Raw genomic sequence first — 255,245 nt, forward strand, 5'->3', positions numbered from 1 at the left:
TCTCCGCTCGTGGATGCCAGCGCTGGGCTTTCCATAGCAACGCTATGATGAGCGAGCATTGCCCTTAGCGAGTACCTGCCCGCTCGAGACAAAAGGCTCAGGTGCCGGCGGCTGGCAGGGAGCTGCGGGGAGGAACGGAGGGGAGATCTCGCTCTCCCTCTCTTCCCCCGCTCCCCCCTGCTGACTGCCGCTACTCACCGCTCCCCCGCGCTGGCACCCGAACCTTTTGTCTTGAGCGGGCAGGTACTCGCTAAGGGCAATGCTCGCTCGAGCAATTGCCCTTAGCGAGTATACTCGCTCATCTCTAATCAAGACCTCGCATAGCACAGTTGGTGAAAAAATAAAAATGTAACGGGTCTTGGAATGCCGTGTTGATAATAGTTCAATTTTTTTTTTTCCTTTTTAACAACTATTTTTATTGTGTAGAATCGGTAAAATAATACAGTACTGTGCAAAAGTTTTAGGCAGGTGTTGAAAAAAGGCTGCGAAGAAAGAATTTTCAAAAATGGAAGTATTAATTTATTTTTTGCAATTTGCCAAATTGCAAGGTAAATGAACAAAAGAGAAATCAATATTTGATATAATTTTTTTTGCCTTCAAAACAGTGTCAATTCTTTTAGGTCCACCTTGCAGAACAGAGTGTCAGGGATTTTGTAGGATTATGGTCCACCATATGATCAACCAAACTGGTGTAATGTTCAGCATTTTCATATATAGGTTGAAACATGGTCATTAACTGCAACAGAGAAACAGCTGTGTACGAGGCTTAAAACTGGGTGAGAAACAGCCAAAGTCTCCTACAAAGGTGAGGTTGTGGAAGACAGTTTCACGTCACAGGTCATGCACCATGGCAAGACTGAACACAGAAACAAGACACAAGATGGTTCTACTACATCAGCAAGGTCTCTCCTGGGCAAAGATTTCAAAGCAGACTGGGGTTTCAAGATGTGCTGTTCAAGCCCTTGTGCTTTGAAGAGGCACAAAGAAATGGTCTATGTTGAGGAATATAGATGCAATGGTCTGCAGCAGAGGAAAGGCACATCGTGCTTACTTCCCTTTGAAATTGGAAGATGTCCAGCAGTGCCATCAGTTCAGAACAGGCAGAAAACAGTAGGACCCAGGTAATTGTTCGGACAAGTCTGGCGAGAAATTCCAACCAAAAACCATACCTTCAATGTAGAAACAAGGCCAAGCAATTTGACTATGTACAAAAACATAGGAACTGTGGTGCAGAAAAATGGCAGCAGGTGCTCTGTACTGATGAGCCAAAATATGAAATATTTGGCTGTAACAGAATGCAGTTTGTTGTCCGCAGGGCTGGAGAGCGGTACAATAAGTGTCTATAAGCAACAATGAAGCATGGTGGAGGTTTCTTACAAGTTTACCAAATGGAGTTGGGAATTTGGTCTGGATTAATGTTGAGAAATACTCAATATTGCAGGATACTTATCCATCCTGCAATACCACCAGGCTCCAAATGTATTCTGCAGCAGAACAACCCCCCCAAACATACAGCCAATATCCGTAAGAACTATATTCAGCATAAGGAAGAACGAGTCCAGGAAGTGATGATATGACCACAGAGCCCTGATCTCTATATCATTGAGTTTGTCTGGGATGACCTAAAGACAGAATGATTTGAGCTAGCCTACATCCATAGAAGATCTGTGGTTAGTTCTCTAAGATGTCGGGAACAACCTCCCTGCCGAGTTCCTTTAAAGTGTGTGCAAGTGTACCTAGAAGAACTGATGCTGTTTTGAAGGTAAAGGGTGGTTACCTCAAATATTGATTTGATTTACATTTCTCTTTTGTTATTTCACTAAGCATTTTGGTAATTGACCAATAAACTATTAACACCCATTTTGAAAGCATTCTTACTTTGCAGCAGTTTTCCCCACCTTCCCAAAGGTTTTGTACTGTATGTGTATAAATGTAGTTTTTGCTGTCCTCATATTGACCTGCAGGATAAAGTTAATGTATTTTAGACTGGTGAATACCGTAAAAAAGAAAAAAAATACTGCCAAAGTTGCTGACGCTTTCTATTCCCATACCCTTTCCCTACCCCCCCCCCCCCAAAAAAAAAACAAATTAAAAAAAAAACAATAAAAAGTGATCAAAAAGTCATCTATACCTTTTAAAATAACACAACTGGAACAGCAACTGAATGAACATGGGAGTTATGCTTCTGTGATTTTCAAACCAACCCCGTGCTTTTATTCTGTGGAAGTCTTGAAAAACCCCTTTAAAGTTTTTAAAGTAGCCCCCTGGGCAGATCTGACTTATGCATAGTGCTGGACCTTAGGGAGCAGAGCATGAGAGACGGATGCAAAGGGTGAGGTTACACATTGCAGATTTGTTACAGAATTTCAGCTGTGGAATGGACAGAGAAATTCTGTAAAAAAGTGCAATACAATGTTAATGATCGGAGTTTTAAAGAAAAATGCCTTTCAAATCCGCAGCACATTCAGTCGTAGACCTGCAGGGGCTTTTCACTGCTGATTTCACCCCTTGTAATGCAATTTGTGAAATCTGCATCTCAGTCTGTAACAAAATCATGTGTGGATTCTGATGCAAATTTACTTCGGAAAGTTTTCACGATCTATGTACATACCCAAAGAACATCAAAGGGTCAGTTCACACATCACTGAATTTCTGCAGAATGCCAACCGAAATTCTGCAGCAATGTGCGGTACAATGGAAGTGAATGGTGCTTTAACAAACACCCTTCAATCGGAGGAAAAAAATCTGTGTGAATTCCGCAGTGAAAATCCAGTGTGTGATCTTGCTGAACCATGCAGCGCCCATTTGGCCTCGTTACCCATTCCAACCAATCAGAGCCCATCGTTTCTTAAACTGCTTTGGGAAACTCCATAGTGATATTTGTTTCTACAGGTAACAAGGCAGGTCTTCTGTTAAACTATTTTACCTGTGGAATTGTAAATACTTGAGACCAGATCCTAGACTTCCTAATGTAGTAGGTGTGGGTGCAATTGCACTTAAGATTCCCATCCTCCCAAAATCCTGATGTGCTGCGTGGCGGGAAATAATTCACATAAACTAAAAAATATCTAATCTATCAGCAAGACTGCTATAGGAGTAGGTCTAGACAAATGGAAATGATCCCACAGATCTAACTCCATGCACTCGCCACAATAGGCAGCGGAGGCAATACAACGCGTTTTCATGCTTACGTGGATCCACACATCACTTATTTGCTGCAGATCTGCAGCGGATTTCACCCCATCTATTTGGGTTCAATTGCACGCGTGAAATTTTCTGCAGATCTGCACTAAAATCCGCATCAAATGAGCGACATGTGAACACACCCTTAAACTAGCCTTTTTCTCAGGTAAGTCACAGCATCAGCCCAGTCCCAGGGGTGGAGGGTTTCCTCAGTCTCCCTCTGATAACAAAGCTCCAGGAGCTGCTAGCAAGAAGCTCCAAACCACCTGATGTGTTGCCGATAGCAGGTAAGATCCGCTTATGGTCCATACTGATTTCCAGCATGCAGTTATGTTGAAAGAAAAATAAAGTTATAGCTCCTGAAACGCAGGAATGAAAAAAAAGTGGGAACTTCAAAAATGGCTGGTAGTTAAAGGGTTAAATTCAACCTGTAGAATTCTAAGGGCTCCTTTCCACTGGCGATAGCGATATTGCTGCAAAAAAATCACAATGTTAAAATTGCAATGCTGCAAAATCGCAAGCTTTTGCGTTGTGATGCGATAATCTGTTTTGCCATTGTACTGTATGGGCGACAGAAAAATGCAAAACGCTGAAACAATCCTCCTGCGATTTTTAATCCTCGCATCGCCGCTTGCCCTTAAACATCGCTAGTGGAAAGATTGTCATAGAACAATGTGTGGGACTTTCCTGCGAGAGCACGCACTATCGAATCGCACTGAAAACGTGCAATTACCTCGCCAGTGGAAAGGAGCTGTGTATTGAAGAAAATGCCATGCGCATTACAAAAAAGTGTGTATAAGAATTATAAATATGAATTAAACCATTTAAAGGTGCTGTCAGTGCTTTATCCAATAGAAAAAGAAACAACAACAGACCCGTATTATTATTCGTGGTGTTTAAACTGCATTTTTATTGTGTTTTTCAAGTCTTATAGCAAAGCCTATGAGACAAGTACATACAAAGGGTACATTTCCACTTAGTGAAAAATGTTGCGGAATGTCCAAAACGTTTTCTGCTTTGTGGGAACGTACCCTTAATATCCTTTTAAAGCAAAACATTTTAAAGTAACATCTGGTCAAGAAAGGTCTCATGCCCACGGCCCGGTCGGATTCTAACACCCCCCCCCCCCCCCAGAGACACTAGACTCACCTCTCCGGATCCGCAGCGAGTGTCTCGTCCAGTGAGCCGGTGCTGGGCTGTGACGCAGATTCCCGTGATACTTCTGCAGTGCTCACACTGAGGTAGTATCGCGGAAACGGACAACTTCCATTGACTGCAGTGGAAGCCATCCGCATGATTTTATGAACAGAATAGAACATGCTACGATTCTCCCCCGCGAGCAGAAAATCACAGTTGATTTTCGCTCATGGGCAGGGGAGAATTGTTTACCACAACACGTCTATAGACGGGCATTGCTGCAGAATTCATGGCAGGTGTCTGACCGTGAATTCTGCAGCGATAATCCATCCGTGGGCATTTGGCCAAAAGCACTACAAAACAGTGTGTAAATCCAGTCGCAGGGTATATTCACATTGTACAGTTGTGTCTCAGATTTTGCAGCATGTCCAAAGACCATAAAGCAAAAACAGCATGTGGTTTTACTGTGAATTGTCACACTTCCCCAGCTGAAACAGGTGAACCTTCATCAAAGGGGTTGTCTGGGATCTTAAAGGGGTTTTGTCATTAGAATACAAAAATTCTATACTTGCCTATTCCTCCCCCATAAGTTGTCTTACTGCATCTTCTTATGGCCGATCTTCTCCTGTCTCCTGCAGTCCCCTGGGGCACCTCACCGCAAGCCAGACAATTTTTAATTTTTTTAAAATTTTTTTTTCTGTGACGAAGAGTCCATTCTCTACAGTCTCCTTCCTGCAGGGCAATGTACGCTACATCACTAGTGACGTAGCGTTCACCGCCTAGCAGAGAGGGCTGAGCTATTGCAGAGACTGCGCATACGTGTGGTCTTTCTACAATAGTCTCGCGGCGAGACAGTGCACATGCACAGTCTCGGCAATAGATCTGAATTCCTTCCTAGGCAGTGAAATGTTACATCACTAGTGACATAACCTACACTGACCTGCAGGAAGGAGAGTGCAGAGAAGGATCTGGCCCGCTGGAGGTGAGGTGACCCTGGGGACTAGAGAAGATCAGCAGGGAGAAGATGCAGTAAGAAGACTGCCTGGAGAGGAATAGGTGAGTAATGATTTTTTTTTTTTTGGTTCTTAAATGACAATACCCCTTCACACATGGCGAAATCTGTGTGGAAATTCTGCAGCATTTACAGTACAAGCCATGCAGAAAGGATTTTAAAAATCTCCTTCACATGGTGCGGATATTTACCACGACAAATCTGTAACGTTTTTGGAATAGCATTATGGATTCTAATTCCATAGAATATCTGTTTTATACTGCAGAAGTCAACCCTTGCAATACAAGGGTTTAACTTCTGCAGCTGTTCCTAAATAAAAACACAAGCAAATCCGCATCATTTAGCTGTGGACTTTGCCACCGTGGAACAGCTGCAGATATTTAATTGCTGAATACCTGCAGCAATTACGCTGTGTGACAAGGTGGCCTTATGGTTGATGACTTCTCCTCAGGATAGGCCATCAACAGTTGATTAGCAGGGGTTCTGCTTCTCCGAAGCCCCTACGATCAGCCTATGGGCGGGCCCACTGGCTGTGGACAGTGCTGGCAGTAGATAATGCTGTCTGCAGCAGCCTTGTTTGGTACTACAGGCACAGCTTGTATTGAATAAAATGGGACCCGTACCTGTCCTACCAAACTAGGCTGCAATGTTGACAGTGCTGTCCACAATAACAACTGGCTTGGTATTTAGCTGATCGGGAGAGATCCTGAGCAGTGGACCCCCGCCAACCAACTATTGATGACCCATCCTGAGGATAGATTGCAGCATTAGTAAAAGCTGCGCCCCCCCCCCCCCCCCAAAAAAAAAAAAGCAAAAAAAACCCCAAAACTTTAAAATAGTGAGGCCACGTCAGTTTGCAGTAATAGCATGTGGGCAGGGTTCTTGACCATGTGACAAAAACTACAGCACAACTACACTGTCTGAGTATACCCTTGGGCTGCATTCACACGTAAAAGTTTTGCCAAGAACCATGCAGTTTTATTACAAGTTACACCAGTTTTTCCTATGGAAAAAGCACGCGATTTCCACACGTGTGAAAAAACAGATGCATTGCTTAACATTGCAATTTTTTTTTCTCTGCCAATTGCATAACACTCAGTGAAAATTGCATTTTTAAAACTCCCAGTCAGTCCCAGTTTCTTAGACCTTTACTGCGCTCGCCTTTCGCGTGGCCATAGGCATTTTTATGTGCGCCCGCCGGCTCTAAAAACGCATGAACAGGCGCACAAATCTAACACTTGTCTGCCCGTTCAGACGCCATGGGCCCGGTGCATATACGCCGAGGCCGCCATGCTGTCGCCCTTCCCTCCCCCTCGCTGGCTCACCTCCTCCCCTCCGGCTGTTTGCAATAGGGCGGGGTGGGGCCTTGCAATAGGAGGGGCGTTGGGGCTAAGCTTCCTCCCCCTGTCCACAGCCAGCAATGGGAGGAGACGGGGCGGCACTTGGCTTCAACCCCACCCCCTCCAATTGCAAACAGCCGGAGGAGAGAAGAGGGAGGGAGTTTAGCAGTCATGCAGCTAAACTCCCTCCCACATCCTTTCTCTGGCTGCTGTCATTAGCCAGTGCAGTGGCCAACATATTCCGGACGAAAAAATAGTTCCAGGACTATCCTTTCCGCCCGGCGCTATATTGGTCCGGCCGGGCGCTTTTATGCCACGGGAATACGGCCATGTGATCTGATGCATTGGAATCCAATGCATCAGATGGTAGCGTATATGGGCCAGCCATGAAACCGCCGCCCGATATAGGCTCGTGTGAAAGAGCCTCTAGGCTGGATTCATATGAGCGTGTATTGGCCGGGCTGCATAGATTCCTATGGGAGCCTATGACCGCTGCCGGAGAAGGGAGGTGGGAGAGAGTTTAGCAGCGTGAGTTTAGCTGTTTGCAATGGGAGGGGGTGGTGCGGGGGAGGAGATGAGCTCCACCCCGTCCTGCCCCATCCCATTGCTGGCTGCAACAAGGGGCGGAGAGGGAAGGGTGGGCAGGAGCTTGGCACACTAGCTCCTGCCCTATCCTGCCTCCTTCCCTTGCAGAAAGGTGGTGAGGGGGAGGGAAGAGGGAGAACAGTTTAGCGTCTGAAAGGGCACACCAACGTTAGCTTTGCGCGCCTGTTCACGGTCCCATATCACGCTCACCAGTGTGAAGTTAGCCTCGGGACGCCAGATCCGCCCGGCTTTTCCGTGACGGATTGGCCACCCTGTGTGGACAAGATTTTTGACAAATCTCATCCACATGGCTGGCTAATCCCAAGATTAGTGGCCACAGCGATTCTCCGCTTGGAAATTCTGCGGCAAATCCTCCCGTGTGAACCTAGCTTCGGGCTTATTTCCCACGAGCGTATATCAGCTGCCCGTGAAAACGGTCAGCTGATATACGCTCGCGGGAAAAAAACCTCAGTGCTATTACACGGCAGCATTTCTCCCTGCAGGTGGGGAAATGCTGATGGTGACCAGCAGCTAGTAGTGATTAAACCGCCAAGTTCATTTGCCAACCACCAAGTTCAGTTGCCAGCCGCAATCAGCGTACCTTCACCTGTGTGTTGCAGCGGGGAGAAATGCTCCGTGTAATTGCACCTGAATGGTACACTCAAACAGAGTGGATGTGCTGTGGATGTACTGTATGGAAATTCCACATGGAATATCCACATTATTTACATTACAAACCTTGTGGACGAGATTCACATTTTGCAGACAAATCTGCACAAAATCTGCAGCTGAATTGACACACAGTGCAGATTTTAAAGTTATGCTGTGTATTTCCAGAGCGGATTCCACCTAATCATATTAGGGGGTAAAATCTACACCAACTGGTGCAGAATTTCTACCGTTTGTAAAGACACAATGGGTTCTATATTCTACGTATTGTGCGTGTAAATTTTTGTGCGCAAATATGCCCATGTTAATCTGGCCTAAGGCCTTATTCACACGACCATCCAAAAATCGCACCATCTGAAGCATTGAATCCCAATGTATTCATTCAGCTGAGCGATTTTTAGCTGCATAAAAGAATTGCGTTTGCAAAAATAGAACTTCAGCGACAGTTTTCGGTCGCCGATTCTATACACTGCATCCAAAGATAGTTCTTGCCCTATCTTTGGCCGAGATACACTGGCAGCTCCTAAAGTCTTTTATGGGAGCTGGAAAAAAAGGGAGGGGAGGAGCGAGTTTACCTGCGTCCAGCGCTGGGGGGAAAAAGGCAGCTGGCTCTATTTAAGCCTTAGCAGTCATTCCGAGAAATTTTGGCAATTGAGGGATTTCCACGCTGCAGCGTTTTTGGTTTTTTTTGCCGATACAGTGCAGCCATATTTTCTGCGAATGGCAGAAAATACGCGGCTAAAGATCGGGACTTGATTATGGCTATTCTTCATTCATGTGATTTTTCTTTTCAGCACGATTATATCGCTGAAGAAAAAAATTGCTGGATCGTGCGAATGTCAATGATAAAATACAGCCAACAATTGAACTACGAATGAGAATTCATTCATCATTCATTTTATGCGCACATAAAAATAATTGTTTGCACATTGTTGGATGTGAACAGCGATCATTTAGTCATTTATATTCCCTAGTACAGTGAATGTAAATGACTTACGAACGCTATTGAACACTGAATGAAACTGAGTAATATTCGCTGACTGAATGAAGGAAGAGTGCGTCAGGGATCTCCATTCAGATTAAACAGGCAGTAGTCCTGAGATCAACAACTGCCTGTTTACACAAGCCGATAGTCGCTTGATTTTTAGGGGAGCTAAGAACCAAGTAGCTACAACAAGTGAGCAATTCTCATTCAGTGCCCTGCTGTGTCCCGTATGTACATGGGCGGACAGTTGCCCGTAATCACTCAGGTGTCTATTGGCCCATGTAATAGTACGCCAAGCAGCGAGGCAGGACTATTAGAACTTGGTTTTCAGCCCTTATCTCTTCTCTCCTGCATGTTCTTATCTGTTTATTTGTGACAACAGCAAAGATAAACTTTGTTGTTCATAAATTAGCTGTTAAGAAAGTTCAGGAGAAGAGAGAGCAGAGGGAAAGATCAATCAATTCAGCTTGACTGACATCTCCTATCGAGACTAAAGGGCCCTTTTAGACAGGACGTTTCTTCAAAAAATCATTCCAAAGAGCGAAAGTGAACGATAATCAGCGCTATGTTTTGTAGCCTGAAAGAACCCGTTGGAAACTATGGGTTTCACATTTGTGCGTTTTGTAGCCCGTGTGAACGAGGTCTAATATGCATGCGTTTTATAAGTATGCTCACCTGTAACAAGAAGGCTGTGCATTTTCTGTATAAGCAATGTGGATGAGATTTCGAGAGCCCTCACCCCCATGCTGTGGAAAACACTGCTGCATAAATTGATCTCTACTTTGTATTTTCAAGCCACAGCCTGGCAATGACCGTATATGCTGCAGATTGTACCCCTTCAAATGAGGGAGCAAAATCTCTTGCAAAACCACAGCAAGCTTCCCACTATTGGGTGTGGATTTTACGACCGTGAATTAGACAAGCCTGCAGCTATCGTTAGAGACTAGAGATGAGCGAGCATACTCACTAAGGACAATTACTCGATCGAGTATTGCCCCTAGCGAGTACCTGCCCGCTCGGAAGAAAAGGTTCGTCTGCCGGCGGCGGGCAGGGAGCGGCACGGGAGAGATCTCCCTCTAACCCCCCCCCCCCCTCCCCCCGCTCACTGCCGCAACCCAACTCTCACCCGCGCCGGCAGCAGAACCTTTTTTTCTGAGCATGCAGGTACTCTCTAAGGACAATGCTCGATCGAGTAATTGTCCTTTAGCGAGTATGTTCGCTCATCTCTATTAGGGACCTCTTGCTCATGCAGAATGTCTACAAGGCACACCTAAAGACACTGCTTAATCTGCTACTCCATAACCTGCATATATACATTTAGAGTTTTCTGCATCTCTAGCTAGTTTCACACGGGCAAACGTGATAGAGGCAATGCGATATTCTGGCAAAAAGACCTAGCTTCTGTGAAATTGTGATCCTCTTACGCGAGTTTCACGATAGAGGATCGGAAGTATTCCCCATTGATTTCAATGGAAAACTTGCATCGCATACACATGCAGGGCGTGCAAAAGCCATGCAGTGTATTTAAGGTCCCATTGAAAGCAATGGGCAATGTGTCCGAGGAACACGAAAAAAATAGGACATGTTGCTATTTTTTTCCCCTCAGAGCATCGCTCATGTGTAGGACTCCATTCAAAAGAATTGAGTTCATATTGTGTGAGATTCTCACCCATGTGAAACCAGTGCCTAGGACTGAACTCCTGCCCCTTGTCACTATTTGCGATACAAGGGTTGGACGGGGGCAAAGCTAAGCTCTGTGACTTAGCTCCACCCTGTCCCACCCCTCCTCTTGCAAATAGTGGCAGGGGTGGAGAGGGGCGGAGCTAAGTCTCAGTGCTTGATTTTATGCACCTGATTGCTGTGGGTGTGGCTGAAACACCTATGCTCAATAACTGGGAGTGGTGCTTTCATTCAGCTTTTTTTTTTTGCTGAAATTTTCTGAAATCACAGCAAAAGGGCTTATGTCAGACGACCGTATATCTACCGGGTTTTCATACCCGGTCGATATACGGTGTCCCTCTCTGCAGGGGGAGGAGGCTGGAAGAGCTTAGCTCCACCCCATCCCATTGCATATAGTGGCGAGGGGGCAGGAGCTCAGTGCACTGCTCCCGACTCTTCCAGCCTTCTCCCCCTGCAGAGAGGGACAACGTAAATCGGCTGGGCGTGAAAACCCGTCCGATATATTGTCATCTGAATAGGCTCAAATACTGCTGTTTTTAATGCGCTTTTTGAAAAATCCTGGTAAAAGCAGTGACATTACTGATGTGTAAATAATCCCTAGCAACTGCTATCTCCCTGCAGCTGAAGAAAGTGGAAAATGCTGAAAATTCTGCCGTCCATATTGACAGTCTCCAAAATTTAAATAAAACAAAGTAAACTTTAATAAAAATTATTTAAACACTAAAAGAATTAAATTTTAATAAACTTATTACAGCATCATCGCAAAGCTGTCTGAAGTCTAAAGCCTGATCTTACAGAGAAAAATGTCACCGGTATCCCCAAATCTGCACATTCAGTGACCCCACAAATGTCGCCAGGTTGTCCCTTCTGTAGGTCTCTATAGATGAGGGAGCCGCCACCGATAATATGAGTGCTTCAAGACTTCAGAGACCAATTCTTACTTTTAAGCTATTGCAAGCCAATCCTTAGGATCGGTCATCAATAGTAGATTGGTGAGGGTCTGCTGACTGAGACCCCTGTCAATCTATTGTTTGCCAGGCCAGCATGCTTGTGCACTGAACTGATTTCTGTATAAAGCAGACAGCTCCATTTCTACTGCTGTGGCCAAGCATGGTACTGCAGCCAAAGTTCCCATTTATCGTATTTCAATTTGAACTTGGCCTGTAATGCCAAGCCTGGCCACTACAGTAAGAATAGAGCTGTCTGCTTCTTGCGGGTTTCAGTTTAGCATAGGAGTGTACTAGATCATTAAACAGCTAATCAGTATGGGGCCCAGGCAACAAACGTTTACCAAACTACTAATGATGACTTATCATGAGGATAGGCAAGCAATAGCTTACAACTGGACAACCCCTTTAATTATTATTTATATTATTATACATATCCCATGCCCTGATTCTCACAGCGGAATTTCCTGTATTCTGGCCACTCATACATGTGCTACAATGTAACACAACCAAATATCAATAATTATACATGTCAAATGTTTCTATATTGTCAATCTCATAGATTTGGTAGTACCAATGGAAAGTAAAGCAAATTCTATGCTGCTGCAGAACTTCTTGAAAAGTCAAATTCCTAAGATATTCTATAGAAACAGATGTTGGATCATATCATAATAAGTTTGAGTTGGGTTTTGCAAATGCTTGTCAATCACAGCCCAGTACTTAGATATAAGGGGTTTAGTAGAGAAAGGAGTAGGAGAAGGAGAAAGAGGGGGGCTATCTATGAACTGGATCCTGTTACAGATTTCAGTCCCTGCAGTTGCACAGGGCTGCCACTAGCGGACAGTAGAGATCAGTTGCCTTTGTATCTTTACTGCTGCAGCAACCTCACCTCAAAAAAAGATGGCAGGACTTCAGAAACAGCTGTCAGCCGGGAAGGAGCATCTCTGCAGCTAGCCTGGACCCAAACATGAGCTTCAAGGCAGCTTGGAGTGAGAGTATCAGCACATCCAGGCCACTAAGGACAGTCCATGAGCATTCAGCCTCCTGTAGCCAGCAGCAGATGCATGATCAGCAGTCCCCAGCCATACAGGAGATCAGCCACTAATCTCACAGCAAAGCTGTCAGCTCCACATCCAGAATAAGAGCCCATCTTAAGGAACAAGAGCAGAGAGGAAGCCTGCAGAATGAGGTAGGAGCCCCCCTCCCTGCTTTCCATGGGTGCATGTACTGTATCAAGGGGGAGTGTGCATTGTAACAATATGAATACATTGTAGCAATGCCAGGACAGAGATGCAATACTGGGCTGCCTATGACTGTGGATGACACATCCATTCATTGTGCCTGTGGCCAGATCATGCAACTGAAGGGGGGTTGGCACAGAGACCCCTAACCACACTGCCCACCTCCTCATTCCCTGTCACTATGCATGCATCCAGCACATACACAATGACACTAACCCAGACTGATAGCAAGGAGGGGGTGGGCTATTGTGCTGCACAGTTTAACCCCCTATGTGCATTTCTCATGCATTTAACCCCTGCAACCAAATTAGCTGCATCTATGGTCAATATAATACAGGGGGAAGGGGTTGGCTTAGAAATGTCAAGTTTAACCCTTCACAGCTCAGTGCACCAGGCAGTGGGACTGCCTGTCTTGGCTGTGCATGGCAGAGAAAGGGTTACAACCTTCGTTCCAGCAAACCAATGTAAATGTGTCCTCTATAATGACATCATCATTGGATATAGCCTGTGTGTGATGCTGAGGACACCAGCAGATATGCATTTGCAGTAAGTAATTATTTGTGGCTACTAATTTATATATTTCTATTGCAATAGTCATGATAGTGTGGGGACACAGGTTATATTGATGATAATATATCCAGCTGTGGAAGCAATCTATATAGGATGTAAATATATGCATACACACACATATATAGCATGTATGTGGTGATCCTCTAGCTGAACGCTACTGCCTCTGGATGATAGACATAAAACCACCATGGTCTTAAAGAAACATCTGACCATTTTTTCTGCACTACCATTTTATTCGGCAGCCATACTTCTAATATGTCCAGGGGCTCTGATTTAAGGGCCCATTCATTTCCAATAATTGTCTGCACTTCAGTGTATGTTATGGAAAATATAGAATACCAAAAAAATGGAATATGTGGGGGATGGTATAAATCTATATGATGTGTGTCATTTACTGTTTATCTCAGGATCCAACACACTGGCACCTTTTGGGGGATGGGGCCATTTTTTTTTTCATTTAAATGCATATATTTTGGGCTAATATTCATTTTTGCAATGGGGTTTGATGAAAAATTTTACACGTCATTTAAACAAGAAATCGTTCAGTCGTACACATTGACTGTATAAGTGAATGAGAACGACTGAACAAGCACTGTTTAAACTGAGTGATTAATAAAGGAGTCAGCGATGATTTTTATGCCTGCATAAAATGAATAATGAAGGAAAAGTGAACAATTATCGTTCGTCATTTGCACATTGGCGTGCATTTAGACTGAATGATTATCATTCACTTTCACTCCTTGGAATGATTTTTTGAAGAATTGTTCAGTCTAAAAGGGCCTTTTAGTCTCAACAGGAGATGTCAGTCAAGCTGAATTGATCTTTCCCTCTGCTCTCTCTTGTCCTGAACTTTCTTATCAGCTAATTTATGAACATAAAGTTTATCTTTGCTGTTGTCACAAATAAACTGATAAGAACATGCAGGGGAGAAGAGATAAGGGCTGAAAACCAAGTTCTAATAGTCCTGCCTCACTGCTTGGGGTACTTTTACATGGGCCAATAGACACCTGAGCTATTACGGGCAACTGTCCGCCCATGTACATATGAGACACAACAGGGCACTGAATGAGAATTGCTCACTTGTTGTAGCTACTTGGTTTTTAGCTCCCCTAAAAATCAAGCAACTATCGGCTTGTGTAAACAGACAGTTGATCTCTGGACGACTGCCTGTTAAATCTGAGTCCCGCGGGTTTTGAAGCTGCGCTTTCCTGACGGAAAGAATATGTCCAGTGGGAACCCAGCCTTTTTCACACGACCATATGCATTTTTATGGTCAAACCTACGTACTGAAAAATCGCATAAATGAAGAATAGCCCCGATCAAGTCCTGATCTTTAGGGTGCCTACTCGCAGATCTTCTGTCCGGCCTCGGGAGTCGTCTTCTGGAGGCCGGGGATTGAATTCAATGAATGGCTGAGCGCTGTGACCAATCACAGGCAGTGCTCAGCTGTCATTCAATGGCTGAGTGCTGCCTGTGATTGGCTGAATGCTCAGCCAGTGAGACCAGAGCTTTCTGGGGGTGGGGATTTTTCAATCCCCAGCCTCCAGAAGACGACTACCAGGGGCTGGACAGAAGTGCCAAACAGCTCTTCTAGGAGAGTATAATTTTTTTTTTAACCTTTTTTTTTTTCTTACAGCTAGGGATGATTTTCAGGGAAGAGCTTATATTTCAAGCCCTTCCCCAAAAATCGTCGCTGGGGGGGTTGCCTGCAACCCACTGCTTTCAATGGGTCCGCAGCATTGTCAACTCCATTGAAAGCAATGGAATTGCATCACAGACTTCTGCCACAGCTGTGGCAGAGGATGCCTTCATTCCCGCCGTCCCCATTAAAAAAACAGAGCGATATTGCAGAGTTCTCTCTGCGCTGTGAGGCACTCGCTCTTGCATCGCAAGAAAATATATAGCTAGTGAGTAGGCACCTTTAGCTGCATATTTTCTGCCATTCACAGAAAATACGGCTGCAGCATATCAGCAAAAAAATACGCTGCAGCACGGAAATCCCTCAATCAGCAGAAATCCTCGGAATGACTGCTAATGCTTAAATAGAGCCAGCTGGGGTTTTTTTCCAGCACTGGACGCAGGTAAACTCCCTCCCCTTCCTTTTTTTTCATCTCCCATAGGTGTCTATGGGAGCTACCAGTGTATCTCGGCCAAAGATAGGGCAAGACCTATCTTTGGACGCAGTATATAGAATCGGCGACCGAAAATGGTCACTGAAGTTCTATTTTTGCAGACGCAATTTTTTTACACGCCTAAAAATTGCTCAGCTGTATGAATACATTGGGATTCAATGCTTCAGATGGTGCGATTTTTGCCTGATTTTTGGATGGTCGTGTGAATAAGGCCTTAGGCCAGATTAACATGGGCACATTTGCGCACAAAAAAATTACACGCACAATACGTAGAAAATAGAACCCATTGTGTCTTTACAAACGGTAGAAATTCTGCACCAGTTGGTGTTGATTTTACCCCCTTTTTTAATTAGGTGGAATTTGCTCTGGAAATATACAGCATAACTTTAAAATCTGCACTGTGTGCAGATCAGCTGAAGATTTTGTGCAGATTTTTTTGCAAAATGTGAATCTCGGCCACAAGGTTTGTAATGTAAATAATGTGGATATTCCATGTGGAAATTCCGTACAGAACATCTGCAGCACATCCACCCTGTGTGAGTGTACCATTCAGGTGCAATTACACGGAGCATTTCTCCCCTGCAACACACAGGTGAAGGTACGCTGATTATGGCTGGCAACTGAACTTGGCGGTTTAATCACTACTAGGTGCTGGTCACCATCAGCATTTCTCCACCTGCAGGAAGAAATGCTGCCGTGTAATAGCACTCTGAGGGTGCCTTCACACTGGCGAGGGCGATATTGGGCCACATGATTCACGGCCCAATGTCGCCTTCGCAATCCCTCTGAAAACCCCTGGATGCAAGGCATTTTCACATGTAATCAGCCTCACTTCCCTGCAGGGGTTCCCTTCATCCCTGCCGCGGCTGTGACAGAGACTGCGATGTTCTCCCATTGTTTTCAATGGGGCCAGCACTGCTGCCGTCGGCCCCATTGAGAACAAGGTGAAACCCCTGGATGTGACAGCCTCGTATCCCTGCTGGTTGAAGGAATCCCCTACTGCAGCTGACACAGCTGCAGCAGAGGAACGCAATGTTCTCACATTGTTTTCGATAAGGCCGGCGCTGCTGTCACCGATCTATTGAAAACAATGGGTGATATTGCCAAAACAAAGGACATGCTGCAATTTTTTTTTCACACAGCATCGCAGGAGTGAAAGCATCGCAAATGAAAATGAAACCATTGAAAATCACTGGTTTCATAATCCTTCGTTTTCACTCACTCTTGCATCACAAGAAAGTCGCACGATTTTTCGCCAGTGTAAAAAAAATACTCCCTAAGGCTACCTTCACACTGGTGAGCGCGATACAGGACTGTGAATCTCGCCCCCGTATCACGCTCCACACCATGTGAATTCCCCGAGGATGCAAGGCGTTTTCATGTCAAAATAGCCTTGCGGTGGAGGATGGCGGTGTTTATTGAAAACAATAGGCGCTGCGATATGAGAACACACAGAAAGATAGCGGTGCCATGCAGGAAAACGTCACTCATGGGCATGACCCCATTTAAAAGAATGTGCCTCATATTTGTGCATCTCGCAACTCACAAATCTTACACAATTTTGACGCCCGTGTGAAGGCAGCCTAAGACTACATTCATACTAGCGCAAATCTAACGCGGGTTGAATGGAGTCATACACGAGTGATGTTTTGCCTTATCGATACTGTGAGGTTACAAGTCACTGCATGTCCTTTTTTTTGCTTTTTTTTTTGCGTTTTTTAGAACGCATCGCGCATGTTTTCATTGGGACACTCAGACACATGACATGCCCTGTGATGTGCACAGTGCAGTGCAATGTTTTCCTTTGCAATCAATAGGAAACACTTGCTGATCCTCTGACGTGTGTGAAACGAGCATCGGACGATCGCAATTTCACAGAAGTGGTGCAAGGCGTTTTTGCATTAAAAACGTCTTGCATCTGCGGATAAAGCACATGTTGAGAAGCACGGTATCAGAATGGGTTTTCCAGCTTATCAGGCTAAATAGCCATTTAAATCGGGGTGTGCTCGACTGCTGTGCACAAAGTAGATTAAAATGTACCGAAATCCACACAAATCGAACTCTTTTATAGCATAGAATAAATTGTGCATATGTCTATATGGCGGAATTCCGACTAAAAAAAAAACAAAACAGTCAACTTGTGGAATTCCAACAGGGAAAATCATTTTCCCGTGTGTTTCCACATCAAGAAGTGACATGTTCGCAGCGAATTCCACCATGTGAACATACCCTAAAGGTACCTTCACAGATTGCAAGATCTCTACGAGCATCCTGCAACGGAATACCTGCTGCAATTCTGCACAAAGGCTAACTTCACACGGATGAGCACGATGTGGGGCCGTGAATCCCACCCCTATAACGCGCTTCCCACCATCTGAAATCCCTGAGAATGCGAGGCCTTTTTATGTGAAAACAGCCTCGCATCACTTCAGGGATGCAGGGAATCCCCCGTCCTGGAGTTTCTCCCATTGATGTCAATAGGAGACATCGCATTGTGTGCATTTTGCATGTGGTGCAATGCTGCCACCAACCCAATGTAAACAATGGGGCTGTGATGGAAGACCATGCAGCATGACAGAACACACTGCCATTTGTTTCCCACATAGTATCGCATTGCGGTGCCATGCAGGGAAACATCACGTATGTGTATGACCCTATTCAAAAGAATGGGGTTCATATTTGTGTGTCTCGCGCAATTTTTTCAGGCTGCGTGAAACTGGCCTAAATGTGTGGATTGGCTGCGTTTTCACTGGTGAAATGGCTGCAGAACTTCACAGGTTAAATTCCGCAGCATCATTCCACAGCATAAATAGGCATGCTGCGGATTTAAAATCCACAGCGTTTAAAAAAAAAAACGCAGATTTCTCACGGAAAATTTCCACATCATGTGAAGATGATTTCTGAAATCTACATGGTTTGAACCATAAATGCTACAGAATATCTGCAGCATTTACTGCCTGTGTGAAGGCGGCCATACAGTTAATCTGGCTATACATATTAGATAACAGTAGGCTGCTAACTCATCAACCGTTGAACGAATGGTCGTCTGGTGACCGTTCATTTCGGAGACGCAGCAATACACGTTTTAGTCCATATTGATCGTCACAGTTGTTCAGATCGGCCCTACATGTTCAGTGAGACCCGATGACTGATGAAAGATCATTCTATGAACATTCTTTCAACAAGACTTCTCTCCAGATGGTAATGGTCTGTCATCAGTTGACTAAAATGATTGTGCATTGTTAAATGTCACCCAGCAAATGATCGTTTGTGTTGAAATCGGACATTTTCTTCAACTTCAGTCTAATATATATGGGGACCATTACTGGTTGATTGGTAGAGTCATAAGGAGGGGTGATCCATTGCCAGCTTTTTGAGGGGGCTCTTTGCTGACTGTGACGGTCCCTGGTCTAGTTAATTTAAATGGGAATTTCTTATTATGAGAGCTTGTTGCTGATTGGATCTCAATGATTCATTGGCTGTGCTTTACTGGCCACTATGATAACTCTGATGTCCACATGGTCCAGCCATTTCAGAATTGATAAAGGAAGCAGAGATTCTTCTGGCCGTACACAACTGAATTTCACTATATCACCCAACACCTGCATTAACCTGAATGTTTGCCTCAGTTAAGCATTATCATCTATGGCTATGGCAGAATATGGTGCCGCTTGTCTCCAGAAGAGGAGACTTTATATTAGGTTGTTGGACTGTTCAAATAAGTAGGATCTGTCAATTTATATCCACCTTGCATGTGTTTTCAGTTATGCTGACTTCCTAACACTTGGTGCTGCATGTATATGTGTGTGTATATATGTGTATATGTATAATATATATACTGTATGTGTTAACAACAGATTAAATTCATCTACTACTATAGAGCAACTGTTGTGTAACCCAAGATCATAGGTACACATGACAGTTGCAGAACTTCCGTAGGTTCTACTTACTGCACACTTGACACAATAATGGACCACAGCGGTCCATGAGGTCCTGCAGAAGACCACTCCATCTGGAGCTGCCAGTGGGGCAGAGCAGTTAACTTGCTTCCCAACATTGTATCCCTTCTTTCAATATCTCCAAGTAACCTATCAGTCCTTATTGATGCTATAACCTGTTTTGTGCACTGATGACTCCAGAGTTGACAATGTGAAGGGTATGTATACTTTTGCAAGTGTTTTCTAATTGCTTCAATGCAAAAATTCTAATACAAAAATGAAGCAACATTGCAAATAGCTTTAAAACTCTACCATTTGTGCATACAGCTCCTAATCAGGGGCAGAATGCCTTTATGATTACAGACTACAAACAAACCCGGGTAGTGTGATCCTACAAGTCATGTATTTTTGGGTGCTTTTACACTGAGTGATTTATCGTTTGCAGGAGCAAACAATGACAGAGTTCGCTCGTGCATCCTGTTTACAGAGGCAGATAAATTGTTTGCTCGCTAAATCATTCAATGGTTCGCATTCACTGTACCAGTAAATAACAACGACAGAACAATTGGTAGTTAAACCGAACAATTAGTGAACGAGCCAATGCGGATTGTCATGCTAAGCAAAGAATGAACGAAACGTGAATGAATTATCGTATATCATCAATCGTTGGTCGTGTTTACACCGAACAATAATTGTGCGAATTCGTATGATCCAACGATCTTTCTTTCTTTTTTTTTTTTGTCTTTAACGATAATTGTTCTATGTAAAAGCACCCTTAGGTCAATTTCACGCTGGCGATTGCAATATTGCAGTGATATCGCAGCTTGTTTCCTGGTTTTCTTGTGAAAAATCATGCGCCGCTGCTGCCCGCATTTTTTCTCACGTGAGAAAATCGCGCAATTTTATCACAAGAACGTTAATTGGAGTTTCTAATGTTAAAACATGTATCGCATTGCACGGAAATCACAAGTTCGTGTTTTGCGATGTGATAAACAAGGAGGCTCCATAGGGAACCATAAGAGAGAAAACTAAATCACACATTGCAGAAAGATGTAGCATGCTGCGATTTTTTGTTTTTGCCTTGTCTCAACATAGCATCAGTGAAAACATCGCTAATATGAAGGAAACCATTGAAAAGCATTGTTTTCCCAAACAAACATGCATTTTCTCGCACTGTCGCATCAATGGAAAATTGCATGATTTGGTCGCCCATGTGAAACCGACCTTACTGTCTTCTTTCTAGTTTGTTTCCATTAAAAACAGAGTAGATAGATGGAAGCGCTGAACTGAGCCCCAACGCAGGAGTGAAAGCAGCCTTATTAGGCTGGGTTCACACAGGGCGGATTTGCTGCGGAAATTCCATTTTGAATTTTGCTGCAGCAAATCCACCTGCGGCCGCTAATCCTGGGATTAGCCAACCATGTGGACGAGATTTGTGAAAAATCTTGTCCACACGGGATGGCCAATCTGTCGCGGCAAAGCCAGCTGAAGCCGGCGCTGTGGCGTGGATTCCCCGGCCGCAGCATGTCAATTTTAATTTTTTCCGATGCGTCTGCACTCTCCTCTATGGAAGCACGGGCTGCAACGGAAAAGCGTGCTGCCAAGCCGCTCCAAAACCCGCGGCTAAGTACCGCAGGTTTTGAAGCAGCGCTTTCCCGTGTTTTTTCGCTGCAGCCAAACCGCGAGATTTCCGTCGAGATTCCGCCATGTGAGAAGCCAGCCTTAGTTTGCTCTCAAACTCTGTGTGTGAAGTAACCAGTGAATGTTATTAATATACCAGGACGTGTTTGTAAATTTGTGGATAAATAGGCTAAGGTTTATAAAACAGCAGCATCTTGTGATGGAGGCCTTGTGTAAATGTTTAGTCTGCTGCAAGTGTTTGGCTTTAATTCATGTTGGGTGACATTTCTGTAGAGATGAGAAAAAATAGCTACAAATCAGCAGCTAAGCCTGATACTACCTCATGTATCGGGATACTGTCAGATCTGTTTGGGGTCATACACATTCAAAATGTAGACAGACGTATGCACATTTATACAGAAATCTGTTTTTTGCTTATACGTTAATGTTGTAGACATGTATTTACAATATCTTTTTAAAGGCATTGTCCCCTTCACTAAAGTGTTGGACATAGGCAAGAAAATAAATAAAAACATAGGCAAATGTTAAACATTTCTGTACGCTGACCGTCAATGTAAAAGCAAATGTAGCCTTTTAGCACAAAAAAGGGCTATCCTATTCTATTAGTCAGATACAATGTGGAGGAGGCCAAGCATGTACCCTTTAAACTATGTTTCGCCAATTAAAGAAGAGCAGTGCACCGAGGAATACATGTCAACACTGTTTTTGGTATTCTAATGTATCCGCTCAGCAGACAGCAGAAACGTGATGTGAACATAGCCTTAGACAGAGGAAGAATTCTAATCACAAGTAACTGGGAAAGTGTTTTTCCTTCCTGATTCTTGGGCTTACCCCCCTGTAGGAAATCTATTTTAGTTAAAGGAAAACTGAAGTGAGCAGTGCCTTCCATATTTTTCTACTTTTAACACTTTCAGGACCAAATACTTCATTTTTCTTTTTTTTTTCACATGCAGGGCATAATAGGCATAAATACATGCCAGCCCTGGGGTCTTTCACAAGGCCCAGGCTGCCATGACAGTTGAACAACACCCAGCTAACCCGTTGCAGAGATGCTTGGGAGACAGTGAGCACCCTCTCTCTGTTGGGTCATTTAAAGGCCACTGTCAGAATTGGCTGCGGCATCTACCGCTATATGGTTAATGGCCACAATCAGAGTGATCTCCATTTGTGGTCTTGTGTCAGCCAACACCTGCAGCTCAGCTACCAAGCCCTTTCCACACTAACACCATGCATATTCAATGTTTATTTACATCGGATTGCATGAAGGATTCATCCATTCTGTTTCATATTCCACTCAAAACTGTGAGAAATAAGCAATTCTACTTGTATCGCTGAAATTCGTCCATTTCCCCTCCTTCTCTCTGGCTGTAAGGCCTCAATCACACGGGTGATGTGTTTTTAAGACGGCTACATCGCGGCCGAAATTGCATCGACGAAGAATAGCTGCAATCAAGTTCCCAGAATAATTAGCGTTTTCTCATCCATTCACATGGTCATCCATTCCTTCTAATAGCTTCAATAGAGCCAGCTGTCTTCTTTTCCCAGCGTTGGGCGCAGGTAAACTCCCTCCCCCTTTCTTTATTTTCAGCTTACATGGGAGTCTATAGGAGCTTCCAGTGTATCTTGATAGGGCAATACCTATCTTTTAACGCAGCGTGATTTCACATTTTGAGGGTGTAATTTTTTATTTTATTTTTTCCCGCACCCAAAAATCGCCCATGTGAACGAATACATTGGAATCCAATGCTTCACATGGTCGCGTTTTTTGGATGACATTTTATCACAGTGCAATGTCTTCTCCTATACCAATGAAAACATAGGACATGCCGCAATTTTATATGACTCTATTCAAAAGAATGGGGTTCGTGCGAGATTTGTGCGTCTCGCGACTTTCTCAGCCGTGTGAAAGCAACCTGACTGCCAGATCTTTCCACATATTACAGGCTGATCACTGGGGATTCCAGTAGGCAGATACTTTGTGATCAGCTTATTGTAAACGGTCACTCCTAACAAGTAGGGAGAACCCCCTTAAGGAACTATTCCCTAAAATCTATTAAACTTCATATAGCTTCTGATACTGAATTTACACACTCCATGACAGGTGCCAGGTATCAGCTTGCGGCTGCGATTCCAACCAGCCGGGGGTTGCCAGTGAAAGGGCTGATAAGGTCGTCAAGATCGTGCAGCAATTGGCAGCCGTGGCTCGGTGGAGTCTCGGACACAAAGGTGTACCTGTTACATGGGAACGCACCCTAAGGCCAGTGTCACACAGGTATAAGCGTATTTACGCACTTGCGCAATGAACGTTGTGTATTTGCGTGCCAAAGTGTATGTTGTACTATACTTTTTGCGTACACAAATGGTGTGCATTTTCGTGCGCAAAAAAACACAAAAGCATGCTCCAATTCATTGAAATGGTTAATTAGGTCATTGCGAATGCGCAGGAAAATAGAACATGCGGCATAATTTTTGGTACAAATGAAATGCGTGCACAAAATACGCTTATGTGATCAAAGCCATTGAAATCAATGGGCTCATAGTCACTGCATATTGCATGCGCAAAGTGAATTTGTGTGAGACAGGCTTAAAGGTGGATTTTAATTGCTACTATTGTCAATAAACGATTTCTGCATTAATGGCTCTGATCTATGGGGACTACTGGTAAAGCGCTACAATCTATCAGTTATATCATTGCTAGCACTTCAGCTGCCCACCTAATATAGTCCTTAGCCCCTCGGCACTGCCCTCTTCTGTCCCAGAATTCATTGCTGTCTGGAAGGTGCATGAAGATCTTTCTCTGCTGTGTTGCATACATAGTAGTTATGAGAGCAGCTGCTGCTGACTTTACAAGCACAAGATGCAAGCGACATAATGCGAGCTGATGAGCATCTCGGATATTGTGCTGACATCACTTAAACCATTAGACATTTAGTGATACTGCCTGATCTATGAGAGCACAATGGGATAGATTTACCATAGACCTAATGAAACTAGCCCTCCTATGTAGCACAATGTATACACATGATTACAAGATGCGTACGAAGCTGTGGAATATGTTGGCAATATACAAACAGCAGGGAAATAAAATATCATTATTAAGCTGTATTTGCATGTGCTGGTTGTAGTGCAATCAAAAACTGCATGTATTTTGGCCACGGTTGCGGTAAAAATGGCAACCACATCCAAAACCGCAGCCAAAACGCATGCCATTTTTACCCCAACCAACCCATAGGAATACAGTCTTATAGCTGCTGCCAGCAGAGGGAGCTCATTAGCACTAGAGTGGCAGCCTTACTGCCTCAGATGATGTAGTAACCACTATCTTCTCCAATCATGGAATGAGAAGGAATAAAACCTTTGTAAGCATTGCCTATCTTATAAACCTACTATATCTTTCTGTATCGAGTAGTGTACACGATCTGACCTCTTGTACAAATGAGACGTTTTAAGGAGTAATATACGCCATTTTAGCCACACCCTCAGAGAAGCAGCAAAACTAAATTAAAAAGCCACACAAACTTTTATAAATATAGCCTGCCTAGCAAAAATGATGATACAGTCTGCCAATGTAGCGGTATAGTGGCACAGGATTCAGGATATGATGCAGCAGATGGAATAACTAGGTTATGAAATATTTATTTGATGCACAATAATAGGATTGAACAATAATGCAGTATTGAGTTCGATGACGAACTTTCATCTTCTAAAACTTGGGCACTGTGTATTGCAAACAAAAACATAGACATAACACTTTGTGGGCAATCTGTAATAACAAGAATACCTTGTGGCTGATACAAAAGATTACACTTAACTAAGAATAATACCATCTCTGAGGCACACAGGTTCAGAATAGAAAACACAGCTTTCCCTTAAAGGTTAACACTCTGATACAGTCTCTAAGGCCACTCTCACACATCCGTTTTTCAGCGCGATTACCACTGTGTTTCGAACGTAGTGGTTATCACAGTATTTCGCTCCTATTGATTTCAATGGGGCCTCGCAGACATGCGCTTGAACGCAGCGCTTTCAAGCGCTGTCTGCTCTATTTTACCACGATTAACGCACCTCATCACCCATCACAATCATAGAATCGTAGAATGGTAGAGTTGGAAGGGACCTCCCAGGGTCATCGGGTCCAACGCCCTGCTCACTGCAGGATTCATAAAATCTTCCCAGACAGATATTTGTCCAGCCTTTGTTTGAACACTTCCATTGAAGGAGAACTTACCACCTCCCCTGGCAACCTGTTCCACTCATTGATCACCCTCACTGTCAGAAAGTTTTTTTTCTAATATCTAATCTGTCTCCTTCCTTTCAGTTTCATCCCATTGCCTCTAGTCTTTCCTTGTACAAATGAGAATAGGGCTGATCCCTCTGCACTGTGACAGCCCTTCAGATATTGTAGACAGCTATTAAGTCTCCTCTCAGCCTACTTTTTTGCAAGCTAAACATTCCCAGATCCTTTAACCGTTCCTCGTAGGACATGATTTGCAGACCACTCACCATCTTGGTAACTCTTCTCTGAACTTGCTCCAGTTTGTCTATGTTGGGATGCACTGGGATGCATTAAGAACCTCTGTCGGACACAGTAACCTGCATTCAAATCACGGCGTTTTGCCGACCTTGTGTGTGTGAGTGGCCTTAGAGAAGGCATTTCCCGCATACACGTGCAATGTTCCTTTAAATATGACAGTCTATGAACTTAAGTATCAGAAACTTAACAGCAATGTAGCCAAATCATTGATTCTCACAATGTGGCTACAAAGGACGCCCCCGCTCTTGACCCAGTGGAGAGGGAAAGTAGATCTCTTATATAGCCTAGAGGAATTAACTAGCTGGAAAAGAGGGACCCGCGAAAAATTTATTAAAAAATGGGAGCTGTGGAAGTGGGCGCTATAGATCCCCATAAGAACATCGACTGGGAGTTGTTGTACCCCCGACGACTTGTTGGGAATAAAAAGAAAACGAGGGGTGGACGGAAGCCCCCTGAATGAAATTTGGCTGGCTGCGGGACCCCGACCCTCTCTTAGTAAAATATGGGGGACTCCCCCCTGGGTGCCACCAACAAGGGACAACCAGAGGCTGGAAATTGTAGATTATAGGTTATAGATAATAGATTATAAATTACGAACTAAATCAGATAAAAAGGACCACGGAGGAGGGGTGTAAGCGGATGGCGGCGCAGATTGGCCGAGATCATGAGGAGATGTAAGACGCTGTAATCGGGGTGGAGGACGAGAGAGTAGTGGAGGGACGACCTGCCTTCCGTGACTCCTCGCCCTCCCAATGTTCGGATGCCCCCTGCCCGGTGGTGAGGGTGATCCTCCCCCCCCCCCCGACCCCCACCCCCCTGTTATGTTAAATGGCATGTGCAGAACCGGTCCCCTCCCCCGCCCCTGGCTCGGAGACGTAGAACCGGGCAAAATTGGCGGCCCCGGTGGCCCTTGGGTGGATGAGGGGATCGATAACAAAGCAATGGTTTCGATATTTTCTCCATGTGAGTGTTAAGCAGGAGAATATACCTGTTATGTTGAATACGTGGTGGAATCAGCCTGCCTGTTATATTATTGCATATGGTATGATGACATGCTGTAACAAAAGAAAAAACTTTAATAAAAACAGATTTTTTTAAAAAAGAAACTTAACAGCAGTTCCGGGTTCTTTAGTAGAAATTCCAAAACGCATAACACAATGTTATCTCCATCTGGTTAGTAGGTAGTATTTACCCCGGTTTAGCTTGAAGGTTTTCAGGTGCTCAGGCCGACCCTGAGTCAAACGGTTTGAATAGCAACAATGAATGAGAAAATCCAGCTCCTTAAACACTTCTTTTATTGCAAAAATTTCATAAAATTACAAATGATAGGTACTGCGTGACACCATGCCTACGCCCTGACGTGCTTCAAAAGACACATCTTTCTGTGATCAAGAAGGAAATATCTTTCGAAACGCATCTGTGCGTAGAGATGGTATCACACGATACCTACCATTTCTAATTTTATGAATTTTTTATAATCGAAGAACAAAAAGGTGTTTTTAAGGAGTCGGCTTTTCTCCTTTGTTGTCCTTAGTATAAACCCTAGCTTCTGCAGCAAGTCTACAGCCTAACTAGAGTTTGTACCTCTGATGTGCACACTTATAAAACTCACTTACAGTTCCATAGGACGGTAGTCCCCACTGCTGCCAACCCCAGGGTTGTCTGAGATCAGGAGGATGACATTACGGTACTGTCTCCTCCAGTAACTCCTGGCCAGTCTTTTCTCCACTCGGTCGCGTGCAGACCATTCTCCTTAGAGGCAGCAACTTCAGTCTCTCTAATTGATCCCTGTGCTCCCCAGTGCCGTTGCAGCACCTGCAGCTCCACTTGCAGCACTCTGCACTTTCCAAGTCCCTCCTGCAGATAGCAGCCTCCTGTTATTCAGTCTGGCACACTCGCAGCTCACCATGGAGCACAAATTTTTATAGCAGAGCATCCTCCTTCTAGAAAGTTACCAGTAAGCATGCTCAGTTATGTTGTAGCAAAATTTGGCACACATTTTCACACAAGCAGTGATTTTGGTGCATCTGCGCAGTCCATCTCCATAGCAGCTTAACCCTTTATGGTAAACCCCCTAAAGCACGATAATACTTACACAGATGTGCCCCATTGTTCTCTCCCAACAACAGTAATTCAGATTGATTCCCCTTTTCTGTACTGATCTGGACAGCAGCTCATTTGCTATCATGATTCTTTTTTTTTTAATTTGTCACAAATAATTGGCTCCTGGGTCCTCAATTCGTGATAAAGCGACTCAGGGGGGTGGTGGGGTGCACTTATCTGGTAAAGCACGCCACCGTTTTTATAGTGTGACAAAGGGGGCTGCTGCTCATAAGATTTATAGAATGCGTTTAATCCCCTGGGTCCCATGCAAGTGCCAAGAGTCTCTGGGCAACTTTCCAGGTGTTTTAAAATGCCTAAAACTGAAGATCTTGCATGGAGAAGATGCTCGCCTGCCATGCTGCAGTATACAGATGAGGTACAGATATGCTCTTGTAAAAGAGAGAGATACTTTACCCATCAAGGTCAATGGGGAAATTGGCATATTAAAGCTTCCGTTATTGGCTGTTAATTACAACAAACAGATCTTTAAATGAAAGATTGTATATACTTTTGCAGTTCCATGAAAAAGGAAGAAGCTTTACAAATAACCTTGTTTAAAAAATCTGTGTATACAGCTCCTCTGCAGACCCATGTGTCTCCATAGTTATAGACTCAAAAAAAAGCTAAGGTAAATCTAATCCTGCAGGCTTGTTACTCTCTTCCATCTGTTCCCTCTTCTTGTTAATAATCTATATACTGCAGAAGAGGGCGGTATGGAAATGAGTTCCACATGTCTGCAGGGTCAGACTACACACGTTTTGTTTGCAGTCTGTAACCATAGAAACGTATAAATGCACCAGTGTAATGTTGGATCCATAGAAATGTATTGAGCAACAGACTTTGAGACGGAGTTTATGAAAGTTTTGCACTGGGTATTGTTGCCCACAACATCAGACTTGCCTACCATAGAAAGGAGATTCTATGATGGGTCCAATCAAAGAATGGCCCATAAGTCATTCACAAGGTCGTTTTGGATGCAGTAAAAACTGCACTAAAAACAACATAAAAAAGGCATGTGTGGTCTACAGCCAAAAACACAAATGTGGCAGAATTGTACTCGTTTTTTTTCCAATGCGATTTTTACAGTATCCTAACTGCTCTGTGTAAATGTACTCTATGGCGGTGTTCAGATTGGGTGCTTTGGGTGCAGTAAAAATCACACTAAAAATGGCATCTGTAGAGCTGCAGGCATTTTTGCCGTGGTTTGGATGTAATTTCAATAAAGAGAATGATCTAGCTCCGCAGACTAAAAATCAATAACTTTTTATTATAAATGTATAAAATCCAGAGCTAGTGGGCCCAGGTGCAGACAAACAGGTTTCAGGTGGAGGACGCACCCTAGATATAGTATGAGCCTAGAGGTGAACAAGTGAGATGAAAAAGGACACAAAAAGTTACAATAAACACAATAAGTTAAAAAATCCAAGAATGGGAGAATACGGCTCGTTTAAGGTTTAGCAGAAAAACGGTGCCCCCCATTCATTGATAGTTCTGGGTTTTTTTTAGAGAAAAAAGGGGCACAGGTTCCAAAAACGAAACCTCCAATGCTGGTGTGAACGAGCCCTTACACAACATGTATATGTACAGTATCATTCATAGTGATACAGGACATCTCCTTTCAGATTTAACACATAGGGGATTATAGTGTTTAAATTAAAGATGCAGAAGGCCTCCCAGTTTAGGAGACAACGATTTTGGTAAAAACTGCAAACGCATCGAAAATCCCAGCAAAAACGCATGCAGGTTGTTTTGGGGGTTTTTTGCTAAAAATTCTTTATTTATATACAATTTTTCCTTTTTTCCAAAACATCAAGTCTAACATTGTTAGCTCATGCAAGAGTAATAACCAATCAAAACGAATTTGGTAATTCACGTTTCCGCATGCGGTTTTTACAACCCCTGCCTCTTTCGATGGCCATATTGCAAGTTGCGCCCCAGAATCTCTGGCCCAACTTGCACTGGACAGCACACACATCTGTCTTCTGTCCAATCTATTCGGACGGTGCACAGTAAATATGAATGAGAATAGGACAACCAGTGAATTCTTTTTTTTTAATATACACACAGGCCATCGATGATATACACAGGCTAAAATACACCCATTTGAATAAAACCTTATACTGTCTTATAGCACGGCAGGTGCATTTCTGTCACCTCCCCCTCCATGTAAAGAGACAGAAAAGTGGAGGGGTAACCATCACCGATCACTTAGTTATTGCCCAAAACCTGCAAAACGTCTCCTTAATGACCAGTTTGCCCTGTGCATAATGTATCTATAAAAATAAATCAATCTGTTTCCATGGCAACCAGCTGTGCTAATTTCTCAGTATCATGGCACTGTGATATCGTATCACTGGGCTCTTTGTGAGGAGACCAGCTCTGAAGAGCCACGGGGTCCAATGCTGCCCTACAGACGCATCTATCAGCTTCACGATGCAGGAAATCATTGTATGTCGTCTCTGGAGTGTTTTATGTGAATTTCTAAAGAAAATAGATATTAGGAAAAATACTTGTTTTTTGTGGTCTTTGTAAGAGCAACTGATACTGAGTATATCTGGATAAAGCTTTTATCTTAGCTTGTTGTACATAGGAGCAGTATTATAGTATTTATATTCTTGTACATGCGGAGCAGGGTTATAGTAGTTATATTCTTGTACATAGGAGCAGTATTATAGTAGTTATATTCTTGTACATAGGGGGCAGTATTATAGTAGTTATATCCTTGTACATGAGGGGGCAGTATTATAGTAGTTATATTCTTGTACATAGGAGGCAGTATTATAGTTGTTATATTCTTGTTCATAGGAGCAGTATTATAGTAGTTATATTCTTGTACATAGGAGCAGTATTATAGTAGTCATATCCTTGTACATGAGGGGGCAGTATTATAGTAGTTATATTCTTGTACATAGGAGGCAGTATTATAGTAGTTATATTCTTGTACATAGGGGGCAGTATTATAGTACTTATATTCTTGTACATAGGGGGCAGTATTATAGTAGTTATATTCTTGTACATAGGGGGCAGTATTATAGTAGTTATATTCTTGTACATAGGGAGCAGTATTATAGTAGTTATATTCTTGTACATAGGGAGCAGTATTATTGTAGTTATATTGTTGTACATAGGGGGCAGTATTATAGTAGTTATATTCTTGTACATAGGGGGCAGTATTATAGTAGTTATATTCTTGTACACAGGAGGCAGTATTATAGTAGTTATATTCTTGTACATAGGGGGCAGTATTATAGTAGTTATATTCTTGTACATAGGTGGCAGTATTATAGTAGTTATATTCTTGTACATAGGTGGCAGTATTATAGTAGTTATATTCTTGTACATAGGTGGCAGTATTATAGTAGTTATATTCTTGTACATAGGTGGCAATATTATAGTATTTATATTGTTGTACATAGGGGGCAGTATTATAGTAGTTATATTGTTGTACATAGGGAGCAGTATTATAGTAGTTATATTTTTGTACATAGGGGGCAGTATTATAGTAGTTATATTCTTTTACATAGAAGTATTATAGTAGTTATATTCTTGTACATAGGGGGCAGTATTATAATAGTTATATTCTTGTACATAGGAGCAGTATTATAGTAGTTATATTTTTGTACATAGGTGGCAGTATTATAGTAGTTATATTCTTGTACATAGGTGGCAGTATTATAGTAGTTATATTCTTGTACATAGGTGGCAATATTATAGTATTTATATTGTTGTACATAGGGGGCAGTATTATAGTAGTTATATTGTTGTACATAGGGAGCAGTATTATAGTAGTTATATTTTTGTACATAGGGGGCAGTATTATAGTAGTTATATTCTTTTACATAGAAGTATTATAGTAGTTATATTCTTGTACATAGGAGGCAGTATTGTAGTAGTTATATTCTTTTACATAGAAGTATTATAGTAGTTATATTCTTGTACATAGGGGGAAGTATTATAGTAGTTATATTCTTGTACATAGGAGCAGTATTATAGTAGTTATATTCTTGTACATAGAGGGCAGTATTATAGTAGTTATATTCTTGTACATAGGAGCAGTATTATAGTGGTTATATTATTGTACATAGGGAACAGTGTTATAGTAGTTATATTCTTGTACATAGAGGCAGTATTATATTAGTTATATTCTTGTAAATAGGAGGACAGTATTACAGCAGTTAAATTCTTGTACATAGAAGGCAGTATTACAGTAGTTATATTTTTGTACATAGGGGGCAGTCTTATAGTAGTTATATTCTTGGTGAACGTCTGCTTCTGACGTTCTTGGGACCTCTCTGAGATGCTGACCAAGTGATAAGAGAGGAGATCGTGTGACCACCTGGGAACATTTATTGAGGTGGACTGGACACAGAAAGCCTCTTCAATAGAAACAGCAGGTGGCGCTATTCTAACATTACTTTTGGAATATTTGGGGATAGAAACCTTTTTTTAATGTGTAATACAGAAATATTTAACTATTAAATATTTTCCATGGGAAAACCCTTTTATGTGATGAATATTTTACTACTTGTGTGCATTGAAAGGCCCAGTTCATATTGGACATCTTTTACAGAATGCGGGGTGCGCATAATCCAGTTACTTAGTATATGTAGAGGATATTGCTATTCTTTGGTGCAGTCAGTCTTTTCCACAATAGAGAAATATGGGCAAGTGGTGTCACAATAGAGGTGTAGTGGATGCAGTCATACCTAGACAGCAAAACCTATTAATGGCATGTGATATTTGAAGGACTCAGTAAATAGAAAGGGATGGGTACCTCCCATATTCTGCAACAGTTTGTATTGCTGCTGTCTTCACAAGTGGCGAGGGTGGCGTTGCACCTTTCTCACCACAAAATACTGGCCAAGGTAAAAAAAGATGAAGTTTTGTGGTTGTGGCTTCTAGGGGTTGGCCAGTTGTAAATTATTATCTATCCTTAGGGCCCTTTACACGGGCTGAGAAATTGTTCAGTTTCCTGCCATCAGTGTGAATCTGAACTATTATTGTTCAGTCTAAATGAATGCACTGAATGAAAAACGAATGATAAATTAGTTTTTTGTTCAGTTTCTGCATGCATAATAACTGAACGACTATTGCCCCGTGTAAACAGGCAGTTATTCATCTATGAACAACTGCCTGTTTTCTGTGAATGGAGGCGGATGGACTGGAATGACCCACAACCCGTTCCAGCTCCATTCTTGAGTGATGATCATTCCTGTGTAAAAGCACAGGAACGGGCATCTGCACCCGACAGGTCGTCCCATGTAAAAGAAGTCTTAGGCTGTGCTCAATGAGTCAGATTCCTCATATAAGCCCGGCCCGTGACCCTGCGTACCTGAATTTTCTTGTGGATGACCATGGAAGTTCGCCTCCGGTCACGCGCAGTACTGTTTTTTTATGTTTTTTATTTCCCATGCCAATCTTAAGCAATGATGGGGGTACCAGCAGCCCATACGCAATCTTAGTTGCGTATGCGCTGCGGGTCAGACGGCCTACTTCAATAGAGGCTGTCTATGCAGAGTTTGCAGCAAAATTGAGTATTTATTTATTTTTTTCCCTCCATTCGTATTTGCGAGTGTGAGCGAAAAAGCGATTTACATGCCTTTCGATGCGCACATTTTGCTGCGATTCCTCTGTGACGATTGTGAATTACGCTATAGAAATCTGCCCGTGTGAGACCGGCCTTAGGATAACCCATCAATAGTAAGTGTATGGGGGTCTGTTGCCAGAAACCACCACTAATGAGCTGTTTGTTAGGCTGGTCTGGCTCAAGTTCTGAGCTTATTTCTGTAGGAGGCAGACAGCTCCATTCTCACTGCTGTGGCTATGCTTGGTATTGCAGGCAAAGTTCCCATTTATTTCAACCTCTTTAACGCACTGTGTGGTCTCACTATTATCAACATACTCCTGTGTCCTTAAGGTGCTTTAACACCTAATGATTCATCGTTCGAACGCGTGAACGATATCTGAATTCACTCATGCAGTTTTTTTTACATAGGCAGATAAATCATTTGCTCGTTTACTTGCTTAATCGTTCAGGCGTTCACTGACACTTCATAAGTGACTAAGTACGGCTGAATGATTGGTATTTAAACGGAATGATTAGCGAATGAGCCAGTGATGATTTTCATCCTTGCATGAACGATAAGTGAACGGATTATATTTCATCAATCAATTGTTGGCTCATGTTTACACTGAACGATTATTGTTAATTTTCACTCTTTTAAACAAAATTTTGAACAAAAATCGTTCCGTGTAAAGGGGCCTTAAGACGCATTTACCAGATATCTCATCAGATAAGCTCTATGGTATCTGCTCTATATATACTGCATGGGCCTCCCTGTGTGAATACCAGCCAGGCTGGTCGCTGCCCTAGGTGAGGGGCCCCTTCTATAACAAATGCTCTACATTCTGTATATTTGGTTGGTTTCCTGTTGCTGGCAGATCCAGTCCACATAGTAACAGATGAGGTGGCAGGTTTCTCCCGCACACAGATGGATGTTTTCCACAGACTTTTGTTCTGTCTTCAGACATCTGTGCATCAGATGAACAAAGGGCTCAGCACCCAGCAAGTCGTTGTGGGTAGTGACATTATGCTGGACATATGTGCCAGCCGCATATGTACCTGGTATGCTGGGCATCTAAAATTAAACCTATATTGTAATATCAGCTCCTGTCATTGGCACAGAAGCTGTCTGATCTTTCTGAAAGTGGAGCACATGCTAGCTTGGCACAGACCCTGGCATGTGACAAGACTGGGATCCGTCTACTGTGGCATTCCTTGGCACTTCGTTGTGGAAAAGTCTTCATGCACTAACATACAACTAAATGTTATTACTGTTATTACTAAGGCCATTTTCAATCAAGACATTCGGTATTTATGGGTTTTAAAAAGGGCGCAGTTTGTCAACCAGCTTTCCTAGAGCCTATCACTGAAGTTTCCAAAATTGATTATTATACATTGTAGCACAGTTGAGGTGTGCTTTACATTGCCAACCATAACCGTGTCGGTCACCACTGAGCTTAGGTCTGTTTGTATCTGACCATTACCTTCCCCCCTCCCTCCTTCCCCCTTTATATAGCACTCAAATAACTGCCCAATCAAATTAGGGAATGTAGCTTCCTTTTGGGCACTAAATGTGGGATCAGGACTGCAAGCACTGAATGTCCAAGTTATCAAGGTTAGTGATTCTTCTCCCTTCAGTAGTAACAGATGATGCAAACACGCAGGTTGCACGCTCCTATCCCTGGTCATGTGCACCCTGTATGGAGTCATTAATTCTACTTCCAGTACAGTGCGCCGCTATATATTGACAGTTCGTGTGCCTCTAATACAGTGCCAGGCATAGTGTGAACATAAATATAGTCAAATACGATAGGGAATTTTTAGGTCCATTTAGCTGAAGGCAATTTTGTTGTTTATTTGTGAAAAAATTTATCAAAAAGTCATAAGATGCTGATACATTTGTTACATCTCTAAATATATCTAGATGTGGAATTACTTTGTACGACACCAAGTTACTCCAGCATATTTTGCAACTTCTTAAAAAGTCGTAATTCTTAAATCTGCCCACAAACCTCACTCTACTCAAACCCCTCCCCCTTTCGGGACATTTTTGAAAAGTAGAACGAGAGGCGTAACATCTGTTCTTTCTGGCACAAATCTATAGTAAACCTCTCTAAACTGATTTGTGCCAAAAAGTGCAACTTCTCATCCAAATTCATTGTGACACAAGTAATAAATGTGCCCCAATGTGTGTAATGCCGGCTAGGGTAACTTTTCATGATGAGGTTCCCCTTAAGAAAAAAATAAAACTGTAGACCAAACTAAATTTTGCAGTTTTTACTTTACTAGTGAGAATTGCAAGTACAATGGCACACAACATGTTTTAGTTACTGTCCCTTCAAGAGGCGGTACAAACTTAATAGCACTTCTTTGTCAACTCATAGACCATCTTGACGGCTAGGAGCCAATCAGAAGTTAGGGGCCTGAAATTTGCCTCCACCCATTCTGCTGGGCAGCCAATCCCAAGTTGTGGGCGTAGTTGGTGGTGGAGACATAATGCCCCAGTACCGATGGGTACCTCATGTGATTAGTTCATACATTGCTCTACCTTGCCCCTTTCTACCAGGGTAGTGGTGCAATGTATCTGCATAATCGCACTCCTTTCACCAGCCAATACTAGTCTCTTCCTGGGCTTAGATACCTGCTAAACTCCCCTGCGACGATCTGCCCCAGGAGACTCAGATTCCCTTGCACAGTCACAGCATCACACTCATACAAAAGTCACACAGCGCACTGCGGTCTGTCATGCAGCCAACCTATGACACAGAAGACACAACACATAGACGGGCAACACAACATACGAGGGGGTACCCAAAAGAAATGAGAATCTTCTTCTGGTAGATAAGGCATTACTAGTACAGGCTTCTGTTGCTAGGTGAATACCTACAGAACCCTTCTGAGGTGGTATACCAGCCAACGTTGTTGGGGAAGGTTGTGTTCAGCTCCATGCGATTTATTTTTTCAACAAGTTGTTCAGTTTTTTTGCCTATTTTGTGTTGGCTAATTCATACGAACAATGTGCAGCTGTGCGATTTTGTTTCCTTTTTCACTGCTCAAGACACTTGTAAAAAAAAGTAGCACGGAGTGAGATCAGGTGAATAAGGAGGGTGAGCCAAGCGTGTCATGCTGTTTTTTGTCAAAAATAGCTTAACACTCATCACTGTGTGGGCAGGTGAGTTGTCATGATGGAAGAACCAGTCATGATGAATGAACCAGTCACATGTTTGCCCACACAGTGCTGAGTGTTAAGCAATTTTTGACAAAAAACGGCATGGCACCCTTGCCTCACCCTCCATATTCACGTGATCTCGTTCCATGCAACTTTTATTTACGGGTGCTTTGAATAGTGGAAAAGGAAACAAAATTTTACAGCTGCATGAATTGTTGTTAGTCATTTAGTCGTTCACTACCCTCGGTGACCCTAAAGGCGAGCTCCCTCCATGTTTTTTGGTTTTGCACTGCTTCTTCCATTTGTGTGATATCCATGCCAGTATCAGCTCTGACAGTATCAGTCATCGTGTCCTTTGGCGGTCGGGTCCTCTTTTGCCACTGATTTGTCCAAGCATTATAGATTTTTCTAGCTACTCTTCTCACATTACTTGGTCAAAATCCGTGAGTCTGAGTCTGGCCATCTTGACCTCCTGTGATATATCGGGTCTTACACGGTTCAGGACTTCTCTGTTTGTTACTCTCGCCGTCCAGGGTATACGCAGCAGCTTTCACCAGCACCACAACTCAAACGCATCAATCCTCCTTCTATCCGCTTTTTCCGCAGTCCTGCTTTCACATCCTTACAAGGCTATGGGGAAGATGATGGTTTGTACTACCCTGCGGTTAGTTGCTATACCGATATCCCTACTTTTCCAGATTTTGTCCATGTTTAGCATCGCCCTTCGCCCAATGCTATCCTATGTTTTATCTCTAGCATAGATTCTCCAGCCTGGTAGTCATCACAAAATTGACGAAAAGCTGAACAACTTGTTAGAAAAAAAATATCAATGGACCCGAACACAACCTTCCCCAACAATGTCGGCTTGTGTACCAGGTTAGGCAACGCTCTGCCCACGAAAGGAATATTCTGGTTTCTTTGGGGTACCCCCTCGTATAAATGTGAATGTACACAATACAAATGGGTATCTAAGCAGTCCCTCAGCAAAAGATACAATGTCCATTAAAGAAATGCTTATCCTATAAACCGATACTTAGCAGTCCATTATCATCAGAAAAGTGTACTTGTTTGACTTACATGTCTCCGTACTATGACAGCCACAGTCTAGGCTTTGTCCAGGTAGTATCGCAGCTCAGCCCAATTCAAGTGAATAGGGCTAAGCTCCAATTCCAGACACAACCTATGGATAAAAGTGGTGCTTTTACTGGGAGGAATGCAGCTCATACTGAGCTGTTCTTTACCCTATAAAAGTAATTTTTATATTCTTCTTTGTATCCGCCCAGTAAGGGCCCTTTTATACGGGACAACCTGTTGGAAGCAGATGCCCAACAGCTCATCCCAGCAATAATCGTCCCTGTGCTTTTACTGTATGCAGGAATGATCATCTGTAGTGAATTGAGGCGGATCGCGCCGATGATCCTTCCAGCCAGCGCCAGCCCATCTCCATTCACAATAAACAGGCAATGGTTCACAAATGAACAACTGACTGTTTACACAGCGTGATTAGTTGTCTAGTTTTCTGTCTGAAGAAACTGAACAACAAATGGATTCTTGTTCATCGTTTAGTCAGGACATGCATTTACACTGAATGATATCGTTCAGATTCCATCTGGATGTGAAAATTTGACCAATTTATTGGCCCCAGAGGCGTAACTTGAAGCTCCCGGGCCTCGATGCAGAACTTGTAACTGGTTCCCCAACTATAATGCTTTACTTATAGTACTGGGTTCCCTATATGGAGAAGAGAAGCCTTATGAGCCCCCTAAGGCTCCTGGGCCCGGGCGCAACCGCATCCTCTGCATCCTCTATAGTTATGCCCCTGATTGGCCCTAATGCAGAACATGAAGAAAGATTTAGCATTACTGGATAAATGATCAAAACAATGGAAATTGCAGTTCAATATTTCTGAATGTAAAATAATGTACTTGAGGAGAAGGAATCCTCAGACTGAGTATTGTATCAGATGTTCTGCATTATCCAGGACTACAGAAGAGAAGGATTTAGGGGTTCTGATTTCTGACAGCTTCAAAATGAGTCCACAGTTTGGTCAGACAGCAAAGAAAGCAAGTAGGATGCTCAGCTGCATAGCTAGAGGTATTACCAGTAGAAAGAGGGGGATTGTGATCCTGCTATATAAAGCTCTGGTGAGATCTGGAATACTGCATTCAGTTCTGGAGACCTCATCTACAGAAAGACATCGATAAAATAGAATTAATCCAAAGAAGGGGTACAAAAATGGTGGAAGGTCTCAAGAACAAAACTTATCAGGAAAGACTTAAAGAACTTAATTTGTAAATCCTGGGAGAGAGAAGAGAGAAGGGGTACCTGAGCGAAACCTTTATATACAGGAGGGAAGCGTTTTATTAGGAAGTTAAACACTAGAACAAGGGGGCACAATCAGGGATTAGTTGGGGGAGATCAGAAGCAATGTTAGGAAATATAATTACCGAAAGAGTAGTAGATGCTTGGAACAAAGTTCCAGCTGACGTGGTTGGAACATCAACAATAAATGAATGTAAGCTGCCTGGGATAAGCATAGGTCTATCCTAAGAGAGAAATAACAAGGAAATGATATAAGAGCGGACTAGATGGACCCGGGGGTCTTTACCTGATGCCAGCTTTCTAGCATGTAGTAATTTGACCCCCATCGGGTCCTGTTAATGCTGGATGACATAAATTTTGTGCATGTAGTAAATTTTGCTGCATGTAGTAAAATAGTATTTGTAAATGTAAGAGGACTTTCAACAAATATGAAGGTGGTGCCTCGCAACCCTCCGGGCCCCTGAACATTCAGGATATGTGCTCTGTTTTTATGTTATAGTACAGCAGAAGCATTTTTCATTATGCCTCATTGACTACTTCAAATAGGGAAATTAGATTACAAGCTCATTTAAGAACAGTGGTTAATGTGAGTGCATTCTGTGTACAGTGTGGTGGAATACATCAGCTTTATATAAATAATGGCAAATCAAATGTGCGTATTTGACCTGGATTATTATAGTGAGGAATTGCGTTATTCCAGGCGGCCAGTTTATACATCTTTTAGACTCCAGTCTGCTGGCCGCATTATCCGGCAAGACAGCAGCTACTGCATTAATCAGACCTACAGGAATGGGCACGTGACTCTGTCTCTCTCTTTGCTGCTCTTCTGCAGCTGGGTAGAGCAGAGGCTGCTGGAGTAGTCCGTGTCCCTACGCACCCTTCCTCCCTTTTCATGTCATTCCCGAAATGCACAGCATCCTGACAATGCATCAGTCCTGAATGTGACCCTCAGATCTGCTGCAAACCTGCATCCCCCTATGTCATCGGGGGGAAGAGCTGCATAGGTCATGAATGCAGTGGACGATTTCAGGTAGGACATCATAGGAGGGGAATTTTGTATCCGCTCTTCGCTCTGCTTGGTGTATTATATTATTCTTTGTATTGTCAGATTCGAGTTTTAGGATAATTATATGTTCTATCCTCATTCATGCCTATGGCCAAATCATATAAAGATGGCTGCATATAAATACATAGCTGACAATGAATTTCTTAAAAGGAGGGAGGGGGCTGTTATCATTTTTTTTGTGCAGTGTAGTTTGCAAATACAGTAAAAATCTAGAATCTGACAGTCTAGCATTAGTTTCTCAAGATAACTGCAAGGTAATCAGGCGAGAAAGAGAAGACTAAGCAAAAATAGTGTATTAGAAGAGTGCATTCTCACGGGATGAATGGAACTGATAGTGTGCCATTATGCTAATTACCATGCTGCAAAACCATGCACGTTCTACAGTGAATTGTCACAGTTTTGCAATGTGATTTTTGCTCACACAGCTTCTGCAGGTGAAACAAATGAAAAGTACTTGTGTATGTGTGAGATCAAAAACCACATCATAAAACTGCTGTAATTGACTGGAAAACGTGTGAAAATTGGCACCTAAGAATGTACCCCAAGAATCTTCTAATTAAAGTTGTTTCTATTAGAGCATACAATATGGATGTTGCAGAAGAAGACTTTGCCAGTTAGGAAGCTCCTCTGTTGATCAGTTCGGAGACTCGCTAACATAAAGCGGCTTTCGTTTTGATGGGTTTGGTCCATCTTCATATCACTTGGTTAGCCCTAATACCACTGCCTATGGCCCTTTTCAGCTTTCGATGAATTTAGAAAGTCCAGAGGGATCAGCCCTATTCTTATTTGCACAAGGAAAGACTAGAAGCAATAGGATGAAACTGAAAGGGAGGAGACACAGATTAGATTTCAGAAAAAGCTTTCTGATAGTGAGGGTGATGAATGAGTGGAACAGGTTACCACGGGAGGTGGTGAGTTCTCCTTCAATGGAAGTGGTCAAACAAAGGCTGGACAAATATCTGTCTGGGATGATTTCGTGAATCCTGCACTGAGCAGGGGGTTGGACCCGATGACCCTGGAGGTCCCTTCCAACTCTACCATTCTATGATATGTTGTTGTTATGACACTTCCCTTTTAATAAGTACAATATAACAGTGAGAATTACTTATTATGAATATCATAGTTAATGATTTGAAGGGATCGTCCCCCCAAAACATACATGATCTGCGAAGGCACTGTTGGTGAGATCCCCTAAAAGTCACACAATCAAGGTCACTCTCTATTCCTGGAAACGCTTGCATTCTGTATCAGAAGTGGATAATAGAAGCAGTGGCTGTGTTGTTAAAAGCAACCAAGGAAAATTGAGCTAGATGTTGCTTTCTATGGGTAGCAAAACTACAGTCTCTTATGTTTCCTTTGTAGGAAATTTCAATCAGGGATACTCAAACTTCTGAAACATACTGTACTTCCCAAGATGTAAATCCCAAATTGACATACTCTTTAAGTTCTACCTCCTTGTCATCTGAGAAACCACAAAAATGGTTAAAAATGCACTTTCTTATGCAAATTTGCATCAACCTATTCACATGCCGGCTTTGCATATCCAATAAAAGAGAAGTTCTTCACCACTTTATCCATGATGTTAGGGCTGGCCAGGGCAAATGGACAGGGAATCCCTACGCCAACCCTCTCCCGTGTCCCTACCTACTTGCCCCCCTGGGCGACAACTGGGCAACGGTCCCTGCGCTGCACTAGTGACAGGGACCCCAAGGAAGGAGGGACAGGAGGACCGTCAGGTGAGCACCGTGTTACTGACAGGAAGCCAAAAGGCAGCAGACAAGAGAATAGTCGTAAACAAGCAGGGTCAAACTGAAAGTCACGTGCGGAGTACAGGAGCGCAAACCAGAAGCGGGGTCAGTCTAAAAGCCAAAGTCAAATGCAAAGCAGTCAGGTCAAATATTGCGGGTGTAGGCGAACAAGTCTTAAACCACACACTGGCAATCAGAGTCGGGGCCAGCCAGGTAAGTCACATGACGACCGAGGGGAATCATAAAGCCGCCCCCTCCCCCCCGGCGGCGCACCCCGACCTGAGACCGGTGCCCCCAGTGATAACCCCATATCTAACATATGACCTCCGATTTCTACTAAGTGTTGCGCTACTTTCCAGACCTTTTAGTCTTTTCTCCTTGTTGCATTTACACCCATCTAGGTGGATTGTTATCTGGCAGGCAGCACCTCTATCACTTCAAACATCTATTGTACCTTCACGATCTATGATCCTTTTTAGCTAATCGCCTTCCATCAGGTTTTGCTCCATCCTTACTTTTTTCCTCAATATTTATTATTATACATTATTTCAGGTCTCACAGATACTGAACCGATGGAATTCTATAGTATATAGATTTGCCCCTTACATGTAGTTCTTTTGTGTGATTTAAGGGATTTGTCCCTTTTCTTAAAAAAGGAATGGCAATTTAGTCACATCTTTAACTGAGGGTGTGAATGCATGTCTCCAGCTTTTGGTGACAGAAATGTGCTGCTTGACATATCTCTACCCGACCCTACAGAGTAACCACTTGGTCTTCTTTTCAGTGCAAACTAAATTGCCCACATTATAGTGCCAGCAATGATGTCATCAGAACGAAGCTAGCCAGAGTTCCCCTCTCATAAAAGTGACCCCATAAAGATACTAGCTACACTGGGGTTTCTTTACTCCTGCAAATTTTAAGAGTTTTATAGAGCAAATTGCACCAGAATCCTTTGAAACATGCCTTGAGCCATTTTAACTATATGTTTTAAATTCTTTTGGCCACTTCTTTTTGCATTGTATAACAAAGTGGCGTTCCTTCGTTAAAAAAAAGGGGGGGGGGGGCAAATTGCACCAAAAATTGTGCCAAATTGCACCAGAATTCTGCACAATTTTTGATGTAAACTAGTCCAATTAAAAGGTGGACTGGAGTGTTTTAAAATTCAAAATAATGTACCATTCAGCAAACATATTATGATTAATCAGATGCATTTTCAGGCAGTGCAGTCTAGGATACCTTTACACATGACGACTGTCAGACGCATAAGCACCCGACAGCCATACGATGGGCTACCACCCTATTACTCCTGTGTTTTACTCAGGAGTAGAGATGAGCGAGCACGCTCGGATAAGGCAGTTACTCGAGCGAGCATCACTCTTCTCAAGTAACTGCATTCTCGTCCAAGCAGGCTCGGGGGAGTGGCGGGGGTTAGTGGGGGGGAGAGAGCTCTCTCACTCTCCCCATCCCCCCCCCCGCCGCCACCCGAGCCTGCTTGGACAAGAATGCAGTTACTCGAGAAGACCGATGCTCGCTCGAGTAACTGCCTTATCCGAGCGTGCTTGCTCATCTCTACTCAGGAGTGATAGTCATTCAAGTGAATGGAAGCAGAGCGGCTGGGAATCGTTTTGGCTGTCCATTCACAGTAAACAGGAGTCACTCAAACATTGATTGGCTCCTATTTACACGGCCCAGTAGTTGCTTGGCTTTTGGCACAATTTTTTTGCTCAGTGCCCTATTGGCAGCCGCTTATACACACGGCGATTATCACCCGATTCAGCTATTTCCAGCAAGAATCCAGGTGATAATTGCCCCGTGTAAAGATACCTTAAGTCTTCATCCTCTAACTTTCAGACACTATTAATAAATCTGGCCCAGTGTCTCCATAACATAGCCAGTTTCCTACGGTATCCTCATAAAGAAAGCTTGCCACAGTGGAAGACCAGGGAAGTCTGAACCACATCGCAGACTTGACCCCGTAGATTACAGGCACATATTGTGAGGAACCTGATCGTCCATTGGCATTTTGCAGAGGTTACAGTTGACGTGACATTATTCTGTTCCTATAGACCCACAACTGATCCCCAATGTTCACCCTGATCATGTTACAGTCAGCGTTGGCGTTAATCACCTTTGATTTTCTCAGAAGGCACATACCCTGTAAACCTGATCTGTAACATCCAGGAGAAATGCGACCACTACTAAACATAGCACTTACTCTCTTCTTAACCTGCGCCCACTTAAAGGAGTTCTGCATGATTGGAGATCTCCTTAACAGGGGCATAACTATAGAGGATGCAGGGGATGCAGTTGCACCCGGGCCCAGGAGCCTTGGGGGGCCCATATGGCCTCTCTTCTCAATATAGGGAACCCAGTACTATGGGTAAAGCATTATAGTTGGGGGCCCTGTTAAAAGTTTTGCATCGGGACCCGGGAGCTCCAAGATACGCCTCTGCTCCTTAACCAATGTTTTAATAGGGAGCGGTCTTCATATTGGTACTATCTCACCCCCACTGTCTAAGGCCAGGCTGACACGACCGTATGGTAATGCGCTTCGTAAAAATTGCAGCATTCTACTGGCGTAGGGAATTGTGTATCCCTGTGTATTGTCGTGTTTTTCCCCGCGTATGCCTGCGCGTGTGCAGCTTATTTTACTTGCGCTGTCCTGCACTGGCTTTCTGGTTTCTTTTTTTTTTCAATTATTTTCTCATATCGTCTAGCGACATGCGTAAAAAAGCACTGCTAATACACAATGTAATTGTATATGGACGGCGTCTTGAATGCACCCACAGAGAACAATAGGACTCTTATGCACGTAATAGGCAATAAAATGGAACATGCTGCGTTTCTTTTTTACGGACGTAACATAAATATACGCAAGAGTAGAAGAATGAAAATCAATGTACTTTCATTGACGCCATTTACTGCGTATTATGCTCGCGTATTACACAATGCAAATACGTATGTGGGACCTTGGCCTTTAGGGAGAAAGCTGCTATGAAAAGTGAATGTATTTTGGGGCTGCATAAGTAAAGAAAAAACAAATATATTATGAATATAATAGCCTCTTTTTGATATGTACTGTAGGCAAACACCTACCGTGTTTCCTCCAAAATAAGACAGTGTCTTATATTAATTTTTGTTCAAAAAGGTTTAACTTTTTTCCATGTATAGCTGCCTGGACACTATTTAAATTGACTTTTTTAATTAACTGTTAGCAGGGCTTAATTTTGGAGTAGGGCTTATTTCAAGCATCCTCAAGAAGCCTGAAAAACCATTTTGCATCCTCAAAAATTCTGGAAAATCATGCTATGTCTTATTTTCAGGGAAACAGGGTATATAAAAAATATCCTGTATTCTGTCATCCGATTGCTTAGAGGTTATGGTAATTCACTCATCAGATTTGCAAGATTATCTGGACTCAAAGCCAGAAGCAAATGGTTATATGACTTTTAGGGCCCTTCTACATCGCACAATTATTGTATAAATCATTGGATCGCGTGATTTGCACAATTAGGCCCGGATTTGATTTGCGGTATCCGTGCGCGCGATCCGCAAATCAAGCCGCCTGTAGGTAAGCATTGGGCATCTGCACTTCATTTAACACCTGAGGATTTGTTCTTATTGGATTTGCACATGCCACGCGCGTATAATAAATCGCAGCATGCTCCATTTTACCGCAGAACATACGCGGAAGTGGATCCATTCATCTCTATGGGAGCTTATGATTCGCAGTGCACTGCGGATTTAAAGGTTAAAATCAATTACGGAAAAGGCTACGAGGTGGGATTGCGGATTTTTTCCGCAGTGCATCCGCGTGGAAAAAAAATGCAATCCGTGATCTCCTGCAAGCAATAGAAAATCAATTTAATGATGACTCGCAGTTCATCCGCTGCGGAAATCCGCATGAAAAATCTGTGCGTGCCGTGAACATGAGGCCTAGAAGGTGTAATGAATAGGTGTAAATTCATGCAGTGAGCAAATGATCAGCAATAACTAGTTAGTAGAGATGAGCGAGTATACTCGCTAAGGCTAACTACTTGAGCGAGTAGTGCCTTAGCCGAGTATCTGCCCGCTCATCTCTTAAGATTCGGGTGCCGGGGGGGAGCGGCGGGGGAGAGCAGGCAGGAACGGAGGGGAGATCTCTCTCTCTTCCCCCCGCCCCCCCCCCTGCTCACCGCCTCAACTCACCTGTCACCCGCGCCGGCCCCCGAATCTTTAGAGACGAGCGGGGAGATACTCGGCTAAGGCACTTCTCGCTCGAGTAGTTAGCCTTAGCGAGTATACTCGCTCATCTCTAATAGTTAGATTAGCGCTGATTGGATCTTTCCTATGGACCCAAAAAAGATTGTTTGTCTGCTGCAAATCCTTTCGTATAAACAGGCGTTGTTACGATTTACAGAATAGAAAGCAGTGGCAGAAGGGTGACGAGAGGCGGTTATGATCCAATGAATGATCAAAACTACCCAATTAGGGTTCAGTGTAAATGCATGCCAAGCAAACAATATATGATCGCAACATCACCGCTGGTTGTATGCTCCTTCCAATTTATCTTGCCGTGTAAAGGGGCCTTTAGAGGTTTCCTCCCGTTACTGGTGGTGTCTATGAATGTCCAATAATCTAGAATATTTGGTTTGTTAATGCCTGAATAAGTGAACATTACGGTATGATATATATATAAAGGCAATTTGGGGAATAGAGCAGCCTCCGTTATACTGTAAGGGGAGTTACAGGATAATGAGAGTTGGATCCGTTCTTCACCTATGCAGCACCCAGCTCGCTGCATCACTGAATGGATTGTGCTGGAAGGCAGCGAGCGGATGGGGGATAATAGCTGATAAATCAGCTTTGTTACAGGATAGAGGCTGCTGACTGATACATGGGAAATTATAATGAGGGAGAGGGGGAGATCAGGAATTGTGATATTTTAGGATGCAGCTAGGAATTCTGCAGTGGATGGAGGATGGTTAATTAACGCAGATAACAGCAGGCTTGGGGAGGAAGGATGGTCATATTATTTAGCATTATTTGCATACAGATGGAGCTTTATGGATGACCTTATCCAATCTTATTCATGGGGGCTTTATGCCAGTAAAGGTATACAGGATAAGGAAAACAAGGCTGCTTACTTCCGGAAACAGTGCAATACTTGTCCACAGGTTGTGCGTGGCATCGCAACTCGGCTTGTTCACTTCAGTGGAGCTGAGCTGCTGTATTAATTGTAATTATATATAATTATGAACGGGCTCTTCTAGAGTTAGGCCACCTGCACTCGGATGCGTCGGATTCCACATGGGGGATCCTTCAGCGGAATCTAACTGTGTGCCCATCCGGTGACCCGGCGTAACTGTCCACAGTCTTTTAATCTGTGCTCCAGATGTGCTGGCTGTCGCAGCGGCGTACAGATTATGCTGTGCCATCGCTAGTTGAAGATACGGATACCGTGACATTTCCGCAATGATGATTACAGAAGGGTCACGGCGCAGATGGCTTCCATTGGCTACAATGGAATCCGTCCATGCGGAATCCGCACAGAATCCTCCATGGAAAATCGCAATCCGTTTCTGCTCGTGTAGAGGAAATCGTGTTTTTCCATAGCAAGCTATGGGCGGTATTTGCTGTAGAATCCGGAGGTGAACGCCCACTCCAGATTCCGCAATGCAAATCAGCCCGTGTGCAGGTGGCCTGAGGTCAGTTTTACGCAGGCGTATTACGGGCACATTTATAGAAGCTTTATTCTCTACCGAGGTTCTTCTGTTTACTGCCACAGAATTGAGCTGTTCTACTACTTTCCTCGATATTTCACAATGTGGTAGTTGTAGTGCTTCCTTCTCGGCATGTTTTAGAATAGCTGCAGAAATTTTTATTTTCAAATTTCCTCTTCGGTAGAATGACTTCATCATGATGGAGTAGCAGATTCTTCTTACATCTCTGCATACTTAAAGGGGTTGTCTCATGACCACCCTTACCCAATTAGCAGTCACGAAGTGTGTGGCAGCAGAGGATGTGCATGCGCACCTCCCCTCCCATTCACTTGAATGAGAACTCTACCAATGACCAAGTCAGATAATCAAAGTTTATCTTTGTTGTGGTCATAAATTAGCTGATAAAAAAAACAGCAGTGGAGATATAAGGGCTGAAAACTAAAGGCCCTTTTACATGGCAGAATTAGCTTGCAAATAATTATTAGATCCAGTGGCTTGAACGATAATTGTTAGGTGTAAATGCGTGCAGCGAGCAAACCATCAGCAATAAATCACTAGAACATCTCTGATCGGATATTTCATGCAGACCTTAAAATCATGATTTGTATGTCGCTGCATTGTTTGATGTTGCTTGTACAGCTTGTCTTCTGCAGCTTCTACATATCAATATTTTTTAATTAAACCCTATTGCAAAAGGCCCATTTATACGCAAAGAAAGATTGAAAGTTTTTAGCGATCGTTTTGCATAAAGTACTATGGGCACTAATGCCCATTAGTACTTTATCAGCTTCGTTTGCATGTAAATGAGCCTCCTGGAGCTGCTTGCAAAACTCAGCAAGGTGGTCTGAGCTCTGCAATCATCTCCATTGTTCTGGCACAGGCTGCTAAGAGAATGCAATGTAATCTCTAGCTCCTGTGCAGAACATAGTGTGCGGTCTGTTTTCTCACATGGGCTGCTGATAGAACACAATGTAATCTTCAGCTCCTGTGGACAACACAGCGTGTTGTCTGAACGATGGTTTTTATACTCCCCTAAAAATTATAATTCAGACGAAAAGTGTACAATAGTAGCTTTTACACACAACAATTTCGCTCATATGCCATGGTTTTGAACTCATTTTGAGTGATAATCGTTGCATGTAAATGGGCCTAAAAATGATTGTCAGCCCAAAATACATGCGTTTATGGGAAAAAACTTTTCTTCCAAAAGTGTCCATAGATTTTTAAGTCATCCTTTCCAACTCTTCTGGACTGTCTTGGAGAATTACAGACAAAGTGGAGATCTTCTGGAACAGCCACCAAATCTTCTGGATTTCTCATCTTCTTTGAAATCTACCTGTCTCTCTCTGTTCCTACACTCCGCTTCACTCTCAGGCACCACAGCAGACAGGACATTATCTGCGGCGGGGCACCCAGGAGTGAAGAGGAATGAAGAAACGTGGAGAGGATGTTTTGGAATGTCTGGCCTAGAGTCTGTATTTTGGAGGTAATCGGATTTGGATTGTATTTTGGAGGTAATCGGATTTTGGGGCTAGTGTGATTTAGGGTCTGTATTAAGGAGGAGTCTGGTCAGGCATCTGAATTGGTTCCAGGGGCTCTCAGGGGTCTGGTTTGGAGTCTATACTATTTGGGATTCAAAAGCTGTAAATTGAGGGCATGTGCAATGTAAATGGGTGGGCTGTGAGGCCAAAAATTGTGCATAGACCTCTGATTTCCATGACTAGGAACATTCTTCTTTACATCCAGAGGCTAAAAAACCTGTGCAGAACCAATACTTCACTTGCCTGTGAAAGCACAGTATATGCAAGCCTTTCCCTGCTCTCTTCTAGACTGATTTGCCTTTCTGAGGTGAAGGAGCGCTGTAATGGTAGCTACAGTGGACATAAAAAGTCAACCCCTTCCCCTGTTAAAATGGCATGTTTTTGTCATGTTAAAAAAAATCCGACAAAGATGAATCATTTTAGATTTATTTCCACCTTCAATGTGACCCGTTATCTGTACAACTCCATTGAACAAACAAATCTTTTAAGGTGGAAAAGTAAAAAGAACACCCTTTACTTGGTCCGTAAAGAGCTTAACACATCAAAAAGGATCTGATTGTTGGAAGGTGTCAGGAGAAGAGGAGCAAAAAGTTTCCAAGGCATTACATATATCATGGATCACAGTTAGTATGGTCAACAAGAAGTGGATTAAATCTGGCACAACAGTGACATTACCAAGAACTGGACGTCCCTCAGAAATTGATGAAAAGAGCAGAAGAAAATTAGTCAGGGAGGCCAAGAGGCCGACAGCAACATTAAAGGAGCTGCAAGAGTTTCTGACAAGTACTAGTTGTGTAGTGCATCATCTCCCATATTCTTTATATGTCTGGGCTGTGGGGTAGGGCCCAAGACGGAAGCCTCTTCTAACAAAGAAAACATCCAAGCCCGGTTATGTTTTGCCAAAAATGACATCAAGTCTGTCAAAAGTGGGAAAACATGTTATGGTCTGATGAGACCAAAATTCAGTGTTTTGGCCATAATTCCAGAAGGTATGTTTGGCACAAAGCTAACACTGCACATCACCAGAAGACCACCATACCCGCAGTGAAGATGGTGGGGGCAGCATTATGCTTTGGGGCTGTTTTTCTGCTGTTGGAACTAGTACTTCAGTCAACGTGGAGGGAATTATGAACAGTTCCTAATATCAGTCCATTTTGGCACAAAACCTTCAGGCCTCTGCTAAAAAGCTGAAGATGAAGACCTATTTCACCTTTCAGCACGACCACAGAAAGCATACCCACAAGTCAACAAAAGAATGACTTCGCCAGAAGAAGATCAGAGTTTTGGAATGGCCCAGCCAAAGCCCAGACCTGAAGATTTATGGGTTGACATGAAAAGGGCGCTACACACAAGATACCCTCACAATGACAGATTTGGAGCGCTTTTGCAAGGAAGAGTGGGCAAAGATTGCCAAGTCAAGATGTGCCATGCTGATAGACACCTACCCAAAAACACTGAATCTGTCATAAAGTCAAGGGGTACATCAACAAAATGTTAGTTTTAGGGTGTGCATATTTATGCAGCCACATAATTTTAGTTTTTTGTTTATATCTCGCGCCCCCCCCCACATTGAACGTGGAAATAAATCGGAAATGATTCATCTTTGTCAGATTTTTTTTAACATGACAAAAACGTGGCATTTTAACAGTGTGTGTAGACATTTCATATCCACTGAAAATTGGTTGTTACCAGTTTCCCTAGACCTAAAAGCAACTTCAGACTAGAATTTATATATGCAATCTTTGGTATATTGAGTCATTACTATAATGGGAAAGAGGAACTATAGTCACGTCCTTTCAAATGCAGAAAAGGAAGTAATAAGAAATCAGTTTTCACGTGGTGTTATAAGAATGATGGCATTGTTTATTAAAGTCATTGAACAGAAGTAAAAATATGAGAAGATCAGATTTTCTGGATTATCAGATGCCAGATTACAGGGATTTTACTGTACTTTGATTTAAATATCCAGTATTCAGGCAGCAGTCTTGATGAAATATTTAACTGATCAAGGTGGTTTCTTAAGGCCCTTTTAGACACAACAAGAATTGCTCAAAAATTGCTCAAATCCATCTTTTGAGCTATTCTCGTTCTGTCTAAATGCACTGACATCGTGCAGTTTTTGTGCATGAGTCGCTGATCGCTGAATTATGGCTTGCTAGAATTCAGCAATCAGCTGTTATTAGCAGAGCAGGCTGTTATCAGCCGACTGCACTGATAAGATTCTCCGTGCCTGTGTCCTGCTGTGAATTCACAGCAGGGACACTGGCAGTCAAAGTGGAGAAGAATACCGCTGTTTGTTTATCTATTGTTGGCCACAGCTGTGTCCTGCTCTGGCTGCATATTCCATAGTAGCTAATTAGCTACTATAAAGTATGCAAAGATGATCGCTCAAAACTGTCACTCAAACTATCGTTTGAGCGACTTTTGAGCGATCATCTATCAGTGTAAATGGGGCTTTAGTGCTAGCTATATGGCCCTTAGGGCAGATTGACACAGGTGTATTTTCTGACCGTGTGCTGTCAGTCTTCAGTAGTCAGTAAAAATACTCAGTCAATATTCAGTCAGTAAAATTGTTTTTACTGACTGCAGACAAACAGCACACGGACCCATTAAAGTAAATTGGTGTATTCAGGCGTGCTGGTTTTATGCGAACTGATGTTGTGTGTTAAAAATAATTGCAGCATCTCCTATTTTGGTTCATGCTGACGGACCAAAATTGCCCATAAAAGTCTATAGGAGCGTAAAAAACAGCAGCGGAGACTGATGTTACATGCGTGTGTGCTGTGGTTTTTTTTTTTAATTCATGTTGGCAGGAGACCGTAAAAACAAAAAAGTGACATCACTTAGGTCGTCTTGGGCTTTTTTTTGCATGTGCCAAAAACAGATGGCACACTGACTTTAAAAAAATACACATATGCAATAAAAACACATGCAACACGCACATACATGCTATGAAATTGGGCCAGTTTTCACAGGTCAAAATTGCATATACACATGTGAATGAGCTCTTAGCGTACCCAATGCTGCAGCTTGAGGCTGTGTCTTCAGCTGTCAGAGGCTTCGAAAATGAAGGCTTCTCCCATTGCTTCAGTGTCATTTCATTATTTTGTGAGTTATATCTGCATCGGGGAAAGCTTAGGTAGCAGACAATATGGCTACCATGAATTGGGGTGGGGGGATAATCGCTATCTAATTAGACTTATCAACTGGTTAGAGATGTAGGAAAGCTGGCTTCAGCCAACATGGCCTCTACAAGAGTTCCATGTTGTCACTCAGCTTTCTCAGGCTACATTTGCAGAATAGTGAATGAACTATGAAATATTTTACTTGATGGATTTACCATTCAGGAAACTGGAAAAGTTGGTTACAGTCAAAATGGCCACCATGACCGTTCACTGTGCTGTCACTCAGCTTTCTTCAGCTAGTTACACAAAGTAGGGTAATGAACCACTGTACGACTAGGCTGATCACCATTCAGGGACCTAGGAAAGCTAGATGGCAACCAGTATGGCCACTATGACTGCTCTCAAGGCTGGGACTCCACTTTCCCAAGCTAGGATGAACTGCTGCCTAACTGGACTGATCTGCCATTCAGAAACCAGAGAAGGTTGGCCTACAACCAATATGGCTATAGGGACAACTCCCACAGGGTTATAGAAGGAAGATTGGATCCATGGAGTCTGGTTCCAGGTTACTAAGCATTTGTTTCTACCTCCCACAGGGTTGTCACTGAACGTATGCAAACTCTTTATCATTAGGTAATGAACCCTGTAGAACACATGCCAAACACTAGGCCCAGCCCTTCGCCTCTTTGTATGTGGCCCGCTGGCCATGCACCACCCTAACAGGCATTCCCTTCACCCAGCCTGCAGCTCTAGTCCGACGGTGGCAGTACAGAGTCTGTGACCACTGACCCCCTCCGTGTTTGTGTGCGCCGTCCTGTACACAGCGCAGATGCCGAGAGTAGAGTTCAGTGGCCACAGACTTGGAAACTACTTCTGCCAGTCTAGGGCTGCAGGCTGGGTGGGTGAGTGGAATGCCTTTGGGGATGTTGGCTGACTAGAGGCCAATACGGGAGTTGCTTTTTACTACTATGGGGGTCACTAATTACTACTGGGGCCAATATAGGGGACAGTATTACTAATGGACCCACCAAGGGGTTCACTATTACTACTGGAGGTCACTATTACTACCAGGGCCACTATAGGGGACCCTATTGCTACTGGGGCCACTATGGGAGTCCCTATGGGGGGGATACTATTAAAGCTGAGGCCACTATGGGAGCACTATTATGACTGAGACTAATAGAGAGGACACTATTACTACTAGATCTACTCCTGTGAGGGGCACTATGGGGGGCCTATAACTACTAGGGCCACTATAGTAGCATTATTATGACTGGACCTACCATGGGGGGCACTATTACTACCGGGGCCACTATGCGGGTTACTATTACTACAGGGGTCACTATTAATATAGTCTTACATTTACAATTGGCCCTTTGAAGACAACCATAAGGCTGATGTGGCCCTCCATGAAAATGAGTTTGACACCCCTGGTCTATAACATAAGTCATTTTTATTATAGGGGGAAATTGTTTGCTGTAGGCCATAAATTTCCCTGCACTTCTATACCCCCAACACCTCCCCATTCTCATCTGATAAAACACTGTCTCTCAATGATTCATTGAAGCGGCAGCAGAGAGAAAAACTGCAAAAGAAGGACTTATTTGGGTATGAAGCGTCTCCGAGATCTCAGAAATCTGTAATGCGCTGTGACAAACACATGCTGCAAATTCCTTCCTTGTGAGAATCACAGCCAGCTGTTTACATGTTCAGGAGCCGTTATTAGATCACTACACGCCAAGCTCATCCAACACAACTACACACTTTAGGGCTCCTTCACATGAACATGGGGTGACAGCGGATTCCACGCATTGGGTTTGCATGTAGAATACGCTGTATCAATCTGCCACAGATTCCCATGTTGCCAGTCACACATATTGCACAAAATACACGCGCAATAAAGATCACTGTATGTTCTAATTTGGCGCGTATTATGCGCGCATGCACGGCAAGTTAGTGCATGGAGATCAGTGGCACGGAGCATGTGTGCAGGGTCATTGCCTACTTGCTTTGTGTTTCAATTCTCCAAATAGGACACTCGTCTCTTGAAAAATTTTCCATATGCACTCTTTACCCACAGGGCTGAGGGTTTGTTACAATGTATGCAGGCTAAGTATCTGTCAGCTAAATAATCACTAGTTTGATACATTTTACCTGCACTGATACTTTGTAGCCAACTATCAGAACAGAAGAAAGTGCTGAAGTGTGCAAGACCTCACTCACATGGGCGTATGTGCCCTGCATATTATGCGCGTGTATAATACACAATACTCACCAAATATGTATGTACATGCTTGTTTGCTACATATATTAAATTCTCATAGACTATATTGGTGCGTATTACGCAACAAAATGGGATATGCTGCATTTTTTCCAAGTGCGTAAGTGTGAGTGACTCAATAGGCAACAGAAATCAATGGGCACAGCGTACTACATTGACATAAACCCGTGTGAAGGGGTTCTAAGGATATGTTTCCCCAACAATTTCCAGGCTGAACTTGCAAGAGCAGGTGCATGTGCAAAAGGCACATTAAAATACGCCGATACACATACAAAAAAGCCTCATCCATAGCACAAATACGTTGCACTGAGGCGTGCACAATTGCGCACGGTCATGTGAAGCCACCCTAATGCACACTGTGTGCTGCTCTCTGATTGACTGACCAGCGCTGATCATGTGAGCAGTGCTGGTCAATATGAAAGCAGTTATAGAGCTTCAGTAGTCTACGGGCCTACCAACAAGGTTGTATTTTCTGTCCGTGTAATGTCCATATTTTTTACTGGCAGAATGCGAACAGCACACAGACCTGTTAAAGTAAATTGGTGTTTTCCGATGAGTCTGCATTCATGGACCGAAAGTATATGGAAGCGTTAAAAAAAAAACCCAGCAAACACGGATGTTACACACATGTGCCCTGGTTTTTTTTAATCTCATGTTGCCATGAGAAATTGAAAGCAGAAAAGTGACATCATTTGGGGTTCTTGCATTTCTTTTGCGCACGTGAAAGACAAATGGCACACGGACATAGGAAATGCATAAACACAGCAAAAATGCGAGACATGGTGAAAACAACCTTTTGCATGGTATTAAATAAGTGCTAGATTGCTCTTAATGAGCCCTTAAAGGGGGGCAGAGGAAGGGGGATAGTCCGTTTTTTGCAGACCAAAATTGCATATGGGCATGAGAATGAGCCCTAACACCAATGCACTGTGGAGATTAGATAGTCTGAAGATTGCGTTAGCCATCTAGGACAGCTAAAAACAGGACCTGGAACAGAGGATCAGAGGGGCATCAGCATAGGAGAACAGCAGCAGGTAATTTACCTGCACACCCGGTCCCAGGACAAACTTTTGTCCTGAAACTGAAGGGTCACTTTAATAACAGCCACTGGGCAATAATTAAATAATTCTGTCTGCCTGAATCTACCACTAGGGGAAGCTAACTGCATACTGATTATTACTACTACTACCTTTTAAATTTGTATTCGTTGTATCAATCTATATACCATGCATTCCTCTGCTGCCAGGCTCCAACAAGTGTAAGTTTACCGCATATTACATACGCGATACTCTGTAATTCGCGGGCAACAAAATGCATTCTTACACTGTTTCGCTCACATTCGCATGTTTGCGTTGCGTAGTACGTGAGCGCAAAAAAGGATGCAGCATGTTCTGTTTTGTCGCATATTACACGCAAGAGAGTTCATTGTTCTCTACAAGTGCGTAATCAACACTGCCCATATGCAATTGCATTGTGTATGGGCAGCGTTAATACATGGTGTTGCGAAGCGACAGAGCAAGAAATTTACCCCCCCCTCCCAAAAAAAAAACAGACACACTGCCACAATGGTAAAACCCTGCATGACTTACAGAGGGTTATACGCATATGGTTGTGAGAGCCTGGCCTGAATGCTACTTTTGGGGAAAAAAAGTCAGCCTCCTCTGTATATCTTCAATTACATGTCTAATACCAGCAATTTTCACTGCAAAAACTTATGTAACGTATTAGAATCCTGCCCCCGCCCCCCATGAGCGTTTCCTCCTCACCGACACGGTTACTGTAAACAGTCAGCAGCATATACAGATAAAAGTGACACTTTTGCACTCGCCTCCCCGCTCTCTGAACCGTCTTTTACATATTTCCAGAGAAACTCATGCCTGCAAGGCTGTTAATAATTCAGAATCCGCTGATACATCTGATGCTGAAATGCCTTTGTTCTCGACAGATGTGATAACAAAAAGTTACCTGCGAACTATTGCCTGCTTATAAAGTTTGTGTGCGCTATATTATATAATAGAAATTTGTATTTACACCATATGATACTATTATACACTAATATACGTTCACTGCATGGCACTATTATATAGACACCAACAATATATGGCAGTATTATATTGGCACTATATGATATTGTTATTGAAGCACTGTATGACAGGATTATTATGGCACTAATATGTTCACTGTTTGCCAGTATTATATAGACAGCATATGCCAGTATTTTGTGGAGTCATTGTATAATACTGTTCACTACTAGTTTCTGTTATTTAACCACTGTTGTCCAGTACTATGTGCACAGGGTATGATACTATTATTTGAGGATCATGTGGCACGGATATATTTTTACTGCATGACACTATAACACAGCAGTATGAAGTGTGATAATGTTCTTTGGGTAATAAATGGTAGTGTTATGTAGGCAATGTCCTGGCGGAACTATAGGGGATGCAGCAGATGCGGTTGCACCCGGGACCAGGAGCTTTAGGCCGCCTGCAGACAGCCGGGTCGGATCCGGGTGCGAGAATTCTCGCAGCGGGACCCGACCCGAGCGTCTGCACAGAGCAGCGCGGGCGCTCACCTCTCCCGAGTCCCCGGCTCAATCATGTGCCGGCTGCCTGGCAGCCGGCACATGCGCAGAGCGGGGCCGGCGACCGGTGAGTGAGCATGCCGCGATTTGTTTTCCGCACGAGATTCCGCGCAGTCAAATCGCGGCTGTCTGCGTAGGATTGCGTTTGGTAACGCAATCCTATGGCAGCTTCCAGCAGCGGAAGTTCCGCAGGAAATCCCACCACGGAATTTCCGCTCATGTGCAGGCGCCCTTAGGCTGCCTGTCCACGGGTGTTTTTGAATTGCGTTCCCCGCGGTGATAATCCGGCTGCGGGGAACGCAATGCACGCTTTCCATAGCATTGCTATGGAAAGCGCATTCCCCAGTCCACGAGCGGAGAATCATAGCGATTCTCCACTCGCGAATTGCCGCGATTCTCCGCAGTCAGCCTGTCTGTCAGATAGGCTAACCGCGGAGATCCGCCTGCCTGCTCCTGCTCCCAGGCGGCAGCTCCCTCAGTGGAGATTCGCCGCAGGATTTCGCAACGCCCGTGGACAGGAGCCTTAGAGCGCCCATAAGGCCTCTCTTCTACATATAGGGAGCCCAGTACTATGTATAAAGCATTATAGTTGGGGGCCCTGTTACAGGTTTCGCATTGGGGCCCAGAAGCTTCAAGTTACGCCTCTGCGTTAAGGGGTTAAGAGAAGTTGGCTGGCCGCAAGATAGTCTTTAGCTACACCCCTGAGGCAATGCATAATGCTGTTATTTGAGTAATGCCACTCATATATGTTCACTGTATAAACAGTATTGTTTAAAAACTATATAGCAGTATTATGTGGTCACTGAATTATACTTTCATTTGAGCAATATATGACAATGCTATGTGTTCAATGGCTAGCACTGTTATATAACCTCCATATGGCAGAATTATGCTTGCACTGTATGATGCTATTATATGGGCAATTTATGGAAGTTATGTAGGTATTAAATATCATTATTATTGCATAATACTGATATTTGAGCACTATATAGCACTGATATATGTCCACTGCATGGCACTATTATATAGAAAGCATGGCATTATTATCTGGTCATCATGTGATACATTTATTTGAGCACTTTATGGCATTGTTATTTGTCAAGAGACACTATATGGCAGTATTAAATGTTTTTGGCACTTGATAGTATTCTTTTGGATACAGTAAAGGCATTATTATTCGAGTAGTACTATGGCAGTAAACACCATGCATGTTCGCCCAGGGGCCGTCACAGGCTTTGATCCAAGTTTGCATAATTTTGTAACTGAAGGATCTTTAATAATTCAGGGTCCTGCTACTTGTAATCATTTTCACGGCCTCACACGTACGGCCGTTCACTCCACTGTCATCAGTTTGCAGCTGCAACAGCTGTGAAGCTCTGAACTATAATAAGAAGTCCGAGCCAAAAACGTCACCAGCAGCAGAAAGTTTCTAAGAGTTTTAATAAGTGACTATGAAATATTGCAGCAGCAGGCAGAAGAATCCAGGAGGCTGACTGGAGATGAGTCTTTGAGAAGTCAACTCACAGTCCTAGAACTTAGTGGAGCGATCCTGACAGGAACAGAAGCTCAGTGTAGACTTTTGTTGGAGCAGCGCCAAGGTCGTGGACGTCTCGTCTGTTATTACACTCAGCTGCTCCTGATTAGGAGTCTACAATCCTCTCCATAATTCCTGGTTCTGAATAAATCTTGGAGGATATTAAAGGGAAAACCTCAGATCTTGTTTTAGAATGTTTAGGTCCAGTTAAGAACATTGCAATACTCTTTCCTAATGCCCTTCCTTATTTACTCATTTACATAGCGCATACACATTTACAGCGCTGTACAGAGATAATTACATTTGGTCCCCTTTGTGGAGCACAATCTAAATTCACCTATCATTATATATATAGAATGTGGGAGGAAACCGAAGTACCCGGAGGAAACCACACAAACACGGGGTGAACACATAACATGCAAAGGTCGCCCTTCATCTGCAAGATAACAGTCAAGTGCTGACCACAGAGCCACAATATTGCCTACTTACACTTACCACTAAAGTCTCTGACCATGAGCCTATAATGGCAGGAAACTTTGGGCCTCATTCACAGGGACAACAAAGTCACACGATTTTGTCGCATTGCTGCAATGCTACAAATCGCATGTATGTGAAGCCCATGCTTTCCTATGGGTTACTTCACACATGCAATATTTTATAGCATGCGACAACCCGACACAAAAACCTTGCGGTCCGGCGATATGCACGCGACTCATGAGACTTTGTAGCCCCTGTATCCCTATGGAGCCTTCCTCTCTGTTGCACCGCATTGCACGAAATGCAATTTTCATGCGGTGCAATACAATTTTGACAGTAGAAATTCCTACTGTCAAGGCCGTAACCTAAGCCCTAGCTTAGAAGCGCTGTCAACCCGGTCGCATCCTTTCCCCAGCACTGTTTCTCTTCATCTCTTCTGGGCGGGGATTGAAAAATCCCTGCCTCTTGGAAGCACTGGTTGTGATTGGCTGACGCTTAGCCAATCACAGCCAGCGCTCGATGAACCAATCACAGCCATTTATCGAGTGCTGGCTCTGATTGGCTAAGTGTCAGTCAATCACAGCCAGCGCTTCCAGGAGGTGGGCATTTTTCAATCCTCGGTCAGAAGAGAAGAAGAAGACCAGTGCTGGGGAGAAACTGCAGCAAAGCCAAGGACAGCGCTTCTAGGTGATGACTTTTTTTTTTTCTTTTTTTTTCTTAAGCGAAGTCTTGTTTTTGGGGTAGGACATATATTTCAAGGCCTCCCCTCCCCTGCCCGAAAATGCTCACGTGGTGCTACAAAGTCGCGTGACTTTGTAGCACCACATGTGACTTTGTGGCGCTACAAAGTCACGGTATCACCACGAGAAACCTCAGTGATATCGCACAGACCAGCTATGCAATGTCGCTGCGATGCCGTGTCGCCCATGTGAACCAGGCCTTAAGGACAGTTTCAGACAAGCATATTGTCACACATCCGTACTGCAGATCCACTAAACTTCAGGTCATAGGCAAAATAAATGACCTATTTGTCATACCGTCCCAGAATGAAAGTAAAATAATAAATCTTTATTACATGTATGCAAAAGCGCTAAGACAAAGACAATTAAAAATACAGGAGCAGGCTGTCCAAATACATTGCAGGTAGTACCATAGTCAGACCAAACTGGCCAAAGCTGAGCAAGCCTGTCTGGCTATCCTAGTAATAGGAGAGTTGTAGATGAGTCCGCCTCCATATAAAGCTTTCTAGCTATGGCAGTAGAGTAATATCTTATGGGCCATACAAAACTCCTGAACTAAAAACATGAACATATTGCCGCCCCACCCAACATGTTTTGCCATGACTGGCTTCATCAGGGGAATAATATAGGAAAACAGCACTGTGACGGAACCCCTCAACAGACACAAACTGAACCATTCACTGTCCTCAGTGCAATGGACAGAACTTTGATGTCACTTTGGCAGGGATTCCGTATATTTGAAGTTAAAGAATAGCATAATGAATTACACAATTTTATACTCCAGATATAATGTAAAACAAATGGAAATCTTGTCAAACGGACATCAAAGTAATGTTTCTATCACTTAGGGCTCCTACCTACTTGCATTTTTTTAACACTGCGTTAATGCTGCGCTTTTTAATGCAAATGTCAATGGGACTTTCTAATGTTAAAAACGCATAGCACAAAAATCGCAAAGCACAAACTTGCGATGCATTTTTAATATTACAAAGTCCCATTGACATTTGCATAAAAAAACGCAGCATTGCAAAACAAAAATGCAAGTGGGTAGGAGCCCTTATGAAAGTGAATGGTTCAATTTGTTTCCATTCGAGGGTTCCATCACACTGCTGGTTACCCCTAGACGGAATCCCACAGTGTAGTGAAAAGTGCTGTGGAATCTCTTCCTTATTGACAGCCAGAAATACACTGTTGTGATAGACAGTGTGAAGGCCACAGAGCGCCCAACAGTAACTGCCCGCTGAAAATCTCTTAAAATGACAGTGTAATGAATGCCAGAGTTTCCTGACAGCCAGGGATCCCCTATAGCAGTGATGGCGAACCTTTTAGAGACCGAGTGCCCAAACTGCAACCCAAAACCCACCTATTTATTGAAAATTGCCAACACGTCAGGGGGCGGGGCTTATCACGACATATGATTTTACCTCCATCGTTATAAAAAGGACAAGGCTGTTTCAAAATAGACAGGGTGCAGATTCTGACTGCTTTTTGGATGCAGAAATGCTGCAGAATTTGCCACAGAAATTTCCGCTGAGGACATTCTGCAGCATTTCTGCCACATGTAAACATACTCCAGCAGTAATATTGCCCCCCCCCCACGCCCCCCCCCACCCGTGGTGGCCTCAGCAGTAATATGCCCCCCCCTCCATAGTGGCCCCAGCTGTAATAGTGACCCCCCACAGCAGCCCTAGCTGTAATAGCGACCGACTCACAGTGGCCCTAGCGGTAACAGTGACATCCCACAGTGGCCCCAGCAGTAATAGTGACATCCCACAGTGGCCCCAGCATTAATAGTGACATCCCCCAGCGGCCCCAGCTGTAACAGTGACATCCCACAGTGGCCCCAGCGGTAATAGTGACATCCCACAGTGGCCCCAGCATTAATAGTGACATCCCCCAGCGGCCCCAGCGGTAATAGTGACATCCCCCAGCAGCCCCAGCGGTAATAGTGACATCCCACAGCGGCCCCAGCGGTAATAGTGACATCCCACAGCGGCCCAAGTGGTAATAGTGACATCCCACAGTGCCCCCAGTAGTAATAGTGACATCCCACAGCGGCCCCCAGTGGTAATAGTGACATCGCACAACAGCCCCAGTGGTAATAGTGACATCGCACAGCAGCCCACCCATAGTAATAGAGACATCCCACAGCGGCCCTAATAGAATAATGACACCCCACAGTGGCCCCAGTAGTAATGCTATTACTACTGGGGCCTATATAGGGGACACTAATACTAATAGTATCTCCTATATCAGCCCCAGTAGTAATAGTGCCCCCCATGAGACCCATATACTTACCCCCTCCTCGTTGAAGCGCCGTTGCTCCTCTGCTCGGTACTGCTAGCAGCGCTGATCCCAGGTGCACACTGTGACGTCAGTGTGTGATGCCAGACGCCTACCCTGCTCTTGCGGAACCAAAGAGAAGACGTCAGGGGAGGGGGTAGGAGGATCCTGGCTGCACACTGACGACACAGTGTGCTCTGGGATCAGTGCTGCTAGCAGAATCCGTGGCCCCTGCTGGTATTCACCAACATAGTGAGCAGCCAACGGCAGCGCGTACCAGCAGGGAGGGCTCTGTGTGCCACAGGTTTGCCACCACTGCCCTATAGTGATGCTGTGCACCGTAAATTTAGACCCTATGACAGTAGAGTGTCTCCATAGTCAGGAACAACAGCTCTACCTCACTTTGCTATTGTAGGGCTGGCTCCACACGGGCGATCGGGATTTGGCCACGAGAAAATCATGAAAAATCGCATGTTTATTCACTGCGATTTGTGAGCGTCAGCAATGCTTTTTTTGGAGAATAATCTCGCATCACATCGCTGCCCGCGATAAAATTGCATGAGATCCAGATCCGCGGTGAAAGCCTCTGCCGGCATGCATGCGCAGTGCAGCACATGACGTGCCGGTGCTGGGCATTGACACGTTTTCTTACGATCCTTCCGCTGTGCTTACAGCAGAAGTATCATAGGACAGACGGCTCCCATTGACTGCAATGGAAAGCCGCCTGTGCGTTTTTTCATACAAATTAGAACATGCTGCAATTCTCCCCCACGAGTGGAAAATCGCAGCTGATTTCCGACATGGGCAGGGGAGAATCGATTACCACAGCATGCCTATGGACTGTTATTGCTGCAGAATTCGCGGTGGTTGTCTGGCTGCGATTTCCGCAAAAAAAAACTGTCCATGGGTATTAGCCCAAAATCGCACAATTTTCTTGCCCGTGCGGAGCCAGCCTAAGAAGCCAGCAGCGGCCTTTTGCCTGTTATGTCTTCCTATCGTTAGATCTCAATTATCTGTCCATCTAGAACAGTCAGTGTCTGAACTCTTCTGCCATGTAGACTATGTCAGTCATTTACCTGCTAAGTGGGTGTTCGTGGTCTACCTTTCAGTGGAAGTGTTCACAATAAAAAAAAAAAAATTCAAAAATGATCATTTTGAATACCAAAAATTGTCAGTTGCTTTGTGGTTTACATGTTTTTCAGAAGACTGGGTTACGACCAATAACCCTCACATAACCAACAACGCTCTTCAGACGCCTGAATAGTAGTTCTGCCCAACTATACAGCTAAAGGAGTGAAAAAGGTATTACCAGTCAGGAGTCTAGGAAAGCTGAGTTACAGTCTACAAGAGCTTGCAGCCAGTGGCGTAACTATATCTGCGGTTGCACCCGGGCCCAGGAGCCTTGGGGAGCCCATAAGGCCTCTCTTCCCCATATAGGGAGCCCAGTACTATGAGTAAAGCATTGTAGTTGGGGGGCCTGTTACAGGTTTTGCATTGGGGCCCAGAAGCTTCAAGTTATGCCTCTGCTTGTAGCATATGATCTATTAATGTTTTCACATGTGGGGATTGCACTTTTCTGCCATTAAGTCATAAACAATCTTGGTTTTTACAAATAGAGGAAGCAAATACTGAGGTCAAAAGGGAAATTACACACAAGATATAATCTGATATCATAATCCACAGACTGCAAGATATGTAATATCAGTCGATATGTAATAAGTGAATGTTGCAGGAGATAAATCACATTAGCCAAGGAGAAAAGATCTACAATTAAAAAAAGTAAAATAAAAATTGGACAGAAACTGGAGCTATATTTTACTTGCCACAATTCCACCCAATGGTCATCTTTACTGAAAAATAAGTTGTTTTTTTTCAATGTTTATTAATAAATAATTTCCTTTTAAATTTAACTCTACAACCAATCACTTCCTGCAGGTTCAACAGAATGGACCCCATAGATCCTCAGGAGGAAGGACCGCAGTGCTGCAGCTCCTTCACAGTGGCATTCGCATCTGCCTGTTGTATAGCAAATGCTACACAGCCGCATTCACTTGAATGGGGTTGCATTACAGTTGATAGCACAGATAATGGTCAGGAACGCCTTCAGGAAAAAAGTCAAAGGGACCCCAGGCCTTTCGTTTTTAAGGTTCAGCGGGATTCCCAGAGGTTGGACCTTTCCAATCATAATGTTATGGCATCTAATGCAATGCTATAAAATGGGAAATACCTCTTTAAAGCCCTGATGGACATTTCAGCCAACAGTTTTGTTTTTATGGGACACAGTATAAAGGGGGGAGCATGTGTAAATGTATGTAAATAGTCATGTCTAGCAATCAATTTGAGTTGCTCATGGGTGGAACATAAATGTTATAGCACCCATGTGCTATACAAAAATATGGTAGTTTGGGGGGGGGGGGGGGGGGACACAATTGTCATTTTATAATTGGGCATAATTGGCATTAGGGATTCAGGAAAGCTTTGCGTCTATCCCTATGTGTTGTCACCCAGCTTTTACAAGATATTACTAAACAATGGCTGAATATAATGTGAGTTTCTACAGGAGTTTGCAGGTAAATGCTCACTTCACACCTTTCACGTTACATTTCCATTGCCTGCTACAATTTGGAGATTTCCTTGGGGGGCCTTAATTAAAGGAAACTAATCTCTGTCCCGCTGTGGTTCTCTCGAAAATAGAGGCGTGAATATCAAGTAGATTGCATGCTACATATCACATGTCCAACACATTTGTGGCCCTATTAATAGCTGCTGCATTACAGTAGAATGACTATGAGCAGGTTATCAAGTGAAAAGGAAATGGGCTGCGGTGCAGATGCAGGAAGGCGCACTGGGTGTTCTTACTTCTTTCTTGTATAACTGTTCTTTCAGGTCAAATTGTGTTCTCCTGCAGCCTAATTTACAGGTTTTAGTACTTTTAGGCTCATTTAAAGACCCAAACACTTCAATACACAAGTGACCATATGTGAAGCTGGCCATTTGGGTTCAAATTGACCCTGATTCAATCGTGAATTTTCAGGTACAACGATTAATTAAAACAGTCGCAATGTTGTAAATGGTAACAACACAGAAAATTCAATCTGTTATGGACCAAATCTCCATTCATCGGAACCAGTTGTTTTAGCTACATACAGATAATGATACGAATTTGCTTATTTGGTTGTCCTCTGGGAGCTAAAAATACCAAAAGCACCAGTCTCTATCTTGTCCTGATAGTTTGTTACATTTTACCTGTATTGTTACATTGTATCAGTCTGGAGTAGAGATGAGCGAACGTACTCGGATAAGCACTACTCGTCCGAGTAATGTGCCTTATCCGAGTACCGCTGTGCTCGTCTTGAAAGATTCGGGGAGCGCCGCTGCTGACAGGTGAGTTGCGGCGGGGAGCGGGGGAGAGTGGGCGGGAGAGAAGGAGAGAAAGATCTCCCCTCCGTTCCTCCCGGCTCTCCCCTGCAGCTCCCCGCTCCGCAGCGCGTCCCGAATCTTTCAAGACGAGTACAGCGGTACTCGGATAAAGCACATTACTCGGACGAGTAGTGCTTATCCGAGTACGTTCGCTCATCTCTAGTCTGGAGTCATCTGTTTGACTCCCAGAGGGTTGTTTAGAGTAGATACAATTGTAACAAACGCTCAGCTGTAGGTATTAGGCTGGGTTCACACAGGGCGGATTTGCTGCGGTTTTGTCACGGTTTTTCGTTGTGGTTTTGCTGCAGGAGAAAAGCTTCTGTGGCAAAACCGCTTCAAAGGTTAATTTTGGCTAGCGGATTTTCTTGCGGAAAAATCTGCAAGCGGTTTTTACTTTTTGGCGCGGATTTTGCTGCGTCCATAGAGGTCTATGGACAAAAAAGCGCTGCGGAAAAGACAGAAGAATGGACATGCAGCATCTTTGAAAACCGCGCCGCAGTTGCATTTCCGCACTGCGGCTGTGCGAAAAAAATCCGTCCCGTGAGAACAGCTTTTTGCCCAAACACATTTGTACTGCATTGTACTGCAAACGCAGCGGTTTTGTCGCAGTGCGGATATGCAACGGCAAACCGCGGCAAAATCGCAGCAAATCCGCCCTGTGTGAACCAAGGCTTAGGCTGCTTTCACATCTGCACTCAGGGCTTTCATTTTCCATTATGGGATCAGGAAAGGGGAATCCCCAGATCCAAGCGGATCTGTTTTATGACGGAACCGAATAGCGTCGAACAGACCACATTGACTATAATGGGGTCCATTTGGTTTTCACTAAACTGTCTGGCATTTTACCAAATGAAAAAGTGCTACATGGTATTTTGTGCCAGGTCTGTGACGGACCTTCCGTATAGAGGTTCCAGCGCAGATGTGAGAGTGACCTTGGACATGCACAGGCCTTCAACCTTTGGATATAAACAAGAATGTTCCTGTTCACTGCCAACAAGCAGAGATCTTGACAATGGTGAGGAATTGAAACACAATGTGTATTAGAAAATTGCAGAATGCTTTGTTTTACAGTAATTAACTACGTATACTTTGGCAGCATATTTGTATTGCCCAAGTGTGTTTAAAATAATAATAATAATGATAAAAAAATCATTAAAAGTCTCCTACCGTTTTGTGTCTACAGCTCTTATGCAGATTTACATTGAACTATCACTGCATTAGGAACAGCTGACGTGTGACATCTTATAATCAGTAATGCAGTACCATGTGATGGGCGCACTACGATCTGCTCTTAGATAATATGCTGACCTCTCCTCTGCATAACAGAAGGCAACATTTGGCAGTCATGGGTAAACGTGGTAACTTGAGTGACTCTGACCGCGGACAGATTGTTGATGCCAATATTTCTAAAACAGTCACACTTGTTGGCTCTTCCCGAATAATGGTATCAACAGTGTCCCTGGTTCAACTTCAGTCTTGGTAGAGACATCCAACAGAAGATGACACTGCTGCAGGCCACATGTGGTTGATTGTAAAGGGCGAGCATTGGGTGGCACATCTGATATGTTGTCAAGAACGTGCCACAGTGAACCAACTGACCCAGCAGAGAAATTAGACAGATTTCCAAAATGACATTGCATCATACCTTGCATTGACTGAGGTTTAATGGCCGAATACCAACAAGACTGCTCCTGATGACCCAGCATCATTGCCAGCAATGCCTTTCATGGGCCCAGGAAAGACATAAATGAACCTTGGACAAATGGCAGAAGGTCATCTGGAGTGACAAGTCCCATTTCCTGCTGAACCATACAGATGGCTTGGTCTACATCTGCCAAGAATAGCCATAGCCCATGGATGCACCATTGTGGTTCAACAGACTTGTGGTCGTGGCGGCTGTGCGATGGTCTTAGTGTTTTCCTGGCATGGCCTAGGACTGTTCATCATTGTACCACAATCTTTGATGTTGAACACTATAGGGTCCTGTTAGCTGACCATCTGTACCAATATCTTCAGGAAGTCTTCCCCGGCCACAGTGCCATCTTTCAATAGGACAACATGTCATTGAGCTTGAATCACCTGGAAGTGGTTGGGGAACATAACAATGAGTTCTACTTTGGCCCAAAACTCACCTGACTGTAACCCCATTTAAGATATGCTGGAAAGGGCTGTCAGATCTTCTCCCAATTATCCGCAAAATATGCACCAACTGACGGAGCTGCTGCAGCGGGCATGGGTCAAGTTGAATCTGGAGGATGTTTGCCACCTTGTGGAATCTGTTCCCTGATGTCTGATAGGCATGATCATTCAAAAAGATGGACCAACTTGATATTAAGTAGGTGTCCCTAATGCAGTGATCGTTCAATGTATGTCTCTCTATGTCTACAGACTATAAACACCCCTGTAGTCATATGTTGTTCCTTTCAATCTGCCACCTTGTCTACTTTTTGTAGGTTTTCCAGAAGAGGACACCGAGAGAGTGAAGTATAATTTGACTTTATAAAGTTTTTGTTTTTTTTCTAGTAGTTTATAACCCTGGGTACACATAGTTAACATAAGAACTGTATGTACAAAATAAGGGGAAATTTTTAAACAAGACTGTTGCTTCAAGAGGCACTGAAGCAATAAAAATATTCATTGCAAAAGTATAGACACCCTTTACATGCAACTAGAAAAACACTGGATGTTTTGCACTGGCTTCAAGAAAGTCAACCAAACCATCTGGACATCTGCTCGTGAATGACACAGTACTCACATAGAGGACAGGCCTCCCCATACGACCGCCCCAAGATTGCTGCTTTATCAGAAACACATCCATTCACTTACATGTAATTAGCTTTTAATTATAGCAGTGGGAAAGGCGAGAGGATGCCAGCTGGTCTTCTTAGACATTGCCTCTGGCAGCTCGTCAGGAGAACTTTAGGACTTCACTGTGATGGCTTCATTACACCTTTACTCACCAGATATTATTTTAGCATTAATTAAAGGGGCACTAACTTTTCAGACAACTTCTGCTCATGTAATAGCCTGTGTGTGTATTATCAATCTTGTAGTATAGTGTCATTAAAAAATGTTTTTGTTTTACCACTTTATATCAAGTTTGAAGTGGCTAAGGGAGGCTAGATGTCTCCCTTCCAGCTCCTCTGCAATCCACTACCCGTTCTTATGTGCTGCGCTTCTGTACTGGCACATTTTCTTAGCTGTCGGGAAGAGGCTATCTTCACAGGCTCATTCCCTGTCCTGACAGATCTGTTTACACAGTGCTTGCAATCTGCACAATCTGTTCCTCTCTTGGTGTATGTGTACATTATTTTGAGTTAACTAACCACTTGAATGTCTGATTTCTACAATCCTCCTGGGGAAGCACAGGGGCTGGCATTCAGATACTGCCTCCCCGTTGATTGGAACAGAGGCGCAATGTAATGCAGCATGGAAAGTGAGGAAAGGAAGTAGAGGACAGTGAACTACTGGCGGAATAGTAGGCTTGCAACACGCCCCCTCCCTGAAAAAATTCCAATGAATATAAGCCCTTAAAAATTTGAAAACTTACAGCAGGGAGATTCCAAAAAGTGTAACATTTACTTACCATATGACCCACCATTTTTATAGGGCAAGTCCCCACCCTAAGGGCTTATACACATGGGCGTATTTTACCTCAGTATTTTGTGAGCCAAAACCAGGAGTAGACTATACAAAGAGAAAGTATAATGGAAAGATTTGCATTTCTTCCGTATTTTGGACCCGTTCCTGGTTTTGGCTCACAAAATACTGAAGAAAAATACGCCCGTGTGAATAAGCCCTAAGGCTGTATTCAGATGGGCGGTTTTCCCATGCAAGTTCTATCCAATTCCGAGATGGACAAAACTCACATGGCAAAAGAACCCATTAATTTGAATGGGTTAAATCATACAAGCAATTTTTGTCTCGGACCAACAGTCTGAGTTAGAAAACCCACTACTTGTCCTATTTTTTTTGTGTGTGTGTGATTCCTCTGCAAGAATCACCTTTTTTAATGGGAGCGTTAAAAAAAAAAAGAGCACATTGCACTTGCATGCCATGCAACATGCGTGTGAGTTTGATGCATTTTTAACGCATGTTAGTAGGCAGACCACATGAAAAAAAAGAACCAGGAAGTACAGAGTTTTTTGCATAAAAATCTAATGGAGAATGGTCAGTTTTTCACTGACCAAAATCACACAGGCTTAGGCTAGTTTCACAAGAGCATTTTATCGCAATGAATTCACCGCAATGAAACGTCGGCCTAAAATCGTGACTACCTGAAGCATTGGATTCCAATGCATTTGTTCATATTGGCGATTTTCTGGTGCATTAACTCGACCAGATGGAAAAGATAGCGCATACGGTTCGCATTCCAGCTGGCCACTTTTACACTTGTCGGAAAAGATAGGTCTTGTCCTATCCTTTGCCGGAATATGCCACCCGTTCCCATAAAATTCTATGGGAGCCAATGAGAGCTGTCAAAAAAGGGGGAGGAGGAGGGAGTTTAGCAGCAGCTCGCATTGCTAAAGTTCCTTCCCCTCCCCTTGCCGGCAGCTCCCATAGGCAGGGCAGGGGGTTGAGGGAGTTTAGTACTAGCTAAACTCCCACCCCATCCTAGCACCTCACCTTGCCAGCAGCCAGCAAGGGGCGGAGGGAGTTTAGATGAGCTGAACTCTCTCCCCTCCGCCAACAATATTCTGGGTTGCAGCGTATATATGCCACACCCGGCCATCTGAATGGTCAAGAAAATGGGAGATGCAGCCACGACCAGGTCGCGGCTGCCTCTAGTTCATGTGAAAGAGTCCGAAGACATTAGAAAAATTTGTGCACATGAGCTCCTTCATCACACCTCAAAATGAATAGAAACCACAGACCAGATTCTACACATTCTCATTTCTCTTAGTTTCTGTAGCTTGCAGTTCCCACCGGTCCCAGCGTCAGAACATTGTCTGTGACGGTGCCTGGGACTGAAGACTGGACGAATGGTGAGGAATATACAGTCAGGACAGGGAGACTTGACAGATCGTCCATTACATTACATTACATGGGATCTCACAGTGTATTTCTAGAATGGCAAATCTGTCTAGTTATGCAGCATTAAGAGAGCATGGGATACAGTACTGTGCAGAAAATGCTGCAAAATAAGAATGCCTTTAAAAATAGAAGTGTTAATAGTTTATTTTTGTCAATTAACAAAATGTAAAATAAAAGAGAAATCTAAATCAAAAAGGACAAAGAAAGTGCAATTCAGTTATGTAAGTACTGTGTAAGGGCTCTTTCACACGAGCGTATATCAGCTGCTGTTTTCACGGCCGGCCGATATACACTATGATCTGATGCATTGGATTCCAATGCATCAGGTCACATGGCCGTATTCCTGCAGCGTAAAAAGCGCCCGGCCGGGCGCTTTCACGCTGGGCCGAAGAGATAGTCCTGGAACTATCTTACTGGACAGAATACGTTGGCCGCTGCATGGACTTCTATGGGAGCCAATGACAGCAGCCAGAGAGGTGGGAGGGAGTTTAGCAGCGTGACTGCTAAACTCCCTCCCTGTTCTTTCCTCCCCTCCCTGCCGGCTGTTTGCAATAGGAGGGGGCAACACAGGGATGGAGCTAAGCGCCTCCCCCTCACATTGCCGGCTGCAGACAAGGGGCAGGTGCTTAGCTCCGCCCCTGTCCCTCCCACTCCCATTGCAAACAGCCGGAGGGAAGGAGAGAGGAGGTAAGCCGGGGAGGGAAGGGGAGGCAACGGCATTGCGGCCTTGGCGTATATGCGCCGAGGCCCGTGCCGTCTGACCGGGCACACAAACGTTAATTTTGTGCGCCCGTTCACGTGTTTTTACGGCACCGGCGCTGCAAAGAAATTAACCATTTGCTGCCTGATTGTCCAGCAGATGACAGCTGATTACTAGGAGCCCAGCAGCATTCACTCTGTGATCAGCTTATTTATTAAGGCTCCTTACAATAATTTGCGTTGACCAAAAAAAACAAAGAGCTCTTTAAGCTGTTTGCACATTTTTGAAATGTGATGGTGTCCATCACAAACATGGAGTGAACATACAAACTCCATGTAGATGGGTCAACAGTGGACCCAGTTTAGCCATCAATGATTGTTCTGTTTCCCACCCCTGAAGGAGTTAACACTTGATTTATAGTTCTAAGTCCCTCATGTGAATGACACAATCAAGTTGTTTCGGTTCTCGTACCATGAGCAAGTGCACTTCCTGCTCGGGCTACTTTTGGTAGAACATCCTTTTCCTGTACGTTCTCTCATGTAGTTCTGTCTGCATACAAATAAGTGTTTCTAAAATCAAAGTGTCACAGACATGCAAACAGAGCAGCGGGCAATCCGGTCATCGTATAGATTTTGAGCACGCTTTTTGTCTTCGTGTAGTCGCCATGGCATCTAGGTAAGCCCACAGTGCTGGGAACTGCCTATGTCCATTTATAATGTATCAATTTATAATGTATCAATAATGTATCAATGTTTAGTAGTGTTTCCCAGACTGCAGCTGTCTAGCTGTTGCAAAACTACAACTCCCTACATAGCATGATGTGAGTCGTAGATTTCGAACAGTTGGACTGCCACATGTTGAGATCTTCTGGATGATGACTGGTGAACTTCAAAGGAATTGTCCACCTCTCCACTCTACACAGGATAGGTCACCAATAGTTGAACGGTGGGGTCCACCAGTCTGAACAGTGTGTATAGAGCTGGAAGCTGTTCCATACGCATTACAGCAGCATGGATTGATAAAGCAGGCACTATTCCCATGGGTTTCTTTCAGTTATTGATGACTTATCCTGAGGATAGGTCAACAATAGTGTAGAGGTGGACAATCCCTGTAAGAAAAAAGTATAATCAGACTGATCTCTTTGAATTTGGGCATCTATCTGTAAGCCAGTGGGCGCTAGAGAGCTATAATAGACATCCACTATATGTAAAATGATGCATCCTTCTTGGTTAAATAGCTAAGAGGGATCACGTGGCCAGTAACGATTGTGCCCTACTGGCCCATCAGTATACATACAGTAGCTGTTCAACAGCTGCTTGTCAGGGGGTATGGCTACTGTTGTGATCCAGGGGCAGAGGCCACACTTGGGCCATTGTAACTGATTCGGTGTTATTGCTGGTGCCTGGGATTCTTAGGAGCATGCACAGTAGCTCCCTGCCTGGCCACTTCTCTGCTTCTCTTAAGCTAAAGGTCCCACCCACACATGGAGCACAGCAGACTAGGGATGAGTTTGGGAAATGGGGAGAGGGTAGTACATCTTCAAACCTGCAGAATTATAAGTTCAGCTCTGGAGTATAATACAGGCTCTAACTCCAAATCTGTTCAAGATACGTAATGTATGTACACAGTCACTCTGCCAGCAGAATAGTGAGTGTGCTCATGGGTAGAATACAGGCTGCAATTAAGGATCAGTCCTGTGCAAAACTCTTAGGCAGGTGTGGAAAGAAAGACTGCCAAGTAAGAATTCTTTCAAAAATAGAAGTGTTAATACTGTATTTTTGACAACTAACAAAATGCTAAGTGAACGAACAAAAGAGAAGTCTAAAGCCATTCAAAATTTTGTGTAACTACCCCTTGCCTTCAAAGCAGCGTCAATTTTTCTAGGTGCACTTGCACAAAGTTTTTGAAGGAACTCAGCAGGGAGGCTTGCTCATATATATATATATATATAATATGTAAAATCATACCCTTTTTCAAATAATTCAAAGTTCATTGATACTAAAGCCAGTTGCGCCCTATTCTATCAGACTGATATCTCTGAATTGCGATCCCTGCAATCATTTATTGATGACCTGTCAGTCATCAATAGCAGAAGTTAAAAATGTCCTAGAATGTCTCTAACATTTCTATTTTTGAAAACCTTCTTACTTTGCAGACTTTTTTCCACATTGCCTAAATCCTTTGCACAGTGCTGTATATAGACAATGACCACATCTAGAATTAATTTACATATAAAGTTACGTGTAGAATAGTGGACTTGCCCTTTAATTGGTACACTAGGCATATCCCTGCTGCATATACGGTACATGGGTTCTGCATTTTCCAAATTGAAATTATATGCAAAACCTTTAGTAATAGAATTATAAAAGAAGGAGAACTAAGTGCTGGTGAGGGAAATTGTCACCATTCTAACACTCAGTAACTGTGGTTTGGGACTGGTTCAGAAATCCCCCGAGGCACTGTAGGTACAGAGGTCTTGGCTTAACTGTTGTGTCAGTAGGAAATACTGTTAATCTTGGTTCTCAAAGTCTGAGTAATAATTATATCAGTGGTTTTACCCAGTTGCTTCCAAGTGTTAGAGCAGTTATATTCTTGTACATGGGGGTCTTCATTCATAGGTCTTCAGTCTTGCATGTTGTATTTATGGAATGCATTTTCTTTTCTGCTACTATACATAGTATTTACATATAGCTTCCTGTTTATATCATATATGCCTGCCTGTAACCCTCTATAACACACGTCAAATACAAGGCCTGCCACCTCGTTGTATGTGTCGTCGTCCCCCCATCCGCCCCTGCTGATCATACAGCAAACTAACAGGCAATTCACTCACCCAGCCTGCAGCTCCAGTCCAACAGCGGCATGGCGGAGTCGGTAACCGCTGACCTCTTCCCCCTGCCCCGGCGTTTGCATGCGCCATCCTGTACGCAGTACAGACACCGACGGGGCGGTCAGTGGTCACAGACTCAGCTGCAGGCTGAGTGAGCGAAATGCCCGTAGGGGTCTTGGCCAGCCAGAGGCCAATAGGGGGAGGTTGCTATTATACCGGGGCTACTATGGGGGTCACCTAATAATAATGGGGCCAATATAGGGGGCACTATTATTATAAAGTCTTACAAATACAATTGGCCTTTTGAAGGCAGCCATAAACCTAATGTAGCCCTCGGTGAAAATGAGTTTGACACCCTTGGTCTATAATCTTTACTTGAATGGGCTGATAACAAAGAGTAGTCATTTTCATTTACATAATACTTAAGTTAAATATCATTTAAAATCCAGGACAATTAACCATTTTTACCTTTTGTTCTCCAGAGCTACTAATACAGTTTTTTTTATGGTCAGCATTTCTAAGCTGTTGATATTAAGGATTTACTTATAGTAAATGACTCAGTTCAGTGAACTCAGATGATTTAGTGATTGGCTGAGCAATGTCTTCCTTTAATGAAATGATTTAGTCGATGAATCTTTCCGCATTGATGATCCTGAGAAGCTGTCATTGTCAATAACTTTATTCTTGCCATCTAGTGGCTTTAAGTGGAAGTGTGCTTCAAGTAATAGCACACACTTCTGGTGGGTGATATATGGAGTTGTAGGATCCATCTAGGTTTCTTTTTATTTTCCTTACTTTGTATACTATTAGAATTGCACACGACAGCGTTGTATTTCTTGTATGGTACATCTCTACCCAGGAGTGTAACAAGTAAGCCCTTAAAGTAGTTAAAGGACTTTTCCAGGGAAATACTATTGAGGATCTATCCTCAGGATAACTTATCAATAGTTGATGGGTTGGGGTCTGATGTTTGGGATTAGCTGATCGAGCTGTGAGCCTCAGCAGTTATCTGCAGTACAATAAAAGGAGGTACGCAGGGTCACTGTCCTGTTTATGGGACATCACAGACTGCTGCAGCCAATAGGACCACAGAGTTCATGGATTGGCTGCAGCAGCTTGTCACATGCCATCCACAGAATGCCTCTGCAGGCCGTAAACAAACCCAGCAGGTGATCAAAAAAGTTGAGTCTCTATTTATACACATTACATTACTTATTATTTCTAATATAGGTATTAACCCTTTATAACCAGTGACTTGGATGATGTAGTTATTGTTACTGCATTGTCATACATATTCCAGACATGTTTATTCAAATCAGTGCTGATAATATCACGAGTCCGATTGTAGCATGTGTCCTGGGCAGGAAATTGTAGGCAATGGTTTCAAAAAGATGGCGATTATCGTCCTGCTGCTGTTGCTGGTGGCTATTGATTGTGTGATATCTGTTACTTATAATCAGAAAATGCTAATAAAAGAACACAAAAGTTAGTATCCTTTTAAATGTCTATATAGGGAAGACATACCTTAAGAGGCACATTCAACTATTCGTGATGATCAGGAGCCACGAAAGATGGAAAGGCATAATAAATGTGGATAAGCAAAAAATCATGATTTTAACTACTTTGATACTAGTATTATACACTCATTAGCAGAAAAAAATCCCTCCCCTAGAAGTTGTCGGAATGGAATGAAACTTTCTCTGTTTGATTGTAACCTTGATGTAAATAAGTGATTACATATCAGAGCAAAGGGAGAATTTCTTACAGAAAACTGAACACTTGAAAGGAGACTCTAGTACCCCGTTGTACCACCTCTAGCTTGGTTACAAGATGTGATACAGGCGGGCATGAAGGCTCTCGTACCCTGTTGTACTGCCTCTAGCTTGGGTGTAAGATGTGATATGGGCGGGCATGGAGGCTGTAGTACCTTGTTGGGCTGCCTCTAGCTTGAATGTAAGATGTGATACAGGAGGGCATGGAGGCTCTAGTACCCTGTTGGGCCACCTCTAACTTGGATACACAATGTGATATTGATGGGCATGGAGGCTCTAGTACCCTGTTGGGCCACCTCTAGCTTGGATGCAAGATTTGATACTAGTGGGCATGGAGGCATAAAGGTTCTGTATGGTAGCAATTCACATTTACTGTAACTGAGCCTCTAGATTGTGCAAAATTGTAGGCTGTCAAAGCTGACGTTCTAGATGGTCCAATATATATTCTATTGGTGATTAATTTGGGGTCAGTATGTTGCTCCATAGCAAAGGCAGGATTGAGGCACCCACGCCAAGATCTCCAGACACAAACATGGCTGTCTTCAGTGCCTAAACTAAACCTGGATTTGTCACTAAACACAACCCAGTTCCACTCCATGGCAGTCCAGTTTCATCGTTCATGACACCACTGCAAGTGGAGGTGATGATGGATGTCAAGGGCAGTACATGTAATGGGCGCAGTGAGACCAAATATCCCTCAGCCAATCCCCTGGAAATGGTTCCGAAAGGCTTAGGGGCCTGTAGCAATGGTGCCATCAGTCTCTGGATTGCGGACAAAAAAACAATTGGAACTGCTCATGCTTGTTGGACAATCAGACGATCCTCTATACTGATGGTCTGTTGAGGGTGTCCTGGGCTCGGTCGACTAGTGTGCGTGCCAAACATGCATCTACTAATCCCAACACCTACTAACAGTCTGGGCAGAACAGCCCAAGTGGCGGACAACTAATTGATATGACCATCCAGCTTCTCACATTCCAATAATGCGCTCCTCTCAAACTCTGTTAACTGGGCGAAATCTATATGATTACCTCGTAAAGGCGTCTAGTAATCAATAAGCTCTACACAAATGGAAGAAGAGGTCACTACACACAAGTGGCCTCTGAGAGCCTTTTATAGGCCGCGAATGGACCCGTTTTAGGCCCTCAGGTGGTAAGACCGTTCATCTAATCACACCACAACTTTAATCTTTTGTATACCTGTCTGAGATGTAACTGCATGCAGAGTTTTGCAGCAAAATGACAATTCCTTTTTTAGGATACGGGATCTCCTGTGTGATAGCTGTGTGATCATGATCAGCAACTATGATAGGAGTGCCTGTATTCCTCTCTTAGCAGTTATTGTGGTAGGGTCCATGTAATAGAATCACCCTGAAAAACTAACTAGAAACTGGATATATAAACCTAAGTAATGCCGGCTTCACATGACCGGATTCCTATGGTAGAATCCGCGATCAGCGTGCACAGCAAATCGCACTCATTGAAAGGCATGTAAAATTGTTTTTTCGCTCACAATCATGGATACGAATTGAGTAGTCCACAAGCAGAGGAAAAATCGCAGCATGCACTATTTTGCTGCGGACTCCATGCAGACGGCCTCCATTGAAGTCAATGGAGGACGTCCGACCCACTACCCATACACAGTTAAATTATATATGGACCGCAGGTACCCGTGTCATCACTAAGCAGCGGTGGGGGAAATACAATCATTAAAAAAAAAGTACTGTGCATAACTGATGGCGAGCCACCGCGTTCATCCACATTACAGAATAATCAGGTACGCAGGGTCGCCAGCCGCCTTCACAGCCAGAATCCGCTGCGAGATTCTGCATGCGGAATCTGACCCCGGTCGTGTGAAGCCAGCCTCATACTGAGCTAGTCAGAATTGAGATCACATGACCACTTGAGGAGAAAGGCCGGTAGTTTCATATAGAAACAAATAACTAACCGAGAGCGCCAGCTGATTTAGGCCGCTTTAACACGGCTACAAAATCGTGCAATTTTTTTTGCGATGTGACAGCGCTACAAGACGCATATATGTGAAGCCCGTGCTTTCCAGTGGATTCCTTCACATTAGCGATGTTTTCGCTGTTGCTGTATTGCGAGAAAAAAAATCGCGGTATGCTCTATATTTGAGCGATTTGCAATTTCTTTTGCAGCCAATGTTTTCCTAAGAGCCTCCTTGTTTATCCCATCGCATCTCACGAACTAGTGATTTTCAGTGCGATGTGATACATTTCCCTACTCCCAAAATAAGCCCTAGCTGCACTCACTGAAAAAAAAGAGTAAGGATTACTTACCTAGCAGGCTCGGTCCGGGTCCTCCTACTGTTGTCCGGAGCTCTGCCGTGCGTCCTGCAGCCCTCGTTTGCAGAAGATCACGAACTGGTTGCAGGATTCATAAATCCTGCCTCCAATAAGCAATGGCTTTGATTGGTTCATCTAGCGCTATATTGATTGGCTGAGTAATGCTGGATGAACCAATCAGAGTCATCGCTTCCTGGAGGCGGGATTTACGAATCCCGCAGCCAGGAAGTGATCTTCTATGGGCAAATGAGGACTGCAGGACGCACGGCGGAGCCCCGGACAGCCACAGAAGGACCTGGGCCGAGCCTGCTAGGCAAGTATTCCTTTTTTTTTTTTCAGGAATACAGCTAGGGCTTTCTTTAGGGGTACCCTATGTTTGGTATGCCCAATGTGTGCTACATTTTTAAGTCTATCTAATGAAAATTAGTTTTAATAAGTCTAGTCTACTTTGTGAAGGGCTACTATTAGAGATGAGTGAACCTACTCGTTTCGAGAAATTACTTGATCGAGCACCGCGATTTTCAAGTACTTCCGTACTCGGGTGAAAAGATTCGGGGGGGCGGGCGGAGGCATGGCGGAGCGGGGGGTAGCAGCGGGGAACAGGGGGGAGCCCTCTCTCTCTCCCTCTCCCCCCCACTTCCTGCTGCAACCCCTACTCACCCACGGCGCCCCCCGAATCTTTTCGCCCGAGTACGGAAGTACTCGAAAATCGCGGCGCTCGGGCGAAAAAGGGGCGTGGCCGAGTAGGTTCGCTTATCCCTAGCTACTATGCTAAAAATAAAAATAGCCTCTGCGATCCCTTATTTCACGGGTAGGGCCTAACCTTTTCGCAATAAAATTGCACAAGCTTATAGTGCAATTTTTTATCGCCAGCAGCAGCGAAACAATGCAGGATTTTTTGCAGGAAAATCGCATAACTAACGCTACAAAATCGTGGGAATACAGCTGTGAAATTGCCGCAATTTTGTAGCGGCAATATCTCTATTGCCCGTGTGAAAGAGGCCTTATGCATGTATATACTGGAGGGATCGTTACATAATGAATGAACAAAATAATTCACTGGCGTGGCCCTTTAATGAGTGGGTGCTTTTCTGCTTAGAAGCCACCATCAGTCACACATTGTTAGACTACACAGAACGTCTGCTCTTTCACAGTTGGAGCTTTCTTGTGTGAAAATTGGAGATGTGACCCCAGAGTACAGCAAGAAATCAAGTGAACAAGTTTTCCGTGGATCAGTTTCAGTGTGAACCTACATTAAAATGGGGAAACTGAGCGATCTGAGCAGCTTCCAGTGATACACGGTCATTGGTGCTAGAATACATGGGGACAGTATTCCAAAACTGTCAACCTTGTGGGAATATCTTGTTAATGAAATATACAGAGAATGATGTAATGAGGAAAAACGTCTAACAAAATAGGATCCTGTGGATGTAAACAACTGTACCAAAGGAGTCAGAGTAGGAAGTCAAGAATCATTCTCACAAACAGGCCATGCATTGCGAAGCAAGTTGTAGCTGAATGCTGGTGCTCTAATTAACGTGTCTGAGCTTACAACTCGTCGCATGGATGGGCTATGACAGCAGACAACCAGTTGCAGAGCCAGTGCTGTAGAAGAGAAACCGAATGACAAGACTCCATTGGGTGAAAGAGAATCTCTGAACAGCTGAAAAACATTGTCTGGTCAGATGAATCCAGATTTCTGTTGCACCATGCTGATGGGAGGGTCAGAATTTGGTGCAAGCAGCATGAACTGATGAACCCTACATGTCAGAATCTACAACTAAGTTGTGGAAACTGCAAAAAGCTCCCTGTCCACATGGGCCAATATTCCTGTAGTGATTTCAACACCTTGTGGAATCGATGGCACAACGGATTGCTGAGACTCTAAAGGCCAAAGAAGGTCCAATGTGCTACTACCGTAGATGGGTGTTTATAATAAAGTAGCCATTCAGTGTATATCTGCTAAAATGTTTCATTGTAAAGAATAGAGTACCATAGATCCAATGGCTCAGAAACCCCTTACTCCTTCCTGCAGGGTGATATAGGAAGCTGAGCATGATCAAGAGCATCAATCACTTTTTTTAGAGGATGGGATTAAGTAGAAGAAGGGAAGTGACAACCTCTCTGAGCACATGTCTGCCTTGGTGCAACAGTTGTCACTATTTCTGGTGACTTCATCATCATTGCATAGACATTTGAGCAGATCTTTAATCGGTGGGTATTCTTCTTAGAAGCTCCAGACTGATGGATAAAGCCACTGAAAATTCTATCAGTGTGAACAATAGGGCAGCCCAGATGACCATTGTGTGACCATAGGTGGCTTGTGGTGTTGCTTATATGACCTTCAGGGATACAGACCATAGAGTAGATGTTAGCATAAGGTGGCTTCCTTATATTTCCAAATCCTGTTACTTCTCATTAATGGGTTAACCTGATGCCTGACCTGGCATTATCCTTGAGAAGCGCAGATTTTGGTTGCTTTGTCAGTGCCGGGCTGGTGCCAGTCGTAACATCTGCTATAATGGATGAATAGCGGTTTACATTTTTTGTAATCTAATACTGGTCTTGATGACTTGTGCCAAGTTACAGCGATTCAGTAGCATCTGCCGCCTTGCCAGTGAATTTCCCTGACTACTGTTTCATGAAGTCTGTGGGCCATCCAGTGACTTCATCTAATTCATCCTCTGAGGATATTAGCAACAGGGGGCAGTAATGAGTCATACGATGAAGTTTATTCAGTGGATGTGTTTGTGGGAAAGCTGGATAGTAACGTGTCCATCTCTGAGGCATTGTTGTCCAGCTTTTCCAGGCTCCCTAAATGTCTTCATATATGTCATAATATGGGAGCTAATGGTATATTCCTGTCATTCAGGAGTCTTGGAAAGCTGGGTAACAACCTCATGGGAGCTATATTGGCTGGCATATTGTTTGCCCTTAAGGTTTCCCTTCAACTGATGTAACTGAAATAACTCATTTTTTTCTGTTTTTGGTAAATCTGGGTGAGAACCAATATGGCTGGTTGTTGACCAACTGCATTGTAAAGCTGCCTAGTTATTCACTGACCATTCAGGTTATCATTATAGGGATATTACAGGACTTTGATGATCATCTATTGATGACCGGTTGACCATTAGAGACCTGCCACCCTGGATGCCCACCAATCAGCTGATTCCTGGGACCGCTGTCACTACAGACTGCATAGGAAGCAGAAAGCACTGACCATACCGCAGTGGCCCAGGTTAGTACTGCAGGAGCTGCGACTGCAGCACCAACCCAGGCTGCTGTGCTATGGTCGGTCTGATCTGCTTTCTATGTGGTCTGTAGTGACAGCGGCCCCAGGAATCAGCTGATTGGAGAGGATCCTAAGCAGAGGGTCCCTGATGATCATCCAATGATGACCTGCCAGTAATCCATAGAAATTTTTTTAAAGTCCTAGAATAGCCTTTTAAATCTTTAATTCCCGCTATATTAGTTGCCACCCAACTTTCCCAAGACCAGATATAACATGAAATAACTGAATTTAATTTCTGTTTTGTTTCTAAGCTGGGTAACGGCTAATATGACTACCATTACAACCTGCAATACGTCATGTAAAGGGTGTAGCTTTAATGGGTGCCCAATAGCCCCTCTGTCACCTAAGAAGATATTATAAATGGCACACATAAATTGAAGTCATTCACAATTGTACCATTACTAATGGGCTGTGCCTGCCCTTATCTACTGTGTTGAATTTGGAAGGTAGCTTCAAGTTACACCTCTGGGTTGTTTCCTAGCTTTCCCAGACTCCTGCATGTTAAAACCCTAATGGGTACCATATCTGTTCTTGTCACCCAGCTTTTCCAGGAACAGATATAAAAGACTATATCAAACCAGTAAATAAACTTTGAACATGGTTGTTCATATTCATAGCAGAAAATAAGCATTTCAGAGAAATTGTGGACAAGGGCTAAGTCTAGCCGAGCCCCCTGGAAATAGACTGGAGACTGTGGTCTGGCTTGGAGCTGGTCACCGTTATTTCGCCACTGGCATTGGCCCATGGCACACATGGCGAAGTGTAGACTGAATCTGAACCCTGTGATACCTGGCTGTATAAGGGTTAACTGGAGGAGTCAAGTATATAGACGTCTGTAAGCAGAGCAGTCACTACCAAAATAGAGGCAAGCACGAGCGGAAAAGAAACTAGTAATTTTAGCAGGTTGAGTACAACGCTGAGAAGAATTTTTTTGCTTCTACTTTTTTTTCCTGCACTGAAATAAACTGAATAGGGCAGGATGTGATACAACCTAAAACCAGAAGCAGAGTAGTTTTGGAACTGGAGTTTCTATAGTAAGCAGCGATAAATAGTTCTAATAATACGATCAGGTATTGGTCAGTGCCAGGAAGCTGCTGCCTAAAGCTGTTTGATTAAAGCGAACATCCAGTCCTGAACAAACAAATGGCCGCACCGCTTCTCTGACTACCTGCACACTGTATGCATCACGCTCGTGGGTAGAAGCCCTAAGGCCGCCTTCACACTACTGGATTTCAATAGCAGAATCCACGATCATCACCCGCACGGACGAACCCGCTAGCGGAACCTGGCTTTGCCATGTGTAACCGGCCTAATTGGTTTTAGTGGGTCTGTGTGCCGTCTGTGAAATATACTGGTATGATCATCGTTGTTTGTCCAGGGTTGCTTTTAGGTCAGTGTAATCAGGGCTGTTTTTGGCCAAAAGGGCGTAAAAGGGAGTGACATCCAGCGAGTCAGTGACAACCGGTACGGCGGAGCAGATACCTGGTGTACAGTGAACGTATATACACAGGGCATGATGAGGTTGTAGCATTGACCTGATGTAAGACAAGACACCATGGAGGTCCTGCTCAAACATCATCTTCCCCACAGAGGTCAACTGCCCTCATCGATATGAGCCTTATGGATGTGCAGCCGATTATAGGGCAGGGCTGAGAGGACAACACTCATCATGGACAACCCCTTTAATGTGGGGACCTCCAGAGACCCCAACAAAGAGATGTTTTCTAGGGAATGTCGTGTCCAGGCAGGAATTGGAAAATCTAGTAGTGCATGGGGGTTTCTGCTCCAGGTCATAGAGGGGAGTCCCATGTCAGAATCCCATTCTGTGACATCCATGTACTCTAATAAGGTATCTGAACATGTGTTGTCTTGCTGGAACAACCCTTTTAATTAAGATTTCCAGTTTCAATACATAAAGCTTAGACCGTATATTGTATAATAATTGCTTTGTGGCTCTCTAATATCAATTACTCACATTTTTTTCAATATCTATGCTTTCTGTCAGTGAATTGGCATCTTCGATAATGTAAGTTTCTGATCTAGACATGTGAGGCTCATACAGAGTAAATGTACTGTAACTGTAAAGAGCTGTGCGCCTATGTGAAGGTCACATGACCTGGATCACACAGGTGCGTATGATGTTACAAGCCTGCTCTTGTATTGAGCCATCCACATGTGTTCAGGACACATTTTCTTCTTCTGGAAGTAAACAAAATAAGCTTCCGTTCAGTGACAGTAAGCAGAGATCTTGAAAACAAGAACTGCAGTATGACCAAACAAGGGGCAGATTTTTTGCAAATGTCTGACTGTATCATGATTTAAATAGTACAGACTATTTTATGAGCAGCAGATGATGCCTGTTCTAAGCATAGCTCCATGATGTCAGGGGTCACATGTAATGAGGGCATACATACCATAGAGGCAGCCGATGCAGCTGCTGGGGGTCCATGAGAGGAGAGGGCCCAGCTGAGCATATGAGCTCATGCAGTACTGGCTTTAGCCAGCCGATAGCATCATTGTATAACGGCAGAAAGAGAGTAAGCCCCCTAGGAAAACCAGGATACAAATTGGATTGGAAAGGGTTAAATGATCCTAGATGGGTATCATTTCTCCTTAAGGAGAGCACTTAGAAGGTGTGAGGAGATTTATAAGGTCACCCATGCTCCTCTGGGAAATATGCAAATTGAAGATGGACCAATGCCTCTACAGTGCCACCTATTGGAAGGCAGCATTCCTGCAAGTCTATGTCTGACCAATAACACCAGGAAGCCCCTCTGTTCCATGTACCCCAGTGTTGTATTAGAAGACGCACTGTATGAATTTTCGTTTTACATAAATTATAATTGTTGTATAGTGAGCTACAAAAGGATATAGTAAGCTGTGAGAAGCATAGGTTTTCGGCCTTAGCATGAAAACAGGAATTTTACCATTCACTGACCACAAGCGGAGATCTTAAAAATGGTTAAAGACCATCCCTGTGGCCCAGAGTAACCAACCAGAGCTCAGCTTTCATTTCTCAAACTACTCAGGAAAATTGAAAACTGAGCTCTGATTGGTTGCTATGGGTCACAAGGACAGACCCACTGATGGCCTGTTTTCAGAAATCTTCCCAAATGTATATTAGAAAGTTGCAGAGCTTTTCCTTGTACTTCTTATCTGCAGAAGACTGGAAACCCAAATTGAGCTTGCTTTAATGTTATCCTGACTTCCATAAATGACAGATGCAGCCGGCTCTTATGGATGACTCCATTGTACTTATTTATTCTTACATTTTTGTGAATTGCAGAATTGTACAAACACTAAAGACCTACAAATTACAATGCAGTGCCCGTTCTAAAACAGTGCTGCCTTGTAGAATCAGGGAACAGCATCTTAACACCGCTTGTGTATGTATGCTCTAAGGTATAGCCAGGGGTAATGGTCCAACGCAATACAGGGCTATTACTTCCCATACAGGTTCTAGCACCTCTTACGGAAAAAAATCCACGGGAAAATCCGCACCAAAATCCGCTTGTGGATTCTGATGCAGATATTGACCGTGGAATTTACTTACTGCAATGAATTCCATGGTGAAAATCCTGCACCGCGTGCTGCAGATATTTTCCACCATAAGGACATAGTGTTTATTAAAGGGGTTGTACCCGGATCACAAGTCGTGCCCTAACCACAGGATAGAGGATATCTTGTTGATCTGTGAGGTTCTCACCGCTGAGACACCCATCCATCCTGGGAACGGAGGTCTGATGTCCACTGTCCTCCTCACTGCAGGCTTACTGCATCCCCTCGGTGAGGAGGAGACTGATTAAAGAGCTAGTCACGCAAGTATACCGCCACTCCATTCACTTTCAATGGAACTGCCAGAGATAGCCAAGCAGCAAGCACTCAGGTGTTTAAGTCAGCCCTATTGAAATGTATGGAGCAGCAACACTGCATACTTGGCCAACTTTCTATTAATTCTTATGTCACTGTGGAGGGAGACGCGGAGTGACAGGCGGAGGGGTACATTGGCCCCACATTCTTAAGATTGGTGGGGTTCTCAGCAGTGATCACCAAGTTATACCTTATTCCTTGGATAGAGGATAACTGTTGATTCTGGCACAACCTGTTTAAACACACATTCATGGCTTTATCACATTGTAGCGCAGAATGGGCCTGTGAAAAAATCGCAGCTAACTGCACAAAAAAATAGCGTGAACGGGCAATTTCCAGCTATCAAGTCCCGAGCTTAATTAGCTGTGAAATCACCCATTCACATAATCAGGAGCTGCGTGTTGCCGGAAAAATGCGCTACTGTTCAGAATTACTCGGTCGGTAGAAATCCTTCTAATGTCTAAACTACAGACACCTATCTTCTTTTCCGAGCGTTGGGCGCAGCTAAACTCCCTACCGCTCCCTTGTTATCCAGCTCCCATAGGAGTCTATGGAAACTCCCACGCATCACGCACCAAAGATAGGTCAGGTCTTATCTCTTCTCGCACCACGGACCTTAGATGCGGGCATCGCAGTCACGCATGTCCTATCTTTGCAGGTGTAATTCCTTCATGTGAACGTTTCTGTAGGAAACCATTGGTTCTATTAGACGCCATCTTTTCACGTGCCTATACTGCGCTAAAACTTACATAGTACTACACATGGCTGTGGAATTCCATCAGGAAATCCGTAGCTGAAATTTCTTAACATATCCATAATATGTGAATTTATCCTAAGAGGTGGGGGGGGGGGGGTGTAGAGAGGATATAATAGGGTGGAGAAAAAATATGGAAAAAATGAACCATCAAGGCTTCCTACAAACACAACTTTTATGTGGCTTTTGTTAAAAACAAAAACCTGAATCTCAGATGGTTTTCACATTTTTTTTTCATGTTCTTTTGTTCTCACATTCTTGACATGCATTTTTCCAGGTCTTCTGTTTTCTATAGAGAAATCTAATAAAAGACATTCAAAAATACTCCATGCATTGAAAACAAAAAGAAAAGCTGAAAACTGTAAAAGCGCACAAATGCTGCATAAAAAGACACAAAAACCCGGTACCTTCTACATCATACATGTGGCCACAGCATTTTTTTGCCATAAAGGTGCAACCAAAAAAAACTGCAATAGACTCAGCAACTTTCATAATTATGTTATGTGTGAAAGCGCCCTAAAGTGGAGAACTGCGGAGAGTTCACAAAGGCTCACGTCCTGTGGGAACAAGATGTTCTGGAAGGCACAGATGCGATTGGGTATTCTGCAGTAAGTCCTCCATTCACATTTTATTGTAGGTCAGTGACCCATTCTCCGTTTTTATCTGCACTAGTTTGCACTTGATCTGAGGAAGGGGTGTTGAGTGGCTACAGAACTGTGAGGGAGAAAGAGTAGTTGAGAATGCATACTAAGGGCGCCCACCCACTGGCGTTTGCGATTTCCATGCGTTAAAAACGCTGCGTTTTTCCCGGCGTTTTTTGCCGCGTTTTCGCGGCGTTTCCATTAATTTCCATTGACTTTCATGGGTGCATTAGGAGAAAAATAAGGACACATATGCAACTGACAGTTCCTATGTTAAAAAACGCCACGCAACGCAAAACGCCAGTGGGTGGGAGTACATTCAATTCTAATGGCACTTGAGAAAAAACGCAAAACGCAGAGAAACGCAAATCGCCAGTGGGTGGGCGCCCTTAGGGTGACTACCCACTAGCTCTTGCGAATTTGCTGCGTTTTTTCCCCAGGTCTCTATGGGGCTTTCTAATGTTAAAAACGCATCTCGGCAAAATCACAATTTACTGCAAAAATCATGATTTTGCGCAATGCGATTTTTACATTAACAAGTCCCATAGAGCCCTGGAGAAAAAACGCTGCGAATTTCGCAGTGAAAAAGAACTGTAGTGGGTAGTCACCCCAATGCTGATATGCATTAGCCTTCCTTCCCACATAGTTGTATTTCTGGTGTTTTTTGTAATAAATACATTTTTTGACAATGCCTGCAATTTTTTTACAAGCATTTGTTGTTGTTTTTTTGTTTTTTGGTCGCACAGTTTTTTTCGTTCAACAAGGTTTAATTGTGACAAAGGAGGCAATGCATAGATGACCACGCATAGTTTTTTGGTGATTTTTTTTTTTCATTGAGAAGCCTATGGGAAAACGCCAGGAAAAGCGCACAAATGTTGCAATTTTTTGAAAAGACACCATGGACAAGAGGAAGAGGAACAAACGGCTGCAGGACATACGCAATCAAAGCTGCATTTTTGAAAAAAGAGAAAACTATGTAGCACCTGCTGTAAATGATTGGGATTGAACAGTTATTTGAACTTTCGTTTTCCTGATCATCATGGCCATGTAAAAGTGTGTGAATCAGTGGTCACCATAGCCGCAGTCCGCTGCCGTGTGAGAACAGCGGAGAGCACGCAGCGATAGACCTGCTTGGTCGATCAGTGCTTGTTTCATTGGGCTGCTTGTTGGCCTGTATGAAAGCACCCCAATATTGGTTGTCATCCAGCTTTTCCAGGAATAGACACTTTAATCATATTACAGTGCTATATGGACACAATTGAGACAGTAGAGGGCACTATCGCCTTGTGACCAGAATATAGTTAGTCGGACTTTATAAGGTTGTAAATAGCACTGATGTCACCTCCGCTGCGCTTTTTTATTCATGGAATACATTGCAAAGGAGGGAAACCTACCTCAGTCTGAGGCCATTAGAACTACAAGTCCCAAGATGATCTGGCAATGCCAGTAATCTGTTGTTCTGACCACACATCCATTACTAATCCTGTGTACACAAGTGAGTGGAATGCAGTTATTCCTAGTGTTCAGTACAAAAGAAGTCATATCGTGCAATGATTCTATCTATGCTATTCACAATACAGTGCATGGGAAGTTGTCCTTCATACAGAATCGGAACATATATGGGTAGCTATACAATGACATGCCAGAAGTCATGGGATAGCAAAGCGTAAAGTGATCATGAAGTGGTGTTGCCTCATGTGACGGCTTGGGAACGCCCGTGCCTGTAAACGTTGTGAGATGTTATCTTGTGAGTGAGGTGGAAAGCCGCCCACGGTGCTCATGGTGAGATAATATGAATTATTGGGCTTCAAATGAGGCATGATAGTGGGTACCAGACTAATGGGACATGCCTTAATCCATATTGGCATTACTGCCTACAGTGGACAGCGCAGTGGCAACTTACAGATGCTTAACCCCTTAATGATGGCTAATTCACCTTTTTACTGACCTCATTAACCCCTTAGTGACCAAGCCTGTTTGCACCTTAATGACCAAGCCAAATTTTGGAAATCTGACCTGTCACTTTAACATAGAATAACTCTTTAAAGGTTTTGCATATTTAAGTTTTTTCACCACATATTCTACTTCATTTAGGTAGTAAAAAAAACAATAAAATTTGTGTATATTTATTAAAAGCTCCAAAATGGGAAAAAAGTTTTCACATTTTCAACTGCAGTATCTTAAATATGTGCAATCATACTGTACAAATTTTTGATATGATATATATTTTCATCTGTTTACTTTATTCTGGAAGCACATTGGAAAAACTTTAGTTTTTTTTAACTATTTAGAAGATGTACAAATGTAACATTGATTATTAATATTTTGAGGAACATTTTGTTTTCCTACACCAAGCCAAGATTGCAAAGGCTCATAGGTGTCAGAATGATAGATACCCACACAAATGACCGCATTTAAAAAAAATACACATCTTATTGTATTCACTGAGAGGGGTCAGGAGTATTTTGGCACAAGTTTATTTTCAGGAATTATTGCAATTTAGAGGAAAAAAAATAACATTTCAGATTTTTTCAAATGTGTCATTTTAAAGACAGGATTTTTTTCTATAGTGCACATGAAAATGAGGATTTGCACCCCAAAATCGATACACCTGTTTGTCCTGTGTTCAGAAACATACCCATTGTGGCCTAAATCTTATGTCCGTATGCATAACGGGGCCCCAAATGAAAAAAGCAGCCAGTGGCTTTCAGAACAGACATTTTGCTTGAAGGTGGTTTAGGCCCCATTGCCCATTTGTAGACACCTTGAGTGTCCAAAGCCATAGAGAAACCCTACAAATGATCCCATTTTGAAAACTAGACCCCTTAACGAATTCATGTAGAGGTGTACTGCGTATTTTGAGGTAACCGTTTTTGAATGAATCTGAGCAAAGCAGAAGGAAGAAATTACGATTTTCATTTTTTTGCCAATTGTGTCATTTTTAAAAACAGGTTTTTTTTGTACAGCACACATATGAATGAAGACTTTTACCCCAAAATGGATATCCCTGTTTGTGTTCAGAAACATACCCATTGTGGCTTTAACCTTATGTACATATGCACAATGGGGCTCAAACTGAAAGGAGCATTAAACTTCAACTGTTTTTTACCTTCTACATCGCTATTATCCATTGGATAACGGCGATCATGTAATCAGGGACTGCTCACTGCGGCCCTCGGTCACTGCTCCAGGCTCTCAGCTCCCTTTAATAGCTAGGAGCAAGGAGATTTTAAATTTCCCAGGGCCTCCCCAGCTTCTGCGCTTGCATCTGTCTTTTTGCTGACAGGCGCATAATTCCAAAGCTGGGGAAAGGTCCGCGGATAAGGAACACATTGGGGGACATCACCGGAGACCTTTGATAAGTAATTTTACTTCCTGTCACGGATCGGATCCGTGACGGGAGGTGAAACGTTTTACTTTTACATAATCACCATTATCCATTGGATAACGGCAATCACGTGACCAAGGACCGCAGCCCCCCGTAAAATCTCCAGGCTCTTGGAAGATTTTAAATTAACCCTGCAGTCTGTGGCTTTTGCACGTGCGTCCTCCATTTTGGCTACAGGCACGTGTGCAGAAGCCCGGGTAAGGTCCGTGGATAAATCTGTGGGCCTTAAATACGTAATTTTATCTCCCCTCACGGATATGAAACTTAAAGGTTTTAAGCTTTATTTTTACTTTACATAATCGCCGCGTTCATCTGACTGGGAACTGCATACAACGGCTCCCGGTGACATCTCCCTGCCCTACTCATGCTAGCTGAGAGCGAGGAGTTTTTAAATCCCCTTCTGTGCATGTGCCCGACATTTTATGTCTGACGGACACGCGCAGAACAAGGTGTCAAGTCCTGGAGACAAGAACGCAGCGAGACATTGCAGAGGATGGAGGGGAGTAGTTTCTAGCTCCCCTCATGGATCTGATCTGTGAGGGGAGCTGAAACTTTAACTTTATTTAACTTTGTGTTTACTTTCATGTGTTCGCTGTTACCCATTGGGCTGGCATGCATTTGCTTTAATCCCCAGGGCTGCCATGTTTTTACAGGCCTGGGAATTAAAGCCCAGCAAGCCAGGATGTAAAAAGACTATGGGCTGGTCAGTAAGGGGTTAATGGGCTTTAAACCTGAACATACATGTTTTAGGGCGACGGATTGGCTGACTACTGACAGCCAGGCTCCTGCTCTAACCACCAGTACTGGAGAAAGCTCAGATTCTGGCAGTTTAATCCCTTACATGCCACAATCAAAAGCAACTGCAGCATGTAAGCAAATGACAGGGGATGAGGGCTCCTTCTGTCACTTATTGGCATCCCGTAGTGCAATTGTAAGGTACCAATGGTTTCCCATGGAAGTCTATCAAATGCCTTCAAGTCTGCCATGTAACTCAGCCTATTAGTCCCTGCCTCCCTCGGAATCTAATAGGCTGCTGTCATAGTAGGGTGTACTACATAAGTAATGCAGTGTGCTATCCTAACTATTGAACGATTGCATCTTCAACTTACCTTGAGTTACTTCAAAATAGCATCAAAAAAGTTCAATAAAGTTTAATTTAAAGAAAAAATATTCAATTTTAAAAAATACATATTTTTCTTCACAAAAACCCTTTTTAAATAGATAAATTGAAAAAGCAGCACATGATAGGTATTACTGCTTTTGTAAAAACCCAGGCAATAAAGATATTTTGTTATTTATTAGAGATGAGCGAACGTACTCGGATAGGCACTACTCGTCCGAGTAATGTGCCTTATCCGAGTACCGCTCTACTCGTGCTGAAAGATTCGGGGCGCTCCGCTGCTGACAGGTGAGATGCGGCGGGGAGCGGGGCAGAGCGGGCGGGAGAGAAGGAGAGAAAGATCTCCCCTCCGTTCCTCCCCGCTCTCCCCTGCAGCTCCCCGCTCCGCAGCGCGTCCCGAATCTTTCAGCACGAGCGGGGAGGTACTCGGATAAGGCACATTACTCGGACGAGTAGTGCCTATCCGAGTACGTTCGCTCATCTCTATTATTTATCTCTCGTGGTCAGCGCCGTAAAAATAATTTTGAAACTTCATGCCAGAATTGTTACTTTTCTTTTCACCTCCACAAAAACACAATAAAAAGCAATTCAAAATGTATCAAGACAGTGTCAATTAAATCTTCAACTCCCTCCGCAAAAAACAATGAATGCCATAAAAACAAAACCAGAAACGATGGCCGAATTTCTGTGGGTTTTCTATCCCCCCCCCCCCCCACACACACACACCTCCCGCTTAAAAAAAAAAAAAAAAAGTTATAAAAGTTATGCAATAGAGAGGTGCCATTAAAAAAATACAACTCGTCCCTAAAAAGAAAAGCCCTCATATGGCTATGACAATCGCTTGGCCCTTTGGGCAAAAAATAGACTCATCACTAAGCTTATCGCTACCAGCATCATCTAGCCAGAATTGTCCATTCAAACAGACAGGCAAATTTGGCAGAAATCATATCCACATTCATTGCAGAAAGTCCAACACAGATATCTCACAGCTCAGTGCCTTTGTGCCACCATGACACCGGACACACCATACCTCACCTGGGCTCATGAGGTTGCTAACTACACTCTAGAGGACTAGCAAGAAGTGACGTGGTACAATGAGTCACTGTACCAATTGTTTCAGGCTCATGGTAGGGTTTGTGTGTGGCGCAGACTCCATGTAGCCATGGACCTAAGTGGTGAACAAGGCAATGTGTAGGCTGGTGGTGGCTCTATACTGGTGGTGGGGTATGCTCTTATGACATGAGTTGGGAGCACTAGTCCAACTAAAAATATCATTGACTGGTGCCTGTTACTTTTCACTGCGTGGTGATGATTTGCAGCGCTTCATAGATCTCATATACCCTCTCAATGCTGGGATATTCCGGCAGGATAATACACTGCGCCATCTGTCTCAAATTGTCCAAAATTGATTCGAGGAGCATTCCAAAGAGCTCCTACAAATAGTGTGCCATGCATATTTGCTTGACATGAGCCCAATAAAGAATTTATGGGATGTGGTGGAGAGGTCAATTTGTACCCGAGATCCTGCACCTACAAATATCATGAAGTTGTGGGTGGCTATCCAGATGGCCTAGCTCAACATCCTTCCAGATGTCTTCTGTTCACTTGTGGAATTGATGCCTTGTCGATTTGCTGCACTTCACAAGGCTAGAAGGGGTTCTACACTATATTAGATCCTGTCCCATGACTGTTGCATGTCTCTCTATAGTTGGCATTCTGAAAATATTGAGTAATAATACTGTGCAAGAATGCAAACTGCAAATTGCCCTGCATACAGGGTAATGATAAAAGGGTCCAGAATGCAGAAAGTGGGGAGTTATACTGTGCCATTACCCCACATACCTTTCATTTCAAGGGCAAACACAGGCAGATGTCTCACTGAGATGGAGTTGAGGTGATATACCTGTCCATATTTGGACCAGAGGCGTAACTTGAAGCTCCTGGGCTCCAGTGCAAAACCTGTAACAGGGCCCCCAACTATAATGCTTTATTCATAGTACTGGGCCCCCTATATGGAGAAGAGAGGCCTTATGGGCCCCCTAAGGCTCCTGGGCCCGGGTGCAACCGCATCCTCTATAGTTACGCCCCTGATTTGGACTAACTGAGACCTATTGCTGAACATGACTGGAATGGGGCTGTGATATAACTACGTTATTTCACCACTGAGGGTTTGTTACAATTGTATGTAGTGTAGATAAGCCTCTCTGAATATTTGCTACAATGTATCAGTTTGGAGTTCATGGCATTTAGGTTTCCGAGGATTGTTTAGGTTGAGTATATTAGTACTCAGCTGTGAATATTTGGGTTTTATGTCTCTAAGCAATGTTTTAATTCACTGATTGCAAGCAGAGATTTTAAAATAATGAGGAAGTATATTCTCAGTTACCTTATATTAAGCCTAGAGATGAGCGAGCATACTCGCTAAGGCAAACTACTTGAGTGAGTAGGGCCTTATGTGAGTACCTGCCCGCTCGTCTCTAAAGATTCGGGTGCCGGCGGGGAGTGGTGGGGGAGAGCGGGGAGGAATGGGGGGGAGATCTCTCTCTCACTCTCTTCCCCCCCCCCCTCCCGCTTCCCCCTTGCTCACTCCCGCAACTCACCGCTCTCACCCACCGGCACCCGAATCCTTAGAGACGAGCGGGCAGGTACTCGCATAAGGCAATACTCGCTCGAGTAGTTTGCCTTAGCGAGTATGCTCTCTCATCTCTAATTAAGCCACAACAGTTTTGGATGCAGCAAGGCAATGACCTCTCTCAGGAATCTTTCATTGTGTGAAGGGCAGCTGCCTGTGTGTTCCTACAAGAGAGGTGTTTTGCTTTATTCCAGCCTCTATGCTCCAGATTTTGATGTTCCTTTCTGTCACAATGAAGCCATGTCTAACGTTGCTCTCTTTTTTTATGATTTCAGTGAACAGAGTATCTGCCAAGCTCGTGCTTCTGTCATGATCTACGATGACACCAGCAAGAAATGGGTGCCAATTAAACCTGGGCAGCAGGGCTTCAGCCGGATTAACATTTATCATAATACTGCCAACAATACCTTCAGAGTAGTCGGAGTGAAACTTCAGGATCAGCAAGTATGTACAGTCTGAAAACATGCCTGATGATGACTGCTTAAAATGTACAAATGTGTTTTTTTTGTTATTGCAGCAACCACTAGGAGGAGCCTATGAGTTTATTGCATACAGTTCTCATTGTACTCAATCTGTCTTCAGTAAGCTTTAAAGCTCCCTCTAGTGGATGTAGCCAGAATTGTATCATTCATCAAATTGTCAACATTTCCCTTTAAAAGATTAAGAAATATGGCTGCTGCTCCCCTGTATTGGGACTTAGGTTTCTGAGTTAGAAGGCATAATTCCCTTTTTTTCTTTTTTTTTTGAGCTTTGCATTCACAATCCCAGTCATTATATGGCATCTTCTTCCTGTGTTACCTGATTTCTAAAAAATAGGAGGAGGAGAAATGTAATATCACATGGCAGGCATGCAGATGAATGGCTATCCATATACGCATACAGTACATGGCTTACATCCACCACAGTGGGAGGCACTCTTACAGAGTGGTTCTTCGTTCAGGCTCACTGAGGGAGGTCGTGAGCAGAAATTCTCCATTCTATGAAATCCTTATAACCTAATAAGGTATATGGACTTGGAGAAAATTAACTTTATTAATGTAAAATGAAAAGCTATGCAGCTTCCTAATATAGTTTGTGTTTCTGTTTTTCTTTTCTTGGTGTCACTAAATGTAATCATTTTTGTTTGGCTGTAAAGCCATACCCAGTGCTACTCATGTAACTGGGGACTTGTCATAGTGGATCAGTGCAGGAAATCCACTCTGAGCTAAAAGCACAAATCTGGCTCTGGCTCTGGACATTAGACTGATACCTGCAATGATACATGGTAACAAACAAGAGTATATCTATTGACTGACTATAAGGAAATGATACAATATTGGAAATGATATACAAGTAACTTGCAGAGTTTTCATCATACAGTGATTAAAGGGGTTATTTTCACTATCCAGCATTTTTCCCAAACTCCCTGAACTTTTATAAACTTTTAGAATCATGCGTACTCTATGGTATTTGCTTATATAGCTCTGATATATTTTATCTCCCGTTCTAATGTGAGATACTACACTGTTTGCTCATCCAGCATAGTGATGTGCAGTACCACTGTGCCCTATGTGAATTCTCATTAGTGGATGCTATTTGTGCATGTTCAGTCTTAGATTCACTAAGCCTTGCTAGATAGCTGAAGGGACGTCTTCACCTTCCCGGGGAAGCAGCACTATAGTTTAACGAGCATGACCAACATGACCTGTTGCAAGGATCCGAAAGATGTAGGGGACTAAGAAAACCATTTATGAAGAATGATGCAGTTGATGTCAATTACATATATTAGTTATTTTTATGTTCTATGCATTATGATATGAACCTTAATGTTTGCAATACCCCTTGCCTTTAAGTTACACTCCAAATCTAATTGGTTTCGAACTGCAATACTTCATTCCATTCAATCCAGGGTTAATAAAACATGGCTCTTATCTTTCAAAAACAGTAGTCATTGGTAGTATGTGATATTGCAGCTCAGCCACATTCTGAGTTGCAGAATTAAATATACTGGGAGGCCCCTTTAATCGCATCCAAGTTGCAAACTTGTTATTCTGTAACTTTCAGTTGGGATCAGCTGCTTCCATTGTGTAATATCACATTTCTTCCTTGCAGGTAGTTATAAACTATTCACTTGTGAAAGGTCTGAAATATAACCAGGCTACACCAACCTTTCACCAATGGAGGGATGCACGGCAGGTGTATGGCTTGAACTTTGCAAGCAAAGAAGAGGCCACTGCTTTCTCCAATGCCATGCTGTTTGCGCTCAATATCATGAACTCACAAGATGGAGGTAAAATTATGAAAAGTCATTAAAAGTTGCTGTTAAGAAGATCTGCTATGTTATCACAACTTCATTTAGGGTACTTTTAGATGGGGTGACTGTCGGCTATTTCACACAGGAACAATAGTCATTTAGTGAATGGAGGCAGAGCATGCCAGAGAACGTTTCCAGCCACCTGTTTCCATTTACAGTGAACAGGCAGTCGTTCAGAGATGACCGACTTCCTGTTTAGATTGCGTGAGAAGTCACTCATTAGTCGCTTTGTTTCAATGAGATGAAATGAAGCAACTAACGACTACTGAGTAATTTCTCTGTTAGAGCCCATTTTTACATTAAAATTGCTCATTTAAGCTACTTTTTCGGCCTATAGTCAGCCCTTGTAAAAGTACATCGCATGCAATTTTCTTGCTGACAGTTTTATTCAGTCTAAACACAGTCTGAACTCCACATTGCTACATTTACCTGCAGAGATTGTCTAAACTGGATACAATTATACCAAACCCTCAGCTTAGAGAAGTTTTAGATCTGAACAGGGCCCCCCACCCTCTCAAATGTAACTTGAAATCTTTCCATTTGTTGACCACAAGGAAAGGATTATTGCTCAAAATTCGCTCGAAAGCTATTGTTTAAGCGATAATCACTGTGTGTAAATGCTCCCATCTTTCACTCTTCAGCTGAATGATGATTTTTAGGTGAGAATAAAATCCATCATTCAGCCAGGGAGCTGATAGCAGGGACCACATGCTGTGTTCTCCATGGGGGAGTGCTGATTACATTGTATTCAACTTGCAGCCCCATGGCATACAGCTCTGGAGGCTAATTTACATGCAAATGAAGGTAATAAGCTGCTATTGGGCATAAGTGCCTATTAGCTGCTTATTCAAAATGATTGCTTTAAGTGTCATTCTCCCTTTTTTTAAACAAATATTGAGCAATCATCTTTGCGTGTTAATGGGCCTTGGGACACCTTTTTAGGCTGCCTGTCCACAGGCGAGGCGGAATATTGCTAGCAATATTCCGCCGTGGGGGAGCAGGGTGAAGAAATGACATAATCAATCTTATATTGATTGGATCAGTAGTGATATAATGTCACATGTCTCATTGATGTTGATTACATATAAAGTTGTCCTGTTGCTCAGTGTTAGATTTGGTAAATGTCACATAATAAATTCAAGAAGTAATTTATACCCCTACTGGAAATCTGATATGACACATTTTTTATGGCATTATACTGTACATTGTATGGTGTATTTTTGCTTCACCTCCCACCTCTTGTTCAATCTATATCTATGTACTTACTATCTAATCCTCCAGATTTGGGGGGTTTGGGGGGTCATATTGCTATAATGACTGTGTACTGATTTATTCATGGGCTGTATAGCTATTTTTATAAATGTTTTCTATGTATACATTCAAAGAAAATTAATGAGAAAAAAATGATAAAAAATAACTTTAAAAAGTTAATAAATGAAATAAAACATTGAAAAAGCTACAACAAATAAATTGCCCCCCCCCCCCATGGAATAATATAAAAAATTATAAAATGAAAATTCTAAGTAAAAATGAAGTCAAATGTATATAATTTCTTTAGTGTCATACTTTCTCCTTAAATCTCCTCATACCCCTTTCTCTTCAGTATTTTACTCTGACAAGTGACATGTGACGCTGACTACAGGCAGGCAAAGTCTGATCCTGGACAGACAGCTCCCGTTTCAGCCTCCGGAGTCTGCCTGTTCGAATACATATATGGTCTAGCTGGACTCCTGTTAGCTTTTCCTGTTGGCACTTCTATGATTGGACGACTTTCTGTCTAAAATATCCTTAGGAGTCTTTTGGGGGCTTAATTCTTGGCTTCTTTTCAACGGACATTTTCTGCCAGTGTCTGCATTTGTGTACATGGAAATTCTTTATTTTGCCTGAATTGTGATACGAGAAGATATTTATCCTCAATGAGTCATTTGGATTTATTATGGGTCCTGTCTTGTTTCAATGACCATCCTGCATGGTCCCACTTGGCTAATAATTTAGGTAATCAGCTTGGTCACTATTAACCTGACCTGTGAGTATGCTTCAACGTAACCCTTCAATAACTTAATATTACGCAGCATATCTCATGCCTGCTAACCTTCAAATTTAAAAATATCCCAAAGTCTCATTAATTTAATTATCTGTTACTCAACCCAGACGTCGGAGAAATTGTTGCAAAGTGTATGCTAATTTTTATCTGTGCTGAAGATACAGAATAAAACGTGTTAATACTAACTACTAAAAATAAATCTACAGTCAAAATTATGTATTTTAGCTGTTTACGTTTTACTGAACTTTAATGACTTTAATGACTAAAATGACTGTGCTAGGACTCATTCCCATCTGCTTTAGGGCTTTCCGTCTCTCTGTTCCATTTTTGGAACGGAAACACAGAATTAGGCTGGATTCACACGAACGTATATCGGCTTGGTTTTCACGCTGAGCCGATATACGTCGTCCTCAATTGCAGGGGGGGGGGGAGGATGGAAGAGCCAGGAGCAGGAACTGAGCTCCCGTCCCCTCTCTGCCTCCTCTCTACCCCCTCTCCGCTCCTCTGCACTATTTGCAATGAAAGGAGGCGGTACGGGGGCGGGCTAAGTTTTGAGAATTAGCCCCACCCCATCCCGCCTCTCCCTATTGCAAATAGTGCAGAGGGGCGGAGAGGAGGCAGAGAGGGGGCAGGAGCTCAGAGCACTGCTCCTGGCTCTTCCAGCCTCCCCCCCCCCTGCAGAGAGAGACGACATATATCGGCTGGGCGTGAAAACCCAGCCGATATACGTTCGTATGAATCCAGCCTTAAAATGGAAATAAACCTTTCCTTTTTTTCCTATTGATTTAAATGGGTTTTCAGAAACCATTATTTTTCAGTTTTTTAAAGGAACAAACAGTGCTATTTGTAACTCCATGTGTTCGATTCAAAATAACATAATGGAACGGAGCAAACTGAAAGCTTTCCCTTTTTTGAAAACCCATTAAAATCAATAGGGAAAAATAGAAACATTTATTTCCATTTTAATTCATTTTTCCTGTTCCAAAAACAAAGAGACAAAAAGCCATAATGCAGAGAGGAATGGGCCTTTATGGTAAAGTTGAAAGAAATCGCTTTTGCATCTTTTCTGATTCTGTTTGGACTCATGCCTTTTGGGCAGCAAAAATACCTATTCTTGCCATTACAAAATCGCAGAGTTCAGACAGACGCCTGACTGACCCCATTATAGGCCAAAGGGATCAATCAAGATTAGTTGTGATGCGTTTGGAAACGGTTGAGTCATAGCTGCCATGATATTAACAGAAACCGTGATGTTGGTGTGAACAGAGCCTAGTAAATAGAATAATGAATAGGTTAAAAATAACCTTAGAAAACAAAAAGTAATTAGTAAGAGTAAAAATCTATAATAATGCATGCTGTGCTAACAAATAAATGTATAACATAATAAAGGATAATCTAAGAATCTAAATAGATGTTAAATGTGCGATGATTAGAGATGAGCAAGCACCAAAATGCTCGGGTCCTCGTTATTCGAGTCAAGCTTTTCGTAATATTCGAGAGCTCTAATCGAGTGATGAACCCCATTGACTACAATAAGAAACTCAAACATTTTTGTATGTGGGACGCCGGGTGCCGAGCTTTTTTTTCCCCCTGTGTTTGTGTTCTCTCTTTCTCTCTCTCCAGCCACAAACTACCGTTGACGTGCTCAGCGGGGAGGGGTCAAATCTGACACGTCAGCGGTGGGGAGGGGCCTAAACTTGGGCGGGGTCGAACACGGCGTGATGCTCGCTCGAGTAGCGAGCACCATCGAGTATGCTAATACTCGAACGAGCATCAAGCTCAGAATAGTACGTTCGCCCCAATATCTGATAGGTCGGAGTCCACTGCCTGAGACCTATGCCGAGCAACTGATTGAAGGGACAGCGGCACTTGTGCAAGTGTTGCAATATTTACATTGGTACGACGGGCTTAAGCCCCTTTTACACGCAACGATTATCAATTAAACGGCCGAACGACTGAACGAATTGGCAACATTTTTGCATAGAATAACTCGCACCTAATCAGCTTTATTTTCCCTCATAAACTTAAGTAAACTCAGTAGCAGCAGTTTGCTCAGGTGGGCGTGTGTTTATGCAAGGGATTATCTGGCCAGGAGAATTCCATTGTCTTCTCATGGCATGAGTAAACAGTGTACTCATTGTGTATGCAAGGCAAACACAATGAGTATATTCAAGTCGGCAAGTCGCACAAAAGACTGAATGTATTACATTCAAATGAAACCTCTTTAAGCAGCTGAACGATGGTTTTTATGCTGGCTAAAAACCTGTGGCTAACGACAAGTGAACGAATATTGCAGGACTGCCCACATTTAGACCTAACAATTATCGCTTACTTTCGTCCGTTTGAACAAATTTTGAGTGATAATAGTTGCATGTAAAATGGCCTTTACTCTGAACATAGTACTTTTAATAGCAGCCATTCTAAGTACTGCAGCAATGTCCCATTGAAGTAAAAGGTACCTTGCTGCAGTATTAGAACAGCCCTTATAAAATCACAGCGTTCTGAACAAAAGCTGCTTGCAGGTAGCCGACTGCCAAGGGTCAATTTTTAACAGCCAGATAACCCATGTCATAAAAACAATAAAAGTTAAACATGTAATCTACAGTATGTAACCCAATTAAGGCCTCATTACACAAGCGTTTAACGACTCCATACCACCTCCATAATACAAGACTTTATGGTCTATGAGGCCCTGCTGAATGCCTTTCATGCCATACAGAGGCTTTTTCTGACAGACTCTATATGAATCTGACAGAACAAAAAAATGTGCCATGCTCCATTTGATGCCATATTATGGAAGCATGAAGAAGCATTGCTTCTAGGGGAAAATAACTTTGTAATGCAGCACCATATGGAAGCACTACACAGCGGCACACGCATAAGAAGCTGTAGGGACTCTACCGACTCTATGCACATCACTGCCTAAATCAGAGAAAAACACTAGATAATGTATCTATTTAACCTACAAACGTGCACTGTTAACGATCCATAGAGATAAATGCTATGCAGATGACACAAGGCGGCTTCATAACCGTTACATAATAGACATGAAATGAAGTTTTTGATTAAATATGACCTGAAGTGTTGTACACACCGGAGCGTTAAGGCGTAAGCGGGTGCTAAAAATATTTCCTAATAAGCTGTGTAAAACAGAAATAGATGGTTGTATTCTCTAGAAGAGAATCCCCTTTTTATTGCAGGCGTAGCAAAAAAAAGGGAAATTCTCTTCAGTATTCTACAGGAAGAGATTCAGACGTTATTGGATAATTTACATCAACAGGACAGGTTGACGTTTTCATTGTACTCTGTGCAGTTCAGTTTTGTTGCTCCTTTATGTAGATAACCAAATACATGAATTTCATAGTTTTCACTGCAGGGGGTTCCAACTAAGTATCCAGTGTTTCTAAGATGTAAAATGAAGCTACTTTGCAAGTAGTCTTGATTAAAAACCTCCTACCAATTTGTGTATACTGCACCAATGAAGACCTATGTATCTCCATGGTTACAAAGAGACCTGTGCCGTCGGTATGCCAAACCTCCGGCTCCTCAATTTTTCCAGACTCCGACTCCTTCATGTATGACTTGAGTTTATTAAGTGATAAATTTACTGTATTAAAATGGTAACATCAGGATTTTTTAGGAAGAAGCAGCATGTTGATAATGTAATGGAGAGGAAAGGCAATGGCTGATTTTCTAATGCTGCTTCCGAATACCAGTTATCAATGTTTTTGATAAATAGGTGCTTAGATAGATAGAACATAGGACATTTATAGGACATTTCAATTTTTTTATAAGACAGAATCTGAGTAGAGTTGAGCGAACGTACTCTTCCGAGCTTGATGCTTGTTCGAGTATTAGCATACTCGATGGTGCTCGCTACTTGAGCGAGCATCACAACGCGTTCAACCCCGCCCCTGTTTTGGCCCCTCCCCGTCGCTGACATCTCAGATTTGACCCCTCCTCGCTGCGCACGTCAATGGTAGTTTGTAGCTGGCTTGGCGGGGAGAGAGAGAGAGAGAACAAGAATGAGAGAACACAAGAGAACACAGAAAAAAAAAAAGAAGAGCTCGGCAACCGGCGGGTGCCATACAAAAATGCTCGAGTCTCCTATTAAAGTCAATGGGGTTCATTACTTGAGTAGAGCTCTCGAATTTTACGAAAAGCTTGATCGAATAACGAGGACCCGAGCATTTTGGTGCTCGCTCATCACTAAATCTGAGTCAGTATATTTCTGCCGACTCCAAGTCTACCAAAATGGAGCTTTGGCTCTGACTCCAGAGCTCTGGTTACAAACTACAAACAAGCCCTGTGGGTACTCTCATCATACAGTCAGGTAATACTTTGCGGCAGGCTTAGGGAAATCCTTCACCCTCCTGACCTGGGACATTAGCCACTGGGGTTTCTTATGCCACAGGGTCTTACAGTACCTCTGTAGTAGAAGTGGGTGCAACATGCAGCTGTTCTATTCGGGCACAAGTCTGGTGGGATACCAGAAGGATTTAGAAAAGTTAATGATTACTGGCGACAAACTCACGGTTATTCCACGTTGCTGACTAACTGGAACAGGCTTTATTGCAAACACAGCTACAATCAATGGTAGTTACTCTCTCTACAGCAATATGGTCTCTGAGTGTCTGACTTGGCACTCAACCAGAGGCGTATCTAGAGGCTCTTGGGCTGCGATGCAGGATCTGTAACAAGGCCCTATACCTACCATGTACTGTTTATAATACTGGTGTCTTCTTATGTGATGGAGGGGCCTTTGGGCCACCTAATGCTCCAGGGCTACCCTTGCACCCCCTATAGGTACGCCCCTGCACTCAACACCTAACCTCTAGAACAAAGGTGGGTATACTCCTGGTGGAAAGGCACAGGGGAAAACAGGTACCCCAGCAGCTCATTGAACCTTCTGAACAACTTCTGTGATCAGTGTACACTCCCGATAGTGCGCTTCTGCTTCGTAGCCCGCAAGGCTGGCAGCTCTCAACTTCTATGCAGTAATCATGAGGACTCTCTCACTAACTTCACCTAAATTGCACCACTACCGATCTGGTTTACCTCATACCTAACCATCACTTAAAGGAACATCACACCGTTATGGAACAGTGACAAACAATATTAAACAGTAAAACTTTAAAATACGAGGGGAGTACAGTACACCCTATTACAACGTCCCTTTCTCCATCCCCTTTTCTTAATAACCTATAGGCAGTGTGAGGAAGCAGGAATGGCAAGGGCTTATGTACCAATGTGGGTTCTCATATGGCTGCTATTTGGTTTTTAGTGCTTGATCCTATTCCCTTTGTCACAGGTTATTAATAATATGTGTTGGATTTGCCCCCAATCAATAGAAACTGAGTTATTTGTTATTGGGGATTAGAAAATGGCTAAAATGGACATGAAAAGGGTGTTGTTGGAAAACCATTGCACCTTTCTGTGCTGGGTGGCAAAACCCAGCACCATAAAGAAGGGGCCCAGTTTGATCTTTTCTCTCCTGGCCCCTGTCTTCTGTACACCACTGGGGAATGGTCTATCACATGACTGCAGGAACACACTTCACACAAGTTTACTGGTTGTAGTATATAGAAAATGTATATAGAAAATGATAATTTTTCCTCTTCATTACCATGAAGACACACAGATCTGCATTGGAGCTGTATACACAAAATAGTAGTTTTTTTTTTGTTTTTTTTAAATCAAGGCAACATGCGAAGTTCCTTTATTTTTTTATTTTTTTTGTAGTTTCAATGCACTGGAGCTATAAAAACTATCTCCAAATCAAATGTTTTTGCAACCACAGGGTAACATGTTTTTTTTTGTTGTTCCTAATTTGCTTCCAGCAATGATTGCAAAGCGGGAAAACTCCAAGAAAGTCTTAATTTAGTTTGCTGAATATTGTGTTTTAACTCCTGCTGTCACGTGCCATGGTTTTGTCGTGGGACCATAAAGACCTATTTTTAACAGACTATTTAATTAACAATCCATTGAGCAGTTTCAGTAAGAGGATCTCTTGGCTGGCATTTTCATTGTCCATGCTCCTTTGTCTAGTGTTCCGGATACTTCCCCAGAGACCACATTCGCTCTCCAGAAGACTGGATAATGATGGATAAAAGTTATTGCAGACTTTCTCATTTGTTAATTCAGTCTTAGTACATTTTTTGCACATTAGAGTAAAATGCGATTAATGTAGCACCCCATAATCTGTTTATCCAGCTAAAGTAGTCCTAATGCCAGATTAGCAAGAATCATTCCTATTGGCTGACAATATTGGGGTTTGGCCTGGATATATAAAGTACAGGACTGTTGGTTAAGTGACAGAAGCATCAGTGTAAATGATGGTAATTTATGGTTAGGGGTGTGGATATTTTTTTAAAAATGTGAAAACTCTAAATTTCAGTTTTATATACTGATAGGGCAGTTGGCACAAAAGTGGGCACATCAAAAATTTGCTAACCTTTAGAGCCAACATTATTAAATCAGCAGACCCTACCTCACTGTACTTCAACTTTACCATGCCATCTGAAATTTCTTCATCATACCAGAATACTATCTCATATCATGGAGCCCACTTCATTATACCAGCAGAACCTTATTATATCATCTAAACCCAACATCATCATTCCATCAGAAATTGCTTCATCATACCAGAACCCCATCTTAACATATAAGGAGAACCAGCCGTATGATATCCCTGACCTATCATGTGCAGAGACCTAAGGAATGGCTCTTTCTTTGAAGTCTAAAGGTGTTGCTGGCTCTGTTGTCTCCATACCTCTAAAGACTTAACTATAGAAGGCTTTAGAGGTATGGAGACAACAGAGCATGCAGTCCCAATTTTGCAGGGAAGAAAAGAGGGACAGGCAAGGTGACGTGTGAAGCACGCCACGGTAACTTTTCCAAGCCCTGCTCCTGACCAGTCACTGCCCCTGGCAACATCCAGTCTCCACCCCCGACCACGCCAAATCTATCAGGACGAAGGGCTTTTAGGGGTAGGACTCAAAATTTTAACAACATGTTCCCTATCTGGGTGATTAAATTATGCATGTGAAATGCCCATGATGCAGCAGGCTATAGAAAATTATCCCTAAACTAATAGTTCAATAAAAAATTACAATACTCCAAATATATGTTATTGTAATAATTAATAGTAGAACAGTTTATTACATAAATACAGCACCAGAACCAACATCATAACATAAACACAGCAACAGAACCAGGCTCAGTACATAAATACAGCACCAGAACCAACTTCATAACATACGTACAGCAACAGAACCAACCTCAGTACATAAATACAGCACCTGAACTAACATCATAACATACGTACAGCAACAGAACCAGGCTCCGTACATAAATACAGCACTAGAACCAACACCATAACATAAGTACAGCAACAGAACCAGCCTCAGTACATAAATACAGCACCATAACCAACATCATAACATGAGTACAGCAACAGAACCAGGCTCCGTACATAAATACAGCACCATAACCAACATCATAACATGAGTACAGCAACAGAACCAACCTCAGTACATAAATACAGCACCTGAACTAACATCATAACATACGTACAGCAACAGAACCAGGCTCAGTACATAAATACAGCATCATAACCAACATCATAACATGAGTACAGCAACAGAACCAGGCTCCGTACATAAATACAGCACTAGAACCAAAATAAATAAAGGGATAATTTGTAAAGTGTAATAAGCCGCTGCTATTTAAGTTTATACTTTCTAGTATGAGCTATGTATAGGGGAGTTGCCAGTTCACAAGCAAGAATGCTACTACCCATCATCACTCTACAGATCATACAGTGACTACAGGACTGATCAGAGATAGCCAGTGGCAGAATAAACAACGACATTCTGACATGTGACTCACACGTGACGTCATCTTTAATTAACTTTGTGGTTTTCTTCTCCATTCAGTCCAGATCGACACAACATCTTCTCTTTGTCACAAGTTGTATCTTCAGAGGTTTCCACACAGATGTCTTTAGCTCTTTGCTTTTTCATATCTGTTATCCCTGTATTAAGATAAACTTTTAATAGTGCCATACATGGTTTTCCCTGAATACTGTATAGCCGTGCAACTCACAGTGCCCCATGAGTAATGAATAACAAGCCGCAATGATCCTGTAATAATGATCCACACTGTGCTCCTGTAGTAAATAAAAAGCCATACTGTCCCCCTGCAGTAATAAGTAATTATACTGACCCTCCATATTATTATATAGCCATACTGTCATCCTCCTAATAATAGGATATAGCCATAATGGACCCCTGAAGTAATAAATAGCTTCAGTGTCCCCGCTGTAGTAATATATAGCCATACTTTCCTCCTGTAGGCATATACTGCCATAGTGCCTCCCTGTCGTAGTAAATCGCCATAGTGCCCCCTGTAGTAGTAAATAGCCATAATCCCCCTGTAATAATAAATAGCTATAATGTCCCTGTGTAGTAATAAATAGCCATACTGTGGTAATAATTAGCCATAATGTCCCCTTGTAGTAATATATAGCAATATTGCCTTTTGTAGTAATAAATAGCCATATTGTCCCTCTGTAGTAATAAATAGTCATAGCTTGTAGCAACATATAGCTGAGAGTGATGAAAGGCTCATGCTTTGCGCATGTACATGCAGGGATGTAGCAAGAAGGAGCAGGCTATATTCTCCCACTGTAATTTCTTCTGTTAAAGGGGTATTCCAGGACATTTACATTTGTTTTTCTTTTGATTTCTGCCAATCAGTTGATTCCTGGAGCCGCTGTCATTTAGATCAGCACAGGAAGCAGAAAGCACTGACTGTAATGCAGTGGCTTTGGTTGGTAATGCAAGTGCAGCTTCTATTAAATTCAGAGGGAGCTGCACCTGTAGTACCAATTTGGCCACTGTGCTACAGTCAGCATGATCTATTTTCTGCGGTGACTACCGTGACAGCAGCTCAAGAAATCAGCTGATCGGCAAGGATCCCAAGCGGTGGATCCCTGCTGATCATCTATTGATGACCTGTCAGTCATCAATATGAAAAAATAAAGTTACAGAATACCCCTTTTACAGAGAAAAATACAAAGGGAGACTATAGGAAGTAAAATTAAAAGTCCCAGCGTGCCCATGCTATTATATAATATAATAACACATTACATGGAGGAAGTATATAAGAACTGCAACTCCCAACACACCTAGGCTATTATAATGAGAAGGAGAGAACTACAACTCCCAGTATTTCCCCCTTGCTTTAAGATATCACCCAAAAATCCAATGACCTTTAGTCTTCCCTGCTGAACTCTGTCCCCTCGTCACATAATCAAAGCACACTCTTCACAGCACACCACAGGTGGGATGCTGCCTGGGACCACCGGACAGCGTCCCACATCAGTTCTATCCTGCAGAATCTGGCACAGTTTGGAGGTCTGGCTGTAGTGTGATGCAGCGAGGCACCCAGGAACGTTTGAATTTCAGCAGCACAACTAAGGGGTAATGTGTATACAGATGACCATTGATCTAAATATGAGTTACATGCAGATTGTTAAAAGACACTTGTGTACAGGTCTGCCCCCTAGTGGTGACAAAATGCTGCTGTGACTTTTAAAAGTATGTGTATGGAAGGAAAGAACGGAGGAACGGTTGTGCTATCGCTTATGTTTTTCTATTTTTTTTAATGACAGGACACAGAGAATTTCGCCATTATATCCATAACTTTATTCAGCATGTTCAACTTTTTTTAAATTTATTACCCCATTACAGTAGTGATGGACTCTGCACTAAAACAATGGCATTGTTTATACACATTGCAAGTAGCAGTAATTAATTATCCCTCAGTGTAGATGTATTACAACAAAACAGATGTACAATAGCTCTGAATGAGTGCGGGATAAAAAAAAAAAAAACTTCCATCAAATAATAATAGCTGAAAAGGAAGAAAAGGAGCCGTGTTGGAATATTAAATTATCCCAAAAGATAAGAGGCTACAGGAAGAATGAAGAGGAGACAGATGGAAAATTTAGACAATTAATATTTAATTTAGAAAATTCTGTATTTCCGAAGCTGATACCTTATGCTTGGTTAAACAGTTGATGTTCTGATATCAGTTGGATATGTTTTTTAATTCAAATTCTTTTTTTTCAAAAATCTTGCCCCCTCCTCAGTTTATATATATTTTTATGGTTTTATTGGTATTTTATTTACTACCCAAAATCCCGAATAGAATTTGTGTTAAAATATTTAAGCAGAGATGCCGTCCTGCGCTGTAGTGAAGGATATGGTTACACCGGTTGTAACCTGGCACTTTATGGGAGGGCAGGTAAGGCAGGAGAATGAATAGAATCCATTGAACATTGCTCAAAGGCCCTGTATAGCATGGTCAGCAAGGAATGGGTCCTTCATTGCTTCTGTCTGTGCCACTGCGACTGCTTCGTCCTTTGCAGAATGTCTTGTAGGTGACGTTTTTGGGTTTTTTATTTGCTTTTTTTTTCTCTTTGCTTTGACCTTTTACTATATTGTTGTGTTGAATTATTAGTGTTTTTATGTTTGTTGTTTTTGCTGTGCTATATATAATTCTATTACTTTGTGTAACTTGTTGAGGTTATGGTTATTTAGAGATGATTCTTCATCAACAACTATTATTACTATGTAATGTTGATCATACTTTTCTATGTTGTCACTTTAAGTCATTTGTAACTTTAATGGATTCATAACAATGAAACATTGTACATTTCGTATTTTCCAAATTAAATGTAAGGCAGAGGGCTGATGCTCAGTAGGTCATCTGTGCCATCAATCGGTCATACAGCACCCTGAAAGATTTCCTCCTTCCGATGCTGCAGAGTCCAGAGATCGCCTGCCCCTCCTAATGGAACAAACCAATGATTTAATAAAGCAGTATCATTAGAAGTTTGACCTGAAGTAGACATGCATGTGGTTTAGGATTTTATGTATAGATGGACTTATTTGGTTTTGTATGGTGCTGGCAGCTTTACATAGTATAGTAGTTATAAGGGAAATGTAAGACATACGTCTAGAACATCCAACACATGCCGCAAACACTGTGAGCAGCATGCTTTGTGTCTTACCTGTGAGCAGTAGTAGACGGTAAATGGATATACATACACACCTGCAAACATGGACTTAAATACACTGACACATGCACATAGCTATAGAAATACATACATATGTACAGATGTAGCAAAGTTTAACTGGTTAGGAATGGTTAGCAAGCATGGCTGCTGCAGCTTCCACAGATGGCATCAGAGGAATAGCACTATTAGAGATAATTTGCCGTCACTCGAGCTTCTGAGGATCGTCAGCACATTGGAGATGAAGCTCCATATTTCGGAAATGAGATATTTTGCAGGGAGAAAGTAGGAGGACTACTGTAGAGGTTTATGAGCCGTAACCAAAATAAATACTGTGTGTTATGTTCTGCACTCTGTATTCTTGTTAAATCGGACTGATATTAAAGTATTGCATATATTGCTTAGAAGGTATTCCTACATTGTAGTTAATAGTAGGTTTTATCTAGATATTCGAAGTTGAAAATTCAATTGCTGACTCATTAGTACTCTATTGTTTAGCCTGATCTTTGTGTATATTTTTGTTACTCCATCTGCTGCATCTTATCCTGAGACTTGCACTGCCATACCTTGACTCATGACACACACACAGAAAGACGTGCACTCACAGCCTTCTGAAAAGAACCACACTTTGCTGTGCGCACAGGACTAGAATATTAATGTTCTATCCTGAGGATAAGTTAATAATATTTGAATCAATATCTGATCTGTGGGGGTCCGCTATTTGGCACCCCTGCCAATCAGCTCATTGAAGAGACCGCAGAACTTGGGTGACTGTCGCTGTCTCTTCTCTGTGACATCACGTTCATTGGTCACATGACCTGAAAGCAGCAGGTGAATGGGACTGAGCTGCAATACCAGATACAGCCACTTTGAAATGTTCAGTGCTGTGCTTAGTATGCAGTGAAGGGACAGCAGCGCTCACCTGAGTGCCGCGACCACTTCAGACAGCTGAGTAGAGAGAGATCAGGGTGACAGACTCCTACAAATCTGATATCGATGACTTGTCCTGGGAAGACGTCATCAGCATTGAAGTCCTGGAAGACCCCCTTTAATTATGATAACTTGCTGCAGAACCACAAACTAAGTTATGGTGCTTATAGTTTTACTTATGAAAAGTATTCGACCATTCCCCAGAGGGGTACATTAGGCATCATTTGGGCATGGCACACATATACCCCTTGCATTTATCCTTTGGAATGTGTGGTACATGACTAATATAGGATTTAGAATGATTAATTTAATATAATTCCTTTGTAGAAGACTGTGAGAAGAAGCACAATTTCATAGCAGATTTTGTGTCTGGTGATTAGCTATAAGATGCTAGGCTAACTAGGGCATCTGCTTTATATTCAGCCACTACAGCAGAATGGCTGCTACTCTGCTGAGTATATGATAACATGTTTATGTCTTATAGAAATACATGAGTATCTGTCTCCATCATAAAGGATTATTTGCATATCTGCTCAGAGCAGGGGGATTATGGAAATATCACGGAAAAGAGAGATGAAAATGTGCAAAATTATCCAGTTTGTCAGCTTCCGACTGATAGTTAATAAGTGACTTATATGAAATTCCTTAAATAGGTTATCTGCTTAAAGGGGTATTCCATGACTTTTACTATTCATGGACATATCTTCAGGATAGGTCATCAATAGTTGATTGGCAGGGTCTACTCCGGATCCCTGCCGATCAGCTGATCCTTTGGTCAGTGCAGCAGGGCTGAACGTCCGTGTCGTTAGTTAGAGCTGGAAGTGAAATAGACAGCTTCCCTCCCATTCAATTGAATAGAAGCAATGTCTATTACACTTCTGTTACAGCTGGAAGTATAATGGAAGGCATAGCCTCCATTGATTTCAATGTAGGTGAACCCGTCTATTACACTTACATCTGATGCGGACATCTGGCCCTGCTGCACTGACAGCAGGTTGGAGGATCAGCTGAGGATTCCAAGTGGCGGGTTCCTGCCAATCAACTACTGACGACCTATCCTGTGGAGTCTCGGAATTCCCCTTTTTAAAGGGGTTGTCCACAACTTTAGTAAAGAAATACCAGGAACTTGTGAAATTAAAAAAAAGACATGCCTGAAGTAAACATTCCATTGCTTTAACCAACAGGGGTAAATTGCAACTCCATGTACACCATATAGCTGCAGTGTAGTGTCATTCATATTGACATCAGGTGACCACATCATCCAGTGGCTTTAACATCTCTAGATTCATTGGACAAAAATCCCAATCATCCATTTGATTGCCTTGTGAAACAGATCTAAAAGAGGGCAGGACCTATGCAAATTCTGGGAATCTGTGTGGCAATTCTTAAAGGGTTATTCCGCAAATTGACTTTTAACAACTATCCACAGGATAGGTGATCAAAGCCTGATCAGTAGAGGGCCTCACTTCTGAGACCTCCACCGATCCTGAGAAGAAGGGTCCTGCACCCTCTTGTCCTCCTAAATGCAGGCTCACTGCATTCTCCAACATGAGGAGTAGACTGAACGGAGCTGCAGTCAGACATGCACTTTGCCACTCCATTCATCTTCACTGGGACTGCTGGAGACACATGAGCGCTTGCGTTTGTCTATTTTCTTCAGTCCCACTGAAATGAATGGAGTGGCACAGTGCAAGTTGGGCCACCGCTCCATTCAATCTCCTCCTCACTGCAGGGGCTGCAGTGAGCCCACAGTAAGGAGGAGGGGTGGATATGGGACTCCTGTTCTCAGGATCAGTAGGAGTCTTAGTGGTGAGACCCCCACCAATTAGACTTTTATCACCTATTGTGTGAATAGGCGCTAAAAGTAGATTTTGGGAATACCCCTTTTAGACAGATGAGGGTAAGAGCTTAAAATGGCCCATTACAATTTAACTATATCTTTTTCCTATTTTGTTTTCTTCAGGTCCTGCAGCTCAGCGCCAAGTCCCGAGCATCCAGAATGGACCCTCACCGGATGAAATGGAGATTCAGAGAAGGTGAGATGGGAGATTGCTGGTCAAAGGTGTAAACTCCTAGTCCACAGTACAAAATCTGTAAAGGCCACTCAGGCACCAGGACCTGGGTACAACTACTTCCTCTGTTCCACATACAGATACGCCTAGTTCAGATTATCACACAACGTCCTGTTTGGCTTGTTGTTCATTGTGTTAAAAAAAAAAATTCTGCTCCTACATTGCTACTTGTATTGTACTCCAGAGCCGCATTCACTATTCTGCAGTCTTTAGATTTGAAATCTTCCTACTGGCTCAATGTCTGCACAGAGGTTCGTTTTGTCTGACAACTAGTTTGCTGACAGACCCCAGTAGCACTGAACAGAATTGTGAATTCAGCTCTGCAGTTTTAAGCTCTCTTGGGAGTCTCCATCACAGATTCCAACAAACCTGCCAAAAAAAGTACATCTTGTGGTCCTATTTTGCTCAGGAAAATAATGGACAAAAATTCAAAGGGGTCCTTTGGGGACTGTTGGTGTCCATCATGTTGACAGACTCAGCACTCCACCATTTTCATTTTCTAATCCTATGACAAGAACGGATAGAGTTTGACAACACAGATGTGAATACTTAAGCATGCCGTACACTTCAGATAGCTCTGGCTTGACCATCGGCTATTTCTCCTGACCCCCACATACACATGCACAGTTGGCTTTGCCAAGCATGCATGTGTTCTCAATAGGAAGAAGGGAATAAGCAGCTGTCAGATTCTTCTTGCAATGACTTATTTCCCTAAAACAAGAGGATCAGGCATGTTAAAATCCAACTAACAGACCTTTATTTTCCCCACATCTACACTATATACACTATCCTACCAAAAGTAATTGTACACCTGAGGCAGACTAATTGTGTTCATATTTAATACTTAGTGGGACCTCCTTTGGTCCTAATGACATCAGATACTCTTCATGGCATACTTTCTACCAACGTTTGATACACTTCAGCTTGTATTTCCCTCCATTCATCCTGAAAACATCTGGCGAGTTCTCTCAAAGATGGTGAACTCTGTTTATATTTCCTGACCAAACATTCCAGTTCATCCCAAAGATGTTCCATAAAGTTCGAGTCGTGACTCTGTACAGGCCAGTCCAATTGTGGAGCATCCATATCCTCACACCAATGTAAAACAGCGTTAGATTTGTGACAAGATGCGTTGTCTTCTTGGAAGCATTATTGACCATTCCTATAGTATTTCCACATCGTTGGCAGAACATTATTGTCTAGAATGTCAGGGTACACCTCCGTGTTCATGGCACTTACCACTAGGCATCTTCCATACCCAGCCAATCAAAAGAAAAAAACTTGTATCACGCCAAAATCTAAAGCAACAACTTTATTTGACTTTTTAATCTATTTTTATTTCTGTTTTCACCACTGCTTTGTCCTTTTTAGTAAAAAGTTTTTGACTTCATTAAAGATTTCGTTTTATATTCTCATGGGATACAGTTTTTTTTTCTTTTGGTTGGTTGTTGTCTTATGTGTGGCCATCATTATGGTTATGTACATTTGATGTCCCGCTGGTATATTGGTCTCATCCTCCACACCCCAGTACATCCATCTGATCTGAAGATGAAGTAACGTGATTCATCACTCCATAGAACATTCTTTCATTGCTCAACTGTCCAATGACGATACTCCTTGCACCATTGCAGATGAGCCAATGCATCTCCTTTTAGAGAACTAGACAAAGATTTGCAGGATGAATGGAGGGAAATACTAGCTGAAGTGTATTACATGTTAACAGAAAGTATGTGACTGAGAGAATCTGATGTCATTGGGGCTAAAGGAGGCCCCACTAAGTATTGATATTTGTTAATAAATACTACTTTTGATTCTTGCTCAGCTGTCAAATCACTTTTGGTAGAATAGTGTATATAGCCAGCTTTATACAAAATGTAACACAGAATCAATACAAGTTCTGTTTTTGAGATGTTGCTGCATCCATTTAGGCTTGTAATTGCTTGGAGTGGCAATACCATACACTGCCTTGAGGGGTGCTGTTTCTGGGGGGGATGAGTCCAGAACTAATAGACATAATTTACCAGTGAAATGGGTAATTGGTGTGCATTAATTGCAGCGTCTAGATGAAGCTAAATGGAAATGCTCCTGCAGAGGAGAGATGTAGCGGGGGGGGGGGGGGGGGGGGGGAGAATTGACAGCTGATAAAAAAGAGCTGTGTCTGCAGACTGTGACTGGAGATGAACAGATGTTAGTCGCTGAGCTATTATAGTGTTTCCCAAGGAGACATTAACCACTTCCTGACAGAACACAAAGGGAGTATAAGTTTTTATACACGGTCTTCCAATTTATCAAGTAAGGATCATAATGGTAAATCCTCTTCCACTTGGCTCAGGCTTTAACCCTTTCCAATCCACTGTCTGATGTCTAAAGACATTCTGATTGAAGGCTGTACAGCTCCAATGTCAGAAGACATCCGGCAGGGTATTCTTACTGTATGTTACTGGCCAGTCTGTTGTCGGGGCCTCTCCAGCATGTCCCATACCGCAGTACTGGCTCTAGCCAGCAGATGGTGCTATTGTATAATGGCAGAAAAAGAAAACCCCCTAGGAACCCCTGAATCCAAAATTGGATTGCAAAGGGTTAAATATGTGATATGACCCATATCCTACAGGTGTACTAGTGCAAATTACTGACACCATACACTAGTGTCCAACCCTTGGCTCTCCAACTGTTCGGAAACTAAACTCTCAGCATACCATGACAACCAGAGAACACTGGGAGTTGTAGTATTGCAACAGCTGGAGAGCCAAAACTTGGAGACCATTGCTTTGCATGTATATCCTTTGTATGTAGTACAAGTAAATGTCTTGATGCAAGCATGAAAGACTCCAGATCCTGCCCTTTACCAGTGTCTGGAGCAGGGAGACTCAAGTTATGTCAGCCAATGCTGGGAAAAAATTACTGTGTGACCATGTAGTATATGGTTGCACCAAGTCTACTAGAGCAGAAGCCACTTCTCCCATTTATGCAGTTCATATTCTCTAAAAAGGTATATAAACAAGACTGTCCAGGTGAAACAAGCCATTTCAAGCGAACAGGGCTGAGCTGCAATATCGGACACATCTCAAGGACAATAGCCGCACTGTACCCTGAAGAACGACAGAACTTTATTCTAATCTAGGACAGTTAAGAAAAGGTTCTGTTCTGGCATAATGTGGATATAATCACAAACAAAAACTGGTGATACGTTCGCCTTAAAATAAATGACATGCTCTCAGGAAGCCGGATGACAAAATGGGTTTTAACACGTTCAAATTTAGACTCTTCTGTAACTTAACTATGTGTTTATTCCACCTACATGCACAGTTTTCCATAAACAAGGCTTAAAAGAACATTTGGCAGAATAGAAGGTCATCTAAAAGGATTTAAAGGGGACAGGTCTACCCTTAGCACTTCTTTTTAAAGATTTATTTCAAACTCAAATGAAAAATGATTTGAGCTTCCCCACCTGCCTTCGTTATGTTGCATGTATTAACGAAGACTGAGTTCACACTGTTTCTGCATCCAGCCTTTCAGTCTCTATCACTCTATCATGGAAAATGGCTTTCAGAAGGAACCCCAAGCAGAACCATAGGCTCTCATTGATCAAATGGAGACCAATAAGATCTCCTTTTGACATGGTTTCCAACATTTGGGCTGGACAGAATAGCATAGGCGACTAGTGCTTTTTCGGCAATTCAGATGGAGCCCCACAACTGTAAGGCTGGACACTCGCTGAATTGGAGTATGAAGCCAACCTATACCTGACATGTCTCCTACAGGCTTAGGCAGGCTAAATGCATCCTATAGCAGTATACAGTATTTCTGCTACATAATGAAGTCACCATAAGCAGATGTGGCTTGACAACTCGATGTTTGTGCCATGCACTGTCAGTAGTCCCAGTACTTGTGGCTCTTGCAAAATTTCAAGTCCCAGCAAGTTTATTTTCCTTCCTTGCACTATTAATTTCAGGGAAAATATCTTTAAAAATTAACTGACAATTATAGGTTAGGGCTCGTTAACATCAGCATAGGAGGCTGCTTTCCTTTGTCACCGATTTCTGTGAAAATCCAAGATAAAATAGCGCTATTTCAACCTGGAAAATGCTGGACTGCATAACAGCAGCTGGACAGAACCCATTATAGTCAGATCTTCTAAGATAGTGCCGAACAACAGAAAAAGAAAGCCCCAATGTGAACAAAGCCTAAGTCTATGCTCACATCTGCATTTTCTGTTATGTAGCAGGAAAGGGGAATCCTCTGGTCAAATGAATCGCCCTTTGATGGAACCAAACAGTGCTAAATAGACCTCATTGACTATAATTGTTTTTGTTTGGTCTCCATTAAGCTGTCCAGCATTTTACTGGACTTCATGTAGGACTTTTTCTTCCGGCATTTTGTCCTAGATCTGTGACAGAACCTTCGGACGGAGGTTCCAGACGCGGAGGTGAACATAGCCATATTCTTTATTATATTACCCACCGCTGGTGTCAAAATCCTCTGTTACCTGCAGGATGGATTATCCTAATAAACCTGTGCAGCAGACTGTGAAAGGAGCAGGAGGACATCTAGTGATAGAACTGGGGTACTGCGCACAAGTCATTAAAGCTGTGTTCCTGTGTGATATCTGATACAATATTTATTATTATTATTAATATGTTATTATTCAGGCAATTAATGGAAGCGCAACAGCGACAAGAGACGCTAGAAAGGAGGACATCAACTACAGGCAAGTGTGTTCACTGAACTGTGTGCGCCAACATGTGTATTGAGGCATGCTCTGTGCCTTTACCTGTTAACTGTATGAATAGAATGTTACTGGGGTGATTTCCCTGTAGTCTGCTTGAATACATACCTTTTATAATAATGTGTATTAATAATATACTCTGTATTGAGTAAAACATCAATTCTGCATCTCATCTTGGACGTATGAGTTTGTGGCTGTTAACATCACGTTTTCAATGTACTCTCACCGTATATGTTAAATATACATCAAAAAAGTATACAAATATATGCAATTTTTAGCACCTGTATACTTTTTTCTTTAGCATAAATGTTAAACATATAACCATACATTTCCATATGTTTGTGTCCATTTTTTTCCTTTAAAAAAGTACACGTTTTTGACTTAAGTCTTTTTTTTTTTTTTAAAGAAAATTTTTGTAATTGAACACTGTTTTTCATTTTTTTGTTTTAGGTATTTGAGAACAAAAAAACATAAATGTTAGAGACTTATGGAAGCTTAGGGCTTTACATTTCCATGTTTCTTATTTGCAAAACCATTTATTCCTGTTTAAAAACAAAAAAAAGAGCCCTAATGGAATGGAAATAAACTGAAAGAATTAAATGTTTTTAAAATTAAAATTAACCCTTTCCAATCCACTGTCTGACCTCTGAAGACATTATGATTTCAGGCTGTACAGCTATGATGTTGATAGACATCCATCTGGGTTCTCTTACTGTATATTGCCAGCCTCTCTGCTGTCGGAGTCTATCTAACGTGTCACCTCATGCAGTACTGGCTTTAGCCAGCAGATAGCACCGTTGTATAATGGCAGAAAAAGAGTAAGCCGCCTAGGAAAACCAGGATACGAATTGGATTGGAAAGGGTTAATGGAGGGAAAAAACTGAAACATTATTTTAGTTCTCATTCCTTTTCTCTGCTCATAAACAGAACAGAGAGATGGAATTAGAATTGATAACTGTAACGAAAGCGTGAGCACACCGAGCTATACTGTAAACAAGTAACCTAAAGGTGAAGCATCCGTTTTTTTTGTGGGACAGAAAAGCATGGTATGCTTTGCTTTTCTATCGCACAACATGAAGTACACAAATGTCAGGTAGGTCAGTTGTAGCCCAAAGCGTGCGTTTGAACAATTATAGTCTATGGGAACATCGAGCAATACATTTTGACATCTTTTTTTTGTATGTTCTTCGTGGATGGCTAAAGCGTGATGTCAACAGCCCCTTATATGACGTGAATGTGAGGAGCCTCTTTTTTAGATAAAGTAGCAAAGGCTCTGTTTTGAGTAAATGAGTTGACATAATAATTATTTGTAGGAACAGACACTAACCAGAGATGGCGCTCAGACCCAGTGCAATATGTCCTCATGCGGTTAGAGTTCTACAGGCCACCACTTTTCTGCGTTTCTCTAATATGCATTTATTGTAGCCAGTCCATAGCAAAACACAGATCAAGATCAAATCTGCATAAACAGCTGAGCAGCCTTGCTTCTCTGATTTTGTACAGATTTTATGTTATATTGTAATTTTTCTCAAGTCATATACAGTGTTGCTTTAATAACTCTGCTGGTCGCCATTAAAACCAGATAGGGCTTTAGTGCAAGCTTGCTGACGGACCTAAAGCCGGACGCCTGCACACGAGCAGAAATTCCTCGGCGGGATTTCCCGCGGAATTTCCGCCGCTGGAAGCCTGCATAGGATTGCGTTAACAAACGCAATCCTATGCAGAAGGCCGCGATTTTGCACAGCAAACAAATCGCGGCATGCTCTATTTCTGTGCGGGGCTCTGCGAAACGTCACTGCCCGGCCGCTGGCTCCGGTCTGCACATGCGCAGGCTGCCCGGCAAGCCGGCACATCAAACAGCTAGAGCCGTGGCGCGGGTGAGTACGCGCTGCTCTCTGTAGGTGCTCGGGTTGGGTCCTGCGGCGAGAATTTCTGCCGCTGGAAGCCTGCATAGGATTGCGTTTGTTAACGCAATCCTATGCAGACGGCCGCGATTTTGCACGGCAAACAAATCGCGGCATGCTCTATTTCTGTGCGGGGCTCTGCGAAATGTCACTGCCCGGCCACCGGCTCCGGTCTGCACATGCGCAGGTTGCCCGGCAAGCTGGCACATCAAACAGCTGGAGCTGCGGGCGCGGGTAAGTACGCGCCGCTCTCTGCAGGCGCTCGGGTCGGGTCCTGTGGCAAGAATCCTCGCCGCCGGATCCGACCCACCCGTCTGCAGGTGGCTGAAGAGAGAATCTATCACCATCTTTATGCTGCCATCTCTGAGGATACCATAGGGCACTGACAGTCACACTGGTTACAGCAATATGTCTGCTGTACCTAATTGTACAGCAGTTTGTCTGAAGCTTACATTTTATTAGTAGCAGCCACACACATTGGTCCTCAATACTCATCAGCTGTGGTTAGCCTCACTCACGGCGGTGGCGCGCAGCCATGCCTACCCCGACCTCTGGCCACTGTTGGATGGCTGTCTTCCTATTATCGTGCATCAGGAGACAGCTGACAATCAGTGGCCGGAGGGTGGGGTAAGTGTGGTTGGCCCTGTGAGTTTGTGGGATGGGCGTGGGAAGCCTAATGAATATTGAAGTTTAGTCCTCTGTGTGTGGTTGCTGATAGTAGAATGGAAGTTTCTACTGAGCTACTGCATAAAACAAGGATATCGCTGGACTCAGCATGCCTGTCCTTATCTTATGCTGCCTTCAGAAACAGCAGCTTAAAGAGGATGATAGATTCCCTCTAAGACCTTGTTCACATGGCAGATTTCGTCAGTGACTTGACATGGAGTCTAGACACAAAAAAAGTGACGTATCACCACGGCAGTGACCTAATCAGCAGCAGAGAACTGCTAAGCTGCGATCGTCTGCTGCGGATCATGAGTCGGATCTCTGATGCGGATTCTGCCTTGTACATAGGGCCTAACAATGTAGCTGCTGTCTAACAGTGTCCTGCTGTCTGGACCAGGAGAACAGAACAGAATTCTGAATTTAGCTTTACACATCAGTGGAGAAGAAATAAGATGGCTTATTTATACATTTAGATTTCCTGATACCTCCGTCTGGGGCCACAGGGGCAGTGTAGTGGGAAAACTTGTGGCAAGCAGTTTATTATAGAAGACCATTAAAATGTCTTGATCCAAAGCAGTGTCTTGCCGACAGGTAGCTTTCAAGACAAAGTGAAATTACATTTATTTTTAGTTCTATTAGAAGAAAGCATGAGTAGGAGTTTAGGACCCCCACAATACAATTGCTAGAAGTAGAGGCTGTGAAGCTGTGCCATCCTCTTCAGTCTATAGCTTTAAGTTTGCAAAATCAGTGAGGTATATTCAAGGCAGCGCCATTCCATATCTGAAGATACACTATCATAGGGCCCTTTTACACGGATAATTGTTCAGATTATCATTCAGTGTAAATGCATGGACAGGCTGAACAATGAGTGATAATTTGGTTATCATTCGTTCTTCAGTTTATGCATGCACAACAACTGAACGATGATTGCCCGTGTAAACAGGCATTCATTCATTCATTCATCTATGAACAACTGCCTATTTACTGTGAATAGAGGCAGGTGGGCAGGAATGATCCCCGGCCCGGTTCACCTCCATTCAGTCAGTAATGATTGTTCCTGTGTAAAAGCAAAGAATGATCATTGCTGGGATGTCGTGTTGGGCATTTGCTCTCAACAGGTCTTCCCATGTAAAAAGGCCCTTGCCAAAAATGATTGTACACCTGAGCAAGAATTAAAAGTAGTATTTATTTCCATATGTTAAAGGTGTTTTCCAGGCAGCGCCAACTGTCAGTGTTGAGCTACAACGGGGTTGGAACGGAAGCCGCTACACCGACCTATGTGTAGTGGCCAGCACTTGTAGTTGCAAGCGCAGCTCTCATTGAAATCAGTCGGAGGTGTACTTGTAATTGCAGGCTGGGGTCCCCTTAATTTCAATGATGGCTATGCCTGCAGTTTTGAGCGCTGGCCACTACAAAGGGGTCGGAGCAGTGGCTTCTGCTCCGACCCCGGTGTAGCCCGGCACTGAGAGCTAGCACTGCCTGGAAAACTCTTTTAATACTTAGTGGTGGCTCCTTTGGCCTTAGTGACATCAGATATGCTCAGTGGTGTGATTTCTACTAACATCTGAAACGTTCCAGCTGGCATTTCTCTCTATTTATCCTGAAAACATCTCTCAAAGATGATACATTGGCCTTACTGCAGTAGTGCAAGGAGCATTGTCATTGGACAATTGAGCAAAAGAAGAAAGTTCAATGGAGTAAGAAATTAAGCTAATTTTCAAATTAGTGGACGTACCTGGGTATGAAACATGCCTGAGGAACACCTTTTCCCTAAGTGTATTGTGTATTTTTTTCGTGGCATGGTCTTGGTCTGTAGGTTGTATTGCAGGATGAATGGAGGGTAATACCAGCTGAAGTGTATAAGATGTAAGTAGAAAGTATGCAACGGAGAGTATCCAATAAATAAATACCACTTTTGATTGCTCAGGTGTCGATTTACTTTTGGTAGGATAGAGTAGGTAGAAATGATGCTTCTTTTCAAGATGGCCTTTCTATTGTCTGCTAGAGTCTGGTGTAGACTGTCTCCTCCTTAATCAAAAGTTTAAATCGCCCCTCTTTCCTTCCTCCATCCATATTCTGTAGTCTGATTAGTTCTTGTATATAGGGAAATCAGTGCATGAAGAGATTTACATATCGGGATAGCAGAATTATAAACTACAAGATATCAGGTAATCACTACACATTGACTAAATAAGGCGCTGGCTCACCCTCTAAATTTGGGAGCTACTTAAACAGATCATTGCATCCCAACCTCTGTCATGCCTTATTACTAATGATGGCATTCAGTAACATTACAGGATGCAACATAGTGCTATGTGAGAGGCTGACTGCAGATAATATCACACCTAAGCAGCTTAGACATAGTGGCTAATAGAACTATGGTTTCTGTATTCATGTGAGGTTCTTTCTCTCTGTATTGTATTCTGCTTGTTCCCGGTGGGAATATCACACTGTGTAGCAGTTTTATGTCATGGCAGTGTTATTTCCTTTCCTATGCTATTGTACGTACCTGGGATTGGCTTATGAAATCTCAGATGTAGTTCTTGATTAAGAGAGAATTCATTACTGAAATAGAAGTATAATGGAAAATAATGCAGAAGCAATGCAACCAAAGCAAGGAGAACAAATTGTTTTGTGACGTAATTAAAGGGAACTACTAGCTCTATAGTTAGCAAATGTACAATTGATCATCTGTGTTATATAGCTGCATGGCTTTCTTGCTGTAGTCATTTGTTTTTACTTTATGTAGTGTAGGAAAATAAGAGCCCTGTTGGTACCTCAACAAGCTGCTGTTGATGGATCTGTTTCTTGTGTTTCCGTGTAGTACTGAGTGTTTTATACTGTTCTTTTGTTTATGGTCTGTAATTCTGATAGGCTAATTAGATTTTTTAGGGCGTATTAACACATTGCAACACATATTGCATTCTCTGCCATGATTTTTGAAAAATAATAACCATACGATTGTAACACCCCAGCCAATTAACATATACTTGCACATCATAGGTTTTGGGTATGTATTATTAAAACTAATAGGACACTCGTGTCTTAATTGGACCACCTGTCCATGCTAGAATAGGAAAAAAACATAATAAAACCAGTTAGTATCTGGAAACCACCATTAAGTATGCTATTTACTGCATAAAGTAAAGCTAAAATGAAACAGAAGAGTAAAAAAACCCTTTAGCAATGTTCCCTCTAAGCCTTTGTAGCTAGTGAACATAGTAATTAGGGATCAGAGCACAGCTAACTCTAATTTGGGCAAAACTGATAAATATTAATGTACAGCACTCTAATAATTGGCTATACAGCATTTAAACAAATAGTATTAAATAGCATACAGGTGTAGCACAGTGAAGGTTACTGTCTACATCTGTGGTGGTCTAAGGTAGTATAATGGTTAATATCAGTTTTCCTGGTGATCTAGGGCAGTGAAGGATTAATATTGGTATCCCTGGTGTACTAGAGTAATGAAGGGGCTAATGTTGTATCCCTAACGGCCTCATATAGCTACACCACCTTTGGGGGAAATATGCCTAAATGTTAGGTTCGAGTGAAGGGGTTAATGTCTGTATGCCTGGTGGTCTAGAACAGCGAATGGGTTAATGCCTGTACACCTGGTGGTCTAGGACAGTGAAGGTACTAGTGTCTCCATTTCTGGTGGTCTAAAATAGTGAGGGGTTTAATTCAAATATCCATGGTGGTCTTGCATAGTGCTTGTCATCTCCAGCCCTCAGGTAGACTCAAGAGGTCATGATTTCTGGATATCTTATAGACAAAATACCTGTTGCAATTACGGAAAATCTGACAATTACATCACCTGTGCGGTACTGAGGAAATCCTGAAAGGATAACTTATTGTGCGAACTTTAAGATTGGAGTTGAGAAACACTAGGGCAGTCAATGAGACATTTTAAAATTCTTGTTGGAGGCTAATGCTGCATACCTGGGGTACTACGATTACTCACCTTCCCAGGCTCCAGTATTGCCCTGGATGTCATGTTTTCTCACTCCAGTGATCATAGGGTTGAGGGCAGGGGGGGGGGGGGGGTTTGAGAGCACTATGATTGACCACAGTGATTCAGGAGTGCTCTGCCAGATTATTATGGCTGGAGTCTACACTACTGTGGTAAGGGCACCTGTGGGCCTCTTGGCTTAGGGGCCAGGTCGAACTTGTGACCACTGCGCCTCTATAGCTACACCACCTTTGGGGGAAATATGCCTAAATTTTAGGTTTTGAGTGAAGTAAGGCTTCACTTGACTGCACCAATGTCTAGCATACTCCTTTGCTTTACTGGTTTTGTACAATGTAATGTAAGTTCTTGTAGTGCTTTTGGCCATGCATAGTTAACATTGTCTGTAATAATGTGTGAGAGACTGTTGAGGTGAATGCTAGAATTTTCATGAGTGAGTATTTCATGCATAAAGCCTTAAGTGTCCTTATTTGCCTGTTTGAGATGTTGTGAGGTATGTACAATTTATTGTATGTCTCGTATTATTAACATAAAAAACCCATAAACAAGTTGAGGACGCTGCCCTTTTAATTCTGAAATGTCAGGCTTGAGCCAATATTGGGCTTTAAAAAATTTAAGGTTACTGGAAAATGACGCTTCTTGTGCTATAATGAAGGTACTTAACAAATGTGATTTACAGTATTTGGAGAGGGGTTTTCTTTCCAACATAAATATGCTCTTTTGTATTTCTAGTTAGAGAACATTGGTGAGGTCTCTCCTCCAGGGCCCTGATCTACAGTGGTGTACCTACAAGGGCGGCAGGTCTCACAACTGTCATGGGGCAGGAGGAGCTCACTGCATTCAGATTTATACATCATCCATAATTATAACCAACACAATTATACCATTAATCAAGTCTAAAGAGCTCAAATAATTTATATGTTTTGATGGTTTGAATTTATCGCATTGCAAGCAAAATCTGCTGGGAACACAAATGAGCTCCACCATAAACATGCCCCCATAGTTCTGAGATTTGGATAAGTGATTGCTAGGACACATCTGATGCTACTTATCTTTGAAGGTAAACAATAGAATTAAGCAACCTATGTAATCCCCAATTCCCTGGTGGCAGACATTGATTTGCTAGTCCCAATCACCATAGACAATACATTGTCACAAACCCACTGAAACCAAAGGATCAGCTAACAAAAACCTCAAGTCTAGAGCCGGCCTTAGGACCGATGGTTAAACTATAGCTTCAGTATTTGCTGCCCTCAGTGATCATCACTTTATTATTTATACCGCTTTTCTTAGTGATAGCATTTAGTTCATTTTCTTTGACACGCTTAGAGATTTGCATATTCAATTTGGATTGGCAGAGCTGCTTCAGCCAATCAGCAAGTGGCTCTCAAAGTAGACACTGATAAAGAAGGACCTCAGAGGAGCCAAAGAGGTCAAAATTCTTGGTTACTTTGGGAGCTACTTCAATGTCCATTAGTGGGGTTTCCTGGGGAATGACTCTCACCAATGTTCTTAAGCAATAGATACAAAATCTTATTTTTTGTTGATGGTAGAAAATCCCTTTAAGTATTTCCTGCATTTTTATTCTCCTTACATACCTAGACCCCTTGTGGTTTCTTTTGTTATTTGACTTATAACCATGAAAGTCTGTGCATGCCAGCATCTTTTATTTTCTGTTTTCATCTGTCTCGCACTCCCAGCTTTCCTGACCGCTCTGCCTGATTTGTTGCCCTTGATAAATGCCCATTTTGCTCTTTTCATTTTATTTTTTCTTCTTTTAGTTTCCACCCTTCAGATAAACGTATCTTCCTCCCCTACCCACTGCCAGTCTCCTCCTCCTGACTACAATAACTACAGAACATCTCCTTCAACTGGCGTTATCCCACCACCATCTTATGCCAGAGCTATCTCTTCATCATCTCCTGTCCCAGAACCCAGTAATTTATCCACTCAAAAGTCCTCTAACAGAACCAACGATTCCCCAGAGTTGTTGTCTAACAGTCTATCTGGATTTGAGCCTTCCGCATCCCAAGCTTCTGCCTTTTCTCCAATCTGGCCAAGTAATGGGACCCTACCCCGAAGCATCAAGCAAATATCCTTATCCCCACCACCACCACCAAATCCTTCCAGTTCCCATTCTCCATTAACTGCTCATCAGTCTGTGAAACATCCTTCTGTGTCCTTTTCGTCTCGCTCTGCTTCTCCTTCTGTGGCTTCACCAGCGCTTCATCAGAACATGTCTCCACAACTCCTTATTCCAGCAGCTCTACCTGTGATTCCTGTCCAGAATGTCAAAAGTAGAGGAGGTCCTGACAAAATGGTCCAAAATCCAAATGTACCTCACCAGATAGGGCCAGATGACCAAGCAGATGAACCACACTCAACTCAGATTCCATTAAGTTATCAGAAAGCCCATGTTAAAAGCTCTGACCGTTCCTTTCTGTCCTGCCTAGAAACTGTACCCCTCCCTCAGTTGCCAGTAATTGCCAGTCCAGCTGGAACCCTGACTCATGCTTCCGCTCAACCTTTCCATGCTTCCTGTCAACCTTCTCAACCATCTTACCAGTCCACATCACATTTTGTTTCATTACCTCCCCCTTATGCTGCTGTATCTGAGCTGAATTTGTCCAAGAGGACTACACATTATATGACATCCGCCATTTCCCAGTTAAGTAAGTACAAGTCGCTAAATAAGCAGAAAATGTCATGGGATTTTTGTTAACACCAGCTCCAGGCCACAGAAAAAAAAGCATGTACTTTTTCTAGACCCCCAATTTAAAGGGGAGTTCCATAGTTAAAGAAACCTGCCTGGAGGAACCTAATGTTCTTAAATAAATTTACTTATATTGAGCTCTACCTCATATTATACTGCTTTCACATCTAGGGCAGCATTCAAAATTCTGCTGCCATTTAGAACCGACCATTACGGTTCACAGCCTAAAGGAGTTGAATAGCTCTTTTTAAATTGAAACTGATTGAGTGATCTGCTGATTGTTGTGGATCTGGCTTCAAAAGCTAGAGCCAGTCATAGTTTTCAATGCAGCGGCCACTACAGGGAAAATGTAGTATTACATGCATGCCATTCAATATGCAAATACCGTAGTAGATTGAACAATGCCTCTACAACGCCACCTATTGGAAGGTAACATTCCTGCAAGTCATTGTCGGACCTAACAGGCCTTGTAACAATGACTGGGAATATAAGCTAAAGCCGGGGTCTTCTCCAGAAGGAAAATATAACCATGTAAAGACAGCTGTTTTGGGGTTTTTGTCCTTTATAAATGAAAAGTAGGTTGCTGGCTGACTGGGTGAGAGGCATGTGGTATGGTCAGGAAGGGTACAGTTTCTCCTTGTAAATAGCATGTAGAAGCTGTGAGGAAACTTATCAAATCATTCTTTGACTTGCAGGAATGCTTTGTTCCAATAGGTGGTGCTGTAGAGTCATTGTTCCGTCTCCATTTGCATATTCAATTTCCCAGAGGAGCATGCATAACTTTATAAGTCTTCTCACCCCTACTATGCACTCTCCACAAGGAGAAGCTATACCTCTTGTGATGCAGATCATTCAGAAATGCATTGGCTGACCAGGTAATACACCGACAAGCCAGGTCCACAAGGTGGCAGCCTGTCTCCAAATAGGGCAAATGGAAAAGTGTTGTCTCATGGGCAATACACTGTGGTGAAGTAGTAAGTGTGGGGTAAATGAAGGGGGGACCCTCAGTGATTGTGTTAACATAGAGCCTGAGAGCTAACAGAGAAACAGCAAAACTCTTAAATTGGCTCTGGATGTGACAGAAGTATGATATGAGGCAAGGTTAGTGCAGGATCACCAAAGTAATGGCAAAGTTATTTAACATGAACACTTTTATGGTTACCATAATGGAAAATAGGATAGTATAGCCACAGAGATATGTGATGCTGTAGGAATCTGCTCTAGTGTCACCTGACCCAGGTTGATAATTGAGGGTCAGTAATTTTTTTTCAAGTGTTGAATTTATGATGTCCGAGTCTCGCCAAGAGGAACATTTTATTCAAATGATATCAAAGATTATCATAGAGGGTGATACTAAAAAAAGCCAATATTTAAACTTAATATTTATTGATATATTAATAAAAGAATTCACAGAAAAAAACCTGAAAATATAATGAACGCCAAAATGGCAAATCTAATACAGTTGCAATGTAGCCAATATGGCCAGTATTCACAGGAAAACTTTGAGGGAAGGGTATAAATATGAAATTCAGCTCTTTAGGCTATAGCTCCTCAGCAGCATGGCACCGCCCACGAGTAGTGGTAAAATCAGGGGAATCATTTGACTGGGCCCCATTGTAAAATCTGTAACAGGGCCACACTCTACCATTTATAATATTGGAGCCTTTCATATGTGGCAGAGGGCCCCTTTGAATAGGGCAGAACAGAAATACAAATACTTGGCAGGAATTTAAAGTGGAGATCCTCTTTAATTCAAATGAGTCATACTGATTAAAGAGGCACTTCATCTGCAGACTGATCTAATTGAGATCCATGCGCCTTCCTGCAGCTTTTTCATTGTTTTCTGTATAATATTCTTGTATTACTTATTGTGGGTTGTTTATTATTCTTGCTGTTTTACATATCCTAAATGCTGCATTGTGTCCCATTGGAGGACTGTTTGCAACTGGTGGAACTCCTTTTTAGTCAAGGGGCCTATAGGAAAAGGAACACATCATGCTCATGGCTCAGTCAAGGTGACTCTCCGGTTTTAGGACAAAATTCTCTCAGGACAGGAGGGGGGTATATTATCTGCCGCCTGTCTGATCCGCCATTTTTGGGCAATGTTTTCAGCTCTCCAAGATGGCTGCACTAATTTTCCAACTATCTAATGCATACTATGCACTGCTTTCTGATGGTCCAGTGCTAATCACTTGAGCAGCTCTGGCCAATCATAAAGCAGGTATATTGCATTGGTAGTCTAACACTATCAATGCACTTTGTGTGATTTGGTAGTTTGAGGATTCTGTTGGCCAACTTCAACGGCCCAAAATAGGACCCTTTTGAACTGGCAGATCAGAGGGAAGACAGAGAAAAACAGCTGCAGGTAATATACCCCTCTCCCCCTCCTCAAGCCCTGGAAGAGAATTTTGTCCTAAAACCAGAGGGTTGCTTTAAGAAAGGAAGCCACAACAGTAGTGTAAACAAAACGTTATGGCTTCTCAAGTTAAAGGAGTCATACAGGCTTTACAAATTGATAGCCTTTGGATAGGCCATCAATACTGATGAGTGGTGGTCTGCCACCCAGCATCCCCGCTAATCAGCTAATTGAATTGGTTGCGGCACTTGTACAAGTGCTGCAGCGTCTTCAATGTTTATATACGAATACCATCCTGTGGGTAACGCAGAACACTTTTTTTTTATAGCAGCTATTCTGAATACTACAAGCCTGTCTCATTCACTTCGATGGAACAAGTCTGCAGTAGTCGGAATGGCGTTCTCAGTACTCACAGGACTGTACTGAGACGTAAACTTTGAAGAGGAAGTATCACTTGCTTGAGTGCCTCCACCCTTTCATTCAGCTGATTGGTGGTGGTCCCAGGCGGCAGACTGTTGGCCTTGCCTAAGGATAGGCTATTGATGTTTAAAGTCTGATTAACTCCTTTAAGTATGACATGGGCACCCCATTGTTTTCTCAGAGAAGCTACAGCAAGTCTGACATTTACTATTCTAATTTGGGTAGTTAAAGGGGTTTCCAGAAATCAAAAAACATGGCTCCTTTGTTCCAGAAAGAGAACCACACTTGTCTATGGGTTTCGTATGGTCTTCCAGCTTGGCTCCATTGAAAAGAATGAGGTTGAGCTGCAATACCATCACAAAATACAGACAGATGTGGCGCTGTTTTTGAAAAGAAAAACGAATATGTTTTACTCATTGTAGGCATCCTCTTTATAAAAAACAGCCAATCTAGTTTTGATACAAAGTGAGTGAAGGATCATTTCATTGATTATTTAGCAGCCATATAAAGTCGATTCACATTATTACGGCCACCTCCTACTTTCGGTGTCGGCAGCATGTAGCCCATGAAGGAAGTGTCATGTTGTGGTCTGGTTTGGTGGGTATATGAGTTATGTGATAAGCTGTCTGCTCATACATCACTCGTTCCTGTCATGGGTATAAAGGGTGATTTATTAGAGTTGCAAAAATGGATGATTCGCTTTCGGGCCAAGAGTGGCAGTATTTTTCAAACTGCATCTGCTGTGGTGAAAGGGTAGCGTGAGCAAACAAATTGCACCATTGGGAATAACTGATGGGGAAACTGAAGATCACAACGTGCCATTGATGTGAGAGGTGAACGTTGGCTACTAAGGTGCGTGAGGACCAACCGATATACTACGGTGGAGCAGTTCACCATGAAAATGAACCAGGCTTCCACCGGACGTGTGTCTTAAATATTTCAGTGAACCCTACTGTGTATGGGCCTTGAAGCAGATGGATGGTCACTGCACCAATGCTAACAAAGGTGCGTTAGAAGAAAAGGCTTCACTTTGCACTGCAGTATCGGAATTGAATCACCACTGATTGGCAATGGATTGCCTTCTCAGATGAGTCATGTTTTCTGCTTCATCAAACAGATGGACGTTGACGTGTCAGGTAAGAACATCAGTGAACAAATACACTGCAACCATTACTAGAAGAACACAAGCTGGTGGCAGCAGCATTACGGTCTGGGGAATTTTTTCGTGGCCTTCTTTTGGCCTACTCATCCATGTGGAAGACAGTCTGAACCGATTTGGTTATGAATCCGTCTTTGGAGAACATGTACACCCATACATACTGCTTGTCTTCCCTGAGGCAGATGGGATCTTCCAGCAAGACAATGCGGCATGTCATATGGCTAGAAATGTCCGACGGTGGTTGGAAGAGCATGGCCAAGACTTCCGAGTACTTCTCTGACCTCCTAATTCCCCAGACTTGAACTCAATTGAGCATCTATGGGACCACCTCTATTGTCATGTTCATTCTATGGATCTTCTCCCCTACACCCTCCAGCAACTATGGGATGCACTGCAATCAGCATGGCTCCAGATACCTGAGACAACCTACCAGCACATCATTGAGTCACTCCCATTTCTTTTTTTCTTCTGTCCATGTGGCACACGACTGTTACTCTGTATATTAGCTGGTGGCCATAATAATGTGACTCGACTCGGTGTATGTCCTTGGCCAATGGTGGGAGGGTTATTTTTATACTTGGTAGGTTTTTCCCCCTACAGATTGATAGTCTTTACTGTAGCAAAGAGACGTTTCTCACACAGCCATTTGTCAACCCCTATTCTAAAATATTCACATTCCAGCTTTAATTCTGACTATACACTAAGCTAACCTAGCATCTCTATAATAACTTCATTATTTTTTATGTGTTGTTCACCTTTTTCTTTTAAATTTCACTGTTTGCAGTGTAGAATGAAAAAAAAATTCTTATTGCTACATGGAAACTGTCAGTAAGCTGTGGCTGACTGATCTTTATTGTTTTCCTTTTTAAAACTCATAAAAATACATAAAACTATGAATGTCTGTCACTGTGGGTCTCATCGGACCATGAACCTCCCTCTGAATACCCTCTGCAGCTCCACTCATTAACACGTAAATATCCAGTGAGGTCAGTATGGTAATCACATTATTTGGATTTTCATGTGTTTTTTATCTGAGCAGTGCTGTGGAGTGTATGCTTTTACCACAAGACAAAAATAGAATACATTAAAGTCATAAGAAAATCAATTACACAGTTATCCTGCTTGCTGATTGTTTCCGAGCTGCAAAAGAAATTCTTTTTTCTACAATGCATAGCATGTCAACAACTTTACTGCTAAGTGTTTTGCAGAACAGAAAATTAAAATAGAAAATAAACATATGAGAATGAACAAAAGGGGCAACTCTACCCCTGCTTATCACTGATTCTTTTTGTAGGGCACTCCTGGCATTATGAAAAGGCACAGGCAGGGTAGTATATGGTGTCCTCATCTATTTACATGCCACTATTTTCATTGACCTAATAGAAAGCATCATTTTATTTTGAAGGTCCCATGCTCCCTCCTGGCCATCCCTCTTGTACAACTATGGTAGCTTCAATTGGGTTAGCACCTGCTCCATCCAGTGGACCACCACCTCCGCCACCACCTGGTCCTCCACCGCCATCAGGAGCTACCCCACCACCTGCCCCTCCTCTACCAGCTGGGGGAAGCCAAGGGGTGATATATGAAGATAGCCCAGCATCCGGGCTAGCAGCAGCTCTGGCCGGTGCCAAACTGAGAAAAGTACAACGGGTGAGATTCATATATACTTGTAATCTCGTCATATAGAGAAATCTCTACGAAGCAGAGAAATGGGGATTACATAAGATTCAGTCCTCAGAGATCAGAACCTAATGAAGTAAGACTCCGCAGCAAAATATTTTTTCACTTTTTTAAAATATCTTTTCTCTTTGAAGCCAGAAGATGTTTCAGGAAGTTCTAGTCCCTGTGGAGCTTCCAAAACTGATGCCAATCGAACAAGCAGTGGAGGAGGAGGAGGAGGATTAATGGAGGAAATGAATAAATTGCTGGCAAAAAGGTTCAATTCATTCTAAAAGTCATAATGAATTGGTGTTGTATTAATTATAGCAACATTGTATCCCAGTCATAGTGGAGATGTTGGCAGTATTATAGTAGTTATATTGTTGTACATAGGGGGCAGTATTATAGTAGTTATATTCTTGTACATAGGGGGCAGTATTATAGTAGTTATATTCTTGTACATAGGGGGCAGTATTATAGTAGTTATATTCTTGTACATAGGAGCAGTATTATTGTAGTTATATCCTTGTACATACTGTGCAGTATTATAGTACTTATACTTTTGTACATAGGGGCAGTATTATAGTAGTTATATTCTTGTACATAGGAGCAGTATTATAGTAGTTATATTCTTGTACATAGGGGGCACTATTATGGTAGTTATATTCTTGTACATAGAGAGCAGTATTATAGTAGTTATATTCTTGTATATAGGAGGCTGTATTATAGTAGTTATATTCTTGTACATAGGGGGCAGTATTATAGTAGTTATATTCTTGTACATAGGGGCAGTATTATAGTAGTTATATTCTTGTACATAGAGGGCTGTATTATAGTAGTTATATTCTTGTATATAGGGGGCAGTATTATAGTAGTTATATTCTTGTACATAGGGGGCAGTATTATAGTAGTTATATTCTTGTACATAGGGGGCACTATTATGGTAGTTATATTCTTGTACATAGGGGCAGTATTATAGTAGTTATATTCTTGTACATTGGAGGCAGTATTATAGTAGTTATATTCTTGTACATAGTGGGCAGTATTATAGTAGTTATATTCTTGTACATAGGGGACAGTATTATAGTAGTTATATTCTTGTACATAGGGGCAGTATTATAGTAGTTATATTCTTGTACATAGAGAGCAGTATTATAGTAGTTATATTCATGTATATAGGAGGCTGTATTATAGTAGTTATATTCTTGTACATAGGGGGCAGTATTATAGTAGTTATATTCGTGTACATAGAGGACAGTATTATAGTAGTTATATTCTTGTACATAGGGGCAGTATTATAGTAGTTATATTCTTGTATATAGGGGCAGTATTATAGTAGTTATATTCTTGTACATAGGGGGCAGTATTATAGAGGTTATATTCTTGTACATAGGGGGCAGTATTATAGTAGTTATATTCTTGTACATAGGGAGCAGTATTATAGTAGTTATATTCTTGTATATAGGAGACAGTATTATAGTAGTTATATTCTTGTACATAGGGGGCAGTGTTATATTAGTTATATTCTTGTACATAGGGGGCAGTATTATAGTAGTTATATTCTTGTACATAGGGGGCAGTGTTATATTAGTTATATTCTTGTACATAGGGGGCAGTATTATAGTAGTTATATACTTGTACATAGAGAGCACTATTATAATAGTAGTTATATTCTTGTACATAGGGACAGTATTATAGTAGTTCTATTCTTGTACATAGGGAGCAAAATTATAGTAGTTATATTCTTGTATATAGTGAGCAGTATTATAGTAGTTATATTCTTATACATAGTGGATAGTATTATATTAGTTATATTCTTGTACATAGGAGGACAGAATTATAGTAGTTATATTTTTGTACATAGGGGGCAGTATTATAGTAGTCATATTCTTGTACATAGGGCCAGTATTATAGTAGTTATATTCTTATACATAGGGGGCAGTATTATAGTAGTTTTATTCTTGTACATAGGAGACAATATTATAGTAGTTATATTCTTGTACATAGGGGCAGTATTATAGTAGTTATAATGTACATAGAGGGCAGTATTATAGTAGTTATAATGTACATAGAGGGCAGCATTATAGTAGTTATAATGTACATAAACGGCAGCATTATAGTAGTTATATTCTTATATATAGATGTCAGTATTAAAGTAGTCATATTTTTTTATGAAAATATTGATATTTATCATTTGTTGCAGAAGAAAAGCAGCCTCACAGACCGAAAAACCTGGGGACAAAAAAGAAGATGAATGCCAAAATGTGAGTTACTATAAATCTTCATACTTCCAATGACCCTGGCCCCCAGTATTTAATGTTAGTCTATAGGATCATCCCAGTTTCAAATCAGTCTGATAATTTCCAGTAGTTATAAAGATGGTTATAATTTTTATTCTGTCATAATATAATATATGTCACTTTTCTCTTATATTTGTAGGAAGATGCCAGTCTCTCATCTTCTCCCAACACGCGGGGTCCCACACCTCAGAACTCAGCAGGTAACATACATAGTGTATATGTGGGAATGATGAATGGATTTATAGACTACAGCGTTAAAGGGGTTGGCTGAAATTAGTAGTAGTTTTTTTGTTGTTTTTTCCCCCAAAAACCACATTACCCTGGTTCATAGGTGGCGTTTAGTATTGCAATTGAGCCTTATTCACTTGAATGATGCTACACTGCAATGCCAAATATAGCCAAAGCATCAGGCCATTTTGCAGTCTCAGACAACCTCTTTTAATAACACTTCTATTAAAAAATAAAAAGTGTTCATTCTTGAGCAGCTTTCAGACATCGACAATACAGCCATGTTGTGCCATTCGTATTACGGCTGCAATACTCAGACTTTTCAAGGTTCTACTGTACTGGACTTCAATCCCCATAGGATCCTGTGGTGAGAAATTATTTTTTTTTGCATCCGTTTTTATTGATAATTTCTAATATATGACAGACATGTAATACATGAAAGCAATACAAAACAGCTCGGTCAGATGAAAAGGGACTACTAGTTCAACATGTGGTGAGTATTATTGTATCTTGACGCCACCGGAAGCTAGGGGTTTGACATGGCTTCCATGGAGGAATGCCCCTGTCACACCCCTAGCTCTTGATTGTCTGAAGAGCTGCAGGTCCTGGAAGGTGCTTGGAAGCCCATTTCCGCTCCTGGCTCGTTTCACTGAGCCCTTCTCAGACGCTTGCCTTAGCCTTGGTCCCCTGGCTGCTGTCCTCCTGTGCGTGGTATACTACTACTTCCTCACCCCACCTCCCTGTGCTCACCCGCGGCCCGGCGCCTGTTCTCCCTGTTGTCCCTCTGCCTCACTCATGGGGTCCACTATCCCTTTGCCTCAGCCACCGCCTCTGCTGGCGATGCTGCTCATGCTGGTTCCTGTTGCCTCTGCCGGCGGTGCTGTTGCCACTTTTTGCTGGCTTCTCTGCCAGTGGTGATGCTGCTGCTCTTTGGCCGGTCCTGCTGCCGTGTCCCAACGTCACTTGGGGGATCATGGAGAGCGGCGCTGTCAGGCTTGCCGCTGTCCTCGAGCGTCTGTTGCTGTGGCGCTGCTGCTCTTGCGCTGTGGCCTCCCGGCTGCCAATCTGCTCTGCGCTTTAGCACAGATGGGGATGCTGCCTTGTGGGGCGCCGGCTGAGAAGGCCCTTGCACCTGCGGCTGCAGGGGGGGCCGCTGTCTGTTCTTCCATTCCATTGAGCTGGAGGCTAACTTTACTGGGCTGCCAGGACCTGCAGCCCAGCCAGCTCTCCAGCCAATGAGTTACAGGGGGCGTCACCCCCTGTCCATCTTGACTCCCCCAGTTCCTCCTGGTGATATCAAGATACAATAATACCCCTGTGGTGATCTAAATTCACTACTGTGGAATCACAAGACATCTGGGTATTGCAGCCAAAATACAGACACTAAAAGGTGCCCATATTGCACCCGTGTGACAGTGGCCTTAGTTATATTCATTTTTTAAATAAATAGATGGCATTCAATATGGCTGCTATTTCTGCAATTGTTAATAATATCACCAGAAAATATGATTAATTATTCTTCTTCTATCTACAGGCATGACACATGGAAATGAGTTCCATTTGTCATAACTGATTTAGCTCTGGTTCATATTTTTAGTTGTTACATCTGTCATTACAGATATATTGTAGCGTATGGCCCACTATCCTGATACTGGGCTGATTAATCTCTTAACATATCTATTTTAAATGGCCCGAGCTCTGTTTTTCTGATACCATCTACTGCATGGACATAGATATAAAATTGAACAGGAAACTCTCTCTGAACTTTGTTTGTCTCTCATGACATGATTGTGGGTGTGCTAATGGGCTCCCATAGTAACTAGAGTAGCTAACAGTGGCTTATAAATCTGCCATTTACAGAAGCCTGTTAGGCCAGAGGTAGGGTCTAACAAGCTGCTATAGTACACTGCAATATTGAAGCACTGCAGTGTATTTTATGAATGATCAATGCATTTGAAGTTCAAGTCTGCTAATGAAAATAAAAAGTGAAAATATATTTTAAAAAATAATTTAAAAAAGGGAGCATTTCAAAAAATATATTAACCCACAAAATTGATATTAGTAGTCAAAAAGTTGTACGAAACACAAAATGGTGCCAATAAAAACCACAGCTTGTTCTAAAAAAAAAAAAAAACACACACAACTCCGTAAACTGAGCAACAATATTTTTTCAATTTTTTTAGCGTTTATATTGTGCAAAAGAAGTTAAACATAAAAAGTATATAAATATGACAGTAGTTCTACTGTTCTGTAGAATTAAGTGAGGCCCAGCTAACACAACCGTACGGTAATACGCTGCATAAAAATTGCATTGTTTTACCGACGCAGGGAACTGCTTATTCCGGCATATGGTTATGTTTTTGCCTGTATGCCTGTGGATGTACAGAGTATTTTACGCACACTGTCATGCACTGGCTTCCTGGTTTCTTCTTTTTTAGTTTTTTTTCATGTTTCCCAGCAATATGCATAAAAATCGCCGTACATACGCAATGTAACTGAGTATGTACTGTGTTGCGAGTGCACCCATAGAAAATAATGAGACTGTACGTGCATAATGCACTGTAAAATAGCACATGCAGCGTTCTTTTTTTATGTACGTAATATATGCATTAAATACACACCCAACTGTGAATGGAACAATGAAAATCAATGTACTTTCTTTCATTGACTCCATTCACCACGTATTATGCGAGTGTACATTGATAAAAATAAACCTATGCCTCTTCAAAAGCAGTGAAATTAAATGTTTTGAAAGACTGAGAAAATTGATTGGTCTCTAAGATCCCAAATCTGAAGTGTTAAAGGGGTTGTCCAACATAAATAATCTTTAAAACATGTCCTTCATGCTATTACATAACAAACAGTCATATACTCACCTCTCCTGCCTCCCCCACGCATTTCCCGTGCCAGCATTTCCAGCCTTGCCTGTGTCGTCATGTTTCTAAGCTGCAGCAGAATGTTAATAGGAAGTCACAAGCTGCTGCAGCCTGTGTGCACTTGAGTGCTGAGGTCTGTGATTGGCTGCAGCTTATAAATAAACACTGGGCACTGAGAATAAAACTGCTGCACTGAAGATGCTTGGAGCAGGGAGAAGTGAGCATATTACTGTTATGTTATAGCAGAGGGGACATGTTTTTTAAGATAATACTCTGTTTTGGACAACTCCTTAAAGGAGTTAAAATGTTGACTTCCTGCAGTCACCACCAGAGGGAGCTTACTGCATACTGTGTATACATTAAACTCAATTATAAAACAGTATGCACTTAGCTCGCTGTAGTAGTGGCTAGAGGAATTTTATCATGTACTTATGTTTATATGCTGAAGATTTGGAGTTATGTATTAGAAAGGTAAAGCTCCGCCTGTTCTAAAGATATATTAGGAAATGAACAGAATCCTGGAACTATAAATGATATGGAGTTAAAAGATGGATATTCACCTCAAGGCCTCCACTATATGAAAAGCATTATTCTATCAATGCCAGTTTAGGTTATTTAATAATGTGATCTTATTACAGACTTGGGTAAAAAACCATGGGAGAGAAGTAATTCAGTGGAAAAGCCTGTGCCCTCATTACTGTCCAGGTGAGTGGCCACCCCAACTGTGGACTTACTGCATGAAATAAATCTTCTAGTGTGCTCTATTCATGTGCTATCTCATTCCATTGCCATAGAACCCCACCAGTGGTGAAGAGTCCTGAAGCTAAGAGCCCCATACAATCTCAGCCACCCTCTAGGTACCAAAGCAAACTGCAGCTCTTTGACTGTATCATCTTGTGCTGTGCCAACCTCATCTCCACGTGTCCCGTGCTGCATACGTCAGTGTAGTTGTCGGTGTTGTAGCATCATCACATTCTTTTTCCATGTACCCATTGCCTGAACATAGTTGAGTAGTCAACTTTAAGTATTTTTTCACCATCTAACACGAGTTTATGTATAGAAATACGGGCTGTAACCAAGAATCAAGTTACAAAACTTTTTAGATAGAAGATATAATATAATTACTGTAGGAGAAAGTTTCAGTTCCTCATCATTTTAAGGGGGTTTCTGGGACTTAAAACAACAATGGACACTCTTAAAACAGTGTCAAATGAAGAACAAATGTTTATTCACCTGTTCCAGTTCGTCAGAACTCGGAGAAACCTGCGGGTAGTCATGTTCATTGTGCATGTGACCTGTCAGCCAACTACAGGTATCAGCAGTGATTCTTCTATGATCATGGAAGCCTGTGATTGGCTGAGCGGTAACATGAATATTGTGTGACACGTGAATGCCCTCCAGCTCCTTATGAGTTCCGAGTGGCGAAAGCCACTAGAGTAGACAAGTATCCTTTTTTTTTTTTTTTTTTCTTTGCCCCCTCCTCCCTTTTTCTCTGCCATTCCAAGCCTGTAATTTTTTTTTTAAGTCCTGGACTTCTTTATGACTACTTTCACATGGGCCAGGGTGAACTCACAGGGCGCACCAGAACTCACAGATTATTCTACCGCTGCAGAATTCCATAACGAAATCCACAGGTCTAACTGCAGATTTTGCTGTGGATTTGCAGACAAATGGAAGTTATTTTCAATACCGCATAAATATCTGCAGGTAGACCTGCAGGTTTTGATGCAGAATTTTCCGCGGCTTGGTGTGCATTAGAGATGAGCGAGTATACTCGCTAAGGCATATTACTCGAGCGAGTAGTGCCTTAGCCGAGTATCTCCCCGCTCGTCTCTAAAGATTCGGGGGCCAGCGGGGGGCAGGGAGGAACGGAGGGGAGATCTCTCTCCCTCTCTCCCCCCCCCCCCCCCCCCGCTCCCCGCCGCAACTCACCTGTCACCCGCACCGGCCCCCCGAATCTTTAAAGACGAGCGGGGAGATACTCGGCTAAGGCACTTCTCGCTCGAGTAATGTGCCTTAGCGAGTATACTCGCTCATCTCTAGTGTGCATCCTAAGGGCTTAGTCACACGGGCGCATCCAATGCGCCTGTCTTCCTGCAGGATAAGACGGCCGCACTGCAGGTACGGACGATTCTCCGCACCGCCGGCAGAAAGAACACATGACCGGCTCTATTGACGGTCACGTGTTCTTTCTTCCGGCGCTACGGAGAGTCGTCCGCACTGCAGGTGCGGCCGTCTTTTTCGTGCAGGAAGACAGGCGCATCCGGGTGCCGTGTGACTAAGCCCTAAGAGCTAGTTTTGCCCATATGAAAGCACCCAGTACTAGTACTCCTGTGATTTTTTTTTTTTTATTGCATTGCTTTTAAACTGCTGAAGGAGTCATAAAGGACTTCCATAAGATCACTTCCATAAGATCAATAGAAAATGTCCTTTTTAAATACAGAGGTCAACAACCCATCCTGATCTTGTTCTGCTCGTATAGCTGCATGTTCCTACAATATATCCCCCTTGGTGTACGTTCACACTCTGTGGATTTGTTGCGGAATTTCAAATGTCAACTGCATACCAAAACTTTGCAACAATGTACAGTATAATGTGAGTGAATGAGGTCGGAACAAACTCCATTCACTCACAACACAAAAAATCCATAGCGGAAATAGTCATTCTGTGAATCTGGAACTGTAATGGATTTTCACTGCAGATTTCCTTAATTGCAGTGAATTCCACGGGGAAAAAGGTCCACGGATTTAGTGCGGATTTACTATCATATCCTAAGAATAAGTCTTCAAACTGGAGCACAGCTTTGCTTAGACTTGATGCATGGTAACAGTAACCCAGATGTGTGAGCAGGACTAGGTCAAAGGGATACTGTTCTCAGATTCATGCTGCCCAAACCGGGGCAGAGAAGCTTATTACCCCCCGTGGGTGCCTTATTCTGAAATGTTGTAGTGTTTCAGAATCAATGCACTTTGAAGTTTGTCTCGGAGTCATGGGGTGCAGCTATCCTGACCTCTCCCTGCCCGCTGCATTCAGACTGACAGCTTCTTTCTTTGCTTGTGCATTAGGAGAGAGCTGTCAGTCTGCATGCAGCAGACGGGGAGAGGTCAGGATAGCTGCGCCCCCATGACTCTGAGCCAAACTTCAAAGTGCATTTATTCTGAAACACTGCAACATTTCAGAATAAGGCACCCACGGGGGGCAATAGGCTTCTCTGCCCCGGGTACATGCTGCAACGGGTTCTGTCAGCATGAATCTGATGACCTAATCCCTTTAAGAAGAGTTTTCAGCCTCAACATAACAATAAAATTTTCTACTCACTAATAGTATGCAGAAATATTAAAATGGTGAGGAATTGAAAAATCAAATATATTATGTAGTTCCAGAACTCTCTGTAGAATGGTTAGGCTTACTTGAGACTAGATGAAACCCTTCATGTATGTGGGTGTTACTGGTTCCTCTGTGCTCTCAGAAAGATGTACACAGATAATTATTGCCTCAGATCAAACGCTGGCTGCTTTCACTGCGAACAGACGCTAGAGCCCTTTAAATCATGTCCTAGTTTTATCATCATGTACAGTGATTATATTGTCCCCGGATGCCTCATAAAAAATGGATGCTGCAGCATTGCATTTCAGTGTAGCTCTTTTTTAATAAGTAAAATCTACATAATACACTGACATACCAAAAGTCATGGGATAGCAGTAGAAAAAGTGATTATGGTGATTATGAAGTAGTGTTACATTAGGTAATGACTTGGGAACACCCACACCTATGTAGTGTAATGAGATGTTATCTTGTAAGTGAGGTTGAACACCGGCCAGTGTGCTCATGGCAAGGCGATGGGAATTACCGGAGATCGAAGGAGGCATAATAGTGGGTGCCAGATGAATGAGACATTACATTTCCAAAGTCATGTGGGCATTTAACATTCCTTGATCCATAGTGTCACATGTGCACCACAAATACATCATAGACAGCATTATCAACCACAGTGAATGCTGAGGGGTACTTAATGATCACAACTGGTTGCGTCTGGCTAGAACTGTCCATGCAAACAGACAAGCCACTCCAGCAGAACTCGCATCCAGCTTCAATGCAGGAGGCCCCACATACATACACCGCAGATCAGTGCTTTTAGCTTCCATTTGATATGGGAGCAGAAGACACTCCAGGGTTCCTCTGTTACACAGCATCTCACCACGGCTTGTGAGGTTGCTAACTGGACACCAGAGGACTGGCAATATGTAGCATGGTCTAATGATTCAGGGTACCAGTTGTGTTGGGCTGATGGTCGGGTTAGTGTGTGGTGCAGACCCTATGAAGTCATGGACACCAGTTGTTAACAAGGCAATGTGTAGGCTGGTGGTGGTGCCATACTGGTGTGGGGTGTGTTCTCATGTCATGGGTTGAGTCCACTGGCTATCTAAATAAGTCATTGACCAGGGACCACTAGGTTTCACTGCTTGATGACCATTTGTAGCTCTTCATGGACTTCATGTACCACCACAACGATTAATACTCCAGCAGGATAATGCACTGTGCCATGAGGTCTAAGTTGTCCAGAATTGGTTCTAGGAGCATTATGGAGAGTTCCTATAAATGGTGTGGCCTGCATTTTTGCCTGACATGAGCCCAACTCAGCATTTATGGGATGTGGTGGAGAGATCAATTCGCACCCGAGATCCTGCACTTACAAATACTATTCAGCTGTGGGTTGCTATCCAGGCGGCATGGCTCAACATCCCTCCTGAAAACACGTGATATTACCGTAGTTCCTGTCCCATGACTTTTGGCATGTCCATGTATATTGTTTAAACTTGCTTTAGGGTGCGGGCAGACGAGTGCATAAACGGCGCGTTTTTGCGACCAAACGTATATACGTGACCATCTGAGGCAATGGTTTCGAATGTATTCGTTCACATGGGCGATTTTACGGCGCGTAAAAACGGCAATTCGAAAAAAAACGGAACATATGCGACCGAAATACGCGCCAACGCATATTCGATCGCCGAAAAGACCGTTTGCAAAGTAGGAACAAACGAAAATACGCTTTCTAGCTCTGGTCGTGATCGGTGAAAAACGATCGCTCGGGCGATTATACGTTGCGCTCGTGCGAACGTAAATACGCCTACGCTCGTCTGCCCGCACCCTTACTCATCATCTACTGATCTTCAGATACATGAGGCTTTATACTCCAGTCACATCCAAAGCTATGCATTGTTTTCTATTATGTTACTGGCTCTCACAGCTCACATGCTCTGGTGTGGTACATTAGTACTGTACAGTACTAGTGAGCGAATGCATCTCCCAGGATTCAGTGCAGTGTATTTTGGGATCTCTGGTTATCTTTCAGGGTGCTATCTGTCAGATTCAAAAAAGCAAATAGAATTTTTAATGCAGCTCTCAAGGTAACTGGAATAGAAACAATGTCACACAGCTAGTATTAGATTTACACTATAACTTTAGACTGTAAACTAATTTCTTGTTTCGTAATGAGTCCTCAGTGTTTCAGCTTTTGCAGCTTCTTCAGTTCTTCATTGCTTTGGGCAGCTAGTGCAGTTGCCCCTTTGTACTTCATTGGCTTGGGCAGCTATTGCAGGTTTCCCTCTGTACTTAATTGCCCTGGCCAGAGATTGCAGTCGCCCCTCTGTACTTCATTGCCCTGGCCAGCTACTGCAGGTGCCCCTCTGTACTTCGTTGCCCTGGCCAGCTACTGCAGGTGCCCCTCTGTACTTTGTTGCCCTGGCCAGCTACTGCAGGTGCCCCTCTGTACTTTGTTGCCCTGGCCAGCTACTGCAGGTGCCCCTCTGTACTTTGTTGCCCTGGCCAGCTATTGCAGGTGCCCCTCTGTACTTCATTGCCCTGGCCAGCTACTGCAGGTGCCCCTCTGTACTTCATTGCCCTGGCCAGCTATTGCAGGTGCCCCTCTGTACTTCACTGCCTTGGACAGCTATTGCAGTTGCCCCTCTGTACTTCATTGCCTTGGGCAGCTATTGCAGGTGCCCCTCTGTACTTAATTGCCCTGGCCAGCTATTGCAGATGCCCCTCTGTACTTCATTGCCTTGGGCAGCTTTTGCATGTGCTCTGATACAGTATTCACAGGTAAGGCTGCATTCTCGTGCAGCAATAGCCGTTTGCAGCTGAGACTCTACCCAGTCACGGTAGCCAATAGCCAAGTGATCTTGCCGATAAGGTCTCATCAGCAATGATATGTGAGAATGCAGCCTTCATGGAGAAATTGCTAATCATGAGATGTCACCAACTGCTTAGTGCGGCTCACTGAAATAATGTGCAACCCCACAAAACATGGCAATTGATCAGAATTGGCCACAGTTTGTAGCACCTCTGGTGTTGTCATGGACCTACTGAACTGTATTTTTGCCGGACCAGATATAGTTGCCTGGGCTTTGAGCCATCAGTGACAGCAACTCAGCAAAACATTTGATACTTGATATCCAGGATGTTCAAGGTCTGTATAGTGTCCTTGTAATATCCACTTAGTGTGCACATAACAATGGCAAAGAGCGTCTAAAGAAAAAAAAAAGTCCATATAATCCTACCATAAGGTGTCCAAAGAATACAAGTAAACATGTCCATGTAATACTTCCATACATTGTACACACAACAATGCCATAGATATTCCTATCTCCACACGGGTGGATATATTATTACTATACAGTGTCCATGTAGTACTAAAATAATGACATTTTAAGCAGATGATCACAATAAGTAGTCTATTGGCAGAGTAGAGAGTGTTTTATGCCTCAGATTCCTAGAAATGCCTAAGTCGGGGCTCTTTCCTACGAGCGTATATTGGCCCGCCGTTTTCACAGCCGACCGATATACGATGTTATCTGATGCATTGGATTCCAATGCATCAGGTCACATGGCTGTATTCCTGAGATGTACAAGCGCCTGGCCAAGCCAATATATTGCTGGACGTTTTTACGTCGGGCCCAAAAGATAGTCCTGGAACTATCTTTTGGGCCAGAATACGTCTGCCGCTGCATGGGCTCCTATGGGAACCAATGGCAGGGGCCGGAGGTGGGAGGGAGTTTAGCAGTGTGGCTGCTAAACTCCCTCCCTCTGCTCTCCTCCCTGCTCGTTCTTTGCAATGGTCCCACAATCTTTACAATGCTCTGGCCCTCTCCCTGCCCCTTGTCCATAGCATCAATGGAAGGAGGCGGGCCAGTGCTTAGCCCCGCCCCTCCTATTGCAAAGAACGAGCAGGGAGGAGAGCAGAGGTCAGCTTGCGATGGCAAGGGAGGGGAAAGGGGCGAGGGCATGGTGACCTTGGCGCATATGCGCCAGGGCCTATGCCGTGTAAACAAGCGCACAAACGTTAGATTTGTGCGCCCGCTCACTAGCTTCTACGCCCCAGATGATAGCGTATATCAGCCGGCCATGAAAACGCCTGCCGATATATACGCTTGTGGGTATAAAGCCTCAGAATGTATTCAGGTGGTGGAGGCCATGGGACAATTACCCGCTTTTGTCTTTAGATGTCAAGTGTTTAGGGTCATTATGCCAATTTTTCAGCTTTCAGCATTGCACCATATTCTTGAATACCAGCTGGGCACTGGATAAAGAAATGTCCTCTGCTTCACTACCTGTATGGTATACACTATACTTATTTTAGGTTCATATTTGGTCAATGTTCTGCAGACCATAACACAGACCTAATGTAAATCTCTGCATCTATTCACCGCCATTTTTTAAAAAACACACCGTTCTCTTTTTTTCAGTTTTTCTCTCCATATTGCTATTATTTTCCATTTGGTAAATATGGATCAGTATTTGTCCAGTAAAAAATAAAATATATAGTGGAAGAAAACTGATCAAATACTGCTGACATGCGATTATGACAACTGTAACTAGTCCATCATCCGGATCCGTATTATAGACCTTTTACAATACACTCATCTGAAACAGGCCTAGAGCAGGACTTGGTTGTACAATGTCACCATGTGATCTCATACTGGATCTGCTTAGATCACAGTTCTAATTGACGCCTATGGAAAAGGTTCTACGTCTCTCTGCTGCAATTTGTTCTCATTGTATAATGAAACTCTGTGGGGAAACCGTGAACCTAAAATGTACAGAGACCATTAAAGGGGTAGTCAACAATATGAAAATATGATTGCTTTCTTAAAGAAACAGTGCCACATCTAACCACAGGATGTGACTGGTATTGCAGTTGAGCCTCATTCACTTCAGTTCTCGAATTGGGTTCACTGTAGAGTAATTTGTCTGGACCGCTGGACCACGTAATGAGAACAAACATGTTGAGAATTCTGGTGATTCTAACTGTGTTACATTTTGAGCAGGATGAAGCCTGTAAACAGCAGTAATGACGTATCAACGGACGCCTTAGATTTTGACCGAATGAAGCAAGTGAGTACACAGCAATGGTCGACCACGGTCACTCTGTGTTGTCTATTCCTCATCGTTTTTTAAGATCTCCTAACGTCAGCATATGGAAACATTCTTATTTACATCCACAAGTTGAAAACCTCTACAGACCTTATACTTCACACTGCTGAGGGTCTGTTACAATTGTATCCAGTCTTTGGGTTAAAATACATCAACAGCACAGCCTAAATTTCTCTCATGTCCGGAAAGTCTTCTACAATGTATCAGAACATGGAAAATGTATCAGTCTGGAGTCGAGGCTGTTTAGCTCCCAGAGGATTTTCTAGACTGGACACAAGGTAGCAAGGGCACAGTTGTGAGAAGGTTTAGGTCTACACAGCTTTTCATCCTTTGAATGTCCACATAAAGGTGTCCATTCACAGATGAAGTGTTGCACTACTTTTGTAAGACTAGAGCCCCCTATAATATGCATATACTGTTTTGTGATATTTTAGTTAAATCTTAAAGGGACCTCCTAGTCCCAGGACTGAGGGTACAGGGTGGGAGTAATATTACCTGGTGCCCGCCTTTCTCACAGATCAGTCGGTTCCTGGGGAACTTTCTTGGTCTTCTAAAGTGGCTGCAGCACTTCTCTAACTCCCCAAAGCCGAGTGTACTTTGGTAGCCTCACGCTACATGCTGCTCTGATTGACCAGCGCTGCGCTGACCAATCCAAAAGCTGAGGGAAGTACTTCAGATTCCCAGTACACAGTGTGCATCAGATAGTGGGAGGAGAACTGCAGTCATCTTGGAGGACCGAAGAGGAGTCTCAGGAATCGGTGGATCTGTGCTAAAGATGGCATCAGGTAATGTTACTCCCATATAATAATAAACCTGTAGGGGGTAAAAGTAAGCTACTTGATCCTGGGAGATCACATCTCAGTCTATGTTTTTTATATACAGTATGCTTCTATTTAATAGAATTGGATTCCCTTGGGGACAGTTTCCTTACCTTTTTCCTTATTAGTTTCAGTCCGGCTTCTTTGCTTTATTTATTTGTTTCATATTTCTATTTTATCTTCAGGAAATACTAGAGGAAGTTGTTAGAGAGTTACATAAAGTCAAAGAGGAGATTATTGATGGTAAGTAATGCCTTAGATTATTGCATGTTGACCCTGACATGGCTGCAGGCAATACAACCCTATCTTAAGCAGCCTGACATCATTTCTGGTCCCTCCTTCCTAAAAAAAAAGGCTTGTAGCAGCTTTAGGGCTTATTCACACAAGCGTATATCGGCCGCCCGATATACGTTACCATCTGATGCATTAGATTCCAATACATCAGATCACACAGGCGTATTCTCGCGGCATAAAAGTGCCTGGGATGGGTGCTTTTAGGCTTGGCAGGAAGGATAGTCCTGGAACTATCTTCCTGGCCAGACTACTATGGAAGCCAATGACAGTGGCCGGAGAAGGCAGGCGGGAGGGAGTTTATCAGCGTGACTGCTAAACTCCCTCCCCCTTCTCTCCTACCCTCCGGCTGTTTGAAATAGGAGGGGGTGGAGCTAAGTGCTGTCCCGCCCCCTCCCATTGCTGGCTGCAGGGAGGGGGCTTAGCTCCGCCCCCTCCTATTGCAAACAGCCAGAGAGAGGAGATGAGCCGGCGACGGGAAGGCAGAGAGAGCTAGGCTCTCTCTCCCTGCCCAATGGCATATATGCCGAGCCCGTGTATCTCATAGTAGCGTATATCGGCCAGCCATGAAAACGCTGGCCGATTTACGCTCATGTGAATAAGCCCTTAGACTTACTTTAAATTGAAGGATAAACTAACAAAATAAAAGAAGTATACTGTACATTGCTGAAGAGTATTTGCCCCTCATCAGTGTGCAGTAGGAGTCTGACTTTGCCATCTTCCGATAGGTGGCACTGTGGAGGTATCATTCCATCTCCTTTATTTGGATATTAGCCAGAGGAGCATGAATGGTCTTTTGAGTTTCCTTACTCACCATCTAGGTGCTCTCCCTAAGGAAAAAAGATAGCGTTTCTGATGTCCGTCCCAGGCCTCTCACTAGCAAAGCCAGACTCCTACTGTACACTGATGAAGGGAAAATACCCTGAAACAACTGTGTGTACATGGAGTCTGGTTTTGCTTTTAAGTCCAAGTCATTGTTACAAGGCTTGTATAAAGAGTCTAGCTTTGGGTTGAAGGAATGCTGCCTTCCAGTAGGTGGCACTGTGGAGGTATTATTCCATCTCCCTTATTTGCATGCTGTTAAGTGAAACATACCCTTACAGAATGATGTAGTCTTACCATAGATTGACATTACTTTTGTACTGCTGGAGCAAAGATAAGCAGTAGAGATGAGCAAGCATACTCGCTAAGGGCAATTACTCGATCGAGCATTGCCCTTAGCGAGTACCTGCCTGCTCGGAAAAAAAGGTTCGGCTGCTGGCTGCGGGCGGGGAGCAGCGGGGAGGAACAGAGGGCAGATCTCTCTCTCTCTCTCTCCCTCTCTCTCCCCCGGCTCACTGCCGCAACTCACCTCTCACCCGCGCCGGCAGCCGAACCTTTTCTCCCGAGCGGGCAGGTACTCGCTAAGGGCAATGCTCGATCGAGTAATTGTCCTTAGCGAGTATGCTCGCTCATCTCTAATAAGCAGCCTTTACACTGATCTGTTTTTACTCTCTAAACGACACTAATTAGCCTATGTTTGTGTCCTGTTTTTCAGCTATCAGGCAGGAACTGAGCAGAATTAGTACAACATAATGGAATGAGTCGTCCAGTCCGGGAATGTACAGTGGAGTCCAAGCAGGGCTGATGATTTGCGTGTTGAGATGGTCACTGAATAAAGGGGACTGCACCTGCACTCTGTTCCTATCCCTGTAGCAGACACACTTTGAAGCTTGCAGCCTTGGATTTTGCTTTAAGTCTTACCATGAAAGAAAATTATTCAAACATTTTACATTTCTGGATTTTATTTTTAGACTTCATCTGACTTTGCACACCAAGATTCGTCAGCCTTTTTGTATGATATATTTGCTTATTTAAATGTATTATTTTTCATTTAGTAGTAGTTACGGAAAAAAAAAAGAGAAACGTGAGCTATTTGCTTTATTAGGATGACTTCAGAGTAATATAACTGGTAGTCTGCAGTGTTAGGACCCTTTCTTGCCAACGGAATTTTATTGCAGAATCACGAAAGAACCAGACACTTTCCAAAAATCGTATGGTGACAACATTAAACAAAGAAATAAATTCCACTTCATCACAATATTACAATGGTACATCAGTGCACCACAGTAGCTGTATTCATATTGGTAATAAATTGTTTATTGTCCAGACTGCTGATTATCCAAGTATTTTCGGTTTTGTTTCATTTTAATTCTTTAAGTGAACTATGGGCCTACAGTTTCACTTAAAGTGACCCTCTGGTGCTGGACATAAAAAGTTTCAGCTGGCATAAAAATAGTCAGCTCGTTGGCTTCTCGTTAAGTTTAACCACTGACCATTCGGTGTTTCACACTCAGGCTCTGCACTAGGCATAAGTGCTCTTTTACACTAGCGTATATCAGCCGCCGTTTTCACAGTCAGACGATATACGCTGTGATCTGATACATTAAATTCCAATGCATCAGATCACATGGCCGTATTCCCGCGACATAACGGCGCCCAGCTCGCCAATATAGCACCAGGCATTTTTACGTATGGCACAAAAGATAGTCCTGGAATTATGTTTTCGGACGGAATACATTGGACGCTGCATGGGCTCCTATGGGAGCAAATGACAGCAGCCGGAGAAGGGAGGTGGGAGGGACTGCTAACCCCCCCCTCTTCTCTCCTCCCCTCCGGCTGATTCCAATGGGCGCCCCTTGTCCGCGGCCAGCAATGGAAGGAGGCGGGACCGGGTGGTGCTTAGCTCCACCCCCATCCCATTAGAAGCAGCCAGAGGGGAGGAGATAAGAGGTGATCTGGAAAGGGGAAGGGGAGGCTCAACGGGATGGCAGCCTCTGCGTATATGCGGCGGTGCCCATGCCATGTGAACAGGTGCACAAACGTTAGATTTGTGTGCCTGTTCCTGAGCTTTTATGCCCCAGATGGTAGCGTTAGACGGCGGCCGAGATACGCTCTTTGGAATGAAGCCTAAGGGTGACTACCCACTACAGGTTTCTTTCACTGCGAAGTTCGCAGCGGTTTTTTTTTTACTGCAGGGGTCTATGGGATTTCTAATGTTAAAATTGCAATTTTGCGTGATCGTGATTTTAGCATTACAAGTTCCAAAGACCCCTGCAGAAAAAAAACGCTGCAAATTTCGCAGTGAAAAAAAAACTGTAGTGGGTAGTCACCCTGAGGGTGCATTCACACGAACGTATATCGGCTCGGTTTTCATGCCGAGCCGATATACGTTGTCCTCGTGTGCAGGGGGGGGAGGATGGAAGAGCCAGAAGCAGGAACTGAGGCTCCCGCCCCCTCTCTGCATCCTCTCCACCCCTCTGCACTATTTGCAATGAGAGGAGGCGGGACGGAGGCGGGGCTAAGGTCCGGGAATTAGCCCCGCCCCCGTCCCGCCTCTCCCCATTGCAAATAGTGCAGAGCGGCGGAGAGGAGGCAGAGAGGGGGCGGGAGCACAGTTCCTGGCCCTGGCTCGTCCATCCTCCCCCCTCTGCACACGAGGAGAACGTATATCGGCTCGGCATGAAAACCGAGCCGATATCCGTTCGTGTGAATGCACCCTAAGGGTGCGGGCAGACGAGCGTAGGCGTATTTACGTTCGCACGAGCGCAACGTATAATCGCCCGAGCGATCGTTTTTCACCGATCACAACCAGAGCTAGAAAGCGTATTTTCGTTTGTTCCTACTTTGCAAACGGTCTTTTCGGCGATCGAATATGCGTTGGCGCGTATTTCGGTCGCATATGTTCCGTTTTTTTTCGAATTGCCGTTTTTACGCGCCGTAAAATCGCCCATGTGAACGAATACATTCGAAACCATTGCCTCAGATGGACACGTATATACGTTTGGTCGCAAAACATTTTTGCACAATGTCAATCAAGTAGTCAGAAGCTGTGCAGCCATCTTCGTTTTTTCAGGCCCAGACGGTTGCTTTAAAGGTGAACTTTGCCTGTAACATTTAGCTGGATCAATGCTGTGAGAAAGAGCTGTCTGTTTCCTGCACAAGTACCCTGAGCTGACAATTAGCTGATTGGCAGGGGCGCTGGGCAGCAGAGCCCAGTCAATCTACTATTGATGGGCTATCCTGAGCGGAGGATGTCAGGTTTAAAGCTAGACAACCCCTTCAAGTGGTCCCTCAAGATCTCAATGCATGAGCCAAATTTACAGTTTATTGCAAGGTTTACACATCCTTTGGGTAAAGGAATGCTGTAAGCAAGACCACACTCTTAGGGTGCGGGCAGACGAGCGTAGGCGTATTTACGTTCGCACGAGCGCAACGTATAATCGCCCGAGCGATCGTTTTTCACCGATCACGACCAGAGCTAGAAAGCGTATTTTCGTTTATTCCTACTTTGCAAACGGTCTTTTCGGCGATCGAATATGCGTTGGCGCGTATTTCGGTCGCATATGTTCCGTTTTTTTTCGAATTGCCGTTTTTACGCGCCGTAAAATCGCCCATGTGAACGAATACATTCGAAACCATTGCCTCAGATGGTCACGTATATACGTTTGGTCGCAAAAACGCGCCGTTTATGCGCTCGTCTGCCCGCACCCTAATGATGCTTACTAATACACAGTGTACATCAGGTAGTCATAGTAGCCGTGTGTCCATTTTTGTTTCTCCAGGCCTGGAGTGTCACTTTAAAAGGAGTTTTTCAAGCAACACCTGCTGTCAGTGCTGGCATACACAGTGGTTTGAGCGGAAGCCACTGCTCCGACTCTTGTATAGTGGCAGACGCTCGTAATTGCAGGCACAGCTCTCATTTAAATCAATGGGAGCTGCACCTGAAATTATTTACAAGCAGCAGCAACTACATAGGGGTCGGAGCAGCGGCTTCTGCTACGACCCTGGTGTATTCCACCACTGACAGCAGGTGCGGCCTGGAAAACCACTTTAAGGCCTCATCGCCACGGAGAAAATCAGGCCCGCCGCGGATTCTTCATACAGAATCCCGCAGCGGGTCCCTCCTTTCCCGTATACATGAGGACGAAAAATGAGAATTACTTACCTGTCCGGACGATGCGGATCTGCCCTCCATCGCATCCGGATCTTCTTTCTTCGGCCCGGCGGATTTGGTCGGCACGCGCCGTGCAGGTTTTTTTTTTTTTTTTAACTCCTGCTCTCCTGCGCCGGAGAGCAAGAATTCAGTTGTGGGTGTGCCGCAGATCCGGACGGCTTCAATAGAAACCTGCGGGAGCCGTCCCCACGGGAGACCCGCACTAAAATGGAGCATGCTGTGAGTGTTTTCCTGCACACACAATCCGCACCTCAGGGGAAAATGACATCCGCAGGTATTTAATTACCTGCGGGTGTCCAATGCATCTCTATGGAGCGCGGATCATGCGTGCGGGTGACTCGCTGCGGATCTGTCCTCGTAGACATGAGGCCTAAGTCAATCAAGTTTTAGACACATTTCTGAATCCTAAAAGAATGATTCACTGTACCTTGCTCATTGGGGGGCCTGCCTTAGCTTCCTTTTATATAAGACGATTGTCAGGTGCTCATCACTCAGTGAAAGGAGGTGGAGTGGGTCGGAGATAGTTTCCAGCCACACACCTCCATTCATAGTTAACAGGCAATCATTCATAGATGAATAGTTACCTCTCTACACACACCAATTGCCTTTTTTTTAAATTTTATATATTTTTTTTATACCTGCACAAACCAAACTAATAAGCAAAGTAATTATCGTTCATCCTTCAGTCTCTGGCAGTCTTTACACCAAACAATTATCTTTCAGATTTGCATAATCCAGCCAGAATCTAAATGATGGTTCCATGCACAAGGGCCCTTAGTTGGAAAAGAGTGTGGCTTAAGCGAAACACACAACATTTTGGCTCATACTAAGCTGACCAATACACAGTATAAAGTCAGACAAAAGTATTTAAAGATGCACCACATGTATCATTCAGCATGAGCCACAGATAAATTTGGTGCATTTTGTATACGGCCTTGTCTAAGTTTATACCAACAATGTAGGCAGTATATGTACTCCAATGTTTCTACAATTTAAATGGATACATTAAAGGGATTGTGCCAAATTATAAAGTTGTCCCTTATCCATAGAATAAGGAAGAACTATGATCAGTAGTGGTCCAGCCACTGGACCCCCACCGATCCAGAGAAAGTGGGTCCGGTTGGTCCAAAGTAAATGGAGGGAAGGTCGAGCAGGCGCACTGCTACTCCATGCACAGCGCCAAAAATTACTAAATTCAAGCTTTTTGGAAATATTCAGTATGTTAATTGAAGTGAAAGGAGCAGCGATGCGCCTGTGTGACCTCCGTTCCATTCATTCAAGAATTAACCAGACTCCCCTTCTCAGGATAAGTAGAGGTCCCAACAGTCAGACCCCATATTCTGTGGATAGATAAAAACTTTATTCCTTGGCACAACCCTGTTAGAGTATAAGTGTGAACAGCAACCAAAGAATCTTTGAGGTAATGGACAACAAAGTGGTACACATTGTTGTCACAAAGAACTCAATTTAGGGATGAACTTGCCCAGGCCAGCCCAGTTAGACTCTGTATTGGGGCTGAGGAGCTTCAAGTTACTCCACTACCTACAGTTTAATAGAAATAGTTAGAAATGTTTTATTAATGCATTTACCAGACAGTGTTACCATCATCAGAATTCATACCAAGTTACCCAGGTCTAAAGCGCAAACTTCTGCTAGTTTCCTGATAGTGGACAACAGTGCATATTGGGAGCTCAGTTTGTTTCACATCTAGGGCAAAGCTCTTAGGCGTCACGACTGACAGAAAGGTGGCACTCATAGAATGGTAGAGTTGGAAGGGACCTCCAGGGTCATCGGATCCAAACCCCTGCTCAGTCAGGATTCCCTAAATCATCCCAGACAGATATTTGTCCAGCCTTTGTTTCAACACTTCCATATAAGGAGAACTCACCACCTCCCCTGGCAACCTGTTCCACTTATTTATCACCCTCAATGTCAAAAAGTTTTTTTCTAATATTTAATTTGTGTCTCCTGCCCTTCAGTTTCATCCCATTAATTCTGGTCTTTCCTTGTTCAAATGAGAATAGGGCTGTTCCCTCTGCCAAAAAAGAGAGATGTGGGCTCACCTCACCAGCAGTAACTTTCAATGTTGCAGGAAGATCTGGGATCCAACAGGAGCTCCATCCTCAAGTAGCCGACGGCAAACGGCCAAATTCCATATGAGTAGAAAATAGAGATAGAGGGGAGCTGCTACCGTTAAAAATTTCCTTCTTTATTGAATAAAATAAAGCATACAGCTCACAAGTGCACGCTGCACGCGTTTCGGCAAAAGCCTTTGTCCAAAGGCTTTTGCCGAAACGCGTTCAGCGTGCACTTGTGAGCTGTATGCTTTATTTTATTCAATAAAGAAGGAAATTTTTAACGGTAGCAGCTCCCCTCTATCTCTATTTTCTGTTCCCTCTGCACTGTGACAGCCCTTCAGATATTTGTAGACCGCTATTAAGTCTCCTTTCAGCCTTTTTTTTACAAGCTAAACATTCCCAGCTCCTTTAATCAGTCTTAATAGGACATGATTTGCAGACCGCTCATAATCTTGGTAACTCTTTTCTGAACTTGCTCCGGTTTGTCTGTGTGTTTTTTAAAGTGAAGTGCCTAGAACTGGTCACAGTATTCTAGATGAGGTCTGACTAAGGAAGAGTAGAGGGGGATAATGACCTCACGTGATCTAGAATCTATGCTTCTCTTAATACATCCTGGAATTGCTTGCCTTTTTTGGCTGCTGCATCACATTGTTGGCTCATGTTCAGGCTATTATCTATTAGTATACCCAAGTCTTTTTGACATGTGCTGCTTAGCCCAATTCCTCCCATTCTGTATGTGCTTTTTTCATTTTTCTTGCCCAGATTTAGGACTTTTCATTTCTCCTTGTTAAACACCATTCTGTTAGTCACCGCCCACTGTCAAGCTTTTCCAGATCTTTTTGAATGCTCTCCCTCTCTTCCCTAGTGTTAGCTATCCCTTCTAGCTTTGTGTCATCAGCAAATTTGATCAGTTTCCCATCAATTCCCTCCTTCAGATCATTTATAAAAATGTTGACCACCACTGGGCCTAGGATAGAGCCGGTATAAGTATCTTGACGCCACCGGAAGCTAGGGGGTTTGACAGGAGGAATGCCCTGTCACACCCCCAGCTCCCGATTGGGCCAAGGGTGTAAGGTCCTAGAAGCACAGTGTGCATTGTTTTTTCCAAGCCCTGCAGCCTTGGGCTGAGTGTTACTACCGTTCTTATCCTTACATTATTAAGTGTAAATACTGCCATGTTAACGCTGTAACATTGCAGCATTTACATGTCATAATGCAAGTGTAGGAGCTGTAGTAACCCTCAGCTGAAGGTTGCAGCACTGGGAAAAAACAATGCACACTGTGCTGCAGCGTGTCAAGTCTGTTCCGGGCAGCATGTCACCCTATGTATGGTAAGCGGGTGCCCGCTCACCTCTCCATCCCAGCCGCCGTCTGACACCTCCGACCCTGCCGGCGCTGTCTCACGCGTCCGTTCCGGGCCGCGGCTGTGGGCTGAGTAGCGGCGGCCGCATATCATCTCCATGACAGCCCCTCCCAAAAAACCTGTGACAGCTGGGTTCTGGTTTCTGGCCAGCAGCCGCCGCCACATATAAAGGCACTAGCTGCATGCCTTTTGATTGTCACTTTTGTGCACTTGCTGGACCGAAGGCAGCCGCCGCAGCCCCTGCTGCTGGGGAGGTCACTTGGTGCTCTGCAGTGGCAGACTGAATCAATTTTCTCATTGACCCAGCTTGCAGAACCTGAAGGCAAAACACTGTCTGCAGCCAGTCAGCATCAGGGGGCGTCACCCCCGTCAATCTGGTCTCCACCAGGAATTCCTGGTGGCATCAAGATACACTAATACTGACAGAGCTTTGTGGTACCCCACTTTATACATCCTTCCACTTGGATGTGCAGCCATTTATGACCAGTGAGTATGATCACTCAGCCAGTTGTGAGTTGACAGTTGCCTTGTCCATCCCATATTTGGTTATTTTTTCAATATGGAAGGTATGAGATACTTTGTCAAATGCTTTACTAAAGTCAAGATATACTACATCTACCGCATTTCCCTGATCAACCCAGTCAGTGATTCTGTTATAGAAGGAAATTAGATTTGTCTGGCATGACTTGTTTGTTACAAATCCATGCTGGCTCTGGTTAATTACTCCATTCTCATCCAAGTATTTGCATACATGCTGTTTAATAATTTGTTCAGAGATCTTTCCCGGTATAGAAGTCAGGCTCACAGGTCTGTAGTTTCCTGGATCCACCTTCTTCTAAAGTGCTGTTTCAAATTGCAACCAGTCCACCACTTGTGTCACAGTACTGTGAGGAAATGAAAAAGCCATGATGGCTGTTGTGCGTCACCCGGCATCGCTGCCTCATGCCAAGCATCAATGGGGGTCCAACAGGCATTGATGGGATATCCTAACAATAGCTGGGCTAGAAAAACCCTAAAACCAGCCACCCTGGCATTTAGTTGATCACTGCAGAATTAGCTACTGGAACCTAACACCAAATGTAATATTTCATTATGATCATTTACACAAATTGTCAATCATATTACACATGACTTACTCATCTACAATGCAGACATTTTTTGGTTCCAAGTGTGGGACCCCCTTGTATGACATCCAGGTGCCTCATTAGGTCATATGGAAAGAGGTTGTGTTTTTATGGGATCTTTTACACAATGCAGCATTGGCCAACGATCGAACACACACAGACCCAAGATCATTAGAAAACACCAGATATTTTATTATTCTGTACACTGTCACCCAGGATGGCTACACATAAAACATACTATCAGCAACATTAGGTCGTTATGCCACATTTGCAAGCTTGCATTTTCTTTTGATCCTTGAATAAGGTCCAATTTCCTCATTAAAGATGAAATCCCACAGAACCTGGACCCAAGACTGGTGCTGATAGAGAGTGTCATAATACTCTGAAGCAATCTGCCGTACCTGAGGAAGGAAAACACAAAATTCAGTCTGTGCAACTCACAGGAGTCGAGTAATGAGAGCTTTTCTATAGAAACTTTTGACCATGCAAACAGATCCCAATAATGCAGACCACACTAGCAAACAAGAGGCCATTTGTCAATCAATAATAAAAGGCTAGCAATCAGAGGGCAAGTTATATTGTGCAAATTATATGACCTGAGGCTCAAAATATGTGTGTGAGAAACTTATATTTTATCAGTAGCAGCCTCACATAGAGGAAGTAGTTCTTGATATACAAGAGCCACTGACAACTGCCTACCCATTTCTGCGCATAGAGAGATCAGAGCTCAAATTTCCTATTACAGAAATTCCCTGGTTTGCTTCATACAAATACAATCATGGCTGCCAACTGCCACCACCAGGGGGAGCTAATTGCATACAGACTTATGAAATTCAATGGGAGATGTATAAATGCAGTGAACTCGCCAAAGTTTGTATTAACTCTGTGGCTGTGAGAACAGAGGAAGGGGATTTGAGGCATTGTAGAAGATAAAAGGGTTTTCAAGTCTGCTGGTCATTAGTCATTTGTGAAAATAAATATGGCCAAATAAGGGCTAAAAATACTCGGCTGTTTGGGCCATTTGTCTGAGGTCTATAACCAGTTTTATGACTTCCACAACTAATAATCCAGCCCCACTTGCCAATAATAGAAGAGTGGTCTTCAACCTGTAGCTCTCTAGCTGTTGCAACACTTCAACTCCAGCATGGTGGGTTGGAGGCTACTGGTAGAGACAAAACTAGGGAAGTAGAGCACACATACGTACCATGGGCAGTCTGCTTCCAGGAATGCTTGGAAAGTCGTGATGCTCCACATGGTAACCGACATTAAAAGTTAGTAAATTCAGAGATCCGTAGTAGGAATAGGTCTCATGTCCTTTCATAAACATATAATGTTCTGCAATAAAATGTCCGGAGATGGGGTGAAATCCCAAGCAAAAGATTGAGCCAGCAAGGAGGTAGACTACAGACTTCAGGCCACATGTTTGATACAGTAGAAAGTCAGCTGAAAACTGGACAAGGGCATTACACATCTCCATCCTGCTGATGGGCTTTGGATTCACATATAGTGGCCGTAACACATATAAGAACGGCTGTAAGATCAGCCATAAGAGTTTACGAAAAGGGGTGCAGAAGAACCATCCTTCAAAGTCTGTTGGTATGTCCACATCTAGACTGTCTCCTCCCAGATATCGATGGTGATCAATGTGATATTTCTTAAAGGACGCAGAATATGGTATGCCAATTGGCAAGTTGGCGATCACTGCAAACCATCTGTTCCACTTTGCCTGCCGGTTACCAAAGGCTACATTGTGGGAGATATCGTGAATGGCTAAAGTCAATGAGTGATTCATGCACCCACCAAATGCATATGCCCAGAATAAAACCCATTTCCAAGCCAAGTCTCTGACTAGCTGACAGACCACAAGCTGAACAGCGACCATTGCCAAGACAACCCATTTTAGACGAGGGTCCGGTCCCATAAGAGATTTGATTTCTGGATACTTTGCTACAAGGAAGAAAAATAAAGAAATTTCAAAACATTTTCAAATAATGTGTCCAGTATAATTCCCAACTATTTTTGTCAAACATGAAGGGCAACATTCAGGTGTGTAATTGGGCAGAGGTGTCCTCTTAAACAAAAATTCCCCTCCAACAACATAGCACCAAGTGATCCCTAAAGCCAGAGTTAAATATTAAAATTTTCGTTCCCTGTGGCCACCAGGTGGTGCTGCGCTCTGCACATATTAAAAAAGGTTGTTGGTTTTGTAGTGCGTCTATTCTACCCAATCCAATATTGAGCCTCGTCAGCTGTCCGTGTCTTTTCATTCCCGATGTCCAATGGGGGCATATGAAAAAAGTGCTGTATAACACCTTTAAAGAGGTTGTTTGGTTACCGGAAAACAGACCCCCCTATAGGGCCCACTATGCTAAAACAACAAAAATAGCAGTACTTACCCATCCTCTGCCACCACAATTCAGTGCAGCAGCCCTGCCATGATCCCGAGGTTTGTTGTGGCAGGTTTTGTCACCAGAAGTCAACCAGGCGCCATACCACCAAGAGTTTGGGATGGTGTTGCTGCAGCGGTCAGGTGACTTCTGCCACAAACACCAGGACCATGGCGGTAACCAGACAATACATTTACAGCTACATAAATCTGTGTGCACTTAGCTTCCTCTAACAGTGAATTCCCGCAGACAGAACGATCATGACTTTGTGAAGAATAGAGCTCTATCTTCTATAAAGAAACATTATGAAGTTGATCTGAATAGTAATAGTAATTAAAGGGGTTCCCCAAAAATCTAAAGTTATCTACTATCCAGAGTACAGGCGATAACTTGATTGGTGAGAGTCTGAGACCTCAACAATCCTGAGAATATAGTATGCTAGGCTGAAAAAAGACATATGGCCATCTAGTTCAGCATAGTATGCTCCCCTCCTCTTCCCCCAATATTGATCCAGAGGAAGGGAAAAAAAACAAAAAACACCCAATGAGGTAGAAGCCAACAGGGGTCCCATGTATCCCTCCATTCCTGAAAATAGGAGTCCCATGTCCCCCTCTTCTAGTCATCGTGGAGAAGTCTCTCCTACCGACTGTGGGGGTCATACTGATTGGAGCACTCGCCACACGTCTACAACCATTGCTCCAGTCATTTTAATGGGGCTGATAAATTGCCAAGTGCTTGAAGCTTGGCTATCTCTGGCGGTCCCATTGAAAGTGAACACTGCCACTGTGCCTGTCCAACTGCTGCTCCATTTGGCATCCTCACTGTGGGTCGAAGGGACTGAAGGAAGCCAGCAGTGGGGAGGCAGACAAGATCCCCTTGTGGATAAGGGATAACTTTAGATTTTGAGATAACCCCTTCAAGCATGTCACCACCTTAAGGTTATGTCCACATGGGTCCGCAGCAGATACACAGCATCAAGATCTGCACCATTGGGTGTGGCGTTTAACTCAGATTTTGGAGCGGAATTACCAGTAATACGTCCCTTATCCCCCTAATCAGCCCATGTATAACACACTGTGTTGTATGTAGAAAGTTGGCAAAGGAAGCACGATTTGGGGCATTTTGCCGTTTCCCTAGTGGGCACCAATGAATGTGGGAACTACCTCTCCCATAAAACTCCTTGTTATGCTAATTATACCAACTACAAATAAGGCAGCAACCTTCACACAGCTGAGAAAATTGTACAACATTTGTGCGCTGAGACACACAAATATGAACCCATTCTTTTGAATGGGGCCATACACTTAAGTGATTTTTTTTTTTTGGGGGGGGGGGGGGGCAATGCAGGAAACAAATCACAGTACGTCCTCCCTTTGGGCATGCCCTTGCATCGCCCATTGTTTTTTAATGGGGCCAGCGGCAGTATTGCACTATGGGAGCCGCGGCAAAGGATCGCTACGTTCTCAAAGTGATGCGAGGCAGTTTTGAGCTAAAACCTGCCTTGCATCTGCGGGGATATCACATGTTGGCGAGCACAATATCAGGCCGTGATTCATACTTGCCTGTGGGAAGTTAGCCTTAGGGTATGAGCGGATGTCAGAAGAGATCTGTTGAATATTTACAATGTAAGGCTCATGGCTGCCCTCTGATGAATAAGGCACTATGTATTGCATACCAAGAAGACTGAGGGGAAGCAAGTAAAGGCCCCTGCAGGTGGAAAGATTGTTCACACAAGTGAAAATGAAGAATAAACTTCAGTGTAAAAGCAGCCATTGAACGATGAATGATAAATCATTTGCTTATTCATCTTATGCACTATAAGGGCTTATTTAGACGACCGTATATCGGCTCGGTTTTCACGCCGGAAGAGCCATGAGCAGGCACTTAGCTCTGCCCCCGTCTCGCCCCCTCCTATTGCAAATAGTGCAGAGGGGCGGAGAGGAGGCAGAGAGGGGGGCGGGAGCTCAGTTCCTGCTCCTGGCTCTTCCATCCCCCCCCCCCCCCCCTGCAGACAAGGGCACCGTATATCGGCTCGGCGTGAAAACCGAGCCGATATACAGTCGGCTAAATAAGCCCTAAAAATCATCGTTGGCTCATTTACTAATAAACTTGTTTGTTTTAAATCCCGATCGTTCAGTCGTTCTCATCACTTATACACTCAATGTGAATGACTGAATGATTTCTCGTTTGAATGATGCATCTGCTGTATAATGATAAATCGTTTGGTGTAAACGGACCCCAACTGCATTGCCCTGAGCACATTTATGGCTCAAAAAAGTGGTGGTCCCTTCATTAGACGGAGGTTGTGTCCTATTAATATATGCTGAATCTTCAGCAGCATCGATAATACTGCTCCCTGGTTTGGCTCACCCAGTTACTTTAGAGTTCAGTGAGTTTATATAAAGTTATCATTTGACTCCCTCTAGTGGGGATGGCAAAGTCTATATAGTTACCTGTGTAAGGCATCTGATCCACCCAACCTGTAAAGATGAGGGGCAAGAACCCTGAAACATTTCTCTACGGATGGGTCACTCTTCCTTTTGAAGGAGTCTATGTTTTTTTCCGCCATGGGCATTGATTGAAAATAGATCTGCAAACACCTGATGGAACCCTTCAATGAGTACCAGTACTACTTATCATTTACAGCATGTAGAGAATTGGGGAATTCACAGGAGGGATGTAGAGAAAAGCAAGTATCAAAGGCAGGAAAGATTTCGGGTTCTTCAGTGGACAATGGACCACAGTGGACAATAGCTATATAAAGCGTGGGTAAAGAATGTATCACAGGGCATCCCTATTACCTATTTTCCGGACCAGAAGGCTGCTGGAGCGAGCTGGGGATGAAATTGCCAGTCTGTTCCATTGGGCAAAAGAGTATCGCGAGTTTCTCGGCCCGTGTAAAGGGGCCATAACATGTATCACCTCTTCGCAGGAGAAAAGGTTGATCGTAGGGACCCTGACCTATCAGTGGTCCCAACTCCGAGCCTTCCGTTCCTTCTTACTGCAGGACCATTGTGAGACATTTGGAATAGAGAGCTAGCTGAGTATCTGCCCTGCCACTCCATTCACTTTTTATGGGGCTCACTGGAAAACGACTCAATCCCATCACGACTGAATGAAGCGGCAAGGCTCATTCTTGACCGGCACTCTATTCAAACGTCTCAATGTGTTCATGCAGTGATGAGGAATGGAGGGCTTAGGAGGACCCTTATTTTAGTGATGTGTGGCGGTTGCAGCAATGGGGCCCACAGTAATCAGACATTTGGGGTGTATTCAGATGGAGCAGTTGTGCCATAGTTTTTGCCACATGACTATTTGCACTCCACTTTTTTTGCCAATTATCACGGTTTTAATAAACTTCTCCTGTGTGGCCTGCAGAACCATATGCATTACTTGCTGCACAATTCTTGGCCATATGTCATCATAAACTGCTATACAAGTCACATGTGACTGCAACCTGTCTATGCTTTTTAACACTCAAATCACAGCTCTTAAAGGGATTTTCCGCATAACCATAACATTGGTGACAATGGGGCGGGGACACATTGAATATGAAAACTCACCTCCCAAATCCCTCTGCTTTGGTTCTCTATTTACAAGCGCTGCAGCGGTCACGTGGGTTGTTTAGTCATGTGACTGCTGCAGCCAATAGGAGGCCAGACAGGGACAATATCAGTGACATCCCACAGGCCTGCCTCAAGGCTTATACATTAGAAGCCCACATGGCAGGTTTCTGGAAAATCATCAAGGCTTTCGGGCTTCGCTGCTGTGGCACCACGGTGAATACATTAATTTTATATAATTTTGGTCATGGGGAGCCCAAATATAAAATCAGTGACTCGGAAAACCCCCTTAAACAGTTGTGCAACAAGTCAGAGACGTCACAAACTACTTGTCCCACTACTTTTCTGAGGCTTGAAGTCACTGTGTAACCCCAGCAGAAAGAAACTTCCCAGTTATTCATGCAGTCCTTCTCCCCTTAGAACCTGCACTGTACTAGCTCAATTGTCATTTCCACTCGCAGTGGAGAAAAAAAAAATGCAGCATGCCTTATTTTTGCGCGGATGGCTTCCATTGAGGTCAGTGTAAGTTGTTCAACCTCCAGCCCATCCGCAATTAACATTGAGGACAGGACGCGGATTCCGCAGCAAAAACGAACCAACGATGTATCTGCTACATAAGCAGGCTGCTTGTCCTAAGGGCCCATTTACATGTAAAGATCATCGCTAAAAAAAATATATATATATTTCGCTCAAACGGCAGTTTGAGTGACTGTTTTGAGCGATTACTTTGCATAAGCTCTTAAGTAGCTAATTAGCTACTTAAAGGGGTTGTCCCGTGGCGAAATCCAAATTTTTTTTTATAACTTACCCCTGCATTCTGCCCCGTTAAAATCAATTCCGTTAGTCATGTAAAAAAAAAAGTCACTTACCTGCATCCCCGTTTGCGCAGGATCTTCTTTTCTTCTTTTAAAGATGGCCGCCGGTCCTTTCCCAATGATGCACCGCGGTTTTCTCCCATGGTGCACCGTGGGTCTTCTCCCATGGTGCACCATGGATTGTCTTCTCCTTCCTTGCGTTCCACTGCCGATACAGCCACCTAATTGGCTGATCGGCACCACGTGACGGGGCGGAGCTACGATGACGACGCGCAGACCAGCTCTCCGGCGCGAGCACACAGCAGAAGACCGGACTGCGCAAGCGCGTCTAAAGAAGCAAGAAGACACCGAAATTAGACGGATCCATGGAGACGGGGACGCCAGCAACGGAGTGGGTAAGTGAATAACTTCTGTATGGCTCATATTTAATGCACGATGTACATTACAAAGTGCATTAATATGGCCATACAGAAGTGCTTAACCCCACTTGCTGCCGCGAGACAACCCCTTTAAGAGTTTATTAGCGTGTAAATGCAGGCAGCCACTGTATGCAGAAGACAGCGGGAGCTGTCATCTGCATACAGCTGCTTTGTTCTTGGAGCTATCAGCTGGTATCCACTTAGTGATGAACGAATAGTGCACGATAGCCGCGCATTTAGAAACAGCAGTTATCACTCAAAAGATGGCTTTTGAGCAATAATCGTTGCATCTAAATGGGCCTTACGTTTGACATCATTCGCACTCATTTAAATGATATGTTTATTGTAAACGGAACCTTAGTCACCATATACAGCTGTATACATGCTTTTTGAGGGAGAGTCCATATTTACATAGGTGACAGTTCCACACAATGGGAATATTACTACATTCCCCCTGCAGAAATGCCTGGATCCAGTTACATATATGTATGAAGGACACCCCAGCCCAATGCAAAAGGACCTTAGAGAATTGCGCTTTAAGCAACAAGGCATCTAAAAAAGTGCCAAGCGACATAGCCTTCACCTGGGCACAGTTTTAGTCCACTATCCTAACCTTGTATCTAAATATTGTGACCAAGTGCCCTTTCCTAAGGCACTCAGTGCCACATCCCTCACCCCTCCACCAGTGACATCCCTAGTAAAGTTTGCATAGATTCACTGTTGACAGTATTACTAAGCAAAGAAAAAACAACAACAAATGACTGCAACTAGATAAAGATACAATAAAGCTCAAGGCATTACCTAGGATTTCTTTCCTGCGCTCGGTGTGAGGCTGATCGGTGTACACCCATTCAAAGTCTCCTCTGGTCACCTTGTTGCCCATTGTGGCTCATTTCTTGCACTACCTAGTGAGACTTTTCTACCCCAGGACTGAGGGAAGAAGGCTGATCAGCTGAGTCCTATATAACCTTCCCTGAGCAGACAGGAGGGGCTAGACCTGCTGGACACTTGGAGAGTGAAGTGATTGAAGCCTGCTGGGGTGTGATAAGGATGAAGTTATGACAATGTGGAGGATATGAACTAAATACAAAGAAAAGATGGCAAATAGGATAAGAACAAAAATATCTAGACCTGGATTTAAAGAGAACCTGCCAGCTCAAACACTCGACCCATGCCCGCTGCAGCTGCTCTGTCGGGGCACATTTTACAGAAAAGTGGGAGCAGATCTCATAACCTTTCCAGCATATCCAAAACTTGTTCAATGGGGTTACAGTCCGGTGATTTGGGAAGCCAAAGCAGTGAGGAGAATTCATTGTCACGTTCCTCCAACCTCTCCCTTGTGATCCGAGCTCAAAACCAGGCCTTGTCCTGTTGAAAGATGTCGCTGTGGTCGGGGAAGAATTCCTGAAGATATGGGTGCAGATGGTGACCTAACAAATCCTTGTAGCGTCCACCACTCAAGGATTGTGGTATGATGACCAGCGGTCCTAGGCCATGGCAGGAATTCACTCCCCTGACCATTACATTGCTACCACCAGCTTATTGAACCCCAATGGTATACTCATGGCATAAGGCTTCATGCTGTTTACGCCAGATGTGGATCAAGCTATGGGTATGGTTCAGCAGAAAATGGGTCTCATCACTCCAGACACTTTCCGCATTGTGTCCAAGGTATTTTTGACATCTTTTCTTGGCCTATGCAAGACATTTCTACCGTGTTTCCCTGAAAATAAGACAGTCTTGTATTATTTTTTGCCCCAAAAAGGGCACAGTGTCTTATTTTCAGGGGAAGGCTTATATTTACATGGTCCGTGGCATCCGGATTGTCTCCGGCGGCGCTGTGGCAAGTGTCCTCCCTGTCCTCCTGCTCAGCTTCTGCTTGTGACAGGGCTTTGAATACCCCGCCTCCAGCAAAGCAAGCACTGTGATTGGCTAATCTCAGTGCCATCTGCCAATCACAGCCATTCAGTGATGTCATCCACTGAATAGCTGTGATTGGCAGATGGCACTGAGATTAGCCAATCACAGGGCTCGCTCTGCTGGACGCGGGTTATTCAAAGCCCCGTCCCCAGCAGAAGCTGAGCAGGAGGACAGGGAGGACTCAGCTGTTTGCCGCAGCGCCGCCCGAGACCATCCGGATGCCGCTGACCAACCGGACGCCGCGGACCAGGTGAGTATTGATTTTTTTAAAAATTTTTGGGGCACTTCAGCTAGGTCCTATTTTCGGGGGAGGCCTTATATTTCAAGCCTCCCCCAAAAACCCGATAGGTCTTGGGGTAGGACTAGAGATGAGCGAATATACTCGTTTCGAGTAATTACTCGATCGAGCACCGCGATTTTCAAGTACTTCCGTACTCGGGTGAAAAGATTCAGGGGGCACCGGGGGAAGGCGTGGCGGAGCGGGGGGTAGCAGCGGGGAACAGGGGGGAGCCCTCTCTCTCCCTCTTCCCCCCCCCCCCACTCCCTGCTGCAACCCCCCCACTCACCCATGGCGCCCCCCGAATCTTTTCGCCCGAGTACGGAAGTACTCGAAAATCGCTGCGCTCGGGCAAAAAAGGGGCGTGGCCGAGTAGGTTCGCTCATCTCTAGGTAGTACCTATTTTCGGGAAAACACGGTAGCAATGACACAGGGTCATCATGGGCACCCTTGTCAGTTTTCGGTTGTTAAACCCCAAATAATGCAAGGTACACCGCATGGCCATTGTGGAAATATGTCTAACCTCCCTGTTGTTGTACTGCTCGGTCAGTTGTTCTACTGTCAACGTCAATGTTGAGATACCAGACGTGCCATCAGACATTCACATCCAGGATCAACCACCCAAAGCCTGCCACTGTGTGATCTTCTGTCGGATGTCTGTCCATGGTTCAACCAATCTTGGTACACTCTTAATACCGTGGTTCAGGAACAGCCAACAAGAGCGAATTTTTCGGAAATACAATGAAGTGATCATTTAGGCTTTATTCCCACGAGCGTATATAAGCCGTTTTAACAGCCGGATGATATACGCTATGATCTGATGCATTGGATTCCAATGCATCAAATCACATGACAGTATTCCTGCAGAGTAAAAGCACCCGGCCGGCCAATATAGCACCAGGCGCTTTTATGTCAGGCCGCAAAGATAGTCCTGGAACTATCTTTGCAGCCGGAATATGTCGGCCGCTGGATGGGCTCCTATGGGAGTCAATGACAGCGTGCGGAGAAGGGAGGTGGGAGGGAGTTGAGCAGCATGACTGCTAAACTCCCTCCCCCTTCTCTCCTCCCCTCCGGCTTTTGCAATGTGTGGGGCAGGGATGTGGGTGGAGCTAAGATTCACCACGCCCCGCCCCCTCCTATTGCTGGCTGCGAACAAGAGGCGAGGGAGGGTGGGTGCTCAGCTCCACCCACTCTCATTGCAAACAGTAGGGGGAAAGAGAAAGGAGTTGAGACAGGGAGGGAAGAGGAGGCAACGGCTTTACGGTCTCAGCGTATATGCGCCGGGCCGCAATGCCATCTGAACCGGCGCACAAACATTAGATTTGTGCGCCTGTTCACGCGTTTTTACGGTGCCGGCGGGCGCACGTAATAACGTCTATGCTCGTGGGAGAGAGACCTTAGTGTATAAGTTAGGCTACAATCAGACAGGAGAGCGTGATATCGCACTTGTCAACGTGTGTTTTACTCATGAATTGGGGCGTTTTTCATGCAAAAATGGCTTGCACCGCCTCTGTGAATTTCCAATCCTCATGTGCGTGTTTCATGTGCGCTAGAAGATCGCAGTGTTTTCTATTGATTTCAATGACCAACATCGTATCACATTCACACGCACATCGCACACCATGCAATGTTTTTAAGGGTGGATTCACACGAATGTATATCAGCTTGGTTTTCACGCCGAGCCGATATACGTTGTCCTCATCTGCAGGGGGGGGGGGGAGGATGGAAGAGCCAGGAGCAGGAACTGAAAGGAGGTGGGACAGGGGTGGGGCTAAGTTCTGAGAATTAGCCCCGCCCCATCCCGCCTCTCCTCATTGCAAATAGTGCAGAGGGGCGGAGAGAAGGCAGAGAGGGGGCGGGAGCTTAGAGCACTGCTCCTGGCTCTTCCAGGTCCCCCCCCCCCCCTGCGGAGAGAGACGAGGTATATCGGCTGGGCATGAAAACCGAGCCGATATACGTTCATGTGAATCCAGCCTAAGGTTTCTTTGAAAACAATGGGCAATGTGTTCAGGAGGATCATCACTCAGTGAATAGAGGCGGAGCATGTTCGAGATCATTCTGGCCCGCCCGCCTCCATTCACAGTAAACAGGCAGTTGGTCATAGATGATCGATTGCCTGTTTGCACGGGCCGATGTAGCGGCCGACCAACGATAATTTTTACGTATAAATGAAAGATCCAATCAGTGATTTACTGCCGATCGGTCTTTCACTGCATGCATTCACACTGTACAATTATCATACAAACTGCTTGATCTAACGAGCTGTTTGCACAATAATCAGGCCATATAAAAGGGCCTGAACACAGTATTGTAGCTCCGGTGTATAAAAAAGGATGTAACTGAGCAGTACAGGATAAGTAATGTAGACAGTGACTCCACCAGAATAGTGAGTGCAGCTCTGGAAAACAATATAGGATATAACTTGTGATCACTACAAGATAACTAATGTACTGTATGTACACAGTGACTCTACCAGCAGAATAGTGAGTACAGCTCTGGGGTATAATACAGGATATAACGCAGGATCATTATGGAATATGTAATGTGTGTACACAGTGGTTATATGATTAATAAAACAGCAACTTTCTAATATACATTGTTTCAATTCTTCACCTTTTTCCCATCTAAGGACGTCTGCACACAGGATTCCCGCAGAGGAGTTCTACCCGATGCCCGGACGGTGACACCTGCTTACCTGTCCGGCGTCTTCTCCTCTGAGGCTGATGTGCCGGAGAACATGCGCGGTACAGAGGACGACACGCAGTCGCTATGGCAATGATGCAGCTGCAACAACCATTCTGCAATGATGATTGCAGAATGGCCGAGGGATGGACTGCTTCCATTGACTTCAATGGAAGCCGGCCGTGCGTAGTCTGCACAAAATCGCAGCATGCTGCGATTTCTCCCCCGAGGGCAGGAAGACGCAATCGATTTCCGCTTGTGGGCAGGAAATTGCGTTTTACCATAGCATGCTATGGGCTGGATTAGCTTCAGAATCCGGAGTTGAAATCCCACTCTTTATTTCACAATGCAAATCCGCCCGTGTGCAGGAGGCCTAAGGCTGCCTTCACATCTGCGTTGTAACCTCCGGAGGTCGAAAGTTCCATTGCAGATCCAGCTCAAAATACCAGCAGAAATGTAGTGCCGGGCAGCTGGGCGGAAACCGAACGCACTCCCCCAATATAGTAAATGGGGTCTGTTCAGTTCCATCATAAGACCTGTTTGGCAAGGGGATTCCCCTTTCCCGATGCCCGAATGGAGCAGCAAAGGAGAATCTCCACCGCAGATGTGAAAGGAACCTAATTACTTACCGTCAGCAAATAAAACATTGCTCATAAACGTGGCACAGATCTGGTCCTGGTCATGTGATGCTCATAAAAGGTGCACCACTTGTTTTAGAGAAATGAAATAACAGTACTGTGCCGAGCCCTACACCTGTCCTCATAGGACCAGGATAGGTTTTCAGCCTCTGAGTGCAAATAGTGGGTGTTCCACAGGCACTATATAGAGATCTTGAAATTGTTGAGGAATTAAGGCCTTGTTCACACGGGCAACTTTATCGCGCAATTTTGTCACATTGCCACAAATTGCATGTATGTGAAGCCAATGCTTTCCTATGGGTTCCTTCACACATGCGATGTTTTGTAGCATGCAACATCCCGGCACAAAAACCTCACAGGTCTGGTGATATGCACGCGAGGTTTTATAGCCCATGTTTTCCTATGGAGCCTTCCTCTCTATTGCATTGCATCGCAGCAGTGCGATGCAACTTTGACAGTAGGAAATCCTACTGTCAAAGCCCAAATCTAAGCCCTAACTGAAGTTTTTAAAAAAAGTATACATTACCTTAGAAACAGCTTCTTCCCGGTCCCTGACACTGTTCTTCATCTTCTTTTCTGGCCGGGGATTGAAAAATCCCTGCCTCCTCGAAGTGCTGCCTCTGATTGGCTGACACTAAGCCAATCACAGCCAATGCCTGATGAACCAATAACTGCCATTCATCGATTCCTGGCTCTGATTGGCTAAGCTACAGCTAATCGCGCCAGTGCTTTCAGGGGGCGGGGATTTTCAATCCCCGGCCAGAAGAGATGAGAAACACTGTCAGGAACCGGAGAAAAGACGCAGTGGAGCCCAAAATCGCTGTATCACTGTGAGAAAGTGCAGCGATACCGCACAGACCAGCGATGAGATATCGCTGCGATTTTTTCACGGAGTTGCTGTGTTGCCTGTGTGAACGAGGCCTAAAACAGAAAGTTTCCCCAACTTTTCATTATATGATTAATCTCTGCTTAATGGAACCAGAATATCCCTGTAAGGCTGTATTCACATGAACGTATATCGGCTCGGTTTTCACGCCGAGCCGATATACGTCGTCCTCATCTGCGGGGGGGGGGGGGGGGGGGGTGAAAGAGCCAGGAGCAGGAACTGAGCTCCCGCCCCCTCTCTGCCCCTCTGCACTATTTGCAATAAAAGGACGCGGGGCAGGACAAAGTTCCGAGAACTAGCCCCGTCCCGCCTCTCCCCATTGCAAATAGTGCAGAGGGGCAGAGAGGAGGCAGAGAGGGGGCGGGAGCTCAGTTCCTGCTCCTGGCTCTTCCACCCTCCCCCCCCCCCCCCTGCACATGAGGACGACGTATATCGGCTCGGCGTGAAAACCGAGCCGATATACGTTCGTGTGAATGCAGCCCACGGCTTCGTAGGCATAGGCAAGCGCCATATTGGGCCGTTAAACTCAGCAGTTATCGCGCTCGTGAACATGCGAGGTTCCTGTGGATGTGAGGTGTTTTTCTGTGAAAAACCCCTCCCCTCACTTCAGTGAAGTAGCTCGGTATACCGCGCTAATTGCGGTAAAAAGCGACCGGAGTGAGAGCGGTCTTAGTCATACCTTTTAGTAACAGTTGGTGATTTCTGTGACTTTCTCCGCTCAGTATGTTTTGTCTACCACTGACACACTATAGTATTTCCCTCTTCATTGTTCTTGGACCCGGGCATTGTATGAGTTTCCAGTTCTCTGTGGGATCCGTGTTATTCTTGTCCGTGTTCCTCAACGGTCTCGGGTCATAGAGACTCTACGGCACCTTGCTCCTTCTGTATATGGCTGCAGATCTTTGATCCCTCACGCCAGTGACAGTCTGTCCATGGGTCCCTTCTAAGCGCTCGTTCACATAAGCAGAATTGCGCTGCATATTACGCAGTGAATAGAACCATTGATTTCACTGGGTTCATTTACATAAGTATATCTTTTCACCAGCTGTGCGATTGCTTGAAAAAATACATTGTATAACCTATCTTGTTGCGCATTGCAAGTGCCTGTTGAAAGTAGTAGAAATGCGTAAATGCGCATGACAAATGCAGAAAACCTCCGTATTCACTGTGCATATATGCACAAAATCATTTTGATTTTTTGTGTGACCATGTGCGTTTTTACAGTCCATACCCGTTGTATAATCACATGAATGGAGATTTGACCCGATGGAGTCCCAATCTTTATTCGCGCCCGGCCGATATACGCTGCACCTCTTTGTAGAGGGAGAACGCGGGTCGGGCCTGGAGCAGTGCACTGAGTGCCCGCCCCTTCTCCCCTGTTTGCTAATTAGCTATTTCAACGTACAGTACTGTGGCTGCAGGGTTTTTTGCGCACGATTTGCATGTACAAAAAGTACAGTAAAAAACAGTTGCGCACACATATACACAATGCTTGAAGCGCAAAAGAGGTGGGGCAAATGCTAGCGCAAATACATAAACGCTCGTGGGCATCCAGCCTCAGGCTTTATTCACACGAGTGTTTTTACGCGGCTATCTAAACAAGTTTTCATGCCCGGCCGAATATCGCAACCATCTGAGGCATTGGAATCCAGTGCATTCGCTACCATGAGTGATTTTGCGCCACGAACCGTCGCCCCCAGGGAAAAATAGCACATACGCTGTTGATTCCGGCGGATGCTTTTACGCGTGGCGGGAAAAGATAGTTCTGGTTCTATCTTTTGACTGATATATGCCGGCGGTTCTCATAGACTTCCATGGGAGCTGGACAAAAGGGGAGGGAGTTTAGCAGCGTCCAATGCTGGGAAAAGCTTACAGGTGCCTCTATGTGGGCATTAGAAGTCATTCCGAGGATTTATGCCGTGCGAGGGCTTTCCGGGCTGTGGCGTATTTTTTTCGCTAATACATTGCACTCTGAATGGATGAGAAAATGATAATTAAGCTCGGGACTTGATCGCGTAATTTCTTTATTCACGCGATTTAATGGCGCGTGTGGGTGACCGTTAAAACGCATACTATCGTGTGAAGGAGCCCTGAATGTGCCATCATATACCCACAAGGGGTAACAGATATGACTATGATGACCGCTGCAGCACTGCTTACCCTGGTGGCACCATGTTTTTAACAATAATGCATTTTTTTCCCGATCTCCTCCCACAATTCCTTTCTCTTCGGCGCTACGTATATCCATTCAACACTTCTGTTGGGGCTGCCCGTTATAATTCCGTCTCTCTGTTCTGGTTTTAAAGCAGAGAAACAGAATAAAAACGTTTCATTTTTTCCTATTGATTTCAATTAATTCATTTTTTTTTTCAAAAATGGAAATTTTCCAGTGTGCTTAGATTTACGTTTTTTTACAGAACAAATAGCGCAGTCTGAAGCGCCATTTGGTTGTTTGAATAAAAAGATTGTTTAACTCTCATCTAGATGGCCGATACTGCAATCCGTTGTGAAGTTACCATGTCAAATTTGAATTTTCCTTCAGACTCGCAGGTATGGATTGCGTATTACGCGAGCGGAAGAAAAATTGCAGCATGCTCTATGAATCTGTGTGGACGGCCTCATTGAAGTCACTGGATGCGTGTGTCACGTAGCCCATACGCCATGGAAGTCGCTTGGGACTAGCAATGAGAATGCATAGAAAAAAGCCTGGATATGAGAGAGAAAGAGAAAAATGGATTGTCTGTGCGATGTTCTAATGTCATTCCCTACTGGCGAGTTTTACTCCGCATGGACGATACGCTGTGTATATGCGTACATCTGCGAGCGAACGTGTCCATACGCAATTTGTTTCCACAATGGATCTCAGGGCTTCAGCATGCGGAATATGACCCGCTCGTGTGAGCCTGGCCAAAGGTATAGACAAGGCTTGATCCTCTTTGTATTCTTTAACTTTTAGTCAATGAATAATAGTTTTAACACACATGTACAGTTCCAAGGAAAAGTAAGTGAACCCATTGGAATTATCTGTATATCTGCACTGATTACTTGGAGTGAACTAAGTGGTCCCGTGCCACATGTGCCCGATATCCCACCCACACACTCTACGCGGGTTGAACCAAGGGAGTAAATAACCCTAATCCTGTTGCACCATCATAGGGATAGAGACTCAGTCTGGCTGAACCATCATATAATATTACGTGTGTTGGTCTGATCTTGTGGCTTGCTCATTACAGGTGAGCAGGAACCACCGAACGAAGAAAGGGGCGGTGGGAAATTCGTTGGTTCACTCTTATGAGTAATTTGTTCTGTTTGTTTTGGAGCCTATCATTTTATCTAAGAATTAAATAAAAGTGAGGTTTGGAGTCCGTGCAGTGACGTGTGGTCGTGTGAATGTGGCCTAAATATAACACAAGGCCTATGCAATAATGATAAAGACAACACAAATGGACAAAATATCATATTCTTTATTGTAACAGTACTTTTATTATTAAGCAGAATATAACACCCGTTGCAAGCAGAAGCCGGCTTTGTTATAAAGCTGTTACATACATGGCAGTGGTTATCACACGCAGCAATAAATGCATTATTCAATATAAGCATCCAGCACATAGGGCACTGGCTATAATGCAAACACATACAGTATATGCCTAAGGGCTCACTCCTATGGGCATATGTTTGCTGCATATTACGCACAGATTTGTTATGTGCGTAATGCCCAGTGCTAAAAGCCCATTGATTTACATTGAGCCATTCAGACCTGCATTGTTCTTACGTGTTTATTATATGTGTGAAAAAAGATGCCCATTATAGGCTATGGGTGTGTAAAATATGCAGAAAAATGTGTTTTACATGATTATTTACGAAGTAATGTGTAATATGCAACAAAGATATTTTTGTCTGAATGAGCCCTCACATCAGACAGCACACGGGCACCAGTCCGTGGGGCGTCCACTACACACGGGCACCAGTCTGTGGGGCGTCCACTACACACGGGCACAGCACATTCATTACTATGTCCTATTTATTCCCCTCCGTGGGGCGTCCAGTACACACGGGCACCAGTCCGTGGGGCGTCCAGTACACACGGGCACCAGTCCGTGGGGCGTCCAGTACACACGGGCACCAGTCCGTGGGGCGTCCAGTACACACGGGCACCAGTCCGTGGGGCGTCCAGAACACACAGGCACAGCACATTCATTACTATGTCCTATTTATTCCCCTCCGGCTGTTTGCAATGAGAGGGGCGGAGCCAAGCTGCGGACAGGGGGAGCTTTGGTCCACCCCCATCCCGATCCTCTCCATTGCAAACAGCCAGAGGGGAGGAGAGCTGGAAATTCCACTGCAATTCCATCCCATGTGAACCCAGCCTTAAGGTAAAAAACACTGTAGAAGAGGGCGGAAAGTCTGCACAGCAATTCTCCCCGCGGCTCCTAATCCCGGGATTAACCAGCAAAATAGACGAGATTTTGCAAAAATGTCATCCACACGCTGCGGCCAAGCCGCAAGAAAACTGACATGTCACCATAGCCGCCATGTACCCCCTACAGCCACACAACCTTCTCTTTTGCATACCTGTAGCTGGACACTGTACAATAATTAAACAATGGTCACAATGGCCATAGTCAGGCCTTAAAGCAACCCTTCAGTCCCGGGACAACACAAAGTTTTGTCCTGGGATTGGAGGGGAAATTCTACCCCAACTGTTGGTCTTCTATGATGTTCCAGATCCTGTTTATGGTTTTCAAGATGGCCAACAGTCTTCAGAATACCTAATCCCCACAGGGCATTTGTAGCGTTACACCACCGATGCACTTTACTTGCCCTTTGATTGGTCAGGACTGCTCATATGGACAGTGTCTCGCAACATGCAAAGCCCACATGAATGAATGCATCCTAAAATAGGTCTCGGTCTCACCATGTCGTTTTCTGCATAGAAGATGGAACGCAGCCAGCGCTGGATGGAAGAGTGCAGCTATCATTGACATCAATGGCAGCTGTGCCTGCAGTTAGCAGCTCCGGCCACTACACAGAGGTCGGAGCACAGACTTCCGCTGCGACCGCTCTGTAATTACATTGCCGTCAGCGGGCACACAATCAGCTGATCTGTATGGGTCCCAAGTGACTGACCCCAGCCGATAAACTATTGATGACCTATCCTGAGGATCATTAGTAGTGTTCTCCCTGGAAACCCCCTTTAAAGAGACTACCAGCTACTTGTGGGCTGTTCCCCCACTGTCAGTGTGATACCCAGAAATGGATGCCTGGTACCCCAACAATGTGTCTTCTCATGGTGTGATATGTCAGAATGGTTACAGTAATGCTTTCATGTAAAACTGTATTGTGGGCCGTATTAAGTAGTGCGATACAGATTAATCGGCCATTTTTTGTGGTCAATCAGCCAATGAGAGCTAGACAAATGGGAGGGGCCAAGTGGAGAATAAACCAACGACCCGTACAATTGACAGTTAAGTTCAGTTACGTGACAGTTCCCTCTGCTTCTTGTCTGCCACTGGACGTTGTGGTCGGCACACCGGTATCGCCTGTACGTCCAAGTACTGAGCCTCCATTTTGGATGCCTGTAACCGTCGACCGCAGTCAGCAAGTAAGTTCAGTGGTTTCCCCTCTCTGCACTTTTGCCGGGGTTCCCAGTGCAGCTCACCGACATCCCACTAGTATATGTTGTGTCAATGACTGGATAGTGGAGGGACACGCTGAAAATGGCCGCCGTGAGGGCGCGCACCGCCAGCAGTGTAACAAGTGACCCTCATCTGTCACACCCGCCGATGCAGGCACATCAGCAGACTACATAGGCCACATTGTATAGTCTTCGAATTGTATACGCATGCCACGGATTCCGCGGCGGGTTTTAGCGCCAGCACCCAAGCGCAAACTTCCATCCCCGGACTCAGATACTTTCAGCCCATAAGCTTAGCCTATAGGACACAAACTAGGTGACCCGTTTGCTTTAACCCCTTCATATTACGGCCTATTTTGGACCTAAAAACGCAACGATTTTTTGGAGATTTTCATCTCCACATTCCAAAGGCCGTAACTTATTTTTCTGTTGACATGATGCCTTGTTTTTTTTCTTTTTTTTACAGCATTAATCATGAGGCCTGCGTCACACGAACGTATTTGCGCAGCATGTTTCTCACACAAATTTGCACACAGTGAATGGATTTCATGGATTTCAATGGGTTTGTTCACATTGGCGTATTTTGCACACGCAAAAATAAAAAATACACAGCATGCTGTATTTTCCTGCGCATTTGAGCACGAAATTAGCACATATTGAACAAATTAACCTAATTGCCTATTTCAATGAATAGGAGCACTTTTTTTTGCGTGCGCAAATGTGCATGATTTCCGCACCTAAAAAGTACAGTAAAACACGCGCATGCAAATACGCAATTAACATTGTGCAAATACGTGCATTGATGCACTTATGCCCATGTGACATTGGCCTCAATGACATGACAGATTTTTTCCTGCGTGTTGGCACAACAATCCCAATATTATATTTTGCATGGGCTTTTCCACTTTTGCATAATAAAAACTCTTTTTCATTTTTTTGCATTGCTTCATTCAAAGTTCCATACCTTTTTTAATTTTTCCACAGACAGAGATCTATCAGGGTTTGATTGTTTTTGCATGATGAGCTGTAGTTTTTCTTGGTACCATTTTGGAGTACTGTATATACTCGAGTATAAGCCGAGTTTTTCAGCACATTTTTTTTTATGCTGAAAAAGCCCCCCCTCGGCTTATACTGGAGTGAGGTAAAAAAAAAACAAAAAAAACCCCCGCAACACTCACCTCCCAGCCGGCATCTGTGTTTCCCGGCGCGATGGTCTTACCGGAGGTGCAACAAGCTGCTTGAGAATTCTCCCTGCTGTCATCTCACTGCTCGGCTTTGAATTCCCCCACCGTCAGCGCTGTGATTGGATCGAGCGCCAGCCAATCACAGACGGCGCTCAATCATTCACAGCCATTGGGTGAATGACATCACTAAATGGCTGTGATTGGTTTATCGAGCGCCGGCTGTGATTGGGTGGTGCTCGATCCAATCACAGGCTTACTTGCTGACAGCGGGAAGAATTCTCAAGCAGCTTGCCGCACTGTCGAGGAGACCAATGCGCCGGGGATACAGACGCCGGCTGGGAGGTGAGTATTGCGTTTTTTGGGGATTTTTTTTAACCTAGTATATACTCAAGTATAGCTAGGCTTGGCATTATTGTATCTTGACGCCACCGGAAGCTATGGGTTTGACAGGGCTTGGATGGAGGAATGCCCCTGTCATACCCCTAACTCCTGATTGGGTGAATTCAGTAAGGTCCTAGCAGCAGCGCGTTTAGTGATTTTTGCCTGGCCTGGAGGGTTAGGGTTAGGATTACTTTTCCTTTTTAGGGCTTTTACCCACTAGCCTTTTTTTAACGCTGCGATATCGCTGCGTTTTTTTTACTGCAAATGTGAATGGAACCTTCTAATGTTAAAATCGCATTGCACAAAAATCGCAAGTTTGCGCTTCTGAGATTTTTGCGTGATGTTATTTTAACATTAGAAAGTCCCATTGACATTTGCAGTAAAAAAACGCTGTGATATCGCAGAGTTAAAAAAAATGCAAGTGGGTAAAAACCCTTAGGCCGCCTGCAGATGGGCGGAAATTCCACGGCGGGATTCCCCGCAGAATTTCTGCCCGTACACACCTGCATAGGATTGCATTACAACACGCAATCCCATGCAGACGGCCGCGGTTTGTCTGCGCGAAATCACGCGCAGCAAACAAACCGCTGCACGGTCTAATTCTGTGCGGGGCTCGCAGAGCCCCGCACAGAAACGTCACTCCCTGGCCGCCGGCTCCACCCTGCGCATGTGCCGGCAGCCGGCACATAAAAGAGCTGGAGCTGCGGGAGCGGGTGAGTTCCGCGCTGCTCTCTGCAGGCGCTTGGGTCGGGTCCCGGTGCGAGAATGCTCGCAGCCGGATCCGACCCGGCTGTCTGCAGGTGGCTTTAGGCTTACATTATTAGCTGTAAATGCAGAAACCTAGTAGGAAAACTAATGCCTAACCCTCCAGCACAGGCAAAAAAAACACTACAGATGCTACTGCTGGCCCTGCGCTGTGAGTGGTCAGTGCGGGCACTTTTTTCCTGCCGCTGTGCTGGCTGTCAGCTCCATCCCGGGTGGCAATTGTCCCAGTCACTTACTATTGGGGTCTGCTGTCCGTGTGCATCAGCCACCACCTCTGCTCCCACTGTGGCTGCGGTCCTCCTGCCGTCTCAGGACGGCACTTGGAGGATTCAACAGGCCGTCGCTCGCAGCTTCGCCGGTGTCCTCCCACGCCTCTGTCTCTGCTGCCGCTCCCAGGCTCGCCGCTGTCTTCCTGCCGTCTCAGAAAGGAACTGGCCGGTCCCCTCCACCACCTCTGGCTCTGCTGTGCCGACGCTATCCTCCTGCCCTGTCTGAATTTAGTAACACCCCCAGCCAATCAGAAGCTGGAGGCGTTACTACATTGTTTGACAGCTAGTACCTTGTCACCACCCCTAACTTCCGGTGGCGTCAAGATACAAGAATACCGCTAAGCTTATACTCGAGTCAGTAAGTTTTACCAGTTTTTTTTTTTTTGGTAAAACTTATTAACTCTGCTTATACTCCGGTTGGCTAATACCCGAGTATATACAGTACATACTATATAATCTTTTTTGATCACTTTTATTGCATTTTTGGGAGGTGAAATAAAGAAAAACATTTGAGATTTTTTTTTTGTATAGCATTTGCCATGCAGGATAAAAAGTGGGTTCAATTTATTGTATGGATCAACTGATACCAAACATGTGGGGTTTTAAAATGTATTTTTGGGCTCCCACACACCTGCGTTTTTTTTAACGTGAATGTCCATGGGGCTTTCTAATGTTAAAAAGGCATGGCAAGTTTTTTTGATGCGTTTTTAACATGAGAAAGTCCCATTGACATTCGCGTTAAAATAATGCAAGTGTGTGGGAGCCCTTAAACAAAGAAGGAAAAATAACGGAAAAGGTTTATTTTCCTACATTTTTTATGTCCCTTTATGGGATTTGAACCTGTGATGTTATGATGACGCCAATAATACATTGCAGTACTTCTGCACTGTAGTGCATTATCACTTCTCATTACCCTTGTCTGGCATCCTGTTGCCATGGCAACCCAACAGCCTTCCACGATTACATCACAGAGTACCCTCCCTCTGTGAACCCTTTATATGCCCCAATCAATATTGATCGTGGCATGTAAGGGAATAACAGCGGGGATCAGTGAGAACACTCATCCTCACTGTTGCAACGAGAGGACGCCTGTCAGTCACAGCCGACTCCTGCCACGGAGGGCACAGGCTCAGCTTCCATTGGACATAAAATGTTTATCCATTTGCGGAAGCTGCTTTAAAGGGGTAGCGGTTAAAGGGATGGTCTGGGACTTACTATTGATGACCTTTAATCAGTGGGAGTCCAATGCTCGGAATCGCTGCTGATGGCACGGCCCGATTGAAACAGCGCTGTCCGTATTGCAGTGGACCAGTTTTGTAATACAGGCACAGCTTCCATTAAATTCAGTGGGAGCTTTCTCTGCAGTACCAAATCAGGCCACTGCAATACGGACAGCACTATCTGCACTGACAATGGGCACCCTGAGCAGTGGAATCCCATCCACCAACTACCACTGACCTATCCTGAGAACAATAGTAAAAGTCCGGGGCGGGCCCTTTTATGAAAAACCCCCACCGCTTGTGCAGACTAAAGACAATTCCAGCAAGCAGCGTCTTATTAGCTTCCATTCACTGACAGCAAACATGTCTTTAAAAAATAAACAAATTGCACAAGGGGAATCACAGCAGGTCAACTAAAACAGGAGCAGTTGCCCAAAGTGCTTCCATTTGAGTGGTAATCCAGCAGGTTGCCATGGGCAACAGCTCTATTTTTACTTCTACCTAGTTTTAATAAATTTTCTTCAAACTACATCAGAAAATGGCAAAAACATTCATTCCGGAGGGGTCAAACTTTATTTGTATAAACAGGAAGCCCCCCCCCCTGCAGCGAGGTGGTCGCGGCTGTCAAGTGTCACATTCCCACGAACCGTCAGCCTCTGACGTCCCTCCACCACGTGACACTCCTGCCGCTGAAGGTGACCCCGCCCCCTTCTCCCGACCACGTGACACCCCTGCAGCTGGCGGCCCCGCCCCCTTAGCCCCCCTCCCCGCAGCCAGGATGCCGCCCGCCGCCTCCTCCCCACAGCAGCGCGGCCGTTGAAATGTCTGCTCTCGCGAGATGATGCCGGAGCGGACGGCGGCGACGAGATTTGCAGGCTGGAGTTGCTATTTGTGTTGAAGGAGGAGGAGGAAAAAAAATTAATAATAAATAACGGAAAAAAAGGAAAAACGGAGGAAGCGGGCGGGGGGGCTGCCGAGAGAAGACCGAGGGTCTCGCCACGATGGCGTCGGGCGACACGCTGTACATCGCAGCCGACGGCTCCGAGATGCCGGCCGAGCTGGTAGAGCTGCACGAGATCGAGGTGGAATCTATCCCCGTGGAGACCATCGAGACGACGGTAGTCGGTGGGGACGACGACGAGGATGACGACGACGACCCCCATCATCACCACCACCACCACCAGCCGATGATCGCCCTGCAGCCGCTGGACGCCGACGACCCCAGCCAGGTGCACCACCACCAGGAGGTGATCCTCGTGCAGACCCGGGAGGAGGTAGTGGGTGGCGATGACTCGGACCTGCGGGCGGACGGCGGCTACGACGAGGACCAGATCCTCATCCCGGTGCCCAACCCGGCCGGCGAGGACGAGTACATCGAGCAGACGCTGGTGACGGTGGCCGGGAAGAGCTCCGGCGGCGGTGGCCGCAGCATGAAGAAAGGCGGCAGCGGCAAGAAGAGCAGCAAGAAGAGCTACCTGAGCGGCGCCGAGCCCGGGGCGCGGAAGTGGGAGCAGAAGCAGGTGCAGATCAAGACCCTGGAGGGCGAGTTCTCCGTCACCATGTGGGCCTCGGGTGAGTCGCCCGGCTGCGCTCCGCTCCGCCGCGGGAGCCATGTTTGGATGTGTTGCTGGGCGCCGCCATGTTCGCTGGACAGTATGGCGGACCCGAAAAAACATGGCCGTTTGTGTGTATGTGTGAGGGCCGGGAAGATGGCGGCGGAACATGGCGGCGGCCGAGCGGGAAGCGGCGCGTCGGCTGCTGCGGAGGGCCGGGGCTAGGCCGCAATGGCGCACTTCATGCAGCGGCGGGGGGAGGGGCGGCCGCCATGTCTCCCGCGCCCTGTGCCCCGCTCCCGGGTATTGTTCTTCGGCCCCGGGGAGGCCTGCATGGCGGCCGGGTGTATATGGGGGCTGCGGGAGGTGGATATAGGCATGTAATAGTGTGGAAGGGACAGACATACGTGTTATACTATGGAAGGCATGTAATATAGAGGGGAAGTGTTATATGTGTAGCTGTGTGAGAGGGGGTGCAAGTGGCTGCAGGTGTGATACATGATACGGGGTGTATTATACTGTGGTGGGCATGTATTATACACGTAGCTGCGGCTGAGTGTGTATATAATATGTGTGATACAGTATGGAGGGGTATACATGTAGCTGGGGCTGTGTATTATACTGTGGAAGGGATATGCATGTAATCTAGAGGGGAAGTGTTATACACGTAGTTGGGGCTGTGTATACATGTAGCTGTGGGAGTCTATATATACATGTGATTTAGTATGGAGGGGTATACATGTAGCTGGGGCTGTGTGTACATACGTGTGATACTGTATGGAGGGGTATACATGTAGCCGGGGCTGTGTGTACATACGTGTGACACTGTATGGAGAGGTATACATGTAGCCGGGGCTGTGTGTACATACGTGTGACACTGTATGGAGAGGTATACATGTAGCTGGGGCTGTGTGTACATACGTGTGACACTGTATGGAGAGGTATACATGTAGCTGGGGCTGTGTGTACATACGTGTGACACTGTATGGAGAGGTATACATGTAGCTGGGGCTGTGCATGCATACGTGTGATACTGTATGGAGAGGTATACATGTAGCTGGGGCTGTGTGTACATACGTGTGATACTGTATGGAGGGGTATACATGTAGCTGGGGCTGTGAATACATACGTGGGATACTGTATGGAGGGGTATACATGTAGCTGGGGCTGTGTATACATATGTGTGATACTGTATGGAGGGGTATACATGTAGCCGGGGCTGTGTACATATGTGTGATACACTATGGAGGGGTATACATGTAGCTGGGGCTGTGTATACAATATGGAGGGGTATACATGTAGCTGGGGCTGTGTGTACATACGTGTGATACACTATGGAGGGGTATACATGTAGCTGGGGCTGTGAATACATACGTGGGATACTGTATGGAGGGGTATACATGTAGCTGGGGCTGTGTATACATATGTGTGATACTGTATGGAGGGGTATACATGTAGCCGGGGCTGTGTACATATGTGTGATACACTATGGAGGGGTATACATGTAGCTGGGGCTGTGTATACAATATGGAGGGGTATACATGTAGCTGGGGCTGTGTGATACACTATGGAGGGGTATACATGTAGCTGGGGCTGTGTGTACATACATGTGATACAGTATGGAGGGGTATACATGTAGCTGGGGCTGTGTGTACATACATGTGATACAGTATGGAGGGGTATACATGTAGCTGGGGCTGTGTGTACATACATGTGATACAGTATGGAGGGGTATACATGTAGCTGGGGCTGTGTGTACATACATGTGATACAGTATGGAGGGGTATACATGTAGCTGGGGCTGTGTGTACATACGTGTGATACAGTATGGAGGGGTATACATGTAGCTGGGGCTGTGTGATACACTATGGAGGGGTATACATGTAGCTGGGGCTGTGTGTACATACGTGTGATGCACTATGGAGGGGTAAACATGTAGCTGGGGCTATGTGATACACTATGGAGGCTTATACATGTAGCCGGGGCTGTGTGTACATACGTGTGATACACTATGGAGGGGTACACATGTAGCTGGGGCTGTGTGTACATACGTGTGATACACTATGGAGGGGTACACATGTAGCTGGGGCTGTGTGTACATACATGTGATACAGTATGGAGGGGTATACATGTAGCTGGGGCTGTGTGTACATACATGTGATACAGTATGGAGGGGTATACATGTAGCTGGGGCTGTGTGTACATACATGTGATACAGTATGGAGGGGTATACATGTAGCTGGGGCTGTGTGTACATACGTGTGATACAGTATGGAGGGGTATACATGTAGCTGGGGCTGTGTGTACATACGTGTGATACAGTATGGAGGGGTATACATGTAGCTGGGGCTGTGTGATACACTATGGAGGGGTATACATGTAGCCGGGGCTGTGTGTACATACGTGTGATGCACTATGGAGGGGTACACATGTGGCCGGGGCTGTGTGTACATACGTGTGATGCACTATGGAGGGGTACACATGTAGCCGGGGCTGTGTGTACATACGTGTGATGCACTATGGAGGGGTACACATGTGGCCGGGGCTGTGTGCGCATACGTGTGATACACTATGGAGGGGTACACATGTAGCCGGGGCTGTGTGTACATACGTGTGATGCACTATGGAGGGGTACACATGTGGCCGGGGCTGTGTGTACATATCTGTGATACACTATGGAGGGGTACACATGTAGCTGGGGCTATGTGTACATATGTGTGATGCAGAGTATGGAGGGCTACATATGAAGGTGGTTCATGTATACATACATGTGGAATCGTTGTGGATACATATGCAGGTCTCCTAGAATGACCGTGGCCTGCTCAGCTGGCCGTCAGGCTCTCAACCATCTCTCCATTGACTTCACTAATAAAGGAGCTTCAGGCCTTCATTTTTGTCTGTGTTGTCCAGTGATGTCACTGTCAGCCACCAATGTTGTGGTCACATGACCTAATGTCACTGTCACTTAGATGGTGTTACATTGGACAGATATGCTGCTGAGTGTCCACTATGGAATTTTGGGTGTACAAGTGTACAATCCAGTGTTGTGCGATCCCAGTTAAGGGCTAATGCCCACGGCCGGCTTCCTGCTGTGTGAAACCCGCGGTGTTATGTCGCAGCTTTTAGCTTCTATTAAACCCAATAGCTGAATGTTCACACTGCGAAATTCTACTGTGGAATTCCGCAGCGTGAAAGAAATTGCGGCATGCTCTAATTGCTGCGGGAAACCGTGCGTCCGGCTTCCATCGTAGTCAATCAAAGCTGTCATGCCATACTTCAGCTGTGAGCTCAGCGGAAGTATCCTGTGATTACGTGTCACGTGCTGTATGGCGCATCGGCACGGCGGATCCGGAGAGGTGAGTATGGAGTCTTTGGGGGGTGCAGTGTCGGACTCCGCTGGCAGAGTCTGACATGGCCGTAGGCATGAGGCTCTAATGAATGAGTTCTAGTGATACACGGAGCAGAAGAGCTGTGCAGTAACTGCCTGCGGAGCCGCTTTTAATGTTACGGAACAGCAGTATAAAGGGGGGTTTTTAGGGGGTCCCGTGTAAACAGCGCCTTAGACGCTACAGCAGAACAAGGTCTGACATATCCCCTGTGGGTGAAGTCACCTGCTCCCTCCGTGTCCAGATTCTGCATGACTCCCCTGTACACAGTGCTTCCTGCTGCTGGAGGGTACCGGAAGAAGCCTCTACCAGAAGAGGGACTTGTTGTGCAGGACTCAGAACATTGCACATCAAACCTGCAAGTCTGACTCGCTGATGTGGACTTGAACATGGCTTGGGGCTCATTAATACCCGCGTCGTAAAGGGGTTGTCTCGCGAAAGCAAGTGGGGTTAAGTACTTCTGTATGGCCATATTAATGCACTTTGTAATGTACATTGTGCATTAATTATGAGCCATACAGAAGTTATTCACTTACCTGCTCCGTTGCTGACGTCCCCGTCTCCATGGCTCCGTCTAATTTCGGTGTCGTCTTGCTTTTTTAGACACGCTTGCGCAGATGGGTCTTCTCCCTTCGGCTCGGAAGCAGCGGCGTTTTGGCTCCGCCCCTTGTACGCGGCATCGCGTCGCTCCGCCCCCATCACATGTGCCGATTCCAGCCTCCTGATTGGCCTGTTGCACTGCAGTAGCCGTACGATCAGTGTGAGCGCCCGCATCCTCCACGCTTATAGACCTACTACTCTCATCATCCTCTCCGCATTTTGAAAAATGTTAGATTTTATAAAATTGTCTCAATTCCGGGGTGGCTGCATAGCTGGGGATCTGCAACCTGTAGATGCCCACAGCTGGAGAACCACAACACCCAGCATACCTGCTGTGTTAGGGGTTCATCTGTACAAGCAAACAGGAGGAAGAGGAGCGCTCTTGTGGGGCTAGGTATTGGCTGCTCCAGCACCGTATATAGAGTGTATGTAATATATATATACTGGCCTGAGCCCACACTTCTGGGAGGGAGGCATTTGACATGATTGTAGCTGAGCTGTGTGTTGGGTATGTGGTGATAAAGGGCTTGTCCGGGTCTATTACACCACTACTGATTTATATCTTCAAACTGCAACCATATCTGTAGCAGTGCCCTCCCTTCATCGAGCGGTGATGACAGTAGAACAATACTGCTGTTGGGGAAATATTTTGAGCGCAAGTGATTCAATTAAAATAACAGTTGAGCTCTGCTACATCTGTGGATAGAAGAAGCTGTGGTGGAACCTGTACATGCACTGGGTGATGTGAAATCCATGGCTGGAGGGTTGGGGTGCGGTATGTGCCAGTCATGTGTGCCAAGACAACTGTCTGATCCTAGTGCTCTGTATGTCCTGTGTGGGCCACAAGTCCCAGCATGCCATGAAAGCATGTTCTCATGGAATGATGGGCCTTGTAGTTTCAGGGCAGCAGGGCTGGTTGCAGCAAAGTGTATATTATGGCACATGGGTACTATTGGGCCTCCTCCTTCATAAGTTGCTGTTACTTTGGCACAATGTATTTACATGGGCACCCTATGACTTCATTGGCCAGTGTCACAGATGGCATGCGAATGTATGCAGAGCTTGTAGTGACTCGTTCTTCAGTTACACAGCTATATTGTAATCCGGGCTGTATTCTCAGGCTCCATTCATAGGCTGCATATAGAAAGATGTCCAGCCATGAAAATAGTCTGTTAAGCAGGACAGTTGTTACAATGGGTCACATGACTCCCCCATACTGTCCTGGCAGGAATAGAAGTATATTACTTGGGATTGGTGAGGAAATGCTGATTTGTTCCCGGGTCTCCTTGCTCCCCCCAGCAGCTGCCTGGCTTCTGTTCATCCATATATTGTCATGTTAATGTCCTTTCACGGTCAGGATGAGGGTCCCGTACATTTGTCGTGCAGTCGTGGCCATTATACATGGGCATTGTGTGAACACCACGGACTAGCACGCCGGCTGCAGCCAAACCCCCTAATTTGTCCTCCAAGTGAGACGAACACCAGGCTTCCTGTCTTTAGTCCTCGATGGTTGTAACAGGAAGTCTGCTGTACGAACAGAGAGCTCTCCACAAGGTCTGGGCATTTACACGTATAGTCAGACTAGAGAGCCAGGCCCTAATTATCGGGGAGCCCCACAAAGAGTCCTTATTAATTGTCTAGCGGTTTACTGCATGGCTTTCTGTATGCTAGTCTGTACTATATGGCATTATACCATGTAGGTGGGCCCTGGGGATTGTTACTGCCTGTAGACCCCCAATCTATTACCCAGCTATTCCCGGCCAGTTGGTTCTCATGAGATGGCGATGTTGTTGCAGGAATCCCCTCCAATACTGCACTGGGATAAAACGCTGTTAAACTGGTTTTGCTGCCCAGATTTTCTTAAGAACCAGTTCTTGGGGGGAAAACGCTCTTTGAGCTATATGTATGAGTGAAAAAACATGATTGTGGTTGATGTCCAAAAGCCAGGCAGTTGGGGGACCCCATTATAGTCAATGCGGTCCACCCGGCGCTGTTCAGTCCACAGATGGAACTGTTTGGCCACAGGGATTCCCTCTTTCTGTTCCTGAATGGAAAGGGGAACCTCAGGCGCAGATGTGAAAGCAACTTTGCTAATCTGAATACACCAAGTTTAATAAAAAAAGTTTTAGACATTTAGTACCTTGTTAAAGGCTGGTTTACACTAGCACATGATCGCTCAAATGAGAGTGACAGCTGTGAGCGATCATTTTGCATAAAGTATTAAGTTGCTACTCCACTACTTAAATACCAATTAGGCGTGCAAATGAAGCCTTTAGCTGAAAGCAGTTAATAGCCCAAGGGCTCTTATCTGCATTCAGATCCTTTGTTCTCCACGGAAAACAATGCTATGAGCACTCCCTGTGGAGAACTACTGATAAAATTGACAATGATTTTTAGGTTGGACTGAATTTAATGATCAGCCAGCAGTGCCCGAAAAGCAGACAATGGGCGCACATTTACACGCACTGATTATCGCTAAAACGATCGCCGATTAGTGGGGGTTTTTTTTGTATGGTATTAATTTTTTTTTTAGCGATCATCGGCTGGTGGAAATGGGCCTTAACTCTTCAAAAGCATCTCGAAAAGGGTGTGGTTTAATCAATTTGTAAAGTGCGTCATTTTTTTGGGTGCAAAATCCTGTTCAAGTAGAAGCCAACCAAGTACTGGCATACATAAGAGAGAAGGGGGGCTGTCAGCAAGATGCACCAATTCTATGTCAGGGAGCCACTTCATAAATGCAGCGCTTCATTTGACTGTCGTGGAAGTTACAGCTCTCTAAAAATTAGTATTTGTTAATGTGCCCCTGGGCAGTGGGTTCCTATGGGTCTACCATAGATGCAGTCTGCTCTGGTCAGGGTATGGGTACAAACGGCTGCAGGAAAAAGAGCAACGTGCAAAGTTGCTCTGTATTTTTTATTTTATTTTCTATCACACCAGCCAAATTGTGTATAAAGTAGGGATTTACACACTGGCGTAACTATAGGGGATGCGGTTGCACCCAGGCCTGGGAGCCTTAGGCTGGAGTCATATTCTCGTCAGAAATCTCATGGTTTTGCCGCAGCAAAAAACTGCGAGATTTCCGCTGGGAAAGTACAGCTTCAAAACTTGTGGCACTCGGCTGCGGGTCTTGGAGCGGCTTGGCCGCATGTTTTTCCATTGTGGGCAGTGCTCCCATACAGAGCAGCATGGCCGCAACAGGAGGGGAAAAAAATTAGACTTGCGGCCAGGGAATCCGCTACGGATTGGCCGTCTTGTGTGGACGAGATTTTTGACAAATCTTGTCCACGTGGCTGGCTGATCCCAGGATTTGCAGCAGCGAAATTCCGCACGGGGGCCCATAAGGCCTCTCTTCTCCATTATAGGGAGCCCAGTACTATGAATAAAGCATTATAGTTGGGGGCCCTGTTACAGGTTTTGCATTGGGGCCCAGGAGCTTCAAGTTATGCCTCTGCCTTAAGGGGTTAAGAGAAGTTGAGGGCCACAAGATACACTTTTGCACCTGGGCCCATGAGCCTTTAGCTACGCCCCTGGATTTACATGTGGTACTGTGACTGCCGTTTCCATAGAAGCCATTGCAAGAAAAAGTGTGTTCCTACAATGCAGTGGTGTTCCACATAACAGCACTAAAAAAAGCCTGCACGAACGGATTTGCATTGCTGAATCCGCAGTTGGCGTCTGCACCGTGGTTCCGCAGCAAATATCATTCAGAACCTGCTATGCAAAATCTCTTTGGCCTGTACACTCGTGGAAACTAATTGCGATTTCTGCAAGTGGAGAAAAAAAATCACACGTTCTATTTTTGTGCAGTGTCCACACAGACTGCTTCCATTGAAGTCAATGGAGGTCGTCCGACCCACAGCCCATCCGCAGTTGACGGGGTACCCTTGTCATTGCCTAGCAACAGCACAGGAAAAACCGCATCTGAAAAAAAAAATCTATACTGCAGATGTCCACTGAGCTGCGGCCAACCGCAATACAAATGAAGATGAAAGCAGGCAGGGACGCCGGCCACGGTCGCAACTAGATTCCACTGCGGGCTCCTGCATGCAGAATCCAACCCGTTTGTGTTCCACCGGCCTTGGGGTATGTTCACATAGCGGAGTTTTACAGCAGATTTGGTGTGGGATCTGCAACAGGAATGTGGGCCGTAGTCTATACAACGTGAATTTTTTTTCTACATATATTTAAAAGTGATATTTCTGTTCTTGATGTGGATTCTGTGCAGATAGTTCAGCATGCGGATTAGTAAATCTACAAGTGCATCCGAAGGCCTACATCTGCATAGCCGTGGCAAAAGTCTGCCGCTCAGCTGTGGATTTTGCCTTTGTTTATAGAGATCTAATCCGCAAAGTGAAATCTGCATCTGATTCCATCGTGTGAACGTGCCCTCATATGCCAGCCACAAGGGACTGCCATTTTCCCCTCTTTTTCAGCTTCTGTGGGTACCAGATTGCTGCTGGATACAACGGAAGTTCTATAGATCTGTATGCACTGGCAGCGTCCATGTAAAAGGGCCTTAAGACACACCTGGCTGTACTTCTCTCCTGGGGAATAATAGATAGACATCCTGCATGCCTGCCCATTGTTTCCCCAATCTGCACAACTGGAGTGACAGTTGACCTCCCCACATACCTGTCTATCTGTAAGGGCAATAATTATACGGACTGGAGCATGTGACACAAAGGCCATATTGGTAGAACCTTTTGGACTATTGCTTTGGCAATCTGGACCCTTAGGTTACAGTATGTCTGTTTCCATGCAAGTGTTGTGTGGCATCATGGGCCACAGGTGTCCTGTACGGTGGGGTTCACACGGGGCAGATTTGCCAAAGAATTTCAATGCGAAAATGCCTGCTGTAGACCACCTGCTGCACATCGGCCTATCGTAGATCGGTGTGGCCAACCCTCGAGGAGATGTCACTACCCCGAATGATGGTTAGCAGTGGCCAACCCTCGAGGAGATGTCACTACCCCGAATGATGGTTAGCAGTGGCCAACCCTCGAGGAGATGTCACTACCCTGAATGATGGCTAGCAGCTCACAAGTATAGATTTAGACTCTTCACATTTCATTTTCAGCTTGTGTTGGAGATATCCATTGTATCTGGCATATTCCACTCCATACATTGGCATACATCTCCCATTGGTATACAGGAAAAGCATACTACATGTTGGGTGAATGGAGCCTTGTACTGTCCAGCTGATGCCGGCATCTTTCTGGTATAGTTACACTGTAAGCGCGGATAGTACAAATGATTAACTAAAGGGTGAACTTTAATGTCATGGATGGGGGAGGAGATACTAAGGCAGAATGTTTGGTGTTGATGGCATGCAGTGTCCTGTGCTATCTGTATGAGAGGGCATACTCTATTAGGCAGGAGGTCTCTTCCCACGGTGCTGGACCTCAGGAGCTGTAGAACGTGTTAACTGGTGACTCCTACAGATGTGTGCAGGGGTTGGTTGTTTTGGGGTTTGTTTGTTTTTTGCTTCTAATTTGCACGTGGTTTGAGACCTTGAAATAATGCAGATCATCTTCTGCTTTCTTCCAGATGATAAGAAGGACATTGACCATGAAACAGTGGTGGAGGAGCAGATCATTGGTGAAAACTCGCCACCCGATTACTCCGAATACATGACAGGAAAGAAACTGCCACCTGGAGGAATACCGGGCATTGACCTGTCTGATCCCAAACAGTTGGCTGAATTTGCAAGGTATTTGTCCTCCCCTTAAAGCCTCATCTTGTCGGTAACGTAAAACTGTACATCTTGAAAACCTACATTACTGATTGTAGATTGTTGCTACTTCTCACTGCCTCTTAGTGGGGTAAGCCTGGCAAGGCAGGCCTTAAGACCTAAAAAAAAATTAATTGCACCAAGTTTAAAGGGGACCTGTCACCTCTGAATAATACCATAAACTTTGTTATGGTGCTGTTTGGGGAGCCAGGGGTGTTTTTTTTTTTTTTCTTCTTATATAGACTCTCCCGCTTACCCATTCCTGCGGTGAAGTCTGTGTATGTCTTGAAAATCTGACCCTTTTTTTTTGTTTGTTTTTCTTTCTTTTTTTCTCCAGAGTGCCATGTGCGCACTCTCCCATAGAAGTCTGTGGGAGAGCATGCACACAACTGTCTGAGGAGAGTCAACTTTTCAGACGGCATGCCGGACTTCACCGGAGACACCGTGGGCACAGGGGAACGGATGAGTATGAAAAATAAATCCCCTGTGTCTCTGTCACCTCCCCGAACAGCACCATAACTTAGTTTATGGTGCTGTTTGGAGGTGACCGGTTCCCTTTAAATATATATACACTGACATGCCATAAGTCGTGAGATAGCTGTATGTAAATCCATTATAAAGTGGCGATACCTCAGGCGATGGCTTGAGAACTCCCATACCTAGAATCTGTACAATTCTATTGAAAAAACAAAAATAATGTGGTTGCATAAATACCTTTGTTGATGTACCTTTTGACTTGGACACCTACCCAAAAAGACTGAATGCTGTCAATCAGCATGGTAAATCTTGACTTGGCAGTCTTCACTAACTCTTCTTTGCAAAAGCACTCCAAATCTGTCATATTGCGAGGGCATCTCATGTGTAGCGCCCTCTTCAGGTCAACCCATAGATCTTCAATGGGATTCAGGTTTGGGCTCTGGCTGGGCCATTCCAAAGCTTTCATGTTCTGACGAAGCCATTCTTTTTTTGATTTGGCAATATGCTTTGGGTAGTTGTAGTGCTGAAAGGTAAAATCGGTCTTCATCTTCAGCTTTTTAGCAACGACCTGAAGGTTTTGTGCTATAATGGATTGTTCATAATTCCCTCCACCTTGACTGAAGCCCTAATTCCAACAGCAGAAAAACGGCCCCAAAGCATAATGCTGCCCCCACCATCTTCACTGCGGGTCTTCTGGTGATGCACCATGTTGGCTTTATTCCAAACATATTTTTTGATATGGACAAAAGGTTCCCCCTCGGTCCCATCAGACCATAACACGTTCTCCCACATGCCTTTGGCAGACTTTATGGAGGTTTTGGCAAAACATAGTTGGGCTTGGATGTTCTCTGTTATAAAAGGCTTCCGTTTTGCCCCCACCCCGCAGCCCAGACATATGAAGAACACAGGAGATGGTTGTCATATGCACTACACAACCAGTACTTGCCAGAAACTTCTGAAGCTCCTTTAATGTTACTGTAGGCCTCTTCGCAGTCTAAAAGGCCAATTTTCTTCTGGTCTTCATCAGTTTTTGAGGGACGTCCAGTTCTTGGTAATGTGACTGTTGTGCCAAATGTCTTCCCCCTTCTTGCAGACGTCTTCCCTGTGCTCATGGTATATGTAATTTCTTGGACATGTTTTGGTCCCCTTTTCCTGACTATATTTCAACAATCAGACCCCTTTGTGTTGTAAGATCTTTACCGACCAACTAAGGAAATGCCAGGAAAATCCTCCTAGAAAAGGTAAATTTAAAGGGGTTGTCTCGCGCCGAAACATTTTATTTTTTTTTCCATAGGCCCCCCGTTCGGCGCAGGACAACCCCAAAGGATGTGTTAAAAAAAAAAAAAATTTATTACTTACCCGAATCCCCGCTCTGCGATGTCTTCCTTCACCAAGATGACTGCCGGGATCTTCACCCACGATGCACCGCGGGTCTTCTCCCATGGTGCACCGTGGGCTCTGTGCGGTCCATTGCCAATTCCAGCCTCCTGATTGGCTGGAATCGGCACACATGACGGGGTGGAGCTACGAGGACCAGCTCTCCGGCACTAGCGGCCCCATTCACCAGGCAGAAGACCGCACAGCGCAAGCGCGTCTAAAAAAGCAAGAAGACATCAGAATTAGACGGATCCATGGAGACGGGGACGCCAGCAACGGAGCAGGTAAGTGAATAACTTCTGTATGGCTCATATTTAATGCACGATGTACATTACAAAGTGCATTAATATGGCCATACAGAAGTGTATACCCCCACTTGCTGCCGCGAGACAACCCCTTTAATATGGGGGAACCCAGAATCCCTGTAATTAATGCTGACTACTATTTATCATGAGGTTAAATGTGATTGGCTAACTCTGAACACTAGCAATCTCCAAATATAAGAGGTGTGAACACTTATGCAACCACATTATTTTAGTTTAGTTTTTTTTTGTTTTTGTTTTTATTCTTCTGCCCTAAAAGATTTCAGTTTGTTTTCCAATGGAATTGTATTGAAAGTGGAAATAAAAAATCTGACAAAGAGGAATCATTTCAAAAATGTAGCACTTTAATAATGTAGCCACTGTATATCCAGCAGGTCCATGCAATATTTATTTAGCTTCCATGTGATATGGGAGCAGAAGACCCACCGTAGTGCCTCCTATGAACACCCGACCTGACGCCTCACTTAGGCTTGTGAGGTTGCCAACCCTCTAGGGTTCAGTTAGCAACATGTGACGATGAGTCATGGTACTAATTGTTTTGGGCTGATGGTAGGTTTCATATGGGGTGTAGACCCCCAGAAGCCATGGAGCCCAGTTGTGCAGGCTGGTGGTGATTCCATGCTGGTGTGGGGTCTGCTCATGGCATAAGTTGGGTTCCCTGGTCTGCCTAAATGTCATTGATCGGTGTTCGCTATGTTTCACTGCTTGGTGACCATTTGCAGCCCTTCATAGACTTACTTTATCCTCACAATGATGGGATAGTCCAGCAAGATAATGCACTATGCTATCAGGCCCAAGTTTTTCAGAATTTGTTCCAAGAGGCATTGTGGAGAGTTCCTACTAATGGTGTGGCCTACTTGTTTGCCAGACGTGTCCATCCAAGCCTTTATGGGATGTGGTGAAGTCCATTCACACCTGAGATCCTGAACCTACAAAGACTACGCGGCTGTCAACATGCCTCCAGATATGGAATCAATGCCACATCCAGTCGTTGCAATTTTGGTGGGCTAGAGGGTGTCCGATATGATATTCGTTCCTGTCCCATGACTTCTGGCATTTCAGTGTATAATTAATGCTATAATAAATAATGCTTACTGTGTGCAGTGTCCCACATTTTTCTTATTCTAGCTGAAAGGTTCTTTTAAAGTTTGTAGTTCGCTGTCAGGAGTTTTTAGGCCCTCAGTTGCCACCATGGAGATCTAGCAAACAGGAATCGGTGTAGAAAGATTGCTGCGTTAATTGTAGTTGCAGAATTGTGGGGGCAGTGCTATCATCCTGAAGAGTGGTCTTCAGACCTTGCCTTTCATGTTTGACTGACACCCCCCCCCCCCCCTGCCATCTCTAAAACACAGATGTGCACAGCGAAGAAAGGTGTACTCTGCCGAGCTTCAAATCTTCTCAGCCTGAGAAATTAAGCAAAGTTTATTCCAGAATGGAGGAGGTTGATGGTGACAAGCAGTCAGGGGGCTCTCAAATCAAGCATGAAATGGGGTGGGGGTTTGGAGGCTTCATGACTTCCAAGATCGGGGCACTACCCCATTACTCTTGACCTGCAGCTAGCATACAAAACGTATATTTTATAAGTCATTTTTAATATACAAGTTGTTGTTTTTTTTTTTGTTTATTTTTTTTTTCTTTCATAGTTAAAGGTGTTGTCTCGCGAAAGCAAGTGGGGTTAAGTACTTCTGTATGGCCATATTAATGCACTTTGTAATATACATCGTGCATTAAATATGAGCCATACAGAAGTTATTCACTTACCTTCCCTGCGCTGGCGTCCCTGTCTCCATGGCTCCGTCTAATTTCAGCGTCTAATCTCCCGATTAGATGCTCTTGCGCAGAAGGGTCTTCTCCCATCTGTTCGGCCTGGCACGAGCGGCATTCTGGCTCCGCCCCCTTCTACGCGTCATTGCGTAGCTCCGCCTCCGTCACGTGCCGATTCCAGCCTCCTGATTGGCTGGAATCGGCACATGTGACGGGGACGGAGCTACGCGATGACGCGTAGAAGGGGGCGGAGCCAGAATGCCGCTCGTGCCAGGCCGAACAGATGGGAGAAGACCCTTCTGCGCAAGAGCATCTAATCGGGAGATTAGACGCTGAAATTAGACGGAGCCATGGAGACGGGGACGCCAGCGCAGGGAAGGTAAGTGAATAACTTCTGTATGGCTCATATTTAATGCACGATGTATATTACAAAGTGCATTATTATGGCCATACAGAAGTACTTAACCCCACTTGCTTTCGCGAGACAACCCCTTTAATACAAAAGCATCTTTATGAACCCATACCCGTTTTGATATATAACCATGGTAGCAGTTTAGGACCTAACAACTCCTGACAGGTTCCCTTTTAAAACGTTTTATGTACAAAAATGTAACTACTCTAATACTGCCCCCTATGTACAAGTATATAACTACAATAATACTGCCCCCTATGTACAAGAATGTAACTACTATAATACTGCTCCTATGTACAAGAATATAACTACTATAATACTGCCCCCTATGTACAAGAATGTAACTACTATAATACTGCCCCCTATGTACAAGAATGTAACTACTATAATACTGCCCCCTATGTACAAGAATGTAACTACTATAATACTGCCCCCTATGTACAAGAATGTAACTATAATACTGCCCCCTGTGTACAAGTACATAGCTACCATAATACTGCTCCCTATGTACAAGAATATACTGTCACCATGGTTCTCTCTAACGGGTAATCTTACTTTGTCTAGTGGCTAGTCACACTGGCCTGGGTCTGGAGGTAGCTACATACCCTGTCTCCGTAAAATTAAGGCAGTGTCTCATATTAATGTTTGCTCCCAAAGATGTGCTAGGTCTTATTTTTAGGGGATGTTTTATTTTTTTCATGAATTGTTGAACGGGAAAAAAAGAACATTTATTATATACTGTACAGTATTTGTCATCACAAACCAGCATAACCAGATAAACTGTGAATCCTATCAAGAGTTTCTTGTTACTACCATTATTTCCATGTTCACACTGTATAGAGACTGTAACGATCACCCCCTGAAGAATCAAAGTAACACACTGGTTACCTGACTCACACACACAGGGCCACAAAAAATAAGGGCTGTAAAGTACCTGGCTCCCACGTACTGTCTGGAGGCTGTAATGATCACCCACAGCAGTTCCTGGACCACTTGTACAGCAGGGAAGGTATTGCAGCTTCAGGCCCCTGGGGGAGCTCATCATAGCAGGGACAGAGCTAGGTCTTACTTTCAGAGGAGGCCCTATATTTAGTACTTCAGCAAAAGCTCTACTAGATCTTATTTTCAGGGAAACACTATATAAAGTTTATGCCCCATGCAGAACGTCTTCTCTCGGTCATAGGCTAACTTTAGAAAGTGCAGCCCAACGTCTACGAGTGGGGAAATTATAGCAATTCTCCACTCACAGGATTGAAATTGCGGTTTGCTGCGATTCTCTGCAGTGAGCCTGCCAGTGCTCCTCCCCCGCAGCGGAATATCGTTAGTGATATTCCGTGAAGGCCGTGGACGGGCAGCCTTAAGCTGCCAGGTGTGTATCTGAGGATTGACCTATCTGGCCATTGGATGTCTATTCTGCACTTATCAGTTTTGCCCCTTTTCAGGCACCATCCCTAATTCTCAGTTTTTTTTTCTCTGAGCAAATTGAGTGGAGACTGGTTATTGTCTCCAATACACTGTACACATTGGGTGATAACAGCATGGAGGACATTGTACAGCAGTACTGAGTAGTATAGATGTGATTCCAGTAGCTGTGAGACAGTAAACACTTGATAACTGCAGCAGTCTGTGAGTGTTTCTACTTCTGTCTCTGTCTATCCATCCAATTCCATGGGCATCATGATGGCAAGCAAAGACCAAGCCTCACTACCAGTTCTCAGTCTTATGTCTGTTACTAGAGACAAACCTCGCCTAACAGGCAGTGGACAGTGAATTAGAAGAAAGGGAGAACCTTGGTGGTCAGAAATCTAAAGTGACTTTTTCAGCGCAAAAAAATAATTTTAGGTAAATAAAGTGGCTTGAACTCTTGCTAGTTATCACATTGGCTGTCACATAAGCACAAGCTGCTTCTAAGTGCAGACCATTTAAATAATTGAAAGAAACAGTAAAGGCCCATTTACACGGAGCAATGATCGCTCAATGACAGTTTGAGTGACAGCGTTGAGCAATCATTTTGCATAAACTATTAAGTAGCTACTCAGCTACTTACATACCAATTAAGTGTGCAAATGAAGCCTTTAGCTGAAAGCAGTTAATAGCTGGAGGGCTCTTATCTGCATTCAGCTCCTTTCTTCTCCCAATGCTATCAGCACTCCCCACAAAGAACTGATAAGGCCGAAGGACGATTTTTAGTTTGGCCTGAATTTAACGATCAGCTAGCAGTGCTTGAGAAGTTTAGACGCAACGATAATCGTTCAAACGATCGCTTTTGGGGTTGTTTTTTTTTTTTTTTTGCGCTCATCACTCCATGTAAATGGCCCTTAAATCTAGAAATGTAATTTTTTTCCCCGGCAGCTGTTTATTTCCTCCTGATTCTTTGCATTTTCATTGATAAATGTATGACAGGGCAAGAGACTGATGTTGGGGCCAGAGTTACTGCTGTATCCTGTGCACAACAAATAAAAAAAACACTTGGTATAATTCATATGGGGAAGGAAAGGTTTTCTTATTTAATGTGTGTCTTTACTGGAGCTTGTAAAGCAGTGTTTGATTCCCTGCTGCTGTTTTAATATGCGCTTTTTTTTTTTTTTTCATTGAAGAATGAAGCCAAGGAAAATCAAAGAAGATGATGCTCCTAGGACGATTGCCTGCCCCCATAAGGTAAGATGCAACTGTTAGTTTATACCCCATCTCATTGGTTTTAATGAGGAAAGATGGCAGCATGAAAACAGTGTTAAAGGGCCACTCCAGCAAAAACCTATTTTTCCATCACAACGCCCTCAACTTCTTACACTCTGGCCATCTCCTATGTGTATTACACTCGCTTCCATGCCTGATGCTTGTCCCTTTTTATTTATTTTTTTCCTTCATGTCTCCCTGCTTTCTCTTTGTCTGTACTGTGGTAGCAATCCTATGATGCATTGGCTCAGATAGAGCCTGTGCCATCTCTGACTGCTAGGAGCACAATATTACTTTCTGTACTCTATATTCACCTAAATAAGCTAAAGCCCATAAGTATACAGTGAAGAGGATGAACAGTCCTCTTCATAACTGTGATGGGAGTTTGTTTCCCTCCCCTGAAAAGCATATGTGGTACAGTCCATTCATCATACATACAGGGAGTTGTGGTGACTAAAAAAGGAACTTCTTGAGAGCGCACAATGCTAAGTAATTCCCAGGCAGACACAATGACCTTACATGACCACCTGAAGACTCCAGGAATACTCAGATAGCAAGGAATACCGAAATATGGTAAAGCTAGCCGACTAGTTACATAATGAATGAAGAGCTAATCTTACTGGAGTTCACACAGTGTGGATTCTGTACTGACTATTTCCAGCAGAGCATGGGAAGAATTTGTGCAGGGTTTAGGGCCTACTGCCGATTTCATATCCACAGCATGTTGGTCTTGATTTTCATGCAATGCATAGGTTTTTATCTGCAGCGGAAAATCTGTAACGTCCTTCCGCACCCCAATTGCAGTATAATACCGTGATTTTCCTTTGGCAGGCAGTTTAATATAATGCTAATTGTGGGTTGTGACAGTTTTTGGATGCCCAAATTAAAGGGAATATGTCAGATCCTATGAGCTCCATAATCTAAAATGATGGACTCCTAGGAGCTGACGTGCTGTGCTGAGACTTGCATTTCTACTTCCCCAGTTGTCTGCATGCATCCAGCAGGCTACATAGCCCTCTCCCTAGGAATCAGTGCCTATTTAGTCTGCAGGGTGCATGTAGTTGTGACTTTGAAGGGCGGACAGCAGGGAATGGTGTAAGTATCATATCCTTGGACTTTAGCTCCTGATCACCCATAACCATACTGTATGGGGCTCATAGCTGCTGACAGTTTCCCACAAAGCAGAAATATCATCAATCCTTTTTATTAATTAAAAGCAGAGAAACCGATTACATTTTTCTAATGTAATTTTCTGAAAGTAGATTTTTTTTTTCCCCCCCATTCTCGTCCATACAGGACTATGGGGACTGCCATCTAGCCTGAACTACATTTAATAGCATTTACAGATGTTACAGCAGCCTCATGGGCCATTTGACCCATTGCCTTGTATGGGAGATCATTCGGCATGCTCTGTGACATGTGCAGAGGTCCTTATACAGGGATGGGGAGTAGATAGTCACCGCTCAGCATAGCATTCCCCATTCACAATAGCTGATATCTACATGTAAGTGCTGCTTTTCAGTGTAATCCTGCCTGTGATGTTGGTGAGAGGACTACTGCAAAGTTTACAGAACAGGAAGTATCAGCCTATTATTGGGCTCTGTGGTCAGTGTGAAAATGCAGGATTTGGGATATATAGATTGGTGATTTTTTTTTATTTTTTTCCCCCCAATTCTTGGTCACAAAGATTCTTACATATTTAACACACAACAATGTGATATAATATAATGGGTCATTTTTGGATGACACCTTTTCATAAAGGGAAGGCATTTCAAATAATGCGTTAACCCAGCTTATCTGATGGAGTTGGAGGAAGTAAGTCACAGAACATTATTGCAGGCAGCGTTTTTCTTGTGCTCATAGTGGTGGAAGTGTGCAAAAGAATTTCCAGCGTCTGTCTGCATTCATTCGGTTTATATGAAGAATTAATCTACGTAAGAAGCTAAGAATGTCCATCAGGAAGTTGTGACCAGCTATTGTCATGTATTACATGGGCAGTCATGTTCTACAAGGATGGGTCAGGTCCACTAGAATAGGGGATGCTGATACTTGGTGGCTTCAGGGCAGACCCCTCTGATGCTGTGGATTACAACTAGTGGAGAAGTCTTGGTGGAAAGATTAACCCCTTAGAGACAGTGCTGTACAATGTGTTTAAAAAAACAATTTTCATTACCCTTATGTGGGACATTTAAAAAAAACAAAAAAACATTTTCAAGTACCCGTATATACTCGAGTATTAGCCGACCCGAGTGTAAGCCGAGTCAATAAGTTTTACCACAAAAAACTGGTAAAACTTATTGACTCGAGTATAAGCTGAGCTATATTCAAGTATATACTGGGATAAAAAAAAAGCTTCTTCATACTCACCTCCCAGCCGGCATCTGTGTCCCTGGCAGCAAGGCGGAAAGCTGCTTCAATCTCTGAGTTCCCAACGACTGTGCGGCATGCTGCTTGAATTTTCCACTCTGTCATCCCCTGCCGTCCTCTCGGCTCTGTCCTCCTCCGTGATTGGCCGGCACTCGATCCAATCACAGCGCTTATTTACACAGTGCTGATGGCGAGGGAAATGACAGCGGGGAGAATTCTAAAACAGCATACCGCACCGCCACCGGGAACACAGAAATTGAAGCGGCTTTCAAGCTCCATGCAGGTTAATGGGAGAAAAATAAGCTTCTGCCAGACTAATATGGTGGTTATTTAGTTCCTGTAATAAGAAGCGATCGGGCATGTTGAAAACCAACTGCTTGCCATACAAATTGGATTGGTTGGTGAGGCCTTAAAGTGGCCTTACTGTTTAAGGGCAAAATTTACAGGTGTACTATCTGCTGTTGGGCGTCTATACAGATGCTTCTCTGATCTGGTTCTGGGGCCAATTTTCAGCTGTCCCAAGATGGCCGACAGTCTTCAGACTGTCTAATCCCCACAGTGCATTGATTAAAGACTACGAATTCGCTTTACTTGCTCTCTGATTGGCCATTGCTGCTCACGGGATTAGTGCTGACCAGTCAGAGCAGTGTATTGAGTAGCCAGAATATTGCATTGGCCATCTTGAATGGCTGATAATAAACCGACGTATCGGAGGGACGTCAGCAGAGAAGAATGACAGCAGACTGGAGGGTCACTTTAATTCTAAGGTTCCTTCTATGTATAGTACTACATCAATATGGTGCCTGTCTGGCACTACACCCGTAGAGAAGTGTCTTGGTTACACAGATATTACAATTCTTCAGTCTGGTCTGAAGGGTAAGCTCTCATAGAGTATAAGAGAATACTTGATATCCTGTGTCCTGATGCAGGTTTAGGCTTCTATGTGGAAATGATCCCATCAGATGTTTGACTATTCTCACCAGGCTGCCATGTTTCTCTTTCAGGGATGTACAAAGATGTTCAGGGATAACTCTGCAATGAGGAAACACTTACACACACATGGTCCACGGGTACACGTCTGTGCAGAATGTGGAAAAGCCTTCGTGGAAAGTTCGAAACTCAAGAGACACCAGCTGGTTCATACTGGCGAGAAGCCATTTCAGGTATTTTACCCGTCACATTATACGCAAATTCAAAAGTTGGAATTGCTATACGTGTCTTAAAGCATAGGTGCAGTATATCAGTTGCCAGTAAAGGGGGGGGTGTATGCTTTTTATAATTGCTCTTTTGTTAGCGGAATCCCCTGAAAATTAACATCCTTGACATGTTGTCCCATTGTGGATAACCCCCAGTGATCATCTGTAATCTACAAGGGTACCTAATAAGTGGTGGTCAGTTTTTACTGGACTGGAAAAATAATTACATGCTGTCTCCTCAAATCGGTGGGCTGTAGAATGTATGGATAACTGGTACTAAAATCACAAATTATGGCACACGCTATAACCTGCAACACTTGCTAATTTATGCTGACCTCTGCCACTTTTCTAAAAGTGTGTGTGGCCTTGTGGTCCCATCCATAAGATATTCCACAAACTTGTGTAAGTTGGTAGATAGAAGTGTGATGCCCAGAGGTGCTGCCAGATGCAACAAATGTATGTATGCTGCCACAGACTCGCGTATGCCAATATACCCGCTGTTTAACCGCTCTCTAGCAGCTGATCAACAGAGGTAACTTCTACCTTGATCTTTACACTTTCCTGGTAATGGCGTCCCCCCATTGGTACGCGTTTTATACTTTGCATTGACAGTTGCCATCTCTTCATGGAGCGCTATAATCTTGCCCGTTGCTCCACTTTGCTTCTCTCCATAAAGATATGTGATTGTGTTTGTATCCTTTTTGCAGTGCACATTTGAAGGCTGTGGAAAACGATTCTCATTGGACTTCAATTTGCGCACTCACGTGCGGATTCACACCGGCGACCGACCCTATGTGTGTCCATTCGATGGCTGCAACAAGAAATTTGCCCAGTCAACCAATCTGAAATCTCATATTTTAACACACGCCAAAGCCAAAAATAACCAGTAACACTTTACAAACGGAAAGACGTCTTTAGCCTGCACAGCATCTTTACAGGTGTATGCCAGAAATACGCCTTCCCTTTGTACATGATTTCCAGGGATACATTTTAAAAGAAGCCTACTCATCACCTGAGACAATTTTGATAAAAGTACTGTAGTCAACGTAAATGGAAACAACTCTACAATCCAGTGCTTACGACGCTCTGTTACCCCTGCTTCCCAGTTTTCAAGTGTATTTTGTAAAGTGCCCCTCTCCCGCCCCCTCCTCGTTCTTCCTGCCCTCCAGGAGAGACCTGTCCCGTATTTACATTCAGACTTTCTACCACAATGTTGAAAATTTGGTCATTTCACCTCTACATAGACGCTCACCTGTTCCTGAATTATTTTATTTTTATTTTCTCATTTTGTATTTTTTTTTTTTGTTTCTAAGTGTGCATATTGTACACTTTTTGGGGATATGCTTAGTAATGCTATGTGATTTAAATTCCGGAGGTTGATAACTTTTTATTTGCTTGCAGTAGATTTTCTTTAAAAGAATGGACAGTTACTGTACTAAATGCATACTTCAAAAGTATTTTTCCTGTAAAAATCGAAAAACCAGAAAAAAAAAAATAGAAAAAGAAAAGAAAAAAAAACCAAACAGTCTTTATAATAGGTTTTGTTTGCTATCTTTCTTTCGGTTGTATTTTTTAGATGTTTAACACCTTTTTGTATAATTGTACCGTATATAGCTGTATTGAAATCATGTAGCACCAAACCGTAGATGTGATTTAAGCTAGTGTTAATTAAATCCATTTTAGTCACTTAAATTTTTTTTTGGGAGGGGGGGGGGGGAGGCTAGGGAGGGGGTGGGCCGCAGGGGTTATACTGCCAGACGCTGGTGTTTTTTATTTGTTAGGTCAGTTACAGAAACTGGTGCTCAGTTGTAGAATGTAATGTATAGTCTCCCCCCAACGGTTTTATCTGCTTGTCATGAGCTATGAGCTGATCTAATAACAGACTTGACCTGGATTGCAAGTAGCAGCCCTTGCCATGGACTCCCCCCAACATTGAATTTGGGCAAAAATCCCCTATTTTTAAATTCCCAATTCTTCTTTATTTTTTTTTTTCTTCTCCTTTCTCCTACGATGAATTAATTCCTTTATCTAAAGGATCTTATTAGAAATGTCCGAGTATTCGGCACGGCTTGTACTTCACAATATCGTAGCTGTTGATGAATAGTAGGTTTATAACACAGAGATTGCTGTCTATTAACCTGATGTACAGACATAATCGATATGCAGCAAACATGGCGATCCCTGACCCTAGTGCTATTCAGGAAGCAACTGCATGGAGATCTCCGCATGAAGTTGTGCCTCTCCCCCCTCCTCCATGATCTCTTGCTACATGTGGGGGTGCGATCTGTCCCACGCGCCTCCTGACGACTGGATACTTGGGTTGATCTGTATTGTTGGTCACATGAGTTTCCTACCTGTGTTAACTACCACCAGGTGTACTTTTTGTATTTTAATACTGTAAATACATTTATTTCCCAAAAATAACATCCGTTTCTATTTTTTCACTCTAGCAGCTCGCAGGGTATAGTGGGGCAGGACAATGATGTTGCTTTTGGATTTTCTTACTGACACGTTCTATTGTGGGTTTTTTTTTTTGGTTTGTTTAAGAATATTTTGCAGCAGAATTGTGAATGTTATCAAAAGTGATCATTTGTGTCGACTTGTGTCATACCTTATTTCCATGAAAATAACCGTTCTGCCCTGGCTTTGTGATGGATACATGGATGCACGGCTCATTACTTTCCAGCTATATGGATGTTCTGTGTGGGTGTCCAGAACATGGCTCGGGCAGATTTCTGTTATCCCCTGGAAGAACATGCAGGTTTCCCCAGAAAGCCATTAGGAAGCAATACAAGAAAAACAAGTATTTGATATGCTGTTAAGATTCTGTTTCATTATGTAGCAGTAAGACTGTCTTCCCTGCAGCCCCTCTGTCTTTATGGGGCTCTCTAAATTCTGTTACATTCAACTACCTGTGACCTAACTTGGAACGGCATTGAACAAACTGTTTCAGGCCTCCCCCTCATTGTGGAAGATGGACAGAACCAGACTACACACTATCAAGCAAATGATCCACTGCCGAAAAATGAATATGCTGACAAATAATCTAAAGGGCTTTTCCCACTGTCAGTGTTTATGACTGTCTATTTAGCAATGCCTTACAGGGATTGTCAGAGTTAGGGCCCTTTTACATGGCACCCATGCTGTTGGGGGCAGATATTCAACAGGCCATCTCAGCGACTATCGGTCCTGTACCTTTACACAGGAACTGTCATGGATAGAAATGTAGCTGGACTGGTGTGATGTAGCAACCTCGGGAATCTCGGGCTGCTGCCCGATAGAAGACCTAAAATTTGCATAGAGGAAGCCAAAAGTAAGATTTTGGGCTTATACTCACTCTGAATGTGGATATAGCTATGTGTGTACTGCATAGAACATGGTAGCACTCTGGAGGCAGTTTAATATTGAAAATCCTGCTGCCCGGTTCCCTTAAGTGAATGAGCCTTGGCCTCCTATAGCTCACAGGGCCGAGATGAAACTTATAAATTATATATATATAAATTTTTTTTTTCTCCCCTTAAATAACTTGAACTCCCAAAATGTTGAAGGCTGCTTTCACACCGCTATGGGCGAGTCTGCTTTATTGCTCCCTTCTGGGCATAGGAATGAGGAATACTACGGCCACATGCTCTTATGCCTGGATGGAACTGAACAGCGCCGGTGGATCCCATTGACTATAATTGGGAACTGCCTCCTTTTTGCCCAGCTGGTTGGCTTTTGGACAGAAAAAAAAAGTGCTGCATGAATTTTTTTTTTTTTCCTCCCTTTCGGTATTTTCAGCCATATCCATGATAGTATCTTGGGCTGGAGGTTCTGACGCAGACGTGAAGCCACCCTAATATGTTCCACATGGAGGCAGCAGTCACAACTACTCTCTGCTAGTGCAGCTCCACTACATACTCCTAAGTGTCTTAAGAGCTGATTATAGAAGCTTGATGTAGCTGTCCTCACAGCTCTATAGTATTGTGATGACAGGTCATTCAGACTGCTGCTGTCGTCGCCCTGGCGGTGGTGGGTTTTCACAGAGGTGGTAAGCACTGCTTACTAGATGTGGATCTGGCTTCAAAGGCAAATCCTTTACAGAACTTTCACAAAGGAGTAAAGAGGTTTTCAACATAACTACCGAAGATTTACGAGGGCAGGATCTAGTGCACCCTAATGCTATCTGACACCACCATCATGAGCTGGGGTTACTTTCCACTTCGTGAGAGATGTAGATGTGATGCAGCTCTCCCATGTAGAACCACTGTAGACAGAAGGTCAGAGGAAGAAGCTGGCTCCCATACAGTACAGCTAGCTCACGGCCTAGCAGTGATGTAGTAGCGAGGTGTTCAGAGCCTGCCTCTTCCCCAGAGGATAGTTGTTGCAGCTGAAGGTCTAAACACCGATCTTCGGGCCTGTGATCTGTAGAAATTTCCACCTTTGTAATAACCATGCTATTATTTACCTCCCACGGTGAATGCAGTAAATAAATAAACTGCTAAGAAGGCTGTTTATTTTCACTTTTTGGAGGTGAGGTGACTAAAGAACAGCTTAAAGGAGTTGTCTCACGGCAGCAAGTGGGGTTAAGCACTTCTGTATGGCCATATTAATGCACTTTGTAATGTACATCGTGCATGAAATATGAGCCATACAGAAGTTATTCACTTACCTGCTCTATTGCTGGTGTCCCCGTCGCCATGGGTCCGTCTAATTCTGATGTCTTCTTGCTTTTTTTTAGACGCGCTTGCGCTGTGCAGTCTTCTCCCCTTCTGCTCAGTCCAGGCACGAGCGGCGGTCTGGCTCCGCCCCTTCTACGTGTCATCGCGTAGCTCCGCTCCGTCACATCTGCCGATTCCAGCCAATCAGGAGGCTGGAATCGGCAATGGAACACACAGAGCCCATGGTGCACCATGGGAGAAGACCCGCGGTGCACCATGGGAGAAGACCCGCGGTGCACCATGGGAGAAGACCGCAGTGCATCCCTGGGAAAGGACCGGCGGCCATCTTGGGAGATTTTTTAAAGTCCTTATTTTGTCGGATCGGTAAGTAGCAAGCGGCTTAAAAACCGCTTTACTTTGCTATTTGATGCCAGGGGGGTGACAGGGGGAATGGGGTAAGGTAAAATTTTGAGGTTTGCCGCGAGACAACCCATTTAAGTCATGTGTGTCCCAAAGTGGGACCAATAAAAAACTGGCGCTCACCTTGCAGAAAATAAAATCAGTTCCCCACAGCTCCAGCAATAGAAAAAAAAGTACTTATGGCTCACTGACTATGGTGATGCCAAAAATAATTTTTTCTTCAATTTATAAAACTTTTTTTTAAAAAAAAGCAGTGTGAGCATAGTTTTGATTTCAGTTGGGTAACACCCGCCGTGTTGTCCTGCAGCACTCTGGTCCTGACCAAGGGCAACATCTGCATGGAGATTGTATATTCTACCTCTACATGAGTTTTCTCAGCCTACTCTGCTTTCCTCCCAAACTCTTACTACTTGCTTTGGAACTTAGATTGTGAGCCCCAATGTGGATGGACTGATGGGAGTGATCCTTTCTGTACAGCGCTACAGCATAGGTTGATGCTTTATACTATTGAAGGCTAGTCTAGCAAAGCTAAAAGACCTGTTCCATACAGGCATCAGAATGGGGGGGGAAAAAAATGTACAATTCTAAAAACTAGAAAGAAATTCAAACCTTTCTGGAAAATAACTTTTATTTATTATACTAATAATTAAATGTACAGTAATCTTATTCCATGGATAGCAATTGTTCTTATAGACTGAAGTTCCATTAACACCCGCTGCTCCAAACTGGAGAAAAGTTATCAAAATAGAAGCTTCCTCCCCCATCAAGAACACAGGAAGTTCTCTAACAATGAGCCAAACTACATATGTGTTGCACCCTCTTCATGCACAGGGAATTCATCAATAGACAGGTTTCTATACAAAACACTGAGGGCATATAGTGAGGACGTATGAATGTCAGTTCATGTTCATAATGTATTGCACTGCCTGCAGTAGGTGGCTTGCGGGGTGCACCCCATTCCCTTTTTGTTACGCAGCAGAAATATGTATATCACAGCAGGTCAGAAAGTGCCTCCTATTAAAGAACAACTTCATTTTTTTATCTTTGAAAATCCATCACAACCTAACTGACATCTGCTTTGAAGACCCCAGTTGTGTAGCCCATCCCCTCAAGGCTAAATATTCTGCACTTTTCTTCCACCCTCTAGATGACATGAGCAGCACTCTGACAATGATCTGGGTCCTGCAGTTAATGGGGCAGATTTGACACCTGTCATAAAGAAAAACTGTTTCTTTAGGACAGCAACCAATCGCAACACAGCCTTCATTTTGTATTCTTCTCTTGAAAATGAAAGTTGTGCCATCAATGCTTGCTATGGGCAAGAAAAACGGTTGTCATAAATTTGCCTCATTAACTACAGGGCACAGAACGTTGTCAGAGTGCTCGTCGTGTAACCTGGAGGCCAGAAGACCGTTACAGAGAAGCCTATGGAAAAAATGCTTTAAAAAAGACATACCTATAACATGCTGGAATTTTTTTTTTTTTTAAGCAGTCCTTTAGTTTCTGGCTTTGGCTAAAAAAAATACAGTGTGTGAGAAACTACCTTTTTTTTTTATCAATAGCACAACAGGAGGTTAGGAGCAGTATTACAAATGTGATTTATTGTGATGCAAAAACATATTTACCTGCAGAAGCGATCTATTAAAACGGGAACAGAGTGGGAGATAATTCTTAAAGGGAACCTGTCACCTGAGCATGGCACCCTAAACGAAGTTTACAGGTAGACCACATAGGAACCGGGGAGTGTGCGAGTCTTAAAAAACACACATCCCCTGGCCCCCTGTGAGAGGTTCCCTTTAAGTCTACCATTTCATATTCCAGTCTTAATGTGAAATCACTTGGAGTAAAATGCACCAAACATATTAGGAGGTGCTCGCCTCTTTAGTATAAAGTTGACATATCTTTGACTGTTGTAAAGCCAAAAAAATTACATATGTATGTGCTGTGAACAGGAATTCATTCACACTGCTTTTTGTGGCATTTTTTAGCTTAAAAACTAATGCATTTATTTGGACCACCGATGGCCATGCCCCTTCTGCTAAATCCCTTGTCACTATTCTTTAAAAGTGGCAAGGAGAGATGAAAGTCTTGAATTTATAGTGCAAATATGGCACACACCGTAAGTCACTTTATAAATTCCCCAGTGTGGGCAGTTTTAGTAGATGCCCTAGTTTAAAGATGTCTGTTATTTGTATGGAAAGGGGGTTGCTTATGGAGAAGTGTACCAAGCTTCCATTAAAAAAATAAATAAAATATACAGATTTATTCGTAATCCTGGACAACTACTTAAATGATTTTGTTCTGCTTCCAAACTACTGCATTTCCCCAAAAATAAGACCTAGCTACACTACGTGAAAAAAAAATGCCTAGCAGGTGGCATGCGGGTCCCTCACACAGGGCTGTACGCTCCAGCAGTCTTCGGTGTAGTCTTCAGCACTAGAGAGCATTCTCTTCCTGGTAACGGAGCTTGAATACTCCGCCTCCAGCAAGAGACTGCTGTGATTGGATCACGAGTGCAGTGGCCCAGCCACTCAAAGCTGGCGCGATGAACCAATCACATTCAGTGAATGACAATGAATGGCTGTGATTGGTTCATCGAGCGCCAGCTCCGATTGGCTGAGCCACGGTGCTCGTGATCTAATCTCAGCAATCTCTTGCTGGAGGCAGGGTATTCAAGCCCCGTTACCAGGAGGGGTATGCTCTTTCAGCACTGAGAACTACACGGCATACTGCTGGAGCGCCGTCTTCTAGGTGAGTATTAAGACAGCCCTGAAAATAAGACACTGTGCCTCTTTTGGGACAAAAATTAAAATAGGACAGGGTGTTATTTGGAGGGGGCACACGGCACTAAAGTCTCACTTGTAAAACTGCTCCTGACCACATGGTGTGCTGTGTTGGGTACACATACCAATCCACAACACAAAGACGACAGTACCCATTAGCACCCTCTACTGGTAGAGTGCAATGATTTCTACTCTTTCTATAATTTTATGTTTGAGGCCCACAGTGTCAATGCACATTACACCTAAACCTATATGGAAACTATATATAACATATAGACTGTATATGTTTACATTACCAGTAGATAATTAATATACATGACTAGAATATAAGCCACCTTGCATTTTCTTGACCGAAACACCATATGTAGTACCTCAAGTCGCTCTGTAGATGGTGCTAGGTTACAGTAGTTTCTATGTTAACCTGAAGTATTTCGGTCCACAGTTTTTATACCAAAACTGACTTTTATTCCATAACCAAATGCCGTGGTCGACTTCTAGAACCAGCTCATTATTAACCACCAATACATACAAGCTTCACCACTCACAAGAACATTTTGCCTATTCACTCTCACACAGTAGCGAGCCGTCATCCACCATCAATACTCGTGAACACACTTACTGAGACTCACCGTCTTTCGCTTTCCATGTTGCACATGAAATATCGAGGGCAGCTCTAGCATTTGAAAAATATACATTTAAAATTGTCAACCCAAGGGGCACATAATTTAGATTGCACAATCTACAAGTTGTAGCTGTAACCAAATGAAATAAAGCATTGTATATAAAAATAAATATTTGACATTAAAAGCATTTTACTGTCTTATAAAGCCATATTCACATAATCAACATCAAATGTGACCTACAGTCCATTCATTCTGTATGTAACAAAAGCAGCCTGAACCATATCAATACCTTATACCAACAAAGGTAATGAAGAGGAATGGAACGGTACTAAAGAAGTTAAAACTAGCAGGGTTCTCAGCGGCCAGGAATCGGGTCATTGCGTTACAGCTTAGTAAATGAGTTGCAAGAGTGCCACTGCAGGTTAGAAGGTGGTACTGCACACTAAACATTAACCATTTTCGCAGGTTTATCGAAGGGGCAACCATCTATAACTCCAAGAAAAACCTCAACCTCCCATTGTAATTAATGGCTAGGGAGTAGAGTTGAGCGAACATGCTCGTTCGAGTATTAGCATACTCGATGGTGCTTGTTACTCGAGCGAGTACCACGCTGAGTTCGACCGCATTACCACTTCCTGCTGTGCCCCAGCATGCACATACATCCACAGCAGTATGAGAGAGACAGAAGGAAAAAAAAAAAAAAAAAAACACTGCTGGGCACCCGGCGGGTCCAATACAAAAATGCTCGAGTCCCCCATTGACTTCAATGGGGTTCGTTACTCGAATAGAGCTCTGGAATATTACGAAAAGCTTGACTCGAATAACGAGCACCCGAGCATTTTGGTACTCGCTCATCTCTACTAGGGAGCCTTTAAACTCCTTGCAAGGCTTGGGCAGCTTCCTTGCAACAGACCCACTGCCACGGGTGATCGATAGCTCCACACACTACCTGAGCTCAGTATGGTCTCCTTATACATTACAGGAGTGTATAGAACTGAAGCTCTGCTCCCAAGAGGTAAGTAAATAGTTTGTCTTGTAATGTATTAGGCCAACATGAGCCACGTTCTCCCCACAATGACGGTCTATCCTACTTCTATTATAATACTTCCTGTAATACATTCGGTATTGGCATAGGACTCTTAACCAATTGTTTCAATTGAATGAGCTGGTAGTTGCCCCTTGCCCACTTGTATTCATAATCTCTAAAAGAGATCTACTTTATCAATATCATTACAGCAAATCCCATAGGATTTCCAGAAGTATAAGCACCCACATCATCAGCAGCCGTGGGGGCAACGTATCCAAATAAGGCCACATTGTATTATACAATCGAGATGAATGCCTGTCTAAAATGCCTAGAAACCAATTATACATATCAGTTATATACATACAATTTATACAGCTCGTATAAAAATGGCTCTACGCTCAGATTGTTCAGATACTAGGTAACAGATTTTACATGCTGGTCGGCTGCTGTAACGCTGGGCCGGTATCACATTCATTGATGGTATTTTCAGACCTCATGTACATAAGGAACATGGTGACCGTGGCGAACGTGGCAGCATTGACGGGAAAGGCTCTGAGTAATGTGGACGTCAGACCCCTAGTAAATACTCTCCAGCCTTCAACTTCGTAGCTCTTTCTCACGCAGTCCAGAATGCCGTTGTAGTTGTTGACCCCACCAATGCCGTCGGCTTGCAGTCGTGACTTAATAACATCAATTGGGTAAGTCGATAGCCAAGACACAATACCCGACATACCTCCCGCAAGCAGCAGCTTCGGGATGATGAGACTGTCGTTGATCTCACATCCAAGATACCTGGAGAGATAGTCGTAGGTCAAGAAGTAGAAGCCAAAACTTGGGGTCTCCCTGAGGAATGTGGTAACCATGCCTCTATTAATCCCCCTCAGTCCTTCTTTGCGGTGAATCTTTACCAAACAGTCCAAGGAATTCTTGTAGGTCTTGGATTTTGATTTGTATTCACCGGTTCCTTGGAGTTGCATCCTGGTCTTTGCCAGTTCCATCGGACAGCATATCACACACTGGATGGAGCCAGCTGCTGCTCCAGCCAGAAACTGGTTTGCTGGAGTGTCGGCGCCGAGGTATCTCAGGGTGTTTCCTTGAACTCCGAACACAAGTGCGTTGATGAACGTCAACCCCATCATTGGTGATCCGACTCCTTTGTATAGTCCCCATGCCTATAATCAAACACACAATATTAGACATAACTACCCAACCGTGCTCCATTCCTTATAACATCATAATTATTTCTGGTTTTGCATCAACTTCAATATTATTGCCATGATTAATGATTAGACAGAGAATATTCCAGACTAAAAATTACAATTGCTGTCCAGATCAATGTGAGAGGGGGATCCCGAAAAAGGGGCAACATTTTCAAAGTTTCCTCACCATTTCCACTTACTGCCATTATTCCAAACGTCCATCTAAATCATCAAACTGAACTGCAGTACCTGTGTTATTAACACAGATGAAGCAATATCTCTAGCTTTATACAACAAGTTATAACATTATACTGCAAAATGACATGTGATCCACTTTAACCCCTTAGTGACGGAGGTTTTTTTGTTTTTTTTCCCCCCCATTTTCGTTTTTTCCTCCTCCCTTTTAAAAATCATAACTCCTTTATTTATCCATTGCCGTAGCTGTATGGCGCCTTGTTTTTTTGCGGGACGAGTTGTATTTTCAATGGTACTATTTAATGTACCATATAACGTACTGAAAAACTTTTAAATATTCTACGTGGAGAGAAATGGGAAAAAATGAAACTCCGCCATCTTTCAGTGCGTCTTGTTTCTACGGCGCACAAACTGCAACCAAAATGACAGGATAACTTTATTTTATAGGTCAGTACGATTACTGCAATAGCAAACTTGTATCGGTTTTTTTTTTTTGCTGTACTACTTGTATTTTTTCTCAAAGATTTTAATTTTTTTCTGCTGCCATCTTTTGCGCGCAATAGTTTTTTTATTTTTCTGTTGACATAGTTGTGCAAGGGCTCATTTTTTGCGGGACGTCCTGTAGTTTGCGTTGGTACCATTTTGAAATACATACAACTTTTTGACCACTTTTTATTACATTTTTTCTTTGAGACAAGGTGACCAAAAAAAAAAGCGCCTTTCTGACGTTCTTTATTTTTATTCCTGACGACGTTCGTCGTGCAGGGTAAACAATGCATTACTTTGATAGATCGGATACAGCGATACCAAGTATGTATTTTGTTTTATTATAAATATGGCAAAAGGGTTTTTTTTTTAAAAACTATTACTTTTTTTTTTTTAATAATTAGCAATACTTTATTGATCTTATTTTTACTTTTTTTTAGTCCCCCTAGGGGACAACACCGCGATGCCTTGATCGCTCCTGCCGTATGATGTAATGCCACAGTATTACATCGTATTGCAATCGGACGGGCAGTCTTATCAAGCCACCCCATGGGTATGGCTTGATAAGCATTGTGCCATGACAGCCCTGGGGCCTTTCAGAACACAGGGACCGGAGAAATTGACTATTCCTGCCATAATCCCTTTACGGGTTGTGATCAATGCAACCGCAGCATGTTAAAGGCTAACAGAGGGAGGGGCTCCCTCCATCACCCATCAGAAACCTGCAATGTAAACACATTGTCTCAATGGGTTGCTATGTCACCCAAAGACTTGAAGATGGCCTCTGGGACTTCAACCTACAGTGGCCTATGAGAATAAGCCTCTGTCTGATCCCCATAGGGCAGTATAATGCACTGTAATACTGAAGTATTGCAGTGTATTATAAGAACGATCAAAGGTGATGGCATATAAATCCCCTAGTGGGGGAAAAAAAAAGTGTAAAAAAAAAATTTTTTATTTTAAAAAGTTAAAATCCCACCTTTCTTCCCATAGTATGTACAAACGCCGCTCCCCCCCCCCCCAAAAAAAATTTTGTATCGCCATGTTCGTAATGACCCATGTAAAACTTACACTGTGCATGTCGTTATACAAAATTAGCCATTTTTAAAATACTTTATCTCATCTCACAAAAACCACAATAGAAAAGCTCCTCTTAGGCCAACTGCACATGGGCAAGTGCGATATTGGGCGAGCCCCTTTGACTATGTCATGTTAAAAGGTTTATGGGTTACAATGCAATTCTGGAAAATTTTAGGTTGCATTCAAGGAGGAGACTATCAGCCGCTCTGGTTTAGCAATGGAGGGAGCCGGACTCCACTGGTGCTGAAAATATGGATGATGGAAGACATAAGTGGTACAATTGAAGAGCAGTGCCATGAGTAAAGGCCATGGTCATGGGGGAGTGAGAATCCAATCCAAGTATTGCTATGGGTCCCTAATGTGATTTTATCACCCTGGTTGCATCCCAAGCTGTGGCTTAAGTCACCTTTTGGGCAGCAGACCAACCATGTGGCCAAGGACCTCGGTGAAGGCATCTGCACAGGAAGGGGATTCCCTACATTTGGTTAAACGCAATGGCTGGATCCAATATATGTATGACGCATTTTGAAATATTTAAGCAGGGAAGTCAAAGCAAAGACAAATGACTTACAGATTCCTGTTTGATAATGGACTCGAAGCAATGAATGGTCCCTCGGTAAAGGGGTTTGGACACACTCTGAACCTGCAGTCGCACCTACAAGAAAGGAAAACAGTGGTCATGAAAAGGGTCCTTCCAGCGAAATGACTCATGGCACAGCAATATTTTATCAGAGAGCCTCACAATAATTCAGTCGTCAGCACATAACATTCATTTATCTGACAATGAACACAAGACACAGGTATGAAATGAACCATATGATGAGCAAGCAATAGGATGTACAATAGCAAGAATGGAGCTACAGTAAAACGCGCCATTTTTTAAGCTACGCCCACTGTTTGATTTTGCCCTCCCTCCTGCAAACCACACTACGTCTGTCTTCTGGGCTATGGTAAAATCAATACTTGGAGCCACTGACTAACCGCTAAAGACTTTACTGTTATGATGCCATGACATCATGTGACCCTTTCGCTGCCATGGGTTTTTTGGTCATTTTGCATCTCTGGTAGCAGGCGAATTTTCACATATACAAATAAAACCTTGTTTACAAAATTAAAAACATTATACTAAAATCGACATTTTCTGAAATTAGACACACGGCGCATTGTCAAAGTGCTACTCAGCTCTTTATACACAGTCACGTTTATAAACTGCTCTGGCACACGGTCATGCTAAGCGCCATCCCCTCTTTAAGGCAAGGCAGGGGCAGGCGGAGTGAAGGAGAATACTAGCAGTGCACCAGGAAAAGGGGCACGGCAGGGGATTTAGGCACATGAAGGGGCAAAAGATTACAACGCTTACAAGCCCTGAGCTGCAAGAGCCCCGTCTGATGATCATCAAATGTTCCCGACACTGGTAAGGCCATATAACAAAAAACAATTCTAGCTGCACCACAGGCTAAAGAGCTCAGTGAGCTGAGGTGTGACTGGAGCGCTGCTGAGGTTAGGGCACCAGAGACCGCTGAGAGAAGCAGCAGGTGCTACGTCGAGGACACTGGGGCCCACCGAGTTGAGTACTTGAGACTGTCTGGGTCTGCAGAGGAACTTCCACAGAAGGTGCAACAGTCTGCAGAGGGGAGAAGAGAAGCAAAAGCCGCTATAAGGGGCCCTGCATCTGCTTGACGGAGCAACTAGAGACTGGCTGGGGTGAACATCTGAACAGCCACAAGAATTCCTAGAAACTGTGGTAGAGGAGCGCTGCTGACCCTGGGCTAACCTGGGTTGGTTGAGGTAAGTACTCATGTAATAATAATACTCTTTATTCATATAGCGCCAACATATTCCGCAGTTCTTACAAGACAGGAGGAATAAAAACAAGACCACGGTTACATGAAGTAATCAGTTGATGGAGACAGTAGGGGTGAGGGTCCTGCTCCAACCAGCTTACATACTACAGATAATAGGGTGGTACAGAAGGTAAAGGGCTGGAGATGTGCACAGTATGGCGAGGTGCACAGTATGGCAAGGTGGAGAGTGAGGGATGCTATACACATAGACAATGGTCAAATTGGGCCGTATAGTGGCTGAATTGGTATGCCTTCATGTGACATACTGTAAGTTAGGCCGGCCTCAAACTGACAATAGGTGTGCACACCATTAGGGACTTAAATTATTAAACAGCAGACCTATTGCTTAGAACTGAACCAGCTCTATTACCTCACAGATATAAACTAATAGGGCCACATGGACACAAGCCTACACATTAGAGATATTTTACACATTAGGTATATCATAACGTACTGCTGATTCCAAGATTTAGTTAGCCTTAGTGCTAGGTAAATCTATGATGAAAATTAAATTGCTTGCTTGTTGTTACAACATTACTCATTTTCATTTCTCTATTCATAATTAAGTATTGCTTTGTAACTTCTTGTGCTGCATTCTATCCAGAATCTGGTGGGTAGGTGTGTCGTGGCACCACCTACCCTATCCACAACACAGTACCTGGCAGCAGCAATGAAAGAAATCAATATTGTCACAGATGGGGCCTGGATTGTAAATACAAGTAGCTAGGAGCGCTGACCTCCCACCCCAGACCCATATGAACTTTCACCCCTTCCCTGCTCTAAAGGAGCCCTTAAACATATCCCTCCCACATCATAAGCTTCACAGTCTAATGGATTTTGCAAGAGGAGGAGTCCTCCAGCTTGCAGTGTATAGCTATACATTGCAGGGACAGAGGAGAAGTAGTGCGCCATTTTTAATCATTTACCTTTCAAAGACAAAACAAAAAATTATGTGAGCGAAGCCCTTAAGGGGGATCTATCATTTCTCTGAGGGCAGAACAGGTCAGAGAGTGAAACACTAAGCTGGGGGAAATACAATATTCTATGTGATAAGCTATTTAAAGAAGCACTCCAGTTGTTTACTTATTTATTGGGGGGGGGGGGGCAGGATCCACCACAATATCATTCTGTAGCTCGTCCCCTCCAGGTTGGTCTTGCCAACCTCATCCATAGAGTCAATGACAGTTTTTCCTGTAACGTTTGCATACAGTGAAAGCCATCATCTGTGTATGGGCTTCAGACCTCAAGTTTAATTGGAGACCGTGTTACAAACAATTATTCTACTACCCCACCAGGAACACGGCTGATCCGAACTGCTTGTACAATACTGGTATGTTGCACAATAATTACAAGACAAAACCCAGTGTTATGTCTGAGCTCTTAATCACGATGTCCTCATGCATGCCTACGGAAATTCCAGCCTCGCTTCCTCACCAATCAGCAGCCTTGTACGGGGAAGGAGATACATCACAGACAGAAATTCTTCCAAGGGAACAATAACAAAGTTATGCAACATCAAGGTTTCCTCTTAACTTTTATCAGCCAGCCACAGCTGAAGAACAATGCTCGGCATCTGGACTGTACCTACAATGCTCAACTTCCTATCACACAAGAGCGGCGATCTACCGGGGGCAGTAATACAGCTTATGGGAGTTAAAGTGGTTATCTGGTTTTTTACAACTGTTGGCCAATCCTTTGTCTGCCACTTCAGTGCCCGACAGCTGGCCCAGTGAATCGCTCCTGTGCTTTTACAGAGGAGTAATCATCGCTCAATAAATTGGAGGTGGAGAACCTATTTACACAGAACATGCATTGGCAGACGAGCAATGTACCCCCCCCCCCCCCCCAACCACCACCACCGCTTGAATACAGCAGGAGTCATCATGGGATGTTCTAATATACATACTAGAATCTGATGCTGTAAGCACTAGGCGACTGACATGCTATTGTCACACTGTATCTGCAGTTTTTGTTCGACATATGTACTAGGCCAACACATGCGTTTCACTATATACACCAGATGCTGAGAATTGTGACCTACTGGCATCCACCGAGCAGATATATGTTTGTGTCTGGTATGGTATATAGTCGGGAATTTATGTTCAGTGCATGTGCTGGACGATATCCCCAGCATATGTGCCAAATGTAAGGGCCGAATGGACTGTGAACAGATTGCCAAATGATCCAATACTGTGGCACGACATAAAAGTCAATGGAAATCATACAAAACCATGACAGTCAAGCAACATCTCCATTGGAGTGGTTTTCCAGGACTTTACTGATGAACTATCGTCAACTAGCGTCATTAATGATTGATTGGCAGGGACCACCACTTGGCATCCCAGCAAATCACTTGATTAACGCCGTGGCTACTTCAGTCCATACCAGGTACAGCGCTGTACATTGTATCGCAGCTGTGCCTGCTACAGTTGCCCAATCCCATTGGGACTGAGCTGTTCTTAGGCCAATGAATGTGACAACACAGGCCTGAGAAGTGTCTGCGGAACTCATCTGACAGCCGCAGTCTCTTTAATCAGCTAACTGGTAGGGTTCCCAAGCAGCAGACCCACTGATCAACTGCTAATGACCTATCTTGAAGATAGCCAAGTCCTGAAAAACCCCTTCAACTTCTATGAGGAGCATGAAAATCATGTGGGTTTGTAGGACACTACTGCACCTTAATGCACCAGTAACATTGTGTTCTTGAGGACCCTGGTGCCATGAATCCTGCTGTTACTAAGCAGCAAAAATGCAGCTTTTATCAATATTAAAATGTATCCTGAAGAACTGTATGCAGGCAGACGTGTGTGTGCCTACAGGTGCAGTAGAAGATAGCGGTCCCTAACGGAGCCCAGATATCAGCAGAACATTCTGCAGCCCGATCAATGTACAAACAACATAAGATTCAAGGACAGGAAGCCAAGGATACACTTAGTTACATTTAGATCACTGGGTAAATATCATCCCCCTTCTTAAAGGGACATAAAAAATTCCCATATCCTCAAATGCGAGAAAGATACATCTCTCTCTCTCTCCCCCGCTTCCCCCTGCAACTCACCGCTCACCCCCGCCGGCCCCCGAATCTTTTCGGAAGAGCAGGCATGCATTCGAAAATTGCGATACTCGCTCAAGTAATTTTCCTTAACGAGTACGCTTGCTCATCTCTAAGCCGTAGTTAAAACTGGAAAGTCGCACTACAAAGTCTTCATGTAGCCCCACCCTAAAGTCTATAAAATAGTATTGATTGAAAAGTCTACATACACAGGCTTGTGGCTTTTTAATTTCAAGATGCAGCTTACTCTTATTATGGTGTTGTTCCTATGGGCTTCTCTATAGAACTTCAAAAATGCATACTTTATATGTTAGAAAATAGGAAACGCCACCAAAAAGAAAAAAAAGGCTGTGAAAAAAAAATTTGAAACTACAGCAGTTTTTATTCTGCAAGCATTGTAAAAGCCTACAAAAATAGTGCGTGAGAAGCAATATCCAATATCAGTGCCTATTAATGTAGCTGTACTGGAGCAAGAGGATATATAGTTGTATGAACAGGCAGATTTGCCATTCAGGAGTCTGGAAAAACTAGCTCATTATAGTGGTTGCTGCCGTTTTGGAAGTCATCTAGAAGATGGAAACCCAAGATGTTATATTTACGGAGATTCTTTTTGTAAATTTCAGAAAAAAATGAGATGGGGAAAGGGAAAGTGATTGTACACAGAACTTCCTATTTACTGACATTCTTCAAAGGGAGAGCAAACAGAACATGACTGATGAAGCAGGGTGAGCATGCAGAAAAGCAGACCATAAAAGACACAGTGACACAATGGAAAGCTGCAATAAAACATGAGCGGGGAGGATGGGATCCATACTTGATAGTAGATAGCAGCATCCAATGAGAAGACATCTTAATTTATTCTGACAGTGTTGGGGAGATTTATCAAACCTGGAGCAAAGGAAAATTGGGGCAGTTGCTCATATTTTAAAGGCTTATTAACAAATCAAAGCAACAACCTTCCACTTTTCTTTTGCACCAGTTTTGATAAATCTCCCTCCCCCCTCCACCCCCAAACATTGTTCCAAAAAATACATGATTTCAGAAAGAATCAGTTGGAGAGAAACGAGAATTCACCTTGGAAATACTTACTGGTGGGGAACGCTCTGCGAAACGGGCTCATCTACAACAAAGTAACACTTTTAAGGCATCCCCTAGCTTGGAGAGCAGAGGAAATTAAAAGCAACAATGCAACAGATCACATAATACAAAAAACTTGTATGAGGAGGTAACGGCATTAAGAAAACATGATAGACTTGAAAAATCGCTTACATAGTAATCCCCTAACATACCACCTTTACTAGAATTACATGGGTGATCAGAAACCACTGACCCGACTGCAGGCAAATCCAAATTCTCCAGCAGATAGCATTTATCACGTATCCACTAGTCTGACCGCTGAGATACCACCTAGCGCTGTTACCATAACTCCTGTAAAGTTGTATGCAGCATCAGCGTGTACGCTCAATTGCATCTCTATAGAAACTATGTCTGAAGGTGTTTTAGACGGAACGATAATCGTTTGGTCTAAATATGAGGCAGTGACAAACGATAATTGTTCATGTTTCGTTCGGCGTTCATTTTATGCGGTCATAAAAATCATCGTTGGCTCGTTTACCTATCATTTGGTTAAAACAGCAAGTGTTTAGTCCCTCTCATTCACTTATAAAGAGAACGAGCCAACGATGCATCTACCTGCCTAAACACGCTGCACGAGAGCGAACGAGATAGCAGTGACGTCACTCGCTCAAACAAATGATAATTGGCTGGCCTAAAAGGGCCCTCACCTAGGTCTTGTAGGTTCGGAACATGTAACCAAGGTCCCCCATTCTAGCAACCAGTAGGGGGTCACAAGAGTCAAACCCCCCACCAATCTGACATTTCTGATCTGAATACCTCTGTAATAACTGTATAATGAAGGATTCTGAAACTTTGTAAGATACTTGTATTTCAATTGCTGTCCATTTAAGATGTTCACTTGCTGTTAGTTAAATGGAACATTTTGGTCACATCAGAGAATAAAAACCTGTATAGACCAAATACATCTCACAGCAGAGGGTTGGTTACAGTTATATCCAGTCTTAAGGCCCATTTAGACACGACGATTATCGCTCAAAATTTGCTCAAAAGCCATCTTTTGAGCGATAATCGTTGTGTGTAACTGCACTGAAATCGTGCAGTTTTCGTTAAGCAGTCGCTGATCGCTGTCCTTCAGCATGCTGAAAGACAACGATCAGCCTTATCAGGGATTCGCAGAGGGATACAGCTGATACTATTGTTTCAGCTGTAACCCGCTCCCTGAAGACAGGTGGTCCACTTGTCTTCTGCATCCCCCGCTCGGAGAGCTAAGTGATTGCTCAACGTTTGAGTGATCATCTTGCACTGTAAATGACGCAATGATCATCGCTCAAAAGACATCTTTTGAGTGATAATCGCTGTCTAAATGGGCCTTTAGAGCTTGTTCACACTGCCACTAATTAGTTCAGTATTCTCACTCCAATACACGACAGAACCGATAAGCACCAGATGGACCACATTGTTATGCCCTCCGGACTTTTTCAGATTGAGATAGCACTGCATGCAGCATTTCTTCCTGGATTGTAATGAAAATCTGCGCCATAGGCTCCAAACAGAACCTCTGATGCAGATGTGAATAAAGCCCTTAGTTTCAATGGTGAAAAAGTAACAGAACACTAGCAGAAATTGGGGGCCAACTGTAACTTGTTTGGCCAACTTGGAATGGGAAATTGAGCAAATCCTGAAAAGGGAAAGCTGCTCTTTCTACGGTCTCAAATATGGAAAACCCTCTAGTAACTCGGAATGCCAGTAAAAGTATCTTTAGTGCCCTTGGATACAACAGATACAGCTGTGCCCAGTTCAGAGAGTAGGGTCATTGTTACAATATGCAAAACACAGCTGGAATCAAGAAAAGATCAATGAAATTCAGATAAAGCTGCAGGAGGGTGCATCAAAAAGGATCAATGTTATCTGATGGGTGATCAGGTTGCTGCATTTATTAAACATAGTTCACTTCTGGAGCCTAGACAATAAGATATTATGGCCTACTCCATAAATGATCAAATCTGTATCTGCCAGGTTCAGCCGAAGCATATGTAGATAAGCAGCTGAAAGACTACAATGAGACTGCTTATCTCTGTGGGAAGCAAAGGAAGATATCTTGTTTATATATGTAATTGTCTGACAGGCTCTCAAGAGGTTAGATTTAACGGGTCTTAATGAAAATGGTCAAGTAACATAATGCTTTCCCATGGACAGCTCTTAATGGGGAGCTCCATTTCCATATAACCTATATAATAAAGTGCACATGCCTACTTGCAAGCTCTTGAGTCCATTTATGACCATGTTGTTATCAACATTATATCATGCCATGGGACACAAGACAAGCTAACCTTCTGGACACAGTATACCCTGTGCAGAAAGTAACCGATTTCACCATACCACAGGGGGACAGAATTCCACCCCGAACATTGTTCTTAAAGGGGTTTATCTGGGGACATAGTTCTGTTCAAAAACCTCTTCAGCCTGCGGTAGAAAAATAAGAGAAGTAAAATCTTACTCACCTTCCACGTTCCATCACCACTGCCATCTCACTGGCTCTTTGGTCCCCGCTGAACTTCACTTCCTGGATGGGAGTGATGACAACCCGACACTTGGTCACGTGAGTGGCACAGCTATTGACCGGCTGAAGGGAGCTGGTGCAGCAATCCCATGGGCCTTTTGTTGGGGACCTCATTGCCGACTCTCTAAACAGAGAAGTAAAGTTCAGCGGGGATCGCAGAGATGGCAGTGGTGGGGGAATGTGGGACAGCGAATAAGCGTTCTGTTATTTTACCACCGCAGGCTGAAGAGGTTTTTGAACAGAACGATGTCTCCAAATAACTCCTTTGAATTCATGGGACTGCTTGGTGACCTGTAAAACCTCTGCAATTTATATAGGGAGGATTGTCAGGTGCTTTCACAGAGGAGCGCTAGTTGTTCAATGAATGGAGGTGGAACGTGCCGGAGATCTCTTCCACCCGCCTCCATTCACTGCGAACAGGCAGCCATTAAAAAATGGGCAACTGCCTGTTTATAGTGAGCGAGAAGTTGCTGACTAGTTGCTTTGTTTTCCGTCAGCTGAAAAGAAGTGACTACTGAGTGATTTCTGTCAGGTCCCTCTTTTTCACTGGATAACTATCACATAAAGCTGCTCATTTGAGCATTTTTTTGGGCCAATAGTTGTCCCATATAAAGCCACCCTAGTAGTATTGCACATATCTTTTCCTACATATAGGAATATTGTTCAATACCTGAATCCAGGTAGTTGGATAGAAGTACAAATACCACCTAAATCTACATCTCCCATGTCTAAATTAAAGTAGAATGTCTGTTGTAAAATGGCAAAAGATGATATTTGCTTACACAACTCATACCTATGCATGTATATAATGAATACATATAGAATTGCAAATGTAACTCACCTTTACTGTATCAAATGGATGTCCAACTAATACACCAGCAGCACCTAAAAAACAGAAAGAAAATTAATAAATAATTACCATCCTAATTAAAGTGGTTGTAAATCAATGTACCTGCTGACATGAGGATTTCTCAGTGATGTAATCCACGTTGACATTACAACCATTGGCCCCAAGACCACATCTTACAATAGCTATACAGCTGTACACGAATGAGATCACTTTGGACAGTCTTGTCATTTCTATATATGGCTGTAGGTTTGTAATGGGCGGGCTAAACTTTTGATCAACACAGATTTACCAGAAATTCTGCAGCAAAATCCACATTTTAGTTCATGTCGGAGGCCTATGGTTCAGCTGGAACTCATCTGTTTTGGTGATGTGGTTACCATCCACACGGATACATCCACTCTAGCATCCTCTATCCACCCGACTCCTAGGGTGACATCACATTGTGACATTTGCTTGGCAGACTGTTTTTGCCATTGCCTTACTCAGTCATCTTTTACCCCCCAGCAAGCTGGGTACTCATTTTACTGACCTCGGCTGAAGGAAGGCCAAGTCAACCTTGAGCCGGCTGCCTGAACCATGCAGGGATTGAACCCGCAACCTTCAGGTTGTGAGCGAGAGCTTAGGACTGCATTCTGCTAACACTCTGTGCCACATGAGGCTCAGTGTATTACACTGTAATAAATAGTCATAGTATTGCACGTAGTCATGCCACTGCATATTCCTCTTTCACAAAGAAAGCCTGCAAGACTTAGGGCTCGTTCTCCATTAACCATTTCCATTTCTCTGATCCATTTGTGGAGCAGAGAGACAGAAATAAAAATGGAATTAAATGTTTGTTTTTTCACCATTTCAATGTTTTTTTAAATTAAATATTTCCACTTATTTCTATTTGATTCCATTCCATTTCAGTTCCAATTTTTTAGATAGAACCAATAGTCACAGGCTGCTGCAGCCAATCCCGGAGCTCAGTGATCGTTCTCTGAGCTTTGCCATTGGCCGCAGCAGCCTGTGATGTGCCATACACTAGGCTGCTGCAGCCTGTAAGCATTACGTCAGAGCAGAGACCTGGAGCTGTCGGTGGAGGATGTATGAGGAGTCAAGAGAGGTGTGTATGAGCTTGTTTGTTACTTTTTTGCCATGAGGGGCCTGTTTTTATCTCCATGCCCCTTTAAGAATGTATTCCCTGGGAATGAATGGGGAATTACATCAAGTATTCTCCTCCAATAAGATGAATTTGGGAAAAAGGAAAAGATGGGAAAAGTGATGTAGCTGATTTATTAAAACGTAACTTTTATTTTCTAACTTAAAATAACCTGACTCCTCAATATTTAGTATGTGAAATATAAAAATGTCCGACAGGGCTGCAGGCGCTACACTGATTATCACGGCAGAGAAAAGCACCGAATCTCCCCGGAAAATTGTATGATTGGCCTGGCCATGTAGGGCCAGTGCTCTAATGTGTTAATGATGGCTTATTATTGTATATCCTAAATGACCTTAGTTTGTTAACACAATAACGCTGATTAGCATAGTCCTGTTATTTCTTTCTCAGGGTTGTCTGCTTCCAGCTAACTCAAAACACAAGAGGAACAAGTCAGGGATACATTCACAAGCTGTATCTCCTTGCTATGAATCTGTATTATTAACCCTCCCCTGGCTCTGCTACAATCAGGGCGGCCAACATTGATACACTGGAGGCAGTTCTGACACCTGAGGCTGCTGTACACACGGGTGCTAAGCTGCATGGCTGAGTCCCTGGGTGGGGGTGGGGGTGGAGGGGAGGGGCGATTCAACAGTGCTCAAGATATATGGGATTGTAAATTGCTGTGTTAATTTATAGTCACGCTGACCCCAGTGGAATGCTATTCTATCCCTATCTCCTTGCCAGGGCAGCATACCAGTGGTCATTCCGCTGACTAATGTCAGCTTCGTCTAGGGGCTGCAGTATTTTTATTGGGTGTTTTTTTGGCTCTTAGGGCCCTTTTACACTGAACAATAATTGTTCAGTGTAAATGCTGCCAGCAGCAACTGAACGGCGAACCATAATTTGTTTGATATTTATGCCTGCAGTAACTAAACAACCAACGACGATTAAACAGGCAGTTGTTCGTCTATGAACAGCCTGTTTACTGTAAATATAGGCGGGCAGCCAGAACAACATCCAGCCCACTCCGCCTCCATTCACTGAGTGATCCTCGCTCCTGTATGAAAGCCCAGGAGTGAATATCACTGGCACAATTGTCGGGCATTGAAATGTCTGAAAGTCGATCCGCTCGCGGGATCCAAATCGCGGCATGCCGCAATTCTCCGCGGTGAGCCCATCTGTCAGATAGGCTCATCACAGAGACCAATCAGCCCCCCCCCCCCTGCTGATATTCTGCAACCGCCGTGGACAGGGGACCTTAGTCACTCATGCACTATTCCTTTGGCTCTTTTTCCTATAAGGTGCCTATTGCAAAACGTTGAAAAGAAACACCAGACTAATGCATGCTGAGATTTTGAAAAAGTGCCAAAAATGCCACTACAAAAATGTGCTGCGGTTTTACCACTTTTAATAAATTACTATTCACCTTCAGCAAACATCTGGACAAGCCGCTTTTTTACATTAAAAAAAAAAAATGTAAAAATGCCAAAAGAATGGCAAAATATATGGCCAAAAAAGCATGTTGTTTCTGTTTAGCATTAGGAGATAAGTAGGTGTTAATGTATCTTGATGCCACGAGGAACTCCTGGTGGAGTCAAGTTTGACAGGGGGGGGGGGGGGGTACCTGGCGCTCCATCACAGACATTTGCCGCCCTCACCACCGCAGGGACTGTGTGGCTCCCGTTCTCCTGCTGACAGGTGGTGGCCTGAGCGCTTCTGCTTCGCCGCAGGGAAAGCCACATCAAGTGAGATGGGGGGGGGGGGGGGGGGCATAACAGTATCGCTCACCTGGCTATTGTCGAGCGCCAACGACGGCGCTGTAAAATATGCAACAGGATCTTTTGCCCTCAGTGCTAGCATGAGCCAAGTTCTGTGTTTTGCGTCGCTGGCCAAGGTTTTCCGTTTGCATCAGGGGCACCTCCATGTTCTTTCCCCCTGCTTTTAGTGCCCTTCCACGACCTAGCTTTCCACCATGCTGTGCAGCCAATCAGCATCAGGGGGCGTCAACCCCCTGTCAAACTTGACTCCACCAGGAGTTCCTGGTGGCGTCAAGATACACTAATACCGCCAAATATATCTGACGACACTTATCATGGTGGATAAAATTACATCACAAAAATCCATCTTGTACAATCTAGGATTCCTCCAATGTCATCTATCAAGCCAGGGTCTAAACAACCTAGATGTAAGAATGTTGGCGGACATTACTAATATCTTCAGCAATGGTGTCTTCGGGCAACTAGACCCCAAAACTCTGGGGCTGGAATGTCAAATTGTACATTAAAATTCTCAAGTTGGAGTTTTTTTTTAATTTTTGAGAGTGCCACTTAACAGTCAGTTATCCATGGTCTGACCAACTTCCGTCTACCTCTACTTCAAAGGACAGATAAACCCTAAACAATCCCTGTCTGCAAATCAGACCACCAGTGATACCTGTGATAATTATTATAGGTTTGCATGAGCAAACTTGATCTGCATTGAATCCATAGTGTTCCCACCACCCCGCAATGTGCACTACGCAAGGAAGATAAGAGGGCAAAGTTTAATCCAATGTAAATCCCAGTATTACTTTTAAAGCTTATATTAGACTGGTCACTCATAGTAAATGTAGCGTACATACAGACACATCGGTGAGCTGGAGGAAAGTCTGCTGGCTCACACAATTGGTAGGTCACATATCCCCCTCCAAAAGCACAGTCGTCAGCTGAAGTTGACTTATACAACCAAACATGGACTATTTCTCCTAGAAACATCAGTCTTAAAAAGACTGAATATTAGTTTTCACGTATAAAAGATAAAGCCCTGCCAGCAAATCCTAGACCTGGAGGTTTTCAACGAGGAACGAACCAAAAATCCCAATTAGTTTAACCAGTTCTTTGCAGGTTTCTGTGGAGGGTCAATACCAGGAAAGATAGTTTTCTGTTCAAAATGGGTCTATTTATCTCAGGGCTGTGGAGTTGGTTAGCCAAACCTCGGACTCAGATTCCTTCATATGACTCAGAGTCTGACTCCATTTCTACTCTGACTGCACCAAACTGGGACTCTGACTCCACAGCCCTGGTTTATCCCTGTCAGACTACAAGCAACTTCCCACTATCACTGGAGGCCTTACAGACATTAAGCATATTCAACTAATTTATTGATATGACAAATCACAAAAATATTTATGTGGCTCATGTTGGTACAACCAACTAGGTATCTAATGATCTAGAAGATATACACATCTGGACTGAACTAAGTTCCTCTTAGGACCAGGTACCATTCATGTGGGACATTATCTGAGTTTTTCATGATTGTTCCATGATAGGGTATAGGGGTGAAGCATGAATCAGTGGTAGAAAACCATTCATTGCAGTTGATGTTGTTATTATCTCTTTAAGTGTTCCCATTAATACAGAATCAAAGCTGGGAAGTAACAGTGAAAATTGATCCAGCTGAATTGGAGGTGCTATTTTTACACCATGATACCTTGCAAATGGAAAAAGTCGTGACTGCCAGACTATGTAGTGTGTCAGTGACTTTAACTATTTGTGCACTGGGGGTGAAAGCACAGTAGGTGAAAGACGGAATTATGAATATAGTACTTCCAACATGACATGCCAAAAGTCATTGGACAGGATCTAATATCTAGTATACCCCCCTCTAGCCTGACGAAGTGCAGCAACTCGACGTAGCATTGATTCCACAAGCAGATGAAAGACATCTGGAGAGATGCTGAGCCATACTGTCTGGATAGCTACCCACCACTCTGTTATTTTTGTAGGTACAGGTTCTCAGGTGGGAATTGACTGCTCCCCCACATCCCATAAATACTTGGCTAGGTTCCTGTTGGGCGAACATGCAGGTCACATCATTAGTAGGAACTCTTCAGAATGTTCCTCAAACCAATCTGGACAACTAGGGCATGATAGTACAGTGCATTATCTTGGACTATCCCATTATTGTGGGGGTACATGAAGTCCATAAAGGGCTGCAAATGGTCACCAAGCACTGAAATGTAGCAGGCATCAGTCAGTGATATGTTTAGAAAGACCAGTGGACCCAATCCATGCCATGAGAGCAGACCCCACACCAGTATGGAACCACCAACAACCTGTATAGTGGCTTGTTGACAACTGGGATCCATTGCTTCATAGGGTCTACACCAAATGCCAACCCTACCATTAGCCTAAAATAATTGGTACCATGACTCATCAGACCATGCCACATGCTGCCAGTCCTCTAGGATCTAGTTAGCAACCTCACAAGCCCAGGTGAGGCATTGTGCCCACTGTTGTGGTGCTAGCAATGGCACTCTGGTTGGCCTTCTGCTCCCATGGTAGCTAAAGAACGCCGACACTGCGGGATACACATGTGAGGCCTCCTGCATTGAACGTGAATGTGATTTCTTCCGGAAACGCTTGTGTGTTCAGTCAGATCATTCTAGCCGGTCGCAAGCATTAAGCACGTGTGGGAGGCCAACACACTATCCACTGTGTCCATGAATCTATACAAGTGCCATACAAATGTAGAAAAGAAATTCGTTTATACCTCCATAGATATATACAGCAACGTTTCGATCACGCCATGTGATCTTTCTCAAGCCTCTGTGGGTGGTAATACTCTCCACGAGGAATTCCCGGTACACATGTGATACTGTGGGTCAAGGAATATTAAATGTACACATGACTTTGGAAATGTAATGTCCCATTTGTCTGGCACCTGTTAACATGTTTCATTCGAACTCCAATAATTCCCATCACCTTGCCATGTGCACACTGGCCAGTGTTTAACCTTACTCAAAAGGTAACATTTCACAACCATGCAGGTGTGGGCGTTCCCAAGCCGTCACATGAGGTAACGCCACTTCATAATCACTTTACATACTGCTATCCCAGGACTTTTTCTATGTCCATGTATGATTCTATTAACATATATACCAAAGATGATTATTGATAAATTGAAAACTTCAAACACCTAATAAGACCATAATACAATTCTAATACACAGAGCACTACACCTCCCAACATGACCATAATACAATTATCGGTGCCACGAGCCCAGTACAGTACAGTGTCCAGTACAGTGATAGTCCAGCATCCGGCACCCTACCTGACTAATCCACGCAGATGAGAGTCATCCGGCCCCCTACCTGACTACTCCACGCAGATGAGAGTCATCCGGCCCCCTACCTGACTACTCCACGCAGATGAGAGTCATCCGGCCCCCTACCTGACTACTCCACGCAGATGAGAGTCATCCGGCCCCCTACCTGACTACTCCACGCAGATGAGAGTCATCCGGCCCCCTACCTGACTACTCCACGCAGATGAGAGTCATCCGGCCCCCTACCTGACTACTCCACGCAGATGAGAGTCATCCGGCCCCCTACCTGACTACTCCACGCAGATGAGAGTCATCCGGCCCCCTACCTGACTACTCCACGCAGATGAGAGTCATCCGGCCCCCTACCTGACTACTCCACGCAGATGAGAGTCATCCGGCCCCCTACCTGACTACTCAACGCAGATGAGAGTCATCCGGCCCCCTACCTGACTACTCCACGCAGATGAGAGTCATCCGGCCCCCTACCTGACTACTCCACGCAGATGAGAGTCATCCGGCCCCCTACCTGACTACTCCACGCAGATGAGAGTCATCCGGCCCCCTACCTGACTACTCCACGCAGATGAGAGTCATCCGGCCCCCTACCTGACTACTCCACGCAGATGAGAGTCATCCGGCCCCCTACCTGACTACTCCACGCAGATGAGAGTCATCCGGCCCCCTACCTGACTACTCCACGCAGATGAGAGTCATCCGGCCCCCTACCTGACTACTCCACGCAGATGAGAGTCATCCGGCCCCCTACCTGACTACTCCACGCAGATGAGAGTCATCCGGCCCCCTACCTGACTACTCCACGCAGATGAGAGTCATCCGGCCCCCTACCTGACTACTCCACGCAGATGAGAGTCATCCGGCCCCCTACCTGACTACTCCACGCAGATGAGAGTCATCCGGCCCCCTACCTGACTACTCCACGCAGATGAGAGTCATCCGGCCCCCTACCTGACTACTCCACGCAGATGAGAGTCATCCGGCCCCCTACCTGACTACTCCACGCAGATGAGAGTCATCCGGCCCCCTACCTGACTACTCCACGCAGTTGAGAGTCATCCGGCCCCCTATCTGACTTCTCCATGCAGATGAGAGTCATTCAGCCGCCTACCTGACTACTCCATGCAGATGAGTGGTCTCTCCCTAGCTATAGGACTGTCTTGAACCTTTTGGAAAGATGCATGAACTCATCCAACATGTCCCACCATTGGGTATAAGAGGCACCTGAGTTTTTCCCAGGCAATCATTTCATTCATCATACTGAATGCACAGATCCAGACTGTATAGACACGTATATAGGAGATAGGCATTTATTTTTTAACCACAAGCCAACAGCTATTTTATGCTATTGAAGTCTGAAGTTAAGAAGTCAGTAGAAAAGATAAATACGAGCCAACTCTAATTTCAAGAGTGGGAACTCACACGCAATGCATGGTAATAATAAATAACCCAATTACACAATGAGATTTTAATAAGCTACGGCGTTATTCTATCTAATCTACCTGTCAGTGAATGTAAGCCATTATCCATGAAGTCTTTATGTGCTATCTTTGTTATGAAACGTAATATCAGCCCTTCACGACATTCTGCTGACGCACGATATATAGTACTGTAGAATACCAAGATATCAGAAGACATAAACAGGCAGGTAGCGTGTATTCCATATGTCATCTGACATGTACGCAGGAGATGGGGATTGGTCTCTTTGAGGGTGTGAATGAAACACAATTCCCAAGGATGTTCTCCGCATTCATCCGTAGTCCCAGTAGAGCGGAAACAAACAGGTTCTGCAAGTCATGAGGTTTTCTTGGAAAATAGGCTAACTTTTTCATGTTAATGGCGATTTGTTGAAGGACTGAGCGTGCTAGGACAATGCCGAGTTGCAAATGAAATCCGTCAGTACGGAGAAGCCCTTGAACCACAAAAAGCTGGAATGTAAGGGCGAATCTAAGCTGATCTCAGGGTGTTCTGATATCCAGCTTCATGATACAATTTTTGTTGGGCCTTTTATCACCAAAGCAATAACCCATAATGGAAATTTATATTAACGAATAGAGAGGCATGAAGCTTTGTGGCTGGAATTGCACAACACTTATGCCACACTGTTGTTCGAGCCACTGATTTGTGCTACCTACGTCTAGTACTGTCACATCACACTGCAGTACGCCTCATCCCATCGAGATTTTTGGTCGCTCTCTAGATCACCCCTTTTATTGTGCTCGCTACAGACCTAAATCTCGCACATAGCAGAATCCTGGATGTAATAACCATCTATATTATATAATTGTACAGTATGGGACAGTCATAACAAAACCCAAAATGCAGTCCCCGAAGAATAAACCAAGCCACGGCAGCAAGACCACTTGTGGAAACTCCAAGATAACCTCTCCAAAAACACCAAGATGGCTCAACGGATAACGAAAAGATAGGACGTGCTGCTTTTGGGGGAAAACCTCGCTCATGTATATGACTCCATTCAAAGGAATAGGGTTGAGATTCGTGTGAGTTTTATGCCTCTCGCAACGCACCAAACTCACGCAAGATTCTCAGCTGTGTGAAACCAGGCTAAGGCTTCTTTCCCACGAGTGTATATCGACCGCCGTTTTCACGGCCGGCCAATATCCGCTATGATCTGATGCATTTTATTCCAATGCATCAGATCACATGGCCGTATTCCTGCGGCATGAAAGCACCCGGCCAGGCCAATATAGCGCTGGGCGCTTTCACGCCGGGCCGAAAAGATTGTACTGGAACTATCTTTCCGGTCGGAATACATCGGCCGCTGCATGGGCTCCTACGGGAGCGAATGACAGCGGACGAAAAAGGAGGGTGGGAGGGAGCTTAGCAGCATGACTGCCAAACTCCCTCCCCCTTCGCTCCTCCCCTCCGGGTGTTTGCAATGGGAGGTGGCAAGACGGGAGCGGAGCTCTGGCTTTGGCTTATATTTCCACTCATGTTATAAGGCCTGTTAAAAGGTCAGACATTGACTTCTTCCAATAGGTGGTGCTGTGGAGTCATTGTTCCATCTTCTGTTTACATAGCAAATTTCCCAGAGGAACATGCATGACTTTTTAAGTCTCCTGACTCCTATGTGGTCTCCACTATGAGAAACTGTACCCTTACCAACCTAGGCGGTCAGTATAAATTTTCTATAGAAGTAGTTTGTCTGAGGAAGACTTTCAGAATTATTCCTTGCATAATTAAACCAAAAAAACACTACAGGACAACTGCCCTCGACGAGAATCAGAGTCAAGGCAGGAGCCAAGTCTTGTTTAAGTTGACCTTTTTGACTCCCATTTTTGAGACCAAAGCAAGACTCCCATCCCCCTACTGTAGACAAAAACAGCTCTACATGGAGCTTCTATGTGCTCTTCTATTTCCTTTTGGACTTCTCTCCTTTCCTCCGACAGACCCCCAATAAATGGCTTTGTAAGAAACTCTGTTAAGCCAGGATGTATCTACAAGTAAAATTTCAGTAGCAAGCGTCAATGTGTATTTCTAGTGCTATGGCTACCTCTTTACTAAACCAACAGACCTGCACATTAGGGAGGAAGGATACAATGTTTTCAATAGGAAACCTCGCATCGCACACCGTGCAATGTGTTTTACTGTCCCAATGATAACAATGGCGGTGCGTTCTGAGGGAACACCCGAAGATAGGACATGCAGGCATCGCTCATGTATATGACTGCATTCAAAAGAATGGGGTTCATACTCGTCTTCCAACACACAAATCTCGTATGAGTTTCTCAGCCATGTGAAAGCGATCTTAGGGCTTATTCACGCAACTGTATTTATGCGGGCATTTCGCCGCTTAAAAATGAGTAATAAAAACAAACACACACAACCATAGGAAGCATTGAATTTCAATGGGTTCATTTAGAAGTGTTTGCGGCATAAAAAATAGCCCCTGGAAAAATAGGACATACGCAACCTTTTTCGGTTGCGTATTTTTTAGCGTGATACGCCACAAGCCCCCATGGCAGCTAGGAAAAAAAGGGAGGTGGAGGGAGTTACCTGCATACAACACTGGGAAAAGAACAGAGCCTGCCCTAATTAGGAATTAATTGACATACCGAGCATTTTAGAGCGATCAATGGTTTCCATCACTTCAGCGTATTTTTTGACATTCACGCAGCAGTGCCCCGTGTGAATGGCATGAAATACGTGAATATAGATTGGGACTTGAGCGGGTCAAATTTTTCATTCGTGCGGAAAAACAATACATACAAGTGAACGTGAAAATGCATACGGTCGTGCAGGTGGAGCTCCGCTGGTTGGATTGATAAGTCCAGGTGCCAGCTGCAATCAGCATTTGTTTCTCTGTCTATATTTTGCAAGGAATAAACGCTGCGTGTAATAACACCTTTAGGCCTTAATAAAATGAGCGTTCTATCGCAGCTATTTTGCCGCAATAAAACGTTGGCCGAAAATCACAGCCATCTGAAGCATGCGTAAAAATTGGCCATCCAGAAAAGATAGCACATACGTTGCCTATTCCGGTGGCCAAATTTTGACACGGTTGAAAAAGATAGGTCTTGCCCTACCTTTTGACCATGATCAGCCAGCAGCTCCCATAAAAGCCTATGAAGCTGCTGGCAAAGGGAAAGAGAGGGGGAGTTTAACGCTGCTAAACCATGTTAGCCGGCTCTATTGAGCTAGTTGAAGGATTTCTCCCCGACTAACGGAATTCCGGACTGTGGTGCAAATATAAGCTGTACACGGGCCGTGTGAATGGGCGAGAAAACAGGAGATTTAGCCGAGGCCTTCTCTCGTTCATGCGATTTTCGACCGCGATGCCAAAGCCCACTAATAGTTATCAGATAATTAGGAGCTAGTGATGCAGCTGAAGTAGGAGCCTCATTATGCCTCACTAGTATCATACGTGAATCAGTATTAGCCAATAACTTCTCACGTATTTAAACAATATGGGTTTTCTATGACTTTAGGAAAATTGTTCCAAGCACAACATCATTTTGGCTCAGTTTTAGTCTATCTGGTGAAATCCGGTCAGTTGTGCTCTCTAACAGCCACATCCGACAACTTCTTAAGAAATCTGAAATTTGAGGTCATCTGCCCACTAAATACTTGCACAACCTGTTTAGTTTCTCTTCAGCCTTTAGGCTAATGACGCTTGCACATAAACTGCCTCAAGTATGACTTGCATAGGTTCCCAACCATCCCTCTTGGGTTAATGAATGCAGACACTGTTACCAACCCCTGGCCATCATGTATACTCCTGTGGCCTACAGAAAACATAGGACTAATTAGAGGATGAAAAAAAGTTGTCAATATCTATAAGCAGCTAATTATATTCTTCATTATGGTCCTTTAAGACAAGCCAAATCTCGTTTGAATGAGCAAGTGACGTCACTGCTAACTTGTTAGCGCTCATGCAGCCTGTTTAGACAGGTAAATACATTGTTGGCTTGTTCAAATAAGAATAGTTCAGACTCGTCCCTGTATAAGCCAATATAGGGAATGAGCGAAGAACGATAAGTGAACGAGTCAAGGATGGTTTTTATACTTGCATAAAATGGACGCTGAACAAAAAGCGAATGATTGTTTGTTGTTCAGTCATTGGCTCACATTTAGACCGAACGATTATCATTCACTTACGCTCATTTGAACTATTTTCTAAATGACAATTGTTCAGTCTAAAACCACCCTTAGGGTGCGGGCAGACGAGCGTAGGCGTATTTACGTTCGCACGAGCGCAACGTATAATCGCCCGAGCGATCGTTTTTCACCGATCACGACCAGAGCTAGAAAGCGTATTTTCGTTTGTTCCTACTTTGCAAACGGTCTTTTCTGCGATCGAATATGCGTTGGCGCGTATTTCGGTCGCATATGTTCCGTTTTTTTTTCGAATTGCCGTTTTTACGCGCCGTAAAATCGCCCATGTGAACGAATACATTCGAAACCATTGCCTCAGATGGTCACGTATATACGTTTGGTCGCAAAAACGCGCCGTTTATGCGCTCGTCTGCCCGCACCCTTACATTCACACCCTTAGAACTCAGACCAATATTGCATTTGTAAAATTGCAATGTTTACTATAACTGCATTGCAATTTGCGCAAAATTGACATAGCACTGGTGAACATGTGATTTTCACCTGCGTGAAAATCATATGTATTTTTCAACAAGAAAAATTAAAAATCGAATTCCACTTGTATGAAACTCAATGTAAATAGAGGTACTGCTGTATCTTGTCGACACCGGAAGCTAGGGGTGTTGACAGCCCTTAGGTGTTGTGAACGCCCCTGTCACACCCCTAGCTTCCGATTGGCTGCATTGTCCAGGCGTGGAATTAATTAACATAGCAGTGGGCAACACGGCAGCGGAAGACGAGATTGACGTCTACTGCATCCATTATAGAAACAGGTGAGCACTGATACCTCCCAACTGCTGCAAATTACCCCTCTCACCCCCACTGTGCCCTGTCCTGTCGGCGCTCCTGCGCTGGCACTTTCCCAGCCTCAGTGCTCCTGTCCTTCAGCGGTATTTCACAGGGGCGCCTCCTCTCACTCACCCCGCTGCTCTGGCTTCTGCCATGGCCGCTCCTGTGCTGCCACTTTCCCCGGCTCAGTTTCCAGCGGCGCTTCACAGGGGCGCCTCCTGTCAGTCACCCCACCGCTCTCCCTTGTCCCTTCATCGCTCCTGTGCAGATGGGACACCACACGGTCGCTGTCCCCTGGAGCAAGGTCCTAGCAGCGTAGGAATGAGCTTTGCCTTGGATAGAGGGTTAGGGTTAGTTTCAGTGTTAGGGATACATTATTAGCTGTAAACAGCTAATAATGTAAGCCTATCACAAACTAACCCTAACCCTCCATCCAAGGCAAAGCTCAGTCCTCATGCTGCTAGGACCTTCCTACAGCCAGCCAATCACTTGCTTGGGGGCGTAACATGGAGGATACAGGCCATCAGTAGGTCCCCACCCATACTTGTGGTAGAGACAAGATACATTGAGAACAATGGGGTCTATTTCCGTGCAACTCTTGTGCATCTTGCAACGCGAGAAACTCGCTTACCTGAATACATCTTAAGGTCTTTGCAGGCAGGAACGCAACTTTAAGCTCATGGGCCCCAATACAATTACTGTAAAGTGGACCTCAAGTACCATTTATAAAACTGGTATCTTATGTGGCAAAGGAACCTATGGGCTCTCTCAGGAACTGGGACCAAAGTGCAACTGCTACCTCCGCACCCTCTATTGCTACATCCTAGTTCCCAAGTAGTTATTAGCTCAACCAATAGAATCCAATTCATGATTCCAACTCATTCTGAATGAACTCCTAGGCACACAAATGGCTGCTTCCACCTGCTATAATTGACTTGTACAATATAATTAATGGTTGGATTGCCACCCTCCAGGTATCTTCTCCATAAAGTCCAATTTTGCATTGAGCAGACAGTTTAAATAATTACTGTTTTCTATCCCAAGTTGAAAACATGGATTTGGAAAGCTGTGTAATAAAACAGTAGTGCCCTTCATCTGCCTGTAACAACCTGTTTGTCACTTCCTCAAAACACTGTGTAATGTGTTGGCCTAGAGCATGACTCAGATCTACAGACAAGTCAGAATGAAAGTGTCTTGTGAAACGTCACACCTAAGCAAGATTTTACACAGCATTGATTACATACAGTGTCCTGGTCAGGGCATCATTAAGGGCGGCTTCACATGGGCGGTTGCATGAATGTGCACGCCTCAGCACGACGTATTTGCACTATGAACAAGGTTGATTTGCATGCGCTTTTTAATGTACTTTAAGAGATAGAGTAAAACCCAATTGCAGAATTGAAGAGTAGCATGTGAGAAGCAGAAATCCGCTTTCTGCGCCTCTCTAAGTCCCGTGGGCCCGCTGCTATGACTAAATTAAGGAAAGAGTACTCAAAGTGGCCTCCTTTTGCTGCGACACATGCATGCTGGACCCGTGTTCATTCCATGGACTCAACGCAGATCTGTACCTGAATCTCCTGCAGATGGCTGTGGATGAGTTCCTGGATGATCTGCCCCTATCCTAGCAGGAGGCCACTTGAGTATTTTCATGCAGATGCCACTGTGTGGTGTACACTTGATGCTATCAGCAAGCACATTCATATGCAACTGCACAGCAGCCAGTCCCCTGGAGCTCAAGGTGCCTCCAAATCCTCCAGTCCTGAATATAAGAAATGTCCTTGCTGCTGCTGCAAAGTCCTCTGCCTCATTATGCATAGTGGAAGCAGCGATCACTGGCAACCAACGTGCCCATTGTTCACATGTAATAAGGCATTTTATGAATCCACAGTGCAGCAGATTGTAAAGGGAAGGAAGTGAGAGCTGTGGGTGATTAATACTGACAGAGCTATAATCCCATACATACTGTAATACATGTATATAACATAGGAGCTTCTTAATCTGATCCCTATCTTGTGAATCTATTTCCAGACATAGCGAAATCCACCATCAAACCGCCGCATACAATGCAGAGCAATCCAGGAGCAGGCCCTTGGTTTAACATGTACCCGCTCCAGTGTACACTCCATTCATTGCATACATGATCTGCATATAGAGAGGCACACATGTTTACCACTTGTAAGGAGAGCTGAGAATATACACAGGGGTCAATACAGACTCCTGTGTATGCAGCTGGCATAAATTCTACCCTATGTATTAATGCAATACAGTTTTCTCGCTAATAGCCACAACATAATGGAGGTGTACGCCCCTGCCATATACCAGATTTTATTGACATTTTCCCTGATCTTTTGATAACATCTTCTATACACAATAAACATATTTTGTACACATTATAAAAAAAAAAAAGATACATGTGTGCAAGGTAACATTTAATACATCGACGGCGGAAATGGATGTCAATTCCAATTTTTGAGCAAATGGGGATATATATGTTATTGGTCCTCTTGATAGTAGGAAGGTTGTACGAATCCGATCTATAGCATCAATATATGCTTACATGAGACTAGCCAGAAATAATCTGGCAAATATGACTGAAAAATCACTGTTTTGTGAATCACTATATTGTCTACGATACAACCTAACCCATTGATTAGTGGACATGCTTTACATTTCCTAACTTTCTATGCATGTTTGAAGATGAGCATCACAATATGATGTGGAGTATACAGTTGCATCTATCAAATGCTAAGGCTTCAGTCTCCAAATAAAAGGGACTAATCCTTAAAAAAAACAAAAAACAGTTGGACCGCAGCCGTGCCGTGTAAAGGAAGGGGCCCTGTGTCTCTAAGTCTATTGAGGGTCATTGCACTCAGAAAAAAAATTAATAATCTTGCAGATTTGATACCAACAGAAATAAAATTATATTAAAATGTAACCTTTCCAGACAACTTAGGTCCCTTCATCAAGCACAGACAGTGAGTCTATGGCAACGTCTTATGGGTTCCTCTTTCTATATCGAGTCTTTGGCACAGAGTACATCAAAATAGACAGCTGCAAATCTCACCTCCTGCGCATCCAGCCAGGAAATCCAACGCCATTCCTCCCACGATGGATGCAAATGATACCAAGTGTCCTTCTTATTATGCTCCACAATGCCAGCTACAGATGCCCTCTGTTTCTTCAGGACAAGGAACCTCTGCTCCTATGGAGGGCAGTAGTGACGACAAGACTTCTAAGGGGGTAGGTCTCCTATGGAGGGCAGGACTCCTATAGCTGGCAGCAATTAGCCTCGGCAACCAGCAGCGGGCAGATGAGATGGTTCGCTGCACCGATGTCTCTATAGTAATAATATAAATGATGCTGATGATGATCGTGCTGATCCGCCTTCTGCGCCCCCTCCCCGATAGTCCAGCCGCTCTGCGACACCCTCACTCTAGTCCTTTCTACTGCTGACACCGCCCAACAAGGTGCAATTGTCCTTATGTGGAAGCTGCGTCCTGTCCAATCAGCGCCGGAGGAAGGGACAACACCCACAGCCCTGGCTTCTTGACACGCCCCCTAAGGAGGAGGCGGGGAGGGCGGAGTTCGCAGCATCCTCGACATGCCCAGGGCCGCAGGGCCATTATTATAGAGAAGGGGGGCGAGAGTGTGCCATGTGTGTGCTCAGCGCTGCTACGTGCCGGCTCATGGCTGGAGTGGGTTGTGTCTGCTATTGTTGCTCGGCTCCCATTCATTTCAATGAAGCTGAGATGCAGTACTACATATAACCCTATGGACAAGGGTGGCGCTGTGTTTGGATGAAAGCAGCCATGGTTTTTTTACCCCTGGACAATTTGCTGTGGATTTTCTGCAGTGGAAAAAAAACACAGCAAATCTATATTAAAATCTGTAACAGATTTCACCTGCTCAATTGAAGAAGAGGCGACCTTGGCTGCACATCCGCACCAAAGTCCTCAACAAATTCTGCCTCAAATCATGCAGATTTTTATTTCGACCGTGGTGCGGATTTGCTGCAATTTTTTTTCCGCTATGGAAAGCTTCACAGAGCGTGATCCGCGGGCGATTTATCACCAACGGATCAAAGCCCGTAGACAGGCAGCCATAAGGGCTTATTCAGATGGCTGTATTTTCGGGCCACATTGAGTATTCCATGGACAGCACATGGCCCCGATTATGGCCTATGAGGCTACGCATGAATAATTTTTCACACAGACTGATGAGCCACGTGTAAAAAAAAAAAATCACTACATAACCTGTTCTCATGTATTTTTACGGACAAGACTAGAATATGTCATGCGCAGTATCCATGCAGATCAGACTGTATATGAATGGGCGTCTGTGTGCTGCCCAATGAGAGTTGTGCCAGAGTTTCTCAGGGGCAACTTGCAATATGGCCTTGTGTATCCAGCCTTACAGTAAATAAGCCATAGAAGTCACCATAACCGTATGTCAGCCACGGATCCCCCATACCGGCATGCTAGCCATATGTCCCCATATAGTGCATCATCCACAAATATCCCCATAGCAATGTATGAAGCATAGATGCCACCCTTAGTGTGCCAGCTGCAGATGTCTACATAAAAGTGTGTTGGCATCTATTGTCCCCTGTTACCAGCCATTTGAGCCACGGACAGGCTGACTGTAGTGTTCTTGAATGGGATGAATAGGATGTCCACCTTTGGCTATTAATAAATGTTGTATAAAGCCGGATAATTGGATTTCCATTGCAGGCGATTATTTAGAGATTACGGGATCTGACGTGGCTGGGTGGTAGGTCAGTGGAGATAGATTAGATGCGGCAGGGAAGGTCTCCAGTGCATCAGCCATGGTCAGTAGGGAGGGGGTGCTAGAAAGTGGATGGCAGCAGCTTAGAGCGCCCATTGATGGAAGAGGATTACTAGGTAAGAAGCATAGTGAAGGTTGTCTAGGATATGGCAAAGCTGAACTTATCACCGTATGTGCATTGTGGCGGCTTCCTTCGGGATCTTCTCCCACGCCTTCTGCTTTCTGTACCGATCATGATATTCATTCATTGGTGTCCCAAACTGCTGGACAGAGGCAATAAACCTGGCCAAATCGCTGGGTGGCATTTAGCACTCCTTCTGCAGCATCTACTGTGTGAACAGGAGCGGGTCTCACTAGTTTCTACCCCCTAGCAACATACACAAAAGACGTAGCAAATACACGTTACATGTGGGCTCACTGCATTTTTTTTAACGCTCGCATAGACTTGAATTGGCGATTTTTGGTCCAAACATATGGACCTAAATAGGACATGCTGCAATTTTTTGCATGCGCCTAAAAACACACGTCTGTATACACAGATGCAAGCAATGGTGTTCTATGCCGCCCATATTACATCCGTAAAAAATATGCACAGGAAATACACATGTGCAAATAAGGCATTAAAGGCTTGTCCCAATTCTAGCTGTTTGCAGACAGCTCCGTACATTGCACAGTGGCCCGTGTTGGTAAAGCAGGCCGAGTCCCATTCACTTCAATAGAATTCAGCCTGCAGTACCAACCTGGGCCACTGCACAATGTTCTGCGCTGTCTAAAAACAGCTAGAAGTTGGACAGCCCCTTTAAAGGGGATTCCCGGTTAAATACTATTGATGACTTATCAGGATAGGTCAATAGTTGATCAACCGGGGTCTGTCGCGGAGACTTCTGCTCCAAATACACAGAGGTCGCAGCGGTAAGCTCCGTGCTGACCTCCCATATAGTGGCTGGCACTTGTAACTGCAGGTTTAGCTCCCATTGATTTCAATGACAGCCGTGCCTACAGTTACAAGCGCCGGCCACTACACGGAGGCCTCCACGCTGACCTCTGTGTTATTGTGGTGCGGACCCTGGCCTATCAACTTGATGACCTATCCAGATGTTAGGTCATCAATAATATTTTCCTGGAAAACCCCTTTAAGATAACAGAGTAGGTTAATCTGCAGTAGCCTTATATGAAACCACATGACTCATATTTATTTACTCACTACGATGGGTACCAGTTGACAAACTCAACTCTCCTATAGTTCCCCATTGTGTGTAGTTCCTGCACGGTCCTCTCCTAGACACCAGGAGCAAGGGTGTAACTATAGGGGATGCAGGGGATGCGGTTGCACCCAGGCCCAGGAGCCTTAGGGGGCCCATAAGGCCTCTCTTCTCCATATAGGGAGCCCAGTACTATAAATTAAATCATTATAGTTGGGGGCCCTGTTACAGATATTGCATTGGGGCCCCGAATCTTCAAGCTACGCCTCTGACCAGAAGGCATGGTCTATATGCAGACACTGAACAAGCAGGTGTGTTTCAGGAGATGTGAGCCTAGAACAAGTGCATTTCTAAATTTACTCAACACTATATCTAGATTATTTTTTAATGTGAATACAGTGACAATTCTTTAATTCGGCATCTAAGACCGGTCTCACACGGACGGCTCGGATTCTGCATGCAGGTTCCCGCAGCGGAATCCACCTCTGCCCCTGGCTGGTGACTCTACGTACCTTTGCTTTTCTGTATTGTGGATGGCTATGGACGCTTGCTGTCGGCCTTGCGCAGGACTGATTTTTCTTAGAAAAAAATCTTTGTTTCTCCCGCACCGTCACTAGGCGATGAAGCGTGTAGCTGCGGCCTATCCGAAATGCAGATGGGCGGCGGGTCGGACAGCTCCCATTGACTTCAATGGAAGATGTCCTTGCGGAGTCCACACAAAAATAGAACTTGCAGCGATTTATTTTTCTGTTTGCAGAAATCGCAATCGCTATCCACTCATCTAAACGAGTATACAAATGTTCAATTTTTTTAATGTGTGTGGAATACTGCGGATCGTCAATGCAGGTAACGATCGCGGATTCCGCAATTCAAATCCGGTTGTGTGAGATCAGCCTAATTTTCTAGAAAGTCTGATCATCTGAAATATGTTTGCAGTACAGAATGACTATATAAAGCAGAGCACTGACTGTGTGAAGAAGGACACGGAGTCAAAATCCGCACCATCGTTGCAGACACAGCGCTCCTCCTCACCTCTAAATTCTTTGCCCTGTCAGTGCTTCCATCACTGGCGGCCTCTAGTGAGCACAGCATCGCTGGTCAGGTGACGAGGACGTGCCATCTCTTGACCAGCGGCACTGCACTCAGGCTACTGGGATGCACCAACAGTGCCAAGACTTCAAAGGTGAGGGGGAGCGCTGTGGCTTGGGGTATGTTCACACAGGGAGGAAAGCAAATTTTGCAGCCATCAAAACAGAGTCAAAATCCGCACCATTGTAACAGATGGTGACTCCAAATCAGCTGCACATCCACATCACCTGACCAGCAGTGCTGCACTCACTAACATGAAGAATTGGGAGGTGAGCGCTGTATCTGCCAAAATCAGCTGCGGATTTTAACTCTGTTTTAGATGCGGAATTTGCAGCAGAATGTTCTGTTGTGGACATTTCGCAGCATGTCTGCCCCGTGTGAGCATACCTCCAAGAGAGCAACTACTGTTCGACTGGTTGCAAGGTGTTCAAATCAAACAACTGTAGGGGAGAGTTATGAGGTTGTCTGAAAGAAAACTAGTCTGTTGCCCATAGCAACCAATCACAGCGCAGCTTTCATTTTGTATTCTGCTGAGGTAAAATGAAAACTGCACTGTGATTGGTTGCTATGGGCAACAGACAGATTTTCTTTCAGGCACCCTCATAATTCTCCCCTTTGTCTTTACACCAGGTGACTTTTCATCAACCAATGACTATTTTTTAAGTGACCTGAACTAAGACAAAGAGTGAATTACTGCTAGTGCGGCGTCCGAGGAGTAGGCCCACACTCAAGGAGATAGCAGGGTAGATAAGGCCTTGTCACGGGGTTCTACCATCCTCTCCCCTGGGGGTAGCATGGGACCCGACCAAGTTACTGCTGGGGGAGTTTCACAGGGAAACCGAATCCGCGGTTCACCTTACAGTCCTTCTTGTCACAGGTGACGCCAGCGTTCCGTCCTCTGCGGTGAATCCAAAAGTTGTAATAATTAGTCCACACACACACTGGTAACTTTCTAAGCAAAACTGGGACCATTAGTTAGAGCTCGTTTACTTGAATAAAACGTCCATAAACATTTCAGCAGCCAGCAAAATACGGGTGTCAAACGGATAGTGGTGTGACAGGGAGGATCTAAATTTCCACTAAGCGTGACTACCCACTAGCGTTTTTTTTTCACAGCGAAATTCGCAGCGTTTTTTTTTTTCTGCAGGGGTCCATGGGACTTGTAATGTTAAAATCGCGATCGCGAATTTCGCAGTAAAAAAAAAAACGCTAGTGGGTAGTCACCCTAAGGCGGAATTTACATGGGCGAGTGCAATATCGGTTTGAGAAACTTAGACTGTTATCGCACTTTAAACTAACGATTTTTCCTGCAATTGCATTGTGTTTTGCGAGGAACGCATTGCATCGCATCACTGCGCACGCCATTTTCATTTGCATTTTTCACGCACATCAAAATCGCACGTTGTTTCAATAATAATAATACAGGTGAGTCTGACACAATATTTCACCCCCCCTCAGTATCTAATGGGCGATTCCTGAACAGAATCGCCCAAAAATAGGACATACTGTGCCTCTTCTATCTTGGACTATCGGTCCATGAGAAAATTCGCTCATAAACACATTGAAATGCCGAGTTCCATCCATATCGCTATCGCCCAGGTAAGTACGGCCTTACGCATAACGTATGTAGTAGAACGGAGTTTGTCAAATGAAGCAGAGCTAGGTTTGTCATTTGGCACAACTACTGTACAATGTGTAATCTGCTATTTACACAGGACTGCTAGTTGACCTACTGCGTTATTCTAATTCATTTAAGCACTCCAGCACATTCCAACAAATTCCACTCTGCTACATCTGTGCATTAGTCCTAGTTCACACGAGCGTGGTTTAGAGGCGCGTGAAAAGATTGTGTCTGATAGAACCAATGGTTTCCTATAGAAACGTTCACATGAAGGAATTTTAGAGGCGCTAAATACCCTCATCTATCAAAGATAGGACATGCGTGACTACAACGCCCGCATCTAAGGTCCATGTTGCGGGAAAAGATAGGACCGGACCTATCTTGGGTGCGAGCTGCGCAGGAGTTTCCATAGACTCCTATGGGAGCTGGATAACACGCACCACGCAGCTCCCGATCGTGTGAACGGGCAATTTCACTGCTAATTAAAATAGCTGGCAATCACCCATTCACGCGATCTTTAGTGCAGTATAGCCGCAAACTGTTCACGCGCCTATACTGCGCTAAAACCACGTTTGTGTGAACGAGGCTTTAGACATATCAAAATCCTTCATATGGTTTCTTATTACTGCCAATTTAAAGGGCTGTCCGAGTTATTTGTTATTTTACATGCCTGCTCCATATGGCTAAAGGTAATAAAAGACACAATACTCACCTCTCCAAGCTCCCCGCATGTCCAGCGCTGCAGCTCAGTACTGGTCCCCAGCTTTGTGTTTGTGGGACATCACTGGCTGCTGCAGCCAACCACAGGTCTCAACATTCAAGCTGTAGCCTGTAAACAGAACACAAGAGGAGAGCACAGAGCTGGGGCATGCGGGGAGCCAGGAGAGGTGAGTATAGCATCTTTTATCAATTCTAGCATTGAGGAGTAGGCATTAAACAAACAACTTGTACAACCCCTTTAATAATCGTCCTAACCTGCATCACATGACGAATCATCACAATGGAATGCCAAACTGGAAATGTCAACAAGGCACACCTCCCTCACACCCCTGGCACGCAACAGCATAACCTATAATAACCTTTCTACTACATCTTTTGGTGCATATTAATTATTTCCTTATGCAGCTACTCCATGTTAAGGTACTTTTACATGTAGCAAGAAATCATTCGCCTGAGCGACTGAGTAAATGATGTCACAGTTTGCTCGTTCACTCGGGTGGTCAGTTTAAGCACAAAGATTAATTAATACATTTTTTAACAGGATTGTTCAGTCATTCAATTCATCGTAGCAGTGAATGAGAACGACTGAACAATTGTAGTTCTGGGTCTTACAGTCAGGTAGGAACTATCAAGCCTGATCCACAGATTAGTCTGACTGCCATTACGGAGTCGGGAAGGAATTTTACCCCGAATGCGCTAATTGGCTTCTGCCTCATTGGTTTTTTGCCTTCCTCTGGATCAACTAGGGCAGTGGTGGCGAACCTATGGCACGTGTGCCAGAGGCGGCACACAGAGCCCTCCCTGTTGGCACTCACCGTCATCGGCCACTCACCACGTTAGTGAATACCGGTAGGGGCTGAGGCTCCCCTGCCGGCATTTACTCGGTGCACACTGTGACAATAGTGTGCAGCCGGGTTCCTCCTCCCCCCTCCCCGAACGTCTCCTCTTAGATTCCGCGAGAGCAGAAGAGAGGAGGCATCTGGCAGCACACTGACGTCACAGTGTGCACCCAGCAGCAGCGCTGAGCAGAGGAGGGGGGGGGTAAGTGTATGGATTTTGGGGGGTGTCTGGAATCCACAGGATACCCTGCAGCACTACGTTAAATACCCATGAATGGGGAGGAACCGCCTGCACAAGCCGATCAGGAAAGGAGGACAAGCCTTTCAATAACTGTCATCAAAATTTCAAAGAGGATCCGCAGCAGACTGAAGATGTAGTAGAAAACTACCTTTTATTTCAAATCCATAAAACTGGATACAAGCAGCGACGTTTCGGCCGGTAAACGGCCTTTATCAAGCATGCATCCTAACACCATCTCCCCACCTTAAATAATAAAATACATGTATCTGCTAGCAAATGGGAGAGAACAAAAATGCTCCACCCATCAACAAATTAACATAATACATACCCAGCAGCTGTTGGCCCCGCTTGTATCCAGTTTTATGGATTTGAAATAAAAGGAAGTTTTCTACTACATCTTCAGTCTGCTGCGAATCCTCTTTGAAAATTTGGATTTTGGGGGGTGGGGAGGGATTTTACTATTACTATGGGGGCAGCTGTGGCGTGTCACTATTACTACTGGGGCCACTGTGGGATTTCGTAATTACTACTGGGGCCACTGAGGGGTGTCACTATTACTACTGGAGCTGCTGTGGGATGTCACTATTACTACTGGGAGCCGCTGTGGGGTGTCACTATTACTACTGGGAGCCGCTGTGGGGTGTCACTATTACTACTGGAGCCGCTGTGGGGTGTCACTATTACTACTGGGGTCACTGTTGGGTGTCACTATTACTACTGGGGCCGCTGTGGGGTGTCACTATTACTATTGGGGCCGCTGTGGGATGTCAGTATTACTACTGGGGGCTGCTGTGGGAGTCACTATTACCGCTGGGGCCACTGCGAGGGGTCACTATTACCGCTGGGGCCACTCTGGGGGTCACTATTACCGCTGGGGCCACACTGTGGGTCTCTATTACTGCTGGGGCCACTCTGGGGGGGTCATTTATCACTGCTGGGGTATGTTTACAGGAGGCGGAAATGCTGCAGAATGTCCTCAGTGGAAATTTTTGTGTCAAATTCCACAGCATTTCCGCATCCAAAAGCTGTCAAAATCTGCACGCTGTCTATTTTGAAACAGCCTTGTCCTTTTAAGAACAATGGAGGTAAAAATCATATGTCGTGATAGGCCCTGACCCCTGACGTGTTGGCACTTTGCGATAAATAAGTGGGTTTTGGGTTGCAGTTTGGGCACTCGGTCTCTAAAAGGTTCGCCATCGCTGAACTAGGGGGTAGAAATAGGCTGAACTAAATGGACATTGTCTTCATTCAGCCCAACATACTATGTTACTAGTTGGCAAAATTTGCTTGCTCCTGCGCAACTTTTTTATGTAGTGAACAAAGGTATTTTGCTCTTGTGCCTATGTGTAATACCTGCGCAGGCACCGCTAGTTCAGATGGGCGGGGTATCTTTTTTATTCCATTTTTTTCTGGAGGCAAATTCTGCAATTCTGGCCTAGTCTTTTATCTATTTTTCATGGCATTCACTATGTGGAATAAATTACATGTTAAATTGATTCTGCAGGTCAGTATTATGTCGATACCAAATTTATATTTATATTCTGCTACATTTGCAAATTGTTTTTTAAAAAGCTGTATTTTTTTGTATTCCCAAATTCAAAGGACCCTAACTAGAGATGAGCGAACGTACTCGTCCGAGCTTGATACTCGTTCGAGTATTAGCGTGTTCGGGATGCTCGTTACTCGAGACGAGTACCACGCGATGTTCGGGTTACTTTCACTTTCATCTCTGAGACGTTAGCGCGCTTTTCTGGCCAATAGAAAGACAGGGAAGGCATTACAACTTCCCCCTGCGACGTTCAAGCCCTATACCACCCCCCTGCAGTGAGTGGCTGACGAGATCAGGTGTCACCCGAGTATATAAATCGGTCCCTCCCGCGGCTCGCCACAGATGCGTTCTGACAGAGATCAGGGAAAGTGCTGTCTTGCTGGAGTTGCTATAGGGAGAGTGTTAGGAGTATTTTAGGCTTCAAGAACCCCAACGGTCCTTCTTAGGGCCACATCTAACCGTGTGCAGTAGTGTGGAGGCTGCTTTTTGCAGTGTTGCACATTTTTTTTTTTTCGTATATCGGCCGTGCAGAGCATTGCGCCCTGCAGTAATTATACATAGTCCAGGGCCAGTAGTGGTGGTGAGGCAGGGACAGAAGACATATTTATTGAATATAGGCAGTGGGCCTTTCCAAAAACATTTGGGAAAAAAAATCTATTTGGGCTGCCTGTGACTGTCCTCAGTGTACTGGGTCTGTGCTGGGGGTAGTTGTCCTACTTCATACGCAGCCAGCTAAGTGTTACAGCAGGCTTGCGCAAAATTATTTCCTGGCTCTGTGTTGGCTGTTACATCACCGCTGTATTCCTGTCCACAGTGCAACAGTCTGCAGTTATTTTCCATACTCCAGGGCCAGTAGTGGTGACGCAGAGAGAGAAGACATATACAGTGTATATAGGCAGTGGGCCTTTCCAAAAACATTTGGGAAAAAAAATCTATTTGGGCTGCCTGTGACCGTCCTCAGTGTACTGGGTCTGTGCTGGGGGTAGTTGTCCTAATTCATACGCAGCCAGCTAAGTGTTACAGCAGGCTTGCGCAAAATTAATTCCTGGCTCTGCTGTGCGTTCCGTAAGCGAAGTCAGCCTCCAACCACAGGCCAATAAGCGGCACATTTAATTACAGCGTTCTGTTTCTGCACTACTGGTAATACACCATGCTGATGGGTAGGGGTAGGCCTAGAGGACGTGGACGCGGGCGAGGACGCGGAGGCCCAAGTCAGGGTGTGGGCACAGGCCGAGCTCCTGATCCAGGTGTATCGCAGCCGACTGCTGCGGGATTAGGAGAGAGGCACGTTTCTGGCGTCCCCACATTCATCTCACAATTAATGTGTCCACGCGGTATACCTTTATTAGAAAATGAGCAGTGTCGTGGATGGCAGAAAGTGCATCCAGCAATCTATCGAACACCCAGAGTTCTGCGCCGTCCACTGCTGCAACTCTGAATCCTCTGGCTGCTGCTCCTCCTTCCTCCCAGCCTCCTCACTCCATTACAATGACACATTCTGAGGAGCAGGCAGACTCCCAGGAACTGTTCCCGGGCCCCTGCCCAGAATGGGCAGCAATGGTTCCGAATCCTCTCCCACTGGAGGAGTTTGTCGTGACCGATGCGCAACCTTTTGAAAGTTCCCGGGGTCCGGGGGATGAGGCTGGGGACTTCCGGCAACTGTCTCAAGACCTTTCAGTGGGTGAGGAGGACGATGACGATGAGACACAGTTGTCTATCAGTGAGGTAGTAGTAAGGGCAGTAAATCCGAAGGAGGAGCGCACAGAGGATTCGGAGGAAGAGCAGCAGGACGATGAGGTGACTGACCCCACCTGGTTTGCTACGCCTACTGAGGACAGGTCTTCAGAGGGGGAGGCAAGGGCAGCAGCAGGGCAGGTTGCAAGAGGCAGTGCGGTGTCCTGGGGTAGAGGCAGGGCCAGACCGAATAATCCACCAACTGTTTCCCAAAGCGCCCCCTCGCGCCATGCCACCCTGCAGAGGCCGAGGTGCTCAAAGGTCTGGCAGTTTTTCACTGAGAGTGCAGACGACCGACGAACAGTGGTGTGCAACCTGTGTCGCGCCAAGATCAGCCGGGGAGCCACCACCACCAGCCTCACCACCACCAGCATGCACAGACATATGATGGCCAAGCACCCCACAAGGTGGGACGAAGGCCGTTCACCGCCTCCGGTTTGCACCGCTGCCTTTCCCCCTGTGCCCCAACCTGCCACTGAGATCCAACCCCCCTCTCAGGGCACAGGCACTACCGTCTGCTGGCCTGCACCCACACCCTCACCTCCGCTGTCCTCGGCCCAATCCACCAATGTCTGTCAGCGCACCGTCCAGCCGTCGCTAGCGCAAGTGTTGGAGCACAAGCCCAAGTACGCCGCCACGCACCCGCACGCTCAAGCGTTAAACGTGCACATAGCCAAATTTATCAGCCTGGAGATGCTGCCGTATAGGGTTGTGGAAACGGAGGCTTTCAAAAGTATGATGGCGGCGGCGGCCCCGCGCTACTCAGTTCCCAGTCGCCACTACTTTTCCCGATGTGCCGTCCCAGCCCTGCACGACCACGTCTCCCGCAACATTGTACGTGCCCTCACCAACGCGGTTACTGCCAAGGTCCACTTAACAACAGACACGTGGACAAGCACAGGCGGGCAGGGCCACTACATCTCCCTGACGGCACATTGGGTGAATTTAGTGGAGGCTGGGACAGAGTCAGAGCCTGGGACCGCTCACGTCCTACCCACCCCCAGAATTGCGGGCCCCAGCTCGGTGGTGGTATCTGCGGCGGTGTATGCTTCCTCCACTAAACCACCCTCCTCCTCCTCCTCCGCCTCTGTCTCGCAATCAAGATGTGTCAGCAGCAGCACGTCGGCAGCAGTCGGTGTCGCGCGGCGTGGCAGCACAGCGGTGGGCAAGCGTCAGCAGGCCGTGCTAAAAACTACTCAGCTTAGGAGATAAGAGGCACACGGCCCACGAACTGCTGCAGGGTCTGACAGAGCAGACCGACCATTGGCTTGCGCCGCTAAGCCTCCAACCGGGCATGGTCGTGTGTGACAACGGCCGTAACCTTGTGGCGGCTCTGCAGCTTGGCAGCCTCACGCACGTGCCATGCCTGGCCCACGTCTTTAATTTGGTGGTTCAGCGCTTTCTGAAAAGCTACCCACGCTTGTCAGACCTGCTCGGAAAGGTGCGCCGGCTCTGCGCACATTTCCGCAAGTCCCACATGGACGCTGCCACCCTGCGCACCCTGCAACATCGGTTTCATCTGCCAGTGCACCGACTGCTGTGCGACGTGCCCACACGGTGGAACGCTATGCTCCACATGTTGGCCAGGGTCTATGAGCAGCGTAGAGCTATAGTGGAATACCAACTCCAACATGGGCGGCGCAGTGGGAGTCAGCCTCCTCAATTCTTTACAGAAGAGTGGGCCTGGTTGGCAGATATCTGCCAGCTCCTTGGAAAGTTTGAGGAGTCTATCCAGGTGGTGAGCGGCGATGCCGCAATCATTAGCGTCACCATTCCTCTGCTATGCCTCTTGAGAAGTTCCCTGCAAAGCATAAAGGCAGACGCTTTGCGCTCGGAAACAGAGGCGGGGGAAGACAGTATGTCGCTGGATAGTCAGAGGACCCTCCTGTCTATATCTCAGCGCGTTGAGGAGGAGGAGGAGGAGCATGAGGAGGATGAGGAGGAGGGGGAAGAGACAGCTTGGCCCACTGCTGAGGGTACCCATGCTGCTTGCCTGTCATCCTTTCAGCGTGTATGGCCTGAGGAGGAGGAGGAGGAGGAGGAGGATCCTGAAAGTGATCTTCCTAGTGAGGACAGCCATGTGTTGCATACAGGTACCCTGGCACACATGGCTGACTTCATGTTAGGATGCCTTTCTCGTGACCCTCGCGTTACACGCATTCTGGCCACTACGGATTACTGGGTGTACACACTGCTCGACCCACGGTATAAGGAGAACCTTTCCACTCTCATACCTGAAGAGGAAAGGGGTTCGAGAGTGATGCTATACCACAGGACCCTGGCGGACAAACTGATGGTAAAATTCCCATTCGACAGCGCTAGTGGCCGAAGGCGCAGTTCCGAGGGCCAGGTAGCAGGGGAGGCGCAGAGATCAGGCAGCATGTACAGCACAGGCAGGGGAACACTCTCTAAGGCCTTTGACAGCTTTCTGGCTCCCCAGCAAGACTGTGTCACCGCTCCCCAGTCAAGGCTGAGTCGGCGGGAGCACTGTAAAAGGATGGTGAGGGAGTACGTAGCCAATCGCACGACCGTCCTCCGTGACGCCTCTGCCCCCTACAACTACTGGGTGTCGAAGCTGGACATGTGGTCTGAACTCGCGCTGTATGCCCTGGAGGTGCTTGCTTGTCCTGCGGCTAGCGTCTTGTCAGAGAGGGTGTTTAGTGCGGCTGGGGGAATCATCACGGATAAGCGTACCCGCCTGTCAACCGACAGTGCCGACAGGCTTACACTCATCAAGATGAACAAAGCCTGGATTTCCCCAGACTTCTCTTCTCCACCAGCGGACAGCAGCGATACCTAAACAATACGTAGGCTGCACCCGCGGATGGAAGCATTGTTTTCTATCACCATCAAAAACGTGGACCTTTTAGCTTCATCAATCTGTGTATAATATTCATCCTCCTCCTCCTGAAACCTGACGTAATCACGCCAAACGGGCAATTTTTCTTAGGCCCACAAGGCTCAGTCATATAATTTTTGTAAACAATTTTTATATGTTTCAATGCTCATTAAAGCGTTGAAACTTTCACCTGAACCAATTTTTATTTTAACTGGGCTGCCTCCAGGCCTAGTTACAAATTAAGCCACATTAACCAAAGCGATTAATGGGTTTCACCTGCCCTCTTGGTTGGGCATGGGCAATTTTTCTGACGTACATTAGTACTGTTGGTACACCAATTTTTTGGGGCCCTCGCCTACAGTGTAATCCAATTAATTTTTTGCCCACCTGCATTAAAGCTGACGTTACATCAGCTGTGTTGGGCACTGCAATGGGATATATTTATGTACCGCCGGTGGGTTCCAGGGAGCCACCCATGCTGTGGGTCCACAGGGAGTTGTAACTGCATGTGTCCACTTCTAAAGAACCCCAGTCTGACTGGGGCATGCAGTGTGGGCCGAAGCCCACCTGCATTTAATCGGACGTTACCTCAGCTGTAATGGGCACTGCAATGGGATACATTTATGTACAGCCGGTGGGTTCCAGGGAGCCACCCATGCTGTGGGTGCACACGGAATTCCCATTGCGGAGTTGTACCTGCCTGTGACTATTTATAAAAAAACGCGGTCTGACTGGGGCATGCAGACACCTTGACAGAATGAATAGTATGTGGCACATAGGTTCCCCATTGCTATGCCCACGTGTGCAGCTCCTGATGGCGGTGGCACAGGATTATATTTCTCATTGCTTCTGTACAGCATTGTGGGCTATCGCCCCGCCCCTTTTAAAGAGGGTCGCTGCCTAGCCGTGCCAACCCTCTGCAGTGTGTGCCTGCGGTTCCTCCTCATGGCAGACGCACTTATAAATAGACATGAGGGTGGTGGGGCATGAGTGCAGTTGAAGGCTGCGCAGGGACACTTTGGTGTGCGCTGTGGACACTGGATTGTGCGGGGGGGTTGGGCAGCATGTAACCCAGGAGAAGTGGCAGCGGAGTGTCATGCAGGCAGTGATTGTGCTTTGTTGGAGGTATTGTGGTACTTAGCTAAGGTATGCATTGCTAATGAGGGCTTTTCAGAAGTAAAAGTTGTTGGGAGGGGGGGGGGGGCACTCTTGCCGCTATTGTGGCTTAATAGTGGGACCTGGGAACTTGAGATGCAGCCCAACATGTAGCCCCTCGCCTGCCCTATCCGTTGCTGTGTCGTTCCCATCACTTTCGTGAATTGCCCAGATTTTCACAAATGAAAACCTTAGCGAGCATCGGCGATATACAAAAATGCTCGGGTCGCCCATTGACGTCAATGGGGTTCGTTACTCGAAACGAACCCTCGAGCATCGCGATAATTTTGTCCCGAGTAACGAGCACCCGAGCATTTTGGTGCTCGCTTATCTCTAACCCTAACATTTTTTTCTGTCAACAGTACTGTATGAGGGCTTATTTTTGTGCTAAAAGCTGTACTTTTTAATGGTCCCATGTGCTGTTTTTTTGATCGCTTTCTATTCCATAATTTGTGAAGTGAGATATGCAAAATTAACAATTTTGTCCATTAGCATGCAGGTTAACCCCTTAGTGACGGCCCCATTGCCTTTTTACGTCCTAGCTAAGTGGGCTTTAATCCTAGAGGACGTAAAAACATGCATCCTCTTTTGATTAAAGCCCTCTTAGCTGAAGACGTAACAGCTCCATGCTGTCGGTGCCCGCAGGTAGCCAACAGCCTGGAGCTGTCATCCTGGGCTGTGGGCAGCTTTCCCCGGCAATGCGATCGGCGCTATCCAATGGATACCGCCAATTGCAATAAAGTAAAGAAAAATGTTAAAAGAGTTAAAGATTCAGCTCCCGCAGCTAAGATAACTCACCCGCCTTGTCCGTGGTGTCTTGCGGTGAACTGGTCCTCCAGGATCCGTCGCCGCTCTTCTGCGCATGCGCACCAGACGGATGACGTCACGTGCATGCGCAGAAGGCCGGGAGCCCCGGCAAATGTAAAATTTCCTGGCTCCCGGCTCCTGAAGGTAGCCAGCAACCAGAAGATGTCACCGGGGACCGCGGTGAGCGGTCTCTGGGCCCGTGATCGCCACTATCCAATGGAAAATGTTTAAAAAAGTAGAAAAAAAAGTTCAAGTTTCACCTCCCCTCATGGATCGGATCCATGGTGAAAGTAAAAATATTCAACCAGGGTCCTCTGCGATGTCCCGGTCTTCCGGAACCTGAAGTCCCCTTCTGCGCATGCGCGCCCAATGTCATTCATCGGCCCATGCACAGAGGGGTTCGCACCCTGGGAAATTCAAAATTCCTCTGCTGCTGGCTACTATGTGTAGCCAGGAGCAGAGAGATGTCACCAGGGATGTGATCACTGTTATCCAATGTAGGGGTCCCCGGTCACGTGATAAAAAGGTAGCGATCTACCTTAGGCCGGTCTCACATGACCGGATAAGAATTATGGATTCCACATGCATCTGATCCGTGGTAATATGCAGATCCATCGCATTGAATGACACAATTCCGCTCACATTACGGGGTCGGAATTGCGTAATCCACTCCCAGAAAAGAGAACGCAGCAGGTTCTATTTTACGGCGGATTTCCACAACATAGAGCCCACTGTTGTCGATGGTCACGGAAATACCCACAGTCCATATGCAACTACATTGTGTAGGGCTGCGGGTACCCGCATAATCACTGAACGACGGTGTGGGAAATACAAACAAAAAAATGTGTACTGCACATGACCGCTTCTGTAAGTATGCAGTTATACGTAGTATATCAGTTGCCGTGTGCAGCATTACGGCCGGGCTCACAGCTGGGATTCACTCTGCAAGCAGATCTCACATACGGCCGTGTGAGCCTGGCGTTATTCAGATTGCTACCTGTAATACGTAATTTACAAGAAGCCCCGGGGAACGCTCGCCTTCCTGCAGTTCCTGGGGCAGTTTGTTGAGCGCCTTCTGTGTGAGACCGCCGCACCTCATCAAGCTTACGAAGCCTTACAGAGCTCCAGTTTTTACACCCCATCCCTGCCACTGAGGTCACGAAATACCCCCAAAAAAGCATGAGAGG

The 255,245-nt window shown here is 44.2% G+C and overlaps 4 protein-coding genes across 12 annotated transcripts; 2 read left to right on the forward strand and 2 right to left on the reverse strand.

Moving 5' to 3' along the window:
* Nucleotides 1-12,432: 12,432 nt before the first annotated feature.
* EVL (Enah/Vasp-like) lies at nucleotides 12,433-148,681 on the forward strand. Of its 7 annotated transcripts, none has more exons than XM_066607970.1 (15): nucleotides 12,433-12,727; nucleotides 93,866-94,034; nucleotides 95,682-95,859; nucleotides 111,904-111,976; nucleotides 116,662-116,720; nucleotides 125,060-125,950; nucleotides 131,332-131,576; nucleotides 131,741-131,862; nucleotides 133,789-133,849; nucleotides 134,025-134,085; nucleotides 137,628-137,694; nucleotides 137,784-137,846; nucleotides 145,317-145,383; nucleotides 146,426-146,483; nucleotides 148,069-148,681. In XM_066607970.1, the coding sequence occupies exons 1-15, from the start codon at nucleotides 12,723-12,725 to the stop codon at nucleotides 148,104-148,106; spliced, it is 2,157 nt and encodes a 718-aa protein (XP_066464067.1). In that variant the 5' UTR covers nucleotides 12,433-12,722; the 3' UTR covers nucleotides 148,107-148,681. The 7 variants fall into 7 exon arrangements, with proteins under 7 accessions (XP_066464067.1, XP_066464064.1, XP_066464069.1 ...); XM_066607967.1 differs by lacking the exon at nucleotides 12,433-12,727 and adding an exon at nucleotides 13,249-13,325; XM_066607968.1 differs by lacking the exon at nucleotides 12,433-12,727 and adding an exon at nucleotides 39,608-39,781.
* Nucleotides 148,682-156,285: 7,604 nt separating this feature from the next.
* On the reverse strand, nucleotides 156,286-164,387 carry DEGS2 (delta 4-desaturase, sphingolipid 2). The gene is made up of 3 exons (XM_066605805.1): nucleotides 164,078-164,387; nucleotides 157,297-158,039; nucleotides 156,286-156,493 (listed from the first exon to the last, which is right to left on the reverse strand). The coding sequence occupies exons 1-3, from the start codon at nucleotides 164,157-164,159 to the stop codon at nucleotides 156,350-156,352; spliced, it is 969 nt and encodes a 322-aa protein (XP_066461902.1). The 5' UTR covers nucleotides 164,160-164,387; the 3' UTR covers nucleotides 156,286-156,349.
* A 15,514-nt stretch (nucleotides 164,388-179,901) lies between these two features.
* Nucleotides 179,902-203,419, forward strand: YY1 (YY1 transcription factor). Of its 2 annotated transcripts, XM_066607975.1 has the most exons (6): nucleotides 179,902-180,705; nucleotides 190,220-190,382; nucleotides 190,741-190,869; nucleotides 197,354-197,414; nucleotides 200,804-200,962; nucleotides 201,703-203,419. In XM_066607975.1, the coding sequence occupies exons 1-6, from the start codon at nucleotides 180,135-180,137 to the stop codon at nucleotides 201,883-201,885; spliced, it is 1,266 nt and encodes a 421-aa protein (XP_066464072.1). In that variant the 5' UTR covers nucleotides 179,902-180,134; the 3' UTR covers nucleotides 201,886-203,419. The 2 variants fall into 2 exon arrangements, with proteins under 2 accessions (XP_066464072.1, XP_066464073.1); XM_066607976.1 differs by lacking the exon at nucleotides 190,741-190,869.
* Nucleotides 203,420-206,647: 3,228 nt separating this feature from the next.
* On the reverse strand, nucleotides 206,648-238,921 carry SLC25A29 (solute carrier family 25 member 29). Of its 2 annotated transcripts, XM_066607977.1 has the most exons (4): nucleotides 238,542-238,921; nucleotides 222,823-222,866; nucleotides 214,020-214,103; nucleotides 206,648-211,660 (listed from the first exon to the last, which is right to left on the reverse strand). In XM_066607977.1, the coding sequence occupies exons 1-4, from the start codon at nucleotides 238,573-238,575 to the stop codon at nucleotides 210,917-210,919; spliced, it is 906 nt and encodes a 301-aa protein (XP_066464074.1). In that variant the 5' UTR covers nucleotides 238,576-238,921; the 3' UTR covers nucleotides 206,648-210,916. The 2 variants fall into 2 exon arrangements, with proteins under 2 accessions (XP_066464074.1, XP_066464075.1); XM_066607978.1 differs by lacking the exons at nucleotides 222,823-222,866; nucleotides 238,542-238,921 and adding an exon at nucleotides 219,434-221,498.
* Between the last annotated feature and the right edge of the window lie 16,324 nt (nucleotides 238,922-255,245).

Source organism: Eleutherodactylus coqui, chromosome 6 (genome assembly GCF_035609145.1).
Source record: "Eleutherodactylus coqui strain aEleCoq1 chromosome 6, aEleCoq1.hap1, whole genome shotgun sequence".
NCBI lineage: Eukaryota > Metazoa > Chordata > Amphibia > Anura > Eleutherodactylidae > Eleutherodactylus > Eleutherodactylus coqui.

What these genes read in the sequence shown, in the direction of transcription:
- EVL (XM_066607967.1), top strand. Translation starts at nt 13,294, where the DNA reads ATGCTGAGGACACCAGCAGATATGCATTTGCA. An exon ending in CCAGCAGATATGCATTTGCA is followed by an intron (nt 13,326 to 93,865) that starts GTAAGTAATTAT and finishes TTATGATTTCAG; the next exon opens with TGAACAGAGTATCTGCCAAG. An exon ending in ATTTTGACCGAATGAAGCAA is followed by an intron (nt 145,384 to 146,425) that starts GTGAGTACACAG and finishes TTTTATCTTCAG; the next exon opens with GAAATACTAGAGGAAGTTGT.
- DEGS2 (XM_066605805.1), bottom strand. Translation starts at nt 164,159, where the DNA reads ATGGGCAACAAGGTGACCAGAGGAGACTTTGAATGGGTGTACACCGAT. An exon ending in GCGCAGGAAAGAAATCCTAG is followed by an intron (nt 158,040 to 164,077) that starts GTAATGCCTTGA and finishes TCTTCCTTGTAG; the next exon opens with CAAAGTATCCAGAAATCAAA. An exon ending in CTGGAAGCAGACTGCCCATG is followed by an intron (nt 156,494 to 157,296) that starts GTACGTATGTGT and finishes TTCCTTCCTCAG; the next exon opens with GTACGGCAGATTGCTTCAGA.
- YY1 (XM_066607975.1), top strand. Translation starts at nt 180,135, where the DNA reads ATGGCGTCGGGCGACACGCTGTACATCGCAGCCGACGGCTCCGAGATG. An exon ending in GGGCACAGGGGAACGGATGA is followed by an intron (nt 190,870 to 197,353) that starts GTATGAAAAATA and finishes TTTTCATTGAAG; the next exon opens with AATGAAGCCAAGGAAAATCA. An exon ending in CTGGCGAGAAGCCATTTCAG is followed by an intron (nt 200,963 to 201,702) that starts GTATTTTACCCG and finishes TCCTTTTTGCAG; the next exon opens with TGCACATTTGAAGGCTGTGG.
- SLC25A29 (XM_066607977.1), bottom strand. Translation starts at nt 238,575, where the DNA reads ATGGCGTTGGATTTCCTGGCTGGATGCGCAGGAG. An exon ending in ATCCATTTGATACAGTAAAG is followed by an intron (nt 214,104 to 222,822) that starts GTGAGTTACATT and finishes CCTTTCTTGTAG; the next exon opens with GTGCGACTGCAGGTTCAGAG. An exon ending in CCATTATCAAACAGGAATCT is followed by an intron (nt 211,661 to 214,019) that starts GTAAGTCATTTG and finishes GTTTGATTATAG; the next exon opens with GCATGGGGACTATACAAAGG.